General features: G+C 43.8%; 3 protein-coding genes across 6 annotated transcripts; 1 reads left to right on the top strand and 2 right to left on the bottom strand.

Annotated features, from left to right (window-relative positions):
* Window positions 1–4,312: 4,312 nt before the first annotated feature.
* On the bottom strand, window positions 4,313–37,825 carry LOC311244455 (charged multivesicular body protein 4c). 2 transcript variants are annotated; one of them, XM_084333973.1, is made up of 5 exons: window positions 37,514–37,825; window positions 24,112–24,289; window positions 22,851–22,965; window positions 20,769–20,889; window positions 4,313–6,220 (listed from the first exon to the last, which is right to left on the bottom strand). In XM_084333973.1, exons 1-5 carry the CDS (start codon window positions 37,695–37,697, stop codon window positions 6,153–6,155), a joined length of 666 nt encoding a protein of 221 aa, XP_084190099.1. In that variant the 5' UTR covers window positions 37,698–37,825; the 3' UTR covers window positions 4,313–6,152. The 2 variants fall into 2 exon arrangements, with proteins under 2 accessions (XP_084190099.1, XP_084190098.1); XM_084333972.1 differs by lacking the exon at window positions 4,313–6,220 and adding an exon at window positions 20,064–20,156.
* Window positions 37,826–50,328: 12,503 nt separating this feature from the next.
* On the top strand, window positions 50,329–80,844 carry LOC311244453 (vesicle-associated membrane protein-associated protein B/C-like). 2 transcript variants are annotated; one of them, XM_084333970.1, is made up of 6 exons: window positions 50,329–50,663; window positions 54,758–54,910; window positions 72,561–72,664; window positions 74,055–74,135; window positions 75,634–75,765; window positions 77,191–80,844. In XM_084333970.1, exons 1-6 carry the CDS (start codon window positions 50,606–50,608, stop codon window positions 77,359–77,361), a joined length of 699 nt encoding a protein of 232 aa, XP_084190096.1. In that variant the 5' UTR covers window positions 50,329–50,605; the 3' UTR covers window positions 77,362–80,844. The 2 variants fall into 2 exon arrangements, with proteins under 2 accessions (XP_084190096.1, XP_084190095.1); XM_084333969.1 differs by having other exon boundaries at window positions 75,589–75,765.
* Window positions 80,845–89,391: 8,547 nt separating this feature from the next.
* LOC311244450 (guanine nucleotide-binding protein G(s) subunit alpha) lies at window positions 89,392–237,896 on the bottom strand. Of its 2 annotated transcripts, XM_084333965.1 has the most exons (13): window positions 236,981–237,896; window positions 236,403–236,541; window positions 180,995–181,067; window positions 151,727–151,781; window positions 147,324–147,443; window positions 122,892–122,989; window positions 111,140–111,194; window positions 110,911–110,984; window positions 102,841–102,899; window positions 100,506–100,626; window positions 96,714–96,844; window positions 93,741–93,808; window positions 89,392–92,454 (listed from the first exon to the last, which is right to left on the bottom strand). In XM_084333965.1, the coding sequence occupies exons 2-13, from the start codon at window positions 236,539–236,541 to the stop codon at window positions 92,308–92,310; spliced, it is 1,140 nt and encodes a 379-aa protein (XP_084190091.1). In that variant the 5' UTR covers window positions 236,981–237,896; the 3' UTR covers window positions 89,392–92,307. The 2 variants fall into 2 exon arrangements, with proteins under 2 accessions (XP_084190091.1, XP_084190090.1); XM_084333964.1 differs by having other exon boundaries at window positions 236,403–237,896.
* Window positions 237,897–258,335: the final 20,439 nt, after the last annotated feature.

The following is a 258,335-nucleotide window of genomic DNA, read 5'->3' as shown; positions in this document are numbered from 1 at the left end:
TCGACCAAATACTTTTTCATCTTTCTTATGGCTAAACCTGCCCCGAAAATAGCAAAGGACGTGGTATAGTGTATTCCCCCAACCTGAACAAATATCGACAGATAATAATCTAACTAAGTGCCCTCAGTCTAGTCTGCACTATCTCTATTGTTTTTAATAGGAAAACATACCTTATAAATTGCCACGCTTGTGATTGATTGATTGATTGAAACGTTTATTAACAGATTGCAGAATGGGTACAGTACAGTACAGCTCAATACATACAATTGTTAAGAGGATGCAGACCTGAGAAAGACTTTCGTCTTGTTTCCATCAGGGTCCCCCATTTTCAATTCATCATATGACACACACGACATACAGATAGACAGTACTGCTACATCTATACATTTATGACATACCAGATTTTCAAATACAGTACTGTTTGTGATACTAAAAAAAATCCAGAAAAAGAGTGTATATACATTTGACATAGACACTGTGCATTGGAGGAGGTGGGGTGGGGCTGTACATTGGAGGTGGGGGGGGGGGGGGGGGGACACTACATTGGAATACTGACATACATTTGACATAGAAACTGTACATTGGAGGAGGTTGGGTAGGTGGGGTTGGGTGGGGCTGTACATTGGAGGTGGGGGGGGGTTGGGTACGTTGGAATACTGACAAAGCCATGTTGGTCTTTATTGTACAACTGGGTTAGGACATTTGTAGGGGCCAGTTTTGAATTGCAGTCTCCCGTAGGTGTTCTTTGAGAGTGTTTTTGAAGGTGGGTAGTGATTCACATTCCTTTACAGCTTTGGGTAGGGCGTTCCACATTGTTGTGGCATAATTGCGAAACGTGTTTAGTCCCTTGTTTGAGCCGAATCTGGGTTTTACATGATTTGTGGAGCTCCCTCTGGTGTTGTGATCGTGGTATTCACTGACCTTTGGGAAGTATTTTGACATGTACATGGGTACCTTGGTCGTGTAGTGTATCTTGTAGACCAGGCCCATTGCAAGTTGCTGTACTCTGTCGTCTACTCTAAGCCATCCTAGGTTGGCAAAGTGTGCAGGGGTGAGGTGGGTTCTAGGAGTCAGGTCAAGCAGTAGTCTGACTAGTTTGTTTTGAGATGTTTGTAATTTGGTTTTTAGTGCCTTTGAGGTGCTTTGGTACCATGAGGTGCAAGCATAGTCGTAGTACCCTTGAATGAGTGCTCCTGCCAGAGTCTACAGGGTATTCTTGTGTACCAGAGAGGAGATCCGGTACAAGAATCGAGTTCGTTGATTGACTTTTGACTTGATAGTTTGTTGTCGGCGAGCCATGTGCAGATTTTGCCTAGTTCCGAGCTGAGGGTTTTTTCAACCTGTAACTTGTTCTTGTCAGAGACCAGCAGGGCTGAGTCGTCCGCAAACAGGAACAAGTTGCAGTCACAAGCGGACGACATGTCATTTGCATAAATTAGGAACAGTAGTGGTCCTAGTATGCTTCCTTGTGGAACACCACAGTTCACTGTGAGGGGGGGGGGGATAGGGTACCGTTTACCTCCACCATCTGTTCTCTCCCCTCCAGGTAGGATTGTATCCAGCTCACTGATAAACTATCAAAACCAATTGCTTTTAGCTTGTCAATCAGAATGGTGTGATTGACAGTGTCGAAGGCCTTTTGTAGGTCTAGCATGACCATGCCGCAGTATTTGCCCGCGTCCACCTCTTGCTTGATGTGGTCGTTCAAATAGAGAAGGCATGTGTCAGTGGAGTGGGATGTTCTGAAGCCAGATTGGAATTCGTAATTAGTTTTTTTTCTGCAAGGTACTTTTCGACCTGTTCGTATACTATTTTTTCCATGACTTTCGAGATGGATGTAAGGATAGAAACAGGGCGGTAGTTGCCTGTGTCTAATTTGCTGCCCTTTTTGTGCAGGGGTGTTACTCTCGCTATTTTGAAGTCCTTGGGGACGTGTCCCTGTTTTATGGAGAGGTTTATTATGTGTGTGATGACTGGGGTGATGGCGGCTGCTGAGTCTCTGAGGAATTTGGAGGGGATGTTGTCATGGCCAGTGGCCTTGTTCGGTTGGAGGGCGCTCAGTTTATTGAGTACCTCATCTTGTAAAGAAATTACAATCTGTTCTACCGCTTGTCTCCGTTGTTTTAAATAGGAAAACACCATCATGGATCAATGATGGCAAAGAGGAAGAGGATCACAAATTACTTCACTAAACATATATATTCTACTCATTACATTGGAATATTGACAAGACCATACTTGGTAATTTTTACTGTACATTGGAGGGGGTTGTGTTAGGACATTTACAGGGGCCAGTTTCGAATTGCAGTCTCCCGTAGGTGTTTTTTGAGAGTGATTTTGAAAGTGGGTAGTGATTCACATTCCTTTACAGCTTTGGGTAGTGCGTTCCACATTGATGTGGCATAATTTGCGAAACGTGTTTAGTCCCTTGTTTGAGCCGAATCTGGGTTTAACATGATTTGTGGAGCTCCCTCTGGTGTTGTGATCGTGGTATTCACTGACCTTTGGGAAGTATTTTGACATGTACATGGGTACCATGGTCATGTAGTGTATCTTGTAGACCAGGCCCATTGCAAGTTGCTGTACTCTGTCGTCTACTCTAAGCCATCCTAGGTTGTCAAAGTGGGCAGGGGTGAGGTGGGTTCTAGGAGTAAGGTCAAGCAGTAGTCTGACCTAGTTTGTTTTGAGATGTTTGTAATTTTGTTTTTAGCGCCTTTGAGGTGCTTTGGTACCATGAGGTGCAAGCATAGTCGTAGTACCCTTGAATGAGTGCTCCTGCCAGAGTCTTCAGGGTATTCTTGTTTACCAGAGAGGAGATCCGGTACAAGAATCGAGTTCGTTGGTTGACTTTTTTTATTACATTGGATGCCATTTTGTCACAGGAGAGATTAGCCTCTAGGATGGAACCCAGGTAGGTAATTTCATCTTTCCTTGTTACAATATTGTCACCCACTGTAACTGAGAAGCCGTCGGTCTTGCTGAGTTTGTTATTTGAACCGAAGAGAATGGACTCTGTTTTGCCCATGTGTAATGATAGTTTGTACCCATTCTGCAATATGTTAATAAAGTTTTCAATTCAAACAAGACGATAGTCTTTCTCTGGTCTGCATCCCCATAACAATTGTGTGTATTGAGCTGTACTGTAGGCCCCTACTGTACCCATTCTGCAAGCTGTTAATTAAAATGTTCAATCAATGAATCAATCAATGTTCAATGTTTTGAACTCCTGGGCCCAGATGATTAAAAAAAATAAAATCTTGTGTCTCAGGACAACACTGAATTAACTTATTTTGGGATCAAAAGGGTTTACAACCATCGTCATACATTATACACTGTATTGTATAATAATATCAGGTCTTCGCCTTACAGAACAAAAACTTCATTCAGCAACGTTCTGAGTAATAACTGACAAAGGCTGTTTACTGCCACGAAATATTCACGTCACTACTACAAGGTAAGAAAACTGTCTTTTCCCAGTCTCCAAAATCACCACCGACTCGACACATGACAAAATTCCTCCACACCTGAAAGCCGTAAATATCAACTTGCCGGCTCTTTCCACAGCAAAACGGTAGGCAAGGCACCTTGGTCTAGAAATGCAGGCTTCAATCTATTTTAGTCTATCGGTTCAGTACTGTTTCAAGATGCACAATGAGATCTTCTTCTTATTCTTCTTTTGAATTTCCGGCAGTGTAGACGCATCGTGGCGTATTACTGCCCTCCGCAATTCTTTTGATGGGCTCTTCTTCTTCTTTTCCCGCAGTCTACTGGAACCCGTCATCCCCTACATTGTCCATTGGAGTGCAGCTAATGCTGCTCGGGACACTCCTTGCCCCCTGCGACCTATTCTGGGCTGCTTGGTCCCTCACAGCCCCTCATCCAATTCCCTAACCACCTGAGAGAATTGTTGAATATATATACACAAATGTTCTAGAATGTTTGATTATGACATCACAAATGTTCTAGAATGTTTGCTTATGTCATCATACTGTGACATCACAAATGTTCTATTATGACGTCATACTGACCAGACGATTCAATGACTTTATCTAAATCCAATCAATATTCCTAATGCCGTTTCAATGTAAGGTTATACAATTAAACATATAAACATTCATATAATACAATAACCTAAATATACAGCTAAGCCCCATTGTATTCTGAAATGTAGACTTTAACAGTGTAGGCAACTAAGCCAATAGAAACAAGGTATAACTCATGAGTGCTTTGGCTCCGAGTATAGTTTTCATTTACACAGTATGATATTCAGTATCATATAACAAAAACAACAGAAAAATACAGCCCCCACCAGTCAAAGAATCAAAAACTTTAATGATTTATTTTCCCAAGTAATATTCTCATCTGGATAAATAAAACATAGAAATGCAAACATGCTCGTCTGTCCTCGTGTTACATATTTATTTTTTTCCTATGTAAAAAATGTACATCATGTTGGGGGGAGGGGGGGGGGGGGGGACTAAAATAAATGATTGATATCTGTAGATCCGCTAATCTATCCTTCTATAAAGCACCATCTCCTTCTCAATGCAATTAACCCTTTCACTGCGTCAATACAGAAGGTTAACCATTTCACTGCCACACAACAAATGGTCTGTAGTGTGGTAGTGAAAGGTTAACCTTCTGTAGTGTGGTAGTGAAAGGGTTATGGTGTGAAACTTTTTTTTTCTTTTTCTTTTTTTTACATTATACAATTCAGAATAAAGAAGACGCTGGTGAGAAAAGACCTGGACAGGCAGAGGGGATGAGGGTGTTTGGGTTAATATCTTTCTCTCTAGCCGTGCGCTGTGATCCATGTTGTGATTTTCCGTCGTTGCATGCTTCACACAACATGAAGAAAACCTTTTGGTGAGAGTAAAAATAGAAGAAATAAAATAAAATAAAAGAAGACATTTTGGATATTTACACCAAGGAACAAGAACCAGCGGTGAGACGGGGGGGGGGGGGTGCACGTAGTCTGAAACAAAAACAGGTTATAATATACGCAGATAACAAAGAGCTTCATCACCAGGGCATGCTCGACTGTCACCTTTAACATAACAGAGAGCAAGGATTATTATTATCAATATTATTGTCAAAGAAATCATCCAGCGTAATTCACTGGCTCACAAACAGGTGTTTATTCTGTATATCGGACAGAAAAACCAAGAGGTCTTAGCTCCCGTTGTATTCACTATCCTTCAGTGATGTTAACCAGCATAACCAGTCCAAGACAATAGGGTTTATAAAATATGCTGTAAGTGGTATTCTTTTGTTAAGTTATGTGTTAAATAGCTCTCAGTCCCTCCTGCTCTGCAGTAAACACAAAATACATTTTCTATTATAGAATATCATTATAATATTATATATATATTTTTAAACTTATTTCAAGAAATCTTGCCATGCCTAATTTGTTTGTACTGCACTGGCGGATTATTGTACCTGTTTCAAGCATATAATTGCTTAAAAATAGTTTTTATTTCCTATTTTTGTCAGACAATTTTCTTCAGTGTAGAGTTCTCTCTCCTGATTGGATAAAGTGGGAGCGGGATACCAGGAAATTCATTCTCTGTATACTGCAGAGCAGGAGGGACTGGGAGACCCATGTATCTGTATCAGTGATGGATGTCAGAATGTAGAGCTATCATTTTAACGTATAATAAATATAACGTTAATATACACCACTTCACAAAAACACCACTTACAGGACCTTTAAAGTCAAGAATTGCACCGTGACATAGTTATTTCAATTATTCGCTTCGAATATGATTTCTGTGGATAGCTCAATAGCTGTGCCCCGACACGCGGGGCATGGAGTGCCATATTTGTATTCCAATCGAAGGGAAAACATTTTAAGTGCCATCATCACGCTGCATCGAGTTTCGGTGCAAAAAAAAAAAACAATATCCTGACGCCGCGTCATCGAGTTGAGTACCGGGGTGGGTGTCTTTTTCTCTGGGGTTCTGGGTTGCAGAGGGGTGCGAGGCAAAACTCAAAACAGCAATTCTTGCCTTTTTGTAGTGTTAACATTTAGAAGACAGTCAGCTCTCCTCAGACACATTCAAGAAACAACCAACCACACTTGATATCCTATAAGTCCGTTCATCCATACACCCTCGCTCTCTGATGCAGGTGTGATGTAGGTGATGCAGGGTCTAATTGGCCATCGCCCAGCGCTGTAGATCCTCCATGTCGTCCATGTCCTCCTCCTCCTTCTTCTTGGCTGTGTGGGGGGGGGGGGGGGGCAAACAAACAATGTAAATAGTAAATAAATGCTCTTTTATCCAAAGCGCTTTACAATTTTGTTCCTCACATTTCACCCATTCACTCACACACTGACGGCGGAGGCCACCATGCAAGGTAGCGCGAACCTGCACATCGGAGGCAGTTAGGGGGTTAACTGGGTTAAGTGTCTTTTACTCGAGGACACTTCGACACACGCGGCCCGGGAGGAGCGGGAATCGAACAGGGAATCGAGAAAAGCAACAAATAATTGGAGTGGAAAGTAAGAAAAAAGAGATAATGTATAAAAAGTAAAGTTAAAAAGGATCACACCGAGGGGCGGTCAGGTGGCGATTGCGCTCGTCACCAAGAGGCTGCGGTCTCGACTCCCGGAGTCAGCATTGCCTTGGCTTGGGCTGATCGCTATACTAACCAGTTTGGCTGGGTTAGGGGGAGGGAAGCGTGGGTGGGAAACTGGCGTTGTGGACAGCGACGGCTACAGGTCAGGTCTGGGCGCTTGCTCAGCGGAGGCAGGACTTGAGGAAGGCAGCGTGACCTCCCACGCGTTCAACAATGAGAGCCCTCGCTGCCAGGTGAGAAGAGAGCCACTGGCTGTCGCCGCACGTGTCGGAGGAAGCGTGCGGATACTTCAGGGTTCCCTTGTACCGACCAGTAGGAGAACATGCGCACAACAACCAGGCAGGGGAGGGGGGGAATTGGCACAACAACTAAATTGGGACGGGGAGAAAAACAGAGAAAAATCGGAGAAAGAGAGATACAAAAAAAATAAAAGGATCACACCGGCCAAGTTATTCTTGCCACCTGATACAAAAATCAAGGTGTCCTTTTTTCATAATCTTTTACCGTTACCGATTTATTAGCAGATTCACCACTGCCATAAGGTTTCCATTGTATAATAAAAACGCCACATAAACCCATGAAAATCGCCACATCCGACTCAAAATGTCATGTTAACATCAGAGGCCCTGAAACTCGAATATAAAAAAATCCTGAAAATCACACCCTGTACATAACAGCGGTGAGCGACTTCAATAAAGACTCTTAGAGGCAGTTTGGTTTGATCTGAATATACCTGCATATAACCCCTCTATATACTTGCTTGTACATCTGAATATAACCCACAGCTCTGTATGATAGCATAGCATAATACAATAATGCTTTTCAGTGATAAGTAAATAGGGTAAAAATATAAAAGAAAATCTATTTGGAATCATTTAATTTGAATGATCTTAAAATAGACTAAAAATATCTATCTTTTAATCAAAGATTAAAGGTCTTCGCTAAACATTATTTGCAGCGCACCTCCCATCCTGAAGGTGTCTCTAGTTTGCCTTTGAACTGAGTTTCTACTGAACTGCTATGGGAAACTCAGTTTACCAAATTACATCTTTTGACAACAACAGCTGGTGCTGGCCTCCTGAAACGCGTCTCTACAAATAGTAGCTCCAGTTCTGCAGACCCCTCTCTGATTGGTTGAGCTCCATTTCTCCAGACCTCTCTCTGATTGGCCGAGCGCGCGCATGCGCATGAGCCGCGACAAGCTCTAGTCAGGATTCGAAACTCCGTTAAGCTCCAGAGAGAGAGGCTGTTGTTGCCCGCCGGATGGGAGCCGAATCTCGGATCCGAGTTTTCTGATGAATAGCCCCAAAACATGGAGGTCGCGAACGCAATTTATACGCATGGAAGTATTGATTACGCCATAACGAATCATTAAAAAAATATACCGTTAACTGGAATATGTTGTGTGTGCCTTTACACATATGTTGGATAGGATTATGTACTTGGTTTGTCATTAAAAACCAATAATAATTGCTCGCCGGCTTCGCTGACCAGAGCTCTCTCAGATTCAAAGTTTTAATTGCAGCCTGGCTGGAACATACATGTTTCGGAACCAATGTGTAACTAGACAGTTACAATATAACATTTATATTAATTAACCCAGTTAATGCCTTAAGAGAAAGAGTCTGGTGGTCAATTGCTACGGAAATGTTGTGTCTTACTAATAATAACTAATTCCTTGGTCAATAGAAGTCTCTGTGATACTTTCTGAATATGATTTGGGAACATCAAATGGGCAGGCCGCGAAATAACATAACGTTACAATGTACAATAACTTATGTACATATACCGATATGCCCTACTCTGTTTACTTGTTTCTGGTCAGCGAAGCCGGCGAGCAATTATTATTGGTTTTTAATGACAAACCAAGTACATAATCCTATCCAACATATGTGTAAAGGCACACACAACATATTCCAGTTAACGGTATATTTTTTTAATGATTCGTTATGGCGTAATCAATACTTCCATGCGTATAAATTGCGTTCGCGACCTCCATGTTTTGGGGCTATTCATCAGAAAACTCGGATCCGAGATTCGGCTCCCATCCGGCGGGCAACAACTGTGGGTTTTCAGCCTCTCTCTCTGGAGCTTAACGGAGTTTCGACTCCTGGCTAGAGGAGCTTGTCGCGGCTCATGCGCATGCGCGTGCTCGGCCAATCAGAGAGAGGTCTGCAGAAATGGAGCTCAACCAATCAGAGAGGGGTCTGCAGAACTGGAGCTACTATTTGTAGAGACGCCCCTGAAACCAGCACTGTCAAGCCCAATTGAATTGGTATCAAATCGAATAGAGACATTGTGAATCAAAATCAAAATCAGCCCAGCAATATATAAATATAATGCTATGACAAAAAACAAAAAGACAGACTGATAATTAAAAGATTTCCAGAGACTTATTAAACGCATACTAAATCTCATTATAGTAGATATGTTGGATGAAAAAAAAAAAATGCAAACCTGAACACGTTTGAAATATTTATGCAGGGGTGTCCCTGGCTCCCAGAGAGGTTTACACGGGAACATCACCAGTGGGTTAGGTTTCACATGGGACAGGTGTTCAGTCAAGGGCTCTCAAAGAGCACATGACAACCTTCAGCAGGAAATATGAGTCTCATGTATAGGACGGACACCATGGAAACTGGTTCAGAAGCTTTATGTGACTATAATGGGCAACAGCAGCCCAGCCCAGGGCCGCACACCAGGGATGGTGGGGATCCCAAAGGTTGCAGAACGGCCTTTTCCAAAATCTCAATTGTGCGTCGTTCTCACGGACAACGCATAGACAAGAGTAGTTGCTAGTGATTGTCACTTAAAAAGGAGGCAACCCATTTGGTGTGAGCAGTGTTGTAGTACTAAGAGTCCTGGACTGGATTTTCAGGACTCGTGACTCGTCTTGGACTCGAGCATTGGCATTCGGACTCGGAAGGTGCTGACGAGGACTTGGACTTGTTAACACTTTAGTTGCCAAAGGACGAGTTTAGGCGTCCTTCCCCGCCATGCTCAAGTTGCCGAAGACGCCGTAACTCGTCTTTGATATCAATATTTCAAAAATCTGTGATCGGAATCATATTTCCTTTCCGGGGCCCTGAGACACAAGTGTGATCTCCTCTCAATCCTCTAGCGGTTCAAGACCGCCATCTGGTGGCCGATCGGCAGATCGAAAAAAACGGATGTTACCTTTAACCCGGCAGGACTCACTCCATATGTGGTCCGGGCACTCGCTAATGTTAGAGAGACTCAGTCTTCACACAGTGAACATCGATCGCTGCAAATAACTCGAAAAAACAACATGATTTGGACGTATATATTATTATACAACCTGGAAATGGACCGGGTATTTCAACATCCCATAATGGAAAACTGTCTACCCCACGCTGATCGCCCAACGGCCCGCGGAGACTGGGGTGAGTTTTAGCGTGTAATATTATCGTGTTCGACACTAACTGCTATGATGAACATTTGACCCACATTAGATGAATGGTAAAACGTTGCCCACGGAATTATAAACGATCCCCCGCCCATCCGGTCAATACCAGATGATACGTAGAAACTTCTAGAAGTACGTCCAATTGAAATTTTTGATCTCGCACAGATTCCTACCAAACTGTATTTCATCATCAATATAATGTATTTGGGGCTATAAATCACGTTCTGGAGAAAGCTGCAGAAAGAGATGAAAACATACTTATACTTTAGATCATATTTTAGTATGAATATGTGAATGAAAAAGTTTAACGTTGCTACACCATGAACAATACATATAGGACCTTGAATGGGCCCTAATAATGGCAATCTAGCAATAGAATTTAAAAAGTTATAGCCCTGCAAAGAAGGGGAACTTCTCCATGTTAAATAGAGCTGGCAACGGATGGTATATCATGAATTTAACCTTAGGCAATCAAAGTGTTAATTGATACAATTATTTATTAAAAAATTATAAAAAATTATATAGGCCCTAATCATTTGGCATAATATATTGATGGCTAGTGCATTTTGTTTGGCTATTGTGTCACAAAGTAAATAAACTCACTTTGAAATGATAACTGCTGTGTCATTTATGTTTAATGTAAACCTTTTTTTATTAGTATGTCAGCTCTTTGACTGCCAGAGTGGAGTGGACTCAACCTTTATGACTTGGACTCAGGTAGTGATGCACCGATGTGAAAATTGTGGCCGATACCGATAACCGATATTAATATTGCTGTTCTAGCCGATACCGATATTTACCGATGTCGATATCTCTGTATAGAAAACACTTTTTTATGATAATCAAATAAAGAGCTATTTTCCAAAACGCATTTTTTTATTTTCAGAAATGACTGATTTTTTTTTTATTATTATTATTATTTTTATATTGGCCCATATCGGCCCTATCTTGATATCGGACCAATACCGGTGTGTAAAAAAATTGCCATATCGGCCGATATTATATCGGCGGCCGATATATCGTGCATCACTAGACTCAGGACTAGGCTAATGGAGACTAGACTCAACCTCGAGATTTAGTGACTCGACTACAACACTGGGTGTGAGAAGCCGTACATATTCTGATGTGCCGTGTACAGTGTAAATAAAGTGAGTTGCACCCAGGTGTAAACAACGCTTCAGACTCACAGGTGTAAACAAAGCTTCAGACACAGGTGTAAACAAAGATTCAAACTCACAGGTGTAAACAACGCTTCAGACTCACAGGTGTAAACAAAGCTTCAGATTCACAGGTGTGAACAAAGCTTCAGACTCACAGGTGTAAACAAAGCTTCAGACTCACAGGTGTAAACAATGCGTCAGACTCACAGGTGTGAACACAGCTTCAGACTCACAGGTGTAAACACAGCTTCAGACTCACAGGTGTAAACAAAGCTTCAGACACACAGGTGTAAACAAAGCTTCAGACACACAGGTGTAAACAAAGCTTCAGACTCTCAGGTGTAAACAAAGCTTCAAAAACAGTTTGTATGACAAGTCTGAGCTTTTGATATTTAGCATTTTCATTGAAGAGGTCACAAATGTTTTTAAGTGGGCATTCTATGTAATAACAGGCAGGGGAACCTTGTTCATGACTAAACATGCAAGCCTAAACATTATAGAAAAGAAGGGAAGTTGTTAGTTACCGTAGCACCATGAAAGGAAGTTGTTAGTTACCGTAGCAACATACCGTAGCACATATTTACACCAACCAGGGAAGTCAACCAACATGTTTTGGGACAGTAACCCCTCCCACTAATCCTCTATAATGCCACTCATGGACCTCATCCAGGATTATGGACACATGTTATGTTTCACTGTAATAATGCCATGATGTGTCACTACTACCCCGTTTACACATGCTTTGAGCTGATCGGATAGCTAAAAAGCCATGTGTACGAACGCCACATACTGTACCTCACACACACAAGCATTACAATGACACACACACATATACTGTATATGTATAACAATCAAAACTTTTTTCTCTGGAAAGACGCAATCAGATTTCTATCTGGCTAACCAAAATGCAATGATGTGGCCAGGTGAAAATGGAACGTGGATATTTAGATATTATCCGGATAAGAGACATTATGTCATGACGTGTGTAAATGAGGCCTGTACTAGTGGCGTGACTTCCTCTGGCATTGTTGGCCAAGGCAGGGTAATCATCTTTATTATATATTTTGAATACAATTTAAAAAGGTCTTTAGGGTTCCCTTATGCTTTTAGGTAATGAGGTGAATGAATGAATGAATGAATGAATGAATGAAAACTTTATTTAACAGATTGCAGAATGGGTACAATACAGTACGGCTCAATACATACAATTGTTAAGGGGATGCAGACCTGAGAAAGACGTTTGTCTTGTTTCCATCAGGGTCCCCCATTTTCAATTCATATAGTGTATAGGTAAAAGCCTTTGTGGTCTCTTTACATTTAGGTAATGAGGTCAAAGGATTTAAGGCTTCCCTCATCTTTAGGTAATGAGGTAAAAGCCTTTGTGGTCTCTTTACATTTAGGTAATGAGGTAAAAGGATTTAAGGCTTCCCTCATCTTTAGGTAATGAGGTAGAAGCCTTTGGGGTCTCTTATGCTTTTAGGTAACAAGGTAAAAGGCTTTGGGTCCTCTTATGTTTAGGTAATGAGGTATGAAATATTTATCTTTAGGTAACGAGGTCAAATTCAGTTTGGATGCCAAACCTATTTTCATTGTACTGTACTTGTGCTGTATAATGACAATACATTTTAATCTTATCTAATCTAATAAACTTTTGGTGCGTCTTATGTTTAGGTAATGAGGTAAAAAACTTTAGGGATCCGCTTACATTTAGTGTAACGTGACTATTTTAGCGTGACAAGTAAAAAGCCGCTGAGAGGGCTTGGGCAGGGAGATCTGTCCGACACGCGAGTCCAATGAATGAGCATGAGTCCGTAGCTGCAGTGCAAGTTTTTTTTATTTCTACCTTTGGTTACATGCTCTTGCAGATGGTATACTGATGTTGATGGTAAACTGAGTAACGTAGTGCGGTCAACAGAAATATAGGCACCCTGCCTCACCCTCTCTCTGTAACAAACAAACACTGAATGGTTCCCAGGCACAGGTGATATTAATTACCCTTCTTCCCACACCTCCAGACAGACACACCCACCACCACTGGTGACAAAATGACATACACCTCCCTGCTCCCACAAACCGGCCCCTAATTATTACTACATAATAATTACAGCACAAAAACCCAATGTGTAACACGTGCAAACAACAATCAAGATGAACGGTCCAATGTCTTTTTGTTCTTGAAGACGAGAAAAAAGTTCAATGTCAACGCTGTTGAATATATGTCAAGTGTCCCTAGGCCAGAGATCCTAGAACTTTCAGAGCCTAGACAGTGTGATCTATACTACCACACTGAACGTCATGTCCAAACCCCAAGTCAAGTCACGTCAGGTCTGGTCAGTCTCCTGAAGGAGACAAATCTTTGTGACAGGCCTGTCCAGACAGCTTGTCCTGGTCTTGATCTTCACTTGTCGAACGAGTCCTTTCTTATCTTGAACAGCCTCAACAACTCTCCCCATGATCCAAGAGTTGCGGGGTGCAGTCATCCACAATGAGTATGATGTCTCCAGACATGAAGTTGCGCTTGACTCTTGTTCCACTTCTGGCGTTCCTGAAGCTGTGGTAGGTACTCCCTTGTCCATCTTTTCCAAAACAAATCAGCCATATACTGCACTTGTTTCCATCTGCGAACAGCATACAAGTCCTCCTTTTGGAATTGACCAGGTGGAAAAGATGGCTGACCTTTGAGGAGAAGATGGTTTGGCGTCAACGCCTCTAGGTCATTAGGATCTGTGGATGTCTTTGTTATTGGTCTGCCATTAAGAATAGCTTCAATTTCACACAGCACTGTGTGAAGACCGTCATCATCCAGAGTTTGTACTCTTAAAGTAGAGTTAAGAACTTTCCTGATGGAGCGAATTAGTCTCTCCCATGCTCCTCCATGGTGGGATCCAGTTGGAGGATTAAACTTCCATTTAATACCTCTCTGTAGAAGTTCCTCGTGGATCTGAGACTGATTCCATTGTTCTATAGATCTTTTCAACTCTCGGTCAGCACCGACAAAGTTTGTACCGTTGTCTGAGCACAGTTCTTTGACTTGCCCTCGTCTTGCTATAAAACGACGTAATGCGTTGATGAAGGAAGCCGTGTCTATTGATGCTGCTACTTCGATATTCACCTGCTTAGCGTTAAGAGCTGTGCATATCACTCCATATCTTTTCACTTGAGATCTTCCACGTTTGACATCAAATGGACCAAAGCAGTCTACTCCCACTGAGGTGAACGGTGGTTCATCTGGAGATATCCTGTTGCGTGGCAAATCTGCCATCTGCTGGCTGCCCGGCCCTCCCTGTACCCGTCGGCACACAACACATCTTGCCAAGATCCTTCTTATAGCCACACCGGCCCCAGTAATCCAGTATTTCTGGCGTAGCCTCGCCAACATGTACGTTCTGCCACTGTGGCCGACTTCTTTATGAACATGCCTTAGAATGATGTCCGAGACGTGTAGATCTTTGGCCAGTATGATTGGATGCTATGTCTCTTCACGCATCGCTGCCCTACCGAGCCTGCCACCGACTCTCAAGACACCATCATCAGATAGCACTGGATTCAGTCTGTATATGTGGCTTGTTCGTTTCACATTCTGACTCTTTTGTAGGCTGGAAATCTCCTCTGGGAATCTTTTCCTTTGGCAAGATCGAATTATTTCAAGCTCAGCCTCCTGTATTTCTTCCACCGTAAGCAACACAGAGAATGAATCTTTAACACTCTGCAGCTCTTTCTTCAGAATACGTTCTTGCTCATTTGACTTTGAGTGAGACAGCAACGTATTGACCTCTTTTCTCTTCTTCCAGAGACGTAATAGTCTCTCCTTGAATCTTAGGATCCAACCCATTGTTCTTCTCAGACGATTCCAGCATGAGGTACGATTGATCAATTGGGACACTGAGTCAACCTCTTCCTCGGCACAAACAGCATTAGCCAAGATGCTTGGTTTGACCTCTGGATCATCTTGTTCTGATAGCTCTCTCACACCATCCGGATTTGTAGGCCAGTGCTCCTCTGGTAGCATCAGAAACTGCGGGCCAGATATCCACTTTTCCTCCTTGAGAAATGACTCTACTCCCAAGTCCCCTGGAAGCAAGATCTGCCGGGTTGCATAAAGTGCTCACATATCTCCATTGAGTTGCTTGCGATGTTTTAAGGATTTCCGAGATCCTGTTAGCTACAAACGTTCAGAATCTGGAAGTCTCATTCTTTACGTACTTCAACACTGAAGTGCTGTCAGTCCAAAACACAGAGTCAAGCAGTGGCATCTGCAACTCCTTTCTCCACAATCTGTCCATGCGCGCTGCAACCACTGCTGGTTAACTCCAGTCTGGGAATGGTAACTGGTTTTAAAGGAGTCACCCTTGCCTTTCCCATTACAAGAACGCTGCTCGACTTGGTATTGGTGTTGCGCAACAGCAAGTAGGCAACTGTTCCATAACCCACCTCGCTTGCGTCTGCAAAATGATGTAATTGGGCAGACGCCACAGGTCCAAAGTCCACAGGCTTGAAACATCTGCTGACCTTGAAATCCTCCAGTAGGTGGAACTCCTGTACCCATTTTGTCCACTCCAGGGCAATGGGTGCAGGTATGATGTCATCCCACCCAAGGCCTTTCCTACACAGATCTTGCAAGATTAGTTTGGCCTTTAGCAACACTGGCACCAGCACTCCGAGTGGGTCGTAGATCGAACTGACCATAGACAGGATCCCTCTACGGGTCAAAGGCCGATCTTGAATTGAGATCTTGAACTTGAATGCATCAGATTGCACACACCATTGCACACCCAGTACTCTTTCGACAGGGAGCGTGTCATAGTCCAGGTCCAAATCTTTCACGTCCGTTGCCCTCTCCTCTTCAAGAATCTCAGCCAACACATTTCGACTGTTGCTTATCCACTTCTTTAGCTGAAATCCCCCTCTGGCACAAATGGCTCGGAGGTCGAGATAGAGAGCTATAGCCTGAGACTCAGAGGGCACTGAAGCAAGACAGTCATCCACGTAAAAACTGTGCATAATGGTGTCCACCACCTGATGACCGAAGGAGTCTCTATTATCCTCTGCACACCTTCGAAGAGCAAAATTTGCACAACTTGGCGATGAAGTTGCTCCAAAGAGATGGACGAGCATCCTGTACTCCTCCATGGGTTGAGAGAAATTTCCACCGGGCCACCAGAGAAACCTTAGCAGATTACAATCTTCAGCTGGCACACGCACCTGATGATACATGGCCTCAATGTCTGCTATCAAAACAACAGGTTCTTTCCTGATTCTGGTTATGACTCGGGTCCTTGCAGTAATTGTTTGTTCAATGATGCACCTTGAAACGACGCGGCACAGTCAAACACCACTCTGATTTTTTTCTTCTGTGGATGGTATACACCGTGATGGGGAATATACCATGTCTTGCCATGGCTACGTGCCAGATCTTCAACAAGCACCTTTTCAGCATAACCACAGGAAATCATGTTGTGCATAAAGGTGACAGTCTGCATGAAATGAGGCATCTTTCTGGAACCTTCTTTTCAGACTCAAGGCACGTTGCTCTGCTACCCTGCAGTTAGCAGGCATGCACACATCCCCGTTCTTTAGAGGTAAACCAATGGTGTAGTGACCATCCACAAGCTCAACAGTGTTTTCAACCATTTCCATGAACTGGCGATCTTCTCTTGATGGACCCAGCTGTTCGTCATGGCTGCACTCAGGGAAGTCAATTTGAAACTGCTGCTGCCACAGTTCATCCAACTTCACCACTGAGATATGGTTAGCAGTGACGCTAGGTTGTTCACAGTCTTCTCCTCCAGACAGTGGCCCATTAACAGTCCATCCCAACATGGTCTGAACAGCATACAGCCCTCCATCCTCACTTGGAATGACCTTTACTGGCTCCAGAGCTCTAGGTACGTTCAAGCCAATCAAAAGCTCAACTTCTCGGGAGCTCCAGTAGCTCACCGCATATCTCGGCGCTATTTCTGCGTCGGGGAAAACCATGCTCGTCACGGATCTGGGGGACACAAGTTCGATTCCCAGACCCGCCGTCATTTCTCAGAATGTCTTCCCCTGCTCTACATCCCGTTTCAACCTGTTTCTGTCGGTCATACTTGACCAGAAAAAGCGATAAACGCTAAAAAAAAAAAAAAACGTTTTAAAAAGCTCAACTTCTCCATCAATTTCAGGTAGATGTACCCCATGCAAGTATGGCCATCTGTACAAATCCTGCTGCCGTGGTATATTGCTCCTGCTGACACCATTTTCTTCTGTGTAAAGACGTCTGGCAAGTCACAGTAGAGGCCACTGTCCAGGCCCGCTACCTCCAAGTCTGACACAATGCAACATCCCACAACCTTTTCCTGGCCCATAGTACGTAAGAGAATTTCAGTTGCTCTTCCTGAGATATTCAGTCTATCCATCAGGTTTGTTGTGCAGAATGATCCTGAGCTCCCTTGGTCCAAAAAGGCATGTCTCCACAATGGTATGGCCCTTTTTAGACTTGACCTTGACTGGCACTATGGATAGTTTGCAGTCCTGCTCACCGGCCCCAGTGAGTTTGCACCGCTACCAGAGTACTGCCCACTGCCATGTCAGTATCAGCTGCCACTGCTCCTTTTCTCTCTGCCTCCTTGTCCTTCTGGTAAATATGAAGGATGCTAGGATGTCTAGATCCACATACTTTACATGACAGTCGCCTCCTGCAGTCCTTACTTATGTGCCCTCTGCACAAACAGCCAAAAAAGATTCTGTGCTCTCTCAGGAATGCAATCTTGTCCTCATGTGCCCTCTTCACCAGTAGTGGGCACAACTCCAGTGCATGTTCACCCTCGCAACACAGGCAGGTCTTTTCATCCAGTGAGCCTCCTTCCTTTTTCGTATAGTCCTTTCCCTCCACGGAAGTGACTGTAGTTGCAAAACGACTTCCTCTGTTGTATTGACGCTGTTGGCTGTCTTTGCTGCAGTCTTTGCTTCGCACTGTGGTGGGAGTATCCTGTATATTACCAAATACAGGATCAGCTATAATTTTCACCTGCCGCTCAATGAAATTCACAATGTCAGGAAAAGTAGCTCTATTATGACGCCTCTCTTGAATATCACAAGCCACTGTCCTCCATTTGTCTCTTAGCTTGTACGGTAACTTTTTTTATTACTGTCGGCATGTTTGCAGGCATGTTGAGCTCAGACATATACTGTATGTAATCCATTGCGTTACAACAACCTCTCAAAAAGAGACCATAAGTTTGGAGTGCTTCGACATCCTCTACCTTAACCGTTGGCCAAGAGAGGGCCTTGTCCAAATAAGCTGCAGCAATCTTTTGCTCATTTCCAAAGTGTTCCTTCAACAAAGCCTTTGCCTTGTAATATCCTCTGTCTGCAGGCATTTGTTGACAGCTTTTAACTAGCTCTCGTGGTTGCCCCCTGGTGTACTGTGCCAAGAAGTGCAGACAGTCTCTTACATCACCTGTCCTTTCTTCAATGTTGTACTCAAAGGTTCTCATAAAAGCATGGTACTGAAGAGGATCTCCCTCAAACACTTGGATCTCTCCGTTTGGCAAAGACGAGACATTCTGCTGTTGCACCAGCATAGCTGTAATTTCGTTTTGTCTTGCCATTATGGACAACAAGTTATTACTTTCATCTGTGATTGGCACATGAGCATGTGTACCGGCCACAAACTGAGGTGTTGAGACACCAGTTATCATATTAGAAGCCATCCCAAGCTTGGGTGGTCTCTGGTGGACTATTCGTGATCCAACATCCACAGTATTTTCTCTTTCATTTGGCTTAGTGGAATGAGAATTGGATCAGGTTTCTTAGATGTGTTCCCACTCACACTGCTTCTTGAGGTTCTAAATACATCCATCATAGCCTGTGAGGCTGCTATCTCCACTTCAAGCTCAAATTGCTCTTTCCTTTTCCTTATTTCCTCCTCCTGCTGATCCAGATCTTGTTTGTGCTTAAGCAACAGTTGACGCGTAAGGAGAGCAACCATTTTGGCTTCTGCTTTGACACGGGAAGAAGTAGAGGAGCTTGAAGTCATGGAGGACCTAGATTGTGAACCATGTCCTCTTTTTCCAATATTTGAGATGCTGTCACTTGGCAGAATTCCATCCTGCATTTTTCCAGACAAGACATCCTGCTCCATGTCTGAGGACATTTTGTTAAGCTGTAGCTCACCCAACCCCAAGCCTGGATGATCTTTAGACTCCTTGTCATGAGTCTCCATGTCCCTTGTTGCATGTTTTGAGTCCAGTCTGTCATTTTCAGAGAGCCATTGTTTCACATCCTCTATAAATCCTTTGTTATATTGGTTGACGCTTGCAAACCATGCATTTTGTTTATGCTGCTCCTCCTGATATATCAAAGTCATGAGTGAATTATGCAGTGAAATTGTGTTGTCATGCAACTGTATCAAATTAGCCAGCTGAGTTTGCACCTGTAAAGCATTATCATCATTCACCATGAGCTCCTTCAAAGCAGTGATGACACCCTTTATTTTATTCACTTTTGCATGGCGGGCTGTCTGACGTTTATCAATTTCATTCACCAAGGCCTTTTCAATGAATTTCCTTTTTCTTTTAACAATTGCATCATCAGCTCCATTGACATTTGAACCAGCATTTAATTCACAGACATCTGAACCAGCATTTAATTCACCAACATTTAAACCAGCATTTAATTCATCGCCATTTGATTTGCTCATGTTGACATCCAGCTTCGCTACTTTCCATTCATGAAAGCAATCAAATATTGTCTGAGTAGTCGAGCAACAGAAATAAATGAGTCAATAATCCACGTCCGCCACTTGATGTGCGTAAACGAGCGATCCACTCACTCTGTAAACACAATATGAATGAACTGAGTTAACACCTGTTGCGCTGCAGTGCACTGCCGTGCTGCCATTCATTCCGTTGTGTGTTTTCCTTTACTCACGGTTTACATCCAAAGTGGCTGAGTGGTCCATCGTTCTATGCGCAATTCCAGCGAAGCGCTATATGGGATCCGTAGCCTTTCTGTTGACAATGTAACGCGACTATTTTAGCGTGACAAGTAAAAAGCCGCTGAGAGGGCTTGGGCAGGGAGATCTGTCCGACACGCGAGTCCAATGAATGAGCATGAGTCCATAGCTGCAGTGCAAGGTTTTTTTATTTCTAACTTTGGTTACATGCTCTTGCAGATGGTATACTGATGTTGATGGTAAACTGAGTAACGTAGTGCGGTCAACAGAAATATAGGCACCCTGCCTCACCCTCTCTCTGTAACAAACAAACACTGAATGGTTCCCAGGCACAGGTGATATTAATTACCCTTCTTCCCACACCTCCAGACAGACACACCCACCACCACTGGTGACAAAATGACATACACCTCCCTGCTCCCACATTTAGTTAATGAGGTAAAAATACTTTAGGGGTCCCCTTACATTTAGGTAATGAGGTATAAGAATGTATCGTTAGGTAACGAGATAAAAAGCTTTTGGTGTGTCTTACATTTAGGAAATGAGGTAAAAGAATTTAGGAGTCCTCTTACATTTAGGTAGTGAGGTAAAATACTTTAGGGGTCCCCTTCAATTTAGGTACTGAGGTATAAGGATGCATCTTTGGGTAATGAGGTAAAAGGTGCACCTTTAGGTAATGAAGTGGAAGGCACGTTGGGTAGTGGGACGTTCTCCGTCCCTCCGATCTCCAGCAGATTCTTGTCCAGCTCTTCCTGTTCCAACTCGTCCAGCTCCGCCAGGAGCTCATCCTGGTCGACAAATAAACAAACAACAGTGTTTAACACTTTAATTGCCATGGGTTAAATTCATAATTTACCATCCGTCGCCAGCTCTATTTGTCTATGGAGAAGTTCCCCTTCTTTGCAGGGCTATAACTTTTTAAATTCTATTGCTACATTGCCATTATTATGGCCCATTCAATGTCCTATATGTATTGTTCAGGGTGTAGCAACGTTAAACTTTTTCATTCACATATTCATACTAAAATATGGTCTAAAGTATAAGTATGTTTTTATCGTTTTCTGCAGCTTTCTTCAGAACGTGATTTATAGCCCTAAATGCATTATATTGATGATCAAATACAGTTTGGTAGGAATCTGTGCGAGATAAAAAGTTTCAACTGGACGTGGTTCTAGACGTTTCTACGCATCATCTGATGATGACCGGATGGGCGGGGGATCGTTTATAATTCCGTGGGCAGCGTTAGATGATTCATCCAGAGTGAGTCATATGTTCATCAGATCAGTTAGTATAGAATACGTTAGAATATAACGCTGAATCTTACCGTGGCTTCCTCGCGCCGCTGGCAGATGAGCGTGGAACAGATTTTTTTCTATTATGGGATGTAGAAATGCCCGATCCATTTCCAGGTTGTATAATAGTATATACGTCCAAATAACGTTGTTTATTGAGTTAGGGCGAGCGATCTATTATCCAGTGTTTCAAGATGGAGTCGCGGGAGCTATAGAGAGTGGCCGGACCACATTTGGATGAGTACTACCGGTTCAAAGGTTAATATCCGGTTGCCGATCTGCCGATCGGCCACCAGATGGCGCTTTTGAACCGCTAGAGAGTTGAGAGGAGATCAGCACTGGGCTGTGGTTGTACTGGGAGCTGCCCAGTGGCCAGCAGTAGGGGGCTGTGGTTGTACTGGGAGCTGCTCAGTGGCCAGCAGCAGTAGAGGGCTGTGGTTGTACTGGGAGCTGCCCAGTGGCCAGCAGTAGAGGGCTGTGGTTGTACTGGGAGCTGCCCAGTGGTCAGCAGTAGGAGGCTGTGGTTGTACTGGGAGCTGCCCAGTGGTCAGCAGTAGAGGGCTGTGGTTGTACTGGGAGCTGCCCAGTGGCCAGCAGTAGGGGGCTGTGGTTGTACTGGGAGCTGCTCAGTGGCCAGCAGCAGTAGAGGGCTGTGGTTGTACTGGGAGCTGCTCAGTGGCCAGCAGCAGTAGAGGGCTGTGGTTGTACTGGGAGCTGCTCAGTGGCCAGCAGCAGTAGAGGGCTGTGGTTGTACTGGGAGCTGCCCAGTGGTCAGCAGTAGGAGGCTGTGGTTGTACTGGGAGCTGCCCAGTGGTCAGCAGTAGAGGGCTGTGGTTGTACTGGGAGCTGCTCAGTGGCCAGCAGTAGGAGGCTGTGGTTGTACTGGGAGCTGCCCAGTGGCCAGCAGTAGAGGGCTGTGGTTGTACTGGGAGCTGCTCAGTGGCCAGCAGTAGAGGGCTGTGGTTGTACTGGAGCTCGCTGGCCTGGTGGTTGTGTGTCATGTATGACTTTGAAGCAGGGGATTAGAACAAATCCCTCCTCGCCATCTCACGCACTAGGCTGTCAACCATGGGGCACCGTGCTTTTTCACTGGGGCCGCGCCTGTGGAATCAGCTGCCAGGATCCATCAAGGCCTCACACTCCCTTACTGCCTTCAAGGCCAGCCTTAAAACTCATCTATTTCACCCTGCCTTCCACTAGAGAATTTTTTTATCTGCTCCTATGTTTTATGTTTTTTATTATACATTTTTGTTTTTATTAAACCTTTTTTATTCTTATGTTTTTATTTTATTCATTTGAATGTTTTCATGTTTTAAACCTTTTATTTTTATTTTATTCTCCTGCTGTGAAGCACCTTGAGATCACACTGAGTTTAAAGTGTGCTATATAAATGAAATCTATTATTATTATTAAATCGACTCGGGTCAATAATACAGTATATACAAAGTGTTCCACACCTCATCAAACTCCTCTCCGAAGCCCACAGGCTTGGAGATGGCATCAGAGATCTCCTGGGCCAGCTCCTGCTGCTCGGTGATGTCCTGCATCAGGTCATCCACCTTGTCGATGTCCCTGAAACAGCGGTGGCGTAGGGGTTAACGTTAGGAGGTGATTTGTAAACACAAGGCATACTGTAGCGGTAACTATCAAGCAAAGTGTTGGTACCATAGAAAACGCTTCCTGTTGTGGTTGAAATGGGGAGAGGAAGTAGTGTTTTAGTTTTAGCTGGATACCTTTCTGGTGACACCATGATTCAGTTTTAAAGGGACACTTCACTAAAAAACAATGCTGATTTATTTTGCACATAATATCACACATCTAAAACCTCGGAACAGTTTTGCACACATTCATTTAGTTGTGTTAATTACAGCTCCATGAAATGATATGAATGAATGAATCAATCAATGATGACAACACAAGGATTCAATGTCACCAGTGGCCATATTCAAACTCATCTATCTTATTTTTGTTTGTGAATAATACATTTCATTTAAATCAATCAACAACCTATGATATTGTATGAAAAATCTCAATGATAGGGGATGCTCTCTTCTCTTCAAACTATAGTCTACCCATATAACTGTACGATGTACAATAATACTGTATATACCGTAGTATGTATATTATTTATATTTACCAACACCTGTCTGAAATATGCATATATATGCATATATTCCTATTTAGTATTTACATACCTGTATATACTATATCTATATCTGTATGTATCCCTTACCTACACATACTAGTTATTATACCACTGGCCGGTATGGCTACTACTACCATAGTGTATTTATACTTCTACTATCACTGTACATAATAATACTGTACATATGTCAGATTAGCATTATTACTCAGTAGTACTCATTTATATATATATATATATTACAGAATAATCACTTGTATATTGTCATTGCACTTTACGGTTACCTTTGCACTCTGGTTAGATGCCAACTTATTTGCGGGGTACTATACTTGTGCTGTATAATGACAATTTATTTAGTTAATTTATTATAGATTATCTAGTTTATAGTTATAGTTTATATTTATAGCTATAACTTATAGTTATAGTTTGGATGGATAGAATATACGTTGTGTATTATGTTTACAAATCTACTACGGTTGAGGGGTCCGGGAAAAAACCTTTTTTCTGAATTTCTTCTTTTGACAATAAAGGCATTTGAATCAATACATTTGAGTCTAATGTAGTTCTCGTCTTACATGTTTTCGTGGGCCGACTTCATGGCCTTGGCGGCGAAGCCCATGTTCTTCAGCACCTCCGTGTTGGTGTTGGCGTTCTCCAGAGCCTCCCTCTGGAACTCGATGGTGGACAGCGTGCCGTCAATCTGGGCCAGTTGCTTCTCATAGCGCTTCTTTCTTTTCAAGGCCTGCAACGCCGCTGTGGGGCAAGAAAACAACACACAAGAGGGAGAGGATGAGGAAGATGAGGAAGAAGGGAGGGATGGGTGGATGGTGGATTTATAATGAAACACGAGATACGTGTGTCTCAATGAAGAAACCCAATCCCATTGACAAAGGCCTTTAAACAATTATACTATGGAACCACATTCTTTGTCCCCATTAGCCATGTTCAGCCTGGCTGGGGTTACCTGGTCTAGCGTGGTATGGTACGGTCGGGTTTGTGTTTACATTAGCTATGTTCAGCCTGGCTGGGGCGAGCCATGGCCCAGGATGGTATGGTACCTTTGGGTTTGTATCTCCATTAGCCATGTTCAGCCTAGCTGGGGCTAGCCATGGTCTAGGATGGTATGGTACGGTTGGGTTTGTGTGTCCATTGTGTTTCTTGTAAACTCCCAGGTTGCTAGGCAACCTTTCAAAATTCACACCACCAATTGTGATACCCCAACTAAACCATGATGATAAGCCAGACCTGGCCAGGTTCTAAAGACAATGGGGGGGCGACAGTGGCTCAAGAGGTAGAGCAGTGGTCTGGTAATCAGAAAGTTCCTGGTTTAATTCCTGCTCCTCGCGGGCAGCGTGTCGCTGGAGCAAGACACTTAACCCCTAATTGCTCCCAATGAGCAGGTTGGCACCTTGCATGTTTGCCTCCGCCATTGGTGTGTGAATGTGTGAGTGAATGGGTGAATGTGAGGAACAAAATTATAAAGCGATTTGGATAAAACCATTTACCATGGAGATGCTCACTGTGTGCCAGACAAGCCACAGCACGGTTAAACCCTGGCTAGTGGAGACAAGGCCCATAATGGCATTGTCAAATTCAACAGACCCATAGATGGATAAATGAGGCATGTAGTTCACGGATAGCGAATTGTGAAACCAAGTCTCTGGGGTGTAGTCAGTGATTTGATAAACTATTGTTATAGCCAATATGAGCAGAGGCGGTTGCGTGTGGAGTTAAAAATAAAGAACTGCTTCCCCGATATGAGCAGGTCTTATTCCAGCATGTGGCTTTTCAAACAACTGCTGTCCTGTGACAAAATAAATTCTTAACCGACAAATAGTCACAGGTTTTTGTGGACCAAATGGAATAGTCTAAAAGATTGAGTTAATCTAAATCAACAAACCTGAAGATTAATCATGAATTCAATCATGCAGAAGAACCTCTTTAAATCAAACCCTTATCTGGTGCCAAAGCATATATATATAAATAAAGGGTCCATCTGTCTACATGACTGTCCTACTTTCACAGGACTAACTGAGGTGAGGTAAACTGTCTGGTGAAAAGATGCGACAGGCTGCCTCCTCGTGTACCGGAGGGGACACGTGATGCAAGGCTTCTATCCTCACTACAGCCGACCAGTGGGAGGCATAGTCTAGCAACGTTCAAGACAGGGGAGGGCAGAATTGAAGGGCAGAATTGAAGGGGAGAATTGGCGACACGAAATTGGGATGGAAGAAAAATATAAAAATAAGGAGAAAAAGTGGATACAAAAATTAAAATAAGGGGGAAAACAACACAATTTAGGCTATTATTATTCATATGGATGGTACTTTATAAACACGTCTCCCAAAGCCAGAAAGCAGAGAGCTAAGAAGACTCAAACTTGTGACGGTCGGCAGGGACCGCTGACAGCAGCCGGAGAACCAATGGCAGCAGAACTCGAGAACTACTAGGAATGATCTGATCACTAAGTGTGTCTGACTCTTACCACCTAAACTACAACGTATAATGTACAGTATGATGTATATCATGCCAGTTAATAATGTATACTGCACCCGTGTATACTGTATACTTCAGATTCTAAGTGTATAGCCTAATACAACAGATGGGGCATAGACCCTCATCTGCACCTCTGATTACAGTTTACTTGCTCATATTCAGAGTTAATTATATTGTTTACACTGCTTATTTTTATCTTTACTATAGTTGTATTTGCCTATATTTATGTCTTATACTATTACCCTGCCCATACTTGTACCTCCCCTCCCCCATGCTACTATGACTCCTGAATTTCCCCAAGGTGATCAATAAAGGAATATCTTATCTTATCAGTGGTCTCAAAAGCACTTACCCATCAAGTCAAGTCAAGAGTTTTATTTGTCACAGCATACAAGCATACAGTGAAATGCGGGAGGTCACTTACCCATCGGTACATGTACAGGTCGCGTCTATTTTTTTTACCAACGCATTTCCAGTTCCGCGTTCACGTTCTGCGATCTGATTGGCCACTGACGTTTCTGGTCATGTGACATGTGCGCCCAATCGCGTGACGCCTGTGTCTTTGCCCATTTCCGCCTCGAACGGCATGCAAACGACCTAACACCTAGTTTATCACTGGTTAAGCTTAGGCGACTCTTTCGAAGTTGGTTACGGTTAGAGTTTGGAATCAGGGCTGGTGTTCTATCGCCCTGCTCTAAGACAAACTCTAACCTTAACCAACTTCGAAAGAGTGCCTAAGCTTAACCGGTGAAAGAAACAGGCGTCACACGATTGGCCGCACATGTCACACGACCAGAAACGTCAGTGGCCAATCAGATCGCAGAACGCACACGCGGAACTGGAAATCCGTTGGTAAAAGTATTGACGCGTACAGGTCATGTTCTACTTGCCTAAAAGGTCATGTTCACAAAGATAAAAGGGTCCGTTGTAAACAATGGGTAGGATTATAATTATATAGCCTACTGTAGCCGTTGTAAGTGTAAGAGCCCTCCATTGTAAGTGTTTCTTGTTTTTGCTAACTGTCCCCCCAGGTGTGCATGAAGAAACGAAGGTACTTAAGGCGGGGCATTCTCTTTCTTTTTGGAAGAAAGAAACATGCTTGATTTTTAGTTGTTAAACAACATGTTATTATTATATGAAATGATCTCAACACAAATCTAAGAAATAAGACCTTTAGATACCATAGAAGTATAGTCACGAGCGGTGCATCAGCAAAACACACAGGATCCTGAAAGACCCCACCCACCCAAACCACACACTTTGGTTTGAGCTCATGCCGTCTGGCAGACGGTACCGCAGTCTCAGGTCCACATCCAAGAGAACACTGAACAGCTACTTCCACCGGGCAAACAGACTGCTGACGGATAGACTCTGAATTATTACATGAGCATATACACACAAAAGCACCTTAAGTGACTTACACACCACACAAGCACACTTAGACACACACACAATGCTGCTATTTACACTGTAGAAATATTTTTATTTATTTATCCACTGTCTTTACCTTGTATTGTATAGTTTACAGATTGTTGTATAAAAATCGAATACGGTTGAGGAGCCGGGAAAAACAAGCATCTCACGTTTTTGCGAATGTATGTGGTACATTTAAAAAAGCTGCGACAATAAAACAGAACATCTGAATTTGCAGAAGCACTGTACATGGGGGTAGATGTAGCACTGTAAAGGGGGGTAGATGAAGCACTGTACAGGGGGGTAGAGGTATATTTCCCTTGAAATACAACACAGAGCATGTCTGTGGCCTATACTGCTCGCAACGAGACAGAGGAGGGGCGGAGAGAGAGAGGTTGGCACCAAACAATAAACATGCGGTTTAGCTTGCATAGCGGATTCATTAAGCGACACCGATACTGGTATGGGCAGCGTACATTTATTGTGTACCTTTTCAACACATTTTGAAAGTGGTTTTCTTTTCCATTTGAAAATCACACCAGTGCGATCTAAAGAAAATAAAATGTATTGACGTGTCGAAGTAAAGAAGGTGCAAAATGCGACCAATCATGTGCTGCCATCATTGTTCACAGCGTCTTTGAGCATCTGGAAAAGCGCTATATATAAAATAGATGTATTATTATTATTATTGTATGTTTCAGTGAAGTTAAGCCATACTTGAGTGTTTTGCTTTTGACCTGATGCTGTTCTGCTATTGTCTGCCACTTTTAAAGTCCATGTGAGGCAGCAGGTAAGAGAACACTGCTCTGCAATTTTCCAGACCACAGAAGTGCGACTGATGGTTGTTATGCATAAGGTGCAATGCATAAGGTGCAACACCACTAGTTTATCAATTTTAATAATTTGCAGGGGGGGGGGGGGGGGTCCGGTACATTCTAATCTTTACTCACACACTATACTCGTAAATTATTGTTCCGGTTCGCACATGTGAAATACCCCAACTGTAGAGACCTGAATTGACAGATACTTTTTTTTATTAATTTATTTAACATATATGGATGAATATAAAAATGATCATATACAAACAAACACCATATCCAAATAGGCTACTGGCAAGCAATTAACTAATGTTCTCTGTTCTAACAAGCGTGGCTGATTTTGCCGTCTCATCTGCCAATGGATGATTGGGAAGCTGGTAGGTGTTTGCGTGTCAGAGATGGGGAGGGAGAGAGCGGCGCACGTTTAAGTGTTTGTTTATGGACAAATAGATCTCTAGTTGTGTGAATAACGAACACAAGAAGGTTGCTTCCCAGTCTCTAAAAACAATAAAAAAAAAAAAAAAACATTGTCCATTCGCACAGCCAGAAGGCAAACTCCACTTAGTGTTTTACTTGCCCCGGGCAATCGGGTAACCGTTGGTGTCATTGGGTCTCATTCCCGAACGGATTTACAACCAAAAATGTCCTCTTAGGCAGATTAGGGAGTATTAGGGCTGGTAGCGCGATTCCCCAAATTTTCCTGAGATCAGATTTGAGCGTGGCTGAGAGCAGATTTAAGAGTGCTGAGGAGCACACTTATGATTGATTGACTAATTGAAAATTGTATTAACTTGACAGACTGTGTTCTCATAGTGATTCCTTCATGTTAACGCTACAGGCCTCCTTGGAATTAATTACTTAATCATAATTAAGACAATATTTGTACGATAAGAAATTACGCATTTGATGTCGGAAAAATAAATAATATGGATTCATCTGATCACAGGGCAGCTGGATTAACCATATCTGAACCAGCTATTTTGGACAAATGTATAATTACTTTAATTACTCAGATATTCAAACACAATTATGCAATTATTGTGAAATGATTGAAAATAATTATTATTTAATGCCTTCTGTGGAATTTGTATTTCTTATTTGTTACACATATGTTTTAATGATTAATTATATACATTTGAAAGAATGCAGGTCAACATGCAAATGATTGGTATACAATGGGACAGACCTTTGTTTGATATAGCTATAAACCTGCATTCCTTCAAATATATCATTAATCAATTAAACTTATATTGAAATACACTATATAGCCTATACACCAATACTGAAATGACAGTGGATAAATAAATAAATAAGAACTAAAGCTAATCGCATGGAAATAGACTGCATTAATATTCCATAACAAGTCTTGTGTGGGCCAGTATGGCCTACGTGTCTAATAATAATAATAATAATGACTTGGATTTTTATATAGCGCTCTTCACTGACCCAGAGCGCTTCACAGAGTCCATTATTCGTTCATACACAGTCATACCGGTGGTGGTAAGCTACAATTGCAGCCAGAGCTGCCCTGAGGCAGACTCACGGAAGCGGCCCCTCCGACCACCACCAACATTCATTCACATGCATACACATTCATACGAGGCAAGTAGGTTAAGTGTCTTGCCCAAGGACACAACGGCAGTGGGATGGACATGGGCTTGAGCGGGATTCGAACCACCAACCCTTGGATCATTGGACAACCCGCTCTACCCCTGAGCCACGCCGCCCCACAGTATAGGCTTAATATATTCTAGTTACTTGTTTCATTAGGATTTAGTAGATACTATATATATGCTCTGCCTCTGCCCTACGTACAGTATAAGTACAGACTGTACCTATACTGTACGTAGGGCAGAGCATATAGTATCTATTAAATCCTAATGCAAGAAGTCATTAATGGAATAATAAGCCTATACTGCGTTCATTCATTACGCCGTAGGCCAGACCTGGGTATTGTACGGCCCGCGAAAGATTACATGATAATAACAAAAAAAATTAATTAAAATTAAATATTTTTCTTTTTTTTTCATGTCAACGTTCACACGCACAATATACGCTTACCTAGGATTTGACTTGATTCAACAACAAAGCAGTCGGGGCAAGCCGAAAACGGTCGAAAGTGTGGTTATTTGAAGTTTGGATTTTTTTTCCACAACTGAGGTAGGTAGATAACATTTTTAGAGACTAAAGTACAGAAAAAAGGTACCGTTGGGTACCGGTATCGATTCACAGGTACCGGTACCGTATCGGTTCAAATGTGAACGGTACCCATCCCTACTGAACACACAACTGCAGGGCAAGGGCATTTTTGCTCATGAAATGCATAGCCATGTGAAAGCCTTCATGACAAAGTTGCAATTAATTTCAAGGCAACTAGGCAGCAACAATCTCAAACACATGAAAACCCTGAAAGAAGTCAAACCATCAGCTGATCACCGGCACAGGTACTCATCCATGTTGGGAGCACTGCATGATGAATTTTCAAGGCGTTTAAGATTTCAAAAAGATTGAGGATGAAATGCAGCTGGTTTCCTCTCCCTTTACCTGCAGTGTTGATAGTTGTTCAGCTTGAACTCATTGACCTGCAGTCTGATTCACTACTGAAAGAGCACTTTAAGTCAGCATCACTGCTAGAGTTCTACTCTGCTCTCAAGGAGAACTTTCCAAACATGAGGAGACATGCTCAGAAGATGTTGGTTCTCTTTGGATCCACCTACATATGTGAACAGACATTCTCAGTCATGACGTTTACCAAGTCCAGGTACAGATCCTCTCTCACTGATGAACATCTGGCAGCTGTGCTTCGCATCTCCACCTCAGACATGCAACCTGACTTTGATGGACTTGTTAAAGCTCAACAGAGACTGGATTTCTCACACTGAATGAAAAAAAGAAGAACTGAAGAACACTCAAATGTGGAAATATAACAAGTGAAATGGGACACTTGGTCTTTTTTTTTCTTTGTTTTGCACAGTTCTGAAAACATTAAATGTTTAATATAGGCATGTAAAGTAAAAAAGGCTACAAAACTGGGACACTTTTCTTTACACAGTTCAGTGACATGTCTTGTTTATTTTTGCTATAAGATGATGTGATGTCTTTAGAAAGCTAAGAAAATCCTTGTTTCAATAGTATATGAAACTCAAAATGCCCTTTGTTATTAATGTTTCACATTTTGTTTATCATTTTGGAAATAAATTATATTTGAATAAATGATATTTTTGAAAGCTAACCTCACCTTTTAATTGCCAAATAATAACATACACTCTTACCAGGGGTCAAAACAATGCCATTTACTCCTTTTTATATAAATAAAATGTATATTATGCATAATTGAGTTTGGAATTTTGGCCCGGCCCTCCAACATATTTTCAGTTGCTCATTCGGCCCCCTGGGAAAAATAATTGCCCACCCCTGCCGTAGGCATTAATGGAATAATAAGCCTATACTGCGTTCATTCATTACGCCGTAGGCATTAATGGAATAATAAGCCTATACTGCGTTCATTCATTACGCCGTAGGCTACAGTATACTGCGCGTGTGTGTGCGCGTGCTGCGGCAGGTGTACCACGAGCTGTACTATTGATGACAATACATGAATCTAATCTCATTTCGATGGGTCGCGCAAGACTCGCAAGGCACTTCCGCATCCATTTCCACACAGCTGCGTCATTACTTTGCCTTATAAGGAGCTCTGGAGGCGTTGTTTTGTATGCAAATGACCTGAACGGGGACGTGCTTTCGCGTTTGAGACATAATGCCATTCCCCAAGCAGATGTCACAGGTGCGACCGTTTGAGCCACTTAAGACATATTACCAGCACGTAATTACATTTATTCTGCATTATTCTGTCTCAGTCGGTTTCAAGATAAGTCTTCCAAGAGAACTCTTTGGAACATTTTGGGGAATGAGACCCATTGACTGTTGTGTCTGACTTGTTTTTGCATTTTTTATTTTAGTTTTGTATATTTCGTATAGTGTTTGGTCTTTATTCTTTAACTTTTATTTTTACTGTATGAAGCACAATCTCAGGAGGCTCATACAGAACCAAGCATTTCACTGTAATGTACATGTACCTTATATGTGACAAATAAAACAAAACTTGAAACTTGAACTTGATGACATCTGGCATTAAGGCGGGATCTGCTCCATAGAGAATCAATTATGTAACAGAGAGAGCACACTGGGGATTCCCTAAGGGATCTGGGTACATCTCTGGTTCAGATCTGATAACACTACTATAAAATACAGCTCACTTGGGTATCAAAGTTCAGAATTTCAGATAGACATTCTGTTTATCTGCAGATTAGTCCTTTTACACGTGTAGATAGTTACTGTATATAAATGGCAAATGGCTGCATTTATATAGCGCTTTTATCCAAATCGCTTTACAATTTGTTCCTCACATTCAGCCACACGCCGACATCGGAGGCCACCATGCAAGGTGCCAACCTGCTCATCAGGAGCAGTTAGGGGTTAAGTGTCTTGCTCAAGGACATTTCGCCACGCTACCAGGGAGGAGCGGGAATCAAACCAGGAACCTCCGGATAACCAGACGACTGCTCTACCTCCCGAGCCACTGTCGCCCCCCCCAGTATATGTAGTCCTACTCTTACTAGTTACGCTGCTGGCCAGTATGAATACTACCATACTGTAAAACACCTGTATCACTGTACATATTATACTACAACTCTGTACATCCGGGTAGCACTACACTCAGTACTAGTAGTAATTTGTATATTTTGTACCCAGTTTAATCATCTGTACATTACAGTTGCACTTTGCTGTTACATTTGAACTCTGGTTGGATGCCACACTTCTTTTCATTGTACTGTACTTGTGCTGTACGATGACAATACATTTGAATCTAATATAATCTGTGGCTCCACAACAACCATCTCCCATTCACTCGTCTATAGAGAAACTCCAGACGTTATACCTGATGACAGCACAACGTTTTAGAGCGTTACTTCTCTGGTTTCTGGCTTAAGGTAAGAGTTGTTCATGTTCACAAATACTGATCAGGCAGCAGGCCTTGTCCCTAGATGATGAATAACAAATACCATGTATGATCTATTGAACTAAAGGTGATGCTCCCCTTTAATACAAATAAATTGGGATGTACTTTGATAATAGGCCCCAGTCAGGTGACTACAAGATAGAGGCCTGACATGGAAATCTGTGGTAGTAAATCTGTCAGTCAATGAGATAGTGGCTGAGTCATATGTGATGGTATGGCAGAAGGAAGGACATAATTAGGCCAGGGCAATGAATGTACACAACAATAGCTAGCTAGGTCATGACTGTGTGACAGTCCTGGAACTTTATGCAATATTAGCCATGGCTCTGCGTACAGGCTGTGATTGTTTATTTAATAGGTGTGGTGAATACTCTTTGTCAGGAAGCACAGGGTTGGTTTCAAACATTGGGAAATTACGTGGGCGGCTGGGTGGCGCAGCGGACTAAGCGCTCGTCACCAACGCGAGAGACACTGGTATCGAATCCGGCTGTCAGCGTTGCCTCCGGCTTGGCCGGCCATCATACTGGCTCACGCAGCCTGTGTTACCAAGTAAACAAATCACGGAGATGGCCAGTTCGCCCGCAGCATCTAGTGCTAACGTTAAGCTCTCAGAATGGTAGCAGTTCGCCCGCAGCATCTAGTGCTAACGTTAAGCTCTCAGAATGGTAGCAGTCCTCCCGCAGCATCTAGTGCTAACGTTAAGCTCTCAGAATGGTAGCAGTTAGCCCGCAGCATCTAGTGCTAACGTTAAGCTCTCAGAATGGTAGCAGTTAGCCCACAGCATCTAGTGCTAACGTTAAGCTCTCAGAATGGTAGCAGTTAGCCTGCAGCATCTAGTGCTAACATTAAGCTCTCAGAATGGTAGCAGTTCGCCCGCAGCATCTAGTGCTAACGTTAAGCTCTCAGAATGGTAGCAGTTCGCCCGCAGCATCCTACACACAACAACACACACTCTCGTTACTAGGGATGGGTACCTTTCACATTTGAGCCGATACCGGTACCGGTACCTGTGAATCGATACCGGTACCCAACGGTACCTTTTTTCTGTACTTTAGTCGTAAAAAAAAAATCCAAACTTCAAATAACTACAATTTCGACAGTTTTCGGCTTGTCATTGCTCCGACTGCTTTGTTGTTGAATCAAGTCAAATCCTAGGTAAGCATATATTGTGCGTGTGAACGTTGACATGAAAAAAAAAAGTTAAAAAAAAAAAAAAAAAAACATCCCTACTCGTTACCACAACCTTACGGTATTTTCACAGCACTGTCGCAACATTACCGTAAAGCGTGAACACCGTTGTGATCATACACAACACTACAGTTAGCTCTCAGAATAGCCAGTTAGCCCGCAGCACCAGCAACGGTAAGCGTGTCTCGTTTAATTTCACTCACTGAAGCGGGGTTCCCCTCCTCCTCCTCCTGTGTTTAGACAACCAGCTCTGCATGGCTCGCCCCACTAGTGAGGACTAGTCTCGCCCTCTGCTGGCGCGTGTGTGCACTACAACAAAACTCAGTTTAGACGGTATTGATTTTCAATACCGTCGGTATTTCGAAATACCCCGGTATACCGTCATACCGCCCAAGCCTAGTGGTAATCTGGTCGTTGTAAACAGCGACTCCTACAGGTCGGTCAGGGCGCTTGCACAGCGAGGGAGGGAGATGGTAAGGGTAGTGTGACCTCCCACACGTTACACTTCGCCAATGAGAGTCCGCGCTGGCAGGTGAAAAGATGCTGCTGGCTGTTCTCCTATGTCTCGGAGGAAGCATCTGTTAGACTTCAGGGCTCCCTAGACCGACCAGTGGGGGGGCACATGCGAGCAACGACCAGGAAGGGGAGGGGGGAATTGACATAACGACTAAATTGGGATGGGAGGAAAACAGGAGAAAAAGTGGATAAAACATTGGGAAGGGCGGCTACGTGGCGTAGTGGGCAAGGCACTCGCCACGAATGCTGGAGACGCTGGGCTCGCCTGTTCGAGCCCAGCGCTCCACATTGCTTTCAGTTTAGCTGGTCGTTCATAATAATACACATTGGCCGTATTAGGGGGTGGGAAACTGATGGGTGGGGATCGGGCGTTGTGGACAGCGACTCCTACAGGTCGGTTGGTGCGCCTGCGCAGTAGAATCAGGAAGTGTCGGGGGCAGCGTGAGCTATAGATATCTATGAGCGTGAGCCTCCCACGCGTTAAGGCCTCTACATGCTACAGCAAATTCAAAGCAACTTCGACACAACATCGACAAAGCAACGGTGTTGCAGACACTCTACCTTTATGCTTCTGCAAAATCAACGCGCAGCCGATGTAACATTGTACCCCGTATGTAGCTAGGTTCCCTAGATAGATGACGCTTCCCTTCTCAACCAACCCATTGATAAAAGCAGAAAAATAAGCATAATTTTTACTTCCGGGCGGGGGGTTTCAAAATAAAAGAGCGAGTCTAAAAGCACCGTAAATACGTTTATTTTTTACAATATCTAACGTTACACGAACCTAAACTAATCTAAAGTTAGTTTAGGTTCGTGTTAACTTTGGATAATGTACAAAATAAACGTATTTCCGGTGATTTTAGACGTCGCTCTTTTATTTTGAAAACCCCCGACCGGAAGTGTTATAGTGTCTGTTGCTAGCAGCTTGACTTTCTGTGCTTTTCGAGCTAACGTTACCGTAACATCATTCGTTTCCAATGGAGAGGACCTCGGCTCACATGCAGCTCAAACTACCTATTGGAATAAATTACTTGATTGATGTTTAACTTGTCCCTGTGTGTGTCCAGTCATTTCGACTAGCAAACGTTGTATTTAACGTTACCTCAGGACGGATACCATTGTATTTACTTGGTTAGCTAATGTAGCTAATGTGGATAGCATTTTGAATAGACCCAATGCTAGCTGGCTGGCTACATCTTTATTTACTAAATTATGGAGGCTTTTTAATCGTCAAGGTAAGAGGATTTGTCATGATCAACTGAAGGCGTATGCTATGGAACAATATGTGCTTGGGTTTTCAGAAAAAGGCGAGCTATGTGACGCTGATTATTTAGCGTCAACGCTGGCTTCAACAATGGAGGATATTATTCTCTGCGGGACTAATATTATTCTATGACAGCCCCGCCCCCATTCGCTAACCAACCAATCACTGCTACGCAATATCAACGCAACGGTTGTTCAGTTAGATTCTGGGGACATGTACGCAACGTCCAAGCAACACAGTCTACAAGACCCTCTAAAACAACCGCGCTGAAATCGCGCCGATGTTGTGTTGCAGTTGCTTTGAAGTTGCTGTAGCATGTAGAGGCCTTTACTCCTCGCCACTGAGAGATCGAGCTGCGCAGGTGAAAAGATGCGACTGCTGTTACCTCAAGTACCAGAGGGGACTTGTGCTATGTATGACTTAGTCCACATTGCAGCCGGCTTGTGGGAGGCAAGAAACAGCGTTCGTGACAGGGGAGGGTTGAATTGGATGATACGAAATTGGGATGGGAGAAAAATATAGAAAATGGGAGAAAAAGTGGATAAAAAAAAAAAAAAAAAAACATTGGGAAATGACTTCTAGAGCCTGGCTGATTCCAATACCATCGGTCTTTCTCTAGATGCCACTGGACTTTCCAGTGAGTCCAGGTACACACCCACTGGTCTAACTACACACTATTAGCATGACGTCACGTTGCTGTCGTGACAGTGAGTGACCCTACTAGTCGACAGGTCTTCTGTATCCACAGTAAGCGTTCCCTCTACAGTGGAGCTATGAACATGCTACAGTAACAGTAGTTAGGGTATTTTTATTGATTGATTGAATTGATTGAAAATTGTATTTAACAGATTGCAGAATGGGTACAATACAGTACGGCTCAATACACACAATTGTTAAGGGGATGCAGACCAGAGAAAGACTTTCGTCTTGTTTACATCAGGGTCCCCCATTTATCATAATTTACACTCCTCCTCCTTCTGCATGCCGATGTTCATCTAAGCTACATTATGATGTTCATATTAATAATTTACAGCCACGATGGAAGGTGTGTTCATAAGAGATAACAGAGTGTAAAGTTGATCACATCCGACGCATGACAGAGTACAGCAGTGGACCAGTGGGAAAGTTAGCAGCTAGCTGCTGGTTAGCAGGAGGATACATGCTACTGAGCAGTTAGCCACTTGTTTTGGATAGCCGCACACAGTTCGATATCGATGTTATTGACGTGAATCGTTTCGCAGTGTGTGAACGACGTGTCTCACCTCGTTTGTTTTTCGTGCCGTTTTTCTTCGCAGTGAGCAGCTCCTCGTCGATCTTCTTCTCCAGAAAGTCCTGCTTCTTCGTCAGCATCTCCTCGGTGTCTCGGAGTTTCTGGATCGCCTCCTGCGCGCTCGGTCCCTTCCCTCCTTTTCCTCCGCCGCCGAAAATCTTACCAAACAAAGACATTCTCTGAGAAGCTAAAACACACACACAAAAATATATATATAAAAAAATATGTGAAATACGCGTGAGAAGCCCTAACTAGCTACACTGGCTAACACTGACACTTCGCCCTGGCCTGGATTATTGTTGACGTTTCCCTACTTCCTGGATAAGGCCCAATGACGTAATAGTGTTCCCTCGGTGGGCGTTGTTCAAAGGCTCTCTATCGCCCTCGTCTGGACAAATTAAGTAGTTCAGCATACAGTACTGTATTATTGTAGAAGCCAAAACCGACATATTAGAAGTTGTATTGTTTATGGTAATGGTATTGTATTTATGTTTTGAATATTAATGCACACCACTTCTTAGTATAATAGGCACTGTAATTAGAGTAATGTTATTCGGTTCAAATAACAAACTCTGCAAAACCAACCAACATCGACACGCTGCCCGGGAGGAGCGGGAATTCAACCGGGAACCTCCGGATTGCCAGACTACTGGTCTACCTCCTGAGCCACTGTCGCCCCCTGTTCATATGTTATGATGAATTGAAAATGGGGGACCCTGATGTAAACAAGACGAAAGTCTGTCAAGTTCAAGTTTCAAGTTTCTTTATTATTTGTCATACAGAAATACAGAATACTTTGCATGAAATGTTTCTTTCTGTTTTGCTCCTGAGAGTGTGCTAGATAATAACAAGATAGTATAAATAAGTATAATAAGTATCAAATAAGGGCGGCTACGTGGCGTAGTGGGCAAGGCGCTCGCCACAAATGACGGAGACGCTGGGCTTGCCTGTTCGAGCCCAGCGCTCCACATTGCTTTCAGTTTAGCTGGTCGTTCATACTAATACACATTGGCCGTATTAGGGGGTGGGAAACTGATGGGTGGGGATCGGGCGTTGTGGACAGCGACTCCTACAGGTCGGTTGGTGCGCCTGCGCAGTAGAATCAGGAAGTATCGGGGGCAGCGTGAGTCTCCCACGCGTTACTCCTCGCCACTGAGAGATCGCGCTGTACAGGTGAAAAGATGCGACTGCTGTTACCTCAAGTACCGGAGGGGACTTGTGCTATGTATGACTTAGTCCACATTGCAGCCGGCTTGTGGGAGGCAAGAAACAGCGTTCGTGACAGGGGAGGGTTGAATTGGATGATACGAAATTGGGATGGGAGAAAATATAGAAAAATGGGAGAAAAAGTGGATCAAAAAAAAAAAAGTATCAAATAGAAAGTCAAGAGTCAACCCAAGTAAAAACAAGTGTAAACATCAATTGTTCAGTATACCTCTATATACAGTATGTACATCTGGTACAAAAAATGGTGAGGTATAGCTTAGCTTGTGGTGCCACCTTGTGGTGGTGAGGTGCAATAAGGAATAAGGGATAAGGAATGAGAGATGTGCAATTCCCTTACCAATAATATAAATATAAAGTGTAAAGTGTGGTAAAGTGGGTGCTACAGTGTGTTGTTTATTTAAAGTGAGTGTGTGTGTGCTGTGGGTGTGTTGATGGCCTGTTATTGTTCATTGTTCAATCATTGTTCATTGAGCATCCTTGTTCATTGAGCATCCTGATGGCCTGGGGATAGAAGCTCCTTCTGAGTCTCTCTGTGCTTGCCATGAGACTCCGGTATCGCTTGCCGCAGCAGTTCAAAGAGGCAGTTGTTTGGGTGGCTGGAGTCTTTGATTATTCTCTTAGCTTTTTTTCCATGCACCGCTTGTTGTAAATGCCTTGGAGAGTGGGAAGCCCCCCTCCAATTGTGCGTTCGGCTGAACGGGCCACTCTCTGTAGTCTGCTGCGGTCTTGTGCAGTGCTATTCCCAAACCAGGAGGTGATATTGCCAGTCAGGATGCTCTCTATTGTGCATGAGTAGAAGTTCTTGAGGATCTTCTGACTCACGTTGAACTTCCTTAAGCGCCTCAGGAAGTAGAGGCGTTGTCGTGCCTTCTTGATAACACTGTCAATGTGTGTGGTCCATGTCAAGTCCTCGGATATGTGGACTCCGAGGTACTTAAAACTGTTCACTCTCTCAACCGGTGCCCCGTCGATGTTGAGGGGGCTGTAGTCCCTGACCCCCGACCTCCTAAAGTCCACAATCATCTTCTTTGTTTTGCTGACGTTCAGGGAGAGGCTGTTCTGTTGACACTTCTCTAGTCTGCCTCCCCTTAACAATTGTGTGTATTGAGCCGTACTGTATTGTACCCATTCTGCAATCTGTTAATAACATTTTCAATCAATCAATCAATGCAGAGTTTCCCAATGTAATTGGCGCAGTGGACTGCATGCAGATCCCCATCAAATCGCCCTCTGGCCCAAACGAGGCAGATTTTGTAAATCGAAAAGGCTTTCACAGCATTAATGTGCAGGTAGGCCTACTTATGACATAATTTTCCTCAAATTACATTGCTATAAAAACAATCATATGTCTTTGACAATAGGGGTCATGGACCTTGCAATTGCCTGCTGTAGGCGACCCATGTACTGTACAACACCCATGACTTGACCGCAATTCATCTTAGATGATCTGTGACTCCACCTGCCTCATCCCGTCCACGACTCCAGAATATTCCGAGAGTCTACATTGTGTCACAGCTTCGAGCAAGGTATAGCAAATCTCATGTCATTTAGAAATTGCTTATTTTATGTAGAGGTGATCTAACATTGTACATAATTATTATATAACTAGGTCATTACGATGGACTCTTAATTGGAGACAGGGGTTATGCCTGCAAGCCCTACTTCATGACCCCCTATCCAGAGCCAGCACCAGGGCCTCAAGCCCGTTTCAACGGGGCTCATGCTCGAACGAGAGCCCGGATTGAGATGACCTTTGGCTAACTGAAGGCCAGATTCACGTGTCTGCGGGTGGCACCAGACAGGGCATGTGACATCACTGTGGCATGTGCATTGTGCAGTGCTCCACAATCTGGCAACACTCAGGAAGGAGAGGGTCCCAGTCATCATGGACCATCCTGAGGATGACCTACAGCCAGTCCACTTGGACGAGCAGACCGGACGGGCTGCAAGGGACAGAATTGCCCACCATCATTTTAGTTAGGTGTTGAGATGAATTTTATGTTTTAATGTTAATGTTGGACTCATTTTATGTTTTTCTCTTTATGTTTGCATGTTTCATTTATATGGGTATATGGTTTGCCACCCCCTTTGCGATTAAGTTACCCATTAATAGAGGAACATGTACAAAAATAATTTAAGAGATCCATGTTGTAGAATAAAGCCTTTATTTGTACTCTATTGGTCAGCCTGTAAATGAAGGTGCACAAGAAATAAGAATTTCAGTTCAGTTACAATTCATGCCAAAGCTCACAAATACTTTAGGCAAAGCATTACATGGTTACACTTACATCCAGCTGCCGATCAAGCAATGCAATCTCCTTGTGGATCTTCCTCATTTTGAGCTGCCCCCAGCTATGCCCTCCATTATGGGCCTACCCCTATTGTGCTGGAGTGCCAGCTCCTCAGCAGGAGTAAAATCCGGAGTCTTAAAGGTGTTGACCATATCAGCCCTCTTTTTGTTTGCTAAAATATGAAGGATATATGACACTGACAAGCTGTTCAATACAATACCATGGCACAAATTGTATGGCACAAATTGTATTGACTCACCATTCTGAATAATGTTTTTGTGCTTAGTTTTTACTTGCTCCCATGTTCTCTTGATGGCTGGGTTGCAACTACATGGGGGTTGAAAGCACTCATAATTATATGACAGTGTTATTAGTACACCATATAGCATAGAATTATTGTAGAAAATGATTAAGGTGGACTCATGATAAGAATAGAGAGAATCGCACACAATGTTGTTTCACTGCTTCAATTTATTGAATTTCTGATTATGAATAATACATACATATACTGATCCGCCTATACACAGATTTGCACACATATTCAAACTCCTACTTCTATATGGTCATCTACACATACATCATACATGTATATACACATATAGTACATGGTACCTAAGCGCATACAGTACATATATCATAAGTATCTATTAATTCGTATCAATTAGATACTCTTTGGGCTTGTTTTTATCTACTTATTCTGAAAGAGTTGAAATTATTATTTTCGCTAGCAAGATCTCATTCGATGATTCATTCCATTAAGCCTACTGCCAGCAGGCACATTTAAAGAAATATAATCTGATTGATTGGGATAATGAGGCATAGCTTATACATTTTCCCAACACTTAACGCATTTAACTTGTCTGCGATATTTTGCCATGCTTCTAGTCTTGCTCTCGCAGCGGGCGGTGTTGCATTTTTCCATGATTATGTGCTTATTGTATTCTTCATAAGTGTTCATTATCATCTCCTGTTCGTCAGCGTTGAAAAAAGACGCTCTTTCTTTGACTTTAGTTGCCATTTAGAAAATCATTGACGCTTTCCCCTTTTAAAGTAGGACGGGCATGCGCAATTATCCTGATTACTGAAGTCTGGTTCGAATTAACAAGATTGTTTGAGCGTGAATCAGCCTTTGAGAAACTGAGATAGCCTGACATCAATCATCGGGTTCATTTAAGATGGCTAATAGGACATTTGATCGAGTTGAACCACGTACTGTACGAGGAACGGGGCACTGTTCTTAACCATCATTTTCTTTGGATAATAAACCTTACAAACTACATCAGCTGCAGCCTGGACATTCAACTCTGTCAACATCCACAACTTCTTTTGTTACCTGAGTAGAACATCTGAGTAGGTGCATCGTGGCGCATTGTCAATTTATTAGGGAATGACAAGCGGCCACTACAAAGTAGGAACAAGGTTTTATCTCTGTATACTTGTCCTATTGCATTGTGTCGTTGCTGGATGGGTTTCAAACTGGAGATGTTTGCTTCTAAGAAATATTTTGAAGCACTGTAAATCAAATGGAAGCCTAGCAGATGCTTCTTTGAATAGTAAATATATTATAAATATTTGTAAACAACATTGCTGGCCCTGCAATTATACACACTTTTTTAGTTGTTCCCTGAGCATAGTCTATTGTAATGTATGTTTTCATAAAAGCTTTCCACAAAGACAAAACATTTTCTGTCCCCCATTGGGCCACTACAATAGAAAGTAGAGTCACTGCTGATGGAGACTCAGTGTTCAGGTTAACAGAGCACGAGTTGAGGAGGACCTTTAAGAAAGTAAATACCAGGAAAGCGGCAGGACCGGATGGCATCCCTGGACGCATCCTAAAAGTCTGTGCCGACCAACTGGCCCCGGTATTCACTGACATATTGTATTTAACCTGTCCCTAGAACAGTCTGTCATCCCCACCTGTTTGAAAAAGTCCACTATTGTCCCTGTACCCAAAAAACCCACGCCCACTTGCCTCAATGACTACCACCCTGTAGCTCTCACCTCCATAGCCATGAAGTGCTTTGAGAAGCTAGTGAAGGGCTACATCTGTTCCTCCCTCCCTAGACCCCCTGCAATTTGCATACTGCCCCAACAGGTCCACAGACAGAGGACGCCATAGCTAGCCCATGTGCTGCACACAGCAGCATCACACCTGGACAAGAGGCAGGGGAACTATGTGAGAATGCTATTTATTGACTACAGCTCAGCATTCAACACCATAGTCCCCTCCAAGCTCGTCGTCAAGCTCAGAGACCTGGGCTTGAACTACGACCTCTGCCAGTGGTTCTTGGACTTCCTGACAGGTGGTGAAAGCAGGTAACTGCACCCATAGATATATATAACACTAGATGGCTCACAGCGGAGTCTCCCGCGTAGTTCACCGGCGGCCATCTTGTTTCAGTGGACTTACTGATGATGGTGATGATCTGCACAAACAAAAATACTTTTAACTCGCTGAAATCTTGACGGATTTACAAACAGTTTGGTTTATTACAAACGTTATGATTCTTGCTTTTTCTTTTCATATGAAAGTCCATTATAAGTATGCAGTATGATAACTACATCTCTGACGTTTTTAACAAACCAGACGGTTGAAAATTGAGCAAGCTATGGTTATTTCAATAGTACATGCACCTGCACCATAGACATGCATGTTATGAGTGGGCGTGCTCCACCGACGCAAGATGGCCGCCATGTGGCAATGTCGGTCTCCGTTGGCCAGCAGCACGGGTAAGTCATCTAGTGCAGGGGCGTAACTGACGCCGGGGACATCGGAAAGTGTCCCCCGCATGTTTTCAGAATGCAGTTATTGTACCTCCCACGTTTTACCGTCCAAAGAGCTGAGTCTGACTACCTGTCCTATTATTATGCAAAGAGCAGTAGATGGGGGTCGCATTCTTGCCCTGCACGGGCCAAGTACCCACTCGCTAAAGTACTTGTCTTTGCATAATAATAGCTTGGGTCGTCAGCCGAGGTGTGTGTTAAAATACGTCGCCCAAGGTGTGTGTTAAAATCCGTCGCCCAAGAGGAGAAAGCTACTTCTTCAAAGCAAACTAAGTTTTACTACGCTGTCGCCTAGTCCTTGTGAGGCTATTGCTGGTTGTTCCCACATCCTCTGCTGAAGCTGAGAGGAGTTTCAGCGGAGTCCGGAGGTTGAAGACCTGGCTTCGCAACTCCATGAAGCAGAAAAGGTTGATCAGTGTGGCAGTTTGTCATATACATCAAGAAAGAGTTGATGCCTTTGACATGAGAGAACTCTGTGAGGAATTCATCTCTGCCCATGATCGGAGACAACATGTCTTTGGAAGCATTGGATGAGTTTAAATGTGAAAATGTCAATTTAAATAATGGAGAAGTCACTGCCGCTCCCAATACGAAAATCGGTGGAGGATTTTAGAATGATCACCATCTTCCAGACACTCCAGTGACGAAGACAATATCGCCGTATTTTGTTCTTCCTTTCCTCAGAGTAAATATTTTTCTCCACGTCAAGTGGGCATATGAGCAACACGTTGCTTGTGATGAAATTTGAGAAGGAGATGAGTGTGTGGCACCACCCCTGCTTATGTAGGTAAGCGGATGGGGGTGTGGCCAGATGAATGCTGGCATTTAAAGGTACATTTTGAAATTTATTCAGTATATATATGCTGAAGCGAGATATATGCAATGAGACGCTGAGCGGGAGCTAGTGTGATACAGAACTTTCTCAAATTGAATGAGGACAAAACTGAAGTCCTATTTGTTGGCCCCAAATCAAAAAGAGAGATGCTAAAAAATAATCTAGGAAGCTTAACCACTTGGATTAAACCGGAGGTGACAAGTCTCGATGTCATCCTGGACTCAGATTTGAACTTCAATGCCCATTTAAACAAAGTGACCAAATTAGCGTTCTTTCATCTCAGAAACATAGCGAAGGTAGGCCCACTATTCATAAATTAAAATGATGCAGAGAAGCTAATTCATGCTTTTATATCTAGCTGACTAGACTACTGCAAAGCACTATTCACTGGTCTCCCCAAGAAAACGACTGAAAGACTCCAGCTCATTCAAAACTCTGCAGCTAGACTACTAACTAATACCAAAAGGAGGGGACACATTAGTCTCGTCTTAGCTACTCTACACTGGCTTCCTGTAACTTTTAGAATGGATTTTAAGGTGCTTCTCCTCACATACAAAGCTCTAAATGGACAAGGACCCAGCTACATAGCTGACTCTCTAATAAACTACACACCCGACCGCCAGAACACTGCGATCATCAGATGCAGGTCTATTAGAGGTCACCAGAAAGAGTCATAAGAAGATCGGTGATGCAGCCTTTGTAAACTACGCCCTAAAACTGTGGAACACGTTACCCAACAATATTAGGGAAGCCAATACGTTATTAAAAAAAAAAGCTTTACCAAAGCATTTGACTGACTATTATACTGCACTATTTCTCTGTGATTGACATTGCACTATTTCTCTATGTTTTATTCCCCATGTTTTTATTCTCTTTTTTATTTTTTTTTTTTTGATCAAATTTTTTATTGACATTCTCACGAAACAAGACAACACATTAACCACAATCACAATACATAGAACTTCACAAGAAAATAACAAAAACAATAATAATAATGACTAACAATTATACAGACAAAAGAAAAGAAACCAGAGTTCAACCTACTAAATTAATTCCAAGGGGTACTATCTAATAAATGGTCTTAACCAGTGTTCAGTCCCGATTCCCGGCCGTGTGACCCCATATTAATAAAACGTACATCTCCAACCCACCACAAGGACCATTTTTTGGGGGAACACGACCTGAAACCAGAGCAATGAACCTTCATGAAAAAACAAAAACCTGTAGGTGTTCCATAGACTCACAGAGACCGTGTAAAAGTGGCCAAACAGTGAAGAACTAGTTAAATAGCTGCCCCCCCATAATATCCCCAGCTAAACTCAAGATGACAAGACAAGGGACAAGACAGACAAAAACACTTCCTCCTCCCCCTCCCAAGAGACCGCCGGACTCACCCGAACACGCACCCCAACCCCGCTCAGCCGCACACTGCGGTCTTTACCTTCTCAGCTGCTGCGAACCACAGGTCAATTCCAGCCTGCCCCACCCCAATCACCCGGGCTGTGGATATCTCAAGATAAATCACATCCAATAGAGTTAGGGACCAGTTAATCATTGTAAGCTTCTCAGGCTCCTTCCATCTCATTGCTTTCTCTTTTTTATTTTTAATGATCTTTTCCCCCCTTCTTTTTCCGTTTTTCTCCCATCCCAATGTTAGTCGTTATGCCAATTCCTAATCCCCTTCCTGGTCGTTGCGCACTCTCCCCCCTACCGTCGGTCTGGGAGGGCGGAGACTATCACATGCTTCCTCCGACACATGCTCTGATGACAGATCTGATGAAATGATATTTTATATCGACATGTTTACATCTCTGTCGGCACACAGGGTTTCTAGCAATCGCAATGGTTCCCTGGTTGTCCTCATAAACAACAGCCTTCTTATATACATAGGTATCCATTCCTTCAAGCAGTTGTTCTAGATAAATACATTCCTGTATTGTCATAGCTAAGAATGACACTGATTTATTGTCCAACAGACGACATGGTAGCAGACGCTATGACGAAGCCTGCTTCGAAACTGAAATTGAAAAGATTTGCAGAGGTCATGTTTGGTGTGTAAATATTGCCTGTTATGTAGTATTGACTGCCATATTCTTTTTGATGATTCTGAACGGTATTATTTTCTTTGAAATTAGTTTTTGGAGAAGTTGTACAGTGTACTAGACAACCCTAAGTGGGAGTGTTAAAGTTAGAGGTTATATGATTGCTAGTAGCTGTCTAACTATGCATAACTGTTTCCACTAGAGGGCGCTATAGGCGGAGCCGCTAATGCTACCGCCAGGTGGAGGGTATTTAAGGAGATGTCTCCTCCCCCTCTATCTCTTCCCACCTGCCTCTCACGGAGAGGAGAACTCATGTGCTGCTGTGTGCAATTGTAAATAATAAACCATGCCGATTAAAGGCTGAAGAGAGAAACCATGTCTCATGAACATATTATTGTTGCCCCATAGCCAGACTCTGTCAACAGTATTTAATAGCCAGTCAGACATGAACCAACGTCAAATAACCATATCTGGGTTCATCACAGGGGAAGTGCAAGAATGTTAACTTGTAAAACAGGATTATACCATCTGCCTTGTACAACATGCCTCAACAATTGAAATGTGAAAAACGTTGAACTGCAATGTAGTAAAACTACTCCCCCCATCACTGGCTGTGGATTCAATTAGCATTTAAACAGAGTGCAGATGCAAAAAAAGATAAGTGTGACAACCAGCCCCAGTCGCCCTTATAATCTGTTAAACAGAGCAAATCCATTCTCTGCTGTGTTTACAGCCGCATGTCAACCTACCAGTAGTTTGAGCAAATAAATGGTGCATTTATATAGCGCTTTTATCCAAAGCGTTGTACAATTTGTTCCTCACAATTTACCCATTCATGCAGACATTCACAGACCGATGGCAGAGGCAACGATGCAAGGTGCCAACCTGCTCATCAGGAGCAATTAGGGGTTAAGTGTCTTGCTCAAGGACGCTTCGACACGCTGCCCGGGAGGAGTGGGAATCGAACCGGGAACCTCCAGATTACCAGACATCCACTCTACCTCCTGACCCACTGTCGCAAGACACTTAACCCCTAACTGCTTCGGATGAGCAGGTTGGCACCTTGCATGGTCGCTTCCACTGTCTGTGTGTGAATGTCTGAGTGAACGGATACATGTAAGGCATAAGTTGTAGAGCACTTTGTATAAAAGTGATACATAAATGCAGTCCATTTACCATTTAGTTACTTCAGCCAAGGCAAAGCCATAGCAGAGGTTATGCAATTGGTCCCATCTTAAAAATAAATTATGAATGTCATGACGTTTGCTGTGGAATGAGATGAGAAAATGGAATGGGGTGAATAAAATAACGTTATATTATATGACTATATGGATTTGTGTGTAACAACAGTATTGCACATTGGTATGTAGCAGTCCAGGTTCAATAGCAGCAGTCATGGTGCATTTTACGTAAACAGTGTAGACAGCAGGTAAGCAGATTTGCAAAGTGGAATATTTAGGTTTATGAGTTGAGATGCCTGATGACCTGGTAATAATAACTTGTGCTGTAAGTGGGCCGTATTAGGGGGTGGGAAACTGATGGGTGGGGATCGGGCGTTGTGGACAGCGACTCCTACAGGTCGGTTGGTGCGCCTGCGCAGTAGAATCAGGAAGTGTCGGGGGCAGCGTGAGCCTCCCACGCGTTACTCCTCGCCACTGAGAGATCGAGCTGCGCAGGTGAAAAGATGCGACTGCTGTTACCTCAAGTACCGGAGGGGACTTGTGCTATGTATGACTTAGTCCACATTGCAGCCGGCTTGTGGGAGGCAAGAAACAGCGTTCTTGACAGGGGAGGGTTGAATTGGATGATACGAAATTGGGATGGGAGAAAATATAGAAAAATGGGAGAAAAAGTGGATAAAAAAAAAAAAATGTGCTGTAAGTGGTATATCTTTGTTAAAATAAGTGTCAGATTGCTCTACATTCCAACAGTCATCACTGATATGGTGTTCACTGTTCACTCAGTAACATGGGTCTCCCAGTCCCTCCGCTCTGCAGTAAACACAAAATAAATTTTCTGGTATTCCTTCCTACTTTATCCAATCAGGAGAGAGGACCCTAGATATTTTTTTTTTACTTATTTCAAGAAATCTTACCAAGCCACTGCACTGGTAGATAATTTTACTTGTTTCAAGGACACATTTGCTTAAAACAAAAAAAAAGTGTTTTTGTTTTTATTTCTTATTTTTGCAGTGTGGAGCTCTCTCTCCTGATTGGATAAAGTGAAACAGGATACCAGAAAAAAAGGGCAGGAGCAGGAGGGACTGGGAGACTGGCTGTCGGAGTGTAGAGCTATTATTTTAACATGTAGACCACTTATTTTAACAAACAAACAAAAACAAAATGCCACTTACAGCACCTTTAAGTCTGGTGTTACGTGCAGCCGAGCTCCTGTATCATCTGCCAGACGGTAACAGGGAGAACTGTGTGTCTCTGTGCTGAATGGCTGACTGTGGTGCCTGGTGCTGTGTTGCCTCCACTCCCATCCGTAGTGATTTGAGGTAGTGGGCAGAACATTCCCTCTACCAGGCTGTGATGCAGCCCGTCAGCAAGCTCTCCATGGTGCACCTGTAGAGGTTCGTGAGGATGCTGGCGGTCATACAACAGTGGCTCAGGAGGTAGAGCGGTCGTCTGGTGATCGGAAGGTTCCTGGTTCGATTCCTGCTCCTCCCGGGCAGCATGTCAAAGTGTCCTTGAGCAAGACACTTAACCCCTAATTGCTCCACATGAGCAGGTTGGCACCTTGCATGGTTGCCTCCGCTGTCTGTGTGTGAATGTGTGAGTGAATGTGAGGAACAAAGCGCTTTGGATAAAAGCGCTATATAAATGCACCATTTACCATGTATTTACATTCATGCCAAACATACTCAGTCTCCTCAGGAAATAGAGCTTTCTCGACCACTGTGTCCGTGTGGAGTGTCCCGGAGAGGTGCTCGCTGATGGTGCACACCGAGGAACTCGAAGCTGCTGACCCTTTCAACCTCAGCTTCGCCAAAGTAGAAGGGGAGGTGGTCCGTGCCCATTATGATCAAGCTCAGCCTGTGGAAAAGAGACTGTACACACAAGAGTCAAGCATTATTATGAGCAGTCAAAGACAGGACAATACTGCAGGTTTAATGCCTTGCTCCAGGGCACATGGTGGATGGGGTGAAATAGATCTGTTGAAACTGATTTATTGGATGTTTTAATGAATGAATGAATGAATGAATGAATGAATGAATGAATGAATGAATGAATGAATGAATGAATGAATGAATGAATGAATGAATGAAAACTTTATTTAACAGATTTCAGAATGGGTACAATTACAGTACGGCTCAATACACACAATTGTTAAGGGGATGCAGACCAGAGAAAGACGTTTGTCTTGTTTACGTCATCAGGGTCCCCCATTTTCAAAGTGAATTGGGAGTTGACTTGACCAAATTAGTTTTATTACATCATCATTACGTTTCTTAACTATCCCCAAATTATTATAATTATTTCCTTATGTTACATTGTAAACAAGATGATGTGGCATGATGTTAATTTAATTTTACAAGAAACCAGCTGACATTCCAAGCAGGCACCGCCCCCCCCCCCCCCGCACCCCCATCCTGACGTCACGCAGTCCTTCCTTCCCTTCTCCTCTCTGCTTACTAGAGTTAGCACATTAGCACTAGCAAGCCTCAGCTGTCGTTGGCAGTCCAAAGAAGAAGTAGTGGTGGCGCGACTGTAATCATCCACCTTCCACCCTAACAAACCGAGGACTTGATTGTATATTCGGTCAACTAACGTTATAGCTTTTCACGACTGCTAACAAACAACGACTAGCTGTTGTGTTGTTGTTGTGGTTGTTGACTGTTGTGTGTCCTCGTAGCGACTAGCGAGTCCCGACAGAAAGGAACCCCGACGCTCCGGGACATGGCCAGACCAGAACAAGTGCTAGCGCTAGAGCCACAACACGAACTGAAGTTCAGAGGTAAGAGGAGAGGAGAGCAGCAGGGCCCCTGACTGCCAAGTAGAGAAGCTAACGCTAGCCAGCCTATACCTACAGGCTTTCAACAGATCCATTTCCAGTTTTAGATAACGTTGTGCGTTTAATGAAAATGTTCTTATTAAACGTCTTATTTGGTGAGAGGGGGGATCCGTGTTGTATATACTGTACATGATCAGTTGTTGTTGTCTGGGGTTTTGGAGCGAACCTTAGAGGAGGAGAATGACAGGTGGAAAGACATTGCGCACCGATGCTAACTAGCTAAGCTAAGCAGCTAACCTGGCTAGCTGTCATTGGCACCGAGGCAGAGACTGCAGGCCTGTCCGTCCGGCCCATTCGCTCCAGTTAATGTCCCACGTTTATTATAGACGTTAAAATGTCACGGTGTGTGAGGTATTATCCCGGGGCATGCTTCATCATCTTTTCATCCTAGCAACACGCTTCGTGTTGTTGGACCATTCTAGCATTTTCCACAATCAGGGGGAGGGGGACACTGCTTAGCTGATTCCGGATGAATTGAAAATGGGGGGACCCTGATGTAAACAAGACGAAAGTCTTTCTCTGGTCTGCATCCCCTTAACAATTGTGTGTATTGAGCTGTACTGTATTGTACCCATTCTGCAATCTGTTAATAAAGTTATCAATCAATCAATCAATCAACCAATCTGTATGATCATCGTCGTTGACTGAGAGCTTTGACTGTTTCAATCCAGGCAAAGTGAATTCTTCTTAGTCGGCTTTAGTATGACCATGCCTAACTGGTTGCAGAAAGACTGAGCTGAGCGGGTGGGTCTGGAATATGTCAAGCTATTTTTGTTGTGAAATTATTAGATCGGGTGTGATACTGCTATATAATCGGGGTCAGATGATGCATCTCTAGTCTAAAAGTGATGGGCTCGATGTGGTGCTCTTTACAGGGTGATCGATGCGGCCCTTAAATGCAAAACATAAGCTAAAGTGCATCCCATGCAGTCAGGTTGTGGCCAAGAGTCGGTCTACCTGCAGTCCATGTCCGAACTACTGAATGGACACAAATGGCTCAATGGGTTTCCTTACCAAAGACATGTTTTGGATGTGATAATAAGATACTTATTCTCAGCTGAGGGTAGCTGAAGATGATGTTCTTTGTAAAGAATTAATGCTTTAGCAGGGCAAAGATAACTTATCTGCATGACTCTCTAATGGCCAACAATAACTTGTATTTACAGTTCAATATTATGTGTTATATTTTAAGGGCAACACACTGAGAACAGTGTACAGTGCAAGCACAATGAAATGCAGTTGGCATCTAACCAGAGTGCAAGTAGCAGTGAAGTGACATGTACATATTGTACAGTGCGTGTGTAAAGTGCACAGATAATGTATGTCAATTGTGCACAACATGATGCATACACCAGCATATAGATGTAGATATAAATACACATGTGTACAGTGTTATTGCACAATGCTTATCATACAGTGCTACGTGGTTTGACACAGTGGTACAACGAAGGTATAGTCGTGAATGCAGTGCGAGCATCTTCTGTTGTGCTCTGTCGTTCAAACCTGATATAGAGGAGAATGGGCTGCAAGCGACACTACGCCACTATTAAAACAGTTGAGACACTAAATGTTTAATGTAAAATGTTGAAGGTGGCTGGCTGGCACGCAGCCATACAAATGCTCTGCTCCACTTCTTACATGCCTGGACGGACACACACACACACACACGCATGCATGCACACTCACACACACACGGGATGGGCTGCCTGGCCTAAATTTCATAGAATATAGCCTAGATTATGTAGGATTTAGGACAGTAACAATATACTCATGGCTGGATGATATGTAAAAAAAAAAAATAATAATAATAATAATAATTAGGATGACTTTTGTTCTCGATGTAGCACATTATCACTATCATCTTCTTAGGCATGGAAAATAATGTGTTTGATGAACCGATTGATGTTCATCATATCTGACTGTATGGTAATTGGGACGTGTGATACAGTATCAAACAAAGACATATTCAATTGATGTTTTGGGATATTTTAATTTGTGAGAACTCTAATTTGTTTTCTAGCATTCTGAAATCTAAACAATTAAAGTGTTAAATTATAAAAGTAAACACAGGAAGATAATATACAATATAATATCTATTGCCCAGCCCTAACACACACAGACACAGGCAGACATACATGGCCTTAGTCATCAATGGACCTGCCACTGTATATCAAGTCTGAATCTTGTTCTGAGCATACTCACTGTGTGTGTGTGGTGTGTGTGTGTGTGTGTGTTGCCAATAGGCCTCCTATGATCATGACATGTTTAATGATGACGATTATTGCCTGACAAATAGGCAAATTGACCTCTCTGCAGAGTCGGCAACCTCCTCCACAGAGATTTGACTATTAAACATCATGCAGATTAATCTGAATATAGGCCTAAGTAATAACCTAGACCTAAAATGATCACAATAGAGGCCTTGTATGGAATGTTCACCATCTTCCAACATGGCTGCCTGTAATATAACAACCATTGTTTTGTCCTTGGCAATGGAAGAGACAACGTTTGCTGTGTGGATATATGAAAAATGTATCAACAGGATCTTATTACAGGATCTTGTCTTGTCATGCAAAAATATCATGCTTTTACAGTGTTTAACCTACTAACCATTGCACAGAAATTAGGAATTAACTTTTGAAAGTGAAATGGTTACAGGCAGCCATACTGGAAGAAGGAGAAATAAACAACCATTCCCATGCAAGGGCCTATATTATACAAAATGACCACGATGATCTCATGTCATCGCCATCACACGATTATTAAATGATTGCAGCAGCCATAGTTGCTGACAACACACAACAAAAGATAACGCATAATACACATACAAAAATAAATAAAAAAAAAAGCATCTTAACACTTTCAGTGCCGGCCATGTTTTCCTTTTTACCCCCTTGAATGCCGCCACCCACTTCAATGATAGCGTTAAAAACGCATAATCTATGTTTTAAATTATGGCTGTGTCTAATCTGCCCGTCGCTTATCAATGACTTGTTTGCAGTCAACATTGTCGAAACGGATTGTTTTTTTTAATCGGTTCATATCCTTTTTATAGCATTTCGAAAAGCTATCGTTTTCTCGAAAATTTCAGGAAAATAGAAAGATTCCGTCATAAACGGCATTTATTGGAATATTCTCGAATACACTAGACACGTTGTCATTTGTCGGCCTATTTATGAATAGTTTTCAAATAAAACCCTAGATTATCGATAGTATATGTGTACTTATGCACGCTATAGAAGCGAGCTGAGAAATCGATTATCTTATTTCCTCAACAGCACACACATATACACATACGGGACACGCTGTTATCTCAGTGAAAACAGCTCTGATTATCCTAAAACTGGTAACATAGACTCCTTACCTTAGATCAGATGTTCTCCAAAAAGATTATTCCAATTCCTGATTGCCATTCCAAATATCGATCGTGTTTATTGATTGATTATTGGCTGCTGTAAATATATTCCAGGCTGCTTTCCATCTCGCGATCACTTCCCTCTTCATCAGATCCCTCGCCAGCATAGTGGAGCCAGTAGGCTCCCCCCCACAGATCCACCAGTGTAATCGAATGGCCTGCAGTTACACAGGGATAGACGATAGGGGGCGGTATTTTCCCATCGGAGCTCCTAGAGGGGCTGCTGTACCAACGGGAGACTCGGTTGATGAAATATGAATTCAGATCGCTAATAAAAAAAAATGCGTTGTCGGCACTCAACGGGGGGCACGAAATAACGACATAAAACGTCGCTGGCACTCAAAGTGTTAATACCGATTTCCTTTTCAAACTGTAACATAGGCCTGCCCTTAATGCATGTGTGTACTGTGTAATGGGACACATGATGTGCGTATGAAGGTTTCGAGATGCAGGAGGAGTCCTGGATACGTCACAATGCATTTCGGACCCTCCTTGATACAATTAAAAGACGTATCCCATGTTTTCCACAGGGTTATATCTCCCTCTCTCTCCCTCCCTCCCTCCCTCTTTGACTACCGAGCCACTAACGCCATTACGTGTCTCTGGCTCGTCTCGTCTCCAGGCCCGTTCACCGATGTCGTCACTGCCACCCTGAAGCTCAGCAACCCGACAGATAGAAATGTGTGTTTCAAAGTCAAGACGACCGCGCCGCGCAGATACTGCGTTCGCCCCAACAGTGGCATCATTGATGCTGGAACCTCCATCAATGTCTCTGGTTCGTACTCATCTCTCTTCTCTTATTTGTTTTGGATTATTCTTAAAAAAAAACAGGGGGGGGGATTCAAGTAGGTCCACGCCTGTGCTTCTCACAGATTTGTTCTGGTTATCGGTGGATGACAAGATATTGAGTGTAGCGGTGAAGAGGACTTGGTGTGTATACTATATACGCGCAACACAAGGAGCATCAGTAATGTAGTCTTATTGCTGTACCACTCTGGGAAATGTGTTTGCGTCTGTTTGCGGTGGGTCCGTCTGATCTTGGTGGTGGGCTGCCGCAAATTATTCCACGTATGGGGGGGGGGGGGGGGGGGGGGGGGCACTGATTACGTTTTATATTCAATCACCCATACAAAGCCTTTTCTCTGGCTTTTTCCACATCCCTGTACCGTCATGGTCGCTGTTGGGCCGAGGGTTGCAAGGTTATGTCAAGAGACAGTCTCTCTGATGAGAAGGCGGACCACTGTGGTTGTGTTGAACGTAGTGTTGTCAAAAATATCGAAGTATCGATACATATCGATACTGAATATTTAAAACGGCTTCGATACTCATTTCCCGAAGTACCGATACTTTCTGCAGTATCGGTACCAGCTGGCGAGTGTTCTACCTCAAGTTGTTGACGCCTGTTCAGAGCGCTCAGCGCGCTTGCCCCCCCGGCTCCTCCGAGTCCAGCCCTCCCCCTCACAGAGTCACAGAGAGCAGTCTTCAGTTAGTAAACAAACATTTTAGCTGAAGATGGTAAATGCAGAGCCTCCGCAACTTGTGCTTGTGGATAAAGAAAACAGCAAAAGTGCTGTTTGGAGGTACTTCGGGTTTCAAGTAAACAACGAAGGACAAGCTACAAATGCCCCAATGCTATTGGCAAGCGGTGTTAGAGCAGTGCCAGCGCTGATCTCCATAAAGAAATGAAAGAGGTTCGTGACAGCTGCTCTTTCAACGTCACTGTGACTGAAGAATTAAACCATTAACTCTAGTTTAATACATGATACGTTGTCTACTGATGGCGCATAATATCAACAGCTGATTCGTTGTAACGTTACAGCTACCAGCTAACGTTAGCTACTGCTATCTCCGTTAGCTTAGCTGGCTACTTTTATAATTACTGCATGGAAACGGAGTAACGTTAACGTTTAAACGTTATGTCGAGGTCATACAATACTACAGTCGACATAAGGTTAACGTTACCCCGTTTCCATCAAGTGTTTAAATAGCAGCAATCTTGTTGAAAATGTAACGTTACTAAAATGCTCCGAGCATAGCCTCTCTCTCTCTCTATCTCTCTCTCTCTCTCTCTCTCTCTCTCTTTCTCTCTCTCTCTCTCTCTCTCTCTCTCTCTCTCTCTCTCTCTCTCTCTCTCTCTCTCTCTCTCTCTCGTTATCTTTAAATAAAAACGAAACTGTTACTAACTGTAATACAAACAGTTCAGTTTGTCAGGTACATGCAACACAGATTACAGTGTTTACATCTGTCTGCTTGAGAAAATACCATGTTCTGCATTTGCAATAAAAATTATTGAAGTGAGATGAACAGTTATTTTTAAATGTGTGATCTAAAGATAAACAAAGGGTTTAAAAATTGTTATATTTATCTTCTCTTATAGTACCAGAGAGAAGCTAAATTTGAAGCTAAATTTGTTAAAAAAAAAAAAAAAAATATAGGAGCCTGGGCAAATGTCCGACTTACATCAAGGAACCCGGATCATCAACAAATCAATCTGAACTATATTCACAGGACATACTTGACTCCTATAAGGCTGTGCAAAATGGGGCTTAAACAAGACTCCAAATGCTCCCAATGTACAAATGGGGACGAAGGAACATTTATGCACATGTATTGGGACTGCCCACCAGTTAAGGCATTCTGGAAAGATGTGTCCCAACAATTATCAATACTCGTATCTTGGAATATACCTGTACACCCCTCGGTATTACTATTGAATGATGTTTTTGAGTTTGCAGTGAATCCACAACTAAAGAGATTGGTTTTATCGGGTATCACAGTAGCTAAAAAACTGATCGCATCACGTTGGTTTCAACCGGAAAAAATGTGCCGAAAAGTGTGGTTTCTTACATATCTCGATGTGATATATCAAGAAATATCTACAGCAAGAATTCTGCGTCTCAATGAATCCAAAATGTCAATGTGGTTAGAAGTGGTGGAGAGAATAAAAGCTAGCTTATAATGGTAGTGTCTGGTTAGGAGTGAGGGATAATGGAGGTACTATCCAAGAGGGGGTCCGGGAGGGGGGGGTTCGAGCTGGAGCATATGTGTGTAGGGTTTTAGAAAATAGGTATTAGGGGTATATTATATACTAACATTTATATAATTGTAATTTCGCTGGATATACACTGTATACGGTTAAAATGTTATTATAGACTAATTTTGTTTTATCTTGTTTCTGTACTTGCATATATTTTAACCACCTTTACTGAAAGTTTCATTATGCATTGTGTGTTGAGTACTGACTTTTAATAATTTTTGTCTTGCAATAATAAAAAAAATATAAAAAAAATATATATATATATATATTTTTTTTGATATCGAAATAATATCGAAGTATCGATACTTTTCAAGGTATCGTATCGAAGTCGAAATTCCAGTATCGTGACAACACTAGTTGAGCGTGGTGAACCGTCACACTGAGGACGGCGGCAACTATGAAACTAATTGGATGTGATGTGATTTTATGTTAGGGTGCGACAGTAGCTCAGGAGGTATAGCGGTCATCTAGTAATCGGAAGGTTCCCGGTTCGATTCCGGCTCCTCCCTGTAACCCTAACTATTCCCGATGAGCAGGTTGGCACCTTGCATGGTCGCCTCCGCCATCTGTGTGTGAATGTCTGGGTGAATGTGAGGCATAAGTTGTAAAGCGCTTTGGATAAAAGCACTATATAAATGCAGTCCATTTACCATGTTGAGCAAAAATAATAATTGACTGCGTCTTGAGGTGAAATGGGAGTTTTAAAGATGTTTTAACTTAAACCGCAATCTCTGCCAAAAGGCTGGGAATTGTGCAGTGAGTGGTTGCCATGGTAACTAAGGATTCCGTGGTAGAAACCACTGGATGGTGCATGTGTTGAAACTGATCTATTTGTGTGTGTGGGGGGGATTCCTCTATCACAAAATGTTGTCCTTTTTGACCAATTTTGGGTTGTCAGTAATTTACCAGTGACTTAAAATATGAAAGAAAAACAATGATAAACATGACAGATTCTTGGATAGGGATGTCTCCCCATTCAAAGAGATATGGCTCAGGTCTTGTGTTAGTCTTGTTAGCCCTGACTATCAAGATGGTAAATGGAATGCATTTATTTATATAGCAGCTTTTATCCAAAGTGCTTTACAACTTTCCTTTGACTCACATAATTCACACATTCACACTCATCGGGAGCAGTTGGTCGTTAAGTGTCTTGCTCAAGGACACTTCCAGAATCGAACCGGTTGTTGTAGCCAATGAGTGTCCGCTTCCAACGATACCCCACGTGGGGAGGTGCGAATATAGGAAGTAAGTGAAAATTGTCGAGCAAACATGAGTTGTGACTCAGACTTCAGAACGCACAAGGTGGATGGTAGAAATGGATTTTGGAACTCTTTTTATTTTTTGGCGTTGGTTTACTAAAACCTCTCAAACACTCATTTCTGAACGGATTTTTTATCAAATTTGGACCTGTACTACATAAGGCTATGGAACCGTGGTCATACCTCTATGCTGGAATATGGAATCTTGCAACCACTAAATAAAAATGTACACAAAGTACACAAGTTCAAGTTCAACTCAAGTTCAAACCTCTTTTACTCTATTTCATTAGCACTAAAAGTGATTCTCCTTTTTTGCATTAGTAACTTCAGAATGTTATCTTTTAAAAGAGACCATGCGTGCTATAAGTATAAAGCTAAGCTTTGCAAAAAAAGTATGCGGTCCTTAAGTTCAAGTAAAAAAAATTGCCACTTTTCTGCCTGCCTGTTGAATTGATTGAATTTATTTGACAATCAAAATTACATACAATACCGGTACAGCCATCACATATAATCTAAAATCGTCGAGGATTAAAACACAATAAAACCTTACGGTTTATTTCCATTCTGGTCCTCACAAACTCAATCAGTGCCAGCCATTAGACGCTGACCGCTGTAGCTGGGCCAAGCATTAAAAGATATGACTGCATGACCTTGTTTGTAGAGCTAAATCTATATTCTATATATTAGCCATGGATACATTGCTATAGTCATTTGACACTGTTTCTTCCAGTCAAGATGCAAAAAATAGATAATTTTTCCATGCATACATTCCCGTGTTATACCGTGGTGAATATAAGTATGGTTTTACAGCGGTATGGGGTAATTCCTGAAAGGCTGCGTAATAGCCATATAGGTAAATTCGACTATTTGCATTGGCGTTTCTTGCCTATACATGCTAGTATTCCAGAATCAAATTCATACAGTAGGTATTATGTTTCATCATGAATGCATGAAAGGGGGGGGGGGGTTCGTTTCTGATTATTGATTACCAGTAACGGCATTAGTATTGAACGCTAAAAGCGCTGATCAGCTGGATCGGTATGAAAACCTTGCACAATCAAGCCAGAATTTACGTCAGATGATCCTTACCTTTGATCGGGATTATTCCAAAAATAATATTCCAATTGTTTGATCGTCATCTGTTACATCCAATGTCGATTTGGTCCACTGCATAACCAACCACAGCATATGCATCAGATGTCCCGTAGACGTTTGGATGCGACCGATTGAACCTCTAGCCTTGCCGGCACCTCTCCTGTTGATAACGCTAGCCAAGTTAGCACACACATACACACACGCACAGTGGGCCAGTGACTTTGGTGTAGGGGTGTAACAATGCATCGATCCTAAGGGGAAAATTCAACTGCATCGATTTGAAAATGTTAGAATAGATTATCACAATTTTAATGTGTACACAGTGTTATGTTATTCTCATGTCCATTACAGCCAACACAACGACATATGCTACTGCATCAACGTTATGATTAACAAAGCAAGGCATTCGTTTTGTTGCATTAACATTATATTACTATTGCTATCGATAAATCTAGGTGTTCTAAAATCTATTGCTATTGGTAAGACTAGAATAAGTTACATTAATTTAATCTGGCGCCCAGCGGATGGCGAGTTAACCCGACTTATCTCGGGTTTGGCCCCGAATGAGTTAAGAGATGAATAGAATAGAATAGAATAGAAATACTTTTATTATCCCGAGGGAAATTTGACACTGCAGAACAGATCACGAATAAGAATAACAAAACAAATCAAATTGCCTAAGATAAGAGTAGAATAAAATAGAATAAAAATTAGGGATGCTCGATATTGGCTTTTTTACCGATACCGATACCGATATTCCGATATTGTCCAACTCTTAATTTCCGACACCGATATCAACCGATACCGATATATGCAGGGTTTCCCCGTCCAAAAAACTGAATAATTTCAGGTAACTAATAATTTCACTGGATATATATATATAACAAATATTGTTATTGTTTTTTTTTGTTTTTAAACCGATACCGATATTTTCCGATATCACATTTTACTGCCGATATCGGCCGATAATATCGGTCGGCCGATAATATCGGACATCCCTAATAAAAATGGAATAAAATATACAGTAAAAAATATACTGAGGTCTACAGTAGGTGTAGTATTGCACAGTGCTGTTTCAAAAGTAAGAGTCCAGGATAATGGTAACTGTCACTCTGTGCTCAGTGAGGCACAGTGATGCATACTATAGTCTGATGGCTGTTGGAATGAAGGACTTCCTTGTGCCGTTCAGTGGTGCATTTAGGTAGTGTGAGCCTAGCACTGAACATGCTCCGCCTGTCAGCCAAGTCTGTGTATAGTGGGTGGGAGGGGTTTTCCCTGATGGCCTGGAGCTTAGCAAGGCTCCTCCTCTCCGCCACCCTCGCTAGGGAGTCCAGCTCCACCCCAACCACGCTACTGGCCTTCCTGACCAGCTTATCCAGCCTGTTTGTGTCCCCTGCTCTCAGTCCGCTGCCCCAACAGGTCACAGCGTACAAGAAGGCGCCCGCCACCACCGACTCATAGAACATCCTCAACATCCTTGTACAGACATTGAATGATCTCAGCCTTCTGAGGAAGTAGAGTCGGCTCTGGCCCTTCTGGTACAGTGCCTCGCCCTCTGCATGTTTTGACCTGTTCAGTTTTTTTTTTTTTTTTTTAAAATCTTTTCCCCCCTCCTTTTTCCCGATTTTTTTTCCCATCCCACTGTTAGTCGTTTATGCCAATTCCCAACCCCCTCCCTGGTTGTTGCGCACCCCCCCCTACTGTTGGTCCGGGAGGCCGGAGACCGTCACATGCTTTCCTCTGACACATGTGCAGCCAGCCGGCAGCCAGCCTGGCAGCGCAGATTCTCACCGGGAGAGTGTAACGTGTGGAAGGTCACACTACCTTTCTCCAGATCCTGCCCTCGCTGTGCAGGCACCCCGACCGAACTGTAGGGGTCGCTGTCCACAACGCCCAGGACCCACCCACGGTTTCCCTCCCCCTAACTCAGCCAAGCGGGTTAGTATAGCGATCAGCCCAAGCCAAGGCAATGCTGACTCTCGGGGAGTCGAGACCGCAGCCTCTTGCATTGGTGACGAGCACAATCTCCGCTACGCCACCTGACCGCCCCCCCCCCCCAGTTTGTTGTCGATGTGCACACCGAGGTATTTGTAGTCCTCAACCATGTCCACATCGACTCCCCTGATGGAAACGGGGGTCACAGGTGCACTCCTCCTCCTGCCCAGCTCCACCACCAGTTCCCTGGTCTTCGCCACATTTAGCTGCAGGTGGTTTTTATCGCACTATGTGACGAAGTCCACTACCAGTTCCCGCTATTCCCTCTCGTCACCGTCCTTTATACATCCCACTATCGCAGAGTCATCAGAAAACCTCTGAAGGTGGCAGGACTCTGACCGATAGTGGAAGTCGTTGGTGTAGACGGTGAAGAGGAAGGGAGAGAGGACTGTCCCCTGCGGGGCCCCGGTGTTGCTGACCAGTCTGTCTGACACACAGCTCCGTAGGCGCACGTACTGTGGTCTGCCCGTCAGATAGTCAACAACCTAGGACACCAGGGGGGCCTCTACCTGCATCGCCTCCAACTTCTCACCCAGCAGCCCAGGCCTTATGGTATCAAAAGCACTGGAGAAGTCAAAGAACATGACTCTCACAGTGCTCCCCGGCTTGTCTAGGTGAGTGTAGGCTCGTTTCAGCAGGTAGATGACAGCATCCTCTACCCCCAGTCGGGGCTGGTAGGCGAACTGAAGTGGGTCTAGGTGGGGTTTGATCACCGGGTGGAGTTGCTCCAGGACTAACCTCCATGGTCTTCATTATATGAGAGGTTAGAGCCACCGGCCTGTAGTCCTTGGACGTGCTGGGACGCGGGCACTTAGGGACAGGGACCACACAGGAGGTTTTCCCACAGTGTCGGGACTCTCTGCAGCCTCATATGACCTACATAAGCCAACGAGACCATCAGCAAGAAAATTGGCTATTTCTATACAGTGATACTGAAAATGCATGTGTCTGGCAGTCTGATTGCCTGAAAGCAGAAGAAACGATTAGTATGCAGACCAGAAGAGCCCATGTTTACATTTTCCCATGCAAAGTTTTGCAGAGTGAGTGACGGATGTTATTTTGTTGTTATGGCTCATACTGGGGCAGGATCAGCAAAGACAAAAGGAAGATACTGGTCAGGTAGTTTTTTTTTTGATCCACTTTTTTCTCCCATTTTCTATATTTTTCTCCCATCCCAATTTCGTATCATCCAATTCAACCCTCCCCTGTCACGAACGCTGTTTCTTGCCTCCCACAAGCCGCCTGCAATGTGGACTAAGTCATACATAGCACAAGTCCCCTCCGGTACTTGAGGTAACAGCAGTCGCATCTTTTCACCTGCGCAGCTCGATCTCTCAGTGGCGAGGAGTAACACGTGGGAGGCTCACGCTGCCCCCGACACTTCCTGATTCTACTGCGCAGGCGCACCAACCGACCTGTAGGAGTCGCTGTCCACAACGCCCGATCCCCACCCATCAGTTTCCCACCCCCTAATACGGCCAATGTGTATTAGTATGAACGACCAGCTAAACTGAAAGCAATGGGGAGCGCTGGGCTCGAACAGGCAAGCCCAGCGTCTCCGTCATTCGTGGCGAGCGCCTTGCCCAATACGCCACGTAGCCGCCCATACTGGTCGATTAGGTATCTGCTAACTGAGAAGAGTGAGTGCAACTTGAGTAAATCTAAAATCTTAATTCAGCCTGGTTTCACTCAACTGGAACTGGGGGCATGTTAAAACTGCCATCTGCCTTTTGTTCTGCTAATTGAGCCATTAACTCATTCTGCGCCAATCACGGAATAAGTCGGGTTAACTCGCCAACCGTTCAGCACCAATCACGAGAAAAGTCGGGTTTTAATCGTTATTTCTTTTATTGTGTACGGATGAAAAAACTCCGTTTTGTACATGTTGACTGGAAGCAACTCACTGACACCGACTCTACTTTCATACCAAGCCCATGTCAGTTCCGTCACCAAATCCGCCTTCTTCCACCTCAGAAACATATCCAGACTCCGACCATCACTTTCCGACTCCACAGCTGAGACCCTCATCCATGCCTTTGTAACCTCCCGCCTGGACTACTGCAATGGGGTCCTGTCCGGGGTCCCAAGCAAAACCCTGGACAGGCTCCAGTATGTTAAAAATTCAGCTGCCAGGGTTCTAACCCGCACCAAACCCTGGCAGCACATCACCCCCACCCTCATCCACCTCCACTGGCTCCCCATCAAATCCCGCATCACCTACAAAACCATCCTGCTCACCTACAAATCCCTTCACGCTCTGGCACCTCAGTACTAGGCTTGGGCGGTATGACAGTATTACGGTATACCACGGTATTTAGAAATACAGACTGTATTGAAAATCAATACCGTCAAAATCACAGTTGGGTTTCAGTTTCTATTACACTGAAATGGAGTTTCGACAGGGACGGCATTGGGTTTAGGTTTCTATTACACTGAAATGGAGTTTCGACAGGGACGGCATTGGGTTTAGGTTTCTATTACACTGAAACGGAGTTTCGACAGGGACGGCATTGGTTGTAGTGCACACACACAGCACGCACCAGCAGAGGGCAGGGGAGGCAGTCCGTCTTTCCCGCACAGAGCTGAGCTGAGCAAGATGGCGGCAGCATGTACTGCTAAACTTTTCTGCACACACTGTCGCATTTGGACAATTAAAGGACTCTGTTCGGATTTAAGCAAAACCCTCGCCACAAGTCGACTCGCCAGTGACTTCATCCAGCACAACGAGTGACTGAGGCATTTCTTTGGGAATGTAATATAAAACGGGGTGAGTGAGTGTTGACATTTTTTTCATACCGGGATATTATGTTAGCAAGGTATGACGGTATGAAAAAAATTATACCGCCCAAGCCTACTCAGTACCTCACTGACCTCCTCCACCCCTACACTCAGTCACGGTCCCTACGATCCACGGACACTGGTCAGCTCTCCATCCCCCGAACCAGACTGCGGACCTTCGGGGACAGAGTTTTCAGTGTGGCAGCTCCCACCCTCTGGAACTCTCTCCCCGCAGAACTCCGCGCCGCCCCAACTCTGGACTCATTAAAAAAACTGCTCAAAACCCACCTCTTCAACTCGGCCTTTAACCCCTAATCTCTCACTTTATATGTATATGTTGTGTCTGTCCACTGTCTGTTACTTTGTTATTCCCCCCCTATGTAAAGCGACCGTGGGTCTCTTGAAAGGCGCTATATAAAATTAAGTTATTATTATTATTATTATTATTATTATAGATATAATATAAGATATATTTTAAGCACTCACAAGTGGACAAAGCGCCCCATTGACTTACAGTGCTGGCGTAATAGCGCCCTCTGGCGCCCCGACCCGTGGCGCAGAATGAGTTAACTGTCAGACTCAGGTTTTAGTGGTACTTCCTGTGTTGAAACTCACTAAAAAAAACGAACCTTCTTCATATTATTTATTAATCTTGCATAGTAGGGATGGGTAGTACCGTTCACATTTGAACCGATACGGTACCGGTACCCAACGGTACCTTTTTTTGGTACTTTAGTCTCTAAAAATGTAATCTACCTACCTCAGTTGTGGGGGAAAAAATCCAAACTTCAAATAACCACACTTTTCGACCGTTTTCGGCTTGCCATTGCCCCGACTGCTTTGTTGTTGAATCAAGTAAAATCCTAGGTAAGCGTATATTATTGTCCGTGTTGACGTGAAGAAAAAAATTAATTTTCTTTTTTACAGTACCGAAATCTGGCACAGACGGATCTCACGTGAATCGGTACTCTGTAGTACCGACGTGATTCGGTAGGTACCTTTTAAAAGTACCTAATTCGGTACCCATCCCTATTACATAGCCACAAATAGATACATTATCTCATCGCTACGCATCCTGCAAACAGCTGTGTTTAAAAATAGAAAAATTATGTTAAAAATAAGTTGCATCGTTCTGTCACTCTGTAGTCGGTGGTACTCTGTGTTCACCACCTGAGCACTGCCCCCACCGGTGTATGCTTTAATAATTTTTAAATAAGCATTTATTCAACCCATTTATAAAATGTTTGCATATCATTTGCCACATTCATCAAATGAAAAACTCTTAGTTTGTAAAATTAGAATCGGCCTCTCCTCTGCCATGTTTGTTGATCTTTTTAGTCCCACCACTTCCTCGATTTTGATTGGTCGGTCGAAAAAAGTGACATTGCAGGGCTCGAAATTTACATTTTTACTTGGGAGCACCAGCAAAAATGTAGGAGCACCCACCAAAATGTAAGGAGCACCAATAATATATAATGTAATATATTTCTTTATTGATTAAAAAAAAAACACTAACAGTTAGGGAAGGGTATAGTTAGGATTTTATCGATACTACTACTCTTATCGATACTGCTTAACGGTTTGGTACTTTATCGATACTCTTATCGGTTCTTTTAGATTATTATTTAAAAAAAGAATTTATACATTTATTATTTGAACGGCTTAAGGCTATATCTGTACTTGATGTGTGTTTGTTGTGTTGCATATTTGAAATAAACTTCAATCAAATCAAACCCCCCCCCCCCCCTCTTAAAAACAAAAACCTGTGTTTACAACCTAGCCATCTATAAAACATCATGCTAAAACTGTAAAACAAATGTCCTACTCTCCTAAAGAAAGAAATACATAGCAAACATGACTCAGTTATGCAATAGTGCTGCTGCTTTTTATTTGGTTAAAATCTTTTAGTTAAACTAAAAGACTACAATATGACTACAACGATTTCATGACTGCTTCCTGTCCTTGCAATACACGGAGCATTAACCCTTTATCTGCCAGGGATTAATTCTGATCTTAACCCCCTCTCTGCCACCACTATAAGTCTATGGAGATGTTCCCCTTCTTTGCAGGGCTATAACCTTTTAAATTGTATTGCTAAATTGACATTACTATGGCCCATTCAACGTCAAGTATCTATCGTTTAGGATGTAGCAACGTTCTACTTTTTCATTCACATATTCATACTAAAATACGGTCTAAAGTATAAATATGTTTTTATCGTTTTCTGCAGCATTCTGCAGAACGCGAGTTATAGCTATAAATACATATACATCATCAAATGTAGTTTGATACCGATTGACGTCATATTAAAACGTTCAATTGTACAAGGTCCTAAACGTCCTGCCTCATCATCTGCTGGTGACCGGAGGGGGGGGGGGGGTTTATAAGTCCGTGGCCGACGTTAAATCATTTATTTAGTATGGGCGATATATATATCAGAGCAGATTATACGTTTAATAATAATCAAACACGCTGAAACTTACCGCATCTTCCTCTGACCGTTGGGAGCAGAAAGTTCTCGATTATGGGATGTTGATATATGCGATCCATTTCCAGGTTGTATAATAGTATATACGTCCAAATCATGTTGTTTATCGAGTTATTGGCAACTGATCGCTGTCCAGTGTGTCGAGCTAGAGTCCCGCTAACGATAGCGAGTGCCCGGACCGAATATGGATGAGCACCACTTCCGGCGCGTCACTTCCTGTTTGGGCGATCCGCCGATCGGCCACCAGATGGCGCTCTTGAACCGTTGGAGAGTTGAGAGGAGATCAACAGGAGATCCCAAGTCTCCATGGGTAAAATATGATTGCCATCACAGATTTTTGAAATATTGATCTCAAAGATGCCTTACTGCGTCATTGGCAGATTACGCATGGCGGAGAATGACGTGGGAACACGTCATTGGCGAATAAAGGGTTAACGTTAAATTTTCAACAACAGATTGCTGCTCAAATTAAACACTTCATGGAAACGGAGTAACGTTAACGTTATGTCGAGTTCATACATGTAGTGTAGTATGAACTCGACATAACATTAACGTTACTCCGTTTCCATGAAGTGTTTAATTAAGTCTGTCGCAGATGGATGGTACACTGGTAGTGGTAGCTAGCTAACTTTAGCCACAGCTGCAAAATCGAATTTCAATGATGTTATGAGCTATCAGTAGCTAGCCAGCTAGATGACGTTAGACAACGCCTCGTGTATTAAACTAAAGTGAATAGTTTACTGGGCCATTGTTTAATGCTTCAGTGATTGTTAAAAGAGGAGCTGCACGCTTGCTATCTTCGGTGCAAATGAGACGGGTCTGTGAGGGGGAGGGGCAATGAGGGCACTGCGTGCAGCGTGTGTGTGCGTCAACAAGAGGAGGGGGGGTCGCACCAGAACAATTATTTACGGTCGCACGAATGCTCCCAATTATATTTTGAGGTCGCACAGATACAATTTCGGTCGCATATGCGACCAATTCGGTCGCAATTTCGAGCCCTGCATTGATGAGCGGCGCTCCTCTCCAAATGTTGAAAATGTTTCTACTCAAGGCACCCAGAGTGCTCCGCCAAAAAACGTTAGTCGCCGAGAGCGGGAAGAGGAGCGCTCCTAGCGCGTCTTTACCATAGAAATTAATGGCAGAAAGGCGCTGGCAGCTCAAACGCTTTCTGTGGACAATCAATACTAAGCTGAAACTGCACGGACAGCAGAGCTATTTTTAGAAGTTGGTTTCACTTTCTCTTTGAGGGTAGATTTATTCATACTTCATGTGAAGGAGAGGAAGGATGCTCTAGTCTAGGATTTAAACCCTTCAGCAGGGAGAGCTCGACTGAGAGGAGCTCAGAGGACCAGTCTGACCAGCATTTTGTAAATGGGGCTCCGGTGTCACCATGTAATGAGTTTATTAACACTTTGATTGCCAGGCAGCAGGGGACACTGTGGGCCTTCAGTGCCAGCGTTCTATTCAATGGAGAGTATAGTTTGAGTGATTCTGAGTAATCCCAGGAAAAGACGCGAAAACAGCGTTTTTGTGTAATTCAATAAACATGTTGCCGGATTATCTAATCATCCTGAAATCAACGCTAGATTATTGGTATTATGTCTCCTCGTGCATACATGAAAGGGGGGTTGGAGCGGGCGCACCTCCGTGCTGTGATCACTACCAACGGGACATAGCACACACTAGGCTTGGGCGGTATGACTGTATTACGGTATACCAGGGTATTTCGAAATCCCGTCGGTATGATTTTCAATACCGTGACGTCACAGACTGTGCGCCAAATCACAGATGCGTTTCCTTCTATTACACTGACAGAGTATATAACAGGGACGTGTTGCTTGTAGTGCACAGCACGCGCCAGCAGAGGGCAGGGCAGTCTGTCTTTCCCTCTCTCAGTCGGAGCTCAGCAGAGCCATGCGCGTGTTCCCGTCGGTCGCCCATCTCGCGTGTGTTAATCTGCACGACAAATAAAGACTTATTCTTCTATAGAATGCAGTTATGGACCAATGGCAGTCCGTTTATTAAGGTCGAATGGATGGACCATGGGTCCACTAACTTCCAGACATTGGATTATTGAGGAATCGGGAAACGGAGCGTTTTTCTAACGTTTTGAAATGGATTCGTGCATGAATGTGGACTCGTTGTTTGGGTACCGGTAAGTTATGTTATGGTTAAGCGATTGGAAGATGAACGTACGAGATATGAATGCTGGGAGTGTATGTTTGGTAAACCGCTCCAGTTCGACTGTGTGCGTATTGGCTTCGCGATTCACTACATGGGTTTAACGGCTTAAAGGGGTTATGCACTGCTATTCCTAGCACTATTTGGGCAACTTTACACACTTCCTGTGAGTCTATGTAACACATCTGTAATTTTTATTCCAAAAATAATCATTGTTTTATATTTCTAATCTTGTACTCAAAACCAGCATTTTTCAGCCTCATGAAAGCAGGCTATTATTGGCTTGGCTCCAACCATACTAGCAGAATGCTTTGAGTGACAGCCACCCACCAAATAGCTCCGCCCATCTCCCCGTCAGAGATTAGGTTTCAGGTTACATACAAATATGGTATGTCATAAATATAGAGATGTAGCAGTACTGTCTATCTATATATATGTTACCACTATTTGTAAAAGCCACAACCACGTTACCATATTTGTAATAATGTAAATCATTGTGTCGTTGTACATATTGTGTATACACCGTTAGAAGCTAACATAGCTTAGCTTGGTAGCTATTGTGCTAACAACATATCCCGACGTCCGGCTCGCTGGCCGGCATGCACGCCCGACACAAAATGGTTCTCTCCTCTCTGTACACCCCCGTCCCCACGGGTACCCTGCCGGGGAGCCCATGGACGCGACAACGGCGGCAGCCGTAGGGTGCTCGAGCCCGCCGTAACGCTAGTGGTACACAATAGCTATGAGCTAACTAACGCTACGGCCGCCGCTGTTGTCGCGTCCACAAGCTCCCTGGCAGGACACCCGCGAGAACGGGGGCACACAAGGAGGAGAGAACCACCCCAAATCGAGCACTCATGCCGGCCGACAAGCCGGACACCGCGGTTGTTGTTAGCACAATAGTAGCCCACTGTGATGCACCGAGTGGGCCACCATTGATCAACATGCAGCGATGTGTAGCTTGCATGATGCGTGTGCAGTGCTTTGCCACACAGGTCTGAGAAGAGGACCTGCACATGATAGCAACCGGGAGCGTCGCGGAGCATTCAGCCTGCTGGCTACCTAGATCCACTTCAACCAGCCGAGCGTCGGGAGCTCCAGCAGCTTGTCGATGTGCTAATAGCCTGGAGCCAGCTACCGTTAGCTTGCAGAGGCTATTAGCACACCGACAAGCTGTGTAGCCAGCAGGCTGAATGCTCCGCGACGCTGGTTGAAGTGGATCTAGGTAGCCAGCAGGCTGAATGCTCAACGACGCTCCCGGTTGCTAACGCCGGCCCCGGCTGGTGCTAAGTAGCTAGCGATCGCTCCCGAGTCCCGAGAGCTAACGCCGGTCTGTCTGTCGAAGACCGAGGGAACCGCATCAGGCTTCAGCTGATTAGTGATCTTCTGGACAAACCTTCCACCCTGCAGGTAGCAAGAATGGAGGCGGGCATTACTAAAACCACAGAGCCAATCACATCACCGTGCGCTATAAACAGCGCCCTGTGACGTGCACCAGGTCGTCAAATCAACATGACCTGATTTACTAGAGGCAAAGAGGGGATGGGCTGTAGCTGAGGAATTCGCCAATATAGTATTTAGGCCCAAAAACACATTGATACGAACTCCTATTACTATAATACAATGCTAGAGACTGAAAAATGACATTTATAATGCATAGCACCTTTAAGCTGGGTTTTGATTATCACTTAATCAATGCAGAATACATTTTATGCGTCTGTATGTGTAGTCGTGAGTTTGTGACTCACATTGCTCTAATTTCAGCCTCCGTTATACGTTATTTGTTCCGTATGACTCGTTTCATATCCGTGTCTCGAATGTGCGCGCTGATTTGTTTACTTTGGCAATAGAGCTGCCGCGGTATTGATGTTTTCCTTACCACACAAATTTGTGAAATATTTCCTACCGCGGACAGTATTACGGTTACCAATATTCCTACTCTTTATAGCATATAGCCTGCCTCTAGTCTAATGGCTACTGCATAGTACCTACTCGACTCGACCCGCTTTAGGTACCTGGTACTTCGTTCCTTTTCCACTGCAGGTACTACTCAGTTTGTCTCCGTGTGGGGACGCTTGTGTACACTGAAAGCTCCGTGAGCATAGCTATGTCCGAGGGCTTGCAGCAAGCCAGAGTTTAACAGTTTCAATCAATCAATCAATAACAACATTAACCAGACTCTCGTTTTGTTTATTCTGCTAAAGCTAACTTCACCTCTCATTGTGTCTATTCTACCAAGCAACCCGGGTTTAACGTTACCTCTCGTGTCTATCTGCTGACGTTAGCAACAACAATAACAAGCTTAACACATCAGCGATATTTTTGTGACACTAAACTCTCCGCTCTCTGGTAAATTGGGTTGATGTCTGTTTTGTTTCATCAATAAATGAGGCAGAATACACAGTGAATCCATCCTTTTTTGTTTATTGCACTTGGTCCTGTTGCAAACAAATCCTGAATGAATCCTTACTTAGTGAGCCAGTAAAGATGGCGGCTTTCTGCTTTTGTGCAGGACGCTCCAACGTGTGACGCGTCTCTCTTCTGACCAATCAGTGGTCTGCAGTGTTTCACGTGACTTTTCTGGTACCACTTCTACCCAATAGGGTCGCTTGGAACCTCGACAGAGGAGTAGGGTATATCTGTAGAGCCGCAAGCCCAACGAGAGCAGGGAACTTTATTATTATTATAAAAAACAGCGGTGATGCGGTATTCAGCCTAACTCTGCGGTGGGCGTGATGTAACAGCGATACCGCGGTAATGCGGTTATCGCGGCAGCTCTATTTGGCAACACGGGTCGCTAAGGAATTTAGGTTCGAGGTTGAAGAAAGTGCACTTTTAGGTTGAAAGAACGGCCCTAATGTCAACGTGGTTCAATATAAGCGTTATGTAAACGAGTATATTGTTAACTTAGCTCCGCTCCGGCCCCCCCCCCCCCACTGATGAAAATGAAAGTCATACCGTCATAATACCCATACCGGGGTTTTAAATTTTTTTTCGATTTTAATACCCGATTCATTCTCAGGGTGATGTGTTTTGGCTGAAAATGCATAGTGGGAATCCGAAGGTGCAGTACCGGCCGCGTCCTACGGTGGCGGTATCGAGCTACATTTCCAACACTGTATCCTCTGCTGTGGAAAATCTCCAGGTCTCAGATTTCATTCTTTGTTCTCAGGAAGTGGCACAGTTCAGCTGGTCACATCGAATCCCGTCAATTATGCTTGATCCATATGTTATGGTCGTTTATAACGTCGATCAAATGAGGATTGGATCTACCAGATGGCGATCAAGAAATTGGAATATTCTTTTTGGATTACTTTTGGCCGAAGGTAAGAGCAATTCGACGTCAATTCTAGCTTGATCCTGCAATGCTTTCATACCGATCGGGCTGGTAACGGGCTGGTGTTCATTGTTCAATGCGAATGCCGGCCCGTTACCGACGCTCGAATAATCAGAAACTCTTTGTGTGTGAGTTATGTATGTATGTTGTTTGTCTCACTATCCCTGCCCCTTATTGTAAAGTGACTTCTAGAAAAGCGCTGTATACATGTAATGTATTGTTATTAACCTAACCCCTGTTTGTGTTTGTTTACAGTTATGCTACAGCCATTTGACTATGATCCCAATGAAAAGAGTAAACACAAATTTATGGTGCAGTCCTTGCTGGCTCCGTACGACATGACTGACATGGAGGGAGTGGTGAGTGTCTGGACAGAACCTGCCCTATATAGACAGATGCCTATCCTATCATGATATATAGACAACCTATCCTAGCATGATATATATAGACCGACACCTATCCTAGCATGATATATATAGACAACCTATCCTAGCATGATATATATAGACAGACCCTATCCTAGCATGATATATAGACAACCTATCCTAGCATGATATATAGACAACCTATCCTAGCATGATATATATAGACAGACCCTATCCTAGCATGATATATAGACAACCTATCCTAGCATGATATATATAGACAGACCCTATCCTAGCATGATATATAGACAACCTATCCTAGCATGATATATAGACAACCTATCCTATCATGATATATAGACCGATGCCTATCCTAGCATGATATATATAGACCGACACCTATCCTAGCATGATATATATAGACCGACACCTATCCTAGCATGATATATATAGACAACCTATCCTAGCATGATATATATAGACCGACACCTATCCTAGCATGATATATATAGACAACCTATCCTAGCATGATATATATAGACAGACCCTATCCTAGCATGATATATAGACGGACCCTATCCTAGCATGATATATATAGACAACCTATCCTAGCATGATATATAGACAACCTATCCTAGCATGATATATATAGACAGACCCTATCCTAGCATGATATATATAGACGGACCCTATCCTAGCCTGAGATATAGACAACCTATCCTAGCATGATATATATAGACACCCTATCCTAGCATGATATATATAGACAGACCCTATCCTAGCATGATATAGACAGACCCTATCCTAGCATGATATATATAGACATACCCTATCCTAGCATGCTATATATAGACAAGACAACCTATCCTAGCATGATATATATAGACAGACACCTATCCTAGCATGATATATATATATAGACGGACCCTATCCTAGCATGATATATATTATATAGACTGACCCTATCCTAGCATGATATACAGTATATAGACAGACACCTATCCTAGCATGATATATATAGACGGACCCTATCCTAGCATGATATATATAGACAGAACCTATCCTAGCATGATATATATAGACAGACTATCCTAGCGTGATGTATAGACGGGGTAGGTTCTGTCTATAAAGAAAGAGAATTATTACCTTGATTGCAGACTAGTGTCACAGCATGCCCTAGTTCTCATACTGTTACTCTTTCTTTCTCTCTCTCTCTTAGGAAGCAACCCAACATTAATGATCCAACAGTTTAAGACTTGACACTCTTCTCCTTTTTTCTTTTCTAATTTTTCTCCTCCTTTTCTCCTCTCCTTTTTTCCTCTCTCTCTCTCTCTCTCTCTCTCTCTCTCTCTCTCTCTCTCTCTCTCTCTGTTCTTACATACAGTGGAAGGAGGCAAAGCCAGATGAGCTGATGGATTCAAAGTTGAGATGTGCGTTTGAGCTGCCGCTAGAAAATGATAAAACTGTAAGTTCAAACCCAATTCTTAACCCACAAATATTCACACCCACCACATCTTTATTTTGCTATGTTTGCTAGTCAGTATTTTTTAATCAGTCTTACATGCACATTGATCATTTTCTCAAGCTTTAAATCAGCAATAATCATTCTGACAGCATTTTTCACAATTTCACTACTCGATCAAACCTGCTATCAGAAGGTCTCATTGAGTCATGGTGACCTACTCAATCAACCCTGCTATCGGAAGGTCTCATTGAGTCATGGTGACCTACTCAATCAACCCTGCTATCGGAAGGTCTCATTGAGTCATGGTGTCTTACTCGATCAACTCTGCACCACCATCTGTGTTATTCCATAATTTATTTTCTTTGTTGACAAAACCCTGTGCTTTAATTCTGCCTATTTTATAAACCTATGCATTTCAAATGTTTTCTTCCCCCTAGCGAATCCCTAAATTACGTCAATAGTGTGCTGTCAGAACAGTATTATGTTTGTAGATGAAGTATTCACGTACCTTGTTTAACAACCAGGAAATGCCCTTGAGAAAAGTGTATGTATTGGTGAAATCTAGTGATCCATGTGCAGAGAAGAGGGTAAAGAGCTCATTTACGCCCTCTAATGGTCAGAAAATTATTATTGCAGCTTTAACACGATGTCCACCAACAACAACCTCTTGAGTAAAGATCCCTTCCATCAGCACCATGTTATTGAATGATTTATTTTCTTTTGCTTTCACTTTTATTAATTTAATCATGATTTTTTTTTGTTTCTCACTCCCATCCCAACTCTTGCCACTTGCATGTCCCCATGCCCCCCACACCCTCTCCATCCCTCCTTCCTCCTCTCCCCTCCTCTCTCCATCCGTCCTCCCCTCTCCATCCCTCCTCTTCCCTCCTCTCTCCATCCCTCCTCTCCTCCATCCCTCCTCCTTTCCCCTCCATCTTTCCTCCTCTCTCCATCCCTCCACCTCTCCTCTCTCCACCCCTCCTCTCCCCTCTCAATCTCCTCTCCATCCCTCCTCCTCCTCTCTACATCCCTCCTTCTCACCCTCCTCTCTACATCCCCCCACCCCTCATCATCCCTCCTCTTCCTGTCCTCATCATCCCTCCCCTCTCCATCCCTCCCTACCTCCGGTTCCTTCTCTACTATCACTCATCCCCAACCCTCTCAATCCTCCTCTCTCCATCACTCCTCTCCTCCCCTCTCCATCCACCTCCGCTCCCCTCCTCTCTCCATCCTTCCTCCCCTTCCCTCTCCATCCCTCCTCCCCACCACCCTCTCCCTCCCGCTCTATCCCTCCTCCCCTCTCAATCCTCCTCCTCTTCCCTCCTCTCTCCATCGCTCCTCTCCTCCCCTCTCCATCCTGCTCCGCTCCCTTCCTCTATCCATCCCTACTCCCCACCCCACCACCCTCTCCCTCCCTCCCTCCCTCCCTCCCTCCCTCCCTCTCTCTCTACAGCATGAGAGTGAAAACAACCAAACTGTCTCCCCCTCTCCTCCCAAGTCGGAGCTCGCCGCCCTGCCCAAGTCTGCCAGCGCCTCCCTGGATGACGGGGAGGTGAAGAAGATAATGGAGGAGTGTAAGAGGCTGCAGATGGAGGTGCAGAGGCTACGGGAAGAGAATAAACAGATCAGGGTGAGACGCCGTCATCCCTCCGTCCCCCCCATCCCTCCACTCATCCCTCCATCGCCTCCGTCCACACTCACCCCTCCACCGCCTCCATCCCTCCCTCACCTCCACTCACCCCTCTAGCGCCTCCACTCAGCCCATTTTCATTATTTTACAGAGCAGAGTAGGTGTTCCTCATACAAACAAGATGGGGGTGAGAATACTACAGCATAGCTTTCCGTTCTCTCTGGCTTTCACAGCTATTGAATAAATGTTCATGCTTAATTAATTACAGGCAGTTCATGTATGATTTTCTCTGAATAGTTTTTCGACCTCTTCCAGTTTATTCTTTGCTTCGGTTGGACTTTGAAGTCTTGCCAAGCCCCGCCTGTGCTCTCAAAACAGCTGCCTTTCAAACGGAAGTTATCCTTAAAGCGCACAGTGGTGACATAACCCTTACTTTAATTAGATTATTGGTCCTATTCACTCCGATCTCACCCAATCACTCGATAGACGAGCCCACTTTTCCCCCATCGAGTGTGATTCAGGAGAGGAAATGATAATTCAGGATGAATATACGTTTTATACATGATTCCGAATATTTTATTGTCATTTGTCACAGCTTTTTTAAATGTACATTCAGAACAATGTGAGAGGCTTGTTTTTCCCGGCTCCTCATCGTAGTAGATTTGTAAACATTGGCTTGCCTCTGTTGCAGGCTTATGTTATGTGTTTAGCCTGGGGATTCAAGAGCTGCCAAGAGGCTACTGTAAGAGAGATTGAGCCGCATTGTTTGTGGGTATAATCTTAAAGGGACATTTCACTTTAGTAGAACTTCAGAGGTCATACCTCGAGCCACCGTCTTGGAAAACAGAGAAACGTAAAGTCAGGAGTCAAACAAGACCAAAGCGTATCATCATCATGTAGCAAACAGGAGAGGCTGGACTAAAAACGAGTAAAGAATAATATATATATCATAATGCTTACATTTGAATATGAAATTTGCCATTCAATTTATGCACATAGATTCTTGTACGAGGTTAACCTTCTGTAGTGTGGTAGTTAAAGCGTTAACCCTTTGTAGTGTGGTAGTGAAAGGGTTAAAAACATCTATAAAGTTTAACCTTCTGTAGTGTGGTAGTAAAAGGGTTAACCTTCTGTAGTGTGGTAGTAAAAGGGTTAACCTTCTGTAGTGTGGTAGTAAAAGGGTTAACCTTCTGTAGTGTGGTAGTAAAAGCGGTAACCTTCTGTAGTGTGGTAGTGAAAGGTTTAACCTTCTGTAGTGTGGTAGTGAAAGGTTAACCTGTGGTGGTAGTCGTGAAAGGGTTAACCTTTTGTAATGAACGGGAATGAAAATTTATCTGTTTACTCTCGTGGCGACCAGTTTGTTTTTTTAAGCGCTTACAAACCACAGCCTTAACCTTTTTGACCTTTTTGTGTCTCCCATGACAGGAGGACGACGGGCTGAGAAAGAGGAAGGTGACGTCACTGGCCGCTCCGCACTCCTCCTCCCCCGCCTTCACGGCCTCCGTGATCCGGGAGGAAGGCCTGAGCACCCGCGTCCTCGCCCTCTGCGTGCTCTTCTTCGTCATCGGGGTCATCATCGGCAAGATAGTCCTGTAGAGACGGAAGAGTGACAAGATGAGACAGGCAGAGCACGGCGGCAGACAGACAGACAGACAGACAGACAGACATCATGCCTGGAGGACATAGATTAAAACAACGGTGGAGATGTCTTCTCGGTTTTTGTTTGTCTCTTTTCTGTCTTGGGGTTTCTCCTTTACTTTACTTTCTTTTAGCGTTTGAGGCAATATCACGAGAGTTGGGCGTAGTGCAGAAATTATTTAATGTGTAAGAAGGGAGGTGATTTAAGTGAATCAAGAGTAACAACAACCTTTTCATCTTGCCTTTTTTTTGTTTTCTTTTATTTCTTTTTTTTAATAATCTATCCTTTCCGTCCAGTACCCCTTCCCTAACCTGCACAGATAACCAATCGAGGTTTTAGCGAAGGGGCCTTGTTCTTTGGGTTCAAGTTGCGAAGTCTCTCCTTAATTAAAAAAAAAAAAGAAAGAAAAAAATTAAAGATGTGGTATTTTCAACACAACGGTATGTTCACAAAGCCTCCCCCAGGAGTGCTCCGATCCAGGGTCTGTGACCGCGGAACACACGTATTACTATTCAACCTTTTAAACGGACCGCTACCGACTCTCAGATCAGCGCTACCGCTGCGAGAGGGTTTGTGAATATGGACTCGGGCGGGTAGCTAGGAGCGACACGCGTCAGGTCGATCCGCGATCCGTAGCCCCCACCATCCTAAAATGAGGATGGAGACATGCATGAGTGAACCCAGAGCCCTGTGTCAGCTGAGTTGGGTTTTTGCCATAGACATCGTTTTTGTCTTTGCTGGATGTCATTTAAAATTACGAGAGTTGTATTTATTATTTTGTGCCGCAAATCCAAATGTTAAAATACGGTTACTTTTTTACATTCGGAATTGCGGTGCACAAAATACAATCCTCGTATATTTAATTGACAGCCTACTAGATGAGTATGTTTACCCTCTAGAGGAGTACAACTACCTGCTAGATGAGAACAACTACCCTCTAAATGAGTACAATTACCCTCTAGATGAGTACAACCACCTGCTAGACGAGTACAACCACCTGCCGGAGATTCAAATAGTTCGCATTTCAAGCTAAACACCTTGTGTGCGTCGACACTCTTTTACGCATCGCAGGTCGAGGTCCGAAGTTCTTCCGATACCGTCTTCCAGCTAGTTCTGACGATGCGGAAGAGGAGATCCCAGGTGATTAAGGAGAGGCCTCCTTCAACATCCAAACCCTTTGAGATGTGACCCACTAAACCAGCGTTTCTCAACCCGTGGGTAGGAACCCAAGAGGGGGTTGTGAAGACGCTCTGGCAACAACAAAACATAGATACGCGAATAGTATATTAGCTGATATTTATGGTTTTGGGACTTGATACTTGGGTCCTGACCACTGCTATTAAGTATATTATGAGCCAGTAAAAGCCATGATTGTTCTTTTTATTATTTTTTTCTCTTGTTTTCCTACTGGGTGTGACTAAGTTCTACAGCTGTGTGAATGTTTTAAAGATCGCTTGCTCACTCTCTCTGTCTCTCTCTCACTCTTTCTTTCTTTGAAGGCAATGAGGAGACAAGTGCTGATGAATCGAAGTAACATTTTCGATCATTTGGGATCAGGACCGCGTAGACCGAAAAACACACGCCCTTGCGACGAACAAGCACATAGTTTAGCGGACGGGGCGTCCCGAGATCACCAGTTGCCGACCCCGAGGGAATTCCAACCGCTAAACGATGTGCGTACGCTGGCGAGTCGACGGCGTTCCTCGGTTCAAAAGAACGGAAATGTTGTTCTCTGCGTCTTTAACCCTTTCAGATGTGCGATCACACCGCTTCGATTAGAAATCGGACAACTTGGCATTCTAATGATGGTGTCACAATGGCTTACTGGTCGTTGGAAGCTATAGACCTTTTCAGAGGATTTCCGTCGCTAGGGGAGCGTTTTTTGGCCCCAGTTTACTTCCTGTCTGCTACACTACAGTAACACTGCGACAGGAAATACAAAGGGGGCCTATTTGGAATGTTTAGGTTGTCAAGTTAGAAACATTTCTATAGAAGTGGTAGAATTCTAAAATAGAATTTTGAGGAAGAAATTCCCCAAAGAAACCCTCGCATCTGGAAGGGAAGGAGCTTTATCATGATGGAGGAAGGTATGGTTTTTAACACAAGTCCTGTCATCCAAACTGATTTCCTGTATAGGAAGAAACGGGTGTTTAGCTGAAAATAGAAATTAAATTATTTCACCCCGATCAGATGCAGCAACACACCCATAGGTTGATTATTATTATTTTGTTTTTCTTTCTTTCAATTAATATATTTGTCTGTTTGTAAATGACAATTTATCAAATGAACTATTCTTCCACACAGTCTAACTAGTTGTCTATAACTGCTATTAAGTGGCAGCTTTGAGGTTAACCGTGTCAGATTTGCCCACTAAATAATTGAAAGATCTTCAGACTGTTGATAACTTCCTCAGGTTGTGAACGAAATAAAACGGTATCGGATAAAAGGAACAAAGACACCCCCCCCCCCCCCACTCTTTATCTCAACCAGTGGACTTATGCAAAACCCACTTTGAACATACGTTTGCAAAACGATAGCAATTCTGCTCATTGACCATATTCGCACGGTGGCCATTTTGCTCTTATGTCACACGCTCAAGTTGGGATTTCCTTGGGGGGGAAAGGGTGGATAGAAATCCAGATCTGTGCATGACCTCAGAGCAAAATGGCCGCCATGCGAATACGGTCCGTTGAGTATTCTAGTGTTTCTGTGTTTCTAGTGCGTTGCGACAGGATTTTCTTTCTCTTATTTTTCTTTTCATCATGTAGTCAAAACAAATTCTGTCTAACAATTCAAATGCACTATGTTATAACTAAGTGCGCTCTGCGTTACTGCATGGATTGACATGACCTGGAATTGATTATTGATTATTATAATTTTTCTTTCTCTTGCTTTTTGTGTTTTGAATTATATTGGCAAAAAAAGAAAAAAAGATTACCGTCTTCTGTAAAGGGACCATCTTCATTTTGACTTTGTGTGTAAACCCCCCCCCCCCCCTCATTTTCCTGTTCCTAATATTTTCGGGCTTGGTTAAAAGTTTGTTTGCCTCAACTGTATCCTGGCTGTCAAATGACCAGCCCAAGCACACTTATCTATATGTTATTAAAAAAAAAGATAAAGATATATTTCTTTGCATTGCCTGAGGGAGTGGTGGTGAGATGGGGATGGCTGACCTGTGAAGATATAAATTTTAAACTGCACCAGAGCTTCAGAAACACACACACACACACACACACAAGTCACACAAAGATGTAACTACAAAAACAATTGGATACTGTTTTGTATGTACAGAAATTAAATGAAAATAAAACGGATTTAAGAAGATAAAGAGATAAAACAAAGATAACGACCAAAAACGTTATTAACAAAACGTAGTCAATTGAAGATAATAAAGCAACCATTATGGATCATGTAGCATCATAATGAATTAAAACACAAACTCCCAAATGACTGCCTTTGTGGAAAGTTTACTCATTGTTTCTTGTGTTGGGTCCTTAGAAGTGCGTGTGAGAGAGTATGTGTGTGTGAGAGATCTGTGCTGGCATATACAGTACGTAGAAGCCATGCACACAAAAGAATAGCACTATTCATTTGCTCTAAACCCTTGTGTGGTGTTCAGGTTTTTTGTTACTCAACCAATGTTGGCGGATCTGATGGGCCCACAGCATAGGGATTTTAAAACGATAAAGCTAACAATTAATGTAAAAATACTTAACAGATGTTAACTTTATCCCAATTACAAGCAATATAGACCGCATATATGGTTAATATTTGCTGTTTACCTCTGCTAGATCACATTTATCAGTAAAACAAATGTGATGTCTAAAAAAAATCCATTATAATCAAGACATGAATGGAATAAATCATGTTTATCTTGAAAAATATGAATGAAACAAGGTGGAGGCAGAGAGTGAACCTTTTTGTTTCATTTTTACCATATTGTTTTCACCTAGAATTGCCTCACTTTTGGGTACAGTGGACCTGGACACCACATATAATATAAATGTGGGGGGGGGGGGGGAGGGATGTGTTTATATATAATTAGCCTTTGCCAATGAGTCAGGTTAAAACAAATAATTCATTGTATAATTTTTTTATCTTAGTAAACATAGAAAACCGGTCCCATAGACCTGAACGCCACACAATAATAACTTTATTTGTATAGCTTTCATACAGGGGATTGCAGTTCAAAGTGCTTTACATCATTAAGAAATAAGACATAAAATCTGTGTAAAACAAGCAGCAAGAGCAAAGCATAAAGTGGAATAAAATAATGCAGATATATTAATCAAATCAGAACCTCGCGTTACAATAGGCTTCTTGAATTTCTGTAATCTGTTACAAAACATGATAAAGGTCAGAGTATGCACCCAGCGGATAGTGGGGCGTAGAAATAAAAGTAAAAATAAGTAAAGTAATAGAAAGGGTGAAATGAGCAGACATAAAATCACAGTTTTATGGTTTGAATACGTTTTAGTAGAATAGAAAATACATGAATGAATCATGAAATGAGCACAAAGTGCAGACATACTATAAATTCACAGTTTTTTTACAGTGCAATAAAATAGTTCTGGATTACTGTTTAACAGTTCAAAGTCGTCTTTACCTTCTGTTTGGTATCCACAGTTTAAAACCCGACAGTCTTCCCTCTTGTTTGATACCCACTTTGACCCTTCAAACCTCCCTCTCAGTGCACAGTTCTAGGCCTGGGCTGGGTCTTACACAGTTTTAAAGGCTGACAGTCTGTCTTGCTTGACACCCACACCGTTTAATACCTGACAGTTTCGAACCTGTAATAAAAAGCAATAGACAATAGAATAGTAAAATAGTGCAGTGCAATAAAAATAACAAATACACCCAAGACTTGGTCTGTAAAGCCTTTCACATTTCCTGCTCAGTCCCAAAACGTCCCGCCTATCTGTGGGAAAACAGTAATTGACTAGTACAGATGTCCAGCCTCGGATATAAAATAAAAGAATAAAAACGGCGGCCGGGTAGCGCAGCGGACTAAGCATCTGTCTACCACCACAGAGCCAGTGGGATCGAATCCGGCTTGGCCGACCGTCCATACTAACACAATTGGCAGTGTTAGCGGGTGGGAAGCCGGCGTGGGTGGGTCCTGGTCGTTGTAAACAGCGACTCCTACAGTTCGGTCGGGGCGCCTGCACAGCAAGGGAAGGATCTGGGAGAGGTAGTGTGACCTTCCACACGTTACACTCTCCCAGTGAGAGTCCGCGCTGCCAGGTGAAAAGAAGCGGTGGGCTGGGTATACACACTAAAAACGGATTGGTCAAATTTGACCCAATTTGGGTTATTTTTGACCCAATTCACTGGTCAAAAAGGGTTAATTTGACCCATTATTATTGGTTATTTAATTTGACCCATAACTTGGGTCAAATAAACGAATACTAACGACCCATTTTAAGGGTCAAAATAACCCAACCTCCAAGTTGATTTGACCCCATATTGGGTTATACCAACAACCCATTTTAAGGGTCTAAATAACCCAACCTCCAAGTTGATTTGACCCCATATTGGGTTATACCAACAACCCATTTTAAGGGTCTAAATAACCCAACCTCCAAGTTGATTTGACCCCATATTGGGTTATACCAACGACCCATTTTAAGGGTCAAAATAACCCAACTTCCAAGTTGATTTGACCCCATATTGGGTTATACCAACGACCCATTTTAAGGGTAAAAATAACCCAACTTCCAAGTTGATTTGACCCCATATTGGGTTATACCAACAACCCATTTTAAGGGTAAAAATAACCCAACTTCTAAGTTGATTTGACCCCATATTGGGTTATACAAACAACCCATTTTAAGGGTCAAAATAACCCAACCTCCTAGTTGATTTGACCCCGTATTGGGTTATACAAACGACCTATTTTAAGGGTCAAAATAGTTGCTTTGACTGAATCTTGGGTTACATCAAAAGGGTCAAATAGACCCTATTCACAGCGATTGACCAACGATTGACCAACAGATGGACACAGCAACATGATTAGTTACACATGTGTCAGTCTGGTTCACAGGATGTAGGTTTACCCTGCTGTGTCAAGATGGCTGCTGTGAAAAGGGCCTATTAACACAACTGCTATAGTTAGTACACTACATTAGGTTGGCACAGATGCTTGATTGAAAGGTATAACAGTCTAAATGTGCTGAAATCAATGAAAAGAACAGACCAAGGCTTGTGCTGATATAGTGCCCATGAAACACATCATGTCAAACTGATTTCCTGTTTAAATAATAAATAATACATATCGGTATGGTTTTGTACTGCTTTACTGCCCTGTTGGAACACTCCCCCAGATATTGATAGATCAAAACACATATATACTAAGGCTGTCAAAGTTAACGCTGTATTAACACGTTATCGCCCGATTCTATTAACACCACTATTTTTTTTAACTCACGATTAACTTTTACGAATTTGTTTTACTAGACTATACTCAGGTGTATTATTGATGCTCTCATTGATACTATGTTTGTTTCTGAAGTGTGTGTGTGAGATATATAGAGAGAGAGGGGGGTGAGCGAGAAGGGAAGGGGCAAGAGAAAGAGCTGGGAGAGTGTGTGAGAGAGAGGGGGGGGTGTGTGTGATTACTCAGCCCTTGTGTGGGTGAATGTAACAAGTTCCTAACGTTTTCTTTCCCCTATTATTTCATGTACACTTTATTCATTGTTTTAATGAATTTTCTTTCTTTTAAGTTATTTTGTGCATCACTCTGTTTTGAATTTGATGCAAATTTGCAATGCATGAGGGTCATCCTTTTGTGTTAAATGACTGCATAACGAAAGCATTTGTTGACTCGCATGTTGATAAGAGTATTAAAACGTGGAACTTGAAAAAGATCCGTTTAAGGTAGAAAAAAATTCGATTAATTTGTGATTAATCGCGAGTTAACTATGGACAATCATGCGATTAATCGTGTTAAATATTTTAATCGATTGACAGCACTAATATATACATATAGAAATACGGGACTTAGCATCTACCCATCTCCCTCCTCCTCCATCTCTTCCCCCACTTTCCCTCCTGCTACTTCACCTATTCCACCTCCTCCTAATTTTTCCTTTTTGTGTTACGTACGGCTGTCCTTAAGAATGCTACATGCTTGGACTCTGGTCCCTCAATATTATATACAACGTGCTGGAGAAACTCCCATGCATGAACACACTGCCTGGGGTACTTTATGTCAAATACATAAAATGCTTTAAAACACGTATCAACTGCCCAGAGCATTGTGCTTTCAGGGTGTGCCCGACCTGCATAGATCACGAATGCCTGAGCACAACATGTGTGTGGGTCTCCCAGCACCAAAACCGAGGGAGAGGGTCTTGCCTGCTGGAGGTACTCCACCATATTTGTCCCAACCTAAAATAAGCAAAGAAAGAATGTTAAATACAGGTGAATCTTGGGTTGACAGTAGCCCCTTTCGTGACTGCGGTTTGCAAGCCTGGGGCTTTTGTGACTGCAGTCACTTGCTGGTGTGCCACGACGAGTTTAAAAAAGAACTACCAAGCGTGATCGGGGGGGGGGCTGGGGGTTGGTCAAAAATATATCAGATATGAATTTCAAAGATACCCAGCGTACAATATGGGTTTAACACAGCTTTACAGTGAGGTCTGGAAGCTCGGAGTTGCTAATAAACAGTTTAAAACATTGTTCGAAAGCGAGTGGTACTTACAGAGCGAGCCGTGTATTTCCGCCATTGGTGTCACCGCGCATGCGCACCAGCATTTCACCAGGCATTTGGCTGCCTGGTGCGCATGCACGGTGACACCAATGGCGGAAATACACGGCTCGCTCTGTAAGTACCACTCGCTTTCGAACAATGTGAGACGTCGGTGTCTACTGCGCATGGGCGTTGGGCAAGAACGGCTCTGTATCTGATCTGCGCAAATTACATGGCGCTGTTGCCGGGGAGTTTTCAAAACGAAAACACCCGTTGGGCGTGCCAAAACGGCGTTGCCCTTTAACTTGGACATGCAAACGTAATCATTCGAAAATACAACGTTGCTGTTTTCCCAGTGTAACCATGGCCTAAGAGAATAGTCAAAGACTCTAGCCACCCAAACTGTCTTTTTGCACTGCTGCGGTCAGGCAAGCGCTACCGGAGACTCATGACCAGTACAGAGACTCAAAAGGAGCTTCTATCACCAGGCCCAGGAGTTCAACACTTTTAATCCCTATCTGATTCGATCAGATTTTTAAATCCCATTTTTTGTGATCCAGGATCAGACAACTCGGCCAGATTTTGTCCCGGTATTTCAAAGCAATCCAGGATAGGATCACCCTGATCAAGATTGAGACTTTTCAAGATTACTAGATCCTGAATATCAGTGCTTTAATCCTATCGATCTCCATCTGGTGGATATGAAAAAAAAGGAAGACAATGAGTGGACCACATTGCAGAGACATCTATAATGTCTAATTATATTGTTAAATACATAAAGGACATAAAATCACAATGGAATTGTAATTAAAGAAATACTCCCACTAGGGAAGTACACACCAAAAAAAACATTCATTCAAAGGCAGCTGATCATCCAGGTGTGCTTTGAGGGGCTGAATTCTAAGTGAGGTTTCAGTTTGATATTTTTTTCTTTTTTACTTTTATGAGGATAAAAATAAGAACATCATAAGAAATGTCTTATTCTTATTACTTGTATTATTGCACAATCGCTGCAGGCATGACCACCCGCATTTCACTATGTTTGTATGCCTGTGACAAATAAAACTCTTGACTTGAAACATTTATGTCAGCATCAGAGCCATATAATATACTTTTAGAAGGCTCTGATCAGCATTTGGTTGAAAACAAAATAGGCCACCACAAAAGTGACCAAAAGATAAAAATGTTTAATTGATTTGCCATGAAGGCTATAATTGTGTATTATTTCAGTTAAACGTTGCCATCTTATTTATATTGAAACATATTTTTTAAATAAATTGTATAGTACATTTTGCTCTGGTAATTCACTGTAAATCCACCCCTCTAGTGGGATCAAGATAATCCAGTTTTTTTGGGATCAAACTGATCCCAATCCTGTGTTGTCGGTTTGAACTACCCGTTTTGAAGATTTGATCCAGATTAAAGCTTGGATTTGATTTCCTGATCGGATATCAAAGTGATCCTAATCCTGTTTTTTTGGTTTTGAACTACCCAAAATCCAAATCTGATCCAATCAGATAGGGATTACAAGTTTTGAACTCCTGGGCCCAGGCCATCAGGAGGCTCAATGACTCTATGCAACACTAACCCACCCGTCTACATCCATTAAACACATCCGGCACACAAACACTCACTTTAAACATTTGCAAAAAAGATTTGCACTGCATCCATCTCATTTTTGCATTTTAGGAGGCATATCTTTTACCAGCCTAAATCGCACAGAATGTTGGTCACCACACCTATATTTTGGTCGCATCACACACCCCTTTTGGGGGAAACCAACGCTGGGAATAAACGAGGATTAGATGGTGTTTGTTCATAAACTACAAGGTCACTTGGAGATTAATATCAGTGTCATATTAAATGTCCAGGTAGTGAAATGAGGAAATATCGTGCAGGTGACTAGGGAAATAGGCATGCTTCGAAATTAACTTTTCACAATGGCGTGAACGCTCGATGGTGGCCGGTGTTGGGAACTTGACAAAACAAACGTTTCAAACAATGCAAGCGTTTTGTCGACAGTTGTTATACAGGCCAAATACAATAGCGGTCAATAAGAACAGTGTCTGTGTTTCCCCCAAAAGTTGACACGCCAAAGTACCCGGATGGGCCGGTTTGCTGTATTGGAGAGAAGGGTTTAGAACATGTTATGACATCAGAAGATTTCTCCAACACTAAAACCTGATACCAAATGAGCCATTATGTAACATGTCAGAAATCAACATAAAACAACTCGAGTATCTTGCCTGTTTTGCACATGAAAGGATGTTACAACTCGCCAATTGAGACATACATTTTCTGTCTAATGACCCCAAACTAATATCCCACTCTACACAATTTCTGCAACCATAGTGGAGGATTCCGGCTAATGGTAATGAACTTAAAACAGTTTGTAGCTGGATTCAATATTGGCAGTGAAAACACAGTATTGGTGCATACCTAGTATGAGTGTGTGTAATGACACTTAGTTTGTACATGGTATTAGTACGAGTGTCTGTGTGTAATGACACAGAGTTGTACATGGAATTAGTATGAGTGTCTGTTTAATGACTTGGGTTGTACATGGAATTAGTATGAGTGTCTGTTTAATGGCTTGGGTTGTACATGGTATTAGTATGAGTGTCTGTTTAATGACTTGGGTTGTACATGGAATTAGTACGAGTGTCTGTGTGTAATGACACATAGTTGTACATGGAATTAGTATGAGTGTATAATGACACGTAGAGTTGTACATGGAATTAGTATGTGTATAATGACATGTTGGGTTGTACATGGTATTAATACGTGTGCGTGTGTGTAATGACATGTTGGGTTGTACATGGTATTAGTATGTGTGTGAAATTACTTGTCGAGTTGTACATGGTATTAGTATGAGTGTGCGTGTGTTTGCAATGACACATCAAGTTGCACATGGTATTCTAGTAAACTAGCAGTTCATCACAAGTAAACTGTACCCAAACGACTGAACTACCGGTAAATATAACTATCAAACTGGGGCTACTTCAATGATACCGGAGTTTAGCAGTTGTGAGGTGAATGTGACCCTTCAACTTCTCAATGCATGGAATCGTTGCAAAACAAATCAAACTTTCCCTTCCTCATGGCTCTTAGAAAGGATCAGGAAGCAGCTGTCCACATCGGACGGCACGATGGCGTGGCGGTTAGCATTGTTGCCTCACAGCAAGAAGGTCCTGGATTTTCGTTCTGTGTGGAGTTTGCATGTCCTCTCCGTGTTTGCTAAAGACTTGCAATGCTAGGTACACACTCCTGCCATTGCCCTTGAGCAAGGTACTGGCGTTACAACTGTCTGGGGTTACCACTGGAGTCGGTCCCCGGGTGCTCATCTGTGGCTGCCCACTGCTCCTAAGTGGTTAGGATGTGTCAAATACAGAGGACGAGTTTCCCCACAGGGATTCATATTAAATAACTTAACTTATATTTCCTAAAGAAATTGAGCAATTTTTTTTCCCAGACTCAGTTTGGCCCAATGCCTCTATCTGGGTACAGCAGGTGATCCCTCCTCGGCCTATAAAAAGGACGACCTAGTAAAAGCATCTAAACACGACCGGTTATGAGAAAGTGCTCCATGTGATAAATGTACCCATTCAAGGAACACGCCAGCATTATGGGAAATGCGCTTACCGTCTTCTCCAGAGTCAGACAAGAAGATAGATACCAATTTCCTCTCTGTGCGTCGAGTAGAAAGCTATCCATCTGCAAGCTATCCTAGTTTAGCACAAATGAAGGGACACGGACCACTAGCCGAGCTTAAAACTCCGGGAGAGGTGTTTTTGGCCAACAGCTATAGGCTAGCTGGTCCGTATCCACTTACATTCACATGGTATCCATCTTCTTGTCTGACTCTGGAGAAGACGGTAAATACATTTCCCATAATATTAGAGCGTTTCTTTAATGAGTTTACCAGAGCCCACCCGGATATACCATCGAGACAGACGTGTTGCTGTCTGCACACAAAAAAAAGGTTAATTTCCCTTTCCTCTGTTCAGAAAGTTGAGACTCCTGTATCTGATGTCTATTTAATTTTATGTTTTGTGTCTTTCTTTAGCAAAAAAGACAAAATCCTTTTCTTCTTTTTAGAAATAGGCAATGTTTTACATTTGGCTATTTCTCATCATCTTTACCTTTAAAGCAAAAAAAAATAAAAAAATAATAATAAGTTGAATGTAAAAATTAAATACTTGGGCGTAAATAAACACTCGAGTTGTCATCACCTTTAACTCTTTGAAAATGCAATTTGTAGATGTCACGGTTGAAACAAAAGAAACCTGAACACAGCTTCAGTTGAAAGGATTTAAGTTATAGCAATACGCACACTGTGAAGTGTACAATTTGTCAAGGTTCATTTGATTCTAATAAAATACTTTTTTTTCTTTTTCTTCTTTTTTTTTTAAACCCATATACATTTCATATATTTATCTTTTTGGGGTATATGGATCCAAAAATAGACATTTAAATCATAAGGGGAGGGGGGTAGAAATAAAACTTCAAAAAGCTACGAATGGTTGTCCTCCGTCCCTGTGGAGAGAGAAGGAGAGAGGGAGCGAGGGATGGAGAGGGGAAGGAAGTCGGGTGGGGTCGGGGGTTGGCCAAGCTATACAGCGCAGTATTATACCCACTTTAGCTCATTACACACATACAGTCATGATCAAGGCACAGGGATCTTCTAAAAGTTCTTTTTTTTCTCAATAAAGTTGTACAAAATAATACATTTTACAGTCTGTACAAGAATAATAGTTCAGCAGTAAAGTAAAAGACAAACATACAAAGGAGCCTGGGGGTGAGGAGGAGGAGGAAGGGAGGAGAGATGATAGGAAGGAACGAAGGAAGGTGGCAGGAATGAAGGGAGGGAGGTGGGGAGGGAGGCGTCATTTGACCACATGGGTAAAGATTAGTGTTGTGTTTGCTGTCGTCCCATTCCTTTTTTTCAATTTCAGGATTATTCCTTTTTCCTTCCCCCCCTCTTGAAACAAAAGAGCAGCACCAGTAAAGTAGCAGTGCAGGGTCAGAGTACATGGTAGTGCTAAGTGAACACAATGAGGATGATAGAGAGAGAGAGAGAGAGAAGGATATAGGAAAGAAAGGGAGGGAGAGCAGGAGAGATAAAGAGGGAGAAAAAGATGGATAGAGGGAGAGAGAGGGACAAAGGTCAATGTACGTTAGCGCAGGAGAATGGATGAGAAAAGGAGAGGAGAATGGATGAGGAGAGGAGAATGGACGAGGAGAATGGATGAGAGAATGAGAGGAGAATGGATGGGAAGAGGAGAATGGATGAGAGAAGGAGAATGGAAGGAGGAGAATGGATGAGAAGGAGAATGGATGAGGAAATAATGAGAATGGATGAGGATAGAAGGAGAATGGACGAGGAAAGAAGGAGATTGGATGAGGAGAGAAGGAGAATGGACGATGAGAGAAGGAGAATGGACGAGGAGAGAAGGAAAATGGATGAGGAGAGAAGGAGAATGGATGAGAAGGAGAATGGAGGAAAGGAAAAAAGAAAACAAAAAAGAAAGAAAAGAGCACACGGACAAAAAAAACCAAACAGCTGTGGAAACAGCCAAACAGGGTGGATAATGACAGGATGAAGAGTCCTCTTTAACCTCTATGTTTGTACTGTAGAACGATGCTTTTTGCACTCCGTTAGTTGAGCTGAGTCTGTAAAAGTTTGCCTCTTTATTTTTTAATTGTTATCGTTCTGGCTTAACGCCACCAACAAGGCAGAGTCAGGTGGCAAGAGGACGCAGACGGAGAGAGAGAAGAAGAAGAAAGCGTAAGGGAGCGACAACCGTGGCGCCGTCGAGGTGTCCGAAATTCACCAGGGGAAAAAAAAATACTAAAAACTTCACATCGGCATCGGCCCTGTGTCCCTGGCACTTCCTGTGTCCCGTAGTCTTCACTGTTCACAACAACCCCCCCCCCCCCCCCCACCCGTCGTCACGGTAACACTGCTCCCTCTCGTTTTGGCTGTGGAGTCGGTCGACTCGTTCGTTTTCATCAAAAGCTCTGTACTATGTGCAGAGACAGACAATCGGTTGTAAAGTCAGCCAACCAACTAACCAGTCAGTCGGTCAGTCAGTCAGTCAGTCAGTCGGTCGGTCGGTCGGTCGGTCGGTCAGTCGGTGAGTTGTTGGCTGCTGGGGGGCAGATCGCCCTAAGACTCTACGCACACGTCCAGGTAGCAAAAAGGTGGGAAACGGTGGCCGTGCAGTCCAGAAAAAAGCATGTACGTGACATTTTTCTATGTGCAAGCAGATACTGAATATGAATGTGTGATTGTGTGTGTATAGTATGTGTGTGTGTGTGTGTGTGTAAGTGAAGAGAAAGGGTTTTGTGTTGGCAAGTTTGCAATCTGTGTGTGCGAGTGTGTGTGTGTGTGTGTGTGCGCCATGAGATCAGTTCAAGTCCTGAGCACAGTGCTTTTTATTTTTAAATACAGTGAAGTTCAGCGGATGGGCTGTGGCCAGTACAGTCCTCTTATCTGCAGTGTTACAACAGTAACTGTCCGAGTGGCTCTTGTAGTAGTAGCTCTTCTCAAAACGTTCCATCCTGACCTCATGGAAGGGAGAGAATCTCAAAACGCCTCATCTTAAGCTCCCCACAAAACACAGTTCAGAGACCACGTCGTCGTCGTCGCCAGGGGGTCAAAGACAGAGAGATCAGGGTCAGGAGGGTCCAGGGATTTTAGGGAAGATGTGAGGGGGCGTGGGAGGGATGGAGGGGGGGAGGGAGGGGGGATACGTTCAGGTCAGGTATAGACTGTAGGTGAGGAGGTGGGAGTTCAGAGGTCATTCAGGTGTTCAGAGTCTATGTTTCTGCCCATCCCTCGCCACTTCCATCGAGAGCTTGTTCCATCGCAGGTAAGGAGGCTGCTTCAGAGGGCAGCAAGGGAGAGGTCAGAGTTCAGATTCTATGTGTGTGTGTGTGTCTAGACCCCCTGCCTTCCCTTTGCCAAGAGCTTGTGCCGCTGCAGAAGAGGGGGGGGGGTTCAGAGATCCAGGGTTCAAAGTTCAGTCCGTTTTGGCCGCACCCCCCCCATACACCCCCCCCCCCCCCCCTCAATCCCATCACTTTGAGCTCAGTACTGCCACAGAAGAGGGAAGTTCAGAGATTATGGGTTCAAAGTTCAGTCCGTTTCGTGTTTTCTTTTTTCTTCTTTTGGCCGCCTCCCCCCCCTCCCCCTCCCCCCTCGTTCCCATCACAAGAGCTCGTACTGCCGCAGGTGCATCCTCTGGATGATGTCTCGACAGTCGTTGAAGACGCGCCGGATGTTCTCGGTGTCCACAGCGCAGGTGAAGTGAGGGTAGCAGTAATGTCTCCCGTCGCCGCTGGCCGTGCTGATCCTCTGGAGGACGGGGGAGACAGAGAGACGTCTATTAAAGGGCTAATACAATAATAATAATATAATACACTTATGTGTATTGCACCTTCCAATAAGAAAATTATCGCTCAAAGTGCTTCACAGTAGCAAAGAAAGACGGGCATAAAATGAGCAATGTATAAAGTGCAGACGTAAAATAAGTATGAACGAGCATCAAAATAGAACATTAAATGACAGTTCTTCACATTAGGATCCAATAGGCCTCCTTGTTTACTCTTTGATCGTCACACATAGACTATTTTTAAATAGACAGTAATAAAAGAGCTAAATAGAGTAGACGGAGTAAAATAGTGCAGTGCAATAAAAAAGTTAGTCAAATAGAATAGATGGAGTAAAATAATGCAATAGTGCAGTTCTGAATGACTTGTTTAAACCAGATCTAATGTAACTTAACCCTTAACTGTTCTGCTAAGCCCCAGAGCACGCTGCTAAAAAATAGTCCATGTCCAGAATCAGACGAAGAAGATAAGATACCAAGTTTCCTCTTCCTCTCCCACAATCCGGCCGCAAGCTAGCCTAGCTGAGCACAAATTAATGGAAGCGAATACCGCTAGCCTAGCTGGCCAAAAACACCTCTCCCAGAGTTTTAAGCTAGGCTAATGGTCTGAATCCCCTTCTATTTATCTGTGCAGCCACACAGAGAGAAGAAATTGGTATCTAGAGAAGATGGTATTCGTATTTCCCATAATGTTGGGTGTGCCCCTTAAAAATAAATATATATATATATATTGGTGGTATAATGTAGAATTATTACATTCATCCTATCCCTTGTGGTATTTGCAATGATGGCGGGCAAGAAGTATGAAAAACACTCACTCTCACTGAAAACAACAAGAGATGTAATAGTAAATTCTCTTTTTAGTTGTAGTGACAATAGAATAAAGACGTCCCACACGCTGTACTTGCAATAAAACCTTATTTCTTGTGCCAAGTTTCACCTGATGAAGGTCTAGGGACCGAAACGTTGCGTTTCAAATAACGTTTAATGCAAATAAATGGGTCGTTAGACAGTGTTCAGGAGTCCTCTCTTCTCCGACCCATGGACATTTTCTCCTACGAGCCTGTCTACAAGAAGATAAAGGTGCGCATGAGAGCCCACACAATCAAGTTGTAATGATTGTAAAAAAAATAAAATCAACTGATTAACGTCATATCCTCATATCCGAGCCTCGACTTTTAATGAGACGTTCTAAAAAAAAAAAAAAAAAAAAAAAAACACAACGAGATAGAAGAGAAGTCTCTGCCGTTACCAGGAATTCATCTCGTATGAAGTACTTTGCCCTTGTGACGCGCGGGTCCTCCCCGGGTTCCGGTGTGGCTGAAGAGAGGAAAGGAGAGGTTAGTGAGAGGGACTCGCAGTAGAGGAGTCAGCCGTTCCCTTTCAAAGCACCGTACAATTTGTCGTACATCAAACCGTCAAGCAATACGTCAAGCACCACACCTCTATTTTGGCCGCCACGCCCCCTTTTGGGGGGGAAACAACTCGGGGAATAAACGAGGATTAAATGGGTGTTTGTTCATAAACTACAACTTTAGGACAAAAAACACACAAATATAAATCACGTTGAAGACCATCGTTGTCCAGAAATAGTCATTACCTCTTAGCTTTAGGTAACTTGGGAGATGAATAAACGTAATATTAAATGTCCAGGTAGGGAAATGAGGAAATAACCTGCAGCTGATGGATCAAACTTAACTTTTCACAATAGCGTGAACGCTATTGGAAAGTAGTTCCTTGACATAATCAGGTGCTAACAAAACGCATTGTCACCAGTGTTGTTATTATTATAAATTTGTTTTAATTTCCTTTATATTGGAAGCAGAAAATGTAAGCACTTGTTTACAATAATAGTGAAAGTCAATGGTGGGCATGAAATAAAACTAATGGTTTATTATTCATTTCTTTGGTATTGGTAACAAACATTACTATTTTCTGCTCCCAATATTTGAAAAACAAAAGCAGTTGTGCCAAGTGCTTTTTCAACGGACAGTATGGACTATGAGCTTGTGAGAAAGCAGGTTTGGACTATCCATTGAAAACCAAAATTGGCCCCAAACCAGGGAGAGCCATAGATAGAGGATAGTGATGATCGCTACACCGACGCCTACGGGAGCCGGAGTCGTTAAAAATTTGTGACATTGGGGAGCTCCAGTAGCTCACCGCGTACCTCGAGCGCTATTTCGGCGCCGGGGACAACCGTGCTCGTCACGGATCTGGGGTTAGCGAGTTCGATTCCCGGACTGCAGCCGTATCTTTCTCAGAGTGTCTTCCCCCATCTGTACCCATTCAAACCTGTTTCTGTCGGTCATTCTTGACCAGAGAAAATGCGATAAACGCAAAAAAGAGCCAGCGGGATGGCCAAAGTTTAAAAAATAAAATAAAATCGTGACATTTACACCTGCTTGACTTCCACGGCTGTGAAGTATCGATAAAATAAAAATCGGTATTGGTGTATAGATTTTTCTTAACCCATCCCTACGACAACACTGCTAAAAATAAAACAAAAAGACAGAAGAACACTGGTCTCTAGGTCTCTGTCCGACAGCGTGGCTACATGGGTAGAGCTCCGGACTCATGATCGGAAGATAACCGGTTTGAGCCGTTTTGGTTCGTTGTTGGAAAGTAGTGTTGTTGTCCAGCAGGGAGCATTCGGTCCTCTGGACCTGGTGGTGTTGTTGTCCAGCAGGGAGCACTCTGTCCTCTGGACCTGGTGGTGTTGTTGTCCAGCAGGGAGCACTCTGTCCTCTGGACCTGGTGGTGTTGTCCAGCAGGGAGCACTCTGTCCTCTGGACCTGGTGGTGTTGTTGTCCAGCAGGGAGCACTCTGTCCTCTGGACCCGGTGGTGTTGTTGTCCAGCAGGGAACACTCTGTCCTCTGGACCTGGTGGTGTTGTTGTCCAGCAGGGAGCACTCTGTCCTCTGGACCCGGTGGTGTTGTTGTCCAGCAGGGAGCACTCTGTCCTCTAGACCTGGTGGTGTTGTTGTCCAGCAGGGAGCACTCTGTCCTCTGGACCTGGTGGTGTTGTTGTCCAGCAGGGAGCACTCTGTCCTCTGGACCCGGTGGTGTTGTTGTCCAGCAGGGAACACTCTGTCCTCTGGACCTGGTGGTGTTGTTGTCCAGCAGGGAGCACTCTGTCCTCTGGACCTGGTGGTGTTGTTGTCCAGCAGGGAGCACTCTGTCCTCTGGACCTGGTGGTGTTGTTGTCCAGCAGGGAGCACTCTGTCCTCTGGACCTGGTGGTGTTGTTGTCTAGCAGGGAGCACTCTGTCCTCTGGACCTGGTGGTGTTGTTGTCCAGCAGGGAGCACTCTGTCCTCTGGACCTGGTGGTGTTGTTGTCCAGCAGGGATCACTCGGTCCTCTGGACCTGGTGGTGATGTTGTCCAGCAGGGAGCACTCTGTCCTCTGGACCTGGTGGTGTTGTTGTCCAGCAGGGAGCACTCTGTCCTCTGGACCTGGTGGTGTTGTTGTCCAGCAGGGAGCACTCTGTCCTCTGGACCTGGTGGTGTTGTTGTCCAGCAGGGAGCACTCTGTCCTCTGGACCTGGTGGTGTTGTTGTCCAGCAGGGAGCACTCTGTCCTCTGGACCTGGTGGTGCTGTTGTCCAGCAGGGAGCACTCTGTCCTCTGGACCTGGTGGTGTTGTTGTCCAGCAGGGATCACTCGGTCCTCTGGACCTGGTGGTGATGTTGTCCAGCAGGGAGCACTCTGTCCTCTGGACCTGGTGGTGTTGTTGTCCAGCAGGGAGCACTCTGTCCTCTGGACCTGGTGGTGTTGTTGTCCAGCAGGGAGCACTCTGTCCTCTGGACCTGGTGGTGTTGTTGTCCAGCAGGGAGCACTCTGTCCTCTGGACCTGGTGGTGTTGTTGTCCAGCAGGGAGCACTCTGTCCTCTGGACCTGGCGATGTTGTTGTCCAGCAGGGAGCACTCTGTCTTCTGGACCCGGGACACTGTACAGCTGCGAGTGCAGTCCTTCGGATGAGACGTGAGATTGTACAACTGTGGTTGGGTGCTACACAGTGGTGGTGAAGGAGGCAATTTACACCCAACATTGTAAAAGAAAAAGTGCTTCGAGTCCGTCTAGAAAAACGTGCTATATGAATGCAATGATCCTCACGATCATCCGGTGTGGTGGTGTATAGATTTCTCTTAACCCATCCCTATCCCAACAAAACAAGAGAAAACAGAAAGACAGAAGACCACTGGTCTCCAGGCTACTCCTCCTCACCATCGTCTGGTGTGGTGTATCGAGCAAACTCAGGGAAGTACTCCTCTATCTTAGACTTCCCTGCCAGCACCTTCTCTGCCAGCAGGTCCTGTTTATTCAGGAAGAGGATAACGGAGATGGTCCGCAGCCACCTGAGGGGGACAGAGAAGTCAGCTTTCAGTGGAATGTTTGACGTGTTGCTAGGAAACAGATCTAACTACAGTTGATTCCCTGTTAGGTTTCTAGAATTAGATTAATTAGATTACAATGTAGTAGGGCTGTACCGAATGTAATTTTGTAACATTCAAAGCTTCGATTGAAGTATTCGAATGAAGCTAAAAAAAAATTACATTTTCTTTTAATCTTTATTTTTTTCAAACTAAATCCTCAATTTGAATAAAGTGATTAATCTGATTAAATGAGTCTTTTTCTTTTATTAAATCAACTTTCTTTATCAGTTTCATCAACATAAAAAAAAGAAAAAGAGGTTGGCAGTCGACTACGGCTCCTTTGCGACCGATTAGTCGACTAATCGACTAATAGGGGTCAGCCCTAGTCATTATACAGCACAGGTACAGTACAACGAAAAGAAGTTTGGTGTCCAACCAGAGTGCAAATGTATCAGTAACAGCTATAATATACAATGTACAGATGGTTAAACTCGGTACAAAATAAACAAATTAGTACTACTGAGTGTAGTGCTACTCCGATGGTGTACAGAGTTGTATTATATAAATAGAGACCGTATGACTACTACTGACCAGCAGCGTAACTAATAAGAGTAGGATATGTACAGATATAGCTATAGTAAGGGACTATGTGCAGGTAAGTACAGACAGGTGAGGATAGGTATATATTAGGGGTGGGAATCGCCAGAGACCTCACAATACGATACTATCGCGATACTTGCGTCACGATACGATAGTATCGCGATACTAAATATATATCGTGATACACTGAAAATATTGCTATATGTTATTTTTTGCTCAAATTTAATTTATTACCTTTTTTCAACTGCAAAGTAAAACTTGTCAACATGTTTTATCTAATAAAATAAAGTTAAGTCTGTTCATCTCACCTCAATCATTTTTATTGCAGAACATGGTATTTTCTCAAGCAGACAGATGTAAACACTGTAATCTGTGTTGCATGTACCTGACAAACTGAACTCTTTGTATTACAGTCATATTCCATGTGTGTGTGTGGACTACTGTACTATTACAGGTATTGAAATGAACAATGCAACTTCCTTATACAATTTTTTTCCTCTTTTCTTTTTAATGAATAATAAAATATCAATACTTGGCGTCCCTGTATCGATACAGTATCGCCACGCAAAGTATCGCGATACTACTACGTATCGATTTCCCCCCCACCCCTAGTATAATGCGGTGTGAATAAATATATATATGTAGTATACAGCATTATAGTACATACAGAACTAAGGGTTATGTGCAAGTGTACAGTGTGCAAGTATATGAGGGGTTATAGGAGCATATAAAAATACGGTAGGGCTGACCCCTATTAGTCGATTAGTCGACTAATCGGTCGAAAGGAGCCGTAGTCGACTGCCAACCTCTTAGTCGAATACAAAAGAAAAGAAAAATTCTAATTTTATTTATTATACATTTTTTTTATCTACTTTCTCCCATTTTCTATTTTTCTCCCATCCCAATTCCGTATCGTCCAATTCTACCCTCCCCTGTCTCGAATGCTGTTTGGCCATGCCTCCCACAAGCCGGCTGCAATGTGGACGAAGCCTTACATCACGTGTCCCCTCCGGTACTCGAGGAAGCAGCCGTCACATCTTTTCACCTGCACAGCGCGATCTCTCAGCGGCGGGAGTCTGCGTGGGAGGGACACGCCGCCCCCGTCGTTTCCTGATTCTGCTGCGCAGGCGCACCAACCGACCTGTAGGAGTCGCTGTCCACAACGTCCGATCCCCACCCACCAGCTTCCCACCCCCTAATAATGCCAATTGTATTAGTATGAACGACCAGCCAAGCTGGTAGCAATGCAGAGAGCTGGGCTCGAACCCAGCGTCTCCTGCATTAGTGGCGAGCGCCTTGCCCACTGCGCCACTTAGCCGCCCAATTTTATTTATTATTATTATAATTTTTTTATCATTCTTTCCAAAAGAAAAGAGGCCTAGAAGCGTGGCTAACGCTAATGGCACGCATACCAGAGGCTAAGTGCCTAAGAAAACAGGCACAGAGGCACTGAAAGAGGATTTCACCCATCTAATGAACACACTAGACTAGATAAATATCAAGATGTATCCATCAGTGGACCAATTGCATGCTTTTGCAGAGGACAAGAAGCCTTCAGTCGACTCCTTCAGACATTAAGTACCCCCACAGCCCAAATGGAATGATAAAAAAATCATAGTCGACTATCCAAATCCTTAGTCGGAGACAGCCCTAGGTAATATAAAGATATAAATTAGTTGTAGTATGGGAAATTTGTGTTTGTTTCTATTGTCAACCTGAAACCAGCAATGAGCCAGCTGTGTGTGTGTGTGTGCGTGTGCGTGTGTGTGTGTGTGCTATGCTTTATGGCCTTGGGAATGTAGCCTGCAGTACACAAGCTGATTGATCTCATTAGGATGAGGGCCACACAGTTAAGAGTCTTGTTTATTATAGTATTGTTCAGTATGGTATTTTTAGTATAGTATTATATTGTAGATTGTCCAGTATAGTGGGTTCACTGCACCAACCAGCAATGCACCTTTGTATAACAGAGGCTTCTGTGTGTGTGCGTGATAACAAGTTCAAATTCGATAGCCTCAGGGGTATTGAGTCAGTGTCTGTCGATAAGTCAGAGTTAGCCTTGATTGTACACATTCCTCACACAGTTCTGCCTCCCTAAGCTGAAAGATGCTCCTATATGGACATAAATAAATCATTCCAATATATAAGTGTCAGAGAGAGAGAGAGAGAGATGGGGGGGGGGGGGGGGGGTGTAGCATGTGCGTCTATGTATATATGTGTGTGTGTACGCATGGATGTGTGTGTGTGTCTGTATGTGCGCACATCTGTGTACACATGTGTGTGTGTGTATATAGGTGTGTAATAAGGCTGTCCCAGAACCCTGTTTTTGGCATTCGAACTTCGTCAGGGTTTTTCGAACGAACGTTCGAACCTTCGTTTTTAATAAAAAACAAAAAATAAAAAGTAATTAAAAAAAAATCTTTATTTTTTACTATCCTCAAACTAAATCCTCAATTTGAATAAAGTGATTAATCTGATTAAATTAGTTTTTTTTTTTTTATTATTAAATCAACTTTCCAGACCCAGACCCAGCCCAGGGAGAAGCCCCAGCCCAACTAAATCAACTTTCTTTAATGAATATAACTCATCAGTTTCTTTTAATACTATAATATTAGTGTAGCCTAATCTTTATCTGCAACTGTGAAGAAAAACCCTATTGGTTTAAACAGAATTAATAGAAGAAAAAAAAAATAACGATTTTTTTTTAATTATTAAAAATAAAGAATCCGAATGTTGATTTAGAATTCGAATGCCAACATAATGAACGTTTGGGCTCAGCCCTAGTGTGTAATGTGTATATATGTACATTATATGTGTGTGTGTGTGTGAATGTGTATATATGTAGTGTATGTGTGTACATGTGTATATATGTACTGTGCATGTGTATATAGTATATGTGTGTGTGTGTGTGTGTGTGTGTTTGTGTGTGTGTGTGCATATGTGTGTGTGTGTGTGTGTGTGTGTGTGTGTGTGTGTGTGTGTGTGTGTGTGTGTGTGTGTGTGTGTGTGTGTGTGTGTGTGTGTGTGTGTGTCCATTCTCCACCTGTTGTTCCAGATGTTCTTGAACAGGTTGAGGGCCTCCTGTAAACGGTTGGTCTGATTATCCTCTCTGATCACCATGTTGTAACTGCTACTGGCCACTACGAAGATGATGGCCGTTACATCTGGAGACAGAGGGAGAGGGAAAGAGGGACAGAGAGAGAGAGAGGGATGCTGATCAATATTATTGATGGATGGGATGCTATAACTGCTACTGGATGGATACCACAAAGATAATGGCTGTTACATCTGGAGAGGGTGGGACTGGGAGAAGGAGAGACTGGTTGTAAGTATCGATAGGTATGTAGATAGATAGACTGTCGGAGAGGGAGATAGGGAGAGAGAGAGAGAGAGAGAGAGAGATATCGATAGAGAGAGAGTGAGATGGAGAGAAAGAAATGGGAGAGTGAGGGGGAGATATACTGTATATTTTCATTTAGTCATTTAGCTGATGCTTTTATCCAAAGCGACTTACAAGTTTTGTACAACAAGTCAGCAGGAAGGGAATGGTACAACTCTGGCAGTAAGATTGTTCGTCAAACAGTGTCGAACTTGAGTGCTACAGTCTTGAGTGTACAGTAGTAAAGACATATTAGCATAGTAGGTAGTAATATAGGCTAGGTCGATTCCTAACTAGCAGAGTGCATACTAGTAAAAGACAGTACGAAGGTTAGCATTCTTTATTTTTTCATTCATTCTTTATTTCTTCATTAAAGATATTGATTGAAGAAGTGTGTTCTTAGTCGACGGTGGAATATATGCATCATTTACCAGTGTATGTAAGTCTAGTTTGAAGAACAGACAGGTCAGTGTAGTGTATGCAAGTCTAGTTTGAAGAACAGACAGGTCAGTGTAGTGTATGCAAGTCTAGTCTGAAGCACAGACTGGTCAGTACAATGTATTTAAGTCTAGTTTGAAGTACAGACAGGTCAGTAGCTTGTCAATAAAAAAATTATTTGAAATATTTGTTCAACTACATCCAAACTATATTGTGGAGAATGATCTGGAATCTCATATATTTACATTGAGCACCGATTGAACTGACTAAGTGTAGATTGTGTTTTAAGGAGAGGACAGGGAGCAGCTATTGAGGTGGAATCAGAAAAATGCAGTTTCTAGGGAATTATGTAGTTTGTAATTGACTACCTAAACTACATGCCCCACAGTAATTAACTACCTAAACTGCATGCCCCACAGTAATTAACTACCTAAACTACATGCCACACAGTAATTAACTACCTAAACAACATGCCCCACAGTAATTAACTACCTAAACTACATGACCCACAGTAATTAACTACCTAAACAACATGCCCCACAGTAATTAACTACCTAAACTACATGCCCCACAGTAATTAACTACCTAAACTACATGCCCCACAGTAATTAACTACCTAAACAACATGCCCCACAGTAATTAACTACCTAAACTACATGCCCCACAGTAATTAACTACCTAAACTACATGCCCCAGCCCCACAGTAATTAACTACCTAAACAACATGCCCCACAGTAATTAACTACCTAAACTACATGCCCCACAGTAATTAACTACCTAAACTACATGCCACACAGTAATTAACTACCTAAACTACATGCCACACAATAATTAACTACCTAAACTACATGACCCACAGTAATTAACTACCTAAACTACATGCCCCACAGTAATTAACTACCTAAACTACATGCCCCAAAGTAGTTAACTACCTAAACTACATGCCCCAAAGTACTTAACTAAACTAGTAAACGAACCACAAGTAGTTAACTCCTCCCAAAAACTGGTATTCAAGTTTAGTTCGACAGGTCAGTAGAATGTACATGTAGTTTGGAGTACCGACAGGTCAGTAGGTCTAGTGTGGAGTACCGACAGGTCAGTAGGTCTAGTGTGGAGTACTGACAGGTCAGTAGGTCTAGTGTGGAGTACCGACAGGTCAGTAGGTCTAGTGTGGAGTACCGACAGGTCAGTAGGTCTAGTGTGGAGTACAGACAGGTCAGTAGGTTTAGTGTGGAGTACAGACAGGTCAGTAGGTCTAGTGTGGAGTACTGACAGGTCAGTAGGTCTAGTGTGGAGTACTGACAGGTCAGTAGGTCTAGTGTGGAGTACTGACAGGTCAGTAGGTCTAGTGTGGAGTACTGACAGGTCAGTAGGTCTAGTCTGGAGTACCGACAGGTCAGTAGGTCTAGTGTGGAGTACCGACAGGTCAGTAGGTCTAGTGTGGAGTACTGACAGGTCAGTAGGTCTAGTCTGGAGTACCGACAGGTCAGTAGGTCTAGTGTGGAGTACAGACAGGTCAGTAGGTCTAGTGTGGAGTACCGACAGACAGGAAGTAAATTACCGTTAAAGCACTGGATCCATTTCCGGCGTTCGTCCCGCTGACCACCGACATCGAACATGCTGTGAAGAAACAAGACATTACAACCAAGTAGGCCAATAATCCAATATTACCATTAGGGATGTCCGATATTATCGGCCTACCAATATTATCTGCCGATATTGGCATTAAAATGTGATATCGGAAATTATCGGTATCGGTTTTCAAAAATCTTTTTTCTTTTTCTTTTTTACATTTATTTAACCTTTATTTACCCAGACAAGCAAGTAAGAACAAATTCAGATTTTATTTATTGTCAAAAGTATGCATAATGTTGTGTTAAATCCACGACAAGAGATATGTAATGTTAATTACCTGAAATTATTCCGTTTTTTTGGGGGGGGGAAACGCTGCATATATCGGTATCGGTTGATATCGGTATCGGAAATTAAGAGTTGGACAATATCGGTATATCGGTATCGGTAAAAAAGCCAATATCGAACATCCCTAATTACCATGTGTAATGTTAAGTGAGTGTGAGTTTATGAGTACTACTGATTAGCACAATTACTCACATAAAATATATAAATGAGTACTACTGAGTCAGTATTACTCATTTATATATTCTATATCCAGTTTAAATCACCTGTACATTTTATATTGCTATTGTATTTTACTGTTACATTTGCACTCTGGTTGGATGCCAAACTTATTTTCGTTGTACTGTACTTGTGCTGTATAATGACAATAGATTTGAATCTAATCTAATAACCAGTGTGCAACAAACACTAGTGTAATGTTAATAACACCAGGGTCCAAACACTAGTGTAATGTTAATAACACCAGGGTCCAAACACTAGTGTAAGGTTAATAACACCAGGGTCCAAACACTAGTCTAATGTTAATAACACCAGGGTCCAAACACTAGTGTAATGTTAATAACACCAGGGTCCAAACACTAGTGTAATGTTAATAACACCAGGGTCCAAACACTATAATGTCCTATGCACAGCTGTATCTTCTTTAGGTGCAAAATACAGTTAAGCTAATGCCAAGTAGGTTTTTCTGCACACCTAGCAACTCAATTGTAGCCCGTTTCAATTAATAATATTTTATTATTCATTTTAGCAGGCAATGTTAAAAACAACAGAGCAAATAACATGTTTTGCATTGCTACCTCTTCAACCCGAAGAAGTTGTGACACAGAATGTGTTGTTCGCTGATGTTTGTCTGTATTAGGGATGGGTACCGTTCACATTTGAACAGATACGGTACCGGTACCTGTGAATCGATACCGGTACCCAACGGTACCTTTTTTTGGTACTTTAGTCTCTAAAAATGTAATCTACCCACCTCAGTTGTGAGAAAAAAAATCCAAACTTCAAATAACCACACTTTCGACCGTTTTCGGCTTGCCATTGCCCCGACTGCTTTGTTGTTGAATCAAGTCAAATCCTAGGTAAGCGTATATTGTGCGTGTGAACGTTGACATACATTTTTTTTTAAATAAAATAATAATAAAATAAACTAACAATTTTTTCAATTTTTTTTTTACAGTACCGACAACGGTTTCTCACGTGAATCGATACTCGGTAGTACCGACGTGTTTCGGTAAGTACCTTTTAAAAGTACAGAATTCGGTACCCATCCCTAGTCTGTATATTAGGGCTGCCTCAATGTTGTATTACATATATTAGGGCTGCCTCAATGTTGTATTACATATATTAGGGCTGCCTCAATGTTGTATTACATATATTAAGGCTGCCTCAATGTTGCATTACATATATTAGGGCTGCCTCAATGTTGTATTACATATATTAGGGCTGCCTCAATGTTGTATTACATATATTAAGGCTGCCTCAATGTTGCATTACATATATTAGGGCTGCCTCAATGTTGTATTACATATATTAGGGCTGCCTCAATGTTGTATTACATATATTAGGGCTGCACTGATGTTGTATTACATATATTAAGGCTGCCTGGATGTATTGTCATTATGTTGCTGTCCCTATATGACTTTCTGTCTCAGGATTTGAAGGACAGCTACTTCCACCATCTTCAAAGAGAAGAGCCAGAAACACAGCAGCACCCGAGACTAAGCTGGTAACACACGACAAGTTTCAAGTTTCTTTAATAGTTGTCATACAGAAGTACAGAATACTTTTATACAAAATGCTTCTTACTGTTACGCTCCAGAGACTGTGCAAGACAAGATAAGTATGAAATAAAATAACATAGTATAGCATGTAAATTAGAAGTAAAAAAAAATGAGGTCACAGTGTTCAGTTTAGACATATGTACAATGTTCGATGCAGAATAGACGTAACTGAGTTACCATATAATATACAATACTGTGCAGTGTACTAATATACAATACTATATAGTGCAAGGCAGAAATGGGATGAGGTGCAATTTAGGTACAATTTACAGTAGGTGTACGAGTTGTAGTGCAAATCCTTTATCAATAAATATAAAGTGTGTTTGTGTGATCTAAAGTGTGGAGAGTGGGTGCTGCAGTGTGTTGTTTGTTTAAGTGAGTGTGTGCGTGTGGGTGTGTGTGCTGTGTGCATTTGATGGTTGTTGCATAGTGTTTATTGTTCGTTTAGCAGCCTGATGGCCTGGGGATAGAAGCTTCTTCTGAGTCTTTCCGTGCTCGCCTTAAGACTCCGGTATCGCTTGCCTGACCGCAGAAGTTCAAAGAGGCAGTTGTTCGGGTGGCTCGAGTCCTTAATAATTCTCTTAGCCTTCCCCTTGCACCGCTTGTTGTAAATGTTCTGGAGGGTGGGAAGCCCCCCTCCAATTGTGCGTTCGGCTGAACGTGTCACTCTTTGTAGTCTGCTACGGTCTTGTGCAGTGCTATTCCCAAACCAGGAGGTGATGTTGCCGGTCAGGATGCTCTCTATTGTACATGAGTAGAAGTTCCTAAGGATCTTCTGACTGACTTGGAACTTCCTTAGGCGCCTGAGGAAGTAGAGGCGTTGTCGTGCCTTCTTCACAACACTGTCAATGTGTGTGGTCCATGTCAAATCCTCGGATATGTGGGCTCCGAGGTACTTGAAACTGTTCACTCTCTCAACCGGTGCCCCGTCGATGCTGAGGGGGCTGTAGTCCTTGACCCCCGACCTCCTGAAGTCCACAATCATATCTCTTGTTTTGCTGACGTTCAGGGAGAGGCAGTTCTCCTGACACCACTGTGACAGGTTCTCTACCTCTTCCAGGTAGGCCCTTTCGTCGTTGGCAGAGATCAGGCCCACCACTACTGTGTCATCAGCAAATTTGATGATGGTGTTGTTGTTCCGCTGTGCTACGCAGTCATGTGTGTACAGGGAGTAGAGGAGGGGGCTCAGAACACAGCCCTGGGGGGCCCCTATGTTGAGCGTGATGGATGAGGAGGTGCAGTTGCCTGCTCTTACCACCTGGGGTCTGCCCGTCAGGAAGTCCAAGACCCACTGGCAGAGGTCATAGTTCAAGCCCAGGTCCCTGAGCTTGGCTATGAGTTTGGAGGAGACTATGGTATTGAATGCTGAGCTGTAGTCGACGAACAGCATTCTCACATAGTTCCCCTGCCTCTTGTCCAGGTGTGATGCTGCTGTGTGCAGCACATGGGCTATGGCGTCCTCCGTGGACCTGTTGGGGCGATATGCAAATTGCAGAGGGTCCAGGTTGATGGGGAGGGAGGAACAGATGTAGCCCTTCACTAGCTTCTCAAAGCACTTCATGGCTATGGAGGTGAGGGCTACAGGGCGGTAGTCGTTGAGGCAAGCGGGCGTAGATTTTTTGGGTACAGGGATGATGGTGGACTTCTTCAGACAGGTGGGGATGACAGCCTGTTCCAAGGACAGGTTGTAGATGTCAGTGAATACCGGGGCCAGTTGGTCGGCACAGACTTTTAGGACGCGGTTCCTGATATTCACTTTTTTAAAGATCCGTCTCACCTCATGTTCTGTTACCCTGAACACTGAGTCTCCATCAGCAGACCCCCCCCCCCCCCCCCATTGCCGTGGTTTGTAGGCTGGTGTTTTTATTCACAGCCTCAAACCTTGCATAGAAGGAATTGAGATCATTTGCTAAGGAGATGTCACTGTTCAGTTTGAGGGAGGTGCCTTTGTAGTCTGTCATTGTTCTGAGGCCCTGCCACATGCCTCTAGAGTCAGCCTGTTCAAACTGAAGTTCAACTTTATCCCTGTAACGCCGTTTTGCCTCTATTACTGCTCTCCTGACGTTGTATCTTGCCATCTTGTGTTCTTCCATGTTGCCTGTCACCAGCCCGGTGTTGTATGCTGATGTGCGCACTTTCAGAGCCTCACGGACGGATTTGTCTACCCAGGGCTTTTGATTTGGGTAGATTTTAATTGTGGTGGAGGGGATTGTTTCTTCTACCAGAGTACAGACAGTCAAGCACCGTTTCAGTGTATTCGTTAATATTGGCTGTGTTATCACGGAATACACTCCAGTCTGTGCATTCAAGTGCAGCTTGGAGTGACTCCTCTGACGTCACGGACCAACGCTTAACCTCTCGCGAGACCACCGGCGTTCGCTTGAGACTTTGTTTGTACTTTGGCAAAAGGAAAATGGCGGCGTGATCGGACTTACCGAATGGACTAAGAGCCTGTGACTTGTACCCATTCTTAAATTGCGAGTATACATGGTCTAATATGTTCTCGCCTCTGGTGGGACAGGTCACATGCTGATAGAAATTCGGCAACACCTTTTTAAGACGCGCGCTGTTGAAATCGCCCAGAACCACAATGGCAGCGTCAACGTTTGCTGTCTGGAGTTTGTTTACCTCGTCGTGAAGTTTTGAAAGTGCGGTCCCAGTGCTTGCGTGTGGTGGAATATATACTCCGATGAGTATGATGGACGTCAACTCTCTCGGAAGAAAGAAGGGTCGACATTTGATCGCGATAAACTCCAGGTCTGGGGAGCAGTGGTTAGACAATTCCTTTGCGTTGCCTATATCGCACCACTCCTTGTTTATCATGAAGGCAATGCCGCCTCCCTTCGTCCTTAGTGACTCCGCCGTCCGGTCTTTGCGGAGGACAAAGAAGTGGTCTGCCGGTTCTATTGCATGATTCGGGACATCAGGAGACAGCCAAGTTTCTGTGAAACAGAGGACATTACAGTCCCGAATGTCCCTCTGGAATTGGATCCGTGCTCTGATGTCGTCCAGTTTATTTCCTATCGATTGCACATTGGCCAACAATATGCTGGGCAATGTGGTTCTGTGTCGTTTGGACCTCAGTCTGTTCCGGACCCCGGCTCTCTTCCCACGTCGTCGCGGCCTTTCCTGGCTTTGGCCACGGCCACAACAAAGGATCTCAGCGGGCCACTGCTGCTGTTCTGCAATCCGATCCAGAGAGCAATCCAATCGGTAAGTTGTCCTTAATCCAATGTCAATGATTGACTGACGGTCATACACATATAATGCACCAACAGTAGGTGCAAATAAAACTCTTAATACTATAAAAATTAACAAAAGAAAGCACAGTCTCGACGGAGCGATCAGAGAGGCAGCCGTTCGTTGCGGCGCCATAGTAACATAGTAACATGCGGCATAATGTCCCTATTATAATGATGGTAGCAATGATGGAAATACCATGATATTACCATTGGTATCAGGGTTTAAATACCATGATATTACCATTGGTATTAGGGTTTAAATACCATGATATTACCATTGGTATCAGGGTTTAAATTGTATTATACCATGGTATTATTTAAGCACAAAATTGGTACCATGGTAAATGATTCATAATTCATATATTATAGGGCTGCCTCAATGTTGTATTACATATTAGGGCTGCCCTGATGTTGTGTTATATATATTAGGGCTGCCTCGATGTTGTATTACATATATTATGTATATGACCCTGGTATTATTAGTATTAAACTAGTGTTTTACCATGGTCAGTACCATGGTCAAACTGAAATAACCACCAAACTAACATGACACTGTGTTGTAAGGGTAGCAGGTCACTGCCATCTTGTGGTGAGTTTGTGAATCCATGGTTTTCTACATGTCCTCTGTTGTAAAGTACAGAATAGATCCTCTGCACTGTGTGTGTCCTTTTGTATTCAGTTACCCTTGACGTGCAGTCAAAGAAAAGCTCCCATCAGGCGGCTAAGATACTAAAGCTAGTCATCCATCAGCATTGGAAGAAACCGGTGTACCAAGAACTTAATAAGCATTTTTACACGAAGAGTTCACTTTTGTGCACACATTTTATACTTTGAATGCTTTTCTTGGGTCCTAACTTGTTGGCTAAGCTGCAAAGTACCCCCCAAAACAAAAACCTCTCTTCTTCTTTTTCATTTACAGTATATTTAAGTGTTGTTGTTGGGTGGTAAGGGTTGCTGGGTGGTAAGTGGTGTTGTTGGGTGGTAAGTGTTGTTGGGTGGTAAGTGTTGTTGGGTGGTAAGTGTTGCTGGGTGGTAAGTGTTGTTGGGTGGTAAGTGTTGCTGGGTGGTAAGTGTTGTTGGGTGGTAAGTGTTGTTGGGTGGTAAGTGTTGCTGGATGGTAAGTGTTGTTGGGTGGTAAGTGTTGTTGGGTGGTAAGTGTTGTTGGGTGGTAAGTGTTGTTGGGTGGTAAGTGTTGTTGCTGGGTGGTAAGTGTTGTTGCTGGGTGGTAAGTGTTGTTGCTGGGTGGTAAGTGTTGTTGTTGGGTGGTAAGTGTTGTTGGGTGGTAAGGGTTGCTGGGTGGTAAGGGTTGTTGTTGGGTGGTAAGTGTTGTTGGGTGGTAAGTGTTGCTGGGTGGTAAGTGTTGCTGGGTGGTAAGTGTTGCTGGGTGGTAAGTGTTGTTGTTGGGTGGTAAGGGTTGTTGTTGGGTGGTAAGTGTTGTTGCTGGGTGGTAAGTGTTGCTGGGTGGTAAGTGTTGTTGTTGGGTGGTAAGGGTTGTTGTTGGGTGGTAAGTGTTGTTGCTGGGTGGTAAGTGTTGCTGGGTGGTAAGGGTTGTTGCTGGGTGGTAAGTGTTGTTGGGTGGTAAGTGTTGCTGGGTGGTAAGTGTTGTTGGGTGGTAAGTGTTGCTGGGTGGTAAGTGTTGTTGGGTGGTAAGTGTTGCTGGGTGGTAAGTGTTGCTGGGTGGTAAGTGTTGTTGTTGGGTGGTAAGGGTTGCTGGGTGGTAAGTGTTGTTGTTGGGTGGTAAGGGTTGTTGTTGGGTGGTAAGTGTTGTTGTTGGGTGGTAAGTGTTGTTGTTGGGTGGTAAGGGTTGCTGGGTGGTAAGTGTTGTTGTTGGGTGGTAAGTGTTGTTGTTGGGTGGTAAGTGTTGTTGTTGGGTGGTAAGTGTTGTTGTTGGGTGGTAAGTGTTGTTGTTGGGTGGTAAGTGTTGTTGTTGGGTGGTAAGGGTTGTTGGGTGGTAAGGGTTGTTGGGTGGTAAGTGTTTCTGGGTGGTAAGGGTTGTTGCTGGGTGGTAAGTGTTGCTGGGTGGTAAGTGTTGCTGGGTGGTAAGTGTTTCTGGGTGGTAAGGGTTGTTGCTGGGTGGTAAGGGTTGCTGGGTGGTAAGGGTTGTTGCTGGGTGGTAAGGGTTGTTGGGTGGTAAGTGTTGCTGGGTGGTAAGTGTTGCTGGGTGGTAAGGGTTGTTGCTGGGTGGTAAGGGTTGTTGCTGGGTGGTAAGGGTTGTTGCTGGGTGGTAAGGGTTGTTGCTGGGTGGTAAGAGTTGTTGCTGGGTGGTAAGGGTTGTTGCTGGGTGGTAAGGGTTGTTGCTGGGTGGTAAGGGTTGCTGCTGGGTGGTAAGGGTTGTTGCTGGGTGGTAAGGGTTGTTGGGTGGTAAGTGTTGCTGGGTGGTAAGGGTTGTTGCTGGGTGGTAAGGGTTGCTGCTGGGTGGTAAGGGTTGTTGCTGGGTGGTAAGGGTTGTTGGGTGGTAAGTGTTGCTGGGTGGTAAGGGTTGTTGCTGGGTGGTAAGGGTTGTTGCTGGGTGGTAAGGGTTGTTGCTGGGTGGTAAGGGTTGCTGCTGGGTGGTAAGGGTTGTTGCTGGGTGGTAAGGGTTGTTGCTGGGTGGTAAGGGTTGCTGCTGGGTGGTTCTCTTGTCTCTTGTCTATACAAGAGTATAAATTAAGCTTTCGTGTGTGTGTGTCTGCCATCCTTTTGTCTACTCACTGGAAATTAACTTTGTCCACCTGGAATCTCGTCTCGAAGATCCCTGAAGTCAGAACTCTGCACCTGAGCAGGTCCTGGGAACAGAAACCAAATAGTTAGTCATCAATAAAAACAGAGAAGAACAAAAAGACTTTACTAACGATCAGTGTTGGCCCTGAAAAGAACATATCAGTTGAACCCTAACACAGTAAAATAGGAAATAACATAATAATAAAAGGAAGTCACTCACCTGATCTGTTGGAGTGTAGTCATTCTGTTTGATAATATCAATCTTGTCTAGAAAACTGGATAAAGAAAGGGATAGACAACAAAGAAGACATTTCTTATAGCATAGTCACAGACGCAGTATGATTTATTTACAAAGGGCTGAAACCGTGTTGGATATGTCAGAGCTTTTAAGCTAATGTTAGCACAGTGTCAATGGCAGTCCTGAGAGCAGGTTGTTCACATAGACACCGGGGTGTTGCTAGCCTTCCTCAAAGATACTCTGGCAGACTTGGGCACCATCAGAACAAACAAGTCCACCATTATCTAGCGAGATTTAAACTACGAGGCGGTGTAACCAGCGTTTCCGTTAGCCGGTAATTACCGGTTTTTGACCGGCAAAATATGTTGAAGTCCGAATATTTAAATATCTCCGGTCATAATGTCCGGTGAAAATAATTTCTCTAAGCACAATTTTATTATTTGAATTGTATTAAAATAGGCTCAAATTAAATAGCCTATGCGATGAACAAAACAATCATTACATGTTGCTTCACGCTGATAAAGCGCGGATGGCGCCGCTCGGATGTGAATCTTTTTTTCTTTCTTTTTTTGAGCCTGTCTGTCTGCCCACCACAGAGACCGCTGATGCCGTGGTGAAAGAAAACAGAAACAGAAATGTCGAGCGTTCAGGCCCGAGTGGAAAGTTTAATTCTCCTGGCTGAGGTGCGACATTATATCCACATTTTCCAGTTCACTGATCCAGCCAGGGTTACCAGTGACACAGTTCATTCTGGAACCTCAGATCCCCGCTGATCATGAGGTTCTACAGTATCGCGTTGGATCCATACACGTATTGATTTTTTCGAATGGTGATCAGGAATTGGAATATACCAGTTGGATACCATCTGATGTCAGGTAAGGACTCTATGTTATCAGTGTTAGGATAATCAGAGTAAGTTTGATGAAGTTATAAGCTGTTTTGTGAAATGTCTTCTTGTTTCGGTTTCACTAAAAGTCCGAGAGGAAATCAACAGGGCGATTATCCGCGCGCGGCCGTAATGTGCTTGCGTGCACGTATAATATTGATCATCTAGCGTTTATTTGAAAACGATTCATAAAAAGGCCGACGAATATCAACGTTGTGGAATATTCCACTAAAAGACTATTTTCATAGAATGCTCCAGAAAGAGCTGTTTTTTATCTGAAAACGGGGGCTTTTCTAACTGCTCTGAAACGGCAACGACGCGATAAACAGCCTTGACAGCACCGACTGGAAAATAGTCTTTGATAATGCGATGGGCAGATTAGACACATAGCCATAATTTAAAACATAGATTAGGCGATATTAACGTTAACATTGGCGCCGATGGTGGCATTCAGCCGGTAAAAAGGAAAACCAGGCTGACCGGCATTTCTCGAATATGTCCGGGGATAGAAATCTTGCAGGACATCCAGACCGGCACGAATATGTTCTAACGGAAACGCTGGGTGTAACGTCAACTTGTCAGCATGAATATAACCGCACCAGGATAGCTTAGCAAGTAGCTAATCAGACTAGGGATGTCCCGATCCGAGCACGTGATTTTCCGAAGATCGGGATCGTCCAAAAAAAAAAAAAAAAATCTGCATTTTTTTTTTTACTTTTTTTTTTTTTTTATTATTATTCAACAAACATGACCATGTTCACGTCTTAAACTCATACTGAGGCCTTAGTTTTGGTTTTAAATTGCATATCATCATTCGTTTATTTATTGTCACACAGAGCAGAAGAATTTTGCCAAAACAAACCAATAGAATCCAGCTGCAGAACGGCAGACCAGCTACACTCTCAAGACCCAAAGAAAAAAAAAATGTTTTTTTTTAATCCCAATTTCTCACATTACATTCACCCTGAATGTTGATGTTATCCAGGTGAAAAGTTAACTTCATAAATCATTTGATGTATAATTAAATCAAAGGAAATGCGTTTGGGTCTGAGAGTGTGGCTGGTGTGCCGTTCTGCAGCTGGCTACTATTGGTTTGTTTTGGCAAAATTCTTCTGCTCTGTGTGACAATAAATAAATGAATGATGATATGCAATTTAAAACCAAAACTAAGGCCTCAGTATGAGTTTAAGACGTGAACATGGTCATGTTTGTTGAATAAAAAAAAATATATATATATATATATAATAATAATAATAATAATAATAATAATAATTTTGATCGGATCGGGAAATATCGGTATCGGTAGATACTCAAAATCACATGATCGGGATCGGATCGGGAGCAAAAAAACGTGATCGGGACATCCCTAAATCAGACGTTGTCGCTTTTGGGATTTGGTAATTGGTACATACCCATTTATTATCAAAACATAAGGTTAGGCCTATGACCATACAATGCCTGGTCATACAGCTTTATCATTTAATGTACATAGATCAAATAATAGTTTCACAGACACTAACCAGATTGTTACTAGAGAACTAGACAAGTTAATGCTGTACTACTGGACGGCAGTTGGACAGGAAGTGAAGTGAGTCACTGGCTCAAGTTAATTAAACCTGTTGCTACATCAGGTACAAACAATGGAGCGTCGCTTAGTGACCAAACATGGTGCTGCAACTAAATAATAACAACAATATAATAGGCACATTTGTGACTGTTACAGCTGCCTTCCGATGACAACTGCCAGTTGTGTACACAATACAATCCCCCAGGGACTTACATCGTCACATCATCATTTACAATTATTAAAAGGAACATGCCAACATTGTGGGAAATTCGCTTACCGTCTTCTCCAGAGTCAAAAAGATAGATACCCACTTCCTGTCTGTGCGTTCAGTAGGAAGCTATCTGGCTGCAAGCTAGCCTAGCTTAGCACAAATGAATAGAGGCGAATATGGACCATACAGAGTTTTAAGCTAGGCTAGTGGTCAGTATTCGCTTCCATTAATTTGTACCATTAATTTTGATTGGCATAATGTTGGTGTGTTCCTTTAACATCCATTATTTAAACATAATATAAAAGATTCACGTCCATAGTAAAAAAAAACGTTCAATGGCCTTTTTTGTGTAAAAAAAAAAAGATTTGTGTCGTTTTGTTCCTTGAAACTCAAAATACCACTCTGATCCCATCAGTCATCTGAATTCAGATAGAAGTCGGGGTATTTCAACTTAGGAGTGAGTTTACACCAAGGGACTATCACTATGTGGTATAAAAAAGAAAAAAGAAAAAGAAAAGGAATGGTTTCCCCAAAAATTATTTTGTTGGTGGAAAGGTTTAAAGTGCATGCAACCATGCAGGCACATACCAAGACACATACAACTAAATACATGCACGTGTGCTGCATACATACGCAAACACACATCATCATTTGTTATGGCAACAAAGATGGCACGCTCATCTTTGCAGTTAGGGGTAAAGTGTCTTGCTCAAGGAAACTTTTGAAACGCTGCTGGGAGGAGCAGGAAACAAACCGGGAATCTTCCAATTACCAGACGACGACTCTACCTCCTGAGGCTGAGCCACTGTCTGTACTGAGGGTAGTAGGGCTACTAGCTTCTGTCTGATTGTGTAGGTCCTGAGGGTAGTAGGGCTAGTAGCTTCTGTCTAATGGTGTAGGTACTGAGGGTAGCAGGGTTAGTAGCTTCTGTCTAATGGTGTAGGTACTGAGGGTAGTATGGCTAGAAGCTGCTGTCTGATTGTGTAGGTACTGAGGGTAGTAGGGTTAGTTGCTTCTGTCTGATTGTGTAGGTACTGAGGGTAGTAGGGCTAGTAACTTCTGTCTGATTGTGTAGGTACTGAGGGTAGTAGGGTTAGTAGCTGCTGTCTGGTTGTGTAGGTCCTGAGGGTAGTAGGGTTAGTAGCTGCTGTCTGATTGTGTAGGTACTGAGGGTAGTAGGGTTAGTAGCTTGTGTCTGATTGTTTGGGTGCTGAGGGTAGTAGGGTTAGTAGCTTCTGTCTGATTGTTTGGGTGCTGAGGGTAGTAGGGTGAGTAGCTTCTGTCTGATTGTGTAGGTAGGCACTGAGGACTTTTCAAACATGGCCAGTGTTGAGTCTATACACTGCTGCAGAATGAGGGTCTCAACCTGAGGGTCGGAACCCCCATGGGGTCCCTAGATGAATCTGGGGGGATGTGAACAGATAAACACATGACGTGTTTGATATAGATCCAATCTTTTATACAGAGTTATTGTTTTTCCTTGTGATATAACGAATATTTGAAGTCCAACACCCTCCAATTCTTAGGTGAATAGGTGTCCTGTGTTTGAGGGCCATGAACCAAAAAGATTAAGTGAAACCATATTAATGGATACATAGCTTCCCTCCATGGTCACATCTTATAGCTAAAACGGATGTACATAGTACTAAAGACAGATATGTATTTTAACCATCTTTTTCTGATTAAAAACCTATTTCTGATATATATATGCAGTAGGGTTAAAACAGATAAGAGAATGGATACAGGCTGAGTGATATGTTAATTTAGTCTTGTAGTGCTTTCCCTGTGTACTGTATTCAAGTTGTCCTGTTGTCACTTTACCATGTGTGTCTGTTGTACTGTATCATGCGTGTCTGTCGTACTGTACCATGTGTGTGTTGTACTGTATCATGTGTGTGTTGTACTGTATCATGTGTGTGTCGTACTGTACCATGTGTGTGTTGTACTGTATCATGTGTGTGTTGTACTGTATCATGTGTGTGTCGTACTGTATCATGTGTGTGTCGTACTGTATCATGTGTGTCTGTCGTACTGTATCATGTGTGTCTGTCGTACTGTATCATGTGTGTCTGTTGTACTGCATCATGTGTCTGTCATACTGTACCATGTGTGTGTTGTACTGTATCATGTGTGTCTGTCGTACTGTACCATGTGTGTGTTGTACTGTATCATGTGTGTCTGTCGTACTGTATCATGTGTGTCTGTCGTACTGTATCATGTGTGTCTGTCGTACTGTACCATGTGTGTGTTGTACTGTATCATGTGTGTGTTGTACTGTATCATGTGTGTCTGTCGTACTGTACCATGTGTGTGTTGTACTGTATCATGTGTCTGTCGTACTGTACCATGTGTGTGTTGTACTGTATCATGTGTCTGTCATACTGTACCATGTGTGTGTTGTACTGTATCATGTGTGTGTTGTACTGTATCATGTGTGTCTGTCGTACTGTACCATGTGTGTGTTGTACTGTACCATGTGTGTGTTGTACTGTACCATGTGTGTGTTGTACTGTATCATGTGTGTCTGTCGTACTGTATCATGTGTGTCTGTCGTACTGTACCATGTGTGTGTTGTACTGTATCATGTGTGTCTGTCATACTGTATCATGTGTGTCTGTCGTACTGTACCATGTGTGTGTTGTACTGTATCATGTGTGTCTGTCATACTGTATCATGTGTGTCTGTTGTACTGCATCATGTGTGTTTGTCATACTGTACCATGTGTGTGTTGTACTGTATCATGTGTGTCTGTCATACTGTATCATGTGTGTCTGTTGTACTGTACCATGTGTGTGTTGTACTGTATCATGTGTGTCTGTCGTACTGTATCATGTGTGTCTGTCGTACTGTATCATGTGTGTCTGTCGTACTGTACCATGTGTGTGTTGTACTGTATCATGTGTGTCTGTCGTACTGTATCATGTGTGTCTGTCGTACTGTACCATGTGTGTGTTGTACTGTATCATGTGTGTCTGTCATACTGTATCATGTGTGTCTGTCGTACTGTACCATGTGTGTGTTGTACTGTATCATGTGTGTCTGTCATACTGTATCATGTGTGTCTGTTGTACTGTATCATGTGTGTCTGTCGTACTGTATCATGTGTGTCTGTTGTACTGTATCATGTGTGTCTGTCGTACTGTACCATGTGTGTGTTGTACTGTATCATGTGTGTCTGTCATACTGTATCATGTGTGTCTGTCATACTGTATCATGTGTGTCTGTTGTACTGTACCATGTGTGTCTGTCATTTTTTTTTGATCCACTTTTTCTCCCATTTTTCTATATTTTCTCCCATCCCAATTTCGTATCATCCAATTCAACCCTCCTCTGTCACGAACGCTGTTTCTTGCCTCCCACAAGCCGGCTGCAATGTGGACTAAGTCATACATAGCACAAGTCCCCTCCGGTACTTGAGGTAACAGCAGTCGCATCTTTTCACCTGCGCAGCTCGATCTCTCAGTGGCGAGGAGTAACGCGTGGGAGGCTCACGCTGCCCCCGACACTTCCTGATTCTACTGCGCAGGCGCACCAACCGACTTGTAGGAGTCGCTTGTTCACAACGCCCGATCCCCACCCTTCAGTTTCCCTCCCCGTAATACGGCCAATGTGTATTACTGCGGACGACCAGCTAAACTGAAAACAATGTGGAGAGCTGGATTCGAACACGCGAATCCTAGCGTCTCCACACTGGTGGCGAGTGCCTTGCCCACTACACCACCTAGCCGCCCCCCATGTGTGTCTGTCATATTGTACCATGTCTGTCATAACGTACCATGTGTGTCTGTCATATTGTACCATGTCTGTCATACTGTGGAACTTGTAAGATGTTGAACAGATATTCCTGTATGTTATTGTATTTGGTGATGAAGTGTTTCTGTTTTGAAGAGAAAGAGGTGAAAGGGATCAATGTGTTAGAGAGAGACATTGAGAGAGAGACATTGAGAGAGACATCGAGAGAGACATTGAGAGAGAGACAGAGAGAGAGATAGAGAGAGACAGAGAGAGACATTGAGAGAGAGAGAGAGAGAGAGAGAGAGACAGAGCTAGAGACAGACATCGAGAGAGATATCGAGACAGAGAGAGAGGGAAAGCAAGAGATGGGTAGAGGGAGAGAGAGAGAAAAGGAGATAAACAATGCAAGATAGGTTGCAGGTTAGAACAGAGACAGAGAGAGACAGAGAGACAGAGAGACAGAGAGAGAGAGAGAGAGAGAGAGCGACTGCACGTGACGAGAGAGAAAGACATGAGGAGAGGAGATACTGAGATAGAGGTAGGGAGAGAATGAAAGACAAAGAGAAAGAGAGACCGTGAGAAAGACAGTGGTTGAGAGAGAGAGAGAGAGAGAGAGAAAAAGGCAAAAGGAGAGACAGCGCACAAGAAAGAGAAGGAAAGAGATACCGAGAGATGGAGGTGTATAATGAATGAAAAAACACTGACTGAGAGAATGAGCGGTTGAGAGAGCGAGAAAGAGAGTACAAGAAAGAGAGGCAGCTGCACGTGAGAGAAAGGGAGAAATGGAGATAGAGAGACAGAGGTAGGGAAACAGAGGTAGAGTGAGAATAAACGACAGAAAGAGAGACTGGGTGGCTAAAAGAGAGAGAGAGAGACGGAGCACGTGAGAGGGAATGAGAGGGTAGTAGTGATGTCTGACATTACAGAGCAGATTTCAAAAATAGCTCCCCCGCGCCCTGGCCCCCAGCGTTACCATGGAGACGCTACCACAGGCGCTATTTATAGCCTATCAGCTCCCAATCTACTGTGGCTGGAATACAGCCAGAGACGGAGAGAGAAAGAGAGAGAGAGAGAGACAGATAGGTAGGTAGAGAGAGAGGGAGACAGAGAGAGAGCAAGAAGGAGATGTAGGAGAGGAAGAGAAGAAAATTAGAGATCAAAGTGTCAGACGGAGAGAGAGAGAGATTGAAACGGAGAGAAAGATAAATCGGAGGAAAAGAAAAGAGAGGCGCCAATTCCAAAACTGCAGAGCACCGTCCGTCCACCAATCACAGTTCAGTATGAAACAAAACCGATTCAACCCGTTTATTCACGTCAACCGTTCCTCCATGCGCATCGCTCCATATCCGTTAATCTATTTGTTTATCTATCATAATTAGAAATTCCTCCACCGTTACAGGAATGCGTCTCTGGCGACAACCCGTACACAGTGGGTACATTCAATGACTAACAAGAAGCACAGTTTGATTGACACACGTGGTCCACAGTCCGGCCTGACGTCAGACCGGACGTACGCGAGCCCCCCCCCCCCCCCCCCCGTTGGGCCCGAGAGAGACACGTTGAGAAAGAAACAAATAGCTTCCCGGTGAAAATGGTCGTCAATAAAAGTCGATTTTTTTTTGACTCACCGCGGTCATGTGACGGCCTGACGGGTGTCTCTTGCCTCTCGTGACACAATGAATTCCTGGCGCTGTGACTACATGACAAACATTAATCTGTGTTGTCATGGCAACGGAGTGCACAGGGAGGGGCACGGAATCGTCTTTTTCCTGTACTTTAATGTAATCAGAGTGCCAGGAATTCATTGTGTCATGAGACACATCAACACGTCACCGCGGTCAATTTGACTGAAGACCATTTTCGGCCCGGCAAGCTATTTGTTTATGACTCAATGTGACGCTTTCAGACCCAACGGAGCGCTAGCTTGCACGTGTCCGATTTCAAACAGCCTAGAGCTCGAACAACACTTAAAAGTATGTCTGTGTCAGTTAAAGGAGTGAAACTCTGGAACAATCTACCGGATGAAATAAAAAACAGCAGGAGTATTTTTAAGTTTAAAAAGATGTTTAAAAACAGGGTTCTAGAATCATTTTTTTATCCACTTTTTCTCCTCTTTTTCAATTTTTCTCCCATCGCAATTACCCACTGTGCCAATTCTCCCCTCCCCTGTCTTGAACGTTGCTCGCATATGCCCCCCACTGGCCGGTTGTAGGGAGGATAGAAGCCTCCTCCGATACACGAGGAGGCAGCCTGTCACATCTTTTCAGCTGTCAGCGCGGACTCTCATTGGCGAGGTGTAACGTGTGGGAGGCTCACACTACCCCCGTCATTTCCTGTCTCCGCTGTGCAGGCGTCCCCAACCGACCTGTAGGAGTCGCTGTCCACAACGTCCAGATTACCACCCATCGACTTCCACCCGCTAACTCTGCCAATTGAGTTAGTATGACTGGCCCAAGCCGGAGGCAACGCAGACAGCCGGAGTCGAACCCGGTGTCTCTTGCGTTGGTGACGAGCGCAATGTCCGCTGCGCCACCCAGCCGCCTAGGGTTCTAGAATCTTATATAGTCAAATTTAACCTACATCTAAAACTCGGGTATTGCAGATTAAGTATTGATTTTCCTATGTTGGCTTATGTTCTTTTCGGGAACGGTTTTTGTTGATTGTTGATTTCTTTTGTTTGTTTTATTTAGCAAATTAACTTTTTTTTTGTTCTCTTCGGGATCAGTTTTTGTTGATTGTTGATTTTTTTGTTTTATTTTGCAAACTTTAACTTTTTTTAAAGTTTCGCTTGTTTATTTGTAAACATAAAAAAACAAAATTGTTTATTGTTTATTTATTTGTAAACATTCAAAATAAGAAATAATTCATTCATTCATAAGTGACGACGGGACAACTCATAACAGAGTACGAGTTGTTCAGTAGTAGGGATGGTCATCGATTTTCAAATATTTGTTTAGTCGTTAAAATATATATATTTATATATATTAAAAAAATTAAAGGTTTTACTGGCACCTATAATATGTATTGAGAGTCTATTAACTGTTAGACCGCTGAACGGCATGCTGGGTACGCTTGCTAGACAGGTAGCATAACAGTCTGTTAACAGCTGGGAAAACAGAAAAGAAACATGAAGAAAGAGAGACTGGAGATGTGGTAGCAACATATTTACATTTGCAATGTTGTTTTACTAAGTTCACACATTTCAAGCATCAGTGATGTAATATTCAGAATTGCATCTAATGCAATTAAATTAAATTAATTAATTAATGTATTAATGCATTTGTTCCCGAAATATGCTATACCATCCGTTAGCGTTAGCTGTTAGCAATGACAGCAGCCGGCTATCTTGCTTGATTATCTCTGTAAAGAGAAGTAGCATGAGAGTGATGTTACAGTAAGTGCAGTAACTACCAGGTCCTGGTTGAAGGTATCATACTGCTACATAGATGAATGTACTTGTTGCTGTTGCATGAAAACCTGTGACCCCAGGGCCCTAACCTATTAAAAAAACATATTCTGTCATTTCCCTCATAAAATGTATTCCTGAAAAGTGTTTTGAAGATGTACTGTAAAGCTTTCATCTTAAAGTGGAGAAATACTCCATGACAGAGATGGAGAAAAATACACAATAGAGAGAGAGAAGAGAAAGAGAGAGAGAGAGAGGGCTGAGAGGCAGTGTTAGCACACATCTAGAGACTTAAGACAGCACTGCAGATGTAGAGTGTTGTCAGTGTACATATTACTGGTAGTGTGTTCTGTGTGTGTTTGTGTGTGAGAGAGAGACAAGAGAGAGAGAGAGAGGAGGGGGAAGGCCGTATGTGTGAGAGACAGTGTGTGAAAGAATGTGTGTGTGTGTGTGTGTGTGTGTGTGTGTGTGTGTGTGTGTGTTATAAGAATGTCAGAGCATGTCACCAAGTCACCAAGTCAGAGCCAAGTCAGATCTGAGTAAACCTATGAACACTTATAGAGAACGATGGGAAGAACCACATAGCCTACCAAATTATGGACAGAAAAAGTGCAGATTTGCACAATAATTGAGAAAAGACGGGGCGGTATAGAGCATGAAACCAGGGGAGGGGCGGCAGGCTGGTCCTACTGTAGCTGCCAGCGGACCAGCGTCCTATACGACGGAGGCCACAGCCATCATGACAGGAGGAATTATAGAGATGGATGGCAGATGGCAAAAAGAAACAAGGGGAGAGAGTGAGCCTGTGGCTAAAAGGGAGCTCCTCAATTGTGCCAGAACATCATATAGATTATAGAGGGTGGGAGACGTTGTTGATGATGGGAGATGAGCTTGGACCTCATCCTTTTCTCCACCACGGCTCTGAAGAGTGTCCAGGCTCCGGCGCTCCAGAGCTACCCTTTTGGATGCGTTTGTTAAGCCTTTTCGGGCCTCCTCCTCTGGGGGGGGGGTCAGTGTTGTAGTACTCGAGTCCTGGACTGATTTTCAGGACTCGTGGCTCGACTTGGACTTGAACACTGATGACTCCGACTTGGACTCGAGCATCGACAGCATTCGTACTCGGAAGGTGCAGACGAGGACTCAGACGTGTTCATTGATAAATAGTTATTTTTTTTTTGTAATAGGCCCTAATCATTTGGCATAAGATATCTATGGCTAGTGCATTTGTTTGGCTATTGTGTCACACAAAGTAAATAAACTCCCTTTGAAATGGTGACCGCTGTGTCATTTATGTTTAATGTAGACCTTTTTTTTCATTCGTATGTCAGCTCTTTGACTGGCAGAGTGGAGTGGACTCAACCTTGATGACTTGGGACTAGGGTAATGGGGACTCGACTCGGGACTCTTCTTTGGTGACTCGGACTCGAACACTGTCCTGTGTTGCTCACTACCATCTCTGACACACGCTGCAACAAACTGCGGCCTGTCGGGATAAGTCTGCAATCCAGGAAGCCGGGGTGTCGACTACCTGCATCGCTCCGAGAGCTTCCCCCCAGCAGGGAGAGCTGAAGGGTTCTCCCTCTTCTTTACATGCTAAGAAGTGCTGCAGAGAACTTCCTCCACTCAGCAGTGATTGGTTGAACCAAGTGCCATTCAACAGAAGCTGGCTCCTCCTGTTTAAAAAGGTATGCTACTATACCTACAGGGTGGCCTGTGTTGGTTAGGGAGACTGCTTAGTCAATGAGTTGTTGATTCAATTTCCCCATACAGAGTACTAGTCCGACCTGCTCCAAGAACAGTCTTTTAGAATAACATTCAGCTAACATTCACTCTTTGACAGAACCAACAGTGTATTTGCCCTTGAATAAATACATTTAAAAAGAAACCACATTTTTAAAAGTCTGCATTGGGCGGCGGATGGATACTTACTACTGCGCACAGTCGATGAGCTGGTACTCATTGGACCTCTCGTAGCACGCCTTTACACCCTCATCCTGCCACAGTGTCTTTGCATGCTCATAGAACTCCTGAGAGAGAGAGAGAGAGAGAGAGAGAGAGAGAGAGAGAGAGAAATGGATGGAGGTGGAGAGAGACAGTGGAGAGAGAGACAGTGGAGAGAGAGAAAGACAGCAGGAAGAGGTAGAGAAGCAGAAAAAAGGAGGAAAAGAAGCAAACGATTAATTCCAACCCTACAGCAGTAGTTGCATTGTATGTATGCGTTATGCTTGTATACCGGTGTCTACCGGCATGTGCAAGCCTGCAAGTAAGCGAGGGAACGATTGTGTACATAAGAAGTAACAGCATCATACTGTATTATTTGAGAGACAGACATATATGGGATATAGAGAGACAGAAGACAAGAGGGGAAGATTGTCTCGTCTTCCATTATGCGTCTCTGAGGGCACTGCAGTGTGTGTGGCGTCTTCTGTTGACACCACACGCAGTGTGCGTTGTGCCTGTTTGGGGCCTGTGTACATGTGCTGTAAATCTAAATAGGGGTGGGCACCGTGGGGGAGAGGGAGGCAGAGTCTCTCTCTCCACTCAGCTACAGTAGACGAGGCACATGCCCGTCACAAGGCATGGTGTGAGGAACCCCAGATTATTACAGATTAGGACTGAGGGCCACACAACTATTCAGTTCCTATGGAAGATGATGGGGACAAGTTTTGCTGGTTTGACTGAATTAGGCTGGACCCACACTACAGGATTCTGACCCGATTGACCCCAAGTAGACCATCTACACCGAAAATCTGTGTCCACATCTCTAATCACAAGTTTTCCTCAAAGGGTTTCTTAGAGCAGTGGTTCTCAGGGGGTTCCAGGGCCCCCCCCCCCCCCCCCCCAGCCAAATGTAGCGTATGCCGCTTTTCCACTGCATGGTACCTACTCGACATTTTCGGTTTTCCATTGCCGAAATTTGCGGATGGTACCGGGTTTTTTTTTTTTTAGTACCTGCTTGTCGAGGTTCCAAGCGGGTGGAACGGGTACCAAAAAGTGACCTGAAACACTGATTGTGTTTCAGAAGAGAGAATCACCACTACGTCATCATTGCGCTACACAGGGGGCGTTCTGCACAAAATCACAAACCTGCCATCTTTAAATAGCCTTGCAAATACTCAACATTAGTAGGGCTGTCATTTTTTAACATTCGAAGCTTCTATTGAAGTATTTGAACGAAGCTTCGAATGGCTATAAAAATGTAAAAAGAAAATCATAATATTTTTTTTTATTATTTTTATTATTGTTATAATTTTTTTTAACTAAATCCTCAATTTGAATAAAGTGATTAATCTGATTAAATTAGTCTTTTTCTTTTATTAAATCAACTTTCTTTATCAGTTTCGTCAACATAAATAATCCAATAAGGGCACGGTTGGTATGGAAGTGATGGTGACGTCTTATAGTATAATATTAGTGTAGCCTAATCTTTAACTGCAACTGTGAAGAAAACCTCCATTGGTTTAAACAGATTGAATAGACAGAAGAAGAAAAAATATTAAAAAAATAATGAATTTTCTTATTTTTTTTTAACACTTTAACTGCCGAGATTAAATTCATGATATACCATCCCTTGCCAGCTCTATTTGTCTATGGAGAAGTTCCCCTTCTTTGCAGGGCTATAACTTTTTTAATTCTATTGCTAGATTGCCATTATTAGGGCCCATTCAATGTCCTATATGTATTGTTCAGGGTGTATGAACGTTAAACTTTTTCATTCACATATTCATACTAAAATATGGTCTAAAGTATAAGTATGTTTTTATCTTTTTCTGCAGCTTTCTCCAGAACGTGATTTATAGCTCCAAATGCATTATATTGATGATGAAATACAGTTTGATAGCGATCTGTGCCAGTTAAAAAATGTCAACTGGAGGTACTTCTAGAAGTTACTACACGTCATCTGATGTTGACCGGATGGGCGAGGGGGCGTTTATAATTCCGTGGGCAGCGTTATACCATTCATCTAATGTGGGTCATATGTTCATCAGATCAGTTAGTAAAGAAGACGTTAGAGAATAACACTGAATCTTACCGTGGCTTCCTCGTGCCGCTGGCAGATGATCGTGGAACAGAATATTTTCCATTATGGGATGTCGAAATACCAGATCTATTTCCAGGTTGTATAATAGTATATACGTCCAAATCATGTTGTTTTTTCGAGTTATTTCCACCGATCGATGTTCACTGTGTGAAGACAGAGTCTCTCTAGCATTAGCGAGTGGTCGGACCCCATATGGAGTGAGTCCTGCCGGGTTAAAGGTTGACATCCGGTTTCGATCTGCCGATCGGCCACCAGATGGCGCTCTTGAACCGCTAGAGGATTGAGAGGAGATCAGAACTGTGTGTCAAGGCTCCAGAACGGAAATATGATTTCGATCACAGATTTTTGAAATATTGATATCAAAGACGAGTTACGGCGTCCTCTGCAACTTGAGCATGGCGGGGAATGACGAGTTCCGGCGTTTTCGCCAGTTAAAAGTAAAATAAAAAATTTGAATGTTGATTTAGAATTCGAATGTCAACATTGTGATCGAAGCTTCAAAGCATTCGGTACAGCCCTAAACATTAGCATTCATTATTCGTTTGCAGCAAGAACAAAGTGCAATAAACAAAAAATATATACATTCACACTGCCCGATTTATTGATGAAACAAAACCAACAGCAACACAATTTACCACCAAGAACAAAGAGTTTAGTCTCACAAAAAGATAGCAAATATTGTTAGTTTATGTGCTTATGTGACTGGGATTTCCCATTATAACCATTAGCATTGCGGCTAGCGTACATTCATAGCTAGCTTCGATATGCGTGTGTGTGAGTGTGTCGTGTTGAAGTTGACGTCACGGCGCCCTATGATGACCAGCTACCCTGACGGGGGACGGGGGGGTACTAGTACCTGCAGTGGAAAACAAACGAAGTAACAATAGCGAGTAGAGTCGAGTAGGTACCATGCAGTGGAAAAGTGGCATTAGTTTAGAGTAGTTTAATTTCACTATTATCTAATTAACTAGAAGTTAGCCCAATGAGAGAATATATTATATGTTGACTATTCTGATCCTAGGTTTCACTTTCTCTATTCGTATCTCCTCAGCTACAGAAGAGACAGGAATACTGGACTAAATCATATCTGTTGTGAAGGGCCAGATTAAACCGAATATATATATTTATTTATATATATATATTTAATTGTATTTGTATATTCTCTAATATTCCCTGATATCCCTTGTATATTCCTTGTACAATATGCATTGAATATCCATTCTAGCCTACTGAACTTCCCATAATAGTCTCCATTCTACTATTGGTCGAGACCTTGGTGCCAGGCTGCCATACCCCTCAGACCCAGTTCAAACGTACCGCTCAACATGTACGAACAAGTCCTAGTTCCGCGTAGGAATCTGGCTACCGCACCACTAATGGGACTATTTGTTCATAGTGCGTATATATACTGCGCTACTAAAGTAGGACTTTCTTTTCAGTCCAGTTTCTTACCCTCCAATAGAGTCACAGACGTAAAGCCTCCCCGCGACGCCACGTGTGGGAGTAAGGCCAAGTTCGCCTACCATCGGTATTGAGACATCGTGTATATTAATATTTGAATAGTCATATTTGGCACTATATCGTCGAGTTGGACGTAGTCTATTAAGCTAATAATAGTCTGTTAATATATAGTGCTTCGTGCGGTGAGAATACTACCGTAGTCAGTACCCCATCGTTTCGGGCAGAGAACTGGCTGCTTATCCAGGGTGGTTGACCCCACGTGAAGCTGCACCCGAGGAGCCCCAGAGCCGACGAGCGAGTGGACCTGTATACCGGATTATTCTACCGACGACAGCCCGCCTTCCCAGGCACGGATTATGCTTTGTATACGTTGATTATTCCATGGATAAAGACCCCCGACACTGCCGTGTGTTGGAACCCCCCCCCCTGGAGAGGACGCAAGGTGAGGAGACGCTCTGCAAGACGAGGTCGCTTCACGTCTCTCCTCCGTGGACCGGAGGACGCCGGCCCACAAAGAGTCCACCTGCTTTCATCTGTGGTCCAAGGATCGCCGGCGCATTGAACGGCACTACAGTGGGTTCACCTGGGATACCCTTGGCCGGATGAGGCAGCCGGATTCTACCCCCCCCCCCTTCCTACTCCTGTCGGCTTACAAGCGACCGGATTAACCCCCCCTAGTGTATCCAGTCTATAGTCATTGAAGTATCATTGCTGTTATTCCTTAAACTATTCCAGGTCGTATATGTACCACCTGCGCCTTCAGAGATTGGACATTCTCTATTGATATACCGACGAATACTCTTGCCATAAAAGTGCATACTAATTTCCATTCATAAATGTGATTGATTTGATTAAGTGCTTGCTCTACACACCATCGCTGTGTAGAAATAAAGACCTATTTCTAATTCGTACATTTGTGTTGGATCCGTTTCATCTACGTGACAGTGTTCATCATAATATATTTATGCCGAGTACTGGGTGGCCGAATATTAAGTACAAAGGTAGTGGTAGTAAGTATCATATCTAGTAATACAGTCAGGGAATTGTACCCCTCAGTTACAATTGGTCCTTCGAGCCGGATGGTAATTAGTGTAATATTAATATAGTGTTATTAATATTGAAATGGCCTATGATGAACACTCCACGAAACGATCCTCCTAACCAACGCCCGCAGCGCGAACGACGGCTCCCTCAGTACTTAGAGGCTTACGCTGTCAGTCAACAACCTAGTCTTCTACTAACAGTAAACGCGGTAAAACTAGAAAGTAAAAGTATGTCTAACCCCAACGCCCAGACTACCCCGACCATAGAGGCCCCTACGGGTTCTAATGTAACTGACCAAGTTCACGGTGGGGACCAGTGGGAACCAGACATGACTTCACACCCCGCCAGTACTGAAGAAGTAGTCCCCGATGAGTCCCGGGAGGAATACAACGCTACCGAGAGAGAACTCGGCACGGAAGAAGACGGGGAGAGCACCGTGGAGATAGAGCTCCAAGGCTCCGCAAGGAGTACCCCGAGGGAAGGCTCCCCTATACAACCGCCTTCTCCCAGCGAGGCAGAGAGGACCCTACAGCAGGCCTTCCTCATCAGCCTGAACGCCGCTGCTGAACGCGACCGACTGCAGATCCAGCAGCGAAGCGAACACGAGCAGATACGTCTAGAAATAAGACGCATTCAGAGGGAAGAGAATGTGGCCCGAGACCGAGCAGACAGCCAGCGAGCAGCTGCTGGTGCTCTACGGGACGCAGAGCGCGACAGACAGCAAGCGCAACTAATAGAACAGCTGATCAGACGGACAACACCCTCTCCCTCCGCCAGAGGCTCCAGGAACTCGTCTAGACACACCTCCAGGGCGGCATCCCCTAGCCGAGTAAACAACCCTGAACTTGACCAACAGACGAGGTCTATACCCCCCACAGACCACCTCCCCCCACCGGTCCAAGCGAGACCTAGCAACCGGGAAGGAGCAGCATATCCTGTGGAGAGGCTAAACCAGAGACTACAAGCACTGGATGACCTAACTGAAGACGAAGAGGAAGAGGAGGAGAACCACGCCCGACGACAGCACAGTACTCTACCGGACCAGGAGGTCCGGTACAGCCCAGGCTATACTCCCGCGGAGCTGCGCTACAGACCCCCGACTCTATACACGGGTGAGCACGACGCACGACCCGCACCGAGGAACAGCACCTGGACAAGCGGGCCATGGTACACTGCCGGTACCAGCCCATACCAAGGAGCGGGAGGAGACTCGCCTAGGAGGCCTCTCCCCCAACGCTCGCCGATGTATCCACAGTCAGCGTCATACATTGGCACGCCTATGGTACCCGACTTCACCCAAGAGAACCGGGCCCAGTATACAGAACTCCGCATGTGTCTGGAGACCATGTTGGTGGATGTATTGGATGAACGCCACAAATACGCCATCCTACTGAAGCACTTAAAGGTACCCCGCGCACATAATATAGCGCTCGCCTACGCGACTTCCACCACCCCATACACAGCAGCGCTGGTAGCATTGGACCAGAGGTATGGGCGCATATGGGATTACGTGATCCAGGAGATCCGACACATCGACCGCTTACCCCCAGCAATAGACAATCGAGCACTGGACGACCTGTCCATCAGAGTGCAGTCCCTGGTAGGGATGTTGGGAGCGCAGAGAGAGAAGGGGAGGCATGAACTTTACGCCAACTCAAATGTGGAAAGGATCTTGGAGAAGCTGCCGCCCGCTCGACAGGAGCGTTTTAGGCGGCAGAGAGACCACCGAGACCCGAATGGCCCCGAACCGAACCTCCCCGATCTAGCGGACTTCCTGGCGAGAGAAGTCAGCAGCCTACGGCTAGATACATTCGGACGGAGCACCCCTGGCTCCAGAGAAGGAACCAGACGACTAAATGATGGAAGAAGATCGGTGACTGTGATGCACCAATCGGAGTCAGTACCGAGCAGCAGGAGCCACAGTACCCCCTCCAGAACGGAGAAGTGGAAGATAGTGTGCCCCTACTGTGAGAAAGAACACTGGCTAGCGCAATGTGACTCCTTCCCCAAGCTGAATGCGGAGGAAGCAAGTCAATGGATAAAGTCCAACAAGCGCTGTTTTCGCTGTGCACGCTCACACATGGCAGCCGAATGCCGCTTAAAGAAAAGGTGCACCAAGTGCGATGGAGCCCATCTGGACATACTTCACGACAGTAACAGACGGCGCCCTTCACCCGCACCATCCAGCAGCAAAGCGAGCGTCATGTACATCGATCCCGCCAGCAGCAGTGGAGCCCGAGTACTCCTAAAAGTAGTGCGTGTGACACTAAGCTACCAGAATAAAGTCCTGGACACTTACGCCGTCCTCGATGACGGGTCCGAGAAGACCCTTCTGCTCGCCTCCGCTGCGGCCCAGCTAGGGCTGCGGGGAAGCGAAACCCAAATGACAATTCGGACAATAAGACGAGATTTGAAGACGATAAAGGGCGAGAATGTCTCATTCTCTATCGCAGCAAGCGGCCAGCCTGAGCGACGGTACCAGATTACAGACGCTTTCACCAGCCAAGAAATAGGACTGTCGCGGTACACATACCCCGTCGCCAAGCTGATGGAGAAATATGCACATCTGCGCAAGTTACCGATCCCGCTCATAGACAATGCTATGCCGACCCTGTTGATAGGCTCCGACCATGCAGACCTCATTGTCCCGATAGACCGGGTTCATACCGGACCCCGAGGCTGTCCTGCAGCAGTCGAGACCCGTTTGGGATGGACTCTCCAAGGCCCGCTCGCCAAATCTCTCAACCGAAGTACAGCCACTAGATGTCTCCACTCCCGAGTCACAGAGGGAGAAACCGCACTCCTGCAACACGTAGAGCGGTTATGGACCTTGGAACAAATGCCCTTTAAGAACGGAAAGAAAGACATTCGCTCTAAAGATGACATTTACGCCATTCACCTCCTCGAGACAGGGACCAAGAGAGTCCCGGTCAACGGCGTGTTGAGATACGCCACGCCACTCCTGCGGCGAGAAGGAATGCCTACTTTCCACGCCAAGACAGACGCCACAGAACGGTACCTGCTGAACACGGAGCGGCGCTTAGCCAAGAACCCCGCCCAGGAGAGTCTATAACGCGCTGAGATTGAGAAGCTCATCACAGCGGGACACGTCACAAAGATGGACATGAAAGAGGCTGACCAGACCACTGAATCGTGGTACGTGCCTCACCACAAGGTCCATCACAACGGTAAAGACCGCATAGTATTTAACTGCAGCTACCAGATCGGATCCCAAAATCTGAATAAAGAGTTACTGCCCGGTCCCACACTCGGCCCCTCCCTACTCGGCGTTCTACTCCGCTTCCGCCAGGAAAAGGTGGCCATCAGCGGGGACATTAAAGGAATGTTCCTGCAGGTGAGATTAGTAGAGGAGGACAAGCCCCTGTTACGGTTCCTATGGAGAGAGAAGCCAGGAGATGAGCACCCAGCCATCTACCAATGGGAAGTCCTCCCCTTCGGAACGACGTGCAGCCCCTGCTGTGCTACATTTGCACTACAGAAACATGTAGCAGAGGACCCAGCAGCGGACGAAGAGGTCCGACACAGCGTAAAGAACAGCTTCTACGTAGACAACTGTCTACAAAGCCTTTCAACCCAGGAAGAAGCCGAGGCTCTCCTGATTAAACTCCGCGCCTCATTGATCAAAGGCGGCTTTGATCTCAGGCAGTGGGCCAGCAGCGATCCGCAAGTACTGCGCAGCCTCTCCTCCGAGGACAAGGCAGCCAGCAGCGAGACCTGGATGGCTACAATCCCGGGAGAAGCCCAGGAGATGACCCTGGGATTGGTGTGGCGATTCAAAACAGATTCGCTTCACTACAGACACAAGCCCCTGACTACGGAGCAGGGAAGGCCGGCGGCGGCGACAACCACCAGACGGAGTGTGTACACAACACTCGCCCGACAATATGACCCGCTAGGATGTATTCTACCGTACACCACCAGGGCAAAAATGATTGTACGAGCATTGTGGGACAAGGACCAGGGCTGGGACGACCCCATTCCCGCACACCTTGCATCCACCTGGAGAGAGTGGGAGATGGAGCTCCACTCACTCCCAGGCGTTAATATGCGCCGAAGCTACTTCCCACCCACGGTGAGGCCAGAGACATGTAAAATGGACTTACACGTCTTCAGTGACGCCTCAGAGGTCGCATACGGATCAGTAGCCTACTTGCGGGCCCAAGAAAAGGGGGGAGAGATCTACACAGCATTTGTCCTCGCCCGCTCGAGAATAGCCCCACGCAAGCAACAATCTATCCCACGCCTAGAGCTCTGCGCAGCCCTAGCCGGAGCGCACCTAGCCACGCTCATCCAACGTGAGCTCACCATACCGGTGTCTAGAACAATCCTGTGGTCAGATTCCACGACAGTACTCGCCTGGATCAAATCGGACTCATGCAAGTACAAAGTCTTCGTGGGAGTCAGAGTCACCGAGATTCAAGACTTAACCGAAGAGTTAACCGGAGAAACAGAGTGGCGCTACGTTGATACAAAACAGAACCCAGCTGACGTCATCACCCGGGGGATGCCCCTGGATGACCTCACCCGTCGCAATGCCTACAGTGACGGCCCCGCATTCCTAAGACTCCCGGAAGGACAGTGGCCCATGCCTATCCCGAGGGAAGCAAGTCCAGAGGAGGTGGAAAATAAGAAGTCTGTGTTCTGTGGATTGAGCACCGTAGCCTCCACCGACCCTAACATAGACGATTGCACGTCCATAGAGAGTGCACAACAAAGAACATTCCTGCGGCACCACCCGGAGTGCAAGTCCCCCGCTGATATGTCAGCAGCTAACTACGAGGAAGCAGAATTGCTTCTACTGCAGCGAGCCCAGAGAGACTCGTTCCCCGATGAATTGGCCTGTCTACAGGGAGGAAAGCCCGTCCCATCCGACAGCAGATTAATTCATCTGGCCCCCGAGAGCGACGCTCATACCCTCATCAGAGTGGGTGGCCGCCTACGCAGAGCCCCCAATCTACCGGATGACATTAAATACCCGATCGTATTGAACAGCCGACACAAGGTCACAGAGCTGATTATAAAGAAATACGATGAGGATGTACATCACGCAGGAGCAGAAAGAGTCTTCGCGGAAATCAGACGTCGTTACTGGATCCTACAAGGAAGAGAGGCGGTACGACGCTTCCAGCGAACATGTCTAGACTGCCGCAAGTGGCGCGCGCAGCCCAGCATACCAAGGATGGCTGACCTTCCTCCATGTCGCCTCCGAATCGGTGACAAGCCATTCCACTCAGCGGGTATGGACTGCTTTGGCCCGCTGCACATAAAGAAAGGAAGAGGAACCGAGAAGCGGTGGGGTATTGTATTCAAATGCATGACCACCAGAGCGATACACATCGAGCTTCTCCCGACCATGAGCACAGACTCATTCCTTATGGCCTTCCGTAGATTCACATCACGGAAAGGAAGACCGTCTACCCTATTGTCCGATCATGGGACAAACTTCAAAGGCGGCGAAAGAGAGCTGAGAGAGAGCTTCCAAGCTATGGGCCCAGAACTTAAGACCCACCTCGCTCCAGCACAGGTTGATTTCCAATTCAACCCCCCAAACGCACCCCACTTCGGTGGCACTTGGGAACGAGAAGTGCGCTCCATAAAGACAGCCCTGTACAGCCCTGTACGCACAGACTGTGGCGGAAGAAGTCCTAATGACAGTCCTCACGGAGATTGAGGGAGTACTTAACTCGAAGCCCCTCGGATATGTCTCCAGTGATGTGGCGGATATCGACCCAGTTACCCCCAACACACTCCTGATGGGGCGGCTAGATCCTGCATTACCCCAGACAATGTACCGGCCTGAAGAAGCGAACGGCCGACGAATGTGGAGGTACAGCCAAGTATTAGCCGACAAGTTTTGGAGCAGTTTCCTACTGCACTACCTACCGTCTCTACAGACCCGCCAGAAGTGGGTAAAGGAGAGAGACAATTTGACAGAAGGAACAGTCGTCATGATTATTGATCAATCACTGCCCAGAGCTATGTGGCCGGCCGGCCGCGTAAGCAAAGTGATCACCGGTGCCGACGGCAAGGTCCGAGCAGCTGAAGTGCTCGTCCAGGGTCGCACTTACACCCGTCCCGTGGCGAGGCTCATAGAACTGCCCCGACTCCCAGACACAATCGATGATGACCATGACCCTATAACCCTATGACTTTGTGAAGTTGACTGACCCCTACAGCAAACCCTTATGTGTAAATAGACAACGCGATTAATCTGTCTCTGTTTAACTGATTAGGTCTGGGACCAATCAGGGGGTGGCTGTTGTGAAGGGCCAGATTAAACCGAATATATATATTTATTTATATATATATATTTAATTGTATTTGTATATTCTCTAATATTCCCTGATATCCCTTGTATATTCCTTGTACAATATGCATTGAATATCCATTCTAGCCTACTGAACTTCCCATAATAGTCTCCATTCTACTATTGGTCGAGACCTTGGTGCCAGGCTGCCATACCCCTCAGACCCAGTTCAAACGTACCGCTCAACATGTACGAACAAGTCCTAGTTCCGCGTAGAAATCTGGCTACTGCACCACTAATGGGACTATTTGTTCATAGTGCGTATATATACTGCGCTACTAAAGTAGGACTTTCTTTTCAGTCCAGTTTCTTACCCTCCAATAGAGTCACAGACGTAAAGCCTCCCCGCGACGCCACGTGTGGGAGTAAGGCCAAGTTCGCCTACCATCGGTATTGAGACATCGTGTATATTAATATTTGAATAGTCATATTTGGCACTATATCGTCGAGTTGGACGTAGTCTATTAAGCTAATAATAGTCTGTTAATATATAGTGCTTCGTGCGGTGAGAATACTACCGTAGTCAGTACCCCATCGTTTCGGGCAGAGAACTGGCTGCTTATCCAGGGTGGTTGACCCCACGTGAAGCTGCACCCGAGGAGCCCCAGAGCCGACGAGCGAGTGGACCTGTATACCGGATTATTCTACCGACGACAGCCCGCCTTCCCAGGCACGGATTATGCTTTGTATACGTTGATTATTCCATGGATAAAGACCCCCGACACTGCCGTGTGTTGGAACCCCCCCCCCTGGAGAGGACGCAAGGTGAGGAGACGCTCTGCAAGACGAGGTCGCTTCACGTCTCTCCTCCGTGGACCGGAGGACGCCGGCCCACAAAGAGTCCACCTGCTTTCATCTGTGGTCCAAGGATCGCCGGCGCATTGAACGGCACTACAGTGGGTTCACCTGGGATACCCTTGGCCGGATGAGGCAGCCGGATTCTACCCCCCCCCCCTTCCTACTCCTGTCGGCTTACAAGCGACCGGATTAACCCCCCCTAGTGTATCCAGTCTATAGTCATTGAAGTATCATTGCTGTTATTCCTTAAACTATTCCAGGTCGTATATGTACCACCTGCGCCTTCAGAGATTGGACATTCTCTATTGATATACCGACGAATACTCTTGCCATAAAAGTGCATACTAATTTCCATTCATAAATGTGATTGATTTGATTAAGTGCTTGCTCTACACACCATCGCTGTGTAGAAATAAAGACCTATTTCTAATTCATACATTTGTGTTGGATCCGTTTCATCTACGTGACAGTGTTCATCATAATATATTTATGCCGAGTACTGGGTGGCCGAATATTAAGTACAAAGGTAGTGGTAGTAAGTATCATATCTAGTAATACAGTCAGGGAATTGTACCCCTCAGTTACAATATCTTAACGACAAACATCTGCTCAGACAGGGGTCCGTGTGAGATTCTGGGTGTCTTTGACAAGAGAAACGTTTATTAGAACTACGGTCCTCGAGGCCTCGTTCCCCAGACCGGCGGGCCGGGCCCCTGAGGGACGGGTCAGGACTTGGGAGACATTCTACCAGAGTCCCGGGGGTTTACTGTGGCGACATACTGGTTTGTGACTCAGTCAAAATGTCGACAACCTGGTGGCGCACCACATTAAGACGCATACTCTGCGATCGCAATGTCCTGGGTTCGAATCCGGCCCAGGACATGTGTTGCATGTCCTCCCCCATCTCTTCACCCGATTTCCTCTCCGACTGTCCTATCCACAATAAAGCTAAAAATGCCCTAAAAGATATCTTTAAAAAAGAAAATGTCGACAACCGGTACAAGAGCGATGGAGCACCGCTGTCCGAGAGCGTGGCCGGCTGCTGCCATTACAACCCACCTGCTGCTTTAAGTAGTGCAGGAAATCCTGTAGTGTGTGTCCACCTCCATCAATGACTTCTGCATGAAAGTAAACTCATCATGAGTTTTTACAAACAGAGTCTTCCTTTATCATCAGTCACACGCTTTAGGAAAAAATAACTGCCCCCTTTCTCTCCCATTTCGTGATGTAATGCTTTCTCTCTATCGTTCTCTATGAATCCCTTTCTCCCTCTCTACCATCCCTCTTTCTCTCTCTCTCTAGTAACTCCTTATTACATTATAGTCAAACGACCCAAAAGTCTTTGAGAAAACATAGTATATTATGTAACGTTGTATTTTTCCTCCTACTAATTTCTGAACCAGTTCCTGCACACGTGTGGATTACACTGAACTGATGCATGGAAACATATTCCTAAATATATTCCTTAAATATATTCCTAACGAGTTCAAGCAAGGCTCCTGACTTGTGTTAAAAGTCATCCGCTCACTCTCCCATCCAACCTGCTTCTCCCTGCTGTTCATTATCAAATAAAGCAGACAGTCCATGAGAATAATATATATACAGTATAGATATTTTCTTTGATAATTTAATTGTATTTTATTATTATAATTTTTTTTATCAATGCAGATATATAGTTTCAATTACAGTTTTAGTTGCTAATTAATTGGGAATGAATAACAACATTTCGGGAGGAAGGTTTGCACCTATAACGCGGAAAGTCTTGCTAGCTCCGTAGTGAGAGTCGAACCGGTCAAACTAGAGGTGGTGGCAGAGAAAGAAGAAAGAAGCTGGACACTATCCTTGAGAACCACTCCCACCTCAACTCTGAGGAGCTAGCCAAGATGAGGAGCACATTCAGCCACAGAACCCCCTCCCCCCCACATACCACTAACTGCCTCAGTCGTTCATGCCGGCGGCCATCAGGCACCTGAATCGGGACTGTTGTCAGCAGCTGGATAACTAACGACTAACTAAGAACTTGAGAACCATTAAAAATGTGACTCTTAACCACTAAATGGTAAATGGACTGCATTCATATGTCACTCATACAACGATGGCAGAGGCAACCATGCAAGGTGCCAACCTGCTCATCGGGAGGAGTTAGGGGTTAAGTGTCTTGCTCAAGGACACTTCGACACATGCTGCCGGGAGGAGCCGGAATCAAACCAGGAACCTTCCGATTACCAGATGACCGCTCTACCTCCTGAGCCACTGTTGCCCCACTGAACCACTAAACCCTGCACAGACTATAACACAGTGTATATTATGACCAATAGGGTATATACAGACCCTTTATTTCCACTGTTTAGTTTACAAGTTTCTCAAGTTTCTTTATTACCGGTAGTTGTCATACAGAAATACAGGATACTTTGTATGAAATGCTTCTTTCTGTTTTGCTCCTGGGTGTGCTAGGTAAAAAGTAGATAATTATAATAAGTATAAAATAGAAAGTCAAGTACTTAAACAAGTGTAAACAAGACCAAAAAAAATTCAATATACACATATGTACAATATATGGGTTTACTATACTCATTCAATTTCTTTATTGCCTATATTTATTGTCTTCCTATTACCCTGCCATACCGGTACCTTCCGTCCCATGTGCTGCTATGCCACCTGCGTTTTCCCAAGGGGAACAATAAAAGGAACATCTCATATTTTCATTGCAGCGCCCATGTTAAAGCCCAACTTGCAGGTTAAACCCTACTGATCAATTATGGGTAGTTTACATCATTGGTATATAATTTCATTATTTATTTATTTCCATTTGACGCCGGAAATGCCACTCAGAAATGGTTAAAAAGGTCCACGCACGAATAACATGCACGAGCAAATTAAAAAGCCATCAGAGCTATCAGGGCCATGACGTCACATCTGGTATCTTTCCCCTACTTCTGATCCACTACAAGGAGTTTTGACGAGTGCAGAAAGCTATTTCCTTGATCCAAATGGACGCCTTACAAGACGCAAATGGGTTTAATCGTCAGAGACTTTGATGGACCAGCTACAACTGGTTGAAACAAGGTAGTTATAATGTTTTTAATGTCGTAAAAAAAGAACTACATTTACCACTAGTAGGCAGCCTGTTGTTCAGTACAGCAGCGCTACTGGTCTGTGGGCTGTCGCCTGATCCCCGGGTCATAGTATCAAGCTGGCTATATAGGTCTGGCTAACGTTACCCCGCTAACGTTACATTATGTCTACTGTAGTGCATGTAAAAGAGTTTTGGGAACGAGTAAAATGTGCAGGTCCTCTCCTCAGACATGTGGGGCAAAGCACTGCACACGCATCATGCAAGCTACGTTAGCTACATGTCGCGGCATGTTGATACGATAGTAGCCCCTTTAGCTGCACTCGGTGGATAGCCCCTTTAGCTGCACTCGGTGCATATGTACAACGACACAATGATCAAACACCTTATAACTACTATTGTCGTGTCCATAAATTCCATGGCAGAATACTTGTGAGGACAAAGGTATACAAAGAGGAGAGAACCATTTTAATTCGGGCTTTGTTAGGAGTTTCAAGAACGGCGGCTACCAAGCTAAGCTACGTTAGCTGCTAACGTTGCATACACAATATGTACAACGACGACACAATGATTTACATTATTACAAATATGGTAACGTGGTTGTGGCTGTTACAAATAGTGGTTAGCTTTAGAGATGAATGGCTATGATCACGGAGCAATAGTGTTAGGTGAAACAGATACATTTTCATTCATCACTCCTCGGCTAGTAGTAGCAAGGCTCTGGTTCCTGCCACTACCTGCCTGTGACTCTCAGAGCCCCTCGCTGCCCTGCACCTGACGTGACGTCAGCATTAAGATGACACACGCACGCTATGAAACATGCAATTAAAATATGCATGTGCGTGGAGCTTGTGGTTTGGTCAACAAAATGTTTGATAAAAACGCTAAAACTGGGTCAATTTCGATAATTTTTTTCCCCCCTCTTCATGAAAGTCAGCGTTGGCCTAGTCACATTGTTTATTGAACAAAAATACAACCTGCAAGTTGGCCTTTAACAGGTTAGACCAGCCAGGCAGCCCAGGTGAGCATGGCTGCATCGTAGCATCTAGAGATGTGTTGTTGAGCCTATTCGGACAAAACACACAGAACTCAACTGCAAAACCGAAAGATGCACCACTGATGTCCATGTTGTGGACAGCGGTCACGTGTGAGCAGCTGGGATGAGGGCCAAGCGGTCGTCATGCACAGGTGAGGTCAGCCGTATGGACGGAGTGTTTCCTGCTCCTCCCGTCTCTCCACCCACTGTAGTCAACAGGTACACAGCCATGCAGTGCTGCTAGACACCAACACTGACCCCCTCACAGTGTCCCCCTCCTGCTAGACACCATTAAGTAAACACTGTAATCTGTGTTGCATGTACCTGACAAACTTTGTATTACAGTCATATTCCAACTTAACTGAATGCACATGTGTGTGTGTGTGGACTACTGTACTATTACAGGTATTGAAATAAACAATGGAACTTCCTTATAAAAAAATAAATAAAAAAAAGAAGAAATTATGAATAATTAAATATCGATATTGCGGGAAATGAGTATTAACACTTTGACTGCCGGAAAACGCTTTAGAGCATCATTCCCGGCCATGCTAAAGTTGCCGGAGGACGCCGTACAGCGTCCTTATATCAATATTTCAAAAATCTGCGATCGGATTCATATTTCCCCTCCGCTGGCCTGAGATCCACCAGGAGGACCCACTGAGCTCTCTGGCGGTTCAGGAGCGCCATCTGGTGGCCGATCGGCGCAATCGCCAAACAGGAAGTGCTATGGAGTTTGTGCTGGTCGACCATATTACTTCCGGGCACTCTGTTTGGCTCACGGGACACGATCTCGACACAATACATAGCGATCGATTGCCAATAACTCGATAAACAACATGATTTGGACATATATACTATTATACAAGCTGGAAATGGACCCGATATTTCTACATACCATACGGCGCGAGGAGGATACGGTAAGATTCAGCGTTATTTTTGATCGTATTCCATATAAACTGTTATGATGAACATATCACCCACACTAGATGAATGATATAACGCTGCCCACGGAATTATAAACGATCCCCCGCCCATCCGGTCATCATCAGATCATACGTAGATCATTCTAGAAGTACGTCCAATTGAAATTTTTTATATCGCCCCGATTGCCATCAAACTGTATTTCATCATCAATATAATGCATTTGGGGCTATATATCACGTTCTGGAGAAAGCTGCAGAAAGAGATGAAAACATACTTATACATTAGACCATACTTTACTATGAATATGTGAATGAAAAAGTTTAACGTTGCTACACAATGAACAATACATATAGGACTTTGAATGGGCCCTAATAATGGCAATGTAGCAATAGAATTAAAAAAGTTATAGCCATGCAAAGAAGGGGTACTTCTCCATAGACAAATAGAGCCGGCAACCTATGGTATATAATGAATTTAACCCATGGCACCCAAAGTGTTAAACTGTTTTTTTCTCTTTTTATTTTTATTTTTTTTATCCACTTTTTCTCCCATTTTCTATATTTTCTCCCATCCCAATTTCGTATCATCCAATTCAACCCTCCCCTGTCACGAACGCTGTTTCTTGCCTCCCACAAGCCGGCTGCAATGTGGACTAAGTCATACATAGCACAAGTCCCCTCCGGTACTTGAGGTAACAGCAGTCGCATCTTTTCACCTGCGCAGCTCGATCTCTCAGTGGCGAGGAGTAACGCGTGGGAGGCTCACGCTGCCCCCGACACTTCCTGATTCCACTGCGCAGGCGCACCAACCGACCTGTAGGAGTCGCTGTCCACAACGCCCGATCCCCACCCATCAGTTTCCCACCCCCTAATACGGCCAATGTGTATTAGTACGGACGACCAGCTAAACTGAAAGCAAATGTGGAGCGCTGGGCTCGAACAGGCGAGCCCAGCGTCTCGAGATTTTGTGGCGAGCGCCTTGCCCACTACGCCACGTAGCCGCCCTTTTCTCTCTTTAGTTTTAAATTTTTTTCCCATCCCAATGTTAGTCGTTATGCCAATTCCCAATCCCCTTCCTGGTCGCTGCGCACCTACCCCCTACAGTCGGTCTGGGAGAGTGGAGGCTATCACATGCTTCCTCCGACACATGTGTAGCCAATCAACCGCTTCTTTTCACCTGGCAGCGCGGACTCTCACTGAGAGGGTGTAACGTGTGGAAGGATCACACTACCCCCCTTAGATCCTTTCCTCGCTGAGCAACTGGCGCCCCGACCGAACTGTAGGAGTCGCTGTTTACAACGACCAGGACCCACCCACCAGCTTTCCCACCCCTAACACTGCCAATTGTGTTAGTATGAACGACCAGCCAAGCTGGTAGCAATGGCGAGAGCTGGGCTCGAACCCAGCATCTCCTGCACTAGTGGCGAGCGCCTTGCCCACTGCGCCACTTAGCCGTCTATATTGAAACTGTTTTAAATATTCAGAATCGATATGTATAGAAAAATCGATATTTTTTACAACACTACCTGCTAGACACCAACACTGACCCTGTCACAGTGTCCCCCTCCTGCTAGACACCAACACTGACCCTGTCACAGTGTCCCCCTCCTGCTAGACACCAACACTGACCCCGTCACAGTGTCCCCCTCCTGCTAGACACCAACACTGACCCTGTCACAGTGTCTCCCTCCTGCTAGACACCAACACTGACCCCCTCACAGTGTCTCCCTCCTGCTAGACACCAACACTGACCCCGTCACAGTGTCCCCCTCCTGCTAGACACCAACACTGACCCCGTCACAGTGTCTCCCTCCTGCTAGACACCAACACTGACCCCCACAGTGTCCCCCTCCTGCTAGACACCAACACTGACCCTGTCACAGTGTCCCCCTCCTGCTAGACACTAACACTGACCCCCTCACAGTGTCCCCCTCCTGCTAGACACCAACACTGACCCTGTCACAGTGTCCCCCTCCTGCTAGACACTAACACTGACCCTGTCACAGTGTCCCCCTCCTGCTAGACACCAACACTGACCCCCTCACAGTGTCTCCCTCCTGCTAGACACCAACACTGACCCCCTCACAGTGTCTCCCTCCTGCTAGACACCAACACTGACCCCCTCACAGTGTCCCCCTCCTGCTAGACACCAACACTGACCCCGTCACAGTGTCTCTCTCCTGCTAGACACCAACACTGACCCCGTCACAGTGTCCCCCTCCTGCTAGACACCAACACTGACCCCGTCACAGTGTCCCCCTCCTGCTAGACACCAACACTGACCCCCTCACAGTGTCCCCCTCCTGCTAGACACCAACACTGACCCCGTCACAGTGTCTCCCTCCTGCTAGACACCAACACTGACCCCCTCACAGTGTCTCCCTCCTGCTAGACACCAACACTGACCCCGTCACAGTGTCCCCCTCCTGCTAGACACCAACACTGACCCCCTCCTGCTAGACACCAACACTGACCCCGTCACAGTGTCCCCCTCCTGCTAGACACCAACACTGACCCCGTCACAGTGTCCCCCTCCTGCTAGACACCAACACTGACCCTGTCACAGTGTCTCCCTCCTGCTAGACACCAACTATTACTAATCCTAATACTACGACTAATATTACTATTCCTAATAATACTACTACTAATATTACTATTCCTAATACTACTCCTATATATTGCTACTACTAATACTCCCACTACAACAACTAATACTATTACAACTACTAAAACTACTACTACTACTGCTGCTGCTACTACTTCTTCTACAATGATGACTACAATCAAAGCTACAACTACACAGGAGGGCCACCTGAGAGATGTATCCATAAAGATTTAACTTCTTACTGGATCTTGTAAACAAGCCACAGTGGAACAGTAATATCACGCTTTTCCAGTGTTTTACCTGCTCTGCCGCTGCACAGACATTCGAACCACGGCACTTTCTTTCGAAGGTGGTTACCATTGGTTACAGGCAGCCATACTGGAACAAAGAGAACTACACAGACGTTTTGTGCAGGGCCCCCCGTGGGACTGGTGCATCCCTGGAGGTAATGGTGAATGAAATCAGCGCTCCCAGACCTCATGGCTTGGTCTCTGGGCCCAGTCAATTAGCTAGTGGGAATACCCCATAGGAAGAATACACCCACAGTCTAACCTACAGAGACGTCGTCTAGCAGGTCGTTAGCAAAGCTCAGCCTTCACTGCTACTTGGATCACAGGGTTAATGACTGAGACATGGGGACTACCTACTAGTGTTGTCAAAAATATCGAAAAATCGATACATATCGATTCTGAATATTTAAAACGGTATAAGGAAGTTGCATTGTTCGTTTCAATACCTGTAATAGTACAGTAGTCCACACACAGACTGCATTCAGTTAAGTCGGAATATGACTAATACAAACAGGGGGCGAAACTAGAGAGCGCCACCCGCCATTGGCGCTCAGTTTTTACGTTTGGCGCCTCCCACTGAGAGGTCTGCCCGCCATGTGGCGGCCAATCAAATAGTCATGTGAAAACCGAAAATCAAGATCCAATTCTGAGCGGAGTTCTCACTCGCTGTCTCAGCACAGACACGCAGCGCATTGCTGCTCCTACCCCTCCCCTACCTGTTTCTGTATGCTGCATGTAAACAGAGGACAGTCACCGTGACTAACGTTAGTCTAGTCAGAGGGACCTCCGTCCGTGAGCTGATGTTAGCTACTGTTACAAAATGACCCAGTCAACTATTCACTTTTAGTTTAATACATGAGGCATTGTGTAACGTTATCCAGCTGGCTAGCTACTGATAGCTCCCGACATCAACAACTGCTCCAGCAAGTGTCCAGTTACATCGCATGAGGGCTGCCGACTAGGGTCCAGGTGCAGCGCAGGAGAATCCTTTCATACTGAATGTAAGAGTTTAGGGTCCAGCTGCAGCGCCGGAGAATCCTTGCTGGAGCTGGAGGCCACTCGAGTATACACACAGACAGTGGAGCTGTTTGCAGACAGCAAGGTGGCGATGTCTCGCAGATAATACAACTACAAGTATGATTATATAATATATATATTTTATTAAAAAAAAAAAATAATAATAATTTTTTTTTTATCAAAAAAAAACATTGGCAGGTAAGAAATCTGCTTGGCGGGTAGATTCTTCCCATCTACCCACCACTGGCCGGTGAGTCAAAAAGTTAATTTCGCTCCCTGAATACAAACAGTTCAGTTTGTCAGGTGCATGCAACACAGATTACAGTGTTTACATCCGTCTGCTTGAGAAAATAGTAATACCATGTTCTGCAATAAAAATTCTTGAAGTGAGATGAACAGTTATTTTTAAATGTGTGATCTAAAGATAAACAAAGGGTTTTAAAAGTGTTATATTTATCTTCTAGGGATGCCCCGATCGATCGGCCACCGATCGTTATCGGCCGATAACCTGTATAAATATGCGATCGGTGATCGGTGATAATGCTTTATTTTCGCCGATCGTCAAAGCCGATCTCATTCGCTGAGTTCTGTCTCAGACACCGGGTGGTGCGGGGTCTGCTCCTCCCTCCCGCACGCATGTAAACACGGGTCTAGTCTAGTGAGACGGGACACGGGAGGACAGCGTCGGCGTCTCCCTGAGCTAACGTTAGCTTAGCTACCGTTACAAAATTACCCAGTCAACTATTCACTTTTAGTTTAATACATGATGAGGCATTGTCTAACCGAACGGTATCTAGCCGGCCAGCTACCGATAGCTCCTGACATAAACAAACGCTCCACAAAGTCTAGTAGAGTGTATGATACCTGTTAGCTGTTAGCTCACGTTAGCGCAAGCTAGTTCACTGTTCAAAACGAAATGTCCCATTGAACTAAATAATTCACTGAGGCGTTGTATTAATGTTATATATCCGGCTAGCAGTAGCTACAGATAGCTCCTGATATCAATGTCTTATAACACTGATTCGATGCGTATTCGAGCTGAGGGCTTGTGAATGTGATTTAACGTTATACCAATACTAGGATCCAGCTGCAGCGCCGGAGAATCCTTGCCGTAGCTCGAGGCTACTCGAGTATAGGGTCCAGGTGCAGCTCCGGAGAATCTTGGCCGTAGCTGGAGGCTACTAGAGTACACACAGACAGTGGAGCTTGTTGCGTGGTGGCGATGTCTCGCAGATAATACAAGTACAAGTCTAATTATATAATATATATATTTTATAAAAAAAAAAAAATTATATAAAATAAATTTTAATTTCTTTTAATCAAAAACGATCGGTATCGGATCGGTATCGGCCGATATGGCTCACGACGATCGGTATCGGTGGCAAAAAACGTGATCGGGGCATCCCTATTATCTTCTCTTATAGTACCAGAGAGAAGCTGAGGAGAATCAACCAGCAACAAAAGCAAAATTTATATATATAAAAAAAAAACATTTTATTTATTTTTTTTACATTTTAAGATTAAACCTTTTTCCCTGTGGTATCGAAAATGGTATAGAATATCGCTACTTTTCAAGGTATCGTATCGAAGTTCGAAATTCCAGTATCGTGACAACACTACTACCTACTACTAGGCCTACAACCGGTACTACTGCTGCCTGTGATAATATAAGTACTACCTACACCAACAACTACTACGGTCAGTACAAATGTACTTAGGGAGTATACATACACAGAATGCAAATACACTTATGGATGCGAGCACACACTCCCTGCAACCAGTATATATTTACTAATGTATGCGTCTCTGTTAAATCTGGCTCAAAGAACAGCAGAGCTGCACCCACAGCTAAATTCAGTAGCTGTGTGTGTATGCAATTCACCTTGATTCTGTTTTATATGTGTATTTTTGTAAAAATGTGTATATTGTGATGATTAATTGTATTTTATGTAGGCCTATTTGATGTATGTTATGTATGATAACCTTTATCACTTTAGGTTGATGCCTTTTTTAACATCTTGGCCAGGGACTACAGATGAAATCTAGCCTTCTTTACATTTATTGTTGATTAATATGCACTGTCCCTTTTACAAATAAACTTAAACTTAAACTGTGTGTGTGCATCTACACATGTGTACTGTATTTGTGTGTGTGCGCGAGTGTGTATGTGTACTATGTACGTGTGTGTGTGTGTTAGGGGTGCACCGATATGAAAATTGGCCACCGATACCGATTGTTCAATTAACACAATCGGCCGATACCGATACTTGTGGCAAAAAATAAGTATTTGTAATTTTTTTTAATATTTTTTTTAATATTTTCTTTTTTTCTTTTTTAATTTTTTTTACTGAAACTACTGTATATTTGTATGTGTATGTTTGTATTTGTAGGCCTCTTTACTTACTTAAAAAAAGGAAACATCAAGAAATATGTTTATGGTATCACTATCTCCCAGTATCGTCTAGCGGCCTGCAGAGGGATACTATTTTCTCAACCAGAGCTTTCAACCAATGCAATGGAACCATTCTGGCGGCCTGCAGCGGGATACTATTCTCTCAACCAGAGCTTTCAACCAATGCAATGGAACCATTTTGATTGACAGTCGATTCGGCCAATTACGCCACACCGCTAGCACCCACCTCCTGCTGTTCTTACCACCAATCGGCAAGCGTTTATTCATTTTCTACTTCGGGGGCATGCCGCCATTGATCTGCTTGCGAGAATGCGAGTCAAACTCAGAACCACAACAAGCTAATACGTTAGCTGCCCGGCAGTACCCGCCGACCAGCGCGCTCCACAGGATGGCCAAACGAGACACAATGATTTTACTGCAACAAATGTTATAATAAAACAAAGCCTTTCTATACATTTGTCTGGTTGAAAACTTTATTAACAGATTGCAGAATGGGTAGTTGGGTACGGAATGGAACCGAGCTATGAACGGCTTGCTTGCCATCTTCGGGTAAATACTATGCTGATGTAATTGAACGTGTAACTAACTATATAACGTTAATGCCACAAAACGAATGTTTGTGTCATTTTAACAGCAGATACTTTCTTAAATGCCATCCTCCCGACAGAGCGGTGTTGATGGGGAGCTCTGATGGGTTCGCTTGGTTGTGTTATTAGCATTGAACAGCTAACCGAAAGCTAGCGTTAACTAATGTTAAAGGTTTAGCCATAACGTTACGTTGGCTAAAGTTGGGGCTATTCATAATCCAGCAATAATGGCTGCAGACCTGCAAGCAAAGTACAGCAAGTTGGCAAAGGAGTATTCCAACGTAAATCACATTTTCACCAGTAACGTTAGTCTTCTGCCTCCCGGTAGCTCATGCTGCAACGGAATGGAACCGAGCTATGAACGGACTCGGAGTAATGCCTTGCTGCTATGGGTAATAATAATATGCTGATGTTATTGTCCGTGTAACACTAACTACATAACGTTAATGCCACAAAACGAATGCCTTGTTAATCATAAGTAGTAACTGATGCAGTAGCTTGTGTGTGTGTGTGGGGGACGGCGGGCGTTGTGCAGGTAGGTCGCGAGTGAATTATTTTTTTTGCCTTTTGACGCTACACAAATTGATGGTTATTTATCGGCGACTGCTATCGGCACATTTGAGCTTATCGGCCGATAGGCCGATAGCAGTCAACAAGGCACTTATCGGCCGATACCGATACCCGACCGATATATCGGTGCACCCCTAGTGTGTGTGTGTCTGCATGCGTGCATGTACTCACAGATGGGAACTCAAAGTCGTTCTGGTTGACGAGGTTGAGGACATATTCGATGCGGTGCTGGTTCTGTGGACTGGCCAGCCGTACGGGTGGTGTCAGCGTGCTCATAGCCGTTACTATGGTCTAGAGGAGATACAGAGACATTATTGTAGATTCCCCCTTAGCTCTGCACTGGGTTGAGCAGGGTTGGGCTCAATGAGTTAACATCAGGGTTCCCACAGACATTGCAAAATGAAATTCAAGGACTTTCAAGTAATTTTCCAAGCACCATTTTATTTTAATTTTAAAAGGGCATTTAAAAAGATACAATTCACTTTTAAATACCTTTTTTTATAGAAAAAAATCTGATCCAATATTTATGGCTTAAAGCCAATTTCCGACAATTAGTTACACTTTAAATAAAAAAAATTACATTTCTTGATTCAGAACAATTTTATCATGGATGAACAAAACTTTCAATGTGAATGGTTGATTTGAATTTCAAGGACTTTTTAAACACCTTGTTAAAAGATTGGCTTTTTTCAAGGAATTCCAGGCCTTGACTTTCTTTTGTCAACAATCAAGCACTTTAAGCACTTCAGGGACCTTGTGCGAACCCTGTAACATTCAATTCAAGCAATTCAAAGGAGAAACAGAAAGCGAATCGATCTTGGGAGACACAGTGCAGGGCGGGCTGGAGACACAACTTGTAAAGTAGACGACATACATCAGCTCTCTAGGTGCTGCACATACACACAGTAGGTTCCAGTGGGAGGTAGAACTTGGGGAGTGTTGCAATAAAATCTAACTTTATGAGGAAGCATCAAACGCAATGTCACACCCTCATGGGCCCTTCATAAAGGCACAGGTGACGGCAGTCGTGAGATTCTGGTGTTCCCATATGCTCGAAATGTTGTCTTTAATGCAATACAATTAAACAGGAAATCGTTTTCTGAGAGTTGGTAGTTTCTTTATTTTTTATGTTTCTCGTAAAAATAAACGGTAGCTCTTTCTGTGGTGTGACACAGACTATCTATGATAGTAGTTGAATATGTTTCCTATAGTTACTTATAACATGACAATAAAACTGTAAACAAAGGCCTATTAACACATTCAGCGCCAGAGGTCGCTGTGGGCCGCATGGCCGTGTGTGCCAGTGTTTGCAGGGCTAAAACTATATTAAATATCATAGCTATGGATATAAAACTATTGCCCATTTGACATCGAGTATCTATCGTTCAATTTGTGAAAAAGAAATAATTCTTTCATCCATACATTCCCGTTTTATACCGTGGTGAATATGAGTATAGTTTTAGAGTAATTGTGTAATCCCAGGAAACGCCGCTATGCAGCGTTTAGTGCATTTCAATAGAAACCGTGGCATTCCTCGCCTGGATACAGAATCAATCTGAAATCAACGCTATATTATCGGTATTATGGATCATCATGCATGCATGAAAGGGTGGGGGGGTGGGGGGGGTTTCTATGCTTCGATCGTCACCAACGGCATACGTTGTGGAGTAACGTTACAGTAACACTTTCGGATCACAATGAAGGCATGCTCGGATCAACGCAAGATTGATACCATATAGCCCTTACCATGACTAGGATGTACTGCAAAAAGAATATTCCAATTATCTGATCGCCCTTCCAAGTATTGATGTCGATCGTGTTGCCAACATAATCCACCAAAGAACATGAATCCGGAGTACTTGATTATCCTCAATCCATGTGTTATAACCGCTCGCCATGCCTGACTAGGAAAACCCGGACTGGACTTTTTAGATCGACGTACAGGCTGAGCCAGAGGGTATCCAAGGATGTGCATTACCGGCCGCAAGGCGTTAGGTGGTGGTATTGGATGTTTGCAATCTCAGACCCATTCCCAATGATAACATCAGGCTCCCTCGATTATGAATTAGATCACACAAACACACTTTATATTTATTGATAAAGGATTTGCACTACAACTCGTACACCTACTGTAAATTGTACCTAAATTGCACCTCATCCTATTTCTGCCTTGCACTATATAGTATTGTATATTAGTACACTACACAGTATTGTATATTATATGGTAACTCAGTTACGTCTACTCTGCATCGAACATTGTACATATGTCTATACTGAACACTGTGACCTCATTTTTTTTACTTCTAATTTACATGCTATACTATGTTATTTTATTTCATACTTATCTTGTCTTGCACAGTCTCTGGAGCGTAACAGTAAGAAGCATTTTGTATAAAAGTATTCTGTACTTCTGTATTTGGCGGGTTTGGCGCTCAAGCGATGGCGAGTTAACCCGACTTATCTCGGGTCTGGCGTCCAATGTGTTAGATCCTAATATGAAAAATTATGTGATTTAACACATTGTGTGCTAGCCGGATATGACGATTTATCGTTTGGATGCCAGCACGTTAATCAATGGGAGGACGAGCACATTTGCGAGCGATTAAACGATATCTTAAATTATGGCTATGTGTCTAATACACCAGTCGCTTATCAATGACTTGCTTGCCGATTTCTAGAAAGAAAAAATTATTCCGCGATAATAGCCATTTACTGGAATACACAAAACACGTTGTCATTTTCCGGCTGATTTATGAATCGTTTTCAAATAAACGCTAGATTATCGAGAGTATTTGTGTTCTTATGCACGATACAAAAGCGGGTTGAAAAATCATTTATTCGTGCCGCGCTCAGCGCCTAACGCCACACACACGTTGTGAACGCTGTGAAAAACAACTCTGATTAACCCAAAACTGGTAACAGAGTCCTTACCTCAGATCAGATGTTCTGCAAAAAGATGAATCCAATTCCTGATCGCAATTCCAAATATTGATCGCGTTTATTGATCCAACGTTATAGTCCAAAACGCATAATCGAAAGCTGCTCCGAGCCTCGCCAGTGAATGTGGTAACAGACACTGCTTGCCAGAGATGGGGAAACCCTGGACCGGAGTTTTTGCACATGGCCACTCAATCCAATCCAATGATGTGCATTACCATCCAGGAGACGATAGGGGGCTGTATTGGCCCTTTTCGAGCTCCGGGCCATTCCCAATGATAACGTCAGGCTGGACGGATGAAAAATGAATGGATATCGCTAATAAAAGAAATACAGATTAAATAACGAGAAATCTCGTTATTGGCAACCAACGCATGGCGAGAAATAACGAGAAATGTCGTTGTTGGCAACCAATGTGTTAACACATTCGGGGCCATTGGGATCCGTCTAATCTCACTCTATAAGGCCAGTTTATCATAACAACCTTTCATTGTGCGTGAGGCTGTTTGTAGAGCTAAATCTATACTTTATATTATTGCTATCTGTCCATTATCAATTGACACTATAAACCGTCCCTTCAATATGCCTTAAATAAAAAAAAATTTCATCAATACGTTCCCATTTTATAGCGTCGTGAATATGAACGTTATAGCAGAATGTTCTGGGGTATTTCATGGAAGGCGAGATATAGGGTGCTAAGCTAATAACGTTAAATCGAATGGCGTTTCGGCTACAGACAAGCTAGAGCAAAAAATCTAAATGCATTTTATCTGTATCATGGTCCACCATGAATGCATGAAAGGGGTGAGGGGGCGGGGGACGTCGTTTCTGATTTTTGATTACCAATAATGGCATTAGCCTCATACGCTGACCGGGTGGATGGCTATCAAAGCAAGGCCCGACCAGGCTGAAATTTACATCAAATCGATCTTACCTGTGGCCGGTTGGACTGCAAAAAGGATTTCCCAGTTATCGATCGCCATCTGGTAGATCCATATGTCCATTGGCTGATGCTATATTCCTTTACTGCATACTGAATTCAGTGTCCCAAAAAGTATTCCAGGCGATCTGGTGAAGCCATAGCTTGAGGCTAACAAAAAAGTCAACCCGTGATAAAAAATAAAATAAAACACCGGTCTGTAACAGGGAACACTGCATTATCGAGACAGCGCCCCTACGAGGATCTGGCCGGGAATGCACTTTTCCGAATTCCAAGAGTAGGGTAAATCTGCAGTGCCGCTCGGTGATATTGAGTAGGATATTACAATGGAATAAAAACCAAAACAACCTTACCACGTATATATATACGTGGTTGGCCCTCAAGCGTTGGATCCGAAACACGTATATATACGTGGTTGGCCACGAATGTGTTAATGGTCTATACTTCCTAATTTTATGTGATTTAATGTTCAATGTTTATTTTATGCCCCCTTTTTTTTTTACTGCTGTGAAGCACTTTGGGCTGCTATAAGTTTTTATTATTATTATTATTATTATTATTATTATTATTATTATTATTATTATTATTATTATTATTATTATTATTATTATTATTATTATTATTACTACAACATGAGAATTCCGTTTTCTTAGGGGACTAAAATACTAGCAACAATGACACAAACAATGTCACTTACCTCAATGGCCTCCTTAATGTTATTCTTGATGTCCTGAATTTTTTGCTTCTTCTCTCTGCAAAAAAAGGAAACACAGAGACCCAATACAATTAATGTTATGGAATAATTATATTATCGATGCCTTACAGGGTTAAACCACAGCGTATGGAAGTCCGACGTGAACCTATGTTGCAGCTGATCGCTAATACTGTTTCACACAAATAAGACCCAAACCAAACCTAATCTGTGCCAGTCTGGTTACACATCAAAGTCAAACATTCCAAATAAGACCCAAACCTAACCTAATCTGTGCCAGTCTGGTTACACATCAAACATTACAAAGTAGCCATTATGGATGCACCAAAACAGATATACCAAACTAAACCAGTCTGATACCAGGCTAGAATAGTCCGATACCAAGCTAAAGATACCAGGCTAAACCAGTCTGATACCAGGCTAGAATAGTCCGATACCAAGCTAAAGATACCAGGCTAAACCAGTCTGATACCAGGCTAGAATAGTCCGATACCAAGCTAAAGATACCAGGCTAAAACAGTTTGATACCAGGCTAAAAACAGGGCTGATAGTGATACCAGGTTAAAACAGGGCTTGGTATCTATCTTCTACTTCTGACTCTGGAGAAGACGGTAAGCGCATTTCCCATAATGTTGGTGTGTTCCTTTAAAGTTTAGTACTAGAATGGGTATCGACAGTGAAGGAGTGGTTTTGGTGCATCCCTGGTAGCCATGACAGTGAAGGAGTGGTTTTGGTGCATTCCTGGTAGCCATGACAGTGAAGGAGTGGTTTTGGTGCATCCCTGGTAGCTATGATGGTGAAGGAAGGGTTTTGGTGCATTCCTGGTAGCCATGACAGTGAAGGAGTGGTTTTGGTGCATCCCTGGTAGCCATGACAGTGAAGGAGTGGTTTTGGTGCATTCCTGGTAGCCATGACAGTGAAGGAGTGGTTTTGGTGCATCCCTGGTAGCCATGACAGTGAAGGAGTGGTTTTGGTGCATTCCTGGTAGCCATGACAGTGAAGGAGTGGTTTTGGTGCATCCCTGGTAGCTATGATGGTGAAGGAAGGGTTTTGGTGAAATGCGTTTGGTGAACAGACATTGTAGAGGTCCCACATTTTTGATTTTTTTTTTACTTTCTCTTTACTTTCTCTTTTCCGTTTTTCTCCCATCCCAATGTTAGTCGTTATGCCAATTCCCAATCCCCTACCTGGTCGTTGCGCACTCTACCCCTAACCGTCGGTCTGAGAGGGCGGAGACTATCACATGCTTCCTCCGACACATGTGTAGCCAATCCCCACTTCTTTTCACCTGGCAGCACGGACTCTCACTGGGAGAGTGTAACGTGTGGAAGGTCACACTACCTCTCCCAGATCCTTCCCTTGCTGTGCAGGCGCCGCAACCGATCTGTAGGAGTCGCTCTTTTACAACGACCAGGACCCACCCACGCCGGCTTCCCACCCGCTGACACTGCCAATTGTGTCAGTATGGACGGTCGACCAAGCCGGAGGCACCACAGCTGGATTCGATTCCACTGTCTCTGTGGTGGTAGACAGACGCGTCTGACACAGAGACAACAGCTGTGTAGTAGCCCCCCCCCCCCCGCCAACTAAGTACAAAGGTATATTGACCCCGATTGGGGAAATCCAGGGTTCTCACAGACATTGCTAAATGAAATTCAATGACTTTTCTAAGCACTATTTTCCATTTTAAAAGGTCATTTAAAAGGATACAATTCACTTTTAAATGCTGTTTTTTATTGAAAAGAAAATCGGATCCAATATTTATGGCTTAAAACCAATTTCCGACAATTAGTTACTCTTGATTCAGAACCATGAACAAAACTTTCTATGCGAATGGTTGATTTGAATTTCAAGGACTTTTTAAGCACCTTGTTAAAAAATGTGCCGTTTTCAAGGAATTGTCTGTGTGGGTCATTGTCCAGTTAAAAACTGTCTTTATTTTCCTACAACTACACTAGAATGGGACATGCGAGAAGCCTGGCAAGAAGGTCAGCAGGAACACTTCAGGTCAGAGTAGGAGAGAGCAGGCCAGTCACCCCCGATGTTCCACTTATCAAGACGGGTTGTTTTGGGATGGCACAGGATTGATCAGATCATCCTGAGCCCTCTCTCTCTCTCATTCTCATTTCAACCTCCACTCGAAGGCAACGCTGATACGCTTTGCACACACACACACACACACACACACACACACACACACACACACACACTTTTTGTGTATCAATCTTCAATAAAGGTGTCAGAGAGGGTTGTAAGCACAATGTCTGACCATTGACCAAGATGTAATAAACAGATAGGAGAGAGAGATAATAGGTCCCACAAGAGATGGGAGAATTAATCCATCTGAGAGGGAGAGAAAATAGACCCTACTAGAGAAATAGAGAGAATAGACCCTACTAGAGAGAGAATAGACCCTACTAGAGAGAATAGACTCTACTATAGAGAATAGACCCTACTAGAGAGAATAGACCCTACTAGAGAGATAATAGACCCTACTAGAGAGATAATAGACCCTACTAGAGAGAATAGACCCTACTAGAGAGAATAGACCCTACTAGAGAGAGAATAGACCCTACTAGAGAGAATAGACCCTACTAGAGAGAATAGACCCTACTAGAGAGAATAGACCCTACTAGAGATAATAGACCGGCTAGGGGTGGACGGTATGGTCTAAAATTTATATCACGGTATAATTTGAAGCATAGACGGTAACGGTATATATCACGGTATCTGTTGTGAAGGGCCAGATTAAACCGAATATATATATTTATTTATATATATATATTTAATTGTATTTGTATATTCTCTAATATTCCCTGATATCCCTTGTATATTCCTTGTACAATATGCATTGAATATCCATTCTAGCCTACTGAACATCCCATAATAGTCTCCATTCTACTATTGGTCGAGACCTTGGTGCCAGGCTGCCATACCCCTCAGACCCAGTTCAAACGTACCGCTCGACATGTACGAACAAGTCCTAGTTCCGCGTAGGAATTTGGCTACCGCACCACTAATGGGACTATTTGTTCATAGTGCGTATATATACTGCGCTACTAAAGTAGGACTTTCTTTTCAGTCCAGTTTCTTACCCTCCAATAGAGTCACAGACGTAAAGCCTCCCCGCGATGCCACGTGTGGGAGTAAGGCCAAGTTCGGCCTACCATCGGTATTGAGACATCGTGTATATTAATATTTGAATAGTCATATTTGGCACTATATCGTCGAGTTGGACGTAGTCTATTAAGCTAATAATAGTCTGTTAATATATAGTGCTTCGTGCGGTGAGAATACTACCGTAGTCAGTACCCCATCGTTTCGGGCAGAGAACTGGCTGCTTACCCAGGGTGGTTGACCCTATGTGAAGCTGCACCCGAGGAGCCCCAGAGCCGACGAGCGAGTGGACCTGTATACCGGATTATTCTACCGACGACAGCCCGCCTTCCCAGGCACGGATTATGCTTTGGATACTTTGATTATTCTATGGATAAAGACCCCCGACACTTCCGTGTGTTGGAACCCCCCCCCCCCTGGAGAGGACGCAAGGTGAGGAGACGCTCTGCAAGACGAGGTCTCTCCACATCTCTCCCCCGTGGACCGGAGAGAGCCGGCCCACAAAGAGTCCACCTGCTTTCATCTGTGGTCCAAGGATCGCCGGCGCATTGAACTGCACTACAGTGGGTTCACCTGGGATGCCCTTGGCCGGACGAGGCAGCTGGATTCTACCCCCCCCCCCCCTCCTACTCCTGTCGGCTTACAAGCGACCGGATTAACCCCCTCTAGTGTATCCAGCCTATAATCATTAAAGTATCATTGCTGTTATTCCTTAACTATTCCAGGTCGTATATTTACCACCTGCGCCTTCAGAGATTGGACATTATCTATTGATATACCGACGAATACTCCTTGCCATAAAAGTGCATACTATTTCAATTCATAAATGTAATTAAGTGATTAAGTGTTTATTCTACACACCATCGCTGTGTAGGAAATAAAGACCTGTTTCTAATTCGTACATTTGTGTTGGATCCGTTTCATCTACGTGAGAGTGTTCATGATAATATATTTATGCCGTGTACTGGGTGGCCGAATATTAAGTACAAAGGTAGTGGTAGTAAGTATCATATCTAGTAATACAGTCAGGGAATTGTACCCCTCAGTTACAATTGGTCCTTCGAGCCGGATGGTAATTAGTGTAATATTAATATAGTGTTATTAATATTGAAATGGCCTATGATGAACACTCCACGAAACGATCCTCCTAACCAACGGCCGCAGCGCGAACGACGGCTCCCTCAGTACTTAGAGGCTTACGCTGTCAGTCAACAACCTAGTCTTCTACTAACAGTAAACGCGGTAAAACTAGAAAGTAAAAGTATGTCTAACCCCAACGCCCAGACTACCCCGACCATAGAGGCCCCTACGGGCTCTAATGTAACTGACCAAGTTCACGGTGGGGACCAGTGGGAACCAGACATGACTTCACACCCCGCCAGTACTGAAGAAGTAGTCCCCGATGAGTCCCGGGAGGAATACAACGCTACCGAGAGAGAACTCGGCACGGAAGAAGACGGGGAGAGCACCGTGGAGATAGAGCTCCAAGGCTCCGCAAGGAGTACCCCGAGGGAAGGCTCCCCTATACAACCGCCTTCTCCCAGCGAGGCAGAGAGGACCCTACAGCAGGCCTTCCTCATCAGCCTGAACGCCGCTGCTGAACGCGACCGACTGCAGATCCAGCAACGGAGCGAAGAAGAGCACATACGCCTGGAAATAAGACGCATTCAGATGGAAGAGAATGTGGCCCGAGACCGAGCAGACAGCCAGCGAGCAGCTGCTGGTGCTCTACGGGACGCAGAGCGCGACAGACAGCAAGCGCAACTAATAGAACAGCTGATCAGACGGACAACACCCTCTCCCTCCGCCAGAGGCTCCAGGAACTCGTCTAGACACACCTCCAGGGCGGCATCCCCTAGCCGAGTAAACAACCCTGAACTTGACCAACAGACGAGGTCTATACCCCCCACAGACCACCTCCCCCCACCGGTCCAAGCGAGACCTAGCAACCGGGAAGGAGCAGCATATCCTGTGGAGAGGCTAAACCAGAGACTACAAGCACTGGATGACCTAACTGAAGACGAAGAGGAGGAGAACCGCGCCCGAAGACAGCACAGTACTCTACCGGACCAGGAGGTCCGATACAGCCCAGGCTATACTCCCGCGGAGCTGCGCTACAGACCCCCGACTCTATACACGGGTGAGCACGACGCACGACCCGCACCGAGGAACAGCACCTGGACAAGCGGGCCATGGTACACTGCCGGTACCAGCCCATACCAAGGAGCGGGAGGAGACTCGCCTAGGAGGCCTCCCCCCCAACGCTCGCCGATGTATCCACAGTCAGCGTCATACATTGGCACGCCTATGGTACCCGACTTCACCCAGGAGAACCGGGCCCAGTATACGGAACTCCGCATGTGTCTGGAGACCATGTTGGTGGATGTATTGGATGAACGCCACAGGTACGCCATCCTACTGCAGCACTTAAAGGTGCCCCGCGCACATAATGTAGCGCTCGCCTGCGCGACTTCCACCACCCCATACACAGCAGCGCTGGTAGCATTGGACCAGAGGTATGGGCGCATATGGGATTGCGTGATCCAGGAGATCCGACACGTCGGCCGCTTACCCCCAGCAATAGACAATCGAGCACTGGACGACCTGTCCGTCGGAGTGCAGTCCCTGGTAGGGATGTTGGGAGCGCAAAGAGAGAAGGGGAAGTATGAACTTTGCGCCAGCTCAGGTGTGGAGGGGATCCTGGAGAGGCTGCCGCCCGCTCGTCAGGAGCGCTTTGGGCGGCAGAGGGACCACGGAGACCCGAATGGCCCCGAGCCGAACCTCCTCGATCTGGCGGACTTCCTGGCGAGAGAGGTCAGCAGCCTGCGGCTGGATACGTTCGGGCGGAGCACCCCTGGCTCCAGAGAGGGAACCAGACGACTAAATGATGGAGGAGGATCGGTGACTGTGATGCACCGGTCGGAGTCAGTGCCGAGCGGCAGGAGCCACAGTGCCCCCTCCAGAACGGAGAGGTGGAGGATGGTGTGCCCCTGCTGTGAGAGGGAACACTGGCTAGCGCAATGTGACTCCTTCCCCAAGCTGAACGCGGAGGAGGCGGGTCAATGGATGGAGTCCAACGGGCGCTGTTTTCGCTGTGCGCGCTCACACATGGCAGCCGAATGCCGCTTAAAGAAAAGGTGCACCAAGTGCGATGGAGCCCATCTGGACATACTTCACGACAGTAACAGACGGCGCCCTTCACCTGCACCATCCAGCCGCAGGGCGAGCGTCATGTACATCGATCCCGCCAGCAGCGGTGGAGCCCGAGTACTCCTAAAGGTGGTGCGTGTGACACTGAGCCACCAGAATGGGGTCCTGGACACTTACGCCGTCCTCGATGACGGGTCAGAGAAGACCCTGCTGCTCGCCTCCGCTGCGGCCCAGCTAGGGCTGCGGGGAAGCGAAACCCAAATGACAATTCGGACAATAAGACGAGATTTGAAGACGATAAAGGGCGAGAATGTCTCATTCTCTATCGCAGCAAGCGGCCAGCCTGAGCGACGGTACCAGATTGCAGACACTTTCACCAGCCAAGAAATAGGACTGTCGCGGTACACATACCCCGTCGCCAAGCTGATGGAGAAATATGCACATCTGCGCAAGTTACCGATCCCGCTCATGGACAGTGCTATGCCGACCCTGTTGATGGGCTCCGACCATGCAGACCTCATTGTCCCGATGGACCGGGTTCATGCCGGACCCCGGGGCTGTCCTGCAGCAGTCGAGACCCGTTTGGGATGGACTCTCCAGGGCCCGCTCGCCAGATCTCTCAACCGAAGTACAGCCACTAGATGTCTCCACTCCCGAGTCACAGAGGGAGAAACCTTGGAGCTTGGAACAAATGCCCTTTAAGAATGGAAAGAAAGACATTCGCTCTAAAGATGACATTTACGCCATTCACCTCCTCGAGACAGGGACCAAGAGAGTCCCGGTCAACGGCGTGTTGAGATACGCCACGCCACTCCTGCGGCGAGAAGGAATGCCTACTTTCCACGCCAAGACAGACGCCATAGAACGGTACCTGCTGAACACGGAGCGGCGCTTAGCCAGGAACCCCGCCCAGGGGAGTGTGTACCGCGCTGGGATTGAGAAGCTCATCACAGCGGGACACGTCACAAAGATGGACATTAAAGAGGCTGACCAGACCACTGAATCGTGGTACGTGCCCCACCACAAGGTCCATCACAACGGTAAAGACCGCATGGTGTTTAACTGCAGCTACCAGATCGGATCCCAAAATCTGAATAAAGAGTTACTGCCCGGTCCCACACTCGGCCCCTCCCTACTCGGCGTTCTACTCCGCTTCCGCCAGGAGAAGGTGGCCATCAGCGGGGACATTAAAGGAGTGTTCCTGCAGGTGAGATTGGTGGAGGCGGACAGGCCCCTGTTGCGGTTCCTATGGAGAGAGAAGCCAGGAGATGAGCACCCAGCCATCTACCAATGGGAAGTCCTCCCCTTCGGAACGACGTGCAGCCCCTGCTGTGCGACATTTGCACTACAGAAACATGTAGCAGAGGACCCAGCAGCGGACGAAGAGGTCCGACGCAGCGTAAAGAACAGCTTCTACGTAGACAACTGTCTACAAAGCCTTTCAACCCAGGAAGAAGCCGAGGCTCTCCTGATTAAACTCCGCGCCTCATTGATCAAAGGCGGCTTTGATCTCAGGCAGTGGGCCAGCAGCGATCCGCAAGTACTGCGCAGCCTCTCCTCCGAGGACAAGGCAGCCAGCAGCGAGACCTGGATGGCTACAATCCCGGGAGAAGCCCAGGAGATGACCCTGGGATTGGTGTGGCGATTCAAAACAGATTCGCTTCACTACAGACACAAGCCCCTGACTACGGAGCAGGGAAGGCCGGCGGCGGCGCCGACCACCAGACGGAGTGTGTACACAACACTCGCCCGACAATATGACCCGCTAGGATGTATTCTACCGTACACCACCAGGGCAAAAATGATTGTACGAGCATTGTGGGACAAGGACCAGGGCTGGGACGACCCCATTCCCGCACACCTTGCATCCACCTGGAGAGAGTGGGAGATGGAGCTCCACTCACTCCCAGGCGTTAATATGCGCCGAAGCTACTTCCCACCCAAGGGGAGGCCAGAGACATGTAAAATGGACTTACACGTCTTCAGTGACGCCTCAGAGGTCGCATACGGATCAGTAGCCTACTTGCGGGCCCAAGACCAAGGGGGAGAGATCTACACAGCATTTGTCCTCGCCCGCTCGAGAATAGCCCCACGCAAGCAACAATCTATCCCACGTCTAGAGCTCTGCGCAGCCCTAGCCGGAGCGCACCTAGCCACGCTCATCCAACGTGAGCTCACCATACCGGTGTCTAGAACAATCCTGTGGTCAGATTCCACGACGGTACTCGCCTGGATCAAATCGGACTCATGCAAGTACAAAGTCTTCGTGGGAGTCAGAGTCACCGAGATTCAAGACTTAACCGAAGAGTTAACCGGAGAAACAGAGTGGCGCTACGTTGATACAAAACAGAACCCAGCTGACGTCATCACCCGGGGGATGCCCCTGGATGACCTCACCCGTCGCAATGTCTACAGTGACGGCCCCGCATTCCTAAGACTCCCGGAAGGACAGTGGCCCATGCCTATCCCGAGGGAAGCAAGTCCAGAGGAGGTGGAAATTAAGAAGTCTGTGTTCTGTGGATTGAGCACCGTAGCCTCCACCGACCCTAACATAAACGATTGCACGTCCATAGAGAGTGCACAACAAAGAACATTCCTGCGGTACCACCCGGAGTGCAAGTCCCCCGCTGATATGTCAGCGGCTAACTACGAGGAAGCAGAATTGCTTCTACTGCAGCGAGCCCAGAGAGACTCGTTCCCCGATGAATTGGCCTGTCTACAGGGAGGAAAGCCCGTCCCATCCGACAGCAGATTAATTCACCTGGCCCCCGAGAGCGACGCTCACACCCTCATCAGAGTGGGTGGTCGCCTACGCAGAGACCCCAACACACTCCTGATGGGGCGGCTAGATCCCACATTACCCCAGACAATGTACCGGCCTGAAGAAGCGAACGGCCGACGAATGTGGAGGTACAGCCAAGTATTAGCCGACAAGTTTTGGAACAGTTTCCTACTGCACTACCTACCGTCTCTACAGACCCGCCAGAAGTGGGTAAAGGAGAGAGACAATTTGACAGAAGGAACAGTCGTCATGATTATTGATCAATCACTGCCCAGAGCTATGTGGCCGGCCGGCCGCGTAAGCAAAGTGATCACCGGTGCCGACGGCAAGGTCCGAGCAGCTGAAGTGCTCGTCCAGGGTCGCACTTACACCCGTCCCGTGGCAAGGCTCATAGAACTGCCTCGACTCCCAGACACAATCGATGATGACCATGACCCTACAACCCTATGACTTTGTGAAGTTGACTGACCCCTACAGCAAACCCTTATGTGTAAATAGACAACGCGATTAATCTGTCTCCGTTTAACTGATTAGGTCTGGGACCTATTCAGGGGGTGGCTGTTGTGAAGGGCCAGATTAAACCGAATATATATATTTATTTATATATATATATTTAATTGTATTTGTATATTCTCTAATATTCCCTGATATCCCTTGTATATTCCTTGTACAATATGCATTGAATATCCATTCTAGCCTACTGAACATCCCATAATAGTCTCCATTCTACTATTGGTCGAGACCTTGGTGCCAGGCTGCCATACCCCTCAGACCCAGTTCAAACGTACCGCTCGACATGTACGAACAAGTCCTAGTTCCGCGTAGGAATTTGGCTACCGCACCACTAATGGGACTATTTGTTCATAGTGCGTATATATACTGCGCTACTAAAGTAGGACTTTCTTTTCAGTCCAGTTTCTTACCCTCCAATAGAGTCACAGACGTAAAGCCTCCCCGCGATGCCACGTGTGGGAGTAAGGCCAAGTTCGGCCTACCATCGGTATTGAGACATCGTGTATATTAATATTTGAATAGTCATATTTGGCACTATATCGTCGAGTTGGACGTAGTCTATTAAGCTAATAATAGTCTGTTAATATATAGTGCTTCGTGCGGTGAGAATACTACCGTAGTCAGTACCCCATCGTTTCGGGCAGAGAACTGGCTGCTTACCCAGGGTGGTTGACCCTATGTGAAGCTGCACCCGAGGAGCCCCAGAGCCGACGAGCGAGTGGACCTGTATACCGGATTATTCTACCGACGACAGCCCGCCTTCCCAGGCACGGATTATGCTTTGGATACTTTGATTATTCTATGGATAAAGACCCCCGACACTACCGTGTGTTGGAACCCCCCCCCCCCCTGGAGAGGACGCAAGGTGAGGAGACGCTCTGCAAGACGAGGTCTCTCCACATCTCTCCCCCGTGGACCGGAGAGAGCCGGCCCACAAAGAGTCCACCTGCTTTCATCTGTGGTCCAAGGATCGCCGGCGCATTGAACTGCACTACAGTGGGTTCACCTGGGATGCCCTTGGCCGGACGAGGCAGCTGGATTCTACCCCCCCCCCCCTCCTACTCCTGTCGGCTTACAAGCGACCGGATTAACCCCCTCTAGTGTATCCAGCCTATAATCATTAAAGTATCATTGCTGTTATTCCTTAACTATTCCAGGTCGTATATTTACCACCTGCGCCTTCAGAGATTGGACATTATCTATTGATATACCGACGAATACTCCTTGCCATAAAAGTGCATACTATTTCAATTCATAAATGTAATTAAGTGATTAAGTGTTTATTCTACACACCATCGCTGTGTAGGAAATAAAGACCTGTTTCTAATTCGTACATTTGTGTTGGATCCGTTTCATCTACGTGAGAGTGTTCATGATAATATATTTATGCCGTGTACTGGGTGGCCGAATATTAAGTACAAAGGTAGTGGTAGTAAGTATCATATCTAGTAATACAGTCAGGGAATTGTACCCCTCAGTTACAGTATCAGTGTTTCCGTTAGAATACTTTTTTTGCCTGATAGGCAGGTTATATAAAGAATGACATCCTCAAGGCATGTAGATTTATAATATTTTAACTTAAAACTAGGCTACTTTTGCGTATAAAGTCATTATATTCCAAATAAAATAAGTCCAGAGTCCGTGCTGCTCCCATTGCAAACAGCCGGGCTGGATGCTGGATTTTGCTAGAAGCATATGTAGCTGCAGAGCCGCAGAGCCAGCGGCGCTTTCAGGTCTGGTCATAGCTTTCAGCCGTTGGGTGGGGGGGCGCTGTTGAGCGGACCTGACCTGAAAGCGCCGCTGGCTCTGCGGCTCTGCAGCTGCATGCTATTCGCAAATCCACTTCTGCAGCCGTCCTCCCGGCTCCCGCTGCAGCCGTCGTTATCATAACACTACACGCATATCATAATGTTTACAGCAAACTGTAGTTGATCACCAGGTATGTTTTATTAACGTAGAATAATTCATATAAGAAAAACGATAGGGACATCTCTTACCTTTCTCCACTGGTTAAAAATGCCAGGAACTGAAATTGAAACTTGCTGTGCGCATGATATGTGTTTATTATGAAATGACAATTGCGTGTTGACAGGCCCACTGCGCGAAGCCTCCTAAATAACTTTTTCCAGTTTGCACATATCTATTATCTATGACTAATTCTATCTATTTTTAGGGGCAAATGCGATTGAAATAGTCGCGCTGTGGTTACATGACGTCATTGCTATTTTAGAGCTACTCTACCGGTTACACGGTATAGTCAAAATCCATACCATAGAGCAAATTAATACCATTTATACCGTATACTAGGCTTGGGCGGTATGACTTTTTTCATACCGTTATACCTTGATTACCTAATACCCCGGTATACGGTATATGACGGTATGACTTTCATTATCATCAGCGGGGGGGGGGGGGGGCAACCCGTGTTACCAAGTAAACAAATTACGGAGATGGCCAGTTCGCCCGCAGCATCTAGTGCTAACGTTAAGCTCTCAGAATGGTAGCAGTCCTCCCGCAGCATCTAGTGCTAACGTTAAGCTCTCAGAATGGTAGCAGTCCTCCCGCAGCATCTAGTGCTAACGTTAAGCTCTCAGAATGGTAGCAGTCCTCCCGCAGCATCTAGTGCTAACGTTAAGCTCTCAGAATGGTAGCAGTCCTCCCGCAGCATCTAGTGCTAACGATAAGCTCTCAGAATGGTAGCAGTCCTCCCGCAGCATCTAGTGCTAACGTTAAGCTCTCAGAATGGTAGCAGTTAGCCCGCAGCATCTAGTGCTAACGTTAAGCTCTCAGAATGGTAGCAGTTAGCCCGCAGCATCTAGTGCTAACGTTAAGCTCTCAGAATGGTAGCAGTTAGCCTGCAGCATCCTACAAACAACAACAACACACACTATCGTCACAACGCTTTACGGTATTTTCACAGCACTGTCGCAACATTACCGTAAAGCGTGAACACCATTGTGATCATACACAACACTACAGTTAGCTCTCAGAATAGCCAGTTAGCCCGCAGCACCAGCAACGGTAAGCGTGTCTCATTTAATTTCACTCACTGAAGCGGGGTTCCCCTCCTCCTCCTCCTCCTGTGTGTAGAGACAACCAGCTATGCATGGCTCGCCCCACCCGTGAGGACTAGTCTCGCCCTCTGCTGGCGTGTGTGTGCACTACAACAAAACTCCGTTTAGACGGTATTGATTTTCAATACCGTCGGTATTTCGAAATACCCCGGTATACCGTAATACCGTCATACCGCCCAAGCCTACCGTATACCGTTTATACCGTCCACCCCTAATAGACCCTACTAGAGAGAGAATAGACCCTACTAGAGAGAGAATAGACCCTACTAGAGAGAGAGAATAGACCCTACTAGAGAGAGAGAATAGACCCTACTAGAGAGAATAGACCCTACGAGAGAGAATAGACCCTACTAGAGAGAATAGACCCTACTAGAGAGAATAGACCCTACTAGAGAGAATAGACCCTACTAGAGAGAATAGACCCTACTAGAGAGAGAGAAAATAGACCCTACTAGAGAGAGAGAGAGAGAGAGAGAGAATACTGTACAGAGAGAGTACAGAATAGAGAGTACACATTGGCAGAATACCTGAGCACTGTGACTGATCCAAAACTAAGAAGATCCTTGACTAGGTACAGACTCAGCGAGCACAGCCTAGCCATCGAGAAAGGCCGCCATAGGCAGACCTGGCTCCCAAGAGAAGACTGTGCACCCACTGCACACAAGAAGAGGTGGAAACCGAGCTACACTTCTTAACAACCTGCCCACTATACCAAGACATCAGAGACATTATACTTCCCACAAATTGCAAACACCCAAAGAGAGTAAGAGACTTTGAAAACATGGCAAAACTCCCATACCTACTGGGTGAAATACACCAATGTGCAAACACAGCAGCAAGATTGGTGAGCTGCTGTGACAAGAAAAGGACTCTAACGGAATACAACCACCATAAAGACACAATTACACAAAAAAGTCTATGTACTGATTTCTTCTGATTTCTCCGTTTGATTGTTTTGCTTTTGTTTTGTTTTGGCAATGTAAACTTATGTTTCCCATGTCAATAAAGCCCATTTGAATGGAATTGAATTGAATCGAGAGAAATACTCTACTAGAGAGATAGAGAGAATAGACCCTACTAGAGACAGAGAGAGGGAGAATAGACCCTACTAGAGGGTCAGCATGGAGAGGACCTGACCTCTTGTTAGGAGTTTATCCAGTAGGGCTAACCGTGAGTGAGTTGAGTGACATTGCTCGTCTATGAGGTGCTTTGCGTCAAAAACAACATCAGGGTAGGAAACTAGGGTTGCATGATATACCGGTCCCTTCCTGTAGAGGGCCTCTGTGTTGTCTGACCAGTCCAGTCTGCAGGAACCTGTGGGCCTCCTCCTCGATGTGGCTGGTGTCGAGTTGGAGGTGGTTGCTGTCACACCACCCTACGAAGCTCTCCACCAGGGCTCTGTACTCGTCCATGTTGTCATCCGTGATGTAACTGGCGATGGAGGAGTCATCTGGGAACTTCTGTAGGTGGCACGTGCTTGAGTTGTGGCTGAAGTCAGAGGTGTAGAGAGGATGAACAGGAAGGTGACAGCACGGTTCCTTGGGGGGGGTTGCCTGCTTGTTCACCAGGCCACCAGGCTGGCAGGCTGTGGTCCCGATGCATCGCCGTGAGCATGATGTCGCCTCCTGGGGGGTAGTACACTGGGGGCGTGGGTGGGGTTGATGCTGGCAGGTAGGGGGGGGGGGGGGTGAGAACAGGCTTCTGTTGCTGTCTGGAGTGGGGTGCTTGTGGGGCGGGGGAGGAGGACATCGGTGCTGATGGGTGGGGGGAGGGGTGGCTCATTGATTGATTGATTGAAAAGTTTATTAACAGATTGCAGAATGGGTACAGTACAGTACAGCTCAATACATACAATTGTTAAGGGGATGCAGACCAGAGAAAGACTTTCGTCTTGTTTACATCAGGGTCCCCCATTTTCAATTCATCATAACATATATGACATACATGACATACAGATAGACAGTACTGCTACATCTATACTGGTCAAACCTGTCGAGCAACAAATTCAGTTTGCTCTGTGAGGCCCCCCCCCCCCCCCCCCCCCACGGCTTGCTGCTAGAAGCCTGTTATCTTCCTGAGTCAATTAAAATGATTGAAGTGAGATGAACAGACTGAACTTTATTTTATTAGATAAAACATGTTGACAGTTTTACTTTGCAGTTAAAAAAAGGTAATACATTTAATTTGATTAAAAAAAAGTCATATGTTATGATGAATTGAAAATGGGGGACCCTGATGTAAACAAGACAAAAGTCTTTCTCTGGTCTGCATCCCCTTAACAATTGTGTGTATTGAGCTGTACTGTACCCATTCTGCAATCTGTTAATACAATTAGCAATCAATCAATCTGTTATGCTTAACACGCAGTACTATTAACTTTACTTAATTTCTAAGATTATATCATTTAGTTATTTTTATGTGTGATCTAAAGATAAACAAAGGGTTTTAAAAGTGTTATATTTATCTTCTCTTATAGTACCAGAGAGAAGCTGAGGAGAATCAACCAGCAACAAAAAAAATGTATTTAAAAAAATATATATACCGGTATATATTTATCTTTTTTTTTTACATTTTAAGATTGAACCTTTTTCCACGTGGTATAGAAAATGGTATCGAATATCGATACTTTTCAAGGTATCGTATCGAAGTTCGAAATTCCAGTATCGTGACAACACTAGTCGGTGGGATGTAAACAGTGACCGTGATGACATGCACATTAGCTCCCGCGGTGGGTAGTACGGTCTCAGCTACTTAGAGCCGTTAATTACAGCTCAATGAAATGATAAGACAAGATATTGCTATTTTTTCATCTACATAATTTCATTAAGCTGTAATTAACACAATCAATGTCCTTGATGACATCACTGGTGGGCCTATTCAAACTCATTTACTCTCAATAACTGTCAAACTAAATGAATGTGCACATGGAGTTTTTGGATGTATGAGATTATATGCAAAATAAATCAGCGTTGTTTGAATTTTTTTGGTGAAGTGCCGCTTTAACACATTGACGACCACGGCTTGCAGTGTAATATATGGCTGGAGGACAACGCTTTGTCAACAAGCCGATGTACTTTCTAACAGCTATATATATACTTTATAGTATTGCTATCTGTCCATTCTCATTGTCACTTGAGTGCATAAACCGTGCCTTCATAATGGCTTAAAGAAAATAAAAATCCATCGGTTGGTTGTCATTTTATAGCGCCGTGAATATAAGGTTTATCGCAGTTTTCGCCTAGTCTTTTTTCTGGGGAGCTAGATAATAGGCTAAAGGCTAGTCACGTTATATCAAAAGCCATTTCTGCTGTATATATATGAATGAAATAAAACAAACTGCGTAGCATCCGGACTATTACAGAGCATCTATGGATGAAATGGGGGCGGCGGGGGACGCCGATTACTATTATTGATTAGCAATACAGTAGGGATGCACCGATATGAAAATTGGCCACCGATACCGATTGTTCAACTAACACAATCGGCCGATACCGATATTTGTGGCAAAATATAAGTATTTGTAATTCTTTTTAACTCTTTCAGTGCCACTCACGAGATTTCTCGGTTTTTTTTATAGGTGGTTGCGTGCCACTCACGAGATTTCTCGGAATTATTATTATTATAATTTTTTTGCGATCTGAAAAATTATTGCATCACCCGAGCCTACCCGAGTATAGCCGAGCTGCGCCGGTGATCACTGTGGAAAAAAGCGCCCCCTGTCGTCTCCCAGATGACATAAGTGATTTTGGAATGGACTCAATGAAAATGAAATGGGGAAAAAAAATCCGGTACTCCACATTTTCCAGTTCACTGATCCAGCCGGGGTTACCACAGTTCATTCTGGAGCCTCAGAACCCCGCGGATCATGGAGATCTACAGTGTCGCGTTGGATCCATACATGTATCGATTTTTTCGAATGGTGATCAGGAATTGGAATATACCAGTTGGATACCATCTGATGTCAGGTAAGGACTCTATGTTATCAGTGGTAGGATAATCGGAGTAAGTTTGATGAAGTTATAAGCTGTTTTGTGAAATGTCTTCTTTCGGTTTCACTGTAAAAGTCTGTGAGGAAATCAACGGAGCGATTATCAGTGCGCGGCCGTAATGTGCTTGCGTGCACGTATAATATTGATCATCTAGCGTTTATTTGAAAACGATTCATAAAAAGGCAGACGAATATCAACGTTGTGGAATATTCCAGTAAAAGACGATTTTCATAGAATGCCCCAGAATGGGCTGTTTTTTATTTCAAAACGGGGGCTTTTCTAAATGCTCTGAAACGGAAATGACGCGATAAAAAACCAATCTGCCTTGACAGCACTGACTGGAAAATAGTCTTTGATAATGCGATGGGCAGATTAGACACATAGCCATAATTTAAAACATAGATTAGGCGATATTAACGTTAACATTGGCGCCGATGGTGGCATTCAGCGGGTAAAAAGGAAAACCCGGCGTGGCGCTCAAAGTGTTAACTTACATTGTTTGTATTTCCATCTAGCTCGCGATAGCTAGTGGCTAAGCTAGCTCACGCTAATGTGGCTAACTGATCGAACTCTCGCACACAATTAATGACATAATGCAGACAGCCATACCGGTGACAATGTTTAGCTTTTAGTGCCAAATGATAAGAGTCTAAGGCGGAGTCTCAAAAGAGAATGTTGAATATTTATTTTGCATTCAAAATCACAACAGATCCTCTGCTAGGAGCTAACTGAACCGGAGCCTGCTGGATAGGAAGTGCGCAACAACATTTAACGTCCGTGTGGAACCAATGTACCAACAACCATTCCGTGGGTGAACTCATTGAGCTTAGTTGTCAATTAATGATACTAATACTAATCTATACAATCACCTGTTGTTGAATAAATACCATTACTTTCTAGTTATTACAAAAAAACAGTATATATAAAACAGTAGCTGTAAAAAGAAAAAGAAAAAAGTGTTATAATTTGCAAGATGCATGAAGGGACTCCACCATAATCACCACGCATATGCACGCACACACGCAGGCATCTATCAACTACCCTGGGATGAAACTTTTCAGTATGCCTTCTCAGTTTAAATGTGCACCAATAATTTCATTAGAACTATGGCTGCTGTGGAGTGAAAGCCCTGCAACCCTCCTTTACTGAAGTATAAAAGGTTATATGATCCCTGTGCAACGACCCCGGAGGTCAGGGTTCACAAAGCCCACCCAGGGGTCAGGGTTCACAAAGCCCACCCGGGGGTCAGGGTTCACAAAGCCCAGCCGGGGGTCAGGGTTCACAAAGCCCACCGGGGGTTAGGGTTCACAAAGCCCACCCGGAGGTCAGGGTTCACAAAGCCCAGCCGGGGGTCAGGGTTCACAAAGCCCACCCGGGGGTCAGGGTTCACAAAGCCCACCCGGGGGTCAGGGTTCACAAAGCCCACCCGGGGGTCAGGGTTCACAAAGCCCACCCGGGGGTCAGGGTTCACAAAGCCCACCCGGAGGTCAGGGTTCACAAAGCCCAGCCGGGGGTCAGGGTTCACAAAGCCCACCCGGGGGTCAGGGTTCACAAAGCCCACCGGGGGTCAGGGTTCACAAAGCCCACCCGGAGGTCAGGGTTCACAAAGCCCACCCGGGGGTCAGGGTTCACAAAGCCCACCCGGGGGTCAGGGTTCAGAAAGCCCAGCCGGGGGTCAGGGTTCACAAAGCCCAGCCGGGGGTCAGGGTTCACAAAGCCCAGCCGGGGGTCAGGGTTCACAAAGCCCAGCCGGGGGTCAGGGTTCACAAAGCCCAGCCGGGGGTCAGGGTTCACAAAGCACTCAAAACATAATTTTATCAATTCAAATAGGGATGCACTGAGCCCAGCTAAAGCATGGTTATTTGTATCAGTTTTCACCCAAATATTAAAATTAATTAATTAAATTAATTAAATCCAATACCAGGAAGCATTATGCAACATGTCAGAAATCAAATCAAAGCAAACCCTTGATTTTCTGCATTTATGGACACAAAAACATGTTACGTCTCTCGAATGAAGAGAAATGGTTTACCGGTATGCTGGTATCTCTTGTACTTTTTGTCCAGTGATCCCAAACAAATGGACTGCATTTATAATGTAGCACATTTATCCAAAGCGCTTTACAAAATACGCCTCACCCCATTCAATCACAGACAGACGGCACAGCTCGGCCGGGCAAACGGACAAGTCAGGAGCTCTGTATCTCGTTACCGTGGAGACGACCAGGAACCTTCGCCAAAGTATAAATACTACTACGTCACGCGCGGCACAATGATCTCCGTCGAGCGTCGTTTGTCAAAAAAGTGTAGCATGACAAAACATAAAAGCGTCCCACCGAGTCTCACAAAAAAGACGGTAGTTGAAGGTAGAGGGAAAGGCTAAGAATAGTCTTACATTTGGACATACAAAGGACATGGACTAACTCGCTAGGACAGTGTGAGGGAAATCAACCCGATCAATGATGTAGGTAGTCGAAGATGTCGAAGGTTTATTCGTCAGAGTAATATAGCTGGATGACCCAACCGCGTGAATGCTTTACCCAACGCAATTGTGTTTCCGCGTCTCTGATTGGCCAGGTCATTTCTAGTCATGTGACATGTACGCCCAATCGTGGGACCGCAAGTGTCTACACTGGTTAAGCTTAGGCGCTCTTTCGAAGTTAGTTATGGTTAGAGTTTGTCTTAGAGCATGGCGATAGAACGCCAGGTAGTTTGCAGGCTGTTAGACCCGGAAATAGGCGCAGAACTTGCTGTCCCACGATTGGCGCACATGTCACATGACCTGGCCAATCAGAGCGCAAAACTCGCACGCGGAAACACAACTGCGTTGGGTAAAGCATACACGCGACCCAACCGGGACACCAGCTGATGTGTCCCCCAGGTGAGAGCGAGGGGAATTCTGGGTAGGCTTGGCCCAGGTCGGGATTGTAGGGTGGTTCTATGAGGGGGGAGGGCTTGTATCAGGCATATCAAGGAGGGGGGTTCTAGTTAGGAGAAGGGGGAGGGGAAATGTGGGTTGGGGGGGCTGGATAGGGCCGAAGGTGTGAGATGTCTGTCTCCGGGAGGGGAGAGGGATGGTGTCAGGTGAGACATAATAAGGTGAATGGGGAGGGTTGGACTGGGGAACATGACTGGGGATTGTTAGGTGAGACACATTTACATTTTGTCATTTAGCCGACGCTTTTATCCAAAGCGACTTACAACTTTTGTACAACAAGACAGCAGGAGGGGTACAACTCTATCAGCTGAGTAACAACGTTGATCAAAGTGTTGAGTGCTACAGTGTAGGTTAGTATATTAGGACAAGTGCGAGAGAGAGAGCAGGGAGCAAAATTAACTTTTTGACTCACCGGCCAGTGGCGGGTAGATGGGAAGAATCTACCCGCCAAGCATATTTCTTACCTGCCAACTTTTTTTTTATACATTTTTTTTTATTATTATTTTATATACATTTTTTTTAAATAAAATATATATATTATCTAATCATACTTGTGATTGTGTTATCTGCGAGACATCGCCACCTCGCTGTCTGCAAACAGCTCCACTGTCTGTGTGTATACTCGAGTGGCCTCCAGCTCCAGCAAGGATTCTCCGGGGGTGCAGCTGGACCCTAAACGCTACATTCAGCATGCAAAAGGATTCTCCTGAGCTACAGCTGGTCCCTATTCAGCAGCCCTCACTCATGCGATGTAAACCAGGGACTCGAATACGCATGTTGTTGTTGTAGGACATTGATGCCAGGAGCTATCTGTAGCTACTGCTGGATGTACGCCTCAGTGAACTATTTAGTTTACTGCGACATTTCGTAGTGACTAGTTACCTAGCCAACGGAGGTATTATGCACTGGACTATTGCTGGAGGATTTGTTGATGTCTGGAGCTATCAGTAACTAGCCGGCTGGATAACGTTACACAATGCCTCATGTATTAAACTAAGTGAATAGTTGACTGGGTCATTTTGTAACGGTAGCTAACGTTATCTCACGAAGGTCCCACACTGACTAGACTAACGTCACGGTGACTCGGAGGCAATAGCCTCTGTTTACATGCAGGCATACAGGGGTAGGAGCAGCAGCAGCAGCAGTGCTAACTAACGTCACGGTGACTCGGAGGCAATAGCCTCCGTTTACATGCAGGCATACAGGGGTAGGAGCAGCAGCAGCAGTGCTAACTAACGTCACGGTGACTCGGAGGAAATAGCCTCTGTTTACATGCAGGCATACAGGGGTAGGAGCAGCAGCAGCAGTGCTAACTAACGTCACGGTGACTCGGAGGCAATAGCCTCTGTTTACATGCAGGCATACAGAAACAGGTGGGGGGGGGGGGGGCAGCAGCAGCAGCAGCAGCAGCAGCAGCAGCAGCAGCAGCAGCAGCAGCAGTGCGCGGTGCGCGCTTCATGTCTGTGCTGAGACAGCGAGTGAGAACTCCGCTAAAGAATTGGATCATGATTTTCGGTTTTCACATGACTATTTGATTGCCCGCCACACGGCGCTCAGACGTCTCAGTGGGAGGCGCCAAACGTAAAAACTGAGCGCAAATAGCGGGTGGCGCTCTCTAGTTTCGGTCCCTGAGAGAGAGTAAAGGCCTCTGCATGCTACAGAAACTTCAAAGCAACTTCAACACAACATCGACAAAGCAACGGTGTTGCAGACACATTACCTTTATGCTTCTGCAAAATCAACGCGCAGCCTATGATGCAACAAAATGTACCCCGGATGTGCGGCTCGAGCGCGCCCAGCCCGCCTGAATACTTTGGGCAGCCGAAGGTGCGCACTCTAGCAATTACAAACGGATTTCCCTTCTCAACCATACATCGTTAGTATAATAATAGCCCTGTTTATGTTTGTTTTCGCTTGTGTTCTTGTATATAGTGTAATATAGTTATATCGCCACATCAACCCAGTCCATCCCCATTGTTTCCCCAATCTCCTTCCACGAATTCATCGTCATAATGCTATCCTTGTAGTCTTTAGACCCGCTATTATATAAATGTTGGTACTTTCGGACCTCCTCTGCAATACGTTCCTGCATTTGATTCATTTTAAACAAACAATTAAACAAGTGTAATGAAACAATACACTAGCTATCGAGCTCCTGTCAGAAAGTTTTCTTTTGGTCTCGAGCTCCTGTCAGAAAGTTTTCCTTTGGTCTCGAGCCAGGAACACTAGAAGTGACAGACAGCCCCGCCCCCATTCACTACCAACCAATCACTGCTACGCAATACCAACGCAACGGGTCTTTAGATTAGATTTTGGACACAGGTACGCAACGCCCTCGCAACACAGTCTACAAGACTGTCTGCAACAAGCGCGCTGAAATCGCGCCGATGTTGTGTTGAAGTTGCTTTGAATTTGCTGTAGCATGCAGAGGCCTTAAGAGAGGGACAGAGAGAGAGGGACACAGAGAGAGGGACAGAGAGAGAGAGAGGGACACAGAGAGGGACAGAGAGAGAGGGACAGAGAGGGAGAGAGGGACACAGAGAGGGACAGAGAGAGGGACACAGAGAGGGACAGAGAGAGAGGGACACAGAGAGGGTCACAGAGAGAGGGACAGAGAGAGGGACAGAGAGAGAGAGGGACACAGAGAGGGACAGAGAGAGAGGGACAGAGAGGGAGAGAGGGACACAGAGAGGGACAGAGAGAGGGACACAGAGAGGGACAGAGAGAGAGGGACAGAGAGAGAGGGACACAGAGAGAGGGTCACAGAGAGAGGGACAGAGAGGGAGAGAGGGACACAGAGAGGGACAGAGAGAGGGACACAGAGAGGCACAGAGGGACACAGAGAGGGACAGAGAGAGAGGGACAGAGAGAGAGGGACAGAGAGGGAGAGGGAGAGAGAGACAGAGAGAGGGAGAGAGAGAGAGGGACAGAGAGGGAGAGAGGGACACAGAGAGAGGGAGAGAGAGAGGGTGAGAGAGGGACAGAGAGAGAGGGACAGAGAGGGAGAGAGGGACACAGAGAGGGACAGAGAGAGAGGGACAGAGAGGGAGAGAGAGAGAGAGGGACAGAGAGAGAGAGGGACAGAGAGAGTGAAAGAGAGCGAGGGTAAGAGAGGGACAGAGAGAGAGGGAAAGAGAGAAAGTAAGAGGGACAGAAAGAGGGGGAGAGAGAGGGGGAGAGAGAGAGTGAGAGAGTAAGAGGGAGAGAGTAAGAGGGACAGAGAGAGGGATAGAGAGAGAGGGACAGAGAGAGAGGGAGAGAGAGAGAGAAATATACAACACCACGAGGAGCTACCCATCCAGAATGAAGACGTATGGGTAAACCACTTCTCCAATCTCTTAGTTTAGCCCAATACAAAATAATGAACAGCAACAACACATACAAGATAAACTACAAAGCCTAGAGTCAACCATAAAATACTCCCCAATTACACTGCAAGAACTACAGGACAAAATAAAATCACTTAAAACCAAGAAGACCTGGGAGCTCCAGTAGCTCACCACGTACCTCGAGCGCTATTTCGGCGCCGGGGACAACCGTGCTCGTCACGGATCTGGGGTTTAGCGAGTTCGAATCCCGGACTGCAGCCGTGCCTTTCCCAGAGTGTCTTCCCCCCCATCTGTACTAGGGATGTCCCGATCCGATCACGTGATCGGAATCGGCGTCGATCACGTGCTTTTCAGAGTATCGGGGATCGGGAAAAAATAATAATAAAAATCGGCAGTCAAAAAAAGAAATTTTTTATTCAACAAACATGACCATGTCCACGTCTTAAACTCATACGGAGGCCTTAGTTTTGGTTTTAAATTACATATAATATATCATCATTAATGTATTTATTGTCACACAGAGCAGAATAATTTTCCACAACAAACACATTCCCCTTTAATTTTCACCGTTGCAACAAACACCCCTTTAATTTAGACGCTACACGCTACACGCGGCTCGACCACAACAACACGTCGCTCCCGAAACACGGTTAATATCCACTGACTTGAGCAGCTAGACTTAATGTCAGAGGTTTGGAACTAAGCATTTAAAAATAGAAAGTCAAGCCAGTTGCAATGTTTGCAAGGAGGACAGCCGGCTGGAGGCGAAGTTTTCAGACTAACTTTTGGAGGATAACGTTACGTGACTGAGGATGATCGTCGGCGTTTCAGACCAGAATGGACCATTACGTAAGTCGAACACTGAATGTATACTAATGTGCAAACATATATTGAAACTTTTAATATTTCTCATATGAAGCAGAAGCACATTTCTCAGGGTGAATGTAATAACAAACGCCTCCGCGCTCGCGCCCCGGATATAGGCAACAGATGGGCTTGTCTCGCTCCACCAGTTTCTGACAAATGCGTCAAAATTGATTACTAATGTGAAATATCGGATCGGAAACGATCGGATCGATAGATATTTAAAATCACATGCTCGGGATCGGATCGGAAGCAAAAAAAGGCGATCGGGACATCCCTAATCTGTACCCCTTCAGCCTGTTTCTGTCGGTCATTCTTGACCAGAGTAAATGCGATAAACGCTAAAAAGAGCCAGGGGAATGGCCAAAGTTTTTTAAAAAAACCAAGAAGACCTGCGGTGCGGATGGTATCCTAAATTAAATGATACAATTCACAGACTCCAAATTCCAATTGGCTATACTAAAACTCCTTAACATTGTCCTTAGCTCTGGATCTTCCCCAATATTTGGAACCAAGGACTCGTAACACTGCTCCACAAAAAGGGAGACAAATTTGACCCGAACAATTACCGTGGGATCTGTGTCAACAGCAACCTTGGAAAAATCCTCTGTATGATCGTCAACCACAGACTCATACATTTCCTCACAAACAATGCCCTGAGCAAATCACAGATTGGCTTCCTACCAAATCACCGTACAACAGACACTCACCCTCAGCACCCTAATCGACAACCAAATAAATAAAAACAAAAGCTAATTATACTCCTGTTTCGTTGACTTCCAAAAAGCATTTTACTCAATTTGGCACAAGGGTCTGCTGTACAAGCTATTAGAAAGTGGCATTGGAGGGAAAACCTATGACCTCATGAAGTCAATGTACACCAACAACACATATGTCGTGAGGCTTGAGGAAAAACACAGACTTCTTTCCTCAAAGCCGTGGGGTCAGACAGGGGTGCAGGTTGAGGCCAACCCTCTTCAACATAATATACATCAATGAACTGACAAAACATTGGAACAAACTGCAGCACCTGGCATCCCCCTAGCAAACATAAGTCAAATGCCTACTGTTTGCAGATGATCTGGTGCTGCTGTCTCCAACAAAAGAATGGCTACAGCAGCACCTTGATCTTCTGCACAAATTCTCCCAGACAGTAAATCTAACCAAAACTAAAGTTATGATATTCCAAAAAAGACCCAGCCTACAACAACACAAACACAAATTCCTCCTAGACACAATTGCCCTAGAACACACAAAAAATTACACCTATCTCGGCCTAAACACCAGTGCTACAGGAAACTTCAACCAAGCTGTGAAAGACCTGAGAGACAAAGCAAGAAGGGCTTTTTATGCTATCAAAAGGAACATCAAGCTAGAGATTCCACTTAAAATCTGGCTGAAAGGCGGCCGGGTAGTGCAGCGGACTAAGCGTCTGTCTACCACCACAGAGACAGTGGGATCGAATCTAGCTGTGGTGCTTCCGGCTTGGCCGACCGTCCATACTAACACAATTGGCAGTGTTAGAGGGTGGGAAACCCGGCGAGGGTGGGTCCTGGTCGTTGTAAACAGCGACTCCTACAGTTCGGTTGGGGCGCCTGCACAGCAAGGGAAGGATCTAAGAGAGGTAGTGACCTTCCACACGTTACACTCTCCCAGTGAGAGTCCGCGCTGCCAGGTGAAAAGAAGCGGTGGGCTGTGTACACATGTGTCGGAGGAAGCATGTGATAGTCTCCGCCCTCCCGGACCGACGGTAGGGGGTAGAGTGCGCAACGACCAGGAAGGGGATTGGGAATTGGCATAATGACTAACATTGGGATGGGAGAAAAACGGAAAAAGAAGGAGGAAAAAGATATTAAAAAAAAAAAAAAAAAAAATCTGGCTGAAAATATTACTCAGTCATAGAACCCATTTCCCTGTATGGTTGCGAGGTCTGGGGCCCAATTGCAAACCAAGTTTTCACAAAATGGGACAAACTCCAAATTGAGACTGCATGCAGAATTTTGCAAATCCATTCTCCGCACCCAACGGAAAACACCAAATAATGCATGCAGAGCAGGACTAGGAAGATACCCACTAATTATCAAAATCCCAAAGAGCATTTAAATTCTATAATCACCTAAAATAAAGTGACCCAGACACACTCCATAACAAAGCCCTCACCTACAGAGAGACCCTTGAGAGATGCCCACTCAGCCAGATGGTTCTGGGACTCTGCTCACAAACACAAGCAGAGCCACCAGACAGAAACCACACTAGACTAAACAAAATTATAAGAAAACAAAAAGAATCTGACACATTGGAAAGAATCAACCCAAAACCAGAGCAAATTGAAATGCTATTTGGTCCTAAACAGAGAGTACACAGTGGCAGAATACCAGAACACTGTGACTGACCCAAAACTAAGAAGATCCTTGACTAGGTACAGACTCAGCGAGCACAGCACAGCCTAGCCATCGAGAAAGGCCGCCATAGGCAGACCTGGCTCCCAAGCGAAGACAGACTGTGCACCCCACCCACTGCACACAAGAAGAGGTGAAAACCAAGCTACACTTCTTAACAACCTGCCCACTATACCAAGACATCAGAGACATATACTTTCCACAAATTGCAAACACCCAAAGAGACTTGGAAAATAACTCAAAACTCCCATACCTACTGGGTGAAATACAACAATGTGCAAACACAGCAGCAAGATTTGTGAGCTGCTGTGACAAGAAAAGGACATCTAATGGAATACAACCACCATAAAGACTGTCAATCATACAAAAAGATTCCTTCTGTAATGTACTGATTTCTTCTGATTTCCGTTTGATTGCTTTGTTTGGCTTTGGCAATGTAAACGTATGTTTCCCATGTCAATAAAGCCCATTTGCATTGAATTGATATAACTTAGAGCTACAGGATACTGAGGTGACTCCCCCCCCTGAGCTTGACAAGACAAGACACACAGAAAGAGAAAGAGAAACAGACAGACGGAGAGACACACATGGAGGCCTAGTAGAGACGAAGGAATACCAGCATTCACTGAAGATCAACTTTGATGCTGGTATGCCTTCCTACTTCCAGACGTATGGAGGGCCTGGACACGGCGCGAAAACAGGTTTTGTTGTTGAGCCGATGAGCTGCGTTTGATTTGTCTAAAGTCCTTCCTCCTCCGATGTGCAAAATAAATCAGCATTGTTGTTTGGTGAAGTGTCTCTTTAACCTTCTGTAGTGTGGTTGTGAAAGGGTTAACCCTTTGTCGTGTGTCAGTGAAAGGGTTAACCTTCTGTATTGTCGCAGTGAAAGGGTTAACCCTTTGGTAGGGTGGTAGTGAAAGGGTTAAAGAAGTAGCCTGTGTGAGATTTCCTCCTAAGACAGCAGGCCTCGTGGGGAAATGAGATGCCCGGAAAGATTCCTAATCAAACTATAATGACATGATAATGATTGTCATTTTTTAAATGACAACTACCGCCAACACCTTCTGGACATTCAGACCTGCATTGGGTCTTCAGGAAGCGAAATGAGGAGGACCCGTTCTGAAACGGGATTGGAGGAGTGTATCAAGAAAGGAGGGACCTCACTCACTTTCCTCCAATGGGTCTTCAGGAAGCGAGGTGAGAAAGACTGCTAGGGAATGCTATCGTTTCGATATATTCCCCCTTATAGTATCTGTAGTAGGGCTGGGCGATATGGCCTAAATATGATATCACGATATTTTCTGACCTTTCGGCGATACACATCACGATGTTTTTCTTTTTTACCCCAAACAATTCATTATGAGGCTTACCAAGACAGTATTTGAGTTTGCAAGCTAACATTAAAGACAAAATAAAATACCCATGCATTTAGCATTTTTATATTAGATTTAGATTATTAGATTATATATTGCATATGAGATATTATATGATTTAGATATGAAATATGATGAATTGAAAATGGGGGACCCTGATGTAAACAAGACTAAAGTCTTTCTCTGGTCTGCATCCCCTTAACAATTGTATGTATTGAGCTGTACTGTACCCATTCTGCAATATGTTAAAGTTTTAAATCAATCAATCAATAAATAAATAAATAAATAGCATTTTAGCATTTTTATGAAACTACTGTATATATGTATGTCTCTAAATGTTTTGATGAATTGAAAATGGAGGACCCTTATGTAAAAAAGCCGAAAGTCTTTTTCTGGTCTTCATCCTCCTGTACTGTATTGTACCCATTCTGCAACCTTTTAATACAGTTTTCATTCATTCTTTCTGACGGAAACATAATCATTTTGATTGACAGTCAAGTCTGCCAATGACGTCACACCGCTTGCACCCGCCCTGCTGTTCTTAGCACCAATCGTCAAGCGTTATTATTTTTTGACTTCCTGAATGTCCCGTGTGCTGAACATCAACAAAGCTACTAACGTTAGCTCCCCGCGGCCGTCGAGTAGGAGACCAGTGCTTCACAGGATGACTAAATGAGGCATAATGATTTTACTACAACGAATGTTATAATAAAAGCCTTTCCATACATCTGTCTGATTGAAAACTTTATTAACAGACCGCGGAATGGGCATATCTCAGCACAGGCTGAGATATGAACGAGTAACGTGTGGACAGATTGACGCGACACAATCCTCTTGGGCAAAACATCACGATATCCACGATACGTTGAAAAAGTGTATCGTTAATGAACTGTACCCGATATTTATATAATATCGTCATATCGCCCAGCCCTATCTGTAGATACTATATCTGTATATACTACTCTTAAGCATAACAAAAAATATTGTTTGTTTCCTGTTGGTTGTCAGTTAAGGCCATGGGTAGGTAGGGAATTTATTTTATTTTATTTGTTTATTTTATTCTTTCCCACGACGACTATGGATAGGGAATTTCTTTATTTAATTAAAATGTTCACAACAACATGGATGCATGTACTCTGCCAGCATGTTTAATATCCATAATACTAAAGGTTTGACTAAGATTTCTATGAAACTTTATTTAAAAAAAAAAAGAAAAAAAAAGATTTTGATTTCTTTTTTTATAATACTTTTTTTTTAACTCATAAAATATATTGGGTCGCACCTAAATCAGCAGGGTCGGTCGGCAACCGGAAACAAACCATTATTTTTTTTAGGCCTTACTAGTTACGCTGCTGGCCAGTATGACTACTACCATAGTGTCTTTATACGTGTATCACTGTACATATTATACTACAACTCTGTACATATGATACATCTGATTAGCATTTAGCACTATTACTCAGTAAAAATTGGGTCAAGTGCAGAGACTCAATTGCATCGGCGACCCAACAATTGCATGTGTGTGTGTTCCTGTGTGTGTGTGCTGCCCATGTGTGTCATTGCATGCCAAATAAAGACTTCTCCAAAGTCTGCATTTTTATTATTATTGACAATACAAAGAAGACAGTGACAATGGTGGTAGGGGGCTGGAATCTCCCAAGACAAAATGCGCGAAAATTTAAAATCTGTAACATAAACAAATTAATCAAATGATTATCATACTTACTCTGCATTGAAGCCGTTGACGTGAAGAATTCTCATCTGTTTGACTATGGTGCTCTTCCCTGACTCCCCAGCCCCTGAGAGAGAGAGAGAGAGAAATTTGAATTTTAACAACACTTTATTTATAAATCATTCCAGCATTACAACAAAAAGTATTACACAGTCAACTGTATAACACTTGTCTTTCTTTCAATAACACCTACAAACAATTTGACAATCAATTTTTAAAAGCACAACAACAACAACAAAACAACAAAAGAAAACACCACCAACAACAAAAAAAATCAACCACAACAAAGAAAAAACTCAAATCAGCTCAATTGCCAACACCAACTCATCTTCCATTACAGAGCACAACACTCCTTTATGTGCCCATATATCAGTGAACTGATCTAGGTTGTTCAATGCTCTATAATAATTAAAGAGAGAGAGAGAGAGAGAGAGAGAGAGAGAGAGAGAGAGAGAGAGAGAGGTATGGAGGAGGAGAGAGAGAGAGTAGAGGGAGGAGAGAGAGAGAGAGAGAGAGAGAGAAGAGAGAGAGAGAGAGAGAGAGAGAGAGAGAGAAGAGAGAAGAAGAGAGACAGAGACAGAGACAGGTATGGAGGGAGGGAGAGAGGGCGAGAGGAGAGAGAGACAGAGAAGAGAGAGAAGAGAGCAAATAGAGAGAGAGAGAGCGAGAGAGCGAGAGAGAGCGAGAGAAAGAGAGAGAGAGAGACCGAGAGAGGTATGGAGCGAGAGAGAGGTATGGAGGGAGAGAGGAGAGAGAGAGAGAGAGAGAGAGAGAGAGAGAGAGAGAGAGAGAGAGAGAGAGAGAGAGAGAGAGAGAGAGAGAGAGAGAGAGAGAGAGACAGAGACAGAGACAGAGAGAGAGAGGTATGGAGGGAGAGAGAGAGAGACAGAGAGGTATGGAGGGAGGGAGAGAGAGAGAGAGAGGAGAGAGAGAGACAGAGAGGTATGGAGGGAGAGAGAGAGAGGTATGGAGGGAGATAGAGAGAGAGAGAGAGAGCGAGAGATAGAGAGGAGAGAGACAGAGAGAGGTATGGAGGGAGAGAGAGAGAGGTATGGAGGGAGAGAGAGAGAGAGAGAGGTATGGAGGGAGACAGAGAGAGGTATGGAGGGAGAGAGGTATGGAGGAAGAGAGAGAAAAAGAGGGAGGGGTATGGAGGGAGAGGGAGGGGTATGGAGGGAGAGAGATATGGAGGGAGAGAGAAAGAGAGAGGGGTATGGAGGGAGACAGAGAGGTATGGAGGGAGAGGGAGAGAGGGGTATGGGGAGAGAGAGAGAAAGAGAGAGGGGTATGTGGAGAGAGAGAAAGAGATGGTATGGAGAGAGAGAGAGAAAGAGAGATGGTATGGAGCGAGAGACAGAGAGAGGGAGGGAGGGAGAGAGAGAGAAAGAAAGAGAGAAGTATGGAGGGACAGGGGTAGAGCCATATGAAATCTGTTTTATTTTTTTCCAAATTCCATTTTATTTTTTTCCAAATTCCGTTTTTTCCGTTTTAATATTTCAGAATTCTGTATTTTGCTTTGTACGCTCATTTTACCATCAGAAATAGTGTCTAATAAGTGGGAATGAATAAATGTCCACAATTTAATAAGATATAACAGTCCATTTAATAGGGCCGTCTTAAATACTTTGAAGCTTCGAAGCTTCGTTCGATGGGCATGGGATTCGAATATGAAAATATAATTTTATTATTTAAAAAAAAAAATATATATATATATATTTTTGCAAAATCAACTCTGCCTCTCTTTGTTAACTACAACAAGCAATGCTGTTTGTTATTTAAGATGAGGTCGGACTCGGCACTGACTGATTTGCGTTCATTGTGCTGCTTTTATAAAGCCTCAAATGACGGCTTACAATATTTCATGAAAGCAAAGTGTTTTGTTTGTCTAAGATTTTAAACGGTTTAAACTTTACAGCACTGACAAAGTTGAACAAAGTGCTGTACAAGTCCCACAACATAAAAAAAAAAGTAAAAAAAAAAAGAATTTATTTTTATTTTTTATTTTATTTTTTTATAGTGGATTCCATTTTTATTGCTCAATTCCGCGATTCCGTCCGCGATTCCGTGATCGCGGATTCCATATGGCTCTAGAGAGGGGGGGAGAGAGAAGGGGAGGCAACAAGAGAGAAAGACAACAGTTAGAAATATATCAGATGATTATGAGTTATTAGGGATGTACCGAGATCTGTATGCTTTCTTGTTAAGAGAATCAACGTTATACATTTTCAGATTTGGAAGGCAATTTGTGCTTTTCAGACATAGAAATGTAACTTTTCACTGGACGTGGATGTTTTGACAGACAGAAATGCTATCATTAGGGCGGTTAGGTGGCGTAACGGAGATTGCGTTCGTCACCAACCCCGGAGCGGCTGGATTCGCCTGGAATCCAGCTCACATCTCCGGGGTTGTCACCAGCTTGGCTGGCCGTTCACACTAATACAATTGGCAGTATTAGAGGGTGGGAGAAGCTGGCGGGGTGGGTCCGGGTCGTTGTAAACAGCGACTCCTACAGTTCGGTCGGGGCGCCTGCTAAGCGTGGATAGGATCTAAGTGGGATAGTGTGACCCTTCCACACGCTACGCCCTCTCAGTGAGAATCCGCGCTGCCAGGTGAAAAGAAGCGGTTGATTGGCTGGACGTGTGTCGGAGGAAGCACGTGGTAGCCTCCACTCTCCCAGACCGACTGTGGGGGGTAAGTGCGCAACGACCAGGAAGGGGATTGGGAATTGGCATAACGACTAACATTGGGATGGGAGAAAATCGGAGGAAAAAGGAGGGGGGGAAAAGATAAAAAATAAAATAAAATAAAATAAATGCTATCATTGACCCGTCGATGATTTTGAAGCCCCTTCGACCCCTAGCCTATACTGTGTAAATGATGACATGCTGGACAACAGTTAGATGTTATGACTGTCAGTTGATTTTGATTGCGGCACCCGGTTATTAAAAACTAGGAAACAGGTACAGGCCTATTCGACACCAACCGATACCACTTTTTCACTGCCGATACCGATTACATTTCTGAATGAACCTTCAGTCATTGGACAGAATTAGGGCTGGTGGTATTGGCACCGATTAGCGATTACCCAATTTAATTTAGATTCACAAAGTCCCAGATTCGGTTTAATTTGATTTGAGCGGTTCAGCGGAAACTCAGTACAAGGCCAACTAGACACCTGCAGGACGGGAGGCACGCTACAAACCTTATGATCTAAAAACTAAGCAAATCAAGTTACTTTGCTTTACTAGCATCTTAGATGTTTCTTGATTCTCCGATACTCTATTTTAGCCTGGTATCGGACCGATATCGGACACCTAGTATGATATCGGTACACATCCCCCCTAGTGATCAGCACTACACAAACCCACTTGCCAATTCACAGTATGCTCATGACATGTTTTACCATACAATAGCATGTCGTCATGTAGGCTAATGATAATCACCTATTTGATTACAATCACCTGTTTGCAACCAATAGATCTGTGATCGTATACTATGGATATTAAATAAATGAATGAAGGAATCATAGGGGCAAGCACGACGTGTTTATTTATTATTATCATTTTTATTTTGTAAAATCCTCCTCCTTCACCCTCAAACAGAACGTTGTTTATTTAAGTTGATTTGAGGTGATTTAGCAACATGAGGTGATTGCCCCATATGACTCCCATTCATTCACCATCAGCAGCCGGAGGCTATATTTGGCCGGTGTTTGTGTAGTGATTACTAGATAACCAAAGCATGCATCACAGTTTCACCTGGTTCTAAGGGTGCTTTCACACCTGCCTTGTTTAAGCCTGCTTGGAATAGAACCCTGGAGCGTTTTCTTTTATCCCCCTTTGGTTCAGTTCGGTTGGGGAGGTCTGAAGACCACAATCGAACCCAGGTCCGCACCAAACTACCGCACTGTTTGAGGTGGTCTCCGTCCTCCACTTCCAACAATGTGACCCCTGGAGCGGTTTGTTTGAGGCGAGAACGCAATGGACCGAAGGCAGGAAAAGATCCTGAGAAGAATTGTGCGTTTAATAAAGCTGACATTCTTACACTTTTCCAAATACACAACTTTTGAACTTTTAAAAGCTCATTATTCTTGTTCCAAAGTAGTTCTAAATAGGGATGACCCCCGGACGCGTGAATATTAAAGGCAACCAACTTGTGTTCAGCTTTTCGTTCAGCGTTTCTCTGATTGGCCACACGGCCAATCAATCAATCCACTAGCACGCGGCCTTGCGGCAAGAGAGACAAGAGAGACAAGAGAGTCGCGGCAGAGAGCCGCGCATGCGCATGAGGCTCCCCCAGGTCCTTGTGTTTGAGACAGCCATATTAGACACATAGCCATAATTTAAGATAATAGTTTCCACAGCTCCAGTTAACCTAATTTATACCGTAATGAATCATTAAAAAATATACCGTTAACTGGAATATGTTGTTTCTTTACACATATGTTGGATTATGTAATTGGGTTGTCATGACAAAACAATAAAAATCGCTACTTTACATCAGGGTGAACGCTGAACCGAGTCAAGCCGCGGGCGGCGCACTGAAGCCGGTGAATGAACAACCGCATTGCCCCGCTGGCTCTCAGTTAACCTAATTTATACCGTAATGAATCATTAAAAAATATTCCGTTAACTGGAATATGTTGTTTCTTTACACATATGTTGGATTATGTAATTGGGTTGTCATGACAAAACAATAAAAATCGCTACTTTACATCAGGGTGAACGCTGAACCGAGTCAAGCCGCGGGCGGCGCACTGAAGCCGGTGAATGAACAACCGCATTGCCCCGCTGGCTCTCAGTTAACCTAATTTATACCGTAATGAATCATTAAAAAATATTCCGTTAACTGGAATATGTTGTTTCTTTACACATATGTTGGATTATGTAATTGGGTTGTCATGACAAAACAATAAAAATCGCTACTTTACATCAGGGTGAACGCTGAACCGAGTCAAGCCGCGGGCGGCGCACTGAAGCCGGTGAATGAACAACCGCATTGCCCCGCTGGCTCTCAGTTAACCTAATTTATACCGTAATGAATCATTAAAAAATATTCCGTTAACTGGAATATGTTGTTTCTTTACACATATGTTGGATTATGTAATTGGGTTGTCATGACAAAACAATAAAAATCGCTACTTTACATCAGGGTGAACGCTGAACCGAGTCAAGCCGCGGGCGGCGCACTGAAGCCGGTGAATGAACAACCGCATTGCCCCGCTGGCTCTCAGTTAACCTAATTTATACCGTAATGAATCATTAAAAAATATTCCGTTAACTGGAATATGTTGTTTCTTTACACATATGTTGGATTATGTAATTGGGTTGTCATGACAAAACAATAAAAATCGCTACTTTACATCAGGGTGAACGCTGAACCGAGTCAAGCCGCGGGCGGCGCACTGAAGCCGGTGAATGAACAACCGCATTGCCCCGCTGGCTCTCAGTTAACCTAATTTATACCGTAATGAATCATTAAAAAATATTCCGTTAACTGGAATATGTTGTTTCTTTACACATATGTTGGATTATGTAATTGGGTTGTCATGACAAAACAATAAAAATCGCTACTTTACATCAGGGTGAACGCTGAACCGAGTCAAGCCGCGGGCGGCGCACTGAAGCCGGTGAATGAACAACCGCATTGCCCCGCTGGCTCTCAGTTAACCTAATTTATACCGTAATGAATCATTAAAAAATATTCCGTTAACTGGAATATGTTGTTTCTTTACACATATGTTGGATTATGTAATTGGGTTGTCATGACAAAACAATAAAAATCGCTACTTTACATCAGGGTGAACGCTGAACCGAGTCAAGCCGCGGGCGGCGCACTGAAGCCGGTGAATGAACAACCGCATTGCCCCGCTGGCTCTCAGTTAACCTAATTTATACCGTAATGAATCATTAAAAAATATTCCGTTAACTGGAATATGTTGTTTCTTTACACATATGTTGGATTATGTAATTGGGTTGTCATGACAAAACAATAAAAATCGCTACTTTACATCAGGGTGAACGTTGTTACACTGCCACCACCCACTTCAATGACAGAGCTCTCATATTTGCGAATACATAAACGATATCTTAAATTATGGCTATGTGTCTAGTCTAGTCTAGTATATATATAGTCGTAACAGTGTTTATTATTGCGAGTCCTAACAGTGTTTATTATTTCATAACTGTATGGGCTTTGTTTATACATGTACAGTGACGAGTGAATCTACCGTTGGTTGTTAAAAACGCGAAACATAATAATCAGTCAGCAGCGCTCCACGCTCCACTGCTACCACAGCCCAACACAAGTGCGTTGGAACAGCAGCCCAACACTACAGAAGTTGGTTGCCCGCGCTACCGCGCTGCCGCGCTTGCTCTTTGGATTTCATTTGGGACGTGGGACGGCTGCGCTTGCCTGCGCGTGGGGGCGGGGGGGCGCGGCCAATCAGAGAAAAGCCGAACACAAGTTGGTTGCCTTTAATATTCACGCCCCCCGGACCCCGGTTCTAAACGGGAACCGGTACTATATTAGAAAAGACTAGAGTTGTTCCGATACCGATACTGGTATCGGAAAAGCCGCCGATACTGGCTAAAATGCTGGTATCGGTATCGGCGAGTACCCTCTAATGCTGCGCTCCGATACCATATGACGTAATTTATCAACAACACTGGTCTGTTGAGTAAGCATTATAAAACAAACGTGTGCTTAATCGATTAAAGTGTCAATGCCATTTGTCATTTTAACAGCAGATACTTTCTTAAATGTCATCGTCCCGACAGAGCGGTGTTGACGGAGAGCTCATGGGTTCGCTTGGTGGCTGGTGTTATTAGCGTCAGCTAACCGAAAGCTAGCTTTAACATTACCTTGGCTAAAGTTGGGGCTATTCATATAATCCAGCAATAATGGCTGCAGACCTGCAAGCAAAGTACAGCAAGTTGGCAAAGGAGTATTCCAAGTTAAATCACAATGTCACCAGTAACGTTACAGTCTTCTATGGTCTTCCCATATACCGGTAGCTCATGCTAGCTAACGCTAACGTCGTCATTGCACAATTGCACGTCGCGTACACAATTAATGACATGTTGCGGACAGCCATATCGGCGACAATGTTTAGCTTTTAGTGCCAAATGATAAGAGTCTGAGGCGGAGTCTCAAAAGAGAATGTTGAATATTTATTGTGCAAAAATCACAACGGATACGACTGCTACTGAACGGAGCCTTGTAGACAGACTGAGTAGGGTATATCTGCAGAGCCAGTGGGTAGCGAGTGCAGCAACGTATAATGTCCGTGTGGATCATTGGAGTAGGGTATATCTGCAGTGCTGAAGCCCCATACTCATTGATTAATGATACTAATACAAATCTATACAATCACCTGTTGTTGAATAAATACCATTACTTTCTAGTTATGACTAAAAAACAGTATATATAAAACAGTATTTGTTAAAAAAAAAAAAAATTATATTTATAAAAAAATTATATAATATCGTTTTTTTTTTTTTTTATGTATGCACTGGTATCGGATAAGTATCGGTATCGGCCGATACCCAAAGCTTAGGTATCGGAATCGGATCGGAAAGGAAAAAATGGTATCGGAACATCTCTAGAAAAGACCGGAGTATTTATAAGCTCCGACGTTATCGGTACTGCTATCGGTACTCGAGAAATTATGGAGTTTTTTTTTTGAGGAATTTAAACGTCGCAAACTAATCTTGTTGGCCGTTTTCTATATCTCTCCTGCCTCGGTCTCTCTGCCTGCGCGAGGAGCGGGCTGTGCTCACACACACACACACACACACACACACGGTGGTGGTGTAGGCTACAGTACAGACAGCTCTGCTCTCATCATGGCGGACAGAATGAAACGTTCAAAAGTCTGGGTTTATTATCTATTTTACTAAAGTCGATGCTGACAACGCTCGTTGCCACAAGTGCAACAAGACATTTGCCAGTAATGTATAAGTTCAAGTTCAAGTTCTTTAATAGTTGTCATACAGAAGTACAGAATACTTTCATACAAAATGCTTCTTACTGTTACGCTCCAGAGACTGTGCTAGACAAGATAGTATCAAATAACATAATAACATAATATAGCATGAATTTAGAAGAAGAAAATGAGGTCACAGTGTTCGGTATAGACATATGTACAATGTTCTGAGTTACCATATAATATACAATACACAATACTATGCAGTGTACTAATGTACAGTACTATCTAGTGCAAAGCAGAAATGGGATGAGGTACAATTTTAGGTACAATTTACAGTAAGGTGTACGAGTTGTAGTGCAATCCTTCATCCATAAATATAAAGTGTGGGGAGTGGGTGCTACAGTGTGTTTGTTTAAAGTGGGTGTGTGCTATAAGTGTGTGGAGTGGGTGCTACAGTGTGTTTGTTTAAAGTGAGTGTGTGCGTGTGGATGTGTGTGCTATGTGCGTTTGGTGGTTGTTGTTGTGTAGTGTTCATTCATTGTTCGTTTAGCAGCCTGATGGCCTGGGGATAGAAGCTTCTTTTGAGTCTTTCTGTGCTCGCCTTGAGACTCCTGTATCGCTTGCCTGACCGCAGCAGTTCAAAGAGGCAGTTGTTCGGGTGACTGGAGTCTTTAATGATTCTCTTAGCCTTGCCCTTGCAACGCTTGTAGTAAATGTTCTGGAGGGTGGGGAGCCCCCCTCCAATTGTGCGTTCGGCTGAACGTGTCACTCTTTGTAGTCTGCTTTGGTCTTGTGCAGTGCTATTCCCAAACCAGGAGGTGATGTTGCCGGTCAAGATGCTCTCTATTGTACATGAGTAGAAGTTCTTAAGGATCTTCTGGCTGACTTGGAACTTCCTTAGGCGCCTGAGGAAGTAGAGGCGTTGTCGTGCCTTCTTCACAACACTGTTAATGTGTGTGGTCCATGTCAAGTCCTCGGATATGTAGGCTCCGAGGTACTTAAAGCTGTTGACTCTCTCAACCGGTGCCCCGTCGATGCTGAGGGGGCTGTAGTCCTTGACCCCGACCTCCTGAAGTCCACAATCATCTCCTTTGTTTTGCTGACGTTCAGGGAGAGGCTGTTTTCCTGGCACCATCCCGCCAGGACCTTGACCTCTTCCAGGTAGGCCCTCTCGTCGTTGGCAGAGATCAGGCCCACCACCACTGTGTCGTCAGCAAATTTGACGATTGTATTGCTACTCCGCTGAGCCACACAGTCGTGTGTGTACAGGGAGTAGAGGAGGGGACTCAGAACACAGCCCTGGGGGGCCCCTATGTTGAGGGTGATGGATGAGGAGGTGCAGTTGCCTGCTCTCACCACCTGGGGTCTGCCAGTCAGGAAGTCCAAGACCCACTGGCAGAGGTCATAGCCCAAGCCCAGGTCCCTGAGCTTGGCTATGAGTATGGAGGGGACTATGGTATTGAATGCCGAGCTGTAGTCGATGAATAGCATTCTCACATAGTTCCCCTGCCTCTTGTCCAGGTGTGATGCTGCTGTGTGCAGCACATGGGATATGGCGTCCTCCGTGGACCTGTTGGGGCGGTATGCAAATTGCAGGGGGTCCATGTTGATGGGGAGGGAGGAGCAGATGTAGCCCTTTACTAGCTTCTCGAAGCACTTCATGGCTATGGAGGTGAGAGCTACAGGGCGGTAGTCGTTGAGGCAAGCAGGCTTGGATTTTTTGGGTACAGGGATAATAGTGGACTTCTTCAGGCAGGTGGGGATGACAGCCTGTTCTAAGGACAGGTTAAATATGTCAGTGAATACTGGGGCCAGTTGGTCGGCACAGACTTTTAGGACGCGGCCGGGGATGCCGTCTGGACCTGCTGCCTTCCTGATATTCACTTTTTTAAAGGTCCGCCTCACCTCATGCTCTGTTACCCTGAACACTGCGCCTCCATCAGCAGCCGACCCCCCCCCCCCCCATTGCCGAGGCTTGTGAGCTGGTGTTGTTATTACCAGCATCAAACCTCGCATAGAAGGTATTGAGGTCATTTGCTAAGGAGATGTCACTGTTCAGTTTGAGGGAGGCGCCTTTGTAGTCTGTCATCGTTTTGAGCCCCTGCCACATAGCTCTAGAGTCAGCTTGTTCAAACTGGAGTTCAATTTTATCCCTGTAGCGTCGTTTGGCCTCTGACACAGTCCTCCTTACGTTGTATCGCGCCACCTTGTGGTCATTCATGTTGCCTGCCTCTAGGCCGTCGTTGTATGCTTTGGTGCGCTCTCTCAGAGCTTCACGGACGGATTTGTCTACCCAGGGTTTTTGATTTGGGTAAACTTTCATTTTGGTAGTGGGGATTGTTTCTTTCACCCTAGTACAAACATAGTCCAGCACTGTCTCCGTGTAGGCATTAATGTTATCTGTGTCGCGGAACACATTCCAGTCTGTGTTGTGAAACACTAACCGGATCGTATCCTCTGACGTCACATCCCATTTCTGCACCTCTCGCGAGACTACGGGAGTACTTTTAATTCTCTGTCTGTACTTTGGTGAAAGAAAAATTGATGCGTGATCTGACTTACCGAAGCCACTATCAGAATGAGCCTTGTAGCCACCTTTAAATTGCGTGTAACAGTGATCTAGGATGTTACCGCCTCTGGTGTTGCAAGTCACATGCTGATAGAAGTCAGGCAATACCTTTCTCAGATTGGCGCTATTGAAATCTCCCAGAACTAAAATGGCGGCGTTAACATTCGCCTCTTGGATTCTATTTACCTCGTTGTGTAGTCTGGAGAGCGCAACCTTGTTGCTGGCTTGCGGTGGAATATACACTCCGACCAGGACGATCGCCGTTAACTCCCTCGGGAGGAAGAAAGGACGACACTTGATGGTTATATATTCCAGTTCTGGGGAGCAGTGGTTGGATAATTCCTTCACGTTAGTTGGGTCACTCCAATTTTTGTTAAACATGAAGGCAATACCTCCTCCACGTTGTTTACCGGACTCTGCTGATCTGTCCTTGCGGTGGATAAAGAAGTGATCAGCCGGTTGAATTGCGTGGTCTGGGACGTCCGGCGTCAACCACGTCTCGGTGAAGCAGAGGACGTTGCAGTCCCTAACGTCTCTTTGATATTGAATCCTTGCTCGGATGTCATCCAGTTTATTGTCAATTGATTGTACATTGGCTAGTAATATACTGGGCAGTGGTGTGCGGTGGCGTCTGGATCTCAGCCTGTTACGGATCCCAGCCCTCTTCCCTCGCCGTCTGGTTCCTCTGTTCCTGGGGTCTAGGAACAAAGGATCTGGTCCTGATCTCCGGAGAATTTCTTCAGGCCATTGATGCGGCTCGGAAAGCTGATCCAGTGAGTAATCCAGTTGGTAAGTTTCCCGTAATCCAATGTCTATGAGTGACTGACGGTCATATACATTAAATGCACCAACAGTTGGTGCACATAAGCGCTGGTACTTGTCAATGTGGCTGGCGGGGAGCTAACGTTATTAGCCTGAGCTCCGAGTAGAGTAATGGGTGACATTCCGGAAGTAAAAAAACGAATGAGAGCTTCCGATTGGTGGTAAGAAGAAGAGGTGGGTGCAAGCGGTGTGACGTAATTGGCAGAATCGACTGTCAATCAAAATAGTATTGTATGACTCCAACTTTTACTTACATTTGTTGTTAATTATAAAAAGTCTATAATTCAGACACATTTAAAACATTGCTGCTGCTGAAGAAATAATATTTATTTATATTTATATAGTTATATAAAAGAATAATAAAGCAATGGCGATTCTGTTCTTAATTAATTGTTTTTTTTATTGCAAAATAATAAAAAAGAACCGATAAGAGTATCGATAAAGTACCGAACCGTTAAGCAGTATCGATAAAATCCTAACGATACCCATCCCTAGTTCTAAATAATATAATACTAAACAAATACCAAATTGCATGCATAAAGTGAAGGTAGACAGTAGCAAATAATTAATCACCAACAGTGAATTAGACCAGGGGTTCCCAAACTTTTCAGGCCAGGACCCAGAAAATAAGGCGTCAGAGAACCGCGGCCCAATGCACATCGTCAGGTTTTTTTTTTCTTTTTTTGCCATGCGACTGATTTTTTAAGCCAAATATCACTTCAATCCTATTAAGTTAGTTCAAGTTAGTTATTCATTTATATGTGCTATTTATGAGAGGGCTAACTTGTTGCAAAATAATAATGATAATAATAATAGCCTCATTAAAATACTATTGTTGCTTCGGTTGTTTTCAGCGTTTTATGTGCATAATCTGTTATTTAGTTTGAAATGTTCGTTGAATTAAGTAGATTTTTCGTTTTTTGTTTATTTATTAAGTTAATATAAAACCATATAGTCACATTTTAGAATACAATAGAATATAATTTTTGAATACAACTAGAAACACTGTCCTGGCCGCCTATTGTTTAATAACAGCGCAGCAGTGCTGCTTTTGCTTCCGCGTTTTCCCTGATTGGCTGCGCCATGCCCCGCGGCAGGCGCGGCAACCGCAGAGCGGAGCGGCAGAGCGAGCGGAGCGGCAGAGCGAGCGGAGCGGCAGAGCACGAGCGGAATTATGTCATGTCCGCCATGATTTTCATTCGGCGCTTCAGCTCATCTGGCAGAGCAGCGGTCCTGCGGTCCGTTGTTGACGAGTTCGAATCCCATCAAATTTTTTTTTTTTTACGTGATTTTTTTTTTAAGGTGTATTCTTTCGCCGGTTAAGGTTAGGCATGGTTAAGGTTAAGGTTAAGGTTAGGCATTGTTTCGGAGTTGGTTAAGGTTAGAACGGTTAAGTTTAGGCGCTGTTAAGGAGCTGGTTAAGGTTAGAGTTTGTCTTAGGCTGCGGTTACACCTTTCGTATCATTTCGTATTGTTTTCTTATACGTATCGCCGCGTATCGCCACGACGTCATGCGCCTCGAGTCACACTTTCGTTTTTTTTTCGTTTTTGTCAGCCGAGCACACTGATGTAGTACACTGCCAAAGCAGTAGGTGGCAGTAGGTGGCAAACATGAAGGCAATTTCAAACAATCAGAACGAATGTGCCAATACACTTCCTGGTGGAAGCTCCAGCAAAGAAAATGTCAATAAGGCAGGCGCCTATGCCGCGCCACCATCTTGCCTATTTACTCAATGCAGCAATAATTTTTCAGCAAAGCCTAATAAAAGTGCAATAAACAAAACGGATACATTCACTGTGTGTTCTGCCTGTCATTTGTTGATGAAACAAAACTAACATCAACACAAGTGACCACCAAGAGCGGATAGTTTAGTCTAAAAAACGATCGGTAGCATTGTTAGCTGCATGCTAACGTCAATGGAGTATGCCATTATAACAATATAGCATTGTGGCTTAGAAGCTAACGTTAGCTCACGCTACTTAACCAGCACCAAAACTGATGATATCGCGAGCTATCAGTAGTTAGATAACATTAGAGACAACGCTGTGTGTATTAAACAAAAGGTGAATAGATGACTGGGCCATTTTGTTTAATGCTTGTTAAGTTGAAAGAGGAACTCTGAGCTAACAGGGTCTGAATCCTGATAGCTCACGTTAGCCAGCTGCTCATGCAATCGGTAATGCTAGCAGAATGAATGGATGTAAACTTTATTTAACATATTGCATATGGGTACAATACAATACGGCTCAATACAAACAATTGTTAAGGGAATGCAGACTGTTGTAGCTTGGACTGGGGTCCTTATAACAATAACTTGACAACACATGGTAGCTGAAGCTATTTGGGACACGGAGCTCTGTCCCAAACACACACACTGTTGTCACCGGAAGGGCACGCAGATGGTATCTACTGCGCATGGGCGTTTTCGCAACAACTGCTCCGTGCTGACTACACGCTGTTGTCGAAGCGTTTTTTTTGCGTATCTCCAAACGCAAACACAATTTTGCGTTTCAGCCGTATCCACAAAAAAACGCCAAAAAACGCATTTCTGTGTAGATAGGACATCAAACGTCGTCAAAAACGTATAAAAAAACGCCAGGAATACACTAGTCTAACCATAGCCTTAGAGAATGGCAATATTCTTTCTATGGTTAAGGTTAGGCATGGTTAAGGTTAAGGTTAAGGTTAGGCATTGTTTCGGAGTTGGTTAAGGTTAGAACGGTTAAGTTTAGGCGCTGTTAAGGAGCTGGTTAAGGTTAGAGTTTGTCTTAGAGACAGCCTATTTCCGCACTGCCGCTCTCCCGCGTTGCCGCGGTCACATGGTCAAATTGTCACATTCTTGCACTGCTGCGCTGTTAAAAAACAACACGCGTCCTGGCCTGCTTCTAAGTTCAGTGGCCTGACAAAAAAAAAGAATTTTGGAAATCATCTCGTGGCCCACCCGTGGCTGCTCGCGGCCCACCTTTGGGTCGCGACCCCGACTTTGGGAACCACTGAATTAGACAACGTAAATAATATTTTGCCAATTGGCAATGTCGAAACCAAACCAAACTAATGGAAAGAAAACTGCAACAACCAACGTAACAATTCCACTTCTGATTCAGAACCATTTCAAAACAAACATAGGCACCCGATATCTTGGGAGACTATTTTGAGAAAGTCAATACATTTTAGGTTGTAGGGTTTCAATGGGAGATATAACTGGCCGGTGTCAACTTTGTAGGTTCACTCAGGCCCAGTCCACATGATCACGGGTATTTTTTTTCTTTTTTTCCCCTATATTATCTTTTCCCCCCTCCTTTTTCCGATTTTTCTCCCATCCTACTGTTAGTCGTTATGCCAATTCCCAACCCCCTTCCTGGTTGCTGCGCGCGCCCCCCCCCCCCCCCCCCCCCCCCCCCCCCCCCCCCCCCTACTGTTGGTCCAGGAGGCCGGAGACTGTCACATGCTTTCCTCCGACACATGTGCAGCCAGCCGGCAGCCAGCCTGGCAGCGCAGATTCTCACCGGGAGAGTGTAACGTGTGGAAGGTCACACTACCTTTCTCCAGATCTTACCCTCGCTGTGCAGGCGCCCCAACCGAACTGTAGGGTTCGCTGTCCACAACGCCCAGGACCCACCCACGGCTTCCCTCCCCCTAACTCAGCCAAACGAGTTAGTATAGCGATCAGCCCAAGCCAAGGCAATGCTGACTCTCCGGGAGTCGAGACCGCAGCCTCTTGCATTGGTGACGAGCACAATCTCCGCTACGCCACCTGACCGCAGGTTTTTTTTGACACAGAGGTTTTATAATTATTCAAAAAAAATAAACCTCCGTACACACAGTGGTTTAAACTGATGTAATATACATGTAGTACAATGCCAAAGCAATAGGTGGCGATGTAGTTCAAACATGAAGGCCATTTTCAACCAATCAGAAGGGTTGAACGCGCCACTACACGTCCTGCTCAAAACAGAAACCTGCCGATATTCAGTATAAATATGAGATCGGTGAATTCCGATAATGCTTTATTTTCGCCGATCGTGAAAACCGATCGAAAAACATGATCCAATTCTTAGCGGAGTTCTCACTCGCTGACTTCTCTCTCAGAGGCACACAGAGCTGCAGCGCACGACCCCTCCTCCTCCCCCTCCCAGACCCGTGTCAACAGAGGCTCCGGCAATAGTCTGCTCTAGTCTAGTGCATGGGACCTGTGTGAGCTAACGTTACTGTTTAAACTAAATGACCCAGTCAACTATTCACTTTTAGTTTAATACATGAGGCATTGTCTAACGGTATCTAGCTGGCTAGCTACTGATAGCTCCTGATATCAACAAATGCTCCAGCAATAGTCGAGTGCATGATACCTCCGGTAGCTAGGTAGCTAACGTTAGCTCACGTTAGCTCACTGTTTATATGAAATGTCCCAGTAAACTATATAGTTCACTGAGGCGTTGTCTTAACGTTATCTAGCCGGATAGCAGTAGCTACAGATAGCTCCTGATATCAATGTCTTATAACATTGATTCGATGCGTATTCGAGCCCCTGGCTTGCATCGCAGTCACGAAAGGGGCTAGCTGAGGGCATGCTGAATGTGATTTGACCAAAGCAGAGTATACCAATAGGGTCCAGCTGCAGCGCCGGAGAATCCTGGCTGCAGCTGGAGGCTACTCGAGTATACACACAGACAGTGGAGCTGTTTGCAGATAGCAAGCATTTTGACTTGTCGCGCGGTGGCGATGTCTCGCAGATAATACAACTACAAGTATGATTATATAATACATATTTTATTAAAAAAAAATTATAATAATATATATATATTTTTTATAAAACCTAAAACGATCGGTATCGGTATCGGCCGATATGGCTCATAGACGATTGGTGATCGGTGGCAAAAAACGTGATCGGGGCATCCCTAATTCCAAATATTGATTGCGTTTATTGATCCAACGCTGGGTACTGGAAATATGTATTCCACGCTGTTCTGGGGCTCGGCAATGAATCCGATAGTCTCGGGTGACTCGTCTGAGAAGTAAAATGAGGAAGCAGGGTTTCCCCCCGCCCATGCGTTTCATTCAATCCATTCCAAAGGGGTGCAGTACCACAGGGAGAGACGATAGGGGGCGGTATTTTCCCAATGGAGCTCAGAGAGAGTTTGCAGCACTAACGTGAGGCTAGATTGATGAATCTTCCTTTTTTCTCTAAAACACTGGAACGCATTGCTGCCTCCCAACTCCACTCCCATCTCCAGTCCAACACCCTCTATGAACCCCTTCAGTCTGGCTTCCGTCCCGCTCACAGCACCGAAACTGCACTGGTTAAAGTCATCAACGACCTCCTCATCTCCGCTGACTCCGGTGCCCTCAACATCCTGATCCTACTCGATCTCAGTGCAGCCTTTGACACAGTGTGTCACTCCATCCTCCTCCAAAGGCTGCACCAACTGGGTGTTGAGGGCACAGCACTTGGCTGGTTCTCCTCCTACCTCACAGACGGACACCAATTCATCTCCCTCTCCGGCCACACCTCCTCCCCCTCCCCAGTCACACAGGGGGTCCCCCAAGGCTCAGTCCTTGGCCCCCTGCTCTTCATCTGCTACATTCTCCCCCTTGGTCACATCATCCGTAAATACCACCTCAACTTCCACTGCTACGCTGACGACACCGAACTCCAAACGTGCATGACTCACAACTTCCTCAAACTGAACAGTGACAAGACTGAACTTCTCATCATTGGCACCAAAACCACCCTCACCAGATCCGGACCCATCACACTCACCATCACCCCCTCCCCCCTAGTCCGAAACCTTGGTGTCCTCCTTGACCCCACCCTCTCATTTGACCCCCACGTCAAAAATATCCTACTTTCACCTCCGCAACATTGCAAAAATCCATCACTGCCTCTCCCCCCCCTGCTGCTGAATCCCTCATCCACGCCTTCATCTCCTCCCGCCTGGACTACTGCAACTCCCTCCTCACTGGTATCACCTCCCGCTCCCTCCATAAACTGCAAATGGTCCAAAATTCAGCCGCCCGCCTCCTCACTAACACCCGGTCCCGCGAACACATCACTCCTGTCCTCCACTCCCTCCACTGGCTCCCGATCAAACACAGCATAAACTTTAAAACACTACTACTCACCTTCAAAGCCCTCCACAGCCTGGCCCCCCCCTACCTGACTGATCTCCTTCTTCCCTACCGCCCCACCCGTTCCCTCCGGTCCTCCTCCACTGCCTCCCTCACTGTCCCGACATCCAAGCTTAAAAACTTTGGAGATCGGGCCTTCTCTCGTACTGCACCCCGACTCTGGAACTCCCTCCCCCAGTCCATCAGAGACTCCCCTACACTCTCCACCTTCAAAGCTCGCCTCAAAACCCACCTGTTCTCCCTTGCCTTCAACCCCCCCCCCCCCTCCAACCTGATTGATGTCTGTCTCCAGTCTTTTTTGTGCTATCATGCTGTCTTCCCTGTTCCCCCCATGGTCTCATGTTCCTTTTGTTTTGTTTCTTTGTTGTTTCTTTGTTTTTGTTTCTTTGCTTTTGTTTCTTTGTTTGTACTCTTGCTCCCGACTATTGTCAGCGACTTCGGGTTATTGAGAAACGCTATATAAATTAAATGAATTATTATTATGAAATATGAATTCAAATCGCTAATAAAAAAAACGAGATCTATCGTCGTTGGCACTGAACGGTCGGCATGATAACGAGATATCTCGTCGTAGGCACTCAAAGTGTTAAGGCTCGGTTACATAACACCCCGCGTTCGTGTGGACAGGGCCTCAGTAAATCAGAAATCAGCACTGTGTAGTAGGGAACAGGGAACAAACTTAACTTTTTGACTCACCAGCCATTTGGCTGGTAGATTTTTAAAAGTACCAGCCGGGCAGATTTTTTACTAGCCAAAAATTATAAATAGCTTTTTAGTATATAGCCATGTGTTATTATTACATATAATACTCTCATATGCTATTTTCAATTAATATCATAAACAACATAAGGAATATTAGCATAATTTTGAGTGGACTGAAGGAATGAGTCAGTGTTAATAGTTTTAAATGCAAATAATTTATTGAAACATAGAAGTGGGGTCGGGACACATTTTATTTCTATTTTTTTAACTGTTTTAACCATGTAGTGTAGCACTTTGGGATCCCAGTGAACAAAAAGTGCATTACAAATCCAATCTATTATTATTATGTGTGGCTGCCGCCCTGGCGGACATCTGTGCTCTACTGAGTGCACCTTTCTAGTCTAGAGAGAGAGCACTGATTCCCCGTAGCTGAACAGGGTTGCATTTTGTCAACACAAGTTGGAACCCTGGAGGAAGCGATATAAGGAAACAAATTGCTCCGCTAATCGCTCATGTTGACCCCGCCCCCAAGTCGCTCTCCGCTCGCTCACCGCTCACCTTGAATCGAGCGCTCCCCGCGTCACATCGCTCGGAAGATTTTTTTTCTTTTTTTTGGAGCATGGTGTAAATTAGCTCAAACTACAACAGTCTACACCCCCTGGGCCCCTTAACAATTGTTTGTATTGAGCCGCATTGTAATTGTACCCATTCTGCAATGTTAAATAACGTTGTTTATCCATTCACTAGCTCTATTAAGCGATGATAGCTAGCCTAGCCACAATGCTATGGTCGCTGCCATTAACGTTAGCATGTAAGCTAACGACAACAACAATGGCGTCAAAACAGGATGTGAGTGACAAAGCCTGAACAGGATATCACAGGTTCACCCTTCTCATTGGTTGAAAATGGCCTTCATGTTTGTACATCACCATCTGTTGCTTTGGCATTGTACTACATGTATATTACATCAGTGTTAAACCACTGTGAGCGGCCTGGAGGGTGTGGATTGGAGCGGAGGAGAAGCGGTAGATGCAGTGTATTTTGTTAGCCGCCAGGTGGCGGGCAGACCTTAAATTCTAATCGCCAAAGAATAAATCTACAAGCCAGTAAGGCTGAGCCCGAACGTTCGAACGTTCGAACGTTCGTTACGTTGACATTCGGACTTTAATTAATAGGTTCGAACGTTCGGTGAAAAAAAAAAGCAGGCGCGCGACGTTGAGGCGATGTGAAGCGGCGCGTCCCCCGAGTGCGCTCGGCTCAACCAGTGTGGTCTCTGCCGGGCTGTAGCTGGATACTATTGTCTCAACCAATGCAATAGAACCATTTTGATTGACAGGCGATTCTGCCAATTACGTCACACCGCTTGCACCCGCCTCTGCTGTTACCACCAATCGGCAAGCGTTTAGTTATTTTTTTTTACTTCCGGCAATACATTTATCTGCTTGCGAGACCGAGAAGCACAACAGAGTGAACAGACTCCGTAGCTCCCCGCTGAGGAAGGATCATTAATGTATAGCAGCCTTTTTCGGCCACGGAGCGCGAGCTTCATGGCGGGAGGTGGTTGCGTTGTAAACAACTCTGGCCGAGGGCGGACGGGCGGCAGGCGTGTTGGGAGCCCGGCGGCACTCCGCCGGTGTCTCTCTGTCGTCCCCCGTTCCGAGGTAGACGGTGGAAGGAGCCGAGGCGCGCCGTCTCTCTCCTTCCCGTCGACCAAGAGTGAATACCTGTTATTGAACGTGTAACACTAACTATATAACGTACTTAATGCCACAAAACGAATGCATTTGTTTATCTAGCCCCTTACGTGACTGCGGTGTGCAAGGGCTATTGTTTATCATAAGTAGGAACTTTATGCAGTACTCAGTAGCTTGTTATTTTCTTCTGAGTGCTTTGTTTAATTACATGTTTACATGAACAGCCACCACTGTAAACAACATGTTTTTTCACCAATAGATTATGCAATGCCGCCCTCCGTAGGATCTATAATACAAAAAAAAAATTATATAAAATTTATTTTTTATAAAAAAAATTTGTATAAAAAAAATTACAAAAAACGAACGTTCGAACGTTCGTTCGATAAACCCTGGCGAACGTTCGAACCCTAAAAACAGGGTTCGGGCTCAGCCTTACAAGCCAGTGGCGCTGGGCGTGTAACTATTTTGTACCCTGGTAGGGAAGTTACATAGCATGTACTATAATGCTGTATATACTAGGGCTGACCTTCGAAGCTTTTTTTGGCAATCGAAGCTTCGGGGCAGAGCTTCGATTTTAATTCGAAGCTTAAAAAAAAAAAAAAAAAAAAAAAAGACTTTAAAAAAGTATTAAAATAATTAAAGAAAATATATTTAAACTTCGCTTTTTTATGTTCGAAGCTTGTGCCATCGAACGAAGCTTCTTAGTATTTAAGACAGCCCTAGTATATACCATATATATATATTTATTCCCACCGCATATATACCTATCCTCTGTCTGTACTTCTGCACATAGTCCCTATCTATATCTGTAGATATCCTACTCTTACTAGTTACACTGCTGGCCAGTATGACTATGCCTACTACCATACTGTCTTTATACCTGTATCACTGTACATATTATACTACAACTCTGTACATACATCCGATTATAGCACTACACTCAGTAGTAGGGGTGGACGGTATAAACGGTATACGGTATAAACGGTATGAATTTGCTCTACGGTATGGATTTTGACTATACCGTGTAACCGGTAGTGCAGCTCTAAAATAGCAATGACGTCATGTAACCACAGCGCGACTATTTCAATCGCATTTGCCCCTAAAAATAGATCGAATTAGTCATAGATAATAGATATGTGCAAACTGGAAAAAGTTATTTAGGAGGCTTCGCGCAGTGGGCGCACTGGGCGTGTCAACACACAATTGTCATTTCATAATAAACACATATCACCGCGGCGCACAGCAAGTTTCAATTTCAGTTCCTGGGATTTTTAACCAGTGGAGAAAGGTAAGAGATCTTACCTATCGTTTTTCTTATATGAATTATTCTACGTTAATAAAACATACCTGGTGATCAACTACAGTTTGCTGTAAACATTATGATATGTGTGTAGTGTTATGATAACGACGGGAGGACGTAGGGCTGGGAGATATAACGATAAATATTGCGATATATTTTAATAATCGATATCGAATATCGAAATTTAAAAAAAATCGTTTTTATTTTTTTTATTTATAAATTTTTTTTTACCTGCAACAGGGCCGTTTTAAAACCAGAGACAGTGGACAGACTTGTCTTTCTTGCCTGCAACTTAAAGTAATGGCTTTGCTTGTCCAAATGACAATACTGACCAAATTCAGATTTCTTTTTCTCTTGTCCATTTATTTTGTTTGCTTTCTAATTTAAAATACATTTTGAAACCGTCTGTACACAGTAGGCTATGTGTGCTAGCAGAACTAGACTCCAGTCACGAGTCACAGTGCACATGTGCGGTGGTTTGTCCACCAAAAAAGCGCCAAAAGATCGAAAATAAACTAGCAGAGCCAGAACTGTTCAACTCCTCTGGAGCCACAGCCAGCAGAGAAGCCGGTTTACTTTAGCTTTTAAACCAGCTGCAGCCTGAGAACTGGAGTGTGAGGGGATGTAACACTAAAGATGGCGGCAATTACAAAGAATTGCTGCAAAATAAACATACATCTGTTGTTAAAAAAAAAATAAAAAAAAATGTTTTAATTTTTTTTAATTTTATACTTATAACAATTCGATAATTATCGATATCGAGAAATAAAATAAAATTATCATATCGTTATCGCGATATGATTTTTTTCCATATCGCCCAGCCCTATCCGAGGACGGCTGCAGCAGTGGATTTGCGAAATAGCATGCAGCTGCAGAGCCGCAGAGCCAGTGGCTCTTTCAGGTCTGGTCACAGGTCCGCTCAACAGCGCCCCCCCACCAAACGGCTGAACGACCTGAAAGAGCCACTGGCTCTGCGGCTCTGCAGCTACATATGCTTCTAGCAAAATCCAGCCCCGCTGTTTGCAATGGGAGCAGCACGGAGTCTCGACTCGGGATTTCTTTTATTTGGAATATAATGACTTTATACGCAAAAGTTGCCTAGTTTTAAGTTAAAATATTATAAATCCACATGCCTTGAGGTTGTCATTCTTTATATAGCCTGCCTATCAGGCAAAAAAAAATATTCTAACGGAAACACTGATACCGTGATATATACCGTTACCGTCTATGCTTCAAATTATACCGTGATATAAATTTTTGACCATACCGTCCACCCCTACTCAGTAGTACTAACTTGTATATTTTGTCATTTGTACCCAGTTTAACCACCTGTACATTGTATATTGCTGCTACATTTGCACTCTGGTTGGATGCTAAAAACTTATTTTGTTGTACTGTACTTGTGCTGCATAATGAATTGAATCAAAATGTTGTCCCGCCCCGTGCCATGACATTTCTTTTAAAAATCAAAAAAAAACACATTGCATGATATCAGTGTCAACAGCAGTCATATGCAGCTAACTATCTAACTTGGTTGGGTGTGTGGTATAATATCTAATGTTCTCATGTAAATATGTCCCCCTTACCTGTGCCCCCCCCTCTCTGTGGAATAAGACACTCCCCTCCCCTGTGTCCCCATTACCTGTACCCCCCCCCCCCCCCCCCATCTGACCTATCAAATGGGACCACACCCCCCCCCCCCCTTTTACCTATATAGATCTCCTCCCGAGATCTATCCAGTCTTCTTACCTGGGTAAATTCAGCTGATCACCTGGGGGGAAGCCCTCAGCCATTCTCTCTATGTATTCTATCTGTTTGGTTAATAAACCTTTGTTATTATCCAATCCTCGGTTGACTGAGAACATTCTTCTTCAGGATATCCACAAATATCCCACAATTGGCGTCTACGAACTTGTGATGGACACTTTTGCGTCCTCCCGGCGTGCTGTATCGTTTCAGCTATACAGAGAAAAGTGAGTATAATAGATGGTCGACCAAAAATGTATGGAAAGGAATTAAAACCTTCCCGCTTTTCTCTGTGCCAGGTGAACATTACAGAATGTTGTCAAATATTGAGATCATGGCTGAGTAAGAATAATGTGCATTAATATATCTGATCTGTATTGAGAATCGTTACCAGGGCGCGCGTGCACCTGGGTCCTTATCAGGCGGTTCTGTGAGGATGGGTTATATGTGCTATTCCCAAAAGTTTAGGCACAAAGGTTGAAGTGCTATTCCAGGTCGAGTCGGAGCCGACCAAAAGCTAAGGCACACAGTAAGGTTGTCGGATTGCTAACCCAAGTCTAATTCAGACTAAAAATATAGGCAACAAAAGAAGATACGTGAGCTTATTATGATGTGATATCCTTGAAAACGCTACTCTGTTAAAAACGTTCTGTGATTCCTTTGCAAAGAGGCGGGAAGTTAGGACCGAGAAGCTGATGGAATCATAATTAGAAATTACCAGAGTAGCGTCATAATATTCATTGTTTCAACCTCAAACTAAGCCCACAATCTCATTCCTGAAAACGATGTATTTTGGATTAAATTAACCAATTGATCAATACAGATAGCGGGAAGATGATCACGCGATGTCCTAGTTAGTACATGATTACGCGATGTCCCGGGAGTACGTAAATGTACATTAAACGGGACATCAGTCGCGGAAAGTACATTAAACAGGACGTTAGTCGCGGGTTAAGAGGCCGAGAGTATGATTAAAAGGTATATATAATCTAATATATCGCTGGTAAATTTCGAAGTCAGGTTCGGTCGTTATGATTTTAATAACGATGTGTAGTTATATATCAAGGGTATTAATGCCTTGTCGCAACAGATGTTGGCCGACTAAACGTAAAGCGATCCAATACAGTCAGATATACACACACGTTATCTTATATGTATTAATGTTTGTTTGTCCGTTTAAAGTCTCGTTTGTATGTGCACAGTATAGAACCCGCTGCGGTGCTGTATTGAGTAAAGAAACCGACGGATAGCGCGACGAGCATAGGGAGACGAGTTACCGTTATACAGAGAATAACATTGAAGTGCAGTTCACGCGACAAACTAGGATAGTAATTTCCGGAATCAACAAAACCGGCCCACGGGAACGACCATTTGGGGAAGTATAGTTTTATCGTTTCAGTTTGTTTACGTTTTCACATATGCACAGGCGCGTTCATTCGGTAACAAAACGCTGGTTTAGGAATTCCAGGCTATTGAGAGCTCGTGGGAAAAATACTGTATGAATTGCAAAGCGTTATTTCCGAGGCGAATGAGAACGCACGAACGTCGCATGGAGCGATGACGTCACGCTATGCGCGCCGTGAAGTTATGATTTTATATTAAACTATCCATAGGCGAACGTAAAGTTTAATGTGCCCAAGGCTGAAGGTGCGTGAAATCCACTTGTAGTATATGTATGTGCGCGTTGCTATTGGAAAATGTTGAGTTGCGGTGGCGAGATGCGGGTTGCATTATCCCAGACCACCGGAGAAACGAGCCGAACATTGCATTGACGACACGTAACGTGCTACAGCCTCTGGAACCACTATTCGATTATAATATACGACGTCAACACAACAGATTTCCCCGGTGAGTATGAAAATCATAAATATAGATGCTTTGATTGATTGATTGAAAACTTTATTAACAGATTGCAGAATGGGTACAATACAGTACAGCTCAATACACACAATTGTTAAGGGGATGCAGACCAGAGAGAGACTTTCGTCTTGTTTACATCAGGGTCCCCCATTTTCAATTCATCAGGACATATTATGACATACATGACATACAGATAGTCAGTACTGCTACATCTATACATTTATGACATACCAGATTTGTTTACATCAGGGTCCCCCATTTTCAATTCATCAGGACATATTATGACATACATGACATACAGATAGTCAGTACTGCTACATCTATACATTTATGACATACCAGATTTGCAAATTCAGTACCGTTTGTGATACAAAAGGAGTCAAGAAAAGGGAGTAACTGTACATACACAACTATCATCTCAGTTACAGTAAATTACAACTATCTCAGATCACTTGAGTGTTTATGTTGCTTTAATTTACACAGTATAAGTCACATAAAGCTAATTACAATGTCTGTTTCAGAATCTGTGGACGTATTGGTCAGTATGGTTTCCAGTATATGGCAGTACAGGAATTGTAGTCCACATAAACAGCGTTAGATTAGACTTTATAAGCTTTTAATGTTGAAAACTTGGGCACAAACAACATAGATTATGTTTAAAAGTAAGATGTTTAGGTTATATTCACTTGAGTTAATGTGTTTATCTAAAGAACCAATGAAAGATAACTAGCCCTTTCCATTGTAAGACATTTTAAACATGATTCAAAATGTGTGGTTCCACATTCATATGATGCTTGCGTACATATGCGATATGATTGATAAATTATAACACTATCATTACATCCTAGGATGGGATGGATGAAAAATAGCTGATGTTTTGTTAAGCTCACAGACAATCAACAAAGAACCCACTCAAATGGTCTTAGGAGTGGACAATTAACATGTGTTTTTATTTTCAGTGAGGCTCTGAGGCGAGATGCAGAGACCTACACCCAAATTGTATCACAAAAGACAGAAATTCCAACAATTTGCATGTCAACACAAGGTTCAACCGAAGATGATGTGGAGCTGAAAGACAATGCAAATGCCTAGAGAGGACTCTGACCACACCTTTAGGGACTCAACTTAGTATCTCCACTATACTTAGTATAGTAGGAAGTATCGCTTTAGATGCAGATTTTCTCTTTGTTACCACAGAGACTCACCTGACAATGGATAACAACAGGGAACCACAAAATGCATTGAATGAAATGTTTTAAAACAAACATGCCCCCTTCATTTAATTAACATGAATTAGACACAGGTGATGAATTTGCAGTTATAAAAGGCTACCATATTTCCCATACTAACAGAATAACTAACCAGTTGTTTTCATCTCTCTCTTTTCAAGAAGGCACACAAATCAGAGATATGATGTCTGAATAACACCAAACAAAGTAGAAGTGCCTGAGATGAAAGATCAATGATGAAAACAATTTAACATACTATCCCCTCCTTCTATTCTCTGCTTAACCACTAACTCCTTGCAATTTCAAGTACTTTCCATGACTGCAAATTATCAACCACCAAAATTGAAACACAATTATCTAAATGTACAAGGTATACACATACATTGATCATTTAGCTGACACTTTTATCCAAAAGCGACTCACAGGTTCTGTATGACAGGACATCAAAAAGGGCACAACTCTATCAGCTGAGTAACAATGGTCATCAAAGTGTTGAGTGCTACAGTGTAGGTTAGTTTATTAGGACAAATGCATGACAGTAAGGTTAGCTAGGGTTAGATTTATTTGTATCAGTTGAAAGCAGGATAATCATTTACACAATGATTATAAAAAATGCACAAGGTGTATTAGAGGTAATTAAATTAATGCTATTTAAGAGTAAATGAGAAAACGAATGATTGTTTTTCATGCAAAATTAACTGGTTGCCTAGATTTTATGTTTTTTCCCCATGCTAAATTATGACGAGCCACACTGAGACATGAAGAACGCCAGAGAAGGCGTGGCGAGGTAAGTATCCTGAGGTACACCCAACGCATCCTGAGGTAAGATCAAATTAAATTTGACATCACAGACTATGAAAAAAAAAAAAAAAAAAAAAAAAAAAGCTATTTTATCTGATTCAAGACTTTGGCCATTCATTTACAATTTTATTTAAAGCCTAATGCTGTAAGATCTAGTTAGATACAAGATCTGATAAGATTGTAGTGAATGTGACCTTCTTAACATAAGGAATCACTGCTAATGCAATTGGCTTGCATTTCCTATTTTCAATTAAATGATTTTATTTGCAATGAATTGAATTAATCCCAAAATGATTTTCCACTTTAGCAGAAAGGCGTTGAATAATTTATGTGAAGAGGTTTTCTAAGGCAAATTTTATCATCCTCAGATCATAAATTGGTGAGAGGACAGGACGAGTGAGACGACGCGTGACCTGAACCACGAACGACGGTGCAACCAGGCAAGGAGGAACACAACCCAGCGACCTGAGCGACCCACGACAGCATACTACCACCAGGGACGCCGCCAAGGAGCTGCGGACACAACCAGGACGACAACAACAACCGTGGGAGAGCCGCCATCCAACCCAGCCCACAGACGTCCCCAAGAAAGTGGAGCAGGGGACCACGAAGGAGACTGACCAAGGAGACACTGACGAAGAGGAGATCAACCTTTGACGGCCTCCACCCCGGCACTGCAGACCACGGCAGACCAAACCCATCACCTGCAGATGGGAACCAAAGCCCCGACAATCAAGGTGGATTCCCATGACAAGATTGTCATCCGTGTGAGAGAGAGCGTCCTACAGACAGGCCACTACACCAGCAAACCCTCGCCCCTCTGGTACCGCGATGACGGGGAGCGGGGGACCAACCACCACACAGCACGTTCAAGACCACCCTACCGCCATGTCTCTAGGCCTGATAAAGGTCAAGCGTGAGCACAGTGGCGGATGTGTGGTGGTGATGAAGAACAACGCAGGCTCCAGGAAAAGAGTCTGCAAGACCACTATAGTTGACTGCTACAGGTGACCCTTGACAGGGAATGAACGGCGACCAGTGAATATTCCCGACTGCATCGTCAAGAAGAGACACATCAGAGACCTGTGGACCAAGAGACTTCTGAACGCCACATTGTCCACATTATTATGTATTTATTTAAATTTTACTGTGTTACTGTATTACATCACATTTGAATTACTTAGGTTACAAAATTGTATTGTCAGACAAGAAAGAATCAGTTGTTTTATTCTCTCATAGAAGAGGACATGTAACGTTGTTTTGCACCTGTATGGTGAACCATTGATAGTATATGCACTAGAATTACATACAGAAGCGATGCATAAGACGTTTTATCTCCTCATTTATAGAGAAGAAATGGAGAAAATTGCCTGATTCTAAGTAAAGACCAACAAAACTGAGGCAATCACAGATGAAAGTGACACTCAAACTCAGGTTAAATACAACTGGATCCTAAGTAATTTCATCAAGAATAACCACCAGGTTAACGGTTGTTAAAATGTTTTTGTACACATTAGCCTTATGTGTAAATCCTATTCCTAATAATTATGCACACAATTTTGTTTTTTCACCCTGTGCACTCTGACCACACAGAGACAGTGGATGTATTTAATTGGTTTATTACGATGCCTGTATGCACAACCATCACATTAGCTCCCCTGAGTCACGACATGAACGACTGAAGGTATGCCAAGATATTTGCACAGCGATAGCTTCTAATGATTATGTTAATTGTTGTTTGATATCAGAGTTGAAGACCACTCATTGATATAGGTATTTTGAGCGATTAATAAAAGAAAAGGGTGATATCTATTCCCACATCTCTGATATCAAAATAACACAGACCGCAGTCCAGTCGATCATGTCATGAATCATGTATGTAAATAATTCTAGTTTAAAATGTTATGCCAACAACCAGATCACATTGGCCAAAATTTTCATTATTTTAATTGTTTTCTATTTTCACTTTTACCTGTTCCAAACAATCCTGGTATATTATACATTAATCTCACCCACATTATAAGAAAGAAAAGTGAGTATTGTGGTATAATATCTAATGTTCTCATGTAAATATGTCCCCCTTACCTGTGCCCCCCCCCTCTCTGTGGAATAAGACACTCCCCTCCCCTGTGTCCCCATTACCTGTACCCCCCCCCCCCCCCCATCTGACCTATCAAATGGGACCACACCCCCCCCCCCCCTTTTACCTATATAGATCTCCTCCCGAGATCTATCCAGGCCTCTTACCTGGGTAATTTCAGCTGATCACCTGGGGCGAGAGCCTCAGCCATTCTCTCTATGTATTCTATCTGTTTGGTTAATAAACCTTGTTATTATCCAAGCCTCGGTTGACTGAGACATTCTTCATCAGGATATCCACAAATATCCCACAGGTGTTACATCGTTTGTGATGAACAGACGAAAGTAAACAGTTAATGTACTTACACTCGAAAGGCACATTGTCCGCTTCAATAGTTTGATAGTTTTGCTTGTACAGTACGTCAGTAAAGTCACAACCTTTATTCTAATATTTGGGAGTAAAGTATAAATCTACTTCCTGAAAGTAACCATGCTAAGCACACTCAATGAAACACAGAATACATCAGTAAATTCTACGATTGGTGAAGGGGTACCAAAGAAATGTCTACTCAACCATCAAAAAGTAAAGAATACTGAACCTCCATACTGAAAAGGCCATACTACACGACAATTGACCCATTTCAAACCCCGACCTCTTTTTGTCAGAGTTTTCCAGTTGTGATTAGAGGATCAAGAAAAGAGGGTGGGTCTGAGATAGGTCAATTGTGTTTATGAATGACAAGTGGAAGCATACAGAGGAAGGAAGAAGAGAACGGGACCTTGGATCGTGCCGTGTGGGACCCCACAAGTGATATCAGCCGATGAGTTGATTTCTGTATATTGTTACAGCTGATCACACAGCTGTAGCCAATTCTGTGATACATTTTTCAGCTCCAGGATTGTGTTGTGATATACGTATTGGTACACATGAACCACAAAGGGGTACTGTAATCACTCATGCCTGTGTGCCGGTTTATCTGTCCATAACCATGGTAACTCACAAATGTATAGTTATTTAGATCAAACATGGTGGATATATGACAGTAAGCTAAGGGGAAACCCCATTAGCCTATACTGTGTAAATGACGACATGCTGGACAACAGTTAGATGTTATGACTGTCAGTTGATTTTGATTGCGGCACCCGGTTATTAAAAACTAGGAAACAGGTAGAGGCCTATTCGACACCAACTGATACCACTTTTTCACTGCTGATGCCGTTTATGAGTACTAAACTTTCAGTCATAGGATAGAATTAAGGCTGGGGGTATTGGCACTGGTTACCTAATTTAATTTAAATTCACAAAGTCCCGATTTGATTCGATTTGATTTGAGTAGAAGTAGTTCAGCAGAAACTCAGCGCGAGGCCAACTAGAGACACCTGCAGGACGGGAGGCACGCTACACACCTTTTAGTGAAGATATTCACTCATCATAGACTGAGGAGACCCAACAGTGCAGGTGCTTAGCTTACCGTCAATCTGAAAAGCCTGTACTGTGGAATGTGGGGTGTTTCAAACATGACAATTGACCCATCTCAAACCCTGCCCTCTTTTTGTCAGAGGCTGAGGGAAGCAACAGTTGTGATTAGAGGAGGGTTTTTCAATGGATGAGTGAATATCTCACTAAACGGTGTTTATAGCGTGCCTCCCGTCCTACAGGTGTCTCTAGTTGGCCTCGCACGCGAGTCTCTGCTGAACTACTTCTACTCAAAGTTTAGCACAAACTAATGGAAGTGGATACGGAACAGCTAGCCTAGCTGTTGGCCAAAAAACACCTCTCCTGGAGTTTTAAGCTCGGCTAGCTGGTCTGTATCCGCATACAATGGTTTGTGCTAAGCTAGGCTAGCTTGCAGCCGGATGGTCTTCTACTGAACGCACAGAGAGGAAACTGGTATCCATCTTCTTGTCCGACTCTGGAGAAGACGTTAAACACATTTCCCATAATGTCGGCATGTTCCTTTAAGTAACAACCTGTGAGAAACACTGAAAATATATGTCTGTCAATTAAACTACAATATTATGCGAAAATAGGGGTGCAATAAAAATGATTGAAGTGAGATTAACAGACTGAAAACGATCTCATGATTAGATAAAAACAGGTGTTTCCTTTGGGGACATAATTTGCAGTTGAAAAAAGTAATAAATCACATCATATTGGATAATGTTTCAAATCGCAATCGTATCGTGATAATATCATATTGCGGGGCCTCCGGTGATTCCCACCCCTATGGGACAATATACTGTAAACAAGGTTGAAAAATGTGCGCTCTTGACCCGAGGCTTACCAAGAATAAGTCAGGCAGGGCTCTACAGTGCGATCAAATTGCTCGCATATGCCCCTAAAAATATGTGTGTGCGAACCGTAAAAATCAATTACGCGCACGCTGTGCGAGTACAGATTACAGCCTCTCTCTTCTTTTTTTTCCTCCGCCGCGAGAATCGTTAAAAAACTACAAGTCCCACATTGCACTCAAGCCAACGGTCCAATCACAGTAGAGTGACGTGACTGGTTTCATGAGAAAGAAAGCAAATGATCAATCGGAAGCTCTCATTTGGCTTGTTTACTTCCTGAAACGCCACCATTGCGATATGCGAGAGTTTCCAGAGTCATGTAACTTCTAGTCTTACTAATAGCAATATATTTTAGAACACCTAGATTTAGCGATAGCAATAGTAATATAACGTTAATGCAACAAAACGAATGCCTTGCTTTGTTAATCATAACGTTGATGCAGTAGCCGTAGCGTATGCCGTTGTGTTGACTGTAACGGACATGATAACAACATAACACTGTGTACACATTCAAATTGCGATAATCGATTCTAACATTTTCAAATCGATGCAGTTGAATTTTCCCCTTAGGATCGATGCATTGTTACACCCCTACACCAAAGTAACTGCCGGCCCACTGTGTATGTGTGTACAGCTAACTTGGCTAGCGTTATGAACAGCAGAGGTGGGCAATAGGTAGGGCTGGGCGATATGACGATATTATATAAATATCGGGTACAGTTCATTAACGATACACTTTTTTAACGTATTGTGGATATCGTGATGTTTTGCCCAAGAGGATTGTGTCGCGTCAATCTGGTCCACACCCGTTCAAACTTTTGAACAACGCCGCCCCCACACACACTACTGCATCAAAGTTACTAATTATTATTAACAAAGGCATTCGTTTTGTGGCATTAACGTTATATAGTTACACGTTCAATAACATTAGCGTATTTACCCAAACATAGCAATGTCCAATGACGACATAGATAGCAAGCGTTACTGTTCATATCTCAGCCTGTGCGGAGTTGTGCATGCCCATTCTGCGGTCTGTTAATAAAGTTTTCAATCAGACAGATGTATGGAAAGGCTTTTATTATAACATTCGTTGCAATAAAATCATTATGGCTTGTTTAGTCATGCTGCGGTGCGCTGGTAATCACTCGTCTGCTGCAGGGAGCTGTTGTTGTCGTTGAGCTGAGCTCAGCTCTCGTCAAAATCAATTGCGGAAGTAAAAAACGCATAGAGCTTGCCGATTGGTGCTAAGAACAGCAGGGCGGGTTCAATCGGTGTGACGTAATTGGCAGACTCTGCCGGCTGAATGATCGAATGAATGGAAACGTTATTAACGATTGCAGAATGGGTACAATACAGTACAGCTCAATACAACAACAGTGGACTGGGGGATGAAGACCAGAAAAAGACTTTCGGCTTTTTTACATAAGGGTCCTCCATTTTCAATTCATCAAAACATTTAGAGACATACAAATATACAGTAGTTTCATAAAAATGCTAAAATGCTATTTATTGATTGATTGATTGATTTAAAACTTTATTAATAGATTGCAGAATGGGTACAATACAGTACGGCTCAATACACACAATTGTTAAGGGGATGCAGACCAGAGAAAGTCTTTCGTCTTGTTTACATCAGGGTCCCCCATTTTCAATTAATCATATTTCATATCTAAATCATATAATATCTCATTGCTAAATATATGCAATATATAATCTAATAATCCAATAATCTAAATCTAATATATAATATAAAAATGCTAAATGCATGGGTATTTTATTTAGTCTTTAATGTTAGCTTGCAAACTCAAATTGTCTTGGTAAGCCTCATAATGAATTGTTTGGGGAAAAAAAGAAAAACATCGTGATGTGTATCGTGTATCGCCGAAAGGTCAGAAAATATCGTGATATCATATTTAGGCCATATCGCCCAGCCCTAGCAATAGGGTCCAGCTGCAGCGCCGGGCGGCCGGAGTGCAAGCGGTGTGACGTAATTGGCAGACTCGACTGTCAATCAATGGTCTACCTGACACGCAAACTCATAAACAATGTTTCTGTACTGGAGGTGTACAGTATTTAAATAGGCAACCCTGAAAGGATTATTTCTCTAGAAGAGCAACACAGCCAAAACATAGGCATTGTATGCATAAAAGGGGCAAAAGCTAAAGTTAAGTGACTGTTACTTTTGTAGCAGTAGTTTGATTTGATAGTTTATTTGATAGGGACAGCACGTTAATGAACATCAAGTACAAAATACAAAATGTAAACATGCAGGGTCAGGGTTCGAAATTAACGGGGGCTTGGGGCAAAATGCCCTCGAAAATTGACCAAATGCCCTCGAAAATCAGTTAAGGGGGGCAAGAAAAGCCCCCGACAGTTTACTAACTACTACTAGTTCAGATTGAAACTGGACTGAAATTCAGTTTTTGGGTGGAATGTTTGTTCCAAGGAGGGAGGGAGGCGGGGCCCGCTGCGTGTTACAGGCACTTGAGAGGATGCGAACACAGACCGAGCGCTCTGCTTTCATCAAGCATTACACTGCTATCTTAACGTTAGCAAGCTAAGCATCTGCATAGCGCGACCTGTGTAACGTTAAGTAACTTGTGTTCGGCGGGGAAAGACCGTTCCATTTGTAACACAACTCCAAAGAATAACATCCAAATCCGATCCCGATGCGCATTTCCTTCATTCCACAGCGCTGAGCGCGCAACGTATTTCATTGATCGATCTGGCCAGTAGGGCTGTCTTAAATACTTCGAAGCTTCGTTCGATGGCACAAGCTTCGAACATTAAAAAAAATAGAAGTTTATAAAAAAATTAATTAAAAGATTTAAAAAAAATCAATTTTTTTTCAACTTTTTAATTTTTTGAAAATTTTTACTTCGGTGTGTGTGTGTGTGTGTGCATGGGGCCATTGGGTGGGGCCGGGGGACAAATACACTGGAGGAAAGTAACCCAGCTCAGCACTGCCCAAATTATATCATCACTATTGCCTGTTTGAAGGATATCATCCTCAAACACATATACACCACCTACACGCCTATTCTCAGTCCTTGCCCCACAATGGTGGAATGAACTACCCACCCCAGTTAGGACAGCCGAATCCCATCCAATCTTTCGCCGTCGACTAAAGACGCACTTCTTCAACCATTATCTGAAATACAATTTAAAAAATAAAATAAAAAAAATCTAACCCTAACTAACCTTACTGTCATGCACTTGTCCTAATAAACTAACCTACACTGTAACATGCAACACTTTGATGAATATTGTTACTCAGCTGATAAGAGTTGTATCCTTCCTGATGACCTGTCGTACAGAACTTGTAAGTCGCTTTGGATAAAAGCGTCAGCTAAATGACTAAATGTAAATGTGAATGTAAATGTCTTGTAGAATTCCACACATAAGAAAGAAAGATACTGGGATGAATAAACAAAATAGGAAATAAAATGTAGAAATGCATGCAATACATAAATAAATATGAATCTCCATATATGAAATAGAACATTTAGATAAGGTGCTACTGAGATGTTTTGGTGAGTTCTTTGTTTTTTTGTGGAAGTAGCCCTTCTTAAAAATGCATGGACATTCACTGATAATTGGTCTGTAGTGGAGTCTACAAGGTCTACATTGCCGGACCATGTAGAATCCGGACCTTGTAGACTGACATAATTCTGTGCATAGTTTAGTCTACACAGGCCATATTTCAAATAATCAAAATCTTACTTCATTCATCTTTTTTTTTTGATCCACTTTTTCTCCCATTTTCTATATTTTCTCCCATCCCAATTTCGTATCATCCAATTCAACCCTCCCCTGTCACGAACGCTGTTTCTTGCCTCCCACAAGCCGGCTGCAGTGAGGACTAAGTCATACATAGCACAAGTCCCCTCCGGTACTTGAGGTAACAGCAGTCGCATCTTTTCACCTGCGCAGCTCGATCTCTCAGTGTCGAGGAGTAACGCGTGGGAGGCTCACGCTGCCCCCGACACTTCCTGATTCTACTGCGCAGGCGCACCAACCGACTTGTAGGAGTCGCTTGTTCACAACGTTCGATCCCCACCCTTCAGTTTTTCCCTCCCCGTAATACGGCCAATGTGTATTACTGCGGACGACCAGCCAAACTGAAAAACAATGTGGAGAGCTGGATTCGAACACGCGAATCCTAGCGTCTCCACACTGGTGGCGAGTGCCTTAGACCACTACACCACCTAGCCGCCCTTACTTCATTCATCTTAAACATTCTTGATTTGGGAGATTGGTAGTTCCCATGAAATCTGAACAGCGATCCACCTTGAATTAAATCACACTGTGTTGGCAGTCACGAAAGGGGCTACTTAATTCATTAATCCAATCCACTTTATTTATAGAGCACATTTAAAGACAACAAAGTTTACCAAAGTGCTGTACAAGTCCCACAACATAAGAAAAAAAAAGAAAAAAAATTCGAAGCTTCGACCCCGAAGCTTCGATTGCCAAAAGAAATTCGAAGGTCAGCCCTACTGGCCAGAGCCTATACTCACAAACGTTGCATGTGTGGGGTTTTTCATCAATTTGAAACAAGCCTCTTGACTGTTGGAATTAGGGATGTTAAAAATAAAATAGCTAATAATATTATTCAATATTAGACATTCATTGATCCAGAGGCAACCGGTTATTCGTCTGCTATTTGTAGATATATCAAGACAACAACACAACTTGCCCTCAGGGACAATAATATTTAATCTATTTAGATAAGAGTATGTATGTATTATTTACAGATAATTGAAGGTACCTCAAAACATGAAACCAAGCCATGATGTCACACATCGTGTGTGTGTGTGCGTGTGTGTGTGTGTGTTACTTGAACAATTGTCACTGTGCTCCTAAATTTCTGTGTGCTCCTAAATTTGTATTTAGATTTTATTTATTAACATTTTATTTAGGAGCACATGTGCTCCTTGGGAAAAAGGTTAGCGTAGAGCCCTATATATGGAGACATTAACATTACGTTATCAAACATAGGGACGAAGACTGTAAAAAAAAGTGTCAACAATGTTTTATAATCTTTATGTTAATTTTCATTATAAAAATGTTGTGCCCCCGAAATACAAAAAAAGCCCCCGAAAATCAATTAAGGGGGGCAAAAAAAGCCCTTGTTAAGTTAATTTCTAACCCTGTGCAGGGTTGTAGCAAGAGCACACATGCACGCACAGTACAAATATACATTAATTTTGAAGAAAAAACTCTTTTACTTGAAATATTTTCACTGTGCTCCTAAATATTTTTGGGTGCTCCTAAATTTCTTTGTGTGCTCCTAACTTTTTTCATTTAGGAGCACCTGTGCCCCTAGTGAAAAAGGTTAGCGTAGAGCCCTGTCAGGTGTGTGATGCCAACATAATACTCCAATGTAGGAAGAAAATGCCTGTACACTGATGAGAGATAGACTAAATCTCTTTAGATGCAAAAATAGATAATTTACAGTACATGGTGAAAACAAGTGAACATCTCAGTATGATTTCCATGTTTGTCATAAAGGTCTTAAACAGAGAGCCTCTTTATAGATTCTGTCAGTGTGCCGCCTTTTTCTTCTTACATTGTGACAATATACTGTTACATGACTCTACCTAAGTGTTAAGACTAGCCGTCTTGTCACGTCAACGTTTATTTCTATAGAGCCTGAAATGTAATGAGGGTTTAACGTTTCTCGAGAGCCCTTACGCTTATTGCTTATTCCCAGAGGAAGAGTACGCCCGAGTGCTTCCGCGTTTTCCCCGATTGGCTGCGACACGCCCCGCGGCAGGCGCGGCAGCCGCGGAGCGGCAGAGCTTGCGGCATTATGTAGCCGTAATCCCAGATGATTTTCATTCGAAGCTTAGCTCAACTGGCAGCGCTGCGGTCCTGCGGTCCGTTGGTGACAAGTTCGAATCCCTTAAATTTTATTTTAATTTTTTTAACGTGCATTCTTTCGCCGGTTAAGTTTAGGCATTAAGGTTAAGGTTAGGCATTGTTTCGGAGTTGGTTAAGGTTAGAAGGGTTAAGTTTAGGCGCTGTTAAGGAGCTGGTTAAGGTTAGAGTTTGTCTTAGAGAATGGCAATATTCTTTCGGAGTTGGTTATGGTTAAGGTTAAGGTTAGGCATGGTTAAGGTTAAGGTTAAGGTTAGGCATTGTTTCGGAGTTGGTTATGGTTAGAAGGGTTAAGTTTAGGCGCTGTTAAGGAGCTGGTTAAGGTTAGAGTTTGTCTTAGAGAATGGCAATAGACAGCCTATTTCCGCGCTGCAGCGCGAGGCAATAGACAGCCTATTTCCGCGCTGCAGCTCTCTCGCGCTGCCGTGGTCACAATTGGCCAATCAGAGAAAACGCGGAAGCATGCGACATACTCTTCCGCTGGGAATAAGCTACACGCAGCCCTTACACCCAAATGAGGTCTAAATGCTGGTTCCTTCAGACCTTCTAGCTAAGCTAGAATATATAAACCTCATTTGGGTGCACGGTAATGTTTGGCTCAGTGCTCACACAAACATTTTATGACCTCAGAAAGTCAGAGCCCCAATCACGGTCCACAGAGCAGTCCCAGGTTTTACATCGCACCGATCTGAGGTCTCTCTCTCTCTCACAAATACTGATGAACTGTCCTGGGGCCGTAGGGCTGGGCAATACGGCCTCTAAATGATATCACGATATTTTTTGGCTATGTAACGATACACTATATACTAGGGCTGACCTTCGATTTGTTTTTTTGGAATTCGAAGCCTCAGGGCCGAGATTCGATTTTAATTCGAAGCTTAAAAATAAAATAAAAAATACAAAAATGTAACACATTTTTTTTTTTTTATTAAATTATTATTATTTGTTTAATGTGTTGGGACTTGTACAGCACTTTGTTCAACGTTGTCAGTGCTGTAAAGTTTAAACCTTTTTAAATCTTAGACAAACGAAACACTTTGCTTTCATGAAATATTGTAAGCCGTCATTTGAGGCTTCATAAAAGCAGCACAATGAACACAAATCTGTCAGTGCAGAGTCCGACCTCATCTTAAATAACAAACAGAATTGCTTGTTGTAATTAACAAAGAAAAAAAAATTATATATATATTTTTTTATAATTGAATTTTATTTTTATATTCGAATCCCATGCCCATCGAACGAAGCTTCGAAGTATTTAAGACAGCCTAGGGCTGGGCGATATGGCCTAAATATGATATCACGATATTTTCTGACCTTTCGGCGATACACGATACGCATCACGATGTTTTTCCTTTTTTACCCAAACAATTCATTATGAGGCTTACCAAGACAGTATTTGAGTTTGCAAGCGAACATTAAAGACAAAAGACTCATGCATTTAGCATTTTTATATTATATATTAGATTTAGATTATTGGATTCTTAGATTATATATTTAGCATTTTAGCCTTTCGTTTTTTTATATTATATATTAGATTAGATTTAGATGATTAGATTACATATTGTAACTATTTATTTATTTACATGTATGTATACATTTATTATTTGAACGGCTTAAGGCTATATCTGTACTTGATGTTTGTTTGTTGTGTTGCATACTTGAAATAAACTTCAATCAAATCAAACCCCCCCTCTTAAAAACAAAAACCTGTGTTTAACCTAGCCATCTATAAAACATCATGCTAAAACTGTGAAACAAATGTCCTACTCCCCTAAAGAAAGAAATACATAGCAAACATGACTCAGTTATCCAATAGTGCTGCTGCTTTTTATTTTGTTAAAATCTTTTAGTTAATAAGACTAAGACTACAATATATATGACTACAAGGGCCAGAAGCCCACTTCATGACGGCTTCCTGTCCTCTCATTCCATTTCCGGTTTTCCGGTTAACGTTACATTTTCAACAACAGATTGCTGCTAATTAAACACTTCATGGAAACGGAGTAACGTTAACGTTATGTCGAGTTCATACGTGTAGTGTAGTATGAACTCCACATAACGTTAACATTACTCCGTGTCCACTGTTGCTGCCACTGAGATGCATGGTACACTCTGTTAGCTCCGTAGCTAATCCGCTCATAAACTAACTTACAGATAGCAGTACCGTTAACGCCGGAGTTTACTCCTGGGTTTCAGGGGGCATCCCTAGCACCGAGCCACCACCGCCTCTCTGGCTAGGTGTGTGCGCTTGCGTGCGTGTATGTGCGTGTAGATGACGTAATTTTGGCAAGTGTGTGTGTGACTGACTTTTTTTTTCTGCAAGAGGGAGAGGCGAGAGAGAGAGGAAAGCATTTAGCACTGCGCTTGTAAGTCTCATCTCAGCCGCGGCGGCCTCTAACGCGAGGGCAAAACATCACGATATCCGCGATACGTTTAAAAAGTGTATTGTTAATGAACTGTACCCGATATTTATATAATATCGTCATATCGCCCAGCCCTAAGACAGCCCTATATATAACATCATGACAGGGTTAGAAATTAAAAAAAATTTTCAAGGGCTTTTTTTGCCCCCCTTAATTGATTTTCGGGGGCTTTTTTTTGTATTTCGGGGGCACTGAATTTTTATGATAAACGGTAGGGGTGGGACGGTTCACAAAATGGACGGTTCGGTTCGTATCACGGTTTTGGGGTCACGGTTTTCAGTTCGGTTCGATATACGTAAATTTTTATAAAAAAAAATGTAACACTCAAATCTAAACATGCTTCTCATTTATTAAAAAAAAATAAAAAGGTTTACAGTGTTACAGTGTTTACAGCCTTAAATAATGTTTGGCACACAAAGACCGAACTGACTGAAAAATATAGGCTACATTTGTAGTATTAACTTAGTGCAAACAAACAATATGCTCAGCCAGCACTAGACTTTCCTTTCTTTAACACTTTGGCTGCCAGGAGCCGTGTTAAAGCGTAATTCCCGGCCATGCTCAAGTTGCCGGAGGACGCTTTACAGCGTCCTTATATCAATATTTCAAAAATCTGCGATCGGATTCATATGTCCCCTCCGCTGGCCTGAGATCCACCAGGAGGACCCACTGAGCTCTCTGGCGGTTCAGGAGCGCCATCTGGTGGCCGATCGGCGCAATCGCTTAACAGGAAGTGGCATAGAGGTTGTGCTGGACGGCCGTATTACTTCCGGGCACTCGCTATAGGTCCCGGCATTCTAGCTTGTCAGAATACACAGCGATTAGGGATGGGTATCGTTAGGATTTTATCGATACTACTACTCCTATCGATACTGCTTAACGGTTCGGTACTTTATCGATACTCTTATCGGTTCTTTTTGATAATTTTTTTATGATTTTTATATTTGCAGTTGAGAGCATTGGTCATCTCCCTACAGTAAAGATTAGAAATGATTGAATTATTGTAAATTTGTGTGGAGTGGTGGGAATAGCTGCTTCAATAATAACTTATAACAACAACAGACAAGTTAGACAACTATGTATACAAAAAAAACGATATACACTGAATGATTAGTTGTTACCTAAAGTCCTTGGACTCCACTGTAGAGAACGGGTGCAGGCCTTTGACAACAAACTTTGTCACAGCCCTGTGACACTCGTTCACCCTATCCTCTGTCATCTTTCCTCTAGCTGCTAGGGAGAAAGGACTTTGGGTGGTGGAGGGAGAGGGAGGATGTGTGGTGGGCTCACTGGGACACATTGGTGGCTGACCTCAGCTTGACTATCTATAAAAAGTTTTTAGATTGTAGTATTTGTAGCTAAACAATTATTTTGTTTATTAGCCTATTTGTAATAATTCGTTATTAGCCTAGGAAACTCCGTATCTTGGCTTACCGGCTGCAGTGGACGTGGATGCAGATGGACCACTGCACGCAAGGCAGTCGAATACGGCGCATTTCTGCAAACTAATAGTGTTTTGCAAACAAATGTTTTGATAGATTGCTCGTATTGCCACCCTTACTGGCAAATGTTTTGTTGCACTTGTGAACGCTTCGCTCTATCCGCCATCAGCAGTCCATGCAGAGCTGTCTGTGTCTGTGTGCAGCGCGCGTCAGCACGGAGACAGCGCTGAGATGCTTCCAGCTGCAGCACATCAGGTGTGCGGGGCTTGTATGTGCGGGGCTTGTAAGCGCTGCGGTCTGACGTGCTGCAGCTGCATACTATTGACAGCGCTTTCATTAAGGAGTACCCGTATGTATGTGTAGCGCGACTCGCGAGGAGTGTGTGTAATAATGACTCGCTGCGACTCGCTTCTCGTGCAGAGACAGAGAGAGGAGAGATCGTTCGCAACTTTTAAATAATAATAATAATAATAATAATAATTTCTCTAGAGTATCGATAGCAGTACCGAGGACGTCGGAGCTTATAAATACTCCGGTATTTTCTAATATAGTACCGGTTCCCGTTTAAAACCGGGGTCCGGGGGGCATCCCTAACAGCGATCGATTGCCAATAACTCGATAAACAACATGATTTGGACGTATATACCATTATACAAGCTGGAGATGGACCGGGTAAATCTACATCCCATAATGATAAAATGTCTACTCTACGATGATCGCCCAACGGCGCGCGGAGACTGGGGTGAGTTTTAGCGTGTAACGTTACCGTCTTCGATACTAACTGCTATTATCAACATTTGACCCACATTAGATGATTGGTATAACGCTGCCCACGGAATTATAAACGCCCCCTAGCCCATCCGGTCAACATCAGATGATGTGTAGTAACTTCTAGAAGTACGTCTAGTTGGAATTTTTTATATCGCGCTGATTGCCATAAAACTGTATTGCATCATCAATATAATGCATTTGGGGCTATAGATCACGTTCTGGAGAAAGCTGCAGAAAGAGATGAAAACATACTTATACATTAGACCATACTTTACTATGAATATGTGAATGAAAAAGTTTAACGTTGCTACACAATGAACAATACATATAGGACTTTGAATGGGCCCTAATAATGGCAATGTAGCAATAGAATTTAAAAAGTTATAGCCATGCAAAGAAGGGGTACTTCTCCATAGACAAATAGAGCCGGCAACCTATGGTATATCATGAATTTAACCCATGGCAACCAAAGTGTTAATATAAACACAAAAAAACAATGTCAACCATGTTTAAATTCCCTGATTGTCAGTTCTTAATGAAAAGATTCGTGTTCTGCTTGAAATTATTATGTATCTGTCTACATTTATTTAGACTAACATTATTTAAATATTGAGTGCAACTGTGGTGGATTACGTAATTCGGTGAGTTGGAACTATCTATGGGTTGGCGCCGGGTCCCCACGGACATTTTAGTGTCACGCACCTTCAGCTCAGGCAATGTTATTATCAGCTCCGGTAACGTTAGGAGGTGATGGCATGCAGTGGGAAAGCGGCAATAGTCCCGGTTGGAGTTAGTAAAACACAGTTGTATGTTAGCCTTCTTGGATGTTGAATAAACGCCTATCATTGTCTTTAAACACCCCGCCTCTCAGACTCCCATTTCCTCCTCTGCTAGCTAGTAGCTACGGTAACATTTCGTTGACTGTATTACCTCGCGGGCTGATTCTATAGTTAAAACGTGCGTCGTGTTGTACAAACTGCTAACGCTATGGCAAGATGTGTGTATGCCTATGTAATGTTAATGGCTATGTTTTTAAAGTCGTAATGAAGATTGATTTAGATTGTGCTTGCCATTTGTACACAAACTGACTAGTACCTGGCTCAGCTGCAGTGCTGACTAGTAATTCCGACTAGTACCTGTGGCAGCAGCAGCAGCCAGTGCTCACCTCCGCCAAATTAATTTTTTTTATTTGCGCGTCATCTGAACCGTACGATACACAGACGCGCCATTACCGGATAAATATATATATATAATTAGTAAACTGTCTGGGGCATTTTGTGCCCCCCTTAACTGATTTTCGAGGGCATTTTGCCCATTTTCAAGGGCATTATGCCCCAAGCCCCCGTTAATTTCGAACCCTGCATCATGATATTTTGACATTTCCTCTAAAGCACTTAAAAATGCGTGATTTAACCCTTTGAAGCATACAGGCATGCCAACATGACGATTAAAATAGTCCCTGCAACATATGTCTGCATTAAACCATGAAGATGCTTTCAAAAATAATTTAATTAAGTTTCTAAAAATCTAAAAGAGTAGTCTATTGACAGACATTTTTTATTAACATTCATGACTAAGACTATTTATATAAAAACTCTTGGGTGCCTAAGACTTTTGCACAGTACTGTGTTTTCTATCCACTTTAGCCAAAAATACACACAGCAATGTTATAACATCCTACTGGTAAACAACACACTGTAAAGGTGTGTGTGCATCATCATCATATATTTACTTTTTAATTGCATGAAACATTATGAAGTATTCTCTTATGCCGCTTTTCCACGGTCTGCGTGGTACCTACTCGACAGTACCCCCCAATAGATATAAAGATGGGGGGGGGATAGAGGATTTTGACGCTAGCTATCAAGCTATGAATCTAGTGCCCTATTAGCTCATTTACGCTGCTAGCCCCAATGCTAACGGTTAGAACGCGAGGCTACTACCAGTACATCAGCCTCTGCGCCTACATATTCCATTGCTGTTTCTGAATAAAACACGTAGGCCAGGGCTAACGTTTAAACTCGCTAAAATCTATCCACTTCTCACGCTCTCGTATCCCATTTTCCTCCAAACAAACCTGTGGCACGCCTCTCCTTGTGTGTGTGTGTGTGTGTGTGTGTGTACACGCAGGGACCGAAACTAAAGCCCGCCGCCCGCCAGGGGCGCTCAGTTTTTACCTTTGGCGCTTGACACTTAGAGGGCTGCCCGCCGTGTGGCGTGTAATCAATCAAGTTCATAACGATACTCTTATTTTGAAAATCTGTGCGGGTCTCATTTCCGCCCCAAGCGCATCTCCAGTCATAATATCGATGGCTCCGGCAGTTAGCAACATTAGGCTCGTATGATACTCTTATTTTGAAAGAAACCGTGGCAACGAGTCATATCCGCCCAGCCCTGCAGCGGGATACTATTGGCTAAGGGCTTCTGCTCGCAGTGCTCGTGTCAACACAGGCAGTCTGCTCTAGTCTAGAAGAGCGGACCTCCATGAGCTACCGTTACTGTTTAAACAATGACCCAGTCAACTATTCACTTTTAGTTTAATACATGACGAGGCATTGTCTAACGGTATCTAGCTGGCTAGCTACTGATAGCTGCTGATATCAACAAATGATCCAGCAATAGTCGACTGAGTGCATAATACCTCCGTTCCCTCGTTAGCTAGCTCACGTTAGCTAGCTCACGTTAGATCCATCTGTCCCAGTAAACTAAATTGTCTTAACGTTATCTACCGGGCTAGCAGTAGCTACAGATAGCTCCTGATATCAATGTCTTATAACATTGATTGAATGCGTATTCTAGCTGAGGGCATGTTGAATGTGATTTGACAAAAGAACCGTAACGTTATACCAATAGGGTCCAGCTGCATCGCCGGAGAATCCTTGCATGCTGAATGTAGGGTCTAGCTGAATATAGGGCCTAGCTGCAGGGCCAGAGAATCCTTGCTGGAGCTGGAGGCTACTCAAGTATACACACAGACAGTGGAGCTGTTTGCAGATAGCGAGCATTTTGACTTATTGCGTGGTGGCGATGTCTCGCAGATAATACAACTACAAGTATGATTATATAATATATATTTTATTTAAAAACATTTTTTTTATATAAAATATATATTTTTTTTTTTAATCAAAAAAAATTTGGCAAGTAAGAAATATGCTTGGCGGGTAGATTCTTCCCATCTACCCGCCACTGGCCGGTGAGTCAAAAAGTTAATTTTGCTCCCTGTGTACACGTGACGTACTAAGTTGGGGCGAGTGTGTGTGAATTATTTTTTCTGAGAGAGGGAGAGACAAGAGAGTAAAGCGCTGCGCCAAAGTAAGTCTCATCTCAGCCGCTCTCAGGCTTAGAAACTGACGTGAGGGATTGTGAGAAACATCAAGATGTTCACGATACGTTTAAAAAGTGTATCGTTAATGAACTGTACCCGATATTTATTTAATATCGTCATATCGCCCAGCCCTACCTGGGGGCACAGGAAGAACATGTGTGAATTCTTAAAATGGGTGGCATTCCCCTTTAACCCTTTCACTACCACACTACAGATGTGTAGGGCGACAGGGAGGTAGAGCAGTCGTCTGGCAATCCGGACGTTCCCGGTTAGATTCCTGCACCTCCCGAGTCCCGGGAAGCGTGTTGATGTGTCCTTGAGCAAAACACTAAACCCCTAATTAGGGGTGGGCAATATGACGATATTAAATAAATATCGGGTACAGTTCCTTAACGATACACTTTTTAAACGTATCGTGGACATCGTGATGTTTTGCACAAACTAGGGGTGGACGGTATAAACGGTATACGGTATAAACGGTATGAATTTGCTCTACGGTATGGATTTTGCCTATACCGTGTAACCGGTAGTGCAGCTCTAAAATAGCAATGACGTCATGTAACCACAGCGCGACTATTTCACTCGCATTTGCCCCTAAAAATAGATAGAATTAGTCATAGATAATAGATATGTGCGAACTGGAAAAAGTTATTTAGGAGGCTTCGCGCAGTGGGCGTGCCAGCCCCTCCCGCACGCATGTAAACACGGGTCTACTAGTACTAGTAGTCTAGTGGGACGGGACGTCTCCCTGAGCTAACGTTAGCTTAGCTACCGTTACAAAATGACCCAGTCAACTATTCACTTTTAGTTTAATACATGATGAGGCATTGTCTAACCGAACGGTATCTAGTCGGCCAGCTACCGATAGCTCCTGACATCAACAAACGCTCCATCAAGTCTAGTAGAGAGTAGACGTGTATGATAGCTCCGTTAGCCGTTAGCTCACGTTAACACAAGTTAGTTCACCGTTCAAAACGAAATGTCCCATTGAACTAAATAATTCACTGAGGCGTTGTATTAACGTTATATATCCGGCTAGCAGTAGCTACAGATAGCTCCTGATATCAATGTCTTATAACACTGATTCGATGCGTATTCGAGCTGAGGGCTTGTGAATGTGATTTAACGTTATACCAATACTAGGGCCCAGCTGCAGCGCCGGTGAATCCTGGCCGTAGCTCGAGGCTACTCGAGTATAGGTCCAGCTGCAGCTCCGGAGAATCCTGGCCGTAGCTAGAGGCTACTAATGTACACACAGACAGTGGAGCTTGTTGCGTGGTGGCGATGTCTCGCAGATAATACAAGTACAAGTCTAATTATATAATATATATATTTTATATAAAAAAAAAAAAAAAAATTTATATAAAATTAAAAAAAAAAATTAATCAAAAACGATGATACCGTGATATATACCGTTACCGTCTATGCTTCAAATTATACCGTGATATAAATTTTAGACCATACCGTCCACCCCTAGCACAAACCCTCATCCATAATGGATTGGATTTATATAGCGCTCTTCATGACACGGTTGACACCCCAGTGACCCCAGAGCGCTTACAGAGTCCATTATTCGTTCATACACAGTCATACCGGTGGTGGTAAGCTACAATTGCAGCCAGAGCTGCCCTGAGGCAGACTCACGGAAGCGTGGCGAATAATCATCGCCTACGGCCCCTCCGACCACCACCAACATTCATTCACATGCATACACATTCATACGAGGCAAGTAGGTTAAGTGTCTTGCCCAAGGACACAACGGCAATGGGATGGACATGGGCTTGAGCGGGATTCGAACTACCAACCCTTCGATCATTGGACGACCCGCCAAAGCCGCCCCATACAGTATATATGTGTGTTATGTTGGCTAAAGTGGATAGAAAACACAGTACTGTGCAAAAGTCTTAGGGACCCAACTTAAGAGTTTTTATATAAATTGTCTTAGATGTTAATAAAAAAAAATCTGTATTAGTGTGTCAGTAGACTACTCTTAAAATGTTTGAAACTTTTAATTTAATTATTTTTGAAAGCATCTTCATGGTTTAATGCAAACATATGTTGCAGGGACTATTATAATCATCATATTTGCGTGACCGTATCCATCAAAGGGTTAAATCAAGCATTTTTAAGTGTTTTAGACTAGAGGAAATGTCAAAATATTGCTATATATATCGTGTATCGTGATTAGGGGTGCACCGATGTATCGTCGGGTATCGGTATCGGCCGATAAGTGCCTTGTTGACTGCAATCGGCCTATCGGCCGATAAGCTCGAATGTGCCGATGGCAGTAGCCGATAAATATCCATCAATTTGTGTAGCGTCAAGACAAAGAAAAGTTCACTCACGACCTGCACAACGCCGTCCCCAGTGCCGCCCACACACACACACACACACACACAAGCTACTGCATCAAAGTTACTACTTATGATTAACAACGCATTCGTTTTGTGGCATTAACGTTATATAGTTAGTGTTACACGTTCAATAACATCAGCATATTATTTACCCGAACGTAGCAAGCGTTCATACTAGCTCAGTTCCTTCCGTTGCTCACAGAGCCCTGAGTTTTACCCATTCTGCAATCTGTTAATAACGTTTTCAATCAGACACATGTATAGAAAGGCTTTGTTTTATTATAACATTAGTTGCAGTAAAATCATTATGCCTCAGTCATCCTGCGGAGCTAAAAGCTAAACGTCAGCCGCGCCGCCATTGTTGTTGTAGAAAAGCTCTCGTCAACTCAAAATCAATGGCGGACAAAAGCCGAAGTAAAAAATGTATACGCGCTTGCCGATTGGTGGTAACAGCAGAGGCGGGTGCAAGCGGTGTGTGACGTAATTGGCAGAATCGGTTGAGACAATAGTATCTAGCTGCAGCCCAGCAGGTAGACCATGCTGGGAGAACTAGTATCTAGCTGCAGCCCTGCAGAATAGTGCTATTTCTTGATGTTTCCTTTTTTTAAGTAAGTAAAGAGGCCTATGTTCATATCGGTGAGCACAATTTGTAACACAAATATACAGTAGTTTCATAAAAAATATATATATATATTACAAAAAAAAAATTACAAAAAATGTGTTGCCACAAATATCGGAATCGGTATCGGCCGATTGTGTTAGTTGAACAATCGGTATCGGTGGCACATTTTCATATCGGTGCATCCCTGATCGTGATAGAGCAAAAAAATATCGTGATATCCTTTAGAGCAGGGGTTCCCAACCTTTTTCCCCCCAGGGACCCCCAAACATCTCTGATGAAATTCCTGGACCCCCCTCCTAATAAAATACCATAAAATACTTTTTTTTGTCATTTTAATACTTTTTTTGTCATTTTAATAACAAACTGCTTATACACAGGCATATGCATCATAATTAGACCCACTATGCTTCTTTGACTTGTGCCTTCAATAAACAAATCTCATCTTGCACCATATGTATTTCAAAATTTTGGCCAATATTCAAATCCTGTATTCATCCTCTCAAATCAGGCCCTAATGGTGAACGGTTTGCATTTATGTTGAATGAAGTAAGAATCCACTGCAGTAAAAATATCCTCACCTCGAGTGGTGGTAGTAAGGTTGACTGACATGAGAATGTCCTGCTTCAGATCCTCATTTTCGATATATTGCACATAAACGATGAGCACAGCCTCGTCTGCGACAGTTGTAGTTTCATCAAGTTGTATGGCAAATGGACCCTTTCTAAGCTTTTCTGACAGCTGCTGCTCGCAATCACTTGACATCTTATCAATTCGGTCTTTCACTACATTGTTCGAGAGTGGTACTGATTTTAGTTTATCCGCCACCTGTGGGCCGCACAGTTTCTAAACCATTTTGATGCAGGCTGGTTTGATGAGCTGCTCGCCAATATTGTGCGGTTTCTTTGCTTTTGCAATTAAAAGCAAACACTCAAAGGAGGCTTCGGTAGCCTTCTGTAAATCACTGCCACCCCTGCTCCACGCTACTCTAACATCAACAGGCTTGTTCGCCTTGAGAGACTGTTCTTTCCTCCGAAAAAAGTCCGGATACTTCCCAACGGTTTCTGGGTGCTTAGACGCCTGATGTCTCTTCAGCTTGCTGGGCTTCAGGCACGAGTTTGCCAACTTTTCTCCACAAATCACACACTCAGGTCGTTTGTCTGGTCCCTCAGTGAAGCCCATGGTGATGTAATTTTCGCGATTGCTGTAGGTCCTAACTTTTTTTGCAGATGAGCTGCCGTCATCTCCTTTTCGTTTGTCACACATTTTCGCCTCTGGCGGCTGACTGCAGACGAGCCGAGAAAGTTAACTAGCGTGCTAGGCTAGCTACAGAAAGTGATACAGTCAACTGATTCGCGTTTTAGCGGCTACCCGGTAGCCTACTGTTAACGTTCAAAAATCATGTCTAGATGTTTATTTATTTATCTTTATTTTTTATTGTAGTGGAGAGACTATTCATGCTTCTGATAATAAAAATATGCTAATTAAATATTTATCTGAAAGAAAAAAATAATTAAAAAAAAAAGACCTCAAATCATCTGTGGTCTGGCGGACCCCAGGTTGGGAATCACTGCTTTAGAGGCCGTATCACCCAGCCCTACCAATAATTGCTCCCGATGAGCAGGTTGGCACCTTGCATGGTTGCCTCCGCCGTCAGTGTTTGAATGTGTGAGTGAATAGGTAAAATGTGAGTAACAAATTGTAAAGCGCTATATAAAAAAGCAGCCATTTACCATTACAGATGGTTAACCTTTCACTACCACACTACAGATGGTTAACCTTTCACTACCACACAACAGATGGTTAAGGCTTATCAAAATAAATGGTTTGGTTCCGGTTGCCGACCGACCCTGCCGATTTAGGTGCGACCCAATTTATTTTATGAGTTTAAAAAAATAAAACAAACGTTATTTTTTTTTATTTTTTCTTTTTACAATAAAGTTTCATACAAATCTTAGTCAAACCTTTAGTATTATGGATATTAAACATGCTGGCAGAGTATAGAGCCATATGAAATCCGTTTTATTATTTTCCAAATTCCATTTTATTTTTTCCCAAATTCCGTTTTTCCGTTTTAATATTTCAGAATTCTGTATTTTGCTTTTTATGCTCATTTTACCATCAGAAATAGTGTCTGATAAGTGGGAATGAATAAATGTCCACAATTGAATATGATATAACAGTCAATTTAATGTTTTTAAGTGCTGCAACTCAGAAATACAGTACAATTTTACACAATACTTTTCAAATAATATTGTGACAAAATAAAAATACACATTTCAAGTGTAAACAATAGATACAGCTACTACTGACATTATCACAATGACAATGTCGGTAGCCTAGCTATATCTATTATATTGTGATGAAATATAGTAATGCATAATTTAGGCACCTTTAGTTTAGTTTATTTCGTTTATAAAGGGCAGTGTATAATGACAATCGTTTGCATTAAACAAATGGATGAGTGCACCAGATTTAGCAAGAAGCTATCGTTTCCAAATATAGTCCTATGTACTGTAACATTTCATAGCTATTTAAGTTTATTTAGATTATAAAGGGCAGTGTATAATGACAATCGTTTGCATTAAACAAATGGATGAGTGCACCAGATTTAGCAAGAAGCTATCATTTCCATCTATAGTCCTATGTACTGTAACGTTTCATAGCTATTTAAGTTTATTTAGATTATAAAGGGCAGTGTATAATGACAATCGTTTGCATTAAACAAATGGATGGGTGCACTAGATTTAGCAAGAAGCTATCATGTCCTAACGTTATAGCTATTTAATCACAATAGTGTCGCAAGTGTTTTTGTGGCTCCAGTCCACGGAACGTTGACATAATTTGCAAAACACCTTATCGCCGGAGGCATAAAAGTCATTAGGATACTGCTCTGCTCTGAATTGAGGGCTTATTGGGGAATTTCTTAGCTTCTTGACGATGTTAACACCGAAGCAGCGAGACGCTTGGAGACTGCTGTGTTGTGTGTAACCCGCTCTAGCGTCCGCCTCCCCGGTCGCGTGTGCACCAAACGTTCCACCCAAAAACGGAATTTCAGTCCAGATTAGGCCAAATTCTGCAATATTCCACGTTTTGCAGTTGATTCCATTTTTATTGGTTAATTCCACGATTCCGTCCGCGATTCCGTGAACGCAGATTTCATATGGCTCTAGCAGAGTACATGCATCCATGTTGTCATGAACATTTTAATTAAATAAAGAAATTCCCTATCCATAGTCGACGTGGGAAATAATAAAATTAAAAATTAAATAAATTCCCTACCTACCCATGGCCATAACTGACAACCAACAGGAACCAAACTATTTATTTAGTTAGGCCTAACCTTTCACTACCACACTACAGGTGGTTAACCTTTCACTACCACACTACAGAAGGTTAACCTAACATTTCACTACCACACTACAGATGGTTAACCTTTCACTACCACACTACAGATGGTTAACATTTCACTACGACACTACAGATGGTTAACATTTCACTACCACACTACAGAAGGTTAACCTTTCACTACCACACTACAGAAGGTTAACCTTTCACTACCACACTACAGATGGTTAACATTTCCCTACGACACTACAGAAGGTTAACCTTTCACTACCACACTACAGAAGGTTAACCTTTCACTACCACACTACAGATGGTTAACCTTTTACTACCACACTACATACGGTTAACCCTTTCACTACCACACTACAGATGGTTAGCTCTTTCACCACAACACTATAGATGGTTAACCTTTTACTACCACACTACATAAGGTTAGCCCTTTCACTACAACACTACAGATGGTTAACCTTTCACTACCACACTACAGAAGGTTAACATTTCACTACCAGACTACAGAAGGTTAACCTTTCACTACCAAACTACAGATGGTTAACCTTTCACAGTGAAAGGTTAACCATCTGTAGTTCGGTAGTGAAATGTTAACCATAGTGTGGTAGTGAAAGGTTAACCATCTGTAGTTTGGTAGTGAAAGTTTCACTACCAAACTACAGATGGTTAACCTTTCACTACCACACTATGGTTAACATTTCACTACCAAACTACAGATGGTTAACATTTCACTACCACACTACAGAAGGTTAACCCTTTCACTACCACACTACGGAAGGTTAACCTTTCACTACCAAACTACAGATGGTTAACCTTTCACTACCACACTACAGATGGTTAACCTTTCACTACCACACTACAGATGGTTAACATTTCACTACCACACTACAGATGGTTAACCTTTCACTACCACACTACAGATGGTTAACCTTTCACTACCAAACTACAGATGGTTAACATTTCACTACCACACTACAGATGGTTAACCTTTCACTACCACACTGTATGGTTAACCTTTCACTACCACACTACAGATGGTTAACCTTTCACTACCACACTACAGATGGTTAGCCTTTCACTACCACACTACAGATGGTTAACATTTCACTACCACACTACAGATGGTTAACCTTTCACTACCACACAGGTTAACATTTCCCTACGACACTACAGATGGTTAACATTTTACTACCACACTACAAGATGGTTAACATTTCACTACCACACTACAGATGGTTAACCTTTCACTACCACACAGGTTAACATTTCCCTACGACACTACAGATGGTTAACATTTTACTACCACACTACAAGAAGGTTAACCTTTCACTACCACACTACAGAAGGTTAACCTTTCACTACCACACTACAGATGGTTAACCTTTTACTACCACACTACATACGGTTAACCCTTTCACTACCACACTACAGATGGTTAGCTCTTTCACCACAACACTATAGATGGTTAACCTTTTACTACCACACTACATAAGGTTAGCCCTTTCACTACAACACTACAGATGGTTAACCTTTCACTACCACACTACAGAAGGTTAACATTTCACTACCAGACTACAGAAGGTTAACCTTTCACTACCAAACTACAGATGGTTAACCTTTCACTACCACACTATGGTTAACATTTCACTACCAAACTACAGATGGTTAACATTTCACTACCACACTACAGAAGGTTAACCCTTTCACTACCACACTACGGAAGGTTAACCTTTCACTACCAAACTACAGATGGTTAACCTTTCACTACCACACTACAGATGGTTAACCTTTCACTACCACACTACAGATGGTTAACATTTCACTACCACACTACAGATGGTTAACCTTTCACTACCACACTACAGATGGTTAACCTTTCACTACCAAACTACAGATGGTTAACATTTCACTACCACACTACAGATGGTTAACCTTTCACTACCACACTGTATGGTTAACCTTTCACTACCACACTACAGATGGTTAACCTTTCACTACCACACTACAGATGGTTAGCCTTTCACTACCACACTACAGATGGTTAACATTTCACTACCACACTACAGATGGTTAACCTTTCACTACCACACAGGTTAACATTTCCCTACGACACTACAGATGGTTAACATTTTACTACCACACTACAAGATGGTTAACATTTCACTACCACACTACAAGATGGTTAACATTTCACTACCACACTACAGAAGGTTAGCCTTTCACTACCACACTACAGGTTAACCTTTCACTACCACACTACAGATGGTTAACCTTTCACTACCACACTACAGAAGGTTAACCTTTCACTACCAAACTACAGAAGGTTAGCCTTTCACTACCACACTACAGGTTAACCTTTCACTACCACACTACAGATGGTTAACCTTTCACTACCACACTACAGAAGGTTAACCTTTCACTACCACACTACAGAAGGTTAACCCTTTCACTACCACACTACAGATGGTTAACCTCTCCCTACCACACTACAGAAGGTTAACCTTTCACTACCACTACAGAAGGTTAGCCATTTCACTACCAAACTACAGATGGTTAACATTTCACTACCACACTACAGAAGGTTAGACATTTCACTACCACACTACAGATGGTTAACCTTTCACTACCACACTACAGATGGTTAACATTTCACTACAGAAGGTTAGCCCTTTCACTACCAAACTACAGATGGTTAACATTTCACTACCACACTACAGAAGGTTAGCCCTTTCACTACCACACTACAGCTGGTTAACCTTTCACTACCACACTACAGATGGTTAACATTTCACTACCACACATACAGAAGGTTAACATTTCACTACCACACTGTTAGCCCTTTCACTACCACTCTACAGAAGCTTAACCTTTCACTACCACACTACAGGTTAACCCTTTCACTACCACACTACAGGTTAACCCTTTCACTACCCCACTACAGAAGGTTAACCTTTCACTACCACACTACAGGTTAACCCTTTCACTACCACAATACAGAAGGTGAACCTCTCACTACCACTCTACAGATGGTTAACCTTTCACTACCAGTAGGTTAACCTTTCACTACCACACTATAAGGTTAACCCTTTCACTACCACACTATTAACCACCTGTAGTGTGGTAGTGAAAGGTTAACCTTCTGTAGTGTGGTAGTGAAAGGGTTAAGCCACATCTGAAAGTGACCCTAAAACGCCTGCTGTAAAAAGGATAACCAATGAAACACGTATTCCCCTGAAATAAACAGCCCCCAAAATATCATTAGGTCACTAATGGGTTCGTAAGAGTCCACAGTTCAATGGAGAGAACTGGGTAGATTATATAATACCAAGGCAACTTCATGGCAGACATCTTTGTTTTGGTTTTAATGCTAGTTCTGTTCTGCTTTCCTAAAGTCACCACGACTTCCTCCTCAGCATGGGTGCTGGCATCCAATATGTCTGCTCTCTCTCTGCTCTCACTCTCACTAATCAAAATGTTGTAATTTTCACAGAGAGCACACCGGGGCTGCTTTTGGTGATGATCTTAAGATATAAAGACAATGTACATAATATTGGAGGGCCGTTATTAAGACGCTGGTTTTCATTCTTACATAATGAAAAAACTGGGCCTACAGGTGTTTCTCGTTCACATACAAACATAAAAACAAAGTCAGCCAGTGAGTCAGTCAGTCGCTCACACACACCACACACACACTTATTTAACGTGAGAGAACACACCCACCCACCCACACAACCACATATCGAGTCTCATGAAATTCATGCCCCCGAAGATTAGACTGAGTTTGTTCGTTTTTCCAAATCACACAGATCAATGACATTGGTTGGGCCACACATACTCAAGCACAGAATTCTGTTAGCAATGAATTAAGTCCCCTGTCATCCTGTGGATGGGGAGCCTACATTGTCAATTCTGAACCATGTGACTAAACATCAATGTAAGTGTGGCATTGTAGGATACATTTGTTTACAATGTTGCACAACCCCAACACACACACACACAGAGAGAGAGAGAAAGCTATGGCAGGAATATAGATCCACACACTGAAGAACGAGGCCTTGGCTGCTGAATCAAACTTACCCAAAAGTAGTAGTCTGTGTGTCGCTCTGTAGATCTGTTTATCCTTCTGAAGCTGCTTCTCGATCTTCTTGTTTGCCTCTCGCTGTGCCTTCTCCTCATTTCTCTGATCTTCGGTCTTGCTGTTGCCCAAACAACCCATCTTCCCGCAAGAAAAAAAGGGGGTCCAGGGGAGGGAGGGGAGGGGGGACGTGGTGGTGGGTGGAGGAGGAGAAAGAAAATAAATAAATAAACCCAACTATTCTCTAGATCCCTCGTTTGACCCACGGATTCGGGAGCAATGTCAACGACATGTATACGGTCGGATGTTTTATCGACTGATCGGAACGCGGTCCGTTTGGTAAGGTAGTGTCCCCCCGCGTTAGAACATGTATGTGTACAACATAACGCGTATTTTCACCAGATCTGTCACAAAAAAAAGGGCAGGATACTTGCTGATGACGACACCAAGGCCGCCTTCTCTCAGTTTGCCGAATTCTGTTTCGTTTTTTTTTTACCCTACCTACCTACCTACCAAATACAATTTGTAATCCAAAAATGTTAAGGCTATAAGAAGAGTTATTTATTTTTTTGTTTGTTACCTCTGCTGGCTTCTTCAACAAGCTATGTTGCCTCCCCGACGCGCGGCCCGGGTCTCGCGTCTCACTGTAGCCCGTGACAGGGACCCGAACTCGGCGTGTCAGAACAGCAGCGCGCCCGGGTACTGGCTCTGGGGCTCTTGTTGACACGTGTTATAATAATAAACATTTCTAGAAGAACACCATTATTGTCTCTGTGTTTCCGCGAAGCCCGTCTTTCCTCCGCGCAGAGACGGCCAACTAATAGGACAGGGGAGGGTACAAAAAAATATGTACACTTCTTAAACGAACTACATGTGTAATATTTCCATCGCTTCCGTCTTCCGTCCAGCTCCCCCTTTTTTTTTATTATATGCACAGAATCTCCAAAAAAAAATCTCGAATTAGACTCCGGGTTTTTCCGTCCTGATCCACGAAATAATTCAATTTCCCCCGATGTCCCCTCTTCTTCTTATTTGTGATGGCTGTTCCTTTGCTGCTGTTTTCTCTCTCAATCCAAAGGGCCTTCTCTCTGCCCTCGCGTTTGTTGCCGAAATGGGTCTCCCCCTCCTCACACCACCGAGCCTCCGGACTGCGCACCGATCGTCCCCCATGAACTCATTCTCGGGTCGGCTCCGATCCCCCCTAGAAGACGTGACAAATAGGTGGAAATCCTCCGCGTTCTTCTCCCCCCGTAGCTCGCAGGTATAAAGCCCCGCTGTCACAGCCTCGCTTTTCAGATCCCCTCTGAATCCGAACGGGTAGGTTGAGACTAACATGTGCATTTACATTCACAAATAGGACACGGGTTGTAAACAGCACATTCCACCGTGAAGGCCGCCGCTGCTTCCTCCCGGGCTATAATAGTCGTGGAAGAAGGTTAAAGATGGGAATAATAACCGATTCTTAAGGTATTATTTCCCCCCCTTTTCTCCGGGAAACATTGAGATAGACTGCCAAAAGGGTGGGGCGTACAAGGCGCTCATTGAACCCTGGGCATCACATGATCTGCACTGAGAGCGTCAGCATGGCCATAATATTCTTCTGCAGAGAGAGAACGGCGCCCTCTTCAAAGAAACGCCAGGGGTTTGGGGACCCTCGGCCGCGGTTTGGGGCCCCCCCCCGCGGTGCTATTTAGGGGCCATTCTAAACGACAGCGGGGGGGGGGGGGGGGGGGGGGGTGAACACGTATGGCCACGGTGCTAATGTGGCGTCCTTCGACAATAAGACCTTGGTGAAATTCTGGAAGGGCCCCAGATGTGTTTCATAGGGGTTTATTTCTCTTTAGAGAGGGATCCCTATATAAATGTTTGAATTCCATCACGTTTGTTCCTCAGTCATATCATACAGTTTCTGATGTGCATTATGAATTGAAAATGGGGGACCCTGATGTAAACAAGACGGAAGTCTTTCTCTGGTCTGCATCCCCTTAACAATTGTGTGTATTGAGCTGTACTGTATTGTACCCATTCTGCAATCTGTTATTAAAGTTTGCAATCAATCAATCATGGTGGAGGGAATAGAGCTTTACTATTATTTTATTGTGTATTATTTTCTCTTATGTTGTTGTTTCATCAGACGTGGGGACACCGCATTTCTACTCTATTCTAATCCATTTCTGTTCCACTCTATTCTATTTCATTGTATTCTATTAAAATATGCGAAAGCTCTGTAATTGTTGATTACACATAATGTTGTCTTAGAAAACAATGACCAATAGTTTGTTTAGTTTTGGACGAAAATGCATCAACATGTTCATATGTTATGAAAGTGATTTTAAAATGACTATAAAGCAAGATTCCCACATAAAGGGGAATTGGTTACTGGAACTTATTAAACAAAAGCCTACAAAGGGATGGTAAGTTGAGCATGTATTATAGGCTATGTTTTTTTTCTCAATGTCTCAATGTCCTGCTACAGTTACAGTTATACACCAAAGAGTTCACATGCATTCACACACGTGGGAGATGCGATGGCACAAATGAATGGAAGTGGATACGGACCAGTAGCTGTTGGCCAAAAACACCTCTTTAGTTTTAAACTATAGCAGGCTAATGGTCCAAATCTGCTTCCATTAGTTTGTGCTAAGCTAGGTAGCTTGTAGCCGGATAGCTTTCTACTGAATGCACACAGAGAGGAAATTAGTATCTATTGATTGATTGATTGATTGATTGATTGATTGATTGATTGATTGATTGAAAACTTTATTAACAGATTGCAGAATGGGTACAGTACAGCTCAATACATACAATTGTTAAGAGGATGCAGACCAGAGAAATACTTTTGTCTTGTTTACATCAGGGTCCCCCATTTTCAATTAATCAAGACATTTATGACATACATGACATACAGATATACAGTACTGTTTCATCAAGACATTTATGACATACATGACATACAGATATACAGTACTGTTTCATCAAGACATTTATGACATACAAGACATACAAATATGCAGCCACCGGTAGGTGCTCTTTGAGATCAGTTTTGAAGGAGGGTAGGGATTCACATTCTTTTACGGCTGTGGGTAGGGCGTTCCACATTGTTGTGGCATAATTGCGAAACGTGTTTAGTCCCTTGTTTGAGCCGAATCTGGGTTTAACATGATTTGTGGAGCCACCCAACTCCTCGTCCAATCAACAGTCATCTCCCGCCTCGACTACTGCAATGCACTGCTCGCTGGCCTCCCGGCCACTGCCACTAAGCCTCTTCAACTCATTCAGAACGCAGCGGCCCGCCTGATCTCAAACCTACCGAAGTCGGCCCATGTCACCCCACTTCTTAGGGACCTGCACTGGCTCCCCATTGCTGCACGAATCCGCTTCAAGGCCCTCGACCTAGCATACCGTGCGGCAAAGGGAACCGCTCCCGCCTACCTCCGGTCAATGGTCTCTAACTACACACCCTCAAGACCCCTACGCTCTGCATCTTCTGGCCGCCTCAGACCTACTCCTATCCAAGCTCCGGGAGGGTCATCAAAGAGAAGTCGCCTATTCTCAGTCCTTGCCCCACAATGGTGGAATGAACTACCCACCCCAGTTAGGACAGCCGAATCACGTCCAATCTTTCGCCGTCGACTAAAGACGCACTTCTTCAACCATTATCTGAATTAAAAAAAAAAAAAACAATAAAAAAAAAAAATCTAACCCTAACTAACCGTACTGTCATGCACTTGTCCTAATAAACTAACCTACACTGTAGCACTCAACACTTTGATGAACATTGTTGCTCAGCTGATAGAGTTGTGCCCTTCCTGATGGCTTGTCGTACAGAACTTGTAAGTCGCTTTGGATAAAAGCGTCAGCAAAATGACTAAATGTAAATGTAAATGTAAATTTGTGGAGCTCCCTCTGGTGTTGTGGTCATGGAATTCATTGACCTTTGGGAAGTATTTCGGCATGTACATGGGGACTCAACTTTCATTGTTATGCTGATGATACTCAGCTCTATATCAGCAACTCACCATCCTCTCAGCTCCCCCCACAGTCTGTATAGTCAACTGCCTCCACGCCATAAAAACCTGGATGTCAACCAAATTACTGAAACTCAACAGCAAAAAGACAGAGCTCATGGTTGTGGCCCCCAAGGCACTGCTCGGGAAGGTTGGAGATCTCCTCCTCCACGTTGACGGAGTCTCGAAGTCCGTAACCTGGGCGTCACTCTTGACTCCACACTTTCATTTCACTCCCACATAAAATCCGTCACCAAGTCTGCCTTCTACCACCTCAAAAACATCTCCCGTCTCCGACCCTCACTCTCAGACTCTGTGGCTGGGACCCTGATCCACTCATTCATCACCTCCCGGTTGGACTACTGTAATGGAGTCCTGTTCGGGGTACCCAGCAAAGCCCTGGACAGGCTCCAGTATGTTCAGAACTCAGCTGCCAGGGTTCTCACTCACACCAAGCCCTGGCAGCACATCACCCCCACCCTCATCCACCTTCACTGGCTTCCAGTCAAGTTCCGCATCACCTTCAAACTCCTGCTCCTGACCTACAAATCCCTCCATGCCCTCGCCCCCCGATACCTGTCTGATCTCCTCCACCAGTACACTCCATCCCGGAACCTACGATCCTCTGATCTAGGTCTCCTCTCCATCCCTCGCACCAGGTTACGGACTTTTGGGGACAGAGCCTTCAGCGTGGCGTCCCCTACCCTCTGGAACTCTCTCCCCCCCGAAATCTGCAACGCCCCAACCCTGGACACCTTCAAATCCGCTCTAAAAACACACCTCTTCACCAAGGTTTTTCCCCATCAGTTAGTTTAGATTAGATTAGGTCCATTATCTCTTACCTTCCCTCATCCCCCCCTTTCCCCCCCCTATTTTCCTTGCCCTATTTTTTGTCCTGATTGTGAAGCGACCTTGGGTTCTATGAAAGGCGCTATATAAATTTGATCTATTATTATTATTATTATTATTATTATTATTATTATTATTATTATTATTATTATTATTATTATTATTATTATTATTATTACCTTAGTGGTGTAGTGTATCTTGTAGACCAGGCCCATTGCAAGTTGCTGTACTCTGTCGTCTACTCTAAGCCATCCTAGGTTGTCAAAGTGGGCAGGGGTGAGGTGGGTTTTAGGAGTAAGGTCAAGCAGTAGTCTGACCAGTTTGTTTTGTGATGTTTGTAGTCTTGTTTTTAGGGCCTTTGAGGTGCTTTGGTACTGTTACGACCCTGGCTCAGAGGGAAGCAACATAAGGGCACACAGACACCAATGGTCTGTGTTTAAACCAAAAGACTATAACTATTATAATATCTAGCACAAACTAACGATCAATGTGGTGTAAGATAGGGAGAGACTTGTTCCAACAGTGTCTTCCTGGTAGCAATCTCCGTGCATGTGTGGGTGGGGAAGTGCCTTTGAGCCTGCCAGGCAGGTGTCCAATTAGCAGCAATCAGCTGAAACACAGGACACAGGATTAACCAAAACATGGTACATAACATTTCCCCCACCAAAATGGTTGCCCAGGAGGCAACCACTACACATCAAACCACCAAACAGTGAGTCACTACCACAAAGCGGCAATGGGTCGGCCCCTGTCGAACACGACCATCAACCTTGTCGAATGCTCCCCACTGTGGAACATTCGACAATGCTGTTTAAAACAAAAAACAACACTGTCCGGACTCTCGGGCAAGCGAGACCTCACAAAAGGTTCCTCCACTGCGGTATATGACTGGAGTGGGGCAGGCTCATCCTCCACTGAGGCGTAAGGCTTAGGACCCCATCGACAAACCAAGACCTTATCACATATGAGCTCCATTTCAACAGGCCTCTCCACCGATACCGACCTGTCAAAAAGAGACTGCAAACCAAAATCAATATGAGAGCTAAGCTCACTGCGCTCAACAGGACAGAACACAGAAAAACAAAAATCATAGGTCTCTGATACCACCACAGCGCCCATATCCATTCCTCCTGGCACTGGCAGTTCAGGATACTGCAAATCGTGAACATCCAGAGTAGGATGCACCACCTCAGGTACGGCCCCACCGTCCCTGGAACATGGCAATACATCAGTCACAAAAGCATCTGGAATACCATCCAAAATGGCGTCACACAAAATAACATTGTCATGATCAAAATGGTTGCCACTCATCAGACCAGGTCGTGAAGGCGGCTCCTGCTGTACAGGACACCGGTAACTAGGTTGACTAGCATACCTAGCATACCCAGTGCCTGGCAGAGAGTCAGTGTGGACACGTGAATCAATATCAGAATCATCAACTGACATACTGGGATCATCCCTGCCCACAAGTGAAACATCATGAACAATAGAGCTACTGTGGGAAGGCTGGCAGCTTAAGTCAGGCCTTGTAGCCTCTTCAACCAGAACGGTGAATGAAACACCAGAAACACTAACAGAAACGGTGCCACCTGAATCAGCAACATTTCTCATAGCATGCTTCCCACACTCATCCTCCAATTCGTCCGTGGCCTCAGCCACCGTACAGGCTGGGAAGACCTTGAGACCCTGTGCTGCCAGATCATCTCCTGCCACATGCATATCCGGCACGCATGTCACCTTCGGTTCCACCACCGGGCCCGACACTAGGGCACAAAGAAGAAAAGCACTATGCAGAGGTACATTCATAGTGTGCATTCCAAAACCTTCAACAACAACGCCTGCACCTGCATTACTTAAACTACGCCGCGCCATCTCACGGTTAAATGCGGCCACTTCAAAGAGGGACGACAAGGAGACATCTCTATTTTGCTCTAGCGCTAGCTCCTCATGAGACGGTATCACCTTCCCAAATCCCTCAACAGGGTCACTTTTCAATTCAACAAAGAATGTGTCACTAAGTGTAACGTCACAATTTGAGTTATCAACATCATGGCTGTCACTTCTGTCCTTTGACATTGCCCGTGTTACAGCACACACAGGGAACACTCCTGGATGTCTCTGTGCCAGCCCATCAGGGACCTCAGAAACCACAGGGATGGGAATTACAACTGGAGTAGCCAGCACTTTGCCACCAGCCAAATCATTCCCTAGAATGAAGGACACACCTTTTATGGGAATGTGAGAACATACCCCCACGACAACATTGCCTGATACTAAGGGAGAGTTGAGTGTGACCTCATGCAAAGGTGCATCCACAAAGCCTCCTCCAAAGCCTTGAACAACGGCACCGGAATGCAATGAAGACTTTTCTGAAAACGGCAAAATCCCCTGCAGAATGAGGGACTAAAAAGCTCCTGTATCTCTCCATATTGTTATAGCCTGCTTTGACTCTAGTGCATTAGTCAGGGAAACAAATCCATCCATCATAAATGTTGAGGAGCCCTCGAGCTCCTTGTTCGCACCTTTGATACTCCCCCCATCACCCTCTAACGTCGGCATAGGTGTTCTGCATACGGTTTCCACCAGAGCCACAGTTTTGACATTTCTCTGTTCAAGCACAGGGCACCCAGCAACGATATGACCAGGCTCCTTACAGTAGAAACATATAACCCCCTCTGGGAATGCACTAGCAGAACCACCAGGCCTCGGAGTAGAAGTAACCTGATCAGCAGACACAGGTTTTGGGAAACGGCCCCCCTGAAAAGGACGCCTACCCCTGGACTCAACACGGTATTCCTCCATAAAGACGGACTTGTGTGTCAACACAAACTCATCAGCCAAGACAGCAGCGTCGCCTATCTTCAATACCTTACGCTCGTTTAGATGAGTGGAAACGGTATCAGGAACACATCTTTTAAATTCCTCTAGGAGAATCAACTGTCTAAGCTGCTCCTTTGACTCTGCCTTCTGAGAGGTGCACCATCTATCAAATAGGTTCTCCTTCTCTTTTCCAAATTCAACATACATCTGTCCCTCCGACCTGCGATAGCCTCTAAAACGCTGACGATAGGCCTCTGGGACTAACTCATAAGCCCTCAATATGGAAGCTTTACCAAGCTCATAGTCAGCACTTTGTTCAAGGGAAAGAGCAGTATACGCCTCCTGCGCCTTACAAACGAGGACACACTGCAGCAGCAGCGTCCAGGCCGTATTAGGCCACTTCAACGTGGTTGCCACCCGCTCAAAATGGGGAAAGTACCTATCCACATCCTTCTCCAAAAAAGGAGGCACCATTCTAATATTTTTGCCGACATCAAAAACGGAACGCGACTCCGAATGCAGAGAACCCGCCTGCAAGGCAGCATGCTTAAATTCAAGCTCCTTCAGCGCAAGTTCGTGCTCCAACAACATTTGTTTCTCCTGTCTCTCCTCTCTCCTCTCCTCTTGTTGTAGCTGTTTTTCCTTAAACGCTAACTCTCTAAGCCTCCACTCACCTTCCGCCATACCAGAGAGTAGCGGAGACACGTCAGAAAAAAGAGGCTCCTCCACCCTCGCCACAAGCACACGCTCCTCAATGAGTATAGCCCTCAAAGTACCCAAGGCAGTTGTTTTTAAACGCTTCTCACTGGCAGTAAGCTCCACATTGTAGTGCACAGCAAGCTTCAGAAGCTGCTCTTTGGAAAACCTCTCCAACATCTCATCAGAAGGGTTATCAACAAAATCCTTTATGGTAGCCATCCTTACTGTACCAGCGCCACAAACTACTCACTTTAGAGTTACCAAAAGCTGCCAAAACCACCCTAGTATACACACAATTTATCTGAAGAACCACTAAAGAACCACTGAAGAACCACTGAAGAACCACTGAAGAACCACGAAGAACCATGAAGAACCATGAAGAACCATAAAGAACCACTGAAGAACCACTGAAGAACCACTGAAGCACCGCTGAAGCACAGCTGAAGCACCACTGAAGCACCCCTGAAGCACCGCTGAAGCACCCCTGAAGCACCGCTGAAGCACCCCGAAGCACAGCAAATGGCACACGGCAAATGGCAAACCACACAAGAGAACCAACGCCCTTCAGTACCACAAACCAGTGAGGCAAAACCCCCTGTGTTACACTAAAGAAAATAACAAACAAATTCAAACAGGTGCCCCTTATAATCTGATATGACTACTCACAGCTTCTACATCTACACTGTAGTCAATGAAGGACTGCCAGGCCCACCACATGTCTAACAAAAAAAAAAGAACTTACATCAGGCCCTAACACACTAACTGTATTTTCTGGCACCCTAACCTACCTATCCTGAAGCTAAAAGTCTGATAGCCGAGGGGGGACAAAAGATTTGGCGTAGCGGTTGGTCCTACTTGGTGGAACATCATAACGGCGGCGAGAAGGCAACAGTGAAAACCGCTGAGACAGAGCGCAGAGAGGTTGATTTGTTTACCAGAGAGGAGATCCGGTACAAGAATCTTGTTCATTGGTTGACTTTTTTGATTACATTGGTTGCCATTTTGTCACAGTCTATCTTCTTGAGGGGTGACAGTGGTTCAGGAGGTATAGCGGTCGTCTGGTAATCGGAAGGTTCCCATTTCGATTCCCACTCCTCCTGCAGGGCAGCGTGTCAACATGTCCTTGAGCAAGACACTTAACCCCTAACTGATCCTGATGAGCACGTTGGCACCGGTGGCTGAATTATAGAAATGAATGGAAGCAGATACGGATCAGATAGCCTACCTTAACACTCTGGGAGGCGTCTATTTTTTTACCAACGGATTTCCAGTCCGCGTTCGTGTTCTGCGATCTGATTGGCCACTGACGTTTCTGGTGCGATCTGATTTTCCACTGACGTTTCTTGTCATGTGACATGTGCGCCCAATCGCGTGACGCCTGTGTCTTTGCCCATTTCCGCCTCGAACGGCATGCAAACTACCTAACGCCTAGTTTATCACTGGTTAAGCTTAACCGGTGAAAGAAACAGGCATCACACCATTGGCCGCACATATCACACAACCAGAAACGTCAGTGGCCAATCAGATCGCAGAACGCGCACACGGAACTGGAAATCCGTTGGTAAAAGTATTGACGCCTCCGGGAGAGGTGTTTTTGGCCAGCAGCTAGGCTAGCTGATCCGTAGCCACTTCCACTACTTTGTGCTAAGCTAGGCTAGATTGCAGCTGGATATTTTTCTACCGAACAGAAAGGTAATTTGTATCTATCTTCTTGTCTGACTCTGGAGAAGACGGTAAGTGCATTTCCCATAATGTTGACATGTTCCTTTAAAGTTTCTCTTTTAGGCTACCCCCTCCTGTGTTAGGCTACCCCTTCCTTTCTTGTTGTTCACTTGGTGGGACAAAGTACTTATCAACCTAAAGAAATGTGTGCACTTTTGATTTCCATGTCCACATGGACTTATGTGGACAGAAGTTATTACACAAACTCTAGTCTAGATCATAATAATAAGGTGCTTTGTCTCTTCTTCCAAGCTTTATAAATACAATTTACCACAAAAACCTTCCTAAAACACTTTAGTCTTTTATAACCATCCATCCAAAAGAAATGTACAGAGATAGAAGACATTTTTACTAAAGAGTACAGTTCTTAATTCATCTTATAAGAAAAAAATAATAATAATAATTCAAATCTCCCAAGTAATTCCTCCTCTCGTTGTACTTGAATCTACCCGTATCTGTGACTAATCGTAATGTACCTGGTAACACATGGTTCTGAATTGTAGTTGTTCCTAATAAGACAATGTGGTCTTAATTTTAGTTTACCACAAGTTTACCACATGTCAACAACAGACAATCTTTCTTTATACATAAGGAATGCACTCGTTGAACTGCCAAGTGCTTTGGGATAAAGGTGCCCACCAAATGGCACATAATGTGTAGAAGTTATACAATCCGGAAGAGGCATGTGCCTTTTCTTTTTTTAATGATAGATATGTCAAACACTAGGTGGCAGTAATGCTCTGGTTGTGAGCGGCGAGCTTGAGGTGAGTGTTGCTTCCATCCATTCAGCTCAGGGAATTCAAGTGCAGCCTGAGCACTGAGGTGAGTTCTCATGCTCCATGAATAGAATACGAGACACATTATCTTGCATTTTTAAAAGTCAGTGATTAAAGCTGACTGAAGGGAGAGTCAGACTACTGCTTGACCTGACTCCTAGAACCCACCTCACCCCTGCCCACTTTGACAACCTAGGATGGCTTAGAGTAGACGACAGAGTACAGCAACTTGCAATGGGCCTGGTCTACAAGATACACTACGCGACCAAGGTACCCATGTACATGTCAAAATACTTCCCAAAGGTCAGTGAATACCACGATCACAACACCAGAGGGAGCTCCACAAATCATGTAAAACCCAGATTCGGCTCAAACAAGGGACTAAACACGTTTCGCAATTATGCCACATCAATGTGGAACGCCCTACCTACGTAAAGCTGTAAAGGAATGTGAATCACTACCCACTTTCAAAAACACTCTCAAAAAACACCTACGTGAGACTGCAATTCGAAACTGGCCCCTACAAATGTCCTAACCTAGTTGTACAGTAAATGACCAAGTAAGGCTTTGTCAGTATTCCAATGTACAGTGTAAAATGTGTGTGTGTCCCCTACCCAACCCCCCCCCCCCCCCCCCCCACCTCCAATGTACAGCCCTCACCCACCACCCAACCCCACCCCACCCACCCAACCTCCTCCAATGTACAGTTTCTACGCCAAATGTATATACACTCTTTTTCTGGACACTTTTGTATCACAAACAGTACTGTATTTGCAAATCTGATATGTCATAAATGTATAGATGTAGCAGTACTGTCTATCTGTATGTCATGTATGTCATATATGTTATGATGAATTGAAAATGGGGGACCCTGATGTAAACAAGACGAAAGTCTTTCTCTGGTCTGCATCCCCTTAACAATTGTATGTATTGAGCTGTACTGTACTGTACCCATTCTGCAATCTGTTAATAAACTTTTCAATCAATCAATCAATCAATCAATCAAGAGTCCATACCTACCTTAATTGTCTGTATGACATGTGAATGTGGCAATGTTGTGATAAAGTCTGTAACTGTATTTTACGTGTTATGGACCCCAGGAAGAATAGCCACACAGCACTACTGCTGTGGCTAATGGGGATCCAAATAAACTTAAACTTAAACCTCAGATTCAGACTAGTTATTTTGTATATATTTATTTAATTGTTATTATTATTTTCTTATTTTATTTAACTAGGCAAGCCAGTGAAGAACAGATGTATTTACAATAATGGGGTGACTGGCTCAGGAGGTACAGAAATCGCCTGGTAGTCGGAAGGTTCCCGGTTCTATTCCCGCTCCTCCAAGGCAGTGTGTCGAAGTGTCCTTGAGCAAGACACTTAACCCCTAATTGCTCCCAATAGGCAGGTTGGCACCTTGCATGGTTGCCTCTGCCATCGGTGTGTGAATGGGTGAATGTGAGGAACAAACATTTTAAAGTTCAAATAACAAACTCAGCAAGACCGACGGCTTCTCAGTTACAGTGGGTGACAATATTGTCACAAGGAAAGATGAAATTACCTACCTAGGTTCCATCCTAGAGGCTAATCTTTCCTGTGACAAAATGGCATCCAATGTAATAAAAAAAGTCAACCAACGAACTCGATTCTTGTACCGGATCTCCTCTGGTAAACAAGAATACCCTGAAGACTCTGGCAGGAGCACTCATTCAAGGGTACTACGACTATGCTTGCACCTCATGGTACCAAAGCACCTCAAAGGCGCTAAAAAACAAATTACAAACATCTCAAAACAAGCTAGTCAGACTACTGCTTGACCTGACTCCTAGAACCCACCTCACCCCTGCCCACTTTGACAACCTAGGATGGCTTAGAGTAGACGACAGAGTACAGCAACTTGCAATGGGCCTGGTCTACAAGATACACTACGCGACCAAGGTACCCATGTACATGTCAAAATACTTCCCAAAGGTCAGTGAATACCACGATCACAACACCAGAGGGAGCTCCACAAATCATGTTAAACCCAGATTCGGCTCAAACAAGGGACTAAACACGTTTCGCAATTATGCCACATCAATGTGGAACGCCCTACCCAAAGCTGTAAAGGAATGTGAATCACTACCCACTTTCAAAAACACTCTCAAAGAACACCTACGGGAGACTACAATTCGAAACTGGCCCCTACAAATGTCTTAACCCAGTTGTACAGTAAATGACCAAGTATGGCTTTGTCAGTATTCCAATGTACAGTGTACAGTGTCCCCCCCCCCCACCCCAACCCCCCCCCCCCTTCCAATGTACAGCCCCCACCCACCAACCCCACCCCACCCACCCAACCTCCTCCAATGTACAGTTTCTACGTCAAATGTATATACACTCTTTTTCTGGACACTCTTTGTATCACAAACAGTACTGTATTTGCAAATCTGATATGTCATAAATGTATAGATGTAGCAGTACTGTCTATCTGTATGTCATGTATGTCATATATGTTATGATGAATTGAAAATGGGGGACCCTGATGTAAACAAGACGAAAGTCTTTCTCTGGTCTGCATCCCCTTAACAATTGTATGTATTGAGCTGTACTGTACTGTACCCATTCTGCAATCTGTTAATAAACTTTTCAATCAATCAATCAATCAATCAAAGAGCTGATGCGCTATTTGTACCATTTACCACAATGATGGCCTGGCAAGAGGCAAGATACCTATTGAGGGCTGGGGTTAAAGGAACACACCAACATTATGGGAAATACACCTACCACCTCCTTCACAAGAGTCAGGCAAGAAGATTTACCAATTTCCTCTCTGTGTGTTCAGTAGAAAGCTATCCAGCTGCAAGCTAGCCGAGCTTAACACTCAGAGAGAGGTGTTTTAGGCCAACAGCTAGGCTAGCAGATAGCTTTCTACTGAACACACAGTAGAAGAAATGTGCCTCTGACTCTGAGCAACACACTTGTGAGAAGTTGAGGCCATCTTTGAGTTTGTTCCAATGGAGATTTTGGGGTATACTTCATTTATGTAATGGCTTTTCAAAGTTTCAAAGCTTTTCAAAGTTGTAAATTTTACGCTTTGATTGTAGACCTATGATTTGGCCAACCGGTATTAAATCTCAGTGTGAGTCATTGGCACACAACTATCTTTCATTGTGGCAGATCATGTCTCTATTGTGATTTTTGCAAATAGTGCCACCATGTAGTGGAGTTCATTCATTCGTTCAACCTTTATTTAGATCCTCTGAGATTATTGAGGGTGGACCCCCATTTTCAATAATTACAATTGGGCAGAAAGCAAGAGATAACAAAAACAAAGATAAATCAGACAATAAGACACACATAGCATTGGTTCAAACAATTACATTCAAAAACGTTAAGATGTAAAAGCACATGCTTTGTAGGTTATTCCATGAAGCCTTGCCCATCTTTTCCCCGTCACGGAGGAAATATGTGTATGAAGTTTGGTACAAATCAAACAAAGCATTCACGAGTAACACTTCCCTTTCTGTTTTCAATGTTTTTAATTAAAAAAAAAAAAATTTATCCACTTTTTCTCCTTATTTTTCTCCCATCCCAATTTCGTAATTCCAATTCTTCCCTCCCCTGTCTTGAACGTTGCTAGACTATGCCTCCCACTGGTCGGCTGTAGTGAGGATAGAAGCCTTGCATCACGTGTCCCCTCCGGTACACGAGGAGGCAGCCTGTCGCATCTTTTCACCAGACAGCTCGAAGTCTCAGTGGCGAGGAGTAACGCGTGGGAGGCTCACGTTGCCCCCGATACTTCCTGTCTCTGCTGTACAGGCGTCACCCAACCGACTTGTAGGAGTCGCTGTCCACAACGTCCAATCCCCACCCACCGGCTTTCCCAAACCTCTAACACTGCCAATTGTGTTAGTATGACGGCCGGCCAAGCCGGTAGCAACGCCGAGAGCTGGGCACGAACCCAGCGTCTCCTGCGTTAGTGGCGAGCGCCTTGCCCACTGCGCCAATCAGCCGCCCCATATGGTGTAATGTTTAAAGTGAGTGTGTGCATGTTGTGTGCAGTGAATGTAGAATGGATGAGTTAATATTACAGTGAGTCGTCCACATTCATTGAGCAGCCAATCGGGCATATGATGAAGACTCGGCCCAGTAGGGTTTAGTGTGTGGTGTCCGTGTCACCGTGCTTCCACACTAGAGGCCACTAGTTCATTCAGCCGGTAACAGTAGGGTTGGGTACAGTTCACATTTGAACCAGTACCTGGAATTCGGTAGCGGTACTCAATGGTACCTTTTAGTTTTTTCGGTACTTAACATTAAACGCCACAAGCTTCCCCCATCCTTCACTGTCTAGCGCCAGCTTTTCTTGACAATTTTCACGATCTTTGCGGAGCTATTGTATATTCTATATATTATAGCTATGGAGACAATAGTATGGCTCATTTGACAGACACTATTTCTAGTCCAACATGTAAAAAAGAGTTTGTTTCTACATAGTTTATTACATGCTAAACATCTGCCATTTCCGCGTTCTATGCAATAAGCCCAAATCGTTCTGGTTGATCCCTTGAGCTCGATACCAGTATCTCCTGCATTAGTGGCGAGCGCCTTGCCCACTGCGCCACCCAGCCACCTAATGTTTTTCTTTTCTAAAATTCGATTGGATGTTGCGGTCACACGGTTTGGCCTATAGAAATTTTCAGAATCACACAGTGAAAGATGTTCCTCTCTATAGATGCCACACAGCAGGCTTCATGAGAACCAGGTGGACAACCTACTGTAGGAGTAGCCTACTAGGCGGGAAAGCTATTCCGGCGGAAAATCCAATACGGCCGAAATGGGCGGTCCTATTGGCAAAGCTGTAGACCAAGACTAGCAGACCAAGACTAGCCGTAGATCAAGACTATAGTGGTAGATCAAGACTAGCTGTAGACCAAGACTAGCTGTATATATGTACAAATTCTTATGGCAAGCAGACTTACATTGTATGAGTTATGGCTTTTCAAAGTTAGACATTTTGGCGTTTGATTATTTAATTTAATAATTTTTTTTATTTAATTTGTATTTGTTCCGTTCATGCTAATGCACAGCTCCACAAAAGCACACCAGCATCATTCCATATAGATGGTCTGTCAATTACACACATTTAACAATCAATACTTACAATAACATGAGAAAAAAAAGAAAAGAAAATAGTCATAGGGAAACCTTCATAAAGTCTGATTGTTCTATCACTAAGGAAAGCTATTACCCCTCAACTTCATAAAGTCTAAATGTTCTTTCTTTACACATTTTCTTGAACTGAAAGATATGTGTACAACTCTTCTTCATTCTGTAGATAATTGCACAGTTTTAAGCCACATACTGAAATACACATCTGCTTTAAAGTAGTAAAATTACATTTCCTTCTATGGTTCTCATCCTCGAAACTAAAAACAAACAACGTATGCAGGCTTTCTGGCAATACTCTGCTTTTTTGCCTTGTGCATAACTAATAATATCTGTAACTCAACTGCTCTTTAACTGCTCTTTATTATGCCACCATAAGGCAGATTGGTGTGATATTTGTTTTGATGCATCGGTGCACCAATGTCTATCACTGTGGCAAATCTCACATCTCTATCATGTACTATGTTGTGGCAAAACAACGTTTTCTTTTGGGACGGACGGACGTTTGGGACAGACTGACCGACAGAGACACACACACGGAACAAAAGCTCTTACGGAGCGTATATTTGACTCCTCTGTCCGTCCGCTGGGTATTGTGGTGGGGCTCTGCTAGTGAGTGCGGTGCTGACCTGGGTATTCTGTGAGACTTCAGGGTCAATTAGTGAAAACCTCTGAGGAACCGCGGTCCATCAGCTACTGCTTGACTAGGTCAGTACCCTGCGGAAACCATGTTTCTCCAATTTAGTCGTTTCTGTTGTTTTTACTGTATATGATAGCTGATCATCTAATAATGTGATAATTAAACATGTGAAAAGCACTGTATCAATGACAGCAACCCGTTTGTGTTCATTTAAAATAAATGGGGTGAAGTGTGTTAGAAGTTATTGTTATAAAACACTCTTATAGTCTTATCGCAAAAGCACCTTAAGTGACTTACACACCACACAAGCACACTTATTACACACACACACACACACACACACACACACACACACACACACACACACACACACGCACACACATCGTCACACACACACACACACACACACACACACACACACACACACACACACACACACACACACACACACACACACACACACACACACACACACACACACACACACACACATCCCGAATATTTATCTCCTTTACTGTCCCAGTATACCCACCACACAGCTTAAAACCTGACGGTCTTTCTTCCCTGTTTGATACCCACACATCTTAAAACCTGACAGTCTTTCTACCCTGTTTGATACCCACACATCTTAAACCCTGACAGTCTGTCTTCCCTGTTTGATACCCACACAGCTTAATACCTGACAGTCTTTCTTTCTTCCTGTTTGATACCCACACATCTTAAAACCTGACAGTCTTTCTACCCTGTTTGATACCCACACATCTTAAAACCTGACAGTCTTTCTACCCTGTTTGATACCCACACATCTTAAAACCTGACAGTCTTTCTACCCTGTTTGATACCCACACATCTTAAAACCTGACAGTCTTTCTACCCTGTTTGATACCCACACATCTTAAAACCTGACAGTCTGTCTTCCCTGTTTGATACCCACAAAGCTTAAAATCTGACAGTCTTTCTTCCTGCTTGATACCCACACAGCTTAAAACCTGACAGTATTTCTAGTCCTCTGAGCATTATGTATAAACAATGCTGCACTGGGCATCATGTCGGCGGCCATGTTTGTCAACAGATGTACACATGTCTGCTTTTTCGCGTGACAGTAAAGGAAATAAATATTCGGGATGTGACAGTAAAGGAAATAAACGTATATAACTGACCCATGTCTTGGTGTAAATGACTCCCAAAGACAGGACAGACCGAGGTCAGTAACCCGTGTTTCACCCGCAGGCTCATCTGTGTTACTCTTTTTCAGCAATGTGCTGCCGCTTAACCCTTTCACTACCACACTATAGAAGGTTAACCTTCTGTAGTGTGGTAGTGAACGCGTTAACCCTTTGTAGTGTGGTAATGAAAGGGTTAAACATACACAGTTGCACACATTCTTACATAGGAGCAGTCCAGTACAACCACATTCCTTCCACTGAAAAGTTTCACGGGATCAGCAGGGGGTTAAGTGCCCTGCTCAAAGGCACATCTGCAGTAGTTGTTTAGGGGGAGTAGTGTGCTACTCTAATATGCGTCACTCACTCAGTCCCCAATGGCCAAGAGTTTCCCAGCCTGTGGCCCGTCTAACCTTTAGGCTACACCACTGACGGATAACTCTCTCCTGAGTGTCTTTTGTTGTGTTTTCATTGTTGTCGTGCTTTTCACTCACATTTTCCATAATGATTAACCTGCAAAAGCTTTCTAGGATTGCGTGATCAATAAAAAACAAACTGCTGTCAGTGTAAAGTCAGCATGTGAAAGACTGACCTGAACTGCTGATGCAACACTGTACAAAGGGGAAGACACTCTCCGAGGTGTCATTAAAGCGGCCTTCATTGTTTCTGTGACTGTAAATTACAGTCGGGTTTTTTTTTTTACGCCACTAACAGCCTGTAGGTTTTTATTACCCCTATGGAAAAGAGGACGGTCCTTACAACCAGTAGAGTCTCTACACGCACATCAGCAAACACACACACACACACACACACACACACACACATTCGCGCGCGCGTACGCACACGCACACACGCACACGCACGCACACACACACATGCACGCACATGCACACACTCATATCTGGTGGTTGCACAAAGACACACAGATAGATACACACATGCACAGATGAATGCTTGCAACAGTGTGCACGCGCTCACACACACAAACACGCACTCACACACCTGGGTGCATGCATGCCAAGTACACATACAGTAGCCAAACATCCAGGTACACACACACACACACACACACACACACACACACACACACACACACACACACACACACACACACACACACACACACACACACACACACACACACACACACACACACACACACACACGCACACACACACACACACACACACACACACACACACACACACACACACACAGATGGCTCTCCCCAGTGTTGTACAACCATACACTGTTTACAGTATGTCCCCTCGCAGCGCTTTTGAACTGCATTGTCAATTAAATATTAGCTGCCTACTCAGCACTCATTCTCGTCATAATACATTTAATTTCATTTTCATTTATTCGTTTATTTGGAAGGGACAGCATGCATTAATGGACAATACATATAATGCACTGTAAATACACAGGATTTAGCAAGGGATGCTGATTTTCATCCTCAGTCCCCAAACATAAAACAAATAAAATACAAAAACAGAGCAATAAAAAAACATGTTAAATACAAAAGAACAATCATTTACAAATACATGGCTACAAAGCTAAAAGGACCAATACCATAAAGGTCCTATAATATGATCACATGCTTGGTGTTCTAGAAACCATTTGTTTTACTTTGAGTTTAAAAGTAGTAAACCATGGGTTCGAGCCCAGCTCTCGGCGTTGCTACCAGCTTGGCTGGTCGTTCATACTAATACAATTGGCAGTATTAGGGGGTGGGAAGCTGGTGGGTGGGAATCTGGCGTTGTGGACAGCGACGCCTACAGGTCAGGTCTCGACGCTTGCTCAACGGGGGCAGGACTTGGTGGAGATAGCGTGCCCTCCCACGCGTTACACTTCACCAATGAGAGTCCTCGCTGCCAAGTGAAAAGACGTCACTGGCAGTCGCCACACGCATCGGAGGAAGCGTGCGGTCGGCTTCGGGACGCCCTTGTACCGACTCGTAGGAGAACATGTATACAGCATCCAGATAGGGGAGGGGGGAATTGGCACGGTGACTAAATTGGACGTGGAGAAAAACAGAAAAATCGAAGAAAGAGACATTAAAATTTAAAAAAAGTAGTAAACCAGTCAGTAAACCTGACAGTCTTTCTTCCTGCTTGATACCCACACAGTTTAAAACCTGACAGTATTTCTTCCTGCTTGATACCCACACAGCTTAAAAGTTAAAACCTTTTTAGGTTTTATTTCAAGATACTTGTGAGGAATTATTGAGTGGGTCCCTTTTCTTTCTCAGACTTTTTCACATCCCACAGAGAGGAACCTAACCTTGTTCGTGGTGATCCACCAGCAGTCATTCAAACAGGGCTTTATTCATTTACTTGGGTTTGCTTAACCTGATTAGGAGCTATTGGATTGGTTGTCGTTTAGTTCGGTTCAGGGGAAGTTCAATACCTCAGTGCTGTTAATTAAGACGCAGTGGCTCTCGGAAAGTGACTGACTATTAAAGTCAAATTTGGGAGATACCTTTGGTTTTTATTATTGGTTTTTATTATCACTAACCCTTGGGGGTTAATTGGAATATATATATAATGAAGCTACTGAATTATATGTTCATCTGATGTATGTACAATATTATTATGTAATAACCAGGAGTGTAAAGTACTTGAGTAATTGTACTTCGTTACAATACTTAAGTACTGTTTTGGGGGATTTGTACTTTACTCGAGTATTATTAGGTTTGTATACTTGTACTTTACTCAATTACATTTCAGAGAAAAAGAACATACTTTTTACTCCTTACATTTAAAATGCAGACCTACAAAGTACAAATCTCGCAGGTCCAACTATTTTAATTAGTATATTTGTTTCTCTGGCCGAATTAACGTTAACGTTATTAATCCTGCAGCCGCACTTTATTTAAAAACAGCCAATCAAATCCCCATCAATGGAAAATTAACCCGCCCATACCCATGCTGATTGGTCCTTGTGCAAGACTAGAAAGCGGGGATCTTTGATTAAACCTGCTATCAGAAGAATAGACAGTCAGAAATTTTTTTTTAACTTTTACTTTTTAGTACTTAAGTACATTTAAAGGTAGAAACTTTTTTACTTTTACTCAAGTGTGTTTTTAGCCAGATACTCTGACTTTTACTTGAGTACGATTTTGAGACGGTACCCATACTTTCACTTAAGTATTTTTTCTGGGTACTTTTTACACCCCTAATAACTTATAAGAATAGGTATGGGATGGGCGGCTGGGTGGCGCAGCGGACATTGCGCTCGTCACCAACGCAAGAGACACCGGGTTCAAATCCGGCTGTCTGCGTTGCCTCCGGCTTGGGCTGGCCGTCATACTGGCTCAATTGGCAGAGTCAGCGGGTGGAAGTCGATGGGTGGTAATCTGGACGTTGTGGACAGCGACTCCTACAGGTCGGTTGGGGGACGCCTGCACAGCAGAGACAGGAAGTATCGGGGGTAGTGTGAGCCTCCCACACGTTACACCTCGCCAATGAGAGTCCGCGCTGGCAGGTGAAAAGATGTGACAGGCTGCCTCCTCGTGTACCGGAGGGGACACGTGATGCAAGGCTTCTATCCTCCCTATGACCGACCTGTGGGGGGCATATGCAAGCAACGTTCAAGACAGGGGATGGGAGAATTGGAAACAGCGAAATTGGGATGGGAGAAAAATAGAAAAATAAGGAGAAAAAGTGGATAAAAAAAAGAATAGGTATGGGATACAGATATAGATATAGTATATATTATATAGTATACAGTGTGTGTATAATAAGCAGCGATATATATATATATATATATATATATATATATATATATATATATATATATATATATATATATATATATATATATATATATATATATATATATATATATATATATATATATATATATCCCTATAACTAAATCCTTTCCAAGTTTCAAAACGAGCTGTTTGCTTTGTGAAATCCTCTAGCTGCTGTGCAGTGGTGCTGCTTTCATGGACCAGTGATGCTGACACTATCAACAGCTTACTGTTGCCTAGACATCTTGCATACTGGCTCTACAAGTTCTATGCATTCACTCAAAATCCATGTTGCTTTGCCTTCCTCATAAACAACATTTAAAGGACCGATCAGTTTTCCAAATGTAAATAAACG

This window comes from Notolepis coatsorum (genome assembly GCF_963971535.1).
Source record: "Notolepis coatsorum genome assembly, chromosome: 17".
NCBI classification, from domain to species: domain Eukaryota; kingdom Metazoa; phylum Chordata; class Actinopteri; order Aulopiformes; family Paralepididae; genus Notolepis; species Notolepis coatsorum.
This window is presented reverse-complemented; position numbering and strand designations above follow the sequence as displayed.

Coding starts and splice junctions, on each gene's coding strand:
- LOC311244455 (XM_084333972.1), bottom strand. CDS start 37,697: ATGTCTTTGTTTGGTAAGATTTTCGGCGGCGGAGGAAAAGGAGGGAAG. Junction 24,290..37,513: donor CGGCACGAAAAACAAACGAG/GTGAGACACGTC, acceptor CTTGCCCCACAG/CGGCGTTGCAGGCCTTGAAA. Junction 20,157..20,768: donor TTCCACTTCATTACCTAAAG/GTGCACCTTTTA, acceptor CATTGTCAACAG/AAAGGCTACGGATCCCATAT.
- LOC311244453 (XM_084333969.1), top strand. CDS start 50,606: ATGGCCAGACCAGAACAAGTGCTAGCGCTAGAGCCACAACACGAACTG. Junction 72,665..74,054: donor TGACTGACATGGAGGGAGTG/GTGAGTGTCTGG, acceptor TCTTACATACAG/TGGAAGGAGGCAAAGCCAGA. Junction 75,766..77,190: donor AAGAGAATAAACAGATCAGG/GTGAGACGCCGT, acceptor CTCCCATGACAG/GAGGACGACGGGCTGAGAAA.
- LOC311244450 (XM_084333964.1), bottom strand. CDS start 236,541: ATGGGTTGTTTGGGCAACAGCAAGACCGAAGATCAGAGAAATGAGGAG. Junction 110,985..111,139: donor ACTACACTCCAACAGATCAG/GTGAGTGACTTC, acceptor TTCTGTTCCCAG/GACCTGCTCAGGTGCAGAGT. Junction 96,845..100,505: donor AAGAACATCTGGAACAACAG/GTGGAGAATGGA, acceptor TGTCCCCCTCAG/GTGGCTGCGGACCATCTCCG.